The following is a 254,352-nucleotide window of genomic DNA, read 5'->3' on the forward strand; positions in this document are numbered from 1 at the left end:
TCTGACAGACACTTGTGGCACAGGGATTGAGATGGTTCTAGGTCCACTAGGTCTACTGTGTTATACAAGATCTCACAAATACTGCAATGTCACCAAACTCCCAGGTGTTCTTCAGAAATGTGTTCTCTGGAAAACTTCTCCAAAAAGCACTGAGTTGAGAGCCCTCACTTCAAACACCCTGTCAAAATTGGATGCAAAAACCCTATTTGAGAGGAAACAATTGAATTCATTTGCCAACCTGGCCCATTAACAGAAATTATTTATGCTCCAAAGGCAGCTGCACTGCAAAGTTCTCCAATGGTTTAGCAGACAGCTGCTCCTGCTGTGTGCTGAGCTGGAGCTGTGGCTGCTGGTGCCTTCTCCAGTGCTAGAAAGGCTGGCAAAAATCTTGGCTTCAGCTCCCTTACAAACAACAGCGAAACCAGGAGCCAGGAAATGTGGGCACAAATGTCCTGGAGGGAGCTGTCTCATGGCTGTGGTTTTACACCCACCTCCCACCTCTCCTGCTCCCTGCTGGAGCAGTTTGTTTGAGAGCTGCAGAATAAAAGTTGCCATGGGATCTCTCTCTGTTTGTACCAGTGCAGAGCTGCATGCTTTCTTTAGTGTTTGACTGTGTGCTCACCCTCCAGGTGTCCCTGCAGCTCCAGGTCCTCTTTGGAGCTCCAGGAGTGCTTCAGTGAGCACTGGGTTCAGGCTCTCAGCTCATTGCAGAATAACCTTGGGGTGTTGTGGAAATGGAGGGGAAATTAAGGAGTTTACCCTCTCCATCCACAAATTAGTCCTGTTGTCCAAAGTAACTTCAAACTCTTCTTGATTTAGGTGTGTGATTTAGGGTCTAGATCCCAGGTTTGCTGTACCCTCAATCTCCCCAGGCAGACCATTCCATGCCTTTACCCAGCAATCCCTGTTCCTCTGCAAAGTCAGGAGCTGGCTGAGCCTTGGTACAGCCTTTGAAATGAGAATTTGTTTTCAAGACACATTTTAATAGCACAAAATTAAAAGTTACCCTTTAATTGTACTAATCCTTCCCCACAGTTGATGTGGCACCTGCTGGGTGCTGTTTCAGCAGGTGGAGGTGCCCAAGCAGCCCCAGAGAGGGCACAAACCCTTCCCTCTTGTGTGTGCCATCAGCTCTACCTTTGGTCAGACAGGCTCAGGATTGCTCTGGCAACCCCAGTCACAAACTGCAAAGGACTCATCCTAAAACCCAAAAAAGGCTTGTGCTTTAAGGGCTTTTCTCCCTTTCTTATTTTCTCTATCCCAGAAATCAGTTCTGAGCAGATGGGCCTACAGCAGCTTTATCAGGGATCCTTTGTTCCCTGGTTTCTGAGCCTGAGCTAACACAGCTGCTCTTGGAGTCAGTGGGAATATCAGGTGTTTGTTTTCCTGTGCCTCAGATCAGAAGGATCCTTGCAAAGAAACCACCCAGTCTGATGGCTCTTGTCAGCTCCAGAACATCCCAGTGGGGTGAGCTCTGTAACTGCCTAGGAAAACCCTGCCTTGCTGCAGCCAGAAAAGCATTGCTGCATTTTCTGTGTGCCACAATTGCAGAGCCCTGGAGAAGAGCTCTGTTAAATCCCACAGGAGTGGTGTGGGAGATTCCTTCATCTGTTCCCTACACCCTGCTCTGAAAGGTCACTAATTTAGGCAGAAGCAAGTACTAATTAGCTGTGTGCACACCTCCAGCCTCAGCTGAGATGAGCACTGAGAGCTTCCATGGATGAGAATTTATTTGGCTGCTTCTTGGGGTGGTTTTGTCTCTCTGGCTGCTTGCTTGGTCTTGTCTTGGACATCTGTTTACAGTGATATAAATAGAAGTTTATTTTTTCTGTCCTTGTCCTACTTATGCTGATAATGTGCACACAAAGCTCTGTCCATCAGATGAACTTTGTGATGAACGGATTTGTGGAATTCCTTGGTGTGCCCACAATGAAGCAAAGTAGCTCGGGGGATCTCTCATTGTATTTTATTCTCTAGATGCTGAATACATTTCAGAACCATCTTCCTCTCCCAAACTGAAATGTGAAAAGCAATTCTGCTCCACCCACTGACCTTCATGTCCTTGCCTCAGGTGGAGCAGGAATTCCTACAGAGCTGATATTTTCTCTGCTTCTGAGGAAAAATTTCTTTATTTGCTCTGAGTCACATTGGATGTTATCTGTGGCTGTGTGGTTACACAATTCATGATCCTACTGCCTGCCTAGAATTTGCCACAGGATTATCAGAAAGCAGAAACTGTAGGACCTTTCTAGGTGTGAACACAAATTCAAATTCCCCTGCTTTATCTTGACTTGTTCTGACCATTTGCTGAAACAAGTCTCTCTGAGTCCAGGCAAGATTTTACACAAATAATGTGGTGTGCAAAACTTAGAGCAACACATTTGTACCTGAGAGGGAAAAGAGCTCTGGGGGAAGTTCCTGGATCAGAGCAGTTGAAATGGGGAATAGGGAAAATGGAACCAAAAAGACCTTTTCAGTTCTCTAAAGAACATGTCTGGGTGAGCTCCCACACAAATCTGGCCTTGATTGCCTCTTACTCGATATAATGAAAAGAGATCTTGGGGGATTTTTTAAATTTTATTTTTAAGAAGTAGCAGATGAACATGGCCAAAAGTGAATAGGAACAATCTGAGGAATTGCAAAATGCTAAAAGAAAGTAAAAGCACTGTCAGGGGTTCTGTTATTGCCTGAGTAAAGACAGAATGTGCAGTATTTAATCACAGCCTTACAGGATTGTGCTTGATGAATGCATTTGTTGAATAGTGAGGTTGGTTCAGCAGTGCCCTTGGTGCCCACTGTGGGAAGAATTCCTGTTTGCTTGGATCCCAGGTGTGATCCCAGCAGCTGCAGCCTCTCCAGTGCCAGTTCTGACACTGAATAAATTGCAGTGCATCTGAAATGGCTGGAGCAGCACGAGGGCTCTCCCACAGAAATAGTTCACGAGTGATTACCCCCTCTCTGTCTCCAGCAGACAACACAGCAAATGTTTGCAGAGCACAGCAATCCAGCAATCATTTCAGCATCAATCCTATTGCTTCTGAATGGAAATGCACGAGAGAACTCCATGTACAAACCCCAAAAATATTTCCTGGGCACAAAGCCAAAGCAGAATAATTTAACTGCATTGAAGTGCTTCATGTTTGGGGGGAGGTTTTTTTTTGTGCCAACACGTGAAAATCAACATATTCTCAAGGAAGGCAGAGGTTTTGTAGAAGCAGTGGTGGTAGAAGATTTTGTCATTGAATTTTGACCCATTTTCTTGAGGCATGCTGTTCAAAACTCAGGGGCACATGCAAATTAGGGGCAAAAGTCTAATTGGCACATGCATTTGCCATAACTGGAAGAACAGAATGGAAGTGATTTGGTGTTAGGGGATTAATAACACCCCAGGTCTGAACAGAAGGGGAGTGTGAGGGGGTGGGAGGTGGTTCCAGTTCCATGATTCCTGCCAATGTCAACCCTGGCATATATATAATTAGCCTACTTGATTAACATCACAGAATAAAAATGTGAATAGGGGAACTCTTCTACTCTGGCAGCCCCAGAAGCCTGAGGAGCTGGAAGGTGCAGACAGAGAGGCTGAGGGTGGGCAGCAAAACCTTGTGGGTAGAACAGCTGGTAATGAACTTTTGCTCACTGGAGGTTTAGCATGGCTTCCCTTTTCCCTGTTGATGGCAAAGCTCCAGTCACAGCCTCCTTTCCTGCAGTTGTGGTCTCTCTCAGAACCTTGCACAGTCCTGTCTATGACTGCTCTGCTTTTCAGGGTGCTGGGGAGTCACAGAATTCACAGAATGACTGGGGTGGAAAAGACCCTAAAGATCATGGAGTCCAACCCAGCCCCAAGACCTCAGCTAAACCCTGGCACCCAGTGTCACATCCAGGCTTGTTTCAAACACAGTCATGGATTTGTGCTCCCTGAGCCCTTGTGTGGAGCACCACAGCCCTCCAGGAACTGCTGAATACCACAATTCACACAGACAAAGGAAGGAGCATTAGCTGCTCTGGTTTTTATCTCTACCCACTAGCAAAATAACCAAGGGAATCCATCCTTCCCCAGAATGTGGAAGCAGGAATAAGTGGCTGTAGAATCCCACAGGGCAGATGTCTGATAACAAATCCATGCATAGCTCTCCCTCATGGAAAATAAAGGAATAGAAGAAGTCATTATTACCCCTGCCTCAAGCAGAAGCTTAGCAGCTCACAGGAGTGACAGCTCAGATTATTGGTGTATTTATAATAAAGTCTGTTAAGTCTGCCACGTGGATTTGTGAGTCAGCAAAGAGAGCAAATAGGTCTGTAAGGGACAGGGCAGCACAGAAGGGAAAACTGTCAGGGATTACTCAACCTTGAACGTGCCCCAGTGTGCCTCCATTTCCTTTAGCAGTAACTATTGTTCTGGGAATGAGAGATTCATTTTTGATTTCTTTGAAAGCAAAGAGCAGGGAAGGCAGTGAGAAGTGCCAGATGGTGATGGAGCAGGTCAGGCTGCCCCAGCTGGCAGCAGCACAGAGGTGAGCTCTGCACAGAGGGGTTCTCCCAAACCACCCTCCAGGCAAAGGCTGCTATGAACCTACATCTGGAAATTCACTGTGCTCTACAGCTGCATGGTGCAGTAGGTTTGGGGGAACTGAGTGCCTTTCTAATAGGTTTACAGCTGGAGATACCAATTTAGGGCTCATAGGAAGGAGAGTCCTTAATCCTGTTCAATCTGGAGGCTCCTTGCAGGGCTGAGATCACAAAGAACCCAAAAATAAAACACAAGAGTTGACTAATTGCCAGTGTTTAAACATTTAGTAGTTTTTCTTATTTATCTAATACAGAAGACTTTAATGCTATGTAATTTTTTTGCACTGAAACTTCAGAAAAAAAATAAATCACACTGTTGTGACTGGCCAGGAAGCAGCAGCTGAATGCCATGGCATAAAGGAGAGATTTTAATGAAATGGATGCACAACTCATCCCAAAAGTTGGTTGGAATGGAACACTAATTCACATTAGGATCTTCCAAAGCCTTGCTAAACACAGTTCCTAATCACTCACTGATGGTCCCACTCTGCTTTTTATAGCAGTGGTAATCCAGGTAACCTGGACAAACTCCAACTTGGATAATTATGTTCTCCTGACCTAAATTCTCCTTGGTGTTTCAGATGGATGCTATTCTTGGGCTGCTATCCTTCATAAGCAGTTGCTGCTTTGTGCACTCTGAAGGCACTCTGTGTGTCACCTGAGTGAGCTGTGTCTCACTGGACACACAGCCTGTCTGAGGGACATTCTGGGAGGTTTGTAGACCTTAAAAACCTTTTGTAGGAGTAAAGTGGGAGAGGATTTCGTGTATTTCATTTACAATTTACAGCATCTACTTAAAAATATTTTGGTTGATATATATCAGATGTAGTAATTAAAGCAGATAGTTTGGCATGCATACACGCTCTGGGATGTGGGCATTGGAGGCACTTTAACAGGCAGTCCTAGAAATTCAGCTTTTCTTGGCATTTATCACTGGCTTCAAAGAATGAATGCTCATAATTCTGCCAAACACTCAGTAATGAGGATTTCAGCTGAGCATTTCCAGCTTGTTCTTCCCAGCTCCAGCTGGTCAGCAGTACCTGAAACAGATCAGTGGTTCCTGGAACCACATCTCCTCCAGGAAAGCTCAGCACAGAGCACAGACTAAAGAACACTTGCAGATAAACCCTCTGGAGTTTTTTTGAGGGGGGAAAGAGGCAGGTGTTTGGGTTCTTTTGTTGGTTGAAAGGTTTTTTTAATAAGGACTCAAATACGAGGCGGCAGCCTGAGGGAACTGTAAAGCAGATCTAGTGGATCACCCTGGGGACATCAGCTGAGTCAACATTAGCTACATTTACCAGACTTTCTTCCCCATCTTGATTTCAGTCTGTGCTCTGAGTGTGAAATACTTCTCTTCACTGCTGTCACTCATCTGGTTTGTGTTTTTATCAAAATCATTTGACTCATCCTCATCTTTTGCTTGGGCCTTATCTGCCCTCTTTCATCATTGTCACATTTTTCACATGGTCTGAGCTCCTGGGATGTTCTTGGACCCTCTCTCTTCACCAGTCAAACAAGAACAGGAAAACAGCAAAGCTGGGACCAACATTTCAGGAAACAAAGAAATGTGTTTAGAAGGGAAAAATCCCTTCTAAACCCCCAGATCTGAGGAAGGATGGGACAGGAAGTGGAGGGTGACTGGAAGGAAGAGCAAAGTTGCTGCTGCTGTGGAAGGATGTGTCAGCAGAGCATGAAAAAGCAGGAAGTGGAAAGGTGGAGTGTCAGTGGGTGAGGATGGAGGCACTGGTGGAAAGGACAAGGACTGGGAACAGGAAGCAGCACAAAGCCCCTGCTCAGAGGAAATGGGCAAAATTCCAGAGTCCTCAGCAGCCCAGCCATGCTGCATTCCCACTGAGCCCTGCCAGTGTAACCCCTACAGTGAGCTCCAGGCACTCCCAGTGAAACCCCTTTGGTTTGCATCAGGGCACAGCCACAAAGCCATTGCATTTTCATTGTGCAGTAAAATCCACAAATCATGTATGTCTGACTATGTTAGTCCAGCTCTTTGCTTGGGCACAGGCACAGTTGCTGTTTTAAGCAGTCAAACAAATTGAGATGCACAGAACGAGCCTGATTATTTCCCAATGCATTAAACATGGATGAACTTGACCTAAAATCTTTTAAAATTGCATTCACTTCCCTCTGTTGCTAGCAAAAACGTGAGTTATAAATGCTAGAGCCAGCTGAGGCCACCAGTTCCTCGAGAAAAGGACATTATACATGTAAAACTCTTTGTGATAAGCACAAGAATAATTGCAGACTTCAGCTCAGGATCTTGAATAAAGCATTCCTGGGATTTCAGGGAGGACTTGGTGTTGCTGTGCTGTGTTGCTGCAGCCACTCTGTGTGTGCCTGAACTCAGGGCAGAGCCCACTGTGATACTTTCCAGAGATGTTACAAGAATTAAAAAGAGACTACAGCATCACTTTCAACTGGCTTCCCAAATGGTTTTATTAATGGTTTCAGGATGTGAGTAAATTAAGCAGATTAACTGGGGTTTTTTATTTCCTTGTATTTCAATGGAAAGAAAAGTAGGAAACCCCCTTGTAAATGAATTTGCTATGAACTCAGTGCTTTTTAGCCTAATCATTTTTTGCTCCTTTTCACCCTTGTTTTTGGGCTAATTTCATGTTTCAGTCTTGGGAAGTTATTAGAGCTGGAACACCCCTGACCTCCCAGGATTCTTGTTGGGCTGAGCTCCTTTTTCTGTGTAAGCAGAGAGTGGAAATGACTGGGGCAGCCTTGGATGGGAGCAGTTTCTGAGAGGAACTGGGAAAGAGGAGAGGCTCTGTCTCCAAGGGGAAGTGCAAACTGAAGCAAGTAACCAAAGCATGGTCAAAAGGGCAGTGTTGCAGCCACTGCTGAGTGTGGGATAGAAATTTTGTCCATCTGTTTTCACTGCTTTTAATCTGTGATTTTGCCATCACCCTCTCCTTGCACCTCTGCACTCTGAAATGGATGTGAAATACCACTCTTGTGTCAGGAAAAAGAGCTGAAGTGCTGAGGAGCTGAAATATCTGCAGATCCAAAACTTTTCCTTGGGGCCAAATTTACAGAAGTCCAGATGAGTCCCACAAATTCCAAATAGATCCAGTGAAAACTCAAATATTAATATGACCAGCTGGAGGCAAAGGCACTCTGGCTTTGGGTAATGCCCAAAAGAAATCATCATTCAGAGAAACAAAGTCTACACCTTCTCCTTAAACCCATGCTTGAGACACAGTGGGCACAGGAAAGAGAAAGGAGACACAGCTCTAGTACACACTACCAAAAAAAAAAATCTTCCCCTGCCCACAAAAGACCTTTTCACTGGAGGGAATTTTTTTCTCCCATTCATTGTTCCCCACTGATAAAAACCTGGTTAATTTTTAGGGGTTTTGGCAGTCTAGCTCCAAAACTGAAATCTGAAATAAGACAATTCCAATTTTTTTTTTTTTTTTTTGCACATCTTCTGCCCAGAAGTCAGTAAAATCCACAGATGCTGGAGTTGACACAGCAGGTACAGATATTTATTTCCTGTGCAGTGCAAAAAGCAGTGAGCAGATCCATGCAGTGAGGGCCCTGTTGCAGAGTTACCATAGAGACAGGACACTCACAGAGCTGCTTTCCTTATTCCTACCAGTGCTGGAGAATTAGGCACAACACCTTTCCTGCTCTTTTCCCTTTTGGTGCACACAGACAAGGTGCTGAATTGCTGGTTCTGTCCTGGTGTTTGGCATCAATGAAAAGCCCCTGTGTGCATTTTTCTCTGAGCTATTGAAATGCAGACTCAGTGCCATCACCTCTGGGGTTTAGCAGAGTTCACACCTCAGCTCTCCCCGCTTTGTTCCTCAAACCATGCTCACAATTTCCTGTTTAGAAGCAAAAAGGGGGCTAAAGAGCTCTTGGTGCTTCCTCTTGTAGCTCAGTGCAGTGGTTTCTTCCCCAGAAGCAGCTGACAGTCAGGATATTTCTCTGATGGGCACTTGAGCTATTTTTTCCCATTCTCATCAGTTCAGATGGCTCTTTGTAAGAGCAGTTTCAAACCCTAATTCCAAGTGGCTGAAAAATAATGAGATAAAATAAGTTCTTTGAGTTGTAAAAGCATTAGCTGAGCAGGCTTGGCTCAGTGTCAGAGAAGCACAAAGCACAAGGGACAGAATTAATACCCAAGAAAAGTTCTGTGAGCTCTGTAAAGAAGGTACAAGAAATCTGAATCACAGCTCTGCAGACATTGCTGTTCCTTTGCTGTATTCTCTGCACTTCTCTAAGAGCTCAAAAAGGCTTCTGATACTTATTAACTCCTTCCATTTAAATTATGGAGTTCAGAGGTGGAAGCTTTGCAGATGAAACCCTTTGGGTTTTTGTTCCTCCTTTCTCTTTGGGGAAATTGAAGTGTCATGGTGACCAGGGTTAACAGATGCACCAAAAGGTCAGCAAGGCACGTCACATGTGAGCAATGAAAACCAAATCTGCCTCTGATGGGCTTGACTGAAGCCTTTCCAAGATGGCAAGACTGGAGAGAAGCTCTGGAGAAGCAGAGAGGGAGACTTCTGAGAAGAAAACAAGTTTTTAAAATACACAGGGAGGTCAGTGCAGATACAGGTGATGGAGGATTCATATCACAGGAGCCCTCAAAGGCCTGGCTGCAAAAACTGCTGAGTGAAGGCAAAACCTCCATTCCAGAGTTCATTCCTTTCCCCAGGATTGATTCTGTTAGGAGATAAAGGGACACAAACCAAGTGACATCGTGGTGCCATCTTCAATATCTCCTCCCTGACGTTAACATCTACCTGAACCCATTTCCTGCTCTGTATTATTTTGCCACTAATTGCACAATAATTCTTCAATTACTGTGGACTGCAGAACAGGGAAATCCATCTGTCAGTGCTCTGTGTCCTTATGACTCTTCCTGCCCTGAATTTGGAAGGGCTGCACTTTGCACCTCCTTTCCATTCCCTCGGGGCATCCCCTGCCAGGCACTAAGAGATTAAATTGAAGCTCCAAGCCCTGCCCTGCCGAACTCCCAGCAATTCCTGGGCTGGCAGAAGGCACAGATGAGCCACATATGAGGCAGCCTCTGAATCAGGCTGTAATTTGTAGCCCAGGATGTTCAAGTTGTGAAACCAGAGCTGTCTGCCTACGTACACAAGGCCAGAAACTGGTGATGTAAAATTCCCTTTCTGCTCAGAGAAAAGCTTTGGATCCCAGGGGATTTCTTTAGGATGAAACTGGGAATTTGAATTAGATTCTGCTCCTTTTTTTCCCTCACCTGGGCACTCAGTGGGATTTGGACAGTGGGATAAAGAGCAGCACATGATCCAGGGTCAGAAGGACTCAGCACCCAGCTGTGTTGATGAGTCAGGAGTGGTGTCTGGGATTTATTCCTTTTTAATATATATTTTTACCCTGTAAAATATGGGTATGATTTATGATTCTGTTGACTTTTCAAATACAGTAATAAGCACTTTAACATCTTCAAAGTGCTTACAGATACTATCTCACTTAATCTCCAAGGGAAGGAACATAAGAAAATAATTAGTAACAGATAAGAAAATGTTTTAATTTTGTAAAAGAACTTAAAGGTTATGACAAATGAAAGACCTGATGTTGAACTAAATGAAAGCAATGGAAATGAGCTGGAACTTGTATCCATGCAAGGTTTCTGGTATCCACTCTGTGGGTTTGGTCTGGGTGTGGAGTCCCTTGTCTGGTGAAGGGGCAGAAGAAAGAAAGCCAGAGTTACACAAGGAGCTGAGCTGTTATCCCTGGGGGAAAGGGCTCAGGCTGCATTGCCAGCAGGATGCTGGCCTTGCAGGAGCAGAGAACTCCTCTCTCTCCAGCCCCTTGCAGTGACCATTTGAGCCCTTCCAGCAGGGCAGGAGCTCGTGGCTCTCTTGGCACGTGCCCACATTGCCCTGGCCAGAGCCTGCTGCAGCCCTTGCCAGTGAATAAATGTCACATGAAGGAAGAAATTACAGCTGGGAGTGCCCAAATCCCAGAGAACTGCCCAGTTTGCAAATTAACACAAAGATTCTGGCCTTGTTTTGTTACAGGGGAAGCCAGCTGGATGAAAATATTTCTTTTTGGATAGTAGTTGTAGAAGAATGGGAGGACTGGGGTCATAGAAAGCCAAAATCTTTGCAAGTTCCAAGTGCTGGTTTGAATGCACTCTTTTCTCTCAAGACCTTCAGCTGTTCCCTGCATGCTGAGAAACACTTTCTGAAGGGCCATTTTGAAGTAGTACAGCACAAAAAAAGCATTCCTCCTTCAGAGAGCATGGAATACTAATTTAGGGTTGGTAAGCTGTGGGGGAAAAAAGGCTCCTCATGGTCCCCTTTCACCAGGATGTTTTTTCCCCATCCTTTTTGAATTTAATAATGTGTCAAATTAGGGTTAAAGTGCTCTGTTTCCTGTGCTCTGCTCTGACTTCAATGCTGTACAAGACCTCCCCAATTCTGCTTTTCTCTGGCACTGCTCAGACATGAGAAAGTCCCAAAGGCATTGTGTAAAGCTGCTGGTTGAGCAAAGGAGAGCAGTGAGGGGAGCATGTAAACAAGGCAGGCAGCAGATCCACCCCAGCACCCTGCACTGCTCTGAGCACTGGCTCCAGTTTGGCACCACTGGCTTTGGCTCTGCCTGGCCAGCACATCCCAGTTTGACACAGACCGGCTTGGAAAACCCTTTTTGTCACCTGCTTTTGAATGGATTTTTAGTGAGTCCACTCTCTGAGATAAAACATCTGTTTGGGTGAGGGATGTCCCTGCTTTAGGTTACAGTGTTCAGAATTCTGCTCATGTTCAGAATTCCTTTCAAACAAGATGGATTTAAAAAAAAAAAATTAAAAAATAACAAATTTGCTGCACAGCTCCTCAAGCTTTCCACATCTAAAGTTCCCTCTATCCTTGGGGACTGCTCAGGGTCCTTTTGAAAGCCTCAGTACCACTGCACCTGAGGCCCACAAAAACCCCCCTGGTGCAGAGCTCAGTCCTGCCCTTCCCCACAGAAATTTCCCCATATTGCCCCGAACTCATACCACATTGCCTTGCCAATACAGACCCCTGGAAAGTCTAGACTCAAACTGGGAGTATTTCTGAGCCAGGCTGGGTTTTATCTTGTAATGGTGGTTCACTAAATTACGCCCTTAATGACATCTATGAATCAGTTCATTCTGTCCAAAGAATTCATTATGAAGACATTCTTGATTTGTGGAGCTTAAGTAGGAAAGTGCATCTACAGGTGTCATCCAAAACCTGAGTTATAGGATTATATATTATCTTTTAGAGCCATGAAAACGTGGAAATTAGTGTTCAGGTTTTCTCCCTACCACATACAGGACAATCCAAATGTGTGAAATGCTTTGGAAAGGCTTTAACAGTGCTGTGTCTGTGATTGGGCCATAAACCATGTCCTGATTCACTGTATAAAACACATCCACTGCACTCCTGTACTTCCCTAAATCCCCAGATATTTACAGGAACAGTTTTCTTTCCTTACCTATGATCAAACAGTGCTTTAGAGCAGGGCTGGCTGCTCCCTGCCCTGTGCAAACCTTTCACACAGACAATAAAACTGATGTACTGTGAGAAGCAGGGTCTTAAATCCCTTTTTATGAGATACTGAAATGACTCTAAAGGGCTGTCATTGCCACAGTTGGTGTGACCCAGGGCTGAAGGTATATTCAAAAATCAATCAAACTAAACAAAGCTTTTGGAGGGAGAGCAAATGTGAACTGGTGTTTGGTTCATGTGCTGTGCATTTTCCAGGTATGCGATAAAGAAAAGGTTCAATGAGGAATGATCAATAAGAGAGTAAATTGCAGATACCCAACTAATTCACTAAATCCAAGGCTTTTGGTAACATAATTGTAACTCTGATGTTATAATCTTCTATCCTTCACAAGCAATGTCAGGAATGACAACCTGGTATTCATTATATTGATCTGAATTCATGCACCAAACATTTCAGATCCTGTAGGTTTGTGGAGATGGATTGTACACTGAGATTAAAGAGAATGACCCTCAGAATTACTGGGCTCTTTGCAAGCCTGCACTGCACACATGGCTGGGGAAAAGTTACATTGCATTTTTCATCTTTTCTTCTCTGGGAGAATTCCATTTTCACACCTGGAAGTGTGTCAAGCCTGGAAATCAAGCCTGGAAGTCAATCCTGAAAATGTTTCCCAGTTCTGGATGGTCTCACACTGGAACATGCAGCTCTAATGTGCACCAAGACTTCCCTGATCTTATCAGAGAGCCTGAAGTGGGACCTGAAGGTCTTGTTCTGAAATTCAGCACAGCCTCTCCCTGGCCTTTGGCATGAGTCCCATGTTTATATTCATCACCATATGGAGTTATTACATGAATGATAAATTTATTTACATCATAATATCCACATATATAATCTGGAAGGAGTCACAGAGAGCAGAATTGTGTCATTCCAGTGTTTAAAGCTGCCTGTTGAAATGACATGTTGTGCATGGAGATATCCTGAGCTGACAGCAAGGCTCAGCCTGGTGTGTCAGGCTGGGGCCTTGGCTTTGTCCTGCTCCCAAGGACAATTACAGGGAGTCTGTGCTCCATGGGGAGGAATTGTTTGGGTTAAGAACTTGCTTTTCTTGGTGAAAATCAGAGCCCTGCCCTAACGTAGTTACAGCAACTGCAGCAGAAATTCCCTTAACCCAGCAGAGTGTGGGTTCAGTCCTGTTCTCTTCCATCTTGCATCTCTCAGTGTTTCCTCAGTTCCTTTGGACCTTTTGAAAAATACAGAAAAAATCCCTCATTCTCTCCTTCAGCCTTTTTTTTAGGTGTTTTTTCTTCTTTTTCTCCTAATGCTTTCTCAAACTCATTTTCTCTTTTCCTTCCTCATTTCATCTAGACTCTGTTTCATGTTGAATAAAGTACATCCCCTGTAACAGGCAATTTAATTTAAAAAGAGATAACACCCATTTCGTTTTTCCTTTTTGTAGCAGTCTCCTTCAAGTAGGCAAAGGTTCTCTGCACTGTGTTCTGTAATTAACTTGTCTTTGAGTCAACCCATATGCTCAACTAATGCAAATTATTTTCTGGCTAAGATCATTTATTGCTCGAATGAAAATTAATATTTTAATCAAAGTAACATTAAAAAGCAATTCAGCTCGTTGAGTGATTCTGAAAATTTGGTGAAAAAAATGAAAATTTTCAAAGGATGTCAATATTCAGGGAAGCTTTGATTGTGTCTGAATGGGGTTGTGTTCTGCATCCTGCAGTTTTATATAAGCCACATTATATTTCATCTTCCAAAATATTCCATACTGCAGTAGAAAGGATCTTGAGCTTTTCAAAATGTCTTGGAAAGGAATCTGGGGGAGAGATGGGAGAAGTGGCTTTTATCCAGCTCTGACTACTTAGTCACTGGCTGGAAGGACACCAATGGCAGCCACAGGAGGATTAAAGATCCCTTTCCAAAACAAGGATCATTTCAGTGTTTCCTGCCTCGTGCTTGAACCAGGGTGGACGTGGGAGCATCAGCTGCAGCTGTGGGGCAGAAACCCTGCAGAGGGGCTTTGGCAGAGAAGGGAGGAGGGAAAGCTGAGGATGCTCAGGGTCCTGGTGTGAGCCTGCTCCAGCCCCTGTCCCACAGAAGCTGGGATGGCCTCTCCATCATTCTGAGAGAAGGAACATCCTCTCCTTGAAGCCTCAGGCCAGAAATTCAAGCCACACCAAACCTGGTCCATATGTTCTCACAGAAAGTTCACCTTTCAGAGATCAAGTGGGTTTGTTCCAAAAAAGAATACAGAGATTTGCTGTTGACTTCAGCCTGACCCAGGTTCCACTTGTAAACTGCCTTAAAATCTCCAGCACTTGGCTGCAGTTCATTTCTCTCACAAATCCCTGAGGTCATGATTCAACAAAACATTAAATCCAGCTTAAGGGTTCCTTGTGCCAGCTCAGAAAAGTCATGACACAGAATCACATCACACTGATCCAGAGCAAGCAAACTTGCCTATTTGAATGTATTAAACAGTAATGAGAAGTTTATGTTGGACCAGAAGTCTCTGTCCTGATGAGGCATCTCCTGCAGCTACTGCTCCAGCATTTTTCCTCTATCAGAAATGGTCTGTCCTCTTCTAGGCAGGAAAAGTGAGAGTGAATTCTGTGTCCTGCACTCAGCATTTCACCAGAAGCACAATCCCAATGGCTGGTCCTCATCCACTGGGTATTGCTGGCTCTGATTATTTCAGAGCTTTGCTATCCGTGATCCCAGAACCAGGGCCTTGCCCCAGCAGCCTGGAAAATGCTTGGGAAAAGCAGCAGTGCTTTCATAGAGACACTCAGAGAACATCAGGGCACTCATTTCTCCTGCTCCTTCCAGCAGGGAAGTCAGCAAAGCTGCCAAGGGCAAATCACTGCAAAGAATTCTTCCTGAAGCTCAGAGAGACTCAGGAGCCCAGTGAGATATCACCAAAAGGGAGAGCAGCTGTGAAACATTCCAGCTGTGGTGGAGCAGGGAGCTTCCCTGAAGGTTCCCTCAGCTGGCCCTGCCAAACACACCCTGGCAGTCAATGCCTGAAGTCAGGCCTGAAATAGTTTGAATTCTTTGTCCCAGCAAGGAGAAGCTCAGCAAATCCTGGAGATTCATTGTTAGGAGTTCCAGACTGAGCTCCTTTTGGGAAACAGGATTGATCCCTGATAGCAAATTTGCTTGAGTTTTTGGATTTTTTTTTTTTTTTTTTTTTTTTTTTTTTTTTTTTTTTTTTTTTTTTTTTTGTGGCCTGAAGCCATCATACATTTGCCTTAACTATTCCAACACTTTTTCTCTGTGAGTTGTGTTCTTGTGTCATGAATTTTATTATCCATTTCCATCTGGGCTCTGGGACTGATACAGGCACCAGGTGAACACTTCACACTAACTGGGAACATTCTTTGTTGGCCCCTGAACCGTGCTGCTAAATCCTCCCAGCTAGAGAAAGAACAACTGAGACATCTGAGGTCACATTCACAGAACAATCCCAGAAAACAAGGAATTGCAATAAACAAGGGAGAGGCTTCCCAGAAAGTCATTTCCCAGTGAGCTCAGTCCATCCTGAGCCCAGGGAGCTGCAGCAGTTTGTGGCAGCCCTGGCAGCCATCCTGAGGGAGAGTGAGCAGGGAGCTTTGCACATCTGAGCAGGGAGCTTTGCACATCTGAAGGCTTTCTGTGACATTTTTAGGGCCAGAGTCCATTCTGAGCTCTGCTGTTATTCACCTACAGCTGTTTTGGCTTTTTAGCTGTTAAATATAATCTGTGCTGAAAGGGAAAAAATGGAGATGAATTCATTAGTGCTAATGTTCATTGTTTTCTTGCACAGTTTGTGTGCAGAGCACACAGCTCAGTGCAACCCCAAGACTTTGCCCGCTGGAGAGGAGCTCCAGAGAGGAGCTTTCCCATGCCACAACACTGACCCCCTGCAGCACACAGGGGGTTTTGTTCTGCTCAAGCCAAGGTCAGCAGGCAGATTATTCTTAAAACCTTTCCAAAAGCAAACAGAATTAAATTGTGTAATGAAAGACAGTAGTTTAATTTCTTAGAGTGAATCAAAACAGCAGAACTCCTGGAGTGGATGGATTCCTGGTAATAAAGCAAAATCAGAGAGGCAGGAAAAAAAAGTAGAGAGAATGACACTTGAGTATGTAAAATAATCACAATAAATATTTATTTATAAGGGAAGGGAAGGGAAGGGAAGGGAAGGGAAGGGAAGGGAAGGGAAGGGGAAAGGGGATTACAGAAACATTGGGGTGGTCAAGATCTCATTGCAGTCTTCAGCTTCCTCCCAAAGGGAAGGGCAGACACTGATCTCTTCTCTCTGGAGCTGTGCCAGGGCAGGTTTAGGGTGCCTATCAGGAAAGGTTTTTCCCCCAGAGGGTGCTGGCACTGCCCAGGCTCCCCAGGGAATGGGAACATCCCCAAGGCTGCCAGAGCTCCAGGAGAGTTTGGACAGCACTCCAGGGATGCCCAGGGGGGATTTTGGGGGTGTCTGTGCAGGGCCAGGAGCTGCACTGGGTGATCCCTGTGGGTCCCTTCCAACTCAGGATATTCTGTGAATGTCTGAAAATTGCACCCAAGCTAATTGTGCTTCCTTTGGAACCCCTAGGGTACCCATATTAACCCCAAATTTTGGGGTGTGGATTGAATCTCTGATCAATAGTGCAAACATTAACCAGGGATAGGTATTTTAGAAATCTCCATGGAGATATTGTCATGGCAAATCAACAATGCCTAGTGTGTGACACACATTCATATTAATACCTCTAATTCATAAAAAAAAAAAAAAAAATGCCCTTTCTCCATTCTTGCAGCATGCTAGAAAGAGCTGTCACATGTTGGATGGGATTCTAATTGCTAGCAGAATACTCAGCTGTTGACAGACACGGCTTCCTGTTGGAAATAAATGTAAACCAGAATAGGAAAGCTGGCCTGATCCAACTGAGGTCTTTTGGAGGTGAAAAATAGAACAATTACCGGATGCAGGTAGATCAAATTTTTCCCTATGGAACAAAAATCCTGTGGGATGTGCTGATTTTGCAGAACTAAAACCTTTCCTGGGAATACATCAATTCAGTTTATCAGGGAAGAAAAAAAAGATAAATTGAATAGTTTACATTTTTTAGAATACTTGTTATTATTAATCTTTGAAGAATTAGCAATGAAAGAAATGTCAGTGGAAAGACAAAATTTCTTATACATATTCAAGCAGTGTATCAAAATCAACACAAAATGGTTTAAAAAATGTGTAAAAAAATATTTTGCTTTGTTGTAAGCATCACAACTTTTTGTGGTTTTTTATTTTTCGTCTAATCAATGAGTACTTTCTAAAGTTTTGGATGTGTTTAAAAACTTTCATCATTGTAAATGCTATCAAGATAGAATAGTCAATATAGAATATATAGTCAATATAAAATATCTAGTCAATATAGAATATCTAGTCAATATAGAATATATAGTCAATATAAAATATATAGTCAATATAGAATATATAGTCAATATAGAATATATGTCTATTGTCCTTTTATCTTGTGGGTGTATGGGGCAGAGAGAGCAGGACTGATGAATAAACTGAAAACACTTCCAGTTCCTGTTTCCTGGTACTTTGGGCTGCTGGACAGTCCATGAGACCTTGAGCATTTTTCTCTTTGTTGATTTTCCTGCCCCTGAAGGGCCATGAAAGGCTGAAGATTTCCTGTCTGACCCAGGTTGCTCCTCTGATGGGGGCTGAGGTTTGAGCCCAGCTGGAGGGAGAGGAGCAGCAGAAGCAGCTCTCAGGGGAGCCCAGCAGCTCTGCTTTCCAGGAGCTGAGTGCTCAAACCCCTCAAAGGACAGAAATAAACACCTGCTGAGGGAAAATGTCAAAATGTTCCTTCATGGCTCTTAAGAAAACAAATTCTGAAAGCTGGAGAGAACATGCCCAAAATCAACATGACAAATAAATTAACAGCTGAATTACCCAAGTGCCTTACATGAACAAGGACAGCTCTCCATGGCACAGAATGAAATGAAAGCCCCTACCAGAATGGGATTTTATGTTGCATTCAGGCCCACTCAAGAGAGGAGAATATTGAGACCCCAAGAGAGGATTTTCTGTTAAACTGGAGCAGACAAAGCAGGTTCCTCTGTTCCTTACCCTGTCATTGCCTTCGAGAGGTGCAGGAGGGCAAGCAGAGGAGCTGTAGCACAGGCTCCAGCTCTTTTTCAGGTCCTTTAGCAACCAAATGAAGTTGACAGCACCCTCAGACAGGTCAGAGCAGGTACAAGGACACTGCAGGGTCAGTGGGAATGGTGTGGAACAGAATAATGAAATTCAGGGCTCTCCAGATGAGCCTCAGTGACTGCCATAATCATAAATCACATAGGGATTGTGATTTATGGGATCATAGGGATCACACATCACAGATCTGTCACTGCTGTGTCCTGCAGGAAAGAGACAGGCACTGCAATGATCAAAAAGGGGTTTTCCACTGCAAAATTCTCTTGTTCTGCTTCCTTTGAAAAGGACTGTAGGTATAGCATTATTTCCACCTTTGCAGAAATATTTTATCTTAAAAAGAGTCTTATTAAATAGTCTCCAGCTGGGATTGGCTTACAGAGGGGCGTTATCTGAGCACTCCAGAGGCTCTGAAAATAGAAGAAGGAAAATGCTTCAATGAGAGAGAAAATATATGTATGCTCATAAAGGGTAATGTGAAATATCCCAGTGTGCTGGAGACACAGAGAATTGTGGCCATTGAATTCATTTTCTCACTAAAAATATTCCAGTCAACTCCAAATAATCTCCTCTCCTCACCTGTGTTTCCAAAAGCCTTCTAAAGATTTTATCTTTGAAACCAACTTTCTTTTCATCTTCTGCTTTATCATCTTTGCTTTTGGGGTCAGTTTTTCTTTCTTAGTTTCTTTCTTTGTCAGGCTGCCTGGAACCATTGCTGTGTGTTCCACTGGAAACACACATTGCTTGTGGAGGCATCTCCAAGTATGAACCAGCTCCTGAATGAGGAGTTCATTTTGAGGAACTGTGTTGAGAACTTTTATTTTCATGTGTTTTCAAGCTTGGGGATCCCTAACTAATCCCTGATCCTACCAGTGTCCAAAGAGACAAGCACAAGCACCCAGAGAAAAGTTAAATGCTAATTTAGAGGCTCTGATTGTGTCCTCTGAGTTCAGCTGCCTCTCCCCACTGCTCCATGTGTGAGCCAAAGGGAATAAAAGCTGGGCAGGAAGGTGATCCAGCCTGTGCCATCATGTCCAGGTGTACAGAAAGTACAGGAACTCTGGATGTCCTTCCCTTTATCACTGGGCAGCCAGCAAATAGAGAAAATACTGATTTCTTTAAAGCCTTTCTCAGGCAGAGATTGATGACTGAAGAAAACAAAACCCATCATCATTCTACATTCTTCAGTTAACCTCAAAAACCACTTCTGATGTAGGATTCTGCTCCAGGAGCTGCATCAAAGAGGAGATTGCAGCTGCAATGGGGATGGCAGTGGGGATGGCAGTCTGAGCCTGAAGTTCATCTACAACTGTCCCACAGAAAAGAGGCTGAAAAATGCAACCACACTGCAGTGATGAAGCTGCCAGTGCCAGAGCAGCATACATCCCTTTTAGGGATCATTTCTTCCCTTTTAGGGGTCATTTCTTCCCTTTTAGGGATCATTTCTTCCCTTTTAGGGGTCATTTCTTCCTGAGCTCACCAACTTGGACATCCTGGCCTGCTGCCCTTGCAGAGAAACACCATTTCCACTGAATAGATCCTCACATTCTGCACTCACTGCTTGAAAACCTGTTCAGGAGCCCTGACCTGTGCTCCACATTAACCAGAGCTTGTTTTTAGCCAGAATATCAGGGGAGCTCCATGGCACTGCCATGGATCTTGGATGCTCTGGGCTTTTATTAATGATGGTGACACCAAATGCACCTTCTGGTGTGAGGGGAGCTGCAGGAAAGATAATGTTATTTCTGAATCAAATTATCCTTCCTCTTTATACTTAATTAAGAACACAATCTTGCTGGAGGCTGAAAAGCTTTGGCTTCAGTTTGCACAGACACATCATATGTGTCTGCCTGTCCAAATATTTTACCCTTACATTTTACAGCAATATCAGGGCCTATAAAAATGATGGCAAAAAGCCTATTGATTTCATCTGAACAGGAGCCAGCAGAAGCTGATTTTACCTGGATAGTGTTCTCTAACAGATGTAGCCCAGTAATAATTCATGTTCTTGAATCCAACATAAAGCTATGAATGCACAATAAAAAAAAAAAATCACAGTTCTGAGTCTGTTACTTTCCTCTCTGCTTAATCAACAGGAACAGAGAGAAGGAGCAGATGACCTGTAATAAAAGATTTTTACCATTTATTCTGCACCTCTTTGCTGAAATGCAATAATCTTTCACTCTGGATGAGTGAGAGGGTAACACAGCACCCTGTTACTGTTTATGAGACATTTTCTTTGGTGATGCTTTCACCACACCACATTTGTTACTGCTGAAAAATAACCTGGACAGGAAAGCCTGGAGAAGTAAAAAGGTTGTTGTTCTGTAGGAAAGGAGAGTGAGGTACAATTTCAGAGCTTATCTCAGATGATGCCAGCAGAGGAGATGTGGCTGTAATTTCCTTGCATGAAGTAATTTGCAGAGGCACATTAATTAGTGTGTCCCTGTGAGTGTCTGAGGAGACAGACAAGAGCTCTCCAGTTCTGCCCTGGAAAACACCAGAGGTCCCTGGGAGATCTGGAGGAGAATTTTCAGGGTTCCATGGAGGTTTACCCCAAATCCATCTCAGGCCCCAATCAGCACCACACTGGGAGCTCTCTGTCCCCTCAGTGTTCAGTGAACACAAACTGGGGATGGTTTTTCCTCCTTTCCCTTGGAACAGAGTGGAAGGGCAGATCTGCCTGGGGGTTCAAATCCTGAATTTCAGTATTTGATTTGTATGATCTGTCTGTCTATAATTTGTATTGGTCTGTGATGCTTAGAACATGAAAAGTGCTCTGTTTAATGAGAAAGTGGACTCTCTATTCCAGCTCCCAAAGCCCTGATTCCATCTAGACCCCATTTCCCTCACAAAGAACCTTTCAAAAGCAAAGAATTTCAAAAATCACTGCTATGAGTGGTTCAAGAATCTACACAGTAAAGAAGTCCCAAAATGATCTGTCCTCATTGCAGATTTTTTGTTAGCTTGAATTTCTTGCTCCAGAAATGGGTCAATATTCACACACATACAAAAAGATCTTTTGTTTTCCCACGTATGTGTGAATTTTATGGAATTCTTTTAAGATACAGAAAAGCTTATCTTTATTTTCAACATCTAACATGCCAGAACCAGTTGCTTTGAAAACATCCTCTCCTCTAACGTGGTTTTCATTAGGAGAATGCACTCCCAAACTGAAACCAGTGCCAGTTTTCAGAAAGCAATCCAGTGTGTTCTTGCCTTGACATCTGTTGGTATAAATAATGTAGTAAAATGGGAATTTGGAAGAATTATTTGTGTATATTTGAGAAGATTTGTAACTGGGGGGTGATTCTGACAACCTGCTCGTACAGGCAGAGCTGCACTCAGTTCAGATATTGAAGCCAGCAAAAAGGAACACTGTGATTATTGCTGGATCACTCTTGCAGCTCAGATTTACAAGTTTCAAGCAAATAAAAAAAAAGAAATGTCAGACTAGCATGGAAGTGTCACCAGGAGCAACCTTGGGAACAGCTAAGCCTGGAAGGGAAGTTTACAGTGAAAGCTCTGTTGTTTCTTGTTGGGATTTACATTTCCAATCGAAAATCCAGGAGGATTTTGGCCTGTGTGGGGTGTTTGCAAGCTGGTGAAAGCAGAATGGGGACTTACTCCTCTAAGCAGATTTTAAATTCACCAAAAAATATCCTTGTGGAATGGAAAGCTGAGAGCTGTGCACTGGTATTAGGGATATTTGCATTACCAGGGCAATATTTAATTGGCACTTGCCCTAACTGGACCCTTCTGAGCTTAGTTTGACATTTATTCATTTTCATTTTGTACAGGATTTGCCATGCAGAGTAACCAGTGAGCACCTGCTGTGCTGCCCAGGGGATGGGTAAGTAACTCTCATTCTTTCTGCAGATATCAACTTGCTGGGAGCACTTTAAAGCCTTGAATGGAAAAATCAGAAAATTTAGCAAACATTTCACTGCTTTTACTTCAGTTTTTGAGCACTGTGCCCTCCTGCCTTGTCCTGGTTGTGGTGTCTGCAGCAGGAGTGTAGCAAGAACCCCTCACCAGCTCTACAGACCCTGGAGTGGCTGCTCTGCTTTGTGCCTCTGTTAAATGAAGGATTTGTTATTTCTTGCTGTTTATCCTGTTCAGAGACTCTCAGTTTCTATTCCTGTGCTGAGAGGAGCACTCAGTGATGTTCAGGCAGGTTCTGAGCTGTTTGTCTGGGCTGCCAGGAGGGCAGAGCTGGGGCCACTGACCAGTTTCATGCCTTGTTTTAATCTGGCACAGCTCTTTCCCAGCACATCTTGCAGACTCTTTTCTACATTTTGGTCCAACATGCACTAAAATCAAACTTTCTTGGTTTACATTTAAGGGGATGAGCTTGTGCTGGTTTATTTTAATACAACATCAGTTCTAAAATACTTTTTCCACTGGAAGACTCCAGCTTTTCTGGCTGTGCTGAAAGTAGCATTTGGTATAAGCCATAAACCCTGCTGCAAACAACTTAATCTATTCAAAATGAGGCTGGAAAGGAAAAAGAGCACTACAGCAAACAAAGGCTTGTGTGTCCTTGTTTAAGGCTGAGAATCCCATGGCTCTGAGAGATGAGTTTTGCCCTTGGAGCCCTCTAACAATTTAAGATATTTTTATTCCAGCTGTTTGCCCAGTCTGGAGCAGAGCTGCCTCACTTTTGCCTTGCTACTGAAAATTCATCTGAGCTCTGTGAAAATGCACTTTGAGTCATCTCTTGTGTTATTGTACCTGAAACAGGGAAGATGCTTAAAGTTCATAAGGGAGCTGAGATCAAATTTAATCATCTGTGCACTGCAGACAATTCTATTTCCCATTTGCTAAATCCAATTGTTGGTGTTTCATTCAAGCATCCACTGAAGAGAGTTCTTGCTTTGCCTTGCAGTGAAAAGGTGAATCAGTCAATTGTTTTATTTCTTCCAGAGGTTAATCACCTTTCTTTATAAAATGTTTGTGTCCAGTTTGATGTTTCAGTCAATCTGTCTTCAGCCTTTTGCCACTGGTTCTTGGTTTTTCCTGCTGTGCTCAGCTGCAAGACACCAGTTCAGCCCCCAGTAAAATTCATCTTCTCTCCTCTCCCCCAGCCTGGGTCCCAATTACAGCCTGGTGTCCCACCCCAGCAGGGTTCAATTGGGTAAAATTGTAAGTTGAATCTCCTCTACGTCCCAGGTCAATGATTCTCAGAATATTCCACCCCATTCACTGCAATTAAATCAGCAGCCAGGGCAAAAAGTGCTCAATTTATGCCTGACTCCTCTGTGCACCCGTGTGATAATCCTCAGCTAAACTGATCATGAGATTGTGCTGCTTAAAGCCAGTGTTTATCTTTCCAAGCACTTAAGGCATTAAGTGTCAGTATGAGAGGAAAATGAAACATTGGCAGAGAGTTTTCAGAAACAAACATCAACTGGAATATTAAGAGGCTTGATGCAAGGAGCAGATTTATGGTTTCATCTGACAGGTTTGAGCTCTTAAATAAGGGAGATAAAGATAATAAATGTTGTAGCATGTTTGATTTACAGCTCTGATGTGAGATAAGTTGGCTGCTCTGTACAGATCACAACTGAGATTCCCTATCAAATCACTCCATAGCTATATCCACATTAACAAATAGAATATTCTCACATTAAGTGAGAATCCAGAAGTGGGATTGTCCAGAAACTTTGTGTTTTAGAAGGGAGATACAGCCAGATGCAAGATGCTTCCTGGAAAACAGCTTAAAAGAGAAGTAAAGTGCTGATTTCTGATTTAAAAACTAGTTTTGTGATTCAGCCCAAAAAGTTTTTCATCAACCCTGTCATTCCAACTGAATTAAAAGTGTTAGGGGGAAAAAAGGCAAATAATTCTCCAACAGAATATGGTATCTGGTGACAGCCAGCACATGGATATGGAAAACAGCTGCTTGTCTGGGTAGTGCAGGGAATATTGTACATAGATATGGGCACTGCAAAGTAGACAGGAGTCACTTTGCATCTAGAAAAGGGAACAGTGCTTCTCTTACTCTTACCAGGTGTTCCTAATAGCACACAGAATAATTTGTGACTTTGTAATAAGAATCTGTTTTAGGACCAAGAGTTATGGTTCTTGTCTGAAAAAATACTGGGAATTTTTGCATGAAACTTTAGGGACTTTTGCAGGATTCTTGCTCTCAAGAATTGTAACAGCTTTTAGTTTCATCTTGGTTTGGAGCTCAGCAAAATTGAAACACTGACATTTGAGGTTAAATACACTTCTGATGCTCTTTGTTATGGTAACACCCCTTTCACTGCTACGTTCAAGAAGAGAGCTGAAAATTCACACTTTGCCACAGCACATTTTCAATCTTGTGTGAGCCCCGTATTCTGTAGCCAGATTTCATTGAGCTTTCCTCACATGGAACTTTTCTTGGCTCGTAGTAACCCAGAAATCCCAGTGAGGAGTTCACACCTTTGCTCAGGGCTGATCTCACCACAGCTCCTTTGCTCTCACAGTCTCACCCTGCTGAGGACACCCCTGAGAGCTCCTGGAGTCCTGATTTTGGCAAAACACTTCTTCCCACGAAAACCGACATCATTCTCCAGTGGGACAAGATTCAACTCTTATTATTTTTAAATCATGTCACTAATCTACTTATTGGAGCCTTGCCCTGGTGTAATAAAAACAAGTTTAAATTGCTGAAGGGCTCAGCTGCTGCCTCCAACAGCTGCCTGGCTGTAATTTGCCAATGGGATGTATTACATCCTGATTACAGTTTCTTTTGAGTGATAGGCCAAAATTACAAGGCCGAAATGTGGCTAATCATGATAAAGGAGATAAGTCTATTCATCTCCTGCCTGCATTTAATATTTGCACAGCAGATGCTGTTTGTTCCCTTCAGCTTCATTTCCACAGAAATTTGCTCTCATTCTGAAGAAGTCGGAAGGTTAATGAAAAACTTTATTGGACATTTTGATGGTGGAAAGAGGGAGGAAGGTGGAATATCTTGGAAGGTTTCTCTTTGTTTCCCAGCCCAGATCAACTTACACAAATCAACCAGCCCTTGAAAGACAAGCAAAGGGAGCTACTCCAGGCCAGAAACGATTTTTTCACTGAAAGGATTGTGAGGCATTGGAAGTGGTGGAGTCACCATGCCTGGGATTGTTCAATAAACAACTGGAGATGGCTCTCAGTGCTCTGGTTTAGGTGACATGGTATTGTTGGGCCAAAGGTTGGACCTGATGATCTTGGAAGTCTTTTCCAAGCTTAATGATTCTGTGATTCCAAATCTTCCTAAAGCACTCTGGGAACCCCTGATGAGCAGTGCTGCAGCAAAAATAGGCATTATTAATTCCTTCTCTCTCTCCACCACTGTGGGTGAAGATACAACCCACAGCAGAGTCCCTGATGCATCAGATCAGAGCAGCCACTCACAGACACTCAGCTCCCCCGGGGTCTCAGAACAGAGACAAATTCCAATTTATTTTGTGTTCTTGTGATATGCCAAGCACGACACCCCAAACACAGCACAAATAATTGATCTCAAGCTTTTGCTCTTCACGTCCCAGCCTTTCTGCTGCTCCAGTTTTGCCAATTGTTCCTTGCATTATTAACTGTAAGCACAGGAGGAGAATGCCTGCAAGCACTGTGGGGTAAATACTTTTCCAGCCAAGTGGGTGCAGAACCCAAAAATGTGTTTTAGGCTGCAGGAGGGTTTGACATAACACCAGTTAAGTCACTCTCCTGAGGGAAATGAAAACCATTCCTACACTGAAATATAATCAACATTCTAGAAACAAAGCCATTTAATGGCTAATTCAGATTACTCCTCAGGAATGAGAAGTAAAGAGAAAATGAAATATTTAATTCTGGAAACACATTTTGCCCCAGACTCTCCCAGGCATCCCCCTGGGATGTGCATTCATCAGCTTGGGCTGGGTGTGTTTCCAGGACACTCTTTGTGACCAAGACAATCTCCTGTTCCACTGAGGCTTTGACAGGCAGGGACTTGAGTGACTTGGCTGTTGCAGTGCTGCCAGAGGGACAGGACTGTACAAACAGGAGCTCCCTGGTGGTTTGCAGCACTGACCTAGAGCAGCAGCAATGCTCCCCTGCATCTCACCCCAGCTTCTCCCCACCGAGTTCTTCATAACATCAGCAGGGTGGTATCCCTACACAGCCTGCTCTAAAAGATGAAATTGAGGTTGGAAAAAACCCAGCCCCACTGGTTCTCTGCTATTACTCTCATTCATTAAGCTACTTTTTTCCTTTATCTTCCCACAAGGATTTATCCTCATATTACAAATCAGTAATTCCTTCTCATTTTTCTCATGTGTTACCATGCAATTCCTGCAAACTTGATATTCCTATGCTCAGCAGCAGAGTCCATGTGCCAGTACACCACAGAAGTTATTCAAAGAGGGAATATGGGATTTTCCGTGTTCTGAGGACTGGATTAAGGATAGCAAAGCAACCACAGCCAGGGTGATGCCTCCTCTGCCTCCATCCTTGGACCCAGCTTGCCAAAGGCAACACAAGTGCTCCATTTGTCTTGCTGAGATGCCTTTGAAGGCTCAAAAAGCTAATTTGCCTCTTCTTTGAGCCCCACCACAGCTGGTGCTGATGAATTTCTTGTGATGGTGCTGCCAGGCTTCACAAGCAGGCAGAGATTTGTGCCACAGGGTATCAAATTCAAGTTTATGGTGGCCACTGAACCAGTAAGGCAAAGCCTCAGAGCATCCCAAGCTCTCTGCAAAGCTCCTTCCCATTAGTGATACCTGTCCCTGCTGTCAGTCCTGTAAAAAACAACCATTTTCCTTCTTTCAGGGCAAGGTTTAGGAAGTCCTGTCCAGAACTGTAATGCCCCATGTAACCCTGTGCAGGAAGCTGCAAAACTTGTCTGAAAGTGTTGTTCTTGTTCCCAAATCTATTCCTGACCTCTCTACATTTATTTTCCGTGGCTGTGAAATTCTCTTTGACCTAATTACAATTCCCACTTGGTGTTTTGGCACTGGAAATGGAGAAGCAGAGCTGCTGAACAAAAAGTGTGTCAGGTGCACTGTGGTCACCTCTGCCTTTTGGGGCAGAGAGGAGCAGACAAGGGCTGCAGGCACTGGGATCATTTTACACCTAAGCCAGTGTTTAATTCTCCTTATAGCCCCAAGATTGCAGGAGCTCAAAGCTTCCCACCAAGGATTAAGAAACCTTCTAAATATGAGTTTGTTGCAGGGATGCTAAAAGAACAACAGAGTCACTGAGAACTGTTCTTGAAAAACATTTATTGTGTCATGGATTTACAGCGCTGAGTCCCAAGCCCCACGGCCTCTCCCAACAGGTCATTCTGGGCACAGTTACCTTGGATGGAAAAACAAAAGCCATACAAAGGAGCCCCCCCCAAACAAACAGTTTGGTACCAAAGTGAGCCCAGGTTTTCTCTGGGCCTCTGCTGTTGGACATTTAACCCCAGCTGGGATGGAGCTGCCCTGCCCCATCCCTTGGTTCCCTGCCAAAGGCCCCAAGGAACTGAAGATGTTGTGTTTAACTGCAGAATAACCAGGGGAACAGGGGTAGGGAAGGATTCAGCAGCTGCTATTTTTTTCAGACATCATTGAAAAAGGACATCTATGCATTTCAGTTTCACCTCCTGAGCCCCAGCATTAGCAAAGTCAGATACAAACCCAGAGACCAACGTACACAAAATAGTGACCAAGATCCAGACATTTCTAAGCCCCTCAGTTTACTGTGCTGTGACACCTCCAAAAAAGCAACAAAACCCACTTGAGGATTGTGGTGGATCTTATTTTTAAGAGGGAGGGACAGAGATGCAGCACAGAGCATAGCAACTGTCAAGCAATGTTTAAGGCAAATTTATTCCCATTTATCAGGAGTCAAAGAAATGGTTTTGTTTGTTGGCTTTGTTGTTTAAGCTGTTAGATAACATCTCAGCTGGACATTTCTGCTTAGATGATTTAATCAAAGTTTGAGGGAAGTCATCTCAAGCTGATCTGAGCCTAGAACAGCAAATAATGTTATTCCCAAGAATATCAGTCAGAACAAATTTTTCAAAAATTAAAGTAATTGATGTTCAGAACTCCCCCAAAACTTTCTTCCCTCAGAGACCAGGTTGAGCCCAAGTAAAACACACAGACATGAAGAAGGACACAGTGGCAAGCCTCTACAAACACAGGGCTGAGTAGGACCAAAGCAGAGCCAAACCTAAATTCCACAGGTGTGAAACAGAGTTATGAGTAAAAAAAGGGGGAAAAAAGAAAAACAGAGCCCCAGAGAGGAATGTTTCATGAGAGAGAATGGAAAATAAAAGTCCTCTGAATGCAAAAAAAAGGGAGTTCTTAGGTGCAGCCACAGAAAGCTGGGGAGTTCAGTTGCCTCATCTCTCAGGTGTGTTAGTTTGTTGTGCCTTTGCCCTCCCTTGCAGATGCAGGTGATGGTGCCAGGAGGTTCCTGCCTTTACTCAGTCTGTGCATCATAATTAGCCCCCCCTGCTTTCTTCAGCTCATTCTTGATGTAATCCTCATCCAGCTCTTTGTGGTCACTGATCACAAATTCTTTGGCAAAGTTCTGCAAGAGACAAAGAAAAAGCCTGTTAACAAAGGGGAATATTTTTCATTAGCTGATTGAAGGTGGGTTATCCAGCTTCCCTGGGTGTCTGAGCTGCACACCCTGATCTCCTGTGGCTGGGATGATAAATAGCAAGCTGTGGATGAGACAGAGGGCTGGTGAAGGCAAAGCCCAACACTTCACCTGGAAAAATGTTATGTATTCCACAGTCACTGGCTACAGACCCAATGCAGGGGTGCAGCAGCTCTTCCTGGAGATGCACAGGCCAGGTTAGGTCAAGTTCCTTAAGCAGTATGTGAACTGAAACACTCCAAATTATTGACCTCCTGACCAGCCCTGACCCTCAGCATAATCTTGGCCAAGTCACTAATCCTCTCTGTGCCCTTTTTAGGGCCCCTTCTCCTAAAAAAAGAACAGCACCACACCAGAGTCCACTACAGTGTCACAGCTGTGAAGGACTGAGCAGCACAGGGATGCTCCCAGGGGCAAACACAGCTCCCTCCATGGATTTAGTGCCTCCTCCCCTCATCTCCACACTGTGGCCAAAGCCAGACACTGCCCCAGACAGGCTGTGCACAGGCTCTGTGCCTTGTGTCCCAGGTGAGCTCCTGGGTGGATGCACTCGTGTGCTGCAGGGCAGCTTCCTCCCTCCAGGAGCTCCTTCCTCCCTCTGCAGCTCCTGGAGCTGGGCAGGGCTGGGATGTGAGGCTGGGACACAGAAAAGCTGGCTGGGAGCACAGTGGGGTCCAGAGCGCCTTCAGGGCTCCTGTCAGAGCAGTGGCAGCTCAGGGATTTTTTCCCTTGTTGGGGGCTGTCCTTCCTGCCTCCCAGCAGGGCTGGCATGGCATCCATGTGTGTGCACAGCCATCTCAGCAAACAGCCTGCTTGCTGCTTGCTCTAGCATTTTCCTCCCCTTCCTAACCACAACTGAGAGCACTGCATGAGCCTCCCTTCCCCCACGCCACAGACATGACAAACACAAGCATCCACCAAAAAACATGAATTAAAATCCCAACAAATTTGCTGAGACATCTCAGGGAATCTGCAATGCCCCAATCCCTGGGCAGTGAGTTCCCCAAAAGGTGATGGAGAAGGAGGGAACGCTCTGGGAGGGCAGCAGGAATCTTGCGTGGGTCTCCCTGGCACTGGCACAGCCCTGGCACAACAGGAGGGGGGGCTTCTAATTGGTTTCAGCCTCTAAGCCATGGGAGAGCTCTTTATTTGGCAGCATCCCAAGGGTCTCCGTTTGGGATCAGAGTCGGATAAAAGGGGGGGTGGAGGAGGATGCAGCTTGAAAGGGCCTCAGCACCTCTTTCATGCGGTGGGAGAGATGGAAAGGAGAGGAGAACAGCTCCCTCCTCCCCCCTCTGGGCTGTGCCTGATCCTGTTTCACACCGCAGGAAATCCTCGGAGCAGCTCTGCTGTGCCTGGGGGCAGCTACAGAGTGCTCAGCAATGACAGCCCTGCTCCACTGCCGGCAATGCCCGGCTTTCCTGGCCGTGGGGACAGCACAGGCACTCATCCACGGCTTGGCAGGGTCCAGGGAAAATGGGAAAGACATTGCTTTTTAGAGGAAAACAAAGCCTTTTCTTTTTCTTTTCTTTTTTCTTTTTTTTTCTTAAGATAGAAATAAAGAGGCAAACTGCCCAAACCATCAGATTTAGTCATGCTCACAAGTGTCCTACTTCCAGGTCTCCAGGGTGACATCTCTGCAAAGCTCAGCCCTTGCTAAGACCCACCCCAGGATTTTCAGCTGTTTGATGCTCCTATGTGAGTTTGGAGCTGAGCCTTTTCAATTCCTTTTCTATGGTACCAGGTTTAACACATTTTCTTCACCTTGGGAGCAGATTATCCAAGACTACATGATTCCAGGGTGAGTCTTTGCCCTGCTTTATGAGAACTGAGGCAGTTCAATAAAACCATTACTGAGAGGGATTCCATAAAAAGTGTATTTTATAAGTGTGAGGAGGATTTTCTTCAATGCAAAAGTGTATTTTATAATGAAAAGTGTATTTTCTAAGTGTGGGGAGGGTTTTCTTCAATGCCCACTCTGCAGAATCCAGCTGATTATGAAATTGAAACTGCAAGTGCACTCATGCCCAAACAGAGGAGAATTCATCACATGTGCCACAAAGTAAATATAATTACTCAGATGCCTTCTCAAGTAGACATTTATCCAGATGACTGCTCGGTGATGATCTGTGGGCATCAGCCACCATTTCACATCAGCACCACCAAAACACCTTGCAAGGAATGAACAGGGTCCCCCTAGCAGTGGCCAGATGGGGTCTGCTCCCAGCCACTCTTAAATATCCTCTTAGCTGACTGGGCCACCTCTTGTGCCAGATTTGTACCCTCAGAGTGCAATCTGGGTCACTGCTATTAATAACTCTGCTTTATTCCATTCTCTCAGGGTGCTCCTTGGTTCCTCACACCAGCTCTGACCCACCACGGTGTCTCCTCCAGCCTGGTCCCAAGGAGGGAAGATGCTTTTGGTGCCTGGAATTTCTGATTTTAACACCCTGCTTGACCTTCTCCAGCCACAGCCTCCCTCATCACCCTGAATTTACTGTCTGAGCTCTCTGGGGCTGAGCTTTAGTTCAGGCTGCAAATCCTAAGGTACAGGGCATAACCCTGATGTTTGGGCCCTTGATTTGCTGACATGTGTCTTCATCTTACATCCTCCACTTCCTTTTCCCTTCTCCTCCCCCCAGCCCCAGGCTTTCTACAACCACAGCAAGCCCTGCCAGTGAATTCTGGCCTTTGTCTTCACCCCAGTCAGCAGCAGCCTCCAGATAACAAAAACAATGCTGCCATTTATCTTTATCACTCTCACAACACAACAGTGGCCACAGCCTCTTTGCTTTGCCTCTCAAATCAGTGAACAGCACACAGAAATGCTGAGGTTCACTCCTGGTTCTCCAGTGCTCCTGTCTGGCTCCAGCTCCTCTTTGTGCCTGGGGGTCACAATTTTGGAATCTCATCCCCTGTGCCAGCCACACCAGGCACAGACTGAGAGGGCTCCAACCATGCAGGAGCAAAAAAGGTGCCTGCAACCTCCCTGGGAAACATGAAATTTGTGCAGAAAGCCCAACCCTTTTCTTCCAGCCAACTTAAAGGGGGAGTAAAAAAAAAGGTGGAGTAGATTTTCTTCCTCTCTTCCAAGCCCTGAATGTTTAGCATATGGGCCATAAAATTTCCTTAAATTGCCCAAGGGAAAATCCGTATGTTGCAGATATTGTACCAAACCAGGTCTGCAGAGGTCCTTACAAATCCCAGCCTGGGAAGCCTGAAACCAGGAGTAAAATCCTTGTATAGTCCACAGACACTTCCCAGCAGCTACAGATGGGTGCCAGGTAGCTGAGCAGCTTCTTGCCATTTTTTATTTATTTTATTTTTACTGGGGCTTCCAGCAGCTTCTGCTGATGTTCAGAACTCTCAGTTCTACTGTGCTTATTGTCACCATTCCCATGCACTGGTCACCTCATCCTCAGTGCAGAGGAGGTGACATCTCCCAGGTTTCATTTCCAGCATGGTCCGAGTCCCAGTCCCACAGCAAACCTGCTCCTGCACTCAGCTGTCAGACTCCAAGCTCAGCAAAAACCCTCTCTTCAAATCTACTCCCTGCCAATTTTACATGGACCAGTTCCAGACTCTGAGAGAAGCCAGTCCAAACCTCTGGCAAACACTTGTCTCAGCAATGGGAGCTGCATTTCAGCTGCTCTGCAAATTCTCCCTGCTGTGCTTCATCCCACTGGAAGAGTCACAAGTCTGTGTGTCAGACACAGGGAGATGAGAAGCTGCTGATTCTGACCCTCTTCTCTAGACTTGGAGTTCTTATAAATCCATATCCATTTGGTATGGCCTTTGCAGTAAACCAGAAGAGGAAAAACAACCAAAAAAGGAGAATTTAGTTTGACCTTCCCAGCAGGATCTCACTCACCCTCATGAGTAACTCTCAAAGCCACTGTGACATAGTTGTTGCCTGTGAGTTTGATTTCCTGCCTCCAACAAAGCTATTAAACCTCCTGCTTTAATTCAGCTATTTCATCTTCTGCTCAGGACTCTGTACTGATAAGAGAAAACCAAAGCACATACAGGGAATTCTGTGTGATCCCAAGATCAGGGACAGGGCCCCCATCAGTGGCTGCTCCCTCATGGGACAGATCATCAGTGCAGTGAGAAATCCAGAGGGAAAGGTGAGCAAAAAAAATATCTGGGTGTGAGCTGCAAAACAGGAACCCAGCAGAGCTGTTGACATCATGAAAGCCAGATGAATTCCTCACCAAAAATAATGATGAATAAAATGCCTTGAATATTTGCTCTCAGAAACAGAGCTGTTTTACCCTGAATATGAATTAGGGAAATAACAGAGCACATGACTATGTGGGGGAAGGAGTGCTGATGAAAACAGAGTCAAAATCCATGGAAAATCTGACAAACTGGCAAAGATTGGGCAGTTCCTTTGCTGGGAGAGTCCTGCAGGACATGAATTCATCCCTGTCAGGAAAAAGACCCCAGTGCTGCCTAAGGAAGAGTTCAAATCTCCTGGTAGGAAATGCAGTCGTGAAGGGACAGAGTTCACAGAGAGGAAGGAGCACTCAGAGGGAAACCAAGCCCTGGCTCCATTTCTTTGGTGTTTACATCAGAACCACCCCATTGCAGCACCAGGTGCCACTCCCAGTGCCTGGGCTGGTCCTTGCTGTGGGCTCTGGTGACCAAAGTGCAGCTTGCAGGGGACACCAGTGCTGTGGGGTGGCTCTCTGAACACATCTGCCAGCTCAGCCTGGCCACAGGGTGACACATGGCTCTGCCAAACAGATGCAGAAGTCACTGCTCCATGAAATTCCCAGTTGTTTAGATTGTTCTAGGAGCAGGTTTAGACTCTTCCCCAGAAATTATCTCCCCAACATCCTAAGCAGCCACCTGCAGTGGGAAATTCTGTGCCATTCCTCCCCCATTAGATCTGTCCTTGGCATGGAGAGGAGCCCAGTGGGTAGGAGGTGGGATTGTGCATCTCCCTGTCTCCATTTTACAGCAGTCTCACACTGTAGGAGTTAGCTAGACCCATTTTTACAGGTAAATGCTTGTTCCCCATCCTGGCCTTACTTCCAATCTGCTCCCAGCTGAACTGCTTGGACCAGGCTGCAGGCTGGAGCCAACATTTCCAGCTGAGTTAAGGAGGAAAGGATGGAAAAATAAATGGTTATGGGGGAAAAAATAGCTCCTGATAGTTCCTTAAATGGATTTGTCTACAATCCAAAAGAAATACAATAAACTCAAAACCCATTTTCCAACAACATTAAAGAGCTAATGAGCATAGGTCCAAGCAGGGCCAGAAGACCTGGCTCTCATCTAGTACAGATCAGAAGAACTACAGCTATTTGTAGCAGATGAGATCCATCCCTGTCATTTTACAGTTATTACAGCTAAAAATCAATTGTTCTTTCTTCCTGAGAGGTTTTCTGGCAACCTCCTGCACTCACTATCAGCACTCCAGAGCCACCTCCCCATGGATTTCACAGCACCTGCTCCTCCTTCCCAGGGAGGAACACAAAAGCCAGGGCAGCCCAGTTCCTCCCTCTGCTCTGTGATGGTTCATCCCTTTGTTCACAGCCCATAACCCACTCCTCACCAGTTCATGTCCTTGTGGTTTCCTTTTTTCCACCTTGGCAGGTGCTTCTGGGAGCCCAATAACCATCCCTGGTGGGATCCTCTTTGTCCCAGGGCTGGGCTGTGCTGGCAGGAGGTGCCTGAGCTGCCTGGCTTTCCCTTGGTCTCACAAGAACAGCAACATTTATTGGTGTTTGCTGAGCCCAGCTCACCCATCCAGCACAGGATATAAAACAGGAATCTCCTCACACTTGGGTCTTAAATAAAGACCTACAGGAGTCAAACAGTACAAGATTGTGAGAGCCCTTCAGGTTTTGCTGAGGGCTTCTCAGACTGAAGAGCTGCTCTTCTGGAATCCCAAGCTGTCCCTTGTGCACATCAAAGCTGTACAAAATCCTCCTTGTGCCACCCTTCCACAGGGTGGGCGCAACTGCACCTGTTCAGGGTTTGCAGACCAAAAAACCTACCTTAGGGTACTGATTATTCCAAATGATGAACCAACACTGGCTCAGATTTGGAGTTTATCATTACAGAAAAAAAAAAAAAAAGTGTATTTTTCTATGTATAACTCACATCTCAAAAAAACCTCTGTAAAAAACAGAACACTGAGAATGTACCTGAAGGTCAAGGGAGCTGCTAAGAGTGAAATAGCTCTGGGATAAATACCCTCCATTACATTTCAGCTGGACTTTCTTATTTATTCTGACAGATTACCTGCAAGGTCACAGGCATAAAAAGAAGAAAATGGTTCTGCTTTATCTCACTGCACTCAGAGGGATTCAGTTGCATATCAAGAACTATTCAAAATACTTGTCAAGATAATTTCTTCTGGACAGGAGATCACCATTGCTCTGACATTCAGAAATGCTTTGCAAGCATTTATAGACAAGGTTGCTCAGTAAAAGTGTACCAAGCACCAGTTGTATTGTTTTTATATTTTAGTACAGACTAATTGGAATATGAAAGCTTTTAAGTAACAGCTAAGAATGGTTAATGCTCCACCAGATTATTAACTTGTACAGACTACTAATCAAAGATGAAACAAGTGAAATTGCAAATTATATGTAACAGACCTAGGGACAGCTCTGAGCACAGTGCTCAGGAATGCTATTCAACTCAACAGGAATACATTGTCTAAACAGATTTTAAAGAAAATCTTGGGCTTAGTGACTCATCTAAGAGTCATTCATTAGTACTCTATAATTTCAACTTCAGCTACAATTACACAGTTTCAGCTGCTTCCCATGAGCAGAAACTTGCTTTCCTGTCTCTCAGGTATCATTCTGGAAGTTTCTTTGGAGAACAGGCCCCTCTGAGTTGTCATTCTGAAACATTCAGCACCAGAGGTTATCATCTGGAAGGACAGGAATGTGTTATCTTCATTCTTCTTATCTAAATGTAATCTTCTGTATCATATAAACTACCAAAGAGTTGAGGGGGCTTCATTCTCACCCATCCCAGTGTCCTGTTGGGAGGTTTCTTTACACTGGCAAGAGCCCAGTTATTGAGGGGAGATTAATTTACTCATCAGCCCATTCTCCAAGAGCATAAACAAAACCATTTCTCATGCTCTGGTGAGCTGGTTCTCTGTCTCATTGGAAGAGCTAATCTTGCTTTAAATTCTCCCCCAGAAGAAACATTCCAAACATCAGCATCCTCTCCATCACAGCCAGGTCTCAGCTGTGCCTCCCACAGTCACTTCTCTCCTGGCTGTTGTTTCTTCTCACTTGGACTGAGCACATTTCTCTTTCCCCTGCTACGCCCAAGGCCAAACAAAGCCTGTTCACATCTAGTTAGCCATTAAGAGCTGTTAGTTAATTGGTGCCACGGGGACTTCAGACTTTGGGTGATTAGCTCCACAAATCCACCCTGCAAAGGCAAAAGGCCTCTGGAGAAGTTTAAACAAGGGTGTGGGTTTTCCTGTTTAATTTTACCTGCTTAACTGAATACTGCTGATGATCATTCAATAGGGAATTATTTCCATAGCAAGGAAGGGGATGGGACACATCTCAGCGGTGACAAGGAGGGGAGTGCAGAAATCCCCTCCTCATGAAATAGCTAAGGCAGCCTTAAGCTCAAAAGATGCTTCTTTATGCCTGAGTGCTCAAAGGGCAGATGTTAAGCCTTGCTAGGAGGAAGACAGGCAATAGGAAACTGTCTTCTTTTTAAAGGATTAACTCCTAAATTGGAGGATGAGCCAACCCTTCCCTCTCTCTCCCTCCTGCTGCTGTTGGTACAGAGAGCAGCGATGGGAGCTGGTGGTTAGGAGGAAAAGGAAGAGGTTACCTGTACTACTTCCTTGACCAGAGTCTTGTCAGTCCCAGTTTTGGCTCTCTGCAGGCCACTGACATCCTCTCCAATCCAGGTGATGAGGGCAAACTTGACTCTCTTGCTCATGGCATCGCCGGTGGTGAATCGGACAAAGCCGAACAATCGCACATCGTCTGCGGAGGCAAAAAAGGGACAAAAGGATTAAAACCAGCAACATCCCTGCCTTCCCCTCTCCAGGGTGAGCCTACTGCTCTCAAAAACCAAGGCAAGACACTGATCCTGTGTTCAGTGCCAGCATTTGGGAATCGGGGGGCAGGACAGCGCTCTGCTCACACGCCCTGTGCTTGCAAGGTGTGCTTTGCCCGTGTGGGCTCTGCCCCTTCTGGGTTCTCTGAGTTACTGGGAGGAAACTGGCTGTGCTGGACACCCCACTCCACAGTGGAAATGGCTAAAATACAGTCAGCAGGCAGGTCAAGAGCACAGGGCTAACCCCAGTTACACATTCAGCCAAATGATTCATCTGCAGGTCTGGTGAAGAAGGGAAGACAGCGATATCCTCATGTCTCTTTCTTACAGAATACAGGATTAGGTTCACACTTTATGACATTACCAGAAACCAGTACCATATCCTCATGTCTCTTTCTTACAGAATAGCAGGATTAGGGTCACATTTTGTAACATTACCGGAAACTGGCCATTGTGCAAGTCTGATCTCTCTCCCTCCTTCCATCCATTTCTGGCTCACTTGTAGTATAAGTTTACAAGAAGGAGGAGAGAGGAAGGAGGAAAAAAAAAATCTGCAATAACTTGCCCAGGTGTGTTTTTCTATTCTTTCCAAAGCCCTGGAGGGAAAAGTCCTGGGCTTCAGAGCTGTGCTGATCCTTGTTTCACAACTGGCTTGTGCTACATCACACCAGACTAATTTAGCCTGGCCATATGTGTGACAACCTTGCAGACTCTTATCTCAAAGAGCTCCTTCCTCCATCTCCTGTGACTCATGGAGCAGTTGGAAGCTTCCTGATCAGGAGCAAGCACCATCCCCCTGCATCCCCAGGCTCCAAGGGATGCTGGAACCTTCCACCAGGAGGGCAGAAAGCAGAGCAGATGGACACTTGTGCAATTGTGGAATATTTCTAATAATCAATATTTCAATCGTCATCTCTCAGAGGTCACTCGAGGCCTTTTAAAGGAGGTGACTCAAAGCAGAAGAACCAACCTGCTGTTAGAGAAGACTCCTGGTATTCCTGGCACACTTGTTGTGACCAGTTCAATGTGCCTTAGAGGGATTTGCTGGGTTGACTAATTGCCAGGTGAAAATGTAGGCTCCAGGTGTAGGAATGACTGCCAACATCCCCAGCAGACTCTGTGAGCAGCCAGGACAGCCCCAGGAGCTCTGGAGACAAGGGAGAAGCAGCTCTAAATTGCTCATCCCCTGAAAATAAGCTGCTAGAAATCAATGTTAAAAAAAAAATGGGATATTCTCTGCAAGCTAACAGATCTCAGAGCTTCTTTAACACTTTGATTTGCCAAAGTGTGGACAAAGACAAATTCTCCTTGATAAAAGAGAAGACTTTTTTAAGTCTGAAAAAAAATCCACTTCTGCTCTCCCTGTTTTATTCTCTTTGTTCTTTTTTATTTTTTTGTTACTGACTGAGTAATACTGGGCAAACTGGAAAATGGATGTAGGGGGGGTGTGTGAGCCAGTACAATGTTCAAAACAAACTCCTCTGAAGATTTCAAAATAGAAACAAAAAGAAAGATCTTATTCAGAGGAAAAATCCAGATGGATCTTTGGAAGGAGAGAAAGAGTCGTGTATCAACAATGCAGGCAAACAAAACTTCTCTCTCAGTTGCCCTGCTACTGGTGAGTGTAGGAAATGCACGTGGGGGCTGCTGGTTTGACAGCAAATCCTATTCCCAAGATTGATTAGAGCCATAAATGAAGCGACAGCCAGGAAATACCCAAGGTGAAGAGAGACAGTAAATCCCCTAATGTTACAATTAACAGATCCAGGAGCCAGCTCTGACAGCAAAGGAGGCCACACTGCCCAGAACTGCTCTGTGGCTCCTCTGGGAACAGATCTGGAAGTCCCAGAGTGCTGGGAGCTCCTGCACTGCAATGGTGTCACTGCCCTTCCCATGGAGCCCTCAGTCCCCACCTTGAGCCTGGGGGTTTTCATCCCTGTCCCTTCTAACAGAGGCTGTCACAGAGCTTGAACACTGCAATGTGCCCCTTTGTGATAAAGATAGTAGACAAAAGATAATGAATGTGAAAACCCAGTGCTTTTTCATAGCAGCACAGAGAGGGAGCTCCAGGGATGCCCCATCCAAGTGTCCAAGGCCAGGTTGGATGGGGCTTGGAGCAGCCTGGGATAGTGGAAGGTGTCCCTGCTTCTGATGGGGCTGGAATGAAATGATCTTTAAGGCCCCTTCCAGCACTGGGATTCTATGAATTTGTCTGTCAGAATAACTTCCCTTTGACATTAACCCAAGCTCACTGGCAGCAGCAGGATTTGCTTCTCAGCAGAACTTCCAGTGCTTGCCCATCCTGTTTGAAAGCAGCTCCATGACACTGAAGAGAGCCAAATGCAGCAATTCCAGCTTTCATCCATGAAATCACCTGAGCATGACCAACCCTTACTTCACCATGTCCTGTAAGTTTCATGAGCACCTGAGGTTGGACTGGGGCTCTGAGTCACCTCTTGGGCAGATTTTCCTGGGGCTGCTTCACTTGCGGGGGCTTGAAGGGGGTCACACCCAACTGGGTCCTGTCTCCTCCTGTCTCCCCATGGAGTTTAAACCCCACTGGAGGCAGAGCAGGCTCTTCAGCTGCCACAGGATATTTAGCACAAACGTGATGCCTTAGCTGCTGTGCCGGGTGTGAATCACGCTGCACACAAAGCCAGAGGGAATGTGAATTGGAGCCCTGAGCAATTAACATGTCTCAGTTCCTAAAAGGGCATCAGGGACGGATGGAGAGGTTTTTAGCACTAGCTCAGCCTGGCTATAAGCCTCTCCAAGCGCAGGTCAAAATCCCCGAGCAGAAGTGGCTGAGTTTCACAATTAGGCTGAAGCGTGTTCGGAGTGATAAGGGGATCAAAACGCGAGTCCTTCCCTCCTCCCAGATTTCCTCTTTCACAGTTCATCAGTTCTACCCTGCCACATCAACTCCCCACGCTGGAAGTCATCAATGCCATCAGTGCCAATTCCCGGAGAAACCTCAAGGCATTAACATCCACCAGCCCCTGCTCACACAAAAGCACTCACGGTGGTTGTAGGAATTTGCTGGGAATGAGGGGAGCAGAACAAATCAGACAGAGACAGCACAGATTGCCCCTGAAGGAGGAAATCCTGCCCAGAGCTGTGTCACGCCCCTTCCCAGCCACTGAGACATGAATTTCAGGGCAGAGAGAAGTGAATAACTGGTCTGGGGAGAACGGAAATAGCAGCTTTATTTGAGATCACGCAGGATCCGAACAGCAGAAATTAACAATGTTTATTCAATTAATAGCACGGCTCCCTTCACAATGGCTGGACAAACAATGAGCAGCACAATGAATGCCTTAACGAGCATCACTTGGAATTTCTCTCCAAACTCTTTATTTATCACTAAGACAGGATTTTCCAAATACTCTGATTAAGCTGCCCTTGGCTGTCAACAAAGCTTGATGCCAAACTACAGAGATTTCCTTCATGGTATCCTTCCCTTTTTCTACATCCACTCAAGTGCTTTGGTTCAGCTGTACTGAAAAATTCCCCATTCGATTGAAATGCAGTGAGTCACCAGTAAAAGATAATAGCTGCAGGAAAGAAATGCACTGCCAAACCATCAGGGTTCTGAGGGCTCTGAGTGGCCAGGCCAGAGATGTGCCATGGTAAAATCCCTGCTCCCAGCTTCACCTGCCTCCTGAATCAAGGTCACAGGCAGCCAGGCAGGTGATGGACTGACCTGCTTTTGTCTTCTGTCCAACATGAATTACTACAGCACATGACAGGTTCCATGAAGATTTAATTTGTTTGCTTCAATTGGATTAATTTTGGATTAATTTGTCAATTTTCCACCTCTTCAGTCAGCCTCGTGGTCACGTGGCTGCAAGTGCAGACAGAAATGTTCCTTCCCTCTTCCTACACTGTTTTTTCCTCTTAAACCCTGCACTAAGCTCACAGCTCTTGTGCAGGGCTGCCTTGCTCCACCCCAAAGTGTTCATTTAATCATCTCAGACCCCACCACAGGGCTTTGCTGGGGCACCAAACCTTCTCCAGGTGACTCAGGGTGGCCCACGTGAGTGCAGGGACACAAATGCAGGGACAGTGACCCCACAGTGGCTTCTCTGCTCCAGGGGGGAGCTGCTACCCCAGTGACACTCATGGCTCCTCTCCTGACCTGGGTGGATACTGAAGGCAGAGTGGGAGCAAAAGGGGACCCAGCTGTTCCCTGAAGGAAGGAATGGTTGGCCAGAAGGGCCAGGCAGGCCCCAAACAAAGGGCAGGCAAAAGGTACAAAGCTCTTCTTTCCCTGCTCCTGAGCCCACCACGGGATGGCAAAAGCAGACCCACAGCCATTTTAATTGAATATCACAAAACCAAGAGCTACCATCAGTTACTATCAGAAAACCCAGAGTTACCATCAGTTACCACAAAACCAAGAGCTACCATCAGTTACCATCACAAAACCAAAGAGTTACCAAGACTTATGAAAAAAAAAACCAAGAGTTACCATCAGTTACTATCACAAAACCAAAGAGTTACCAAGATTAACAAAAAAAACAAGAGTTACCAAGAGTTACCATCACAAAACCAAAGAGCTACCAAGAGTTACCACAAAACCAAAGAATTACCAGCAGTTACCATCACAAAACCAAGAGTTACCAAGAGTTACCACAAAACCAAGAGTTACCATCACTGCAGGCCCTGACCCAATGAGTTACTCCCACAAAAATCAGTGAGAATATTCCCTAAAGCCACACCCTGCCCACAGCAGGGCCAGGCTAAGCCTGGCTCCAGCTGGCAGCCAGGAGATCTCTGTGACCCTGCCTAGAGCACGTCCACACAGGCAGGGAGGGCACAGGGGCAGGGTGACAAACTCCATAAGCCACCCATGGCCCCAGGTCTTCCCTGAAATAGCCAGCAAGGGAAAGCAGGAGAGATGAACGCTGAAGGGGAAAAACAAAAGCAGTAGGAGATTGATTTACAAGGCCCATTTTAGCAACTTAAGATGCAGCCAAATGCAGATAAGCACCTATCTCATTATATGTCCTCGTGTGTTTTTACAAATCTTTCCTACAACCTCAGGTGCCAACGTTACCTTGGTGATCTCTCAACTCACAGCTCCTACTTTTTTAATGTGCAGCCCAGGCTTTCTGGGACAATTGATCTAAACCCCAAAAAACTTGTATTTTTATTAGGAGCCAGTTCTATTTCTATTTTCTAATATTTTATGTCAATCCTAAATGATTTTATAGGGTATTTATTTTCTGTTCTTCTAAAGATTTTCTGTTCTTCCTGCTGCTGAATGCCCAGTGTGGTTTTGGGCTGATCTTTTCAGACACATGAATAACTATCCCATTTCATGCTGTCATTGCAATTATTTATCTGCACTGAGGCTTTCCAAATAAAAGGCTCATTATTTCTTTTGTCAGAGATGCATTGAAAACAGCTGTTCACATATGGCATGGGGAGGAGGTGGGGGGAAATCCAGCCTTCTGACCACTCCATTTTTTTCATGGCAAAATACACACTAAAAAAAATGAAATTAAACCACAGACAGAGCCAATGTGATGCTGTGCTGCTTCATAATAGAGACTCTAAGGCAATGTCCAGGGCAGTCAGGTACAACAGACACACACAAAAGTTCCACAGGATGTCATTTCAGCAGTAACTCATTCTGCTCTTCTCAGCAATAGCATCACCAGCCCAGTTGTAAGACTTTGAAATTAAAAACATCAAAAAAAAAATCCTAAGAGCTGTCACATCCTTCCATACAATAACCTTCAACTCTTATCTCTTTCTGGCCTCAAATGCACCAGCTCAGCTGTTTTTGTTTTTTTTTTTCAAAGTGTACTGATGGCACGTAGTACTAACCACCAAATTAATGTTTCCTCTGGAGCCAGGCCATCTGCAGAGCAAGAGCTGGAGCTGGGAAGTAAAATGGATCAGAAGCCTTGAATCAAGTCCTTGTTTAATGCAGAGGTAATCTGTGCTGCTAAACCCAACCAAAACAGTCTCAGCCAGAACACACAGGGGGTGTCCACAGGGGGTGTTCAGTGACCCTGACACAGTGAATGCCCTCAGCTTTGGTCTCCAGAGCCTGTGGGTCAGACCAGGGCCAGCACAGGCAGGACACTGGCCATTAGGCAGGACACTGGCCATTAGGGAGTACATTGGCCATTAGACGGGACTGCAAGAGGAAGAGCCCCCAGCAGCCACCAGGGATGTCCAGTGGCTTCAACCAACCTCCTTGACCCAAACCAACCTCCTTGGCTTCAACCAACCTCCTTGACCCAAACCAACCTCCTTGGCTTCAACCAACCTCCTTGACCCAAACCAACCTCCTTGGCTTCAACCAACCTCCTTGACTTCAACCAATCTCCATGGCTTAAACCAACCTCCATGGCTTCAACCAACCTCCTTGACTTCAACCAATCTCCATGGCTTAAACCAACCTCCTTGGCCTAAACCAACCTCCTTGGCTTCAACCAATCTCCATGGCTTAAACCAACCTCCTTGGCCCAAACCAACCTCCTTGGCCTAAAACAACCTCCTTAGCTTAAACCAACCTCTTTGGCCTAAACCAGGCTCCATGGCTTAAACCAACCTCCTTGGCTTCAACCAGCCTCCATGGCCTAAACCAAGCTCCTTGACCTAAACCAACCTCCATGGCTCAATCCAACCTCCTTGGTTTCAACCAACCTCCATGGCCTAAACCATCCTCTGTGGCTTTGCTTTGGGCTAGGCTGGAGGAGAGGTGTCACACACGTGGGGCTGCCTTTGGGGGCTAGGGAGGATGGATGCCAGGCTCTAAGGCAGGGTCTGCTGCCTCCCAGGCAGTGTTGGATTTGTCTGAGACAAACAGACCTTGACAGCAGGAGTTCAGGGTCAGGCTGTATTTGCAGTATCACCCCAGGACCCTGAACAAGAGGGCACTGAAGGAGCTCTTTTTTTCCACATTTCCTTCCTCTAGGAGTGGCAGCTGCTGTCCCCATACGGGGATGGGGAAAATGTGATAATTTAATGATTCTGTTTGTTCAACCTTTCTGTTCCTACACAAAGCATAGTGAAGATGGAAGGAAGAAAAGGCCCCATGCCAGGATCTGTAAGATGCAGGTCTGATGTGGGAGGTGTATCTGAGAGCACAGCAGAGGACAGAACCCAGAGCAGGGCCAGCAGCAGCTCCTGGCTCAGGGCATGGGCCTCCCTGCCCCAGCCCAGCACCTGTGGCACATGTGCTCCCCCAGCAGCCCCAGAGCAGGGCTGGAGGTGTGCAGAGCTGGTTTCTGACACGGCCTCCCTCAACTGCTACTTCCTCTCAAAGAAGCAATTTCAGTTTCTCTCCTTTCCCTTTGTCCCCAGCCACGCTGGTTCCCCAAGGAGGTTTGCAGAGGCAGTGATGGGCATGGAAAGGGTGATGGATAGGGGGGGAAAAAAAGCAAAAATAGGGGCTGTTACCAACAGCCCACTGACCTGTGTCACTGCACAAGGCAGGACATCCACCACAGGCAAGGAGATTCCAAACTGGCACAAAAGCCCCTCTTGGTCCCAGAGCCACAGGAGCCAGCACACAGCGACCCCGCCCAGCCCCAACAAGGGGAGCTGTGAGTACCAAGGTGCTTTTCATAAGAATGGCTCTTAAAGACAGCGGGGACACTGTCGTTTGCAGCTCAGAGCAGCTGCTGCAGAAAGTGCAGCTCCGACGGTGCCTCTTTGCACGCTGAGATTTGCAATCCCAGCTCCTGCTCTCACCTCCAACCACCAAGTGATGCTCAGCTTCTACCAGAGGCAGCTGCTGCACTTTGTGGCTTTCAGGGCAGTGTTTCTCACACAACAGGAATTCAAAACAAAGAAGTTTGTTCTGATACCAAGATTTTTTAGATTTTTAATCACTCTTTTTGAAGCTAGTTGCATTGATAGCAGCTCATCTCCCCTCTGATGGAATATAAAAGGAGATGGAAGAGACCAGGATGAAAGAGATGGAGCAACAAGAATAAATAATATTCAACAGCTTTTCCCATCCCTTGCTACTCTTTTTACTGACTTTGTTTCAGTAGAAACATTCCAACCAACTCTACTTCCACTTTCTTCCAGATGGGAAGGAAAGCTCCAACTTCACTGCTGGCACAAGGTTTGATCCCTGACTATGTCTAGCAGGCCAGGTGAAGGTTTGCTGCACAGATGGAGGCTCCAAAACTTGCATCTCTTCCTTCCCCAACTGCAGCACCGAAATTCGTGGGTGGAGGAAGATCTTTTTCAGCTCTCAGCCAAGGACCAGGCACCTCAGTTTGCCTTTCTTTAAAGCCTCCAACAGCTGTGCTCCAGAGGTGCCTTTGAGGACAACTTCTTGGCCCTGGTCTGCCAGGGAACAGCTCTCAGCAGGTGCATGCCAAGGGAAAGGGAAGGGAGGAACAGGGAGCAATGGAGCAGCTCTATGGGATTTAGCTCCCCATTAAAGGCTAACAATACCCCACAAGTGCCCTATATTTAACTCTTTCCTTACTGAGCTTATTTCTAAAATATGGAAAATTTCCTTTTTTTGTATCTTGGGGCCAGCTTGCTTTGAGCACCCTGTTTATAAGCCCTGTTAAGAACACAGATGTGGCCCCACTCCAGAGTGCAGTGTGTGCCTCCACTATTTGTCATCCTCATCCTCCCCAACCCAACCCCTGCCTGTGCTCTGCCAAAGCCCCTCTGCCTGCTCAGCCACTCCAGAAAAGGACTTTGCCAAGTTCTCAAGGGGCTCCCTTCCAGAAAAAGCATTAAACATCAGCTCAGACAAAAAGGAAGACAGGAACTGTATAAAGGCAATGAGACAAAATAAATGGGGAAAGTTCCCCTGCAAGCCTCAGGTGTCTGGAGACAGCAGAGATGCTCAGGAGAGGAGACAGAGAACTCAGATCCTGAAGTCATTGACCTCCCAAGGGAACAATTAACCACTGCCATGAACTTCCACAGTGCTGAGCCCTGGGATTCCCTGGGTTCCAGGTAATTGCTTTTCCCTTCTGTTGCCTACTAAAAAAGAGTTGAGTGGGAAGGAGTTCCTGCAGTGCAGGATCAGCTCTTCTGACACCAACCACAACAGGACCTTTCCTAGTTCTGAGAATTTTCCCTGCAGGTTCTCAGGAACAGCTGGAAACAAGTGGCTGCATTGATCTCGGTGAGACCCCACTGCCAACATCGTAGCAGAGCAGCCTAAACCATCATCATTTCATGGCTCCTTTCCAAGGACTAAAATACACTTTTCTCCTGTCAGATCAGAGCTGTCCTGCCCTCAGTTATTTTGCTGGGAGTTCTCCCCTTGCACTCCCTAAAGCCCAGCCAAGCCCTGGGACTCCCAGCCCCACGGTGTCCCCATGAACTGCCCCACCTTGGGAGGACAGAGACTGCTCAACACAATTCCTCCACAGTTCAGACACAGAATTCTGAAAATGCAGGGGATTGATTGTACAGTAACTGGCTGAGTGAGTAAGTCTTTGTTATAATCCAGTATTAGTAAAAAATACTCCGTATCTCACTGCACTTGGTGACAGTGTTAACTAGCAGCCAAGATGGGAGAAAAACTGATAAAAACTGAGATAAAAATCAAACCCCCCCTTTGTGAAACTCATCAAAAATCACGATCAGAGGCAGTTAAACACTCCTGAATTTATCTTCGTTTTCCCCAGGCTTTGTTCCTGCCCTGAACGTTCCACAGCCGGCAGCTCCACAATCCAGTGCCACGTTTGAACCTGGAGCCGCAACAGTTGCGCTTGTGCAACGCCACATCTGCGATTGTTCGATTGTTTGCAGGGCTGTATTGTTCCAGCCCCGCTTTGCAACCACCACCCTCCAGTCAGGTTTTGTGTTCTTAAAAAACCCCAGCAAGCCTTCCAACGGCAGTCACTTTAGTGCTATGATTTTCAGAAGGATTTTTTTAAGTATTTCATTCCCAACGATCTGCACGACCACATCTTTCTGGCCACAACCGAGTCGGGTTTGCCCTGAAATTGCATTGCCGAACAAGGCGGCCGTTGCTTATCGGGCGTTTTATCTGGTTTATAACCGAGGAGCAGTGAAAGATTGTGCAAAGAGGGGAGGAAGAGCCCAAAGGACGTGAAGTCTAAGGGTGAGACAAAGGACCCGCTGGACTCTGGACTTGGGGGAGTTGCACTCGGTGGGGCTGGAAAGGCGATCCCGCAGGACAGGGCGGGCAGGGAAGCAGCAGCACTAATCCCAGTCCCCCCAAGTTTCCTCCTGTCCTTTGCCCCTGGCCGCGGGCAGCGGGAAGGGCGGAAAGGGGCCAAGGCAGCGGAGACGGAGCTTACCTGTGCACTTCCTTTTGAAGGTTTCATAGTCTACCCCTTGGTCTCCAGGGACGATCGTAGAGCCATTGTACTTAAACGTCACCCTTCGGGGAGGGAAAAGACAAGGGGAATAATACAGTTACAAGTCACCTTTCCGGATGGGGGGAAGGAAAGGGGAACAACACGTTTAAAAGTCACCCTTCGGAATGGGGGAAGGGAGGGCGAAGAATACATCGAACAGTCACAGTCTTTAGGAAGGGAAAGGAGGAGATGGGGAAGAATAGGCGGTGGAAACTCATCCTTTAGGAATAGAGGAAGAGGAGAAGGGGGTGAGATCTGCAGAATTCACCCTTTGGGGAGCGGGGGGAGCGGCCGGCGAGCCCCAGCGCCCCGCTGTCCGTCCGGGGGGGATGCCGGGGGGGCACCTACCAGTTCACCTCGGTGGCATCGTCCCTGACGAGGTTGTACGCCTCCCTGCACGCCTCCTTGTCGATTTTGGTGGCCATGGGGGCGAAGGGGAGGGGGGGCAGCGCGGAGCGGCGCGGAGCTGGGGGGGCCGCGGCCGCCGCTGCTGCCGCACCGCGCTGAGCGAGCCGAGCCGAGCCGAGCCGAGCCGAGCCTGGCCCCGCGCAGCGCGGCCGTCCCGCCCCCGCCGCCGCCGCCGCCAATGGCTCCGCGGGGCCTGGCCCGGCCCCTCCCGGCCCGCCGGGGGGACCGCGGTGATGCAATAGCCCGGGCACGGGGGCGCGGGGGCCGCGGGGCTCGGCCCGGCCCGGCACGGCACCGACCCGCCCCGGGGATGCTTTTCCCGGCCGCGGGGTGGCTTTTCCCGGCCGCCGCCGTGCTGGCAGCCCCCCGATGCTGTGGCGGCCGCTGAGGGCCGGGAGGAGGAAGGAGGCAGAGCCCGGGATGGAGCGGCCGGCGGCGGCGCGGCGGGGCCGGGGAACGGGCCGGGAGCACGGGAGGTAGCGCGGAGAGGAGCAGGTGAGCGGGGATGGGGGCTCGGGGATGGAGATGGGGCCTGGGGATGGACATGGGGCCTGGGGATGGAAATGGGGGCTCGGTGATGGAATGGGGGCTCGGGGATGGGGATGGGGGCTTGGGGATGGAAATGGGGGCTCGGGGATGGAGATGGGGGCTCGGGGCCGGGGATGGGGGCTCGGGGCCGGGGATGGGGGCTCGGGCCGGGGCCGGGGATGGGGCTCTTGGCTGTGCGGAGCAGCGGGGGCTGAGCATCACCCGCATCCCGGCCCCAGCGCTCAGGGCGGCCCCAGCCTCGAACGGCGGCTCCGGGGTGACTTTGGGTGGTGACAGCCGCTGCTGGGCCAGGTGTGTGCGGGGAGCTGTGTGTGTGTCCGTGTGTGTGTGTCCGTGTGTCTGTCCGTGTGTGTGTGTCCGTGTGTGTGTCCGTGTGTGTCTGTCCGTGTGTGTGTCCGTGTGTCTGTCCGTGTGTCTGTCCGTGTGGGTGTCCCTGTCCGTGTGCGAGCGGCTCGCCCCGTTCCAATGCAGCGATCTCCCCCTGCCGGGCTGCCGGCGCTGCCAGGAGCGATCCCGCATCCCTGCGAGTCCCCGCGCTCCGGGAGATGCGGGTGAGAGGCTGAGGCTGCCTGTGAGGCCGAGCTTCAGCCCCACAGAAACAGAGACAGCTCTGTGCTTTGCAGAACCCGTGGGAATAAACAGCGCCCGGTGATGTCGTGCCCAAGGACTGGAGTTGTACAAACCAGCCCTTCGGCATTTTAGTGGGTTTCTACCCAAAACCCGTAGGGCTGGATTCAGAATTTAATAAAAAACCGTATTCCTCGATAAAAAGTATCACATTTTGTTTCTTTTAAAGTTTGCAGGGGATGCCCATTGCTTGTTTCACCTCAGCGTTGTCCCTGTGAAGGCTGAGCAGTAGCAGCCCCATTACCACCCTGTCACTGAGTGCTGTCAGACGTGAGGGACAAGAGCTCCAGAGCGAGCCCTGAGTGCCAGGGACCCTTTAGTGCCACCAGTGCTGCCCCAGCTCCTTCCAGCTGCATCCCCATCCCTGGATGACGTGAGGCTCTGGGGCACTGCTGCAGTGCATCTCTGGCTCGATGAGGTCATAGGGAACAGGGAAATATTTCTGAAGTCAGTACAAGTGGAGGACACCGGGTGAATCACTCTCAGTATCTGCAGGCTGCAGGCTCTAGATGATAATATAATCACACATTCATACTTCTGGATTTATATTGATCTTCTTTGCTTTTAGGAACGCTTTTATTTTTTCTAAAGCCTTTATGCTGAGCATTGTCTGCTCGTAAATGTATTTTTTGTAGTCTGTGTTTATCATCCATTGGCACTTGCTGCTGTTTATACCTGTAACACTGCTGCTTGTCCTTGTCCTTGTCCCTTCAACCCCTGACCCTCAGCTCCTGATGTTTCCTAGGGCAGAGGTGGGTGACTCCAATGTCACCTTAGGAAGAGGGAACCTCATCCTTGTGCAGGTCCCTGTGACCCAGTGGCTGAAGAATTAATTCTCTTCATTAGGGACTTCATGCCTCACTCTTTTCAGTGCCAGATCTAACATCAGAAATGCACATCTTCCTTGTGGGACCAAACCTTTTCTCTTTGCTTCTTTTCCTTGTCTTTCCTCACTTTTTCATGGATATATTTTTTTTAATGCATGGAGGGATAAGTATTGTGCTCAGTTTCATCAGGCTGTAACTGGAGTGAAAAAATTACCTACTTTTTTGACTTTAGTGAGCTCTGATTTGCTTTCCATATGGCAATTCTGAGACCTCCAGAACATGGGGCTTTTCATCCTGTGAGGAAGATGTCACAGGCCTGGCAGAAATACCTGTCCATGTCACAGGAGTCCCTGGAGAGGAAGCACAAGAGAAAGTGAGGACTTAGGGATCTCCTCAAAAAACCATCTCCAGCAGGCATGGAGTCCTGGGAGTCTGGAGTGACCTTCAGCTCTCTAGAATGCAGGAAGGGCCTCAGAATATTTGAGCAAACAAGATGGCCCTGCACAGCCATGGACCCCCAGGAACATCATCTTTCTCTTAAATTACACCCTGTAAGTGCCTTGTCCCCTTGTCACTTTGCCATCTCCCCCACTTTTTGCTTCTTCTCCAATCTTTCTATGTGCCTGTCCCCAATCCTGCTTCTCCATCCCTGACTTTTCTGTGCAGAGAAGCAGAGAAAGGAATAGAGACAACAGAGAAAGGAATGGATAGAACAAGAACAATGCTCTCCTTCAGGAAGAGGCTGCCCTGAATTTTCAGATGACAGTTAGCATTGGGGCTGTCAATTTTCAGGTCAGAGAGAGTATTGGGGTTGTCAATTTTCAGGTCACAGTTAGTATTGGGGTTGTCAATTTATAGGTCAGAGCTAGCATTGGGGTTGTCAATTTTCAGGTCACAGCATTGGGGTTGTCAATTTTCAGGCCACAGTTGGCATTGGGGTTGTCAATTTTCAGGTCACAGCATTGGGGTTGTCAGTTTTCAGGCCACAGCCCACACTGGGGCTGGCAGCAGAGTGGGATTGCACTCAGACAGCCGAGGGTCTTTACCCAGGTCCTCATGGTCACACGAGGAGAGACCAAAGCTGGCACAAACACTTTCATCTCCAGACTCAGAAATCAATAGATGAGTACAAAGCCATCATCATCCCCTCTGGTTTCTGGGGTGTCCCTGGGGCTGGCTGGGTGCACTGGAGGGTGGCAGAGGCCAGGGGAGGTGGAGGTGCTGGCACAGGCAGCCGTGGCACACTCCCCTGGTGTCCCCATCACCCTCTGCAGCCACACAGCCCTGTCACCACCTGGGACACGCGTCCAAGCTGGGCTGTCCTTGGTGGGAGCAGATGGAGCCTGGACACACAGCCAGCCTTGTGCTGTCCCTGTGATCACCTCTGGAGGGTGCCCGGGGTGCTGGGTGAGCAAAGGGTTTTTCCCCTTGCACCACTGCCCTGAAACTGGACCCGGTGGGTCTGTGAAGGGTCTTTGCTTCTGAGTTCCCCCCTGAGGCAGGGAATTTTCAGCCTGCTGCTCACCAAGGGGAGGTTCTTAATTTTGAGCCTCCTGGGCCGTAATGAATGAGGGAAAGTCCCACGGAAGCAGGGAAAGCCCCACTGGGGAGGTGAATTTCTGAGGTCAGGTAGTGTCATGCAGGGTAAGCAGGAGATGGTGATGGAGCTTCAGGCTGCATTTCTCAGAGCCACTGCACAGTTTATCACCGCTGGACAAACAAAACACAAAAACTCCAAATTCCCTGCAGCCAATGCCCCTGGCACGGCTACCTGTGTCTGCCTTGCCTCAGGCCCTGCCAGCGCCATCCCTGACCCGGCAGGAACAGCCCCGAGCTCCCGGGTGTGTCCGAGCATCCCGGGACAGGGAACAGCCCTGATCTCCGGGATGTGTCCGAGCATCCCAAGGCAGGGAACAGCCCCGATCTCCCGGGATGTGTCCGAGCATCCCAAGGCAGGGAACAGCCCCGATCTCCCGGGATGTGTCCGAGCATCCCGGGGCAGGGCCGGGATGTGCTGTCCGAGCATCCCGGGACAGGGAACAGCCCCGATCTCCCAGATGTGTCCGAGCATCCCGGGACAGGGAACAGCCCTGATCTCTGGGATGTATCCGAGCATCCTGGAGCAGGGAACAGCCCCGATCTCTGGGATGTATCCGAGCATCCCGGGGCAGGGAACAGCCCTGATCTCCCGGGTGTGTCCGAGCATCCTGGAGCAGGGAACAGCTCTGGATCTCCCAGATGTGTCCGAGCATCCTGGAGCAGGGAACAGCCCCGATCCCCCAGATGTGTCCGAGCATCCCAAGGCAGGGAACAGCCCCGATCCCCCAGATGTGTCCGAGCATCCCGGGACAGGGAACAGCCCCGATCCCCCAGATGTGTCCGAGCATCCCAAGGCAGGGAACAGCCCCGATCCCCCAGATGTGTCCGAGCATCCCGGCCCGTCTCTCGGTCTCTCCCGCGGGGATCCCCGCCCCAGCCCGCCCCTCCCGGCGCCTCCCCCGCCGTTCCCGGCCCCGCTCCGGTCCCGCCCCGCTCGGTCCCGCCCCGCCGGCGTTTCCTGCCCCGGCCGCGGGGCGAGGGGCGGCTGCAGCCTCCAGGAATTTGTCACCGCTTTGTTTTCCCGGCTGTTTTCCGCCCGGATTTTGTCCCCGCGGCCGATGTAGCGGGGCCGGGGCCGGTCGGGCAGCGCGGCCGGGGGGCTCCGGCCGGCCCCGGGCAGCGCTCGGCGCCCGGGGCTGGGCTGGGCTGGGCTGGGCTGAGCCCAACTTGTTGACACCACCGACCTTTGACAGCAGCGGGGATCAGCAGCGAGGAGAGAAAATTAATATTTTTTTTTTTTAAGCCGGGCATTTCCAGCACGTGCCGGGCCGGGAATTGCATTCCCTGCTGGGCTGAAGATGCGAGTGAGAGCTCAGGAGGGGCTGGCGAGCTGCTGAACATCCCCCTCCCTGTGCCTTTGTTGCAGAAGTGCTGCGGATCGGGCGGTCATGGAGGGAACCCGGCAGAGCAGGATCTGCCGCCCGCACAAGATCAGCGAATCCTCCAAGGTTCGTGCGATTTGTGTCACCTACCAAAAAAATCCCGCTGGGCGTGGAGGGTCTCCTTTGGGCGGGCTGGCTGCGGGGAATGTGAGAATTCAGAGCTTTGAAAAGAGGGATGGGAATTGTGGTTTACCTGCTCAAGTGTTTTTGGTAGAAGTTGTGCTGCCTAGTGATTAAGGGGGAAAAAAAAGGAAAAGCAGCAGCAAATGGGCATCTGCTCATCATGACTCATAACTTAGAAACCCACATCATTGCAGCACAGTAGTTTCTCTATCCTAAAAATTCAGTTATGAAATGTGGTGTGTTTGGTTTTTAAACTGATCCATCTCGTAAAATCCAAGCTCGTTACAAAAGCAAAGCTGGGATTGCTCTTTAGATTCAGTCTTGGTTTTGTACAAGATGGGAGCCTCGATCCTGCAAACTGTGCTTAGCCCGGTGAACTCACAGAACCTGGGCTGCTTTCTTGAGTTTGCGGGGTTCATTTTCTTTGTATCAAAGCTCTGCCTGCACAAATACATTGTTTTTGTTTGTGAATTCACGGAAATCCATCTCAGGCAGCTGTTTATGCAGGTCCTCAGGGTGAGTTATAAAATGTTAATAACAGCTGTAATTATTATGTTCACTTTGTTTCGTGCCAGTGCAAGCTGCTTCTGTGCTGTAGTTACAGGAACTGCAGAACAGGTACCTTGTAACACCAGGAAAAAAAGCTGGAAAAGAGAAACTTTGCAGTGCCTCCTTACCAAAGCTGAATGAGCCAGATCTCATTTTCTTTTGCACCATTGATGAGCAGCAGAGCTGCATTAACAGTCTGAGAGAAATTAGATCTTTGAATCCAAGAGAAGCCGAAATTCTGCTCTAACACAATTGATGAAAGATAAATAGGACTAATTTTTAAATGCATCCCTACCAATATAATCTTTCCCTGATCCTGTCTGCCACTTAAATGGTTTAGTCTGAATGTAATGATAATTCATCACATTAAAAATTAATTAACTTGACAGCATTGTTTTATTTGCTTGCTTAGACAGCAGCTGTCACTATCTGTTAAACTTAGAATCAGTGATAATGTAAGGCTGCTCTCCAGAATATAAATAGCTTGAGGAAGATGTTCAAGTTGAGTATGAAATTAGTCTTGGTTCTGAAATGTGCAGCTCTGAGCTCCATTTCTCGCTCCCAACAAATGAACTCAGCAAGGGGCTGAGATCCTGAGCTGCTGTGCTGTGAGTGCCTGTGTGCAGGGTGGGATGGGTTTGGCTCCTGGAGCAGCAGCAGTCCCACATGGCAACAGGGATTCCAGGAGATGCAGGCAGATCTGAGGGCAGGATTATGCTGCTGCCTCAGCATCCAGCTCAGCACAGAGGGATCTCTGGCCAATCTGATATTCTGCTGTAATCTCGTTATGCATGATGGTGGAATTAGGGAATATTAGAGAGAAATGATCAGCCAGCTCCCAGGGATCAGAGGCAGGATGGGTTTGGTTCAATCCAAGGGTTTGGATCCATCCTATCCCCTGTTAGTCAGATTTGGGAGAGGGTGCTGCAAGTTGTTATTTCTTGCTGTTCATCTGCCACCTCAGCTGCCCCTGATTACAGCTGCCACACAAGTGTGGTTTATCCTTTGCCACGTTTATTCTTCTCCCCCTCCTCTGCACCCCCTGGTTTCTGCTTGGGCTCCTGTACAATATCAGCTTTTCCCAGCCTCAGGAAAACACAGATAAAAAGCTTTACAGTCCTTAGACACCATTTTTTTTCTATTCCTGAGTGGAAGCCGCTTTGTTGTCTATGCCATAGTTCCCTTTTTAAATTCAGAGGTGTGTTCACGAGTATAAGGCAAATTAAAGAGTTTTGATGCAGAAACCTTTTAATTATCGAAGCCTCTTCCCTTAGACTGGTTTAACTCTGCACACTTGAGTGTTCAGAGCCATTCCAGCAGCAGGATTTTTGGCAGCTTGGGCTCCATTGTTTAGAAGAGAACATAAGGAAATAAAGAGAATCTGCTGGGATGTCACAGTAAGAGCAGCACATTTAGTTGTTCATTTGAGTCTCAAGAAGCCCTCTTGGCTTTAGGAATCAAACCTTTTCCAGCCAGGTGGGTAGAGAGGGTCCCACTGTGGTTTAATCTACCCAGCAATGGCTTTTCCAGACTGCTGTGTGCTCTCTGCCTGGGCAGCCAGGAGGGCCACAGGGCATTAGGATTCCAGGGAGAAACAGCAGCTTGGTGGGCAAGAGAAGGGGGAGAGCCCGGGAGGCCCAGGTCACCTGTGGGACCTTTTCAGGTGTCACCTCTGGCAATGCAGCCTGGGGAATTAGGACTGGGCAAGATTCAGACAGCCAGGGCTGCTCAGAGCTGCCTTAGGTAGGACACAGGGATGTGCTTCCATTCCACCCCTTCACTGCTCTTACAAGTCCTTACAGGCTCTGCCTGGTTTGGATTTGGTAATTAAAGTATTTGCTATTTGCATTTACCTTAACCTGGCTTTTATTAAGAGGCCTCACAAGGTACCTGACTGTGCCATCACACATTTAATTCCTCCAGAGGGTGGTCCTAAAACTTCACTTGGCATTCTGGGCTGACCAGCAGTGTTCAGTTCATGTTCTGAGGTGATTGAGGGGTACAGTGGGGTACATTTGAGGGGTAACAAAATGTTTCCAGCTTGGTTCATCCTAAGGCTGGTGATGTGTGTGGGAAAGAAAGCAAAGGCTGGTGGCCTCACAAGCTCAGTGACACGTCCAGAGCTGGTGGTCAGAATGTGAGGAGCAGAGGGATCCCAGAAGGGCACTTAATGGATGTGTCCTGAGGGCATTTTCCCTTTCCTTTAAAAGAAAAATATCTGCTCCTATTCATTTAAACAAAACCTACCTCAGCTTCTGGAAGCGAGGAGAAGCCTTGTGGGAATGAGCTCTCCATGTGTGGCTTTGCACATAAATAAACAGCTATTCCTTCTGAGTGCAGTGTGTGTGCCTGGAATAATGTGGGAAGAAAGAGAGGGATTTTACCCTAACGAGCTTAGAAATGCAGAGTTCTGGAAAGATTTAAGAGGGGGTAGCTGTCAAGCAAGCAGTAACCCAAACAATACATGGGCTGAATGAAAATTCAGAGTACTGCTGCGTGTGTGCTTCCCACTCTGAATGCTCTGTGAGCAGCTGAGCTGGGAGAACTCTGCAAGGAGTCATTTGGGGGACAAGGAAGAAAGGAAATGTCAGCAAGATGTCTTTGAGACAATGAGTGGAAGAGTTTCAGAAAATTGTGCCTGTATAACTCATCAGGGAGGAGGTTTCAATGCAGCACTGTGGGGGAAGGAAGAGTAAATTTTATTTAAAAAAAGGGGAGGAGTAGGAAGCAGTAAAAGTCTCCATAGGCCTTTCAAAGTGAAGGTGAGGAGCTCAGGCTCATGCTGTGTCACTTGCCAACTACTTCATGTCAGAATTTATTATAAATGTGAATGTGCAACACAAAAAAGCTGAGTCTGACTCATGAGTGACTGCACTTAGTGGGAAAACACGTTTCACTCTGGCTCATGGTGGAGGTGCCACCTGCCTGATGCTGTTGGTGTTTCCCAGGTGTACAGGTGGGATGACCACTCCAGCCTGGTTCTGCAGAGCCTGAACGAGCAGAGGCACCGAGGCCTCTTCTGCGACATCGTGCTGGTGGTGGACGAGCAGAGAGTCCCGGCCCACAGGAACCTCCTGGCCGTGTGCAGCGACTACTTCAACTCCATGTTCACCATCGGCATGAGGGAGGCCCACCAGAAGGAGGTGGAGCTCTTTGGAGCCTCCTACATCGGCCTCAAGGCCGTGGTGGATTTCCTGTACGGCAGCGAGCTGTCCCTGGATGGCGGCAACATCGACTACGTGCTGGAGACGGCTCACCTGCTGCAGATCTGGAAGGTGGTGGACTTCTGCTGCGAGTACCTGGAGAACGAAGTCAGCGAGGAGAATTACCTGTACCTGCAGGAGCTGGCCTCCATCTACAACCTGAAACGCCTCGACTCCTACATCGACTCCTTCATCCTGCAGAACTTCGGCACTCTGTCCTTCACCCCGGACTTCCTGCAGAACATCTCCCTGCAGAAGCTGTGCCAGTACCTGGACAGCAGCGACGTGCAGCAGGAGTGCGAGCACGACCTGCTGCAGGCGGCCCTGCAGTGGCTCACGCAGTACCCGGAGCGGGAGAACGAGGCTTACCAAGTGCTGGACAACATCCACTTCCCCTTAATCCCCAAGAGCGACCTGCTGCACAGGGTGAAGCCTGCCGTGTGCTCGCTGCTGCCCAAGGAAGCCAACTGCGAGGGCTTCATCGAGGAGGCCGTGAGCTACCACAACAGCGTGGCGGCGCAGCCCGTGCTGCAGAGCAAGCGCACGGCGCTGCGCACCTGCGAGGAGCGCCTGCTCTTCGTGGGAGGGGAGGTGTCGGAGCGCTGCCTGGAGCTCTGCGATGACACCTGCTTCCTGGACACCAGGAAGGGACAGTGGGTGGCAGAGACGCCTCTGCCCGCCCGGCGGAGTCACCACTGCGTGGCCGTCTTGGGAGGATTCATCTTCATAGCCGGGGGCAGCTTCTCCCGGGACAATGGAGGGGATGCGGCGTCAAATCTCCTATATAGGTATGACCCCCGCTGTAACCAGTGGATAAAGGTGAGGCTTGAGCTGTATTTCTTCTCTTGATCTCTAGAGTGTTTTCTTCTTTGCTGGTGGAAGGGCAGAGCTTGTGGTAATAGTGAACATGGCAGCACTTCCAAATGAAACATCAAGTTAGTTACATTGAGGCAGCTCCTTGAGTCCTTTATGGAAATGCTTAAATGACACAAAGAGCAATATTCAGATATTCAGATATCTGATATTCAATATCAGATATTCAATATTCAGATATTCAGATATCTTCATTTGGGATTTGGGGGGGGATGCAGGACAATGGAGGGGATGTGGCATCAAATCTCCTATAGAGGTATGACCCCCGCTGTAACCAGTGGATAAAGGTGAGGCTTGAGCTGTATTATTTCTCTGTTCAAAGTCCTTGATGTTTAGAGTGTTTTGCTGGTGGAAGGGCAGGGCTTGTTGGAATAGTGAACATGGCAGCACTTGCAAATGAAAAGTCAGGTTAGTTACGTTGAAGCAGCTGCTTGAGTCCTTTGTGGGAATGCTTAAATTATACAAACAGCAAAAGAGTTTGGAGCAGATATTCAGCTTCATTTAGGATTTGGGCATCTCATCTGAGAAATCCCTGATCAGCATTCACCCACAATTCTTTAGATTACTTCTGGGAATAATTCTGGAATGGACTTAGAAGTGATTGCTTGGTTCACCTTCCTCAAGCAATAGTACATATAAATCAGAAATGGGTGTGATGTCAAAAGGAAATGTCTCTGACAATTTTCAAGTGTCTCTGTGCTAAATGTCCCTTAGAAGGAGCTCTTTGCTCCCAGTGCTGCCACAAAACCCCTCATGTGTGTGGGTTACTGTATCAGCCACTCCTTTTTCCCATATGGACCAGTCATGGTTCCTATATGGAGCAGTCGTGGTTTCCACATGAACCAGTCATGTTTCCTCTATGGATCAGCCATCCTGGATGGCTCACTTGTGGTTTTCAGTGATTCCAATGCCTGTTTCTTGCAGAGCTGGGAAGGAGTTCCTATAAACACAAATGTTTCTAGAGTAACCTCTCTCTTAGATGTTTTCCTGTTTTCCCCTTGTTTGAAATGGATGCTACTGCAGAAAAACAGAAGCGTTTTATGAATATAATAGTCAAAAGCAGAATCTCTCCTTACCAAATACAGGGGAAGGAGCAACTTCCCCATCCTCAGGCATGAATAGCCCTTAAATCCCTTGCTTGCCAGACCCTGGAAGATGCCAGCAGGTCATTTTTCTTTTCCAGGTTGCCTCCATGAGACAGCGACGAGTGGATTTCTACCTGGGAGCCATCACTGACATGCTGGTGGCTGTTGGTGGCAGGAATGAGAACGGGGCCCTGTCCTCAGTTGAGACCTACAGCCCTCAGAAGGACTCCTGGACCTACATAGCAGGACTGCCCAGGTAACTGAGCTGTCTGGAAGCTCCCCTGTGGTAGTAAAGGGAGCTTGTGTGGCTTTAGCTGATGAAGGGAACCCTGGGAGGGAGGGAAGGGGATTTAAAACCAATGTGGCATCAGCCATGCCAACCACAGCACAGCTGGAGCTGAGCAGGCAGTGCCTTGTGTCAGCAGGGTCTGAATTTTCATCCCAAGGTGCATCTGGAGGATGGGAGGGAGAGCTCTGATTTCATTCCACAATTCTTACAAAGCTTTTCCTGAGGCCACTTGGGGTTGAATATTTTCAGAAGCACTTTTCACATCTTGGTCAAAGGGGTTTGTCATTTCTTTGGCCTTACTTTGTCACCTTGGTGTGATGATTTTCCTTCTAGGGTGTTTGTGTTGGGCTGCTCAGACTGGCTGTCACAGCTAAACACATTTATCTGTGTTGGAAATACAGAACCCTGGCAAATGTGAGCTCTCCCTGTCTGAGTTGAAACGTGGCTGTTCTCTTGTGAGAGGTTTAAGCCCTGCAGCTCTTGTAGCAGACAGAACATTGCTGTGCCTTGAATCACCGTCAGAGCAGTGACTTTGTAAGGCCAGCAGGACAGCATTTCATTTGCTGTGATCAGATTTGGTGATGTTTCACATTTGTGGGAATCACAGGCTGCATGGATGCTGTTTCCATGATGCCTGAAAGCTCAGCAGCAGTGCTGGCTCTCCTGGTGCCATCACAGAGCAGGTTCCTGCAGTTTGGTGTGAGAGTTCAGGGATTTTCCCTGCTCCCTGAGCTGCAGAGCTGCAGAGCCAGAGGCAGCCAGTGAAGGCACAGAATCCTGTTGCCCAATTCTATTTTGGGCAGGTGCTGCAATGCAAGGCTGATCCAGGCTAACAGCTGGGCTCGAGTGCTCTTCACAAGCAGGATGCTTTTTCTTTCTGCTCACTTAGGCAGATCCAGCAGTTTGGGCTAAACACCGCAGCCCTGCCTGGGAAGCTGTGCAGGAAGGGTCCTAAATCCTTTTGTTAACTGGGGTCACCTGTGAGGTGTATCCTGTGTGGATATTTTTACTCATAAATGATCCTGGGGAAGTTCACACAGTTGGCTTAATCCACCCAGACTCCCTAAAAAGGAGCAGTTTGTCTGCATATTCCAACTGCTGCCTGTGTGCTGGCTTTGGGAATTCTGCAGCTGCAGCATTTAAAGTGAACTTTGACTTGTGGGTGTTAATTTTTTATTAGATTGCCTGGCTGGTCTGCTTGGATGAGGCAAAAGTCCCCCCTTTAGGGGACAGACCCCTTTTAGGATGAATTATTCCTGCACCCAAATAAATGATTCTGCATCCTCTCTTCCTGTGGCTCTGTCCCTGTGTCAGCTCAGCTGTGTGGTGACAGCTCCCCACTTTGCCATGCAGCTGCAGTTTTGCACATTCAAGTGCCTTTAGTTAGATCTTAGTTGACTCTTGGCCCGTTTGGATTTTTTGTCTTTTCAGCCCTTTTTTTCCATTTGGTGCTGGGCAGCGAATTGTTTGAGTTTGAATTGTTTCTGCACAGAAGGAATAAGGCAAAAAGAACTTTATTATGCAGGTTGCAAAAGGCCAGACTCAGAGGTGAGCAACAGGAACCTTTCTGACTCACATCCTCTGCTCGAGCTGGGTGGCTCTGGCAGATTTGGGGCTGCTGAAAAGGCTCTGGGCAGCAGCCCCTCCTTGGGGTACTTGAGCTGTTGGAGCAAGTCCAGAGGAGGCACCAGGATGATCAGAGGGATGGAACAGCTCTCCTAAGAGGAAAGGCTGAGAGAACTGGGATTGTTCAGCCTGGAGAAGAGAAGCTTCAGGGTGACCTAACTGTGGCCCTCCAGTGCCTGAAGGAGCCCAGAGGAACCATGGAGAGAGGCTTCACAAGGGCCTGGAGTGCCAGGACAAGGAGGAATGGCTTCCCACGGGCAGAGGGCAGGGTTAGATCAGATATTAGGAAAAAATTCTTAGCTGTGAGATGGTGAGGCCCTTCTCTGGTTGCCCAGAGAAGCTGTGGCTGCCCCATCCCTGTGAGTCTGTGGTTTACAGGCAGGGGAGGAAGGATGAAAGAGGATTCTGTGATCCATTCAAGACTAAAAGCATTCCAGCTACAGTTCCTCCTGCCTGCTCCACTCTTCCCTTCAATGCACTCCTCATCTCATCTCTTTGTTCCTCAAACAGATTTAAGTTCCTGTTTCACTCAACATCTCCCCCAGCCCTCTTCCAGCAGCAGGACCTCTCACGTAGAGGAAACCAGAAGCTCCAGTCCTCTGCTTCCTGACTTCCTGCTCAGGAAGTTTTGTATCCCAACAAAACCTCCTCTTTTCCTGTGTTTTTCTGTCTTCTTCCCTCTGAAGAGAAGGTGTGCAGGTGTTTTGGTCCTCCTGGGAGCATGACCACCAGCAGCAGGATTTTTGGTGCCATTCCTGACTGCCCCAAGCCAGCAACTGCCTGGAATCCTGTTCCCTGGAGTGACAGGCTCGTGTTGAGGTCATCCTGGGGTGTGGGCTCGAGCTGTGTGGGGTGGGACTCTCAGAGGTTGTTTGTTAAAACTTCTATGCTGAACATCCAGAAAATGGGTTTGTTTTGCTGCTTCCCAAGGGTCAGAGCTTGCCACGTTGTTACTGTTAGGTCAGATGTGACATCCACACACGTGATCAGGGTCTAAGAAGAAAAATGTTTTTTATTCTGCATGTTCTCCAGCTTATATACTCTTAACAGAGTGTGATCTTAAGTCATTAACTACATCACAATAACTTATTATATTCATTGGTGCAAAGCCATTAGCATCAATATAATTGGTAAGATTTACAGAAATTTAATAAGGCATGCATACACATCTACTTATGCACTTAGTCTAGTTTAGAAAAATTTTCATGTGTGTTTTCTAATCTGTTTCCATGCTGACAGCCTTGTCTTCTTCTTTGCTATGGCTACACTCAAAAATCATCAATTGATATTTCTTGTATTACCTCAGCTTGGCTTGCAGGCAGCTGTCCAGCCCCTCCATGCCACGTGTGTGGGGATCTGCAGGGAAGGCAGTGGCTGTGTCCTTGAGCCCAGGTGCCAGCACCCACCCCGTGTCCGTGCTGCTGTTCACAGTCCTGCTCCTCTAAGGAAGAGCTTTAAGGCTCTTTATCTCCTCTCACCCCCTCTCCTTCCCACCCCATATGGTCAAAACAACACGTTGTTTTCCCCAAGCACTCTCTTGGAAGGAGCTGAGCTGTTTTGACTGAACTTGGGCTGTCTTGCTGGAGAAGCAAACAGCCTCTCGGGGCAGATGCTTTGCAGAGAGAACTTCAGCCAAGTTGTCTAAAGGGTGGACCTGCTCCAAGCCTGCTCCAAGGGAATTCAATTTGCCTGATGCTCACTGGGGTCCTTGCTTGTGGCATACCTTTCCCTTTCTTCAGAGAGGTTCTGTATTTTTGCCCCTTTTCCCAGAAACTGGGAGCAGTTTCTGTCAGAGTTTCTGGCCTGGCAGGGAGCAGTGGTGGCTGAGGAGTTGGCAGAGCAGGAGGTGGGGCAGTGATGATGACACTTAGATGACAGAGATAGCTGAATAGTTTTTTTTCAAGAGCTGAAGCATCACTGAGTAGCTTAAAACCTTGTTGAAGACTAAATTGTTAATTTTGTTAGTGATTGTAATTATTACTCTGTGTCTCCCTTATCTGCTTGGGTTCTTGCATCGAACCCTGCAAAAATCCTTCTCAGCTGTGTTTGTCTCTCAAATACAAAAAGGGGGAAGTGTGGAGGGGCTGGACAAGCTGGCCTGCAAGCCAAGCTGAGTTAATAGAAGAAATATCAATTGATGATTTTCGAGAGTATCCATAGCAAGGAAGAAGACAAGGCTGTCAGCATGGAAACAGATTACAAAAGACACATGAAATTTTTTGTAAGCTAGACTACGTGCATAAGTAAATGTGTATATGTGCCTTATTAAATTTCTGTAAAACTTTTGCCAATTATATTAATGTTAATTGCTTTGCACCAATGAATATAATAAGTTATTGTGATGTAGTTAATGACTTAAGATCACACTCTGTTAAGAGTATATAAGCTGGAGAACACACAGAATAAAAAACTTTTTTCTTCTTAGACCCTGATCACGTGTGTGTGGGCCACATCCAGCCTAACAGTAACAATTAGGGTCCTTGCTTGTGGCATACCTTTCTCTTTCTTCAGAGAGGTTCTGTATTTTTGCCCCTTTTCCCAGAAACTGGGAGCAGTTTCTGTCAGAGTTTCTGGCCCGGCAGGGAGCGGCGGTGGCTGAGGAGCTGGCAGAGCAGGAGGTGGGGCAGTGTGTTCTCATCCTGAGCACACCATGAAAAGGTCTGCTGCAGACAGCAGTGAAATTAATTGAGTGGCCCTAGGTTAAAGTTTGGCAGAACAACTGAAAGCTGCTGTGTGAGGAGCTGTGCTGGAACAGGCTGGGGAGTGATGGTATCTGCTCTGCCAGTTGGGTCATGAACGATCTCTCAGGGCTACGACAGGTGGACACCAAGATTCAGAGCAACCACAGCTCACCTGGACTTTGGTTGGAGTAGGGGATTCCCAAAGCTTGATTGAGTTATGTGCTCTTCTGTCTTGGGCAGTACATGGTAGGTTTTCTGGCATTTGAATGGTGTTACTGGGTCAGGAACTAATTTTTCAGCACTGTATCTGGGTTAAGGCATTCAAAATTGGTGCCAGGCTCCAGCAGATGTTAAAATCAAATCTCCTTTCTCTTAATGCCTCTGCTTTTTTCTGGCCACTCTTGCAGATAATGCTGCCAAAATGCTCAATGCTCTCTGTTGGAGGATGTCTAGACCCACTCTATTGATGTGCCTGTTCTGTTGCCCATTTAGAAATGCCCCTCTCTCCATCACAGGGCTTGTAGAAAGGATCTGCATTGATTGGTTTCAATTTATGCATCTATTTCCTGCAGTTCCTAGGAAAGTGATGCTATTTTGGATGAGCTTTCAGAAGTGAAAGTTTCAAAGTGAAACACCTCTGGTGCCTTTTAGTGGGTAATTGTCCTGTCCTGGACAATAACAAATTGATGGTCGATGTGGTGCTTCAGATCTGATGGTTTCTGTCAAAGCACTCTCTGGCTGCTGCTGTTCCCTGGACACAGCCATGGGCTGAGGCAAAAGAACAAGAAAATCAGTGCTTTTTATGCAGCTGCCTGTGCTGGGCTGCACGCCTGTGCTTGAGACACAATGGCTGTTGCTTGCTTACCTGTACAGAGCTCCAGAGCAGGAGAATATTTAACCTGCTTCTCCAAAGGCCATGCAGGTTTTTATTAACTTAGGGTCATTTTTTCCCTGAATGGTGAACGCAGTGTGATTGCCACCAGCAGTGCAGGGCTCTGGGGTGCATTCCATGTCCTCACATCGTCCTCCTCCTGACTCCTCCAAACTCCCTGGTACAGCACAGCCTCCAGGCAGCTTGGCTTCATGTGGGTTTAAAGTCTGCTGCAGTTTGAAATGAACTGAGCTCAAGCTGTTCATCCCATCCCCAGACTGAGCATTTTTAACCCCATTCCTGTGTATGCAGAGAAACACAGGCTCTAACAAAGCAGCCCAGGAGCCACTGGAGAGGGACAGTCCCTGTTTTGTCTGGAAGAGACCTCAGCCAAGGAGCAGCATCTCTGGGCACTTCACCTGCCTGGTATTTCTGTCAGGGTGAAAGCCAGGGCTCCATGTGCTCAGGGTACAATATGTTCACCAGAAGCACTGAGCTTGAATGAACTGCTTCCATCATGAGGCACATTGAGAGCTGTGGAAATCCTGAGTTGCCTTTTTGGATAAAGTCCATAACTGTACCAAAGCTCTCTCCTTTTTTCTTCCTCTCTTTTCCCTGAGAGGCCAAGAAGGAGAACAGCAGTGAAGTCACCTCTGCAAGATCTCCAGCCCCTGTAGCTGAACAGACTGTCCTGGTCATTCAGCTCTGTCAGCCCAAGCGTGTCAGGGATTTTTCTGCTTCTTGTAGCAGGAACCTATTAAAATATCTGATTCAGACAGGGATCAGAGGTTTTGGTAGGCATCTAGGATAATAACCACCTTTTAGCTCATCTCAGAAGCCTTGTGCTTTCAGGGTAAATGTGGGGTTTCTTTCCTAGGCCATCTTCTCCCTTGGCACACATGTGCTGGCACTCAGGTGCATGGAAGATGTTCCGATAGCATTTGTGTGGCTCAGAGAAACCATTAGCCTGTGAAATAAAAACAGCTCAAGGTTCTCTCCACACAGAGCTCCAGCGTGTTCAGGCATGGTTCAAAGGCTACAGCAATGCTAACAGAGCTCTGTCTGCCGTGCAGGCTGCGTGGTCTCCAGTGCCTGACTACAAAGGATGGTGGTAGAGGCTGGTGAGTGCAGCCTGATGAGAACATTGCTCTGTGCCCTGTGGGGATTGAATTGCCTGGGTTCCTTGACAGAGCCAATTTGCTGTGGCTGGTGCTGCATCTTTTGACGCCCCAACTCCCCCAAAAGAGGGGAAAAGGACGTACAGAAATGATGTGTTCAAAGCAGCTGATGCTATTCATCACCTTGGCTGTGCACTGCTGAGAGCTCAGAGGGGTTTGGTTAGGAATAGCCCAGTGTGAAGTTAAACCTAGACCTCCAGGCTGTTCTTATAGTGGGTTTATTACAGATGATCCAAGGGGGTTTCTCTCTGCCCTGAGCACGCAGCATCCATGGTGCTGCTTCTACCATCTCATTTTCTCTTATTTCACCATGATCTGTGGTGGGCTGGGGTCTGCTGCCTTGTCCTGGGGGGACCAAAGAAGTTCCTAGCTGTAGGGCAGCAGTGGTAGAGCAGACAGATGGCTCATGAAAAGGACACTGTCTGTGTTGGGACTGCAGGTGAACCGAGCAGAGAGTGCCCGTGAGTAAGAAATGTGTCCAGTGATCCTGAAGCTGTGCAAGGGCAAGGCAGCAGCAGTTTTCTTCTTGGTTTCTCTTGGTTTATCCCTACTGGTAAGTCTGAGAGGTCATAATTATTTCCCCTTTCTGTCACAGAAACCCTTTCTTAGATGTGGATTTCTTCCCTCTCTGGCCCTCTCGGACTGATGCAAGCCAAGCACTGGAGCAGAAATACGGGAGTGAAGGTCATGCCAGTAGGGCAGGATGGGCTATTTCTGTTGTGTGACACACTCTAGAGGATGCATTAAGAAGTGATTGTCATGCCTTGGTGCTCTGTAGCGACCAGCTATGGAAAGGGTGATTTAAAAGTGGTTGTCAGGCTGTGCACTCTGCAGTGCAGGGTGAGGCCCTGGGAATGAGAGGAGTTACTGGGTAACTGCCAGACCAGGGATTCTGCTGCCTTCAGTTACTGTTTATTTGCTTCTTTAGCACAGTCCCTCTGCATGCTGGTGTGTGTTGATAAAACCCATAAGGACTGCTCCTGTTTGCTGCCCCAGGTTTACCTACGGCCACGCCGGCACCGTCTACAAGGAATTCGTGTACATTTCGGGAGGCCACGATTACCAGATCGGCCCCTACAGAAAGAACCTGCTGTGCTACGACTACCGCACGGACGTGTGGGAGGAGAAGAGGCCCATGATCACTGCCAGGGGCTGGCACAGCATGTGCACCCTGCAGGACAACATCTACTCCATCGGCGGCAGCGACGACAACATCGAGACCATGGCTCGGTTCGACATCCTCAGCGTGGAGTCCTACAGCCCCCAGTGCAACCAGTGGACCAGAGTGGCCCCTCTGCTGCAAGCCAACAGTGAATCGGGGGTGGCGGTTTGGGAGGGCAAGATTTACATCCTTGGAGGTTACAGCTGGGAGGAGGCTGTCTTCTCCAAAACAGTCCAGGTGTATGATAAGGAGAAAAATAAGTGGTGCAAAGGGACGGACTTGCCCAAAGCGATCGCCGGAGTGTCCGCGTGCGTCTGCGCCCTGAAACCCAAAACAGAGGACAAAAAGAAAAAGATAAAAACAAAAAAACATCAAGATCGAGGAAGATGACCACTCCTGGATAGCCACCCTTGGATGGTGGGCTCCTTGTATTTAGACATTTCTATCTAACCTTTATTCTTTTTTCTTTTTAAACAGGGTGGGGAGGGCATCTTCTGAAGCCTCAGAAAATGTACACTTGAATGTGGTTTTTGGATTAAACTCATGTTTAAGGTAAAAACAACAAAAGAAACCAAAAACTCCCCCTCTTGCTATACAAAGGGTGATGTGGCCAGAGAGGTTCTGCTGCTCTCCTGAATGTTAAGGCTTAGGCTTCTCCTTCTGTGGTTCATGGCATTTCCACATACATCGTATTATATCGACGTTTTAAGGAGGTTTTTAAAAACAACTTTTATACTTTTTTATACCACATTTTGCTAACTCAGTCTCTCGTTTGCCATCTATTACGTTGTTGACTGTAGAAGGTGCAGCTCTGACCCCGTTGCTGGCGTCAGGAGCTCCTGGTGTGACGGTCTCGGGTGTCTGTGTGCCTTGGCCAGGCCGCGGTGCAGCTGCTGGAGCAGCGCTGGCATTCCCAGCATTGTCAGGCACTCAGCTGGGATCGGGGCTATTGTCACAATCCCAGCTCCCCCAGAGCCCAGCTCGCCAGCCATGCCCATAAACACCCTTTATTTCAGGCACTGCTGATCTGCTGAGTGGATTTCAAGGGCTTTGGTTTAAAGTTCAGCTGTTGATCATTGCTGTTATTTTTTCCTCCTCTCCCATCTCCCTTCCATGTATTTCAGATTTCTTCCATCTGGTGTATGTGCAGGTGATATCCTGCTACCCTCATTCTTCTGTCTTTTTTTCCCCCCTCCTCAAACTATTTACCTCAATAATTGGAAAACACTAAGAAAACATTTTTGCACTTAATTTCATTTGAAACTCTGGTAAGAGTTTCTACTAAGAAACCTACTTTAAGACCTACTACAAGCATATGTGTAAGGAAAGTGGTAACAATAAATTTCTGGAGTGCAAGGAGGTTATAGGTTGTTTCTTCAGTGCTAAGAAAACTGGTTGGAATTAATTTTCTGAAACTCTTTGAGGTTTTTTTTTTGGTGTCTTTTTTGTTAATTTAAAAAAAGCCTCAGGAGTCAGGCTTTCATTTGCATTAATGGATTTATTTTAAAGCCTTTGTGTACTGCATGAGGTAATGGTTATTCTTTTTTAGCCTAAAAATAAATTTAAAACCAAAAAAACCCAAATGAAACATTTTGGTTATGACAAACTCATTGACAAGTTTTTGGGGTTATTTTTTTAATATCTGAAATCCTTGCTATGTTGACTGACAACTACTTAACTTTTTGGGGACATTTTCACGTGTAAGTATAGAACAAAAATTTCAAAGACTTGCTTTTTTTCTGTTACTGGGTTGCTTGTTGCTATATCCCCTCTTTTATTGTGTTTATGTATTACATTAATGTCTGGGAACAATAAATCCAGTTTAGAATATTCTATTCATCACAGTCTGATGTCTTGTGTATTGATTTCACTGAGGTTTTCCTTTTTGATTAATTGAAAAAAAAAATAATCCTGTCATCATTATTCAGTGGAAATTATAATGGTAGAAACATTTTAGTAGGAAGATAAATTTAACAATATTAAGTAGAAATAGAACGTGTTTAGAAAATCAATTTTTTTCTGCATTTTTCTGCTCCAGTCAGAAGAGACAAGGGGGAATGGCTCCCCACTGCCAGAGGGCAGGGTTAGATGGGACATTGGGAAGAAATTCTCCCCTGTGAGGGTGGGGAGGTGCTGGCACAGGTGCCCAGAGCAGCTGGGGCTGCCCCTGGATCCCTGGCAGTGCCCAAGGCCAGGCTGGACAGGGCTGGGAGCAGCCTGGGACAGTGGAAGGTGTCCCTGCCATGGCAGGGGGTGAAACAAGGTGAGTTTTGAGGTCCCCTCAAGCCAAACCATTCTGTGATTCTATGAAATTCCTTTTCACATTTTTGCAGGTCTGACAAAAGATCCAATCCAGTTGGTAGGGTGGTTTCAAAGACAGTATTTAATGGGGTGTAGATAAACAATTTACAATTGCTTAATGTTAAACATGAACAAAAGACAGCCTCAGTGCTCATCAAAAAGGGTTTGTTGGGGAAAACACCAAAGCCAGAGGCTGTGAGTGAAGGTGGGACATGTCCTGGGTCATGAGAGGTCACTGGGGGATCCTACCTGCTGTTGCCAGAAGCATTTTTCCATTACTAAAGGAACAAGTGATCCCTATTTGCACCTCCAAGCCCATCCAGGGAGCACTCCTAAAGGCAAGGTCTGGCAGAGTACCCCTGGATTTGGGATGCTGTGGGTCCAGATGTGGCTGATCACCCCTCAGGAAGTGTCAGCAGCCAGCACAGTGAGCCTGGAGCTCACCCTCACTCCCCAGCGCTGCTCAGCTGTGGGGAATTGGTGTGCTGGAATTTCTGAAAAATGAAAGGGAGAATTTGTGTGACACCAGTGGATTTCTGCTCTGGTTTGTGAGGTCTGAACAGTCCTCTTGGTGAGGAATTAGGGATGGCAGAGGAAAGGTGCATTCTCTTGCTTAGCCTGGCTTCTGAACCTGCAGGTCCCACTGCCTCCATCCCTAAGCTCTGTGAAGCATTTTACCCTTGCCAGGAAGCACAGCTCTTTCTTCCTTCCTGCCCCAGGGAAAAATAACTACTGCTCTACTTCATTTCTAAAAAGGCTTCCATTGCCAAATTCTGAGGAAAGCTCGTTTTACCTGAAACAAAGCAGCTACCAGAACGCTCAGGTTTGTTCTTCCCACACTTCCATGCCTGTATCGTGGCATTGGCGTGTCAAGGAGCTGCTGCTGCTGGAACTCTGACGTTGGATAACAAATCCCTTGAGGTGCCCTGAGGAAAAAATCCCAGCCTGGTGTGAGATGCAGTTGTTTTGAAGGCTTGAGAAAGAAGATGGAAATATTTCTGTTCTCAAGTCGAAATTTTAAATTGAGAAAAATGTGCTGGTGTCTTTGTGTGTAAGAGATCTGACTGCTTTCAGTGTTTTTTTCAAAAACTGCTGATTTTCTGGGCGCTGTTTAGGATTCTGGATTCTTGCATGACAGCAAAAAAAGGGGTTGTGTGTCTAGGGAATGTAAAGAAATAATTTAACCTTCAGTGCTCTTTCTGAGAGCAATTTAACTTGCAGAAAACAAGCCCAGATTTGAATTGTGATTCTTCCCTTGCTGGTATGTCTTAGCAAAGCTCTGACCAGTAAGACAAAAAAAAAAAAAAATGCTGGCATGACAGGCTTTAAATATTATTTTATTTCAGCTTCTTGAGCTATTTCAGTTCTCATGAATGCAATAATGAGAGAGATGCTAATTATTCCTTCATGAACTTATGGCTTTGGGGTGTCTCAGGGATCAGGTCAGGGCAGATGGAGAGGTTCTGTCACCACGCTGTGAGAGCCAGAGCACAGCTCAGGTACTCACAGCTCCCTCCTCCTTCCTGGTGACTCCACACAGGGGACACAGCCCAGGCACGGGGTTCTTGGTGCTGCACACATTTTTTAGTTCCTCCTGGAATTCAGAGTAGCTTTGGGAAAAAATGTACCTTTGTTTTATGATGATGGATTTGGTGACAGAGCACGAGGGGAAGGTGAGATGGAGACTCGCTGGTTCTTTTGATGCTCCAGAACTGACAGAGATGATTGAATGAGAAGAGGGAAGACTTATATTTAAGATAAGGATAAGTCACAATTAATTAGCCAGAAGTTCTGCATAGATAATTGAAACACTGAGTCAAGCATCCACATGATCTACTCAAGGCTTGTCCACACTTCAAATGTGTTTCTGCTTGACCTAGTCCATGCTTAAGCTTTTTACATCAACAAATCTTTTTAGAAATGTCCAGAAAATTTAGGAATTCCCCCTTTCTGTGAACAGCCAATGGAATTTGAAGTCAGGCTTGCATTAACCCATTTTTGGAATTAACTAGCTGCTGGTTGCCCATGTTACCTGTCTAAACTCTTCCACCTGCAGAACCATTCCTGCCCTTCTGCTCTCAGGTTCCCTTTGCCCACTCCCAGTGCCTGCTGCTGACCTGGGACATTTAGGGCCCAGAAAGTTAAAAAAATATCACCCAGGTTGATAATTCTACAATCTCTGATGCTGACCTAGAGCTGGCTGGTTCTCTGCTGAAAACGTAAATATCCTATTTTTAATATGAGCCAACTGACTCTCTGTGAGATCCAGCCAGGGCTTGCAAATACTTGATGTAGCCAAAGCCCTTATTGGACCTAGAAACTGTTGGGATAAAGGTTCTGCATCTCTGAAGAAAAAGTCCTGGGAGCTCCTGAAGCTCTTGGCAGCAGGATAAAGCTCTGCAAGGACAGCACTAAACCTCCTGAAGGGCTACAGCATTCCCTCTGCCCCTGAAAAGGTGAGTGTGAGGGTCCTGAGTGCTTCAACTCCCCGAAAGCCATCTTCAGAGGCCGTGTGTACACATCTTCTCCTGGCACTGTCACATGAGCACAGATCCCATGACCTTGTGAAGTCCCACGGAGTCCCCAGCACTTTGCATTTCCAGCAGGATGGGAGCAATTACAGCAGCACCTGGAGCCACTGGGAGTGGTTTAATCCAGCTCCCGGGCTGCTGTCAGACAATCCTTTATTTCCACAGCCATGGGACTCGTTTGGTTTTGATAAATCCACGTGCTGTCGGGAACACTGTTCCATGAATTTTAAGAATGTGCATATGCAGAAAGAAAAATACAACACTGGTTGTTTTTTTTAATTTGGAAAAGCAACTTGTTGATTTGGAGGGATAATTCACAGCCACTGGCATAAAGAATGTAAGAAAATACAACTGGTTTGTGCAATGAAAGCAGTAATGAAATAAGAGGCCAAAATCTGGCAAAAATTAATAGAACAGAACCGAGGTTGAAACTTTGCAGCAGGTAAGTTTCATCAAAAAAAAAACCCCTTAGAATATTAGGAAATATTATGGTAAAATATTAACAAACTTTATAATTAAACTATACTAAGATGGGATAAAATCGAACGTGTTTAAAATGTTGCTGAATTAAACAGTGACATCCTTTCTCAGTTTTCACCCTCAGCTCTGGTTTTTAGCAGTTTTGGTATTTGAATTTCTGCTTTCCAGGCTGAAGACACTGTGCTCATTTGTATTTTGGAACAGTCAGTTTACTAAGGCAGCATTGTGGGCAGAAGGGAATTTTGCCTTCAACCAGACGAGCTACATAAGGGTTTTCACTCCATTATTTACCTTGTAAATTAGACTCCCGAGGGGAGAGGGGCTTTCAGACGTTTGAAATGCTGTATGCAAAAAGCCTGAACATTTGTCTCCCTTTTTTGTTTCTCCCCTTTAATATTAACCAGCCATTTTCACTGCTGGTTCTGTGCCTCAGGACAGCACAGCAACACTGGGGAGAGACAAAAGCGAGGGAGCGGCAGCTGGGTGTGTCAGCTGGAAGGGTAAAGGCTGATAGAGAAAATCATTTACTGTCATTAGCACACGGGAAGTGTTGCTCTTCACAAACAGGAGGGACGTGTCCTTGTCGTGGAGACGGGGAGGAATCTTCTCCCCATTTTCCCAAAGACACAGAGCTCCTGTGTGCTCTTCCTTTTCTTCGATTCCACTTTCTCACTGATATAAAGTTGTCTCCATCACCCGCTCTGGATCCAGAGCCAAATTAGACTTTTGCAGGACTTGGTAGTTTGTTTCAGGAAAAAAAAAATGGAGTAAATTAGCGATTAATTTGATGGATTCTTGCCTGGGGGTTTCAGTATTGTTATGACTCAATCCTCTCAAAATCATGAGATTGGCTTAGTCATTCCTTTTATTATTTTTTTTTCCTAGATACAAACCTTGAACCCTTTCCCACCCTGGTTATTTGGGACAGAAGTGGGACAGCTTCGCTCTGGCACCATCTGGGCACACAGCCTTACCTGTTACCTGCCAGAGTGACAAATAAGGAGATTTGTGCATGTGCCCTTTTACAGATGAAAATTGGACATTAGGAGGGATTTTTTCACAGAAAGGGAGATTAAACATTGGAACAGGCTGTCCAGGGAGGTGGTGGAATCACCATCCCTGGAGGTGTCCAAGGAATTCCTGGATGTGGCACTCAGTGCTCCGGGCTGGCTGACCAAGCAGGGATTTGCCACAGATTGGACTCAATGGTCTTGGAAGGCTTTTCCAACTTAATCAAGGAATCACAGAATTATTTGGGTTGGAAAGGATCTTTGGAGATCACCCAGCCCAACGACCTTGCCAAGGTAGGGACATCTGGAGCAGGTGACACAGGAACGTGGCCAGGTGGGGTCGGAATGTCTCCCTCAGAAGAGACCCCACACCCTCCTTGGGCAGCTATTCCAGAGCTCTGCCACCTTACAGGGACAGAAATTCCTTTTCACGTTGAGCTGAAACTTCTCATGGTTTAGTTTATGGCCACTGCTGCCTGTCCTGTTGTTGAGCACCATGGAGAAAGGTCTGGCACCAGGCTGGCACAGGGTGCCCCTGGATCCCTGGCAGTGCCCAAGGCCAGGCCGGACAGGGCTTGGAGCAACCTAGGACAGTGAAGGTGTCTCTGATCGTGGCAGGGGATGGAACTGGATGATCTTTAAGCTCCGTCCACGATTCTTTCAGCACCCACCCTGGCGATATTTTACATGTATTAACCACATCCCCTCTCAGCCTCCTCTTCCCTAGGCTAAACCCTCTCCTCTCCTCAGCCTCCCACAGGCGGGATGCCCGCTGGGGTGTTCCAGGGAAGCCCTCGGGGCTCCTCGCCCGCCTCGCTCCCCTCAGGGAGGCGGAGCCGCCTCCCGCCCTTTTCCCTGGGCGCCCTCAGCTCCCGCCCCGTGCGCGCGCAGCGGGTGGGCGGGCCCGGCGCATGCGCGGTGCGGTGCGCGCCCGCCCGCCCGGCCCGGCTGGTGCGTGCGAGGGAGAAGATGGCGGCGGCGGGGGCGGCGGCGTGAGGGGCCGGGACCGCCGAGCTCCCCGGGGACGCGGGGCGCCATGGCCCTGCACGGCGCGCAGGTACCGTCCGGGACCGCGGGCACCCTTGCGGCACCGCGCCCGGACCACGCCGAGCTCCCGGCGGCGGGCGGGCCCCGGGATGGGGGGGGAGCGTGGTGGCCGGGAGTAGGCCCAGGGTGATTGTGCACGTTCATTGAATGTGCTGAGGGCGGTGGGGCGGCTTCGCTGCCCGCGGGAACGGCGGATCCGGCGCTCCCGGGGCGGAATTCCCATCCCGGAGGGGTCCGGAGCGCGGGGGGTCGGCCCCGCGCCGGTGTCGGTGTCACCACGCCGGGGCCCGGGGCGGGGGGTGCCGGTGCTGAGCCCCCGGCCGAGCGTGCCTCGGACAGAGCCCATCGCTCCGGCTGCTCTTTTGAATTTTTTGGAGGGGGTGAGAGGCAGAAACGATTCTATAACGAGAAGGGAATAAGGAGATTTGTAAACTAATCCTCCCCCCTCCCCCCCGCACAAACACTCGCTAAACCCCGGCGCATCGGGGTGCAAAGGGCTGAGTGTTGCAAGATCGCCGTGCACGGGGATGCGTGTGCGGATTCCGTGGATCCCACTGGCTGAACCAGCCCCGGAGATTTGTGCACCGAGTGGAAAAAAAACTGCAGTCGTGGTGGTTTTTCGCTGGAAGTTTACAGCTCGCTTCCTGGGCTAATCCAGTGTGTGTGTGTGCTTAGAGCGAATGATTGAATGGGTTCGCTTCGCTGTTTCTTTCCCTTAAGGTTTTTCTCCCAAAGAGTTTGAAAGCGGGAATGTCAGGAAAAGCGTGTGGAGCTTTGGAGTGTTTTATTTGCAAGACTTAGAGCAGCTTTGTTGTTTAGCAAAGAATAAAGTTGAGAAAACTGTGGTAGCGTTAAAAGTAATTTTGTTAAGGATCCGTGTCTTCTGTCGTAGAAAGCACGTTTCATACAATGTAAGTCATTTTGAACAGGGTGATGCTTTACTATAAGTTCTGTATATTTTGTCTTTTTTTTTTTCTCAATGAAGTTAAGTTACACATCAAATGAGGACGTGCACTGATGGCACTAGTATTTCTATTTTCAGAAGTTTGTAATTGGTAAAAACTAGACCGACATTTCTTGTGCAGTTTGATTTATTTGAGAGAAAAACGTGAGTGCTTTTGTTAATGTGGGTGTTCTTAAGGCAGCTGCAGTGTCTGGAGTTTGTTTCAAATTTACGACTAATTTTAAAATTTTGTGTCCCTCAAGTTTTATTTCAAAGTGAAGGAAACTCACCCACTTTTCGATCTTTTTTTACTATCCCAGTGAATGATTTTTGGAATGCAGATGCATCAGAAGGATTCAGTGCCCAGCTCAAGAGTTGTTTCAATCCCTGCTTTCTCCCCCCTCAGCCGTGCATGTGGTCAGTTTGACGAGTTTGGTGTTTAAAATGCAGCTTTTTTCATGATTTGGAGGAGTTAAGGATTTGTTTTGATCAGTACATAATTACATTGGCGGACTTTAAAACAAAAAAAGTGTTAGGCTGATGATTTAGTTTATGGTGAAGTGCTCCATTGCTGAAATTAAAACTGGGTTGTAAATTCATCTTCAGTAGCAATTTGAGCACAGACTATTTTAAATCATCTCCCTCTGTAGGTAAAGGTGGATTTTAGGTCTCCTGAGGTTGCTGCTGAAGTTGTAATATATTATTTGTATTAGATAGTTTGTAGAGAATGTGGTACATATATATTTTGGAAGCACATTTATAAAATATTGTTTAGCTAATGCTTTGTTCATGTTACTAAACACAACCTGTTTCTGGGTTTTTTTCAAATGTAACCAGTTTATTGAGATGCTGTCTGGGATCTATGTGAGCACATCTTCCAGAACAGTGCTGTGATGCTGAATTAAGGTAACAATGTTTTGGAGCCTTTGGGATGAAATCCTGAAGAAAGCTCAGGGATGCAGTTTTACATGTGTAAGGTGTTTCCTTTTTGTTTTAGGATGATAGTGTTACAGATCAGTAGAAAAAATAAGAAAGTTTTGATAAAAGTTGGCTGTTCTGAGTAGAAGATAAATAAGATTATTGAGTTATTGTGTCCATGTCATGATGCAGAAGTAGACAAAAGTGTGTTCTCCTTCCATATCTCTAATTTGGGTGTACCATCATTCAGGCATTTTTTGTCACACAGGGGAAAAACATCTTCAAGAAAATCCTGCTGCTCCTCCAGCTGAAACGCAGAGTCAGATTTCTGCCATGGATGGATTCATGGAATAGTGGGCAGAAATATTTCATCAGTCAGTTTGCACATTGTGACAAATGACTCCTGAAACCCCATCATATCGAATATTTCCATTGATTTTGGGTGCCAGCTCAGCGAGCACAGAAGTGTTTGGTAGCACGGTTCAGCTCTTGCTGGTGTTTGTGCCTCTGTTCCATGGCACTATTTCATAACCACCTCATGAGAGGTTTAAGTGTTGTGTGGGTCTGTTGGGTGTGTGCTGACTCTATTCACAATCTGTCCTTTTTTTAAGGTGAGCTACAAGTGAACCTGCTGTATTGCTCCATGACACTAAAGATGTTAAGCTGATCTAGTTAAAACCACTTGTCATCAAGGGCATCTAAAAATCTCTTTAAAAAAAAGAAAAAGACAGCTTAAAAACTATTTCCCTGTTTGGAAAGACTAAAACTCTGTAGGAACTGTATAAACAGTTGGTTTAGCCGCTTTTTCTATTGTTTTTCATAGAAAGAATTAATACAGAGGCATCATTTGTAAATCCTTTGAAAACAAGTTAAGCAGAAGAAAGGATACCATAGCAGAATGAATCATTTATGCTTGTTTTGTTCTTCCACCATTACTGTGGTGTCAGATGAACTCGGTGCCATTTCAAACCTACCACGTTGGCCCCAAACCCAGCTGAAGTGAAAACCAGGAGGGTTTGAGCTGAGAAAGAAAAAAAAGCTGAACAAGCTCCTAAGCTGCTCATCCTCACCCAGCTTGTGTCTGGCCTGGCAACCAGAAGAACTGGAACTCGAACATGGCATGCAACCTGACTCCCTGCAACACTGCATTGCAAACTGCCTCTTTTATGGCCAGCTTGGAGGGCTGCTCCCTGGCAGGGTGTAGCTTGATGTTTCCTTAAGCCAGGACTCTTTCTAGAAGACAAAAAAAAAAAAAAGAAAAAAAAGGCAGCAGCCTGCGGGCATTTGTGCTGTGCTGCCTTTGCAGTGTCTTGCCTGATGTTTGTGGTGATTAGGAAATCGATGTCTGGAAAATAATGTCCAAAAAATGGTTGTTATGCAGCTGGATGAGTTTCTTGTGCACATGTGTGTAACCTTGGAGTGTCTTCATGGGCAGAAAGAAACGTCTGGGGATGGGGCACTTGGATTCTGTCAGGTTTGTGAAATCCACTGAAGATACACAAAATAAAAGGTGATGTGGGAAAGGGCTGCTGGGGAGTGGCATTGGAGGGAGCTGTGTGAGTGCCCCATCTTGCTGCTGCTGCTGCTGCTCAGTTGCTGTCCTGTGTTGAAAGGGCTGAAGAAGCTGGATTTGTCCCTCCCCACTCGTTTTTCATTGCTCAGAAGGGTCTGGGCTCATCTTTTGCCCATGGAGTGAGCAGTTATTCCAGGCTCCCATGATCTTGGGAATTCAGGCTGCAGCTGGAGCTGGGAGTTTCGGTAGCCAGAAGGGATCATTTGCCTTTCTAAAATGTGAATTGAATGGTGAATCCACACCGAGTAAAGTGGGTGAATGTGGGTTGGTTGACTTAAAAAAAGGAAGTCTGGGAAAACTGACATAGAACTTAAATTTGGAACTATATGGCAGCATGCAAATAGGCTAAAACCCACAGGTTTTGTGAATCACTGCTATTTATTCTGTGCATTCTAGACTATAGCACTGATCTGGAGACTTCTTAGAATGGATCCAGCCATTTACCTATTAATAAATCCAGTTTCTGTGGGCAGTTGCTCAGACATACTGCTCCTTGCATTTCATGTAGCTGTTAAAATACTTGTAAAGTTAAGTGGGGTTTTGTTTGTAGGTAAACTGAGCAGTCTCATTTCTGTTTAGTGATCGACACACAACATGCTGTGCTGTACAAAACTGCCAAATCTGTTAGAATAGAAGTTGCTGGCCTTGGGCCATTGGATTATAGTCATTTGTCACTCTAATGCCATTTCAGCAATGTAGATGTTCATTTCCAAAGAATTAAACATGCTGGAACTGCGGTTTTTCTTTTTGATGGGAGTGTTTTATGTGTGATCATTAAACATACAACTGGGGATTAGGGAACAAAGGGTTGTGCTTCGTGGTGAAAAAGTGTGTGTGTGTGTACATGTGTGTGTTTGTATATTCAGACATTCCACAATTGAATAGTCTGATACTTTAAAATTGGGGTTCTGAACCCTATTTTTGTTTGATGAAATTGTGCCATAGGTATTTAAGACTGCGTTTCAAGTATTTCCAATAATGGAGCTGTGTTGGTTATTTTTAAAACACTTTGAAGGATTCTGTTTTGTTAGTGCTCATGTTCATATATTCATTAATGCTTTAATAGAGTAAAACTTTGATGTACATTAGTCTTTTCATTTTGTAGTTCATTTCATTCTAATACCTAATTTATTTCCAGATATTCCTGATATTTTAAATATGCATAAGAACTTTTCCTCCTTGTTTGACAGCATACGATTTATTGATCATCAGTGTGTGCTACAAGGTCTGTTTTTCTTCACCTGTATTTAGGCAGGAGGAAGATTAAATCACAGTAGCCCTAACAAAGTGTTTGTGGAAGGCTTCTTTGAATCATCCACCTTGTGAAAAAACATCTGTTCTTCAAATCAAGAAAGGCTTGTTGAGATTCTGTGCTAGCCACCAATGTCAGTGCTGTAGGAGAGAAATGTGCAGGAGCACTTTGGGGAATCTGCTGCTGGTAGCATTGTGTGTGAATTCATATCATGGATGGAAGCTTTAAGAGAAGCACTGTGTGTTATTTGCATTGGAATTATAGTAGGAAAAAAAGAGATACAGATGAGCTGCCATCGAGGGTAATGTTAACACAAACTGGAAAACCACTTAAGGGATCTGAAATTATTTTACTTTGTTAAAAAAGTAAATACCCCAAGTGAGGCTCAGCTTTGAGGTGGAAGAGAAAAATGCACGATCTGTAAGAAGCTGTAAAGAAGAGCATGTCTCTAAAGGTTGTGTGAAAAGATGCATTTAAAAAAAACATGCAGGAAAGTAGGTTTTCTTCAAAGAAATCTGTGTATGAAAGACTTCTTATTTTGTTTGAACTCCACTGAGCAGACCAGCAGAAATAGCTGAGTTATTCCCCCGGTGCACTGGGCATGCTTTTTCATACATTTAGAGCCTGCTGTAGTGATTCACAGATTTCCTGCCTCATTTTCCCCCATGAATGTTGCAGGCTGGCAATGGATTTGCCACTGTAACTCAAAATACAGAAGTTGTGTATCATTCATACAGAGAAGTGGAGGCTTCTGCTCTGAAAATGTTTTGTCTTGCTGGAGTGGGGTGTCTTTGTAGGTACTGTTAAAATAGGTAAAATACTGATAATCCCTTGAATTCTTGGTGCAAGCTTTAGGCTGGATGGAGAGGGAAGTGGAAAAAGTTCAGTTAATTTTTTTAATGATAGAGGCAGGCAGTTAGATTAGTTGTATTCATGTTATGGACCATGTTACTTACAGAGGGTATTCAGTTCAAAATGAGACTGGCACATAGTGTGGGATGGCCTTGTCATTTTAAATATGAGTAGATAGGGTAAAAAGGAGAGGGAAGTCAAGCAGAAAGGAAAAGAGTCATTGTCAGCACAGGTAACAGCTGAATTGCAAAAAGAATCAAGTTCTCTTGACTTCCAGTGTACTTAGTCTATCCATTAAATCTCATGGGTTCTAAGAATAGCTAGCTGACCAAAGAAAGGAAGAAATAGCACTCTGGTGTCCTTACAGCATGGAAAACCTCACTTTCTGTTCTGCTGCTGCCTTTGGGATACAAAACCAAAGCCACAGCTGTTTGAAAGTGTCTGTGGAGCACTGTGTTTAATTGATACAAAGCTGGAAAAAAGGCAAAGACAACTTCTTGAGGCAATTTCCACTTGCTTAGGCAGTACTCACTTTCTTCTCAGTTAAGGGCTGTGACCATAGACCATTGCCCCTAACAAGAGGCTTAGGCTTCCACATTTCATCACACATGGTGAGACCTCCCTAACAGAACTGGGAACAGCAACAATTGAAAAAGAATTTATGCAGTTGGTGTGCCTTCAGAGCAAGCAGGCAAGAATGAAATACATAAAATTGTCATCCTAGCCTTGCAAGCAACAGAAAATGTAAGTGCAGCAGAGTCAGAAGTGTGAAAGAGGAGCAGTCAGCTTTCAGAGCAGAAGAAATGAAGCTGTTGGATTTGTCCCTGTCAACAGGCTCATGGTCTCAGTCTCTTGAACTTCACTGTGGTCCAGACATAGTGCTGAGCTGTGGTGGCCAGTGAGGGAGGTGTGGTGGCCAGTGAGGGAGGTGTGGTGGCCAGTGAGTTGTGGTGGCCAGTGAGGGAGGTGTGGTGGCCAGTGAGGGAGGTGTGGTGGCCAGTGAGTTGTGGTGGCCAGTGAGGGAGGTGTGGTGGCCAGTGAGGGAGGTGTGGTGGCCAGTCCAGTGAGGTGTGGAGGTCACTCTTGTTGCTGAGTGCAGGTGGCAGATGCTGCCATGGTGTTCCAGGTGTTTCCAGAGCTGTTTCCTCAGTGGGAGAGGATAGAGGCAGTGGGTGTGTATTACACCTGGCACTAATGATTGTCACATTTAGGCTGATAGATTTTCTGATTTGATGTGCTCACATCCTTGGAATAGAGATGTCCCCAAGCTCTGATCAGTGTTGAGCCTGCAGTGCTGTGGGAGGGCAGCTGTGCTCCTTTTCCCCTTGGCTTTGTGCTGCTGGCAGTGGTGGGTACCAGGGCCTCAGGGGGTCCCTCCTGCAGCAGTGCTCCAGTGGGGCTGAGCTGTGCAGCCTCTGTGGTTTCATGGTAGTGGGGCTTTATAATTGATCTGAATTCCTCATGGATTTTTATAGTTAGGAAAGAGATAAGCTAAGAGCTAAGGTGTTTCTTAGCCATTTGGTATGCAAACCAATTCTGTGTGTGCTCTAAATTTATTTATTTTGTGACAGCTTGAAGTAAAAAACACTTAGAGTTAGTGAACAACTGCTTATTGGCAGGTCTGAGTGTCCAGCACATCCAGTGTGTTTACTGAGTAGCCAGCAGGATTTGATAATGGCAGACATCACTACTGTGAAACTTAAATAAGTTTATATGTTCTAGTTCAGTTTGTGTTTTCTGCCTTATTTGCAAAAAAACCATTTTGAAGAATTGTGTGAGTAATTCATTGCTTTACCGAATGTCATTATGATTTGCAAGATCTCTTAATTAGATTTGGGACCAAAGGAGGCAGTGAACAGACCCATGAGAAGCATGTTCTTCCAAAAACTGCCTGAATTGGTGTTGTTTGAAAGGAGAAAGTCTCACAGGTTCAGAGTGTGCAGAAGTGTGAGGGTTCAGGGTGTGGTTTCATCATCCTTGTCTGCACTGTGGGCCTGATGACAATTGGGTGGCACTTGTGTGGGGTCTCCAAAGCCATGGATGGATGGGGGACAGGAGAGCAGGAGGTGCTGGAGCTGTGGCTGAGAGCAGGGACCCTGCAGACAGAGCTGCTCCTGCCTCTGTCCCTGCACTGAGGAGCTGAAGGCCAGAGCAGAGCTGCCTGTGCTGCTGCTGCTGTCGATATTCCTGTTCTGAGCCCTCTGGATGAGCAGCCAAGGAAGTGGTGACTCAACTGCTGCCTGCAAGGAGGGTACCCAGGGAGCTGTGAGTGTGCTCTGCTCTCTGAGCATTGGGGCTTTATCAGTTTGTCAGGATATTCTGGTTTAATTCCTTCTTTACCTTCAGAAAGCGAAAGAATTTTGGTATCTTTGAGACTAAATGTGTTGGGAAATATCTGGAGTGCTGTTTTGTGCAGTCTGTTCATTCACATGTGCAAAAGAATTCTGGATGCTGACAGAAGATGTACAAGGAAAGACAAAAAGTAACAGCATTATCAGTGATAGTCTTTGAATTGAGCTACTTAACTTTGACCATTTAAGACTTTTTTTTTCTTGCACTATACCTACTGCCATACTCATACCCAATTTCTAATGCTGTCACTTAAAAATATGAGTATTTGGTATGCTTACTGTTTGGGGTTTGGTGGCAGCAGTGTATTAATCTGTGCATTCCTTTGAACAGCTCTGTTGCATCTACATAAAATTGTTTTGCAGATACTTAAGCTCTAAAACTGTCTCGGGAGGCGGTGGCATATGTGTGGTGTCCCAATTTCCATTTTAACTTGCAAACCCCTTGGAAATACAAAGTTGCTGTCACAGGCTTTGCCAGATCCTTGCAGGTTTCCACCTGCCACGTGTTGGGCTGATGGAGGAGGTGGATGGCTGAGAATGCCCTGGGGATCAGAACATGGGATGGTGTCCTCGTGGGACATCCCACATCCATGTGTGTCACCTGGTGGAGTCCTGAAGGGGCTGGAGTTCCTGCAGGAAACACAGCAGGAACCTCTGCAGAACTACTACTGAAACTTCAGCTGATAAAGAGCACAAAATATTGGAGCCTTTATTCTGTTGTGGTAGTTGGGTTTCATTTCTGTGATCCCCATGAGTCATTTACCAATCATTGTGTTTTTCACATATTCTCTGGTTTATTTTTGGCTGTTTCTCTATGAGATAACCCATTTTTGGCAGGTCACAACTCGCAGAGGGGAAAGTCTCATTCTTCCTTGTTCCTGGCCACTTGTGTATTCTGCTTGACACTGGTTCCTCAGTTCCTTAACACTCCTTCCACCAGTGGAAAAAATAAATTAAAAATCATTTGGATCATTTTTCCTCAATTTGACAGTAATCACCTTGCTGATCATTCAACCTGTGAAGAGATGAGATTGTCAACCCAGCAAATTTCCTAAGCATTTACCTTTTCAAAAATCTAGGGTTGAGAAGTGAAGTTGGGCCATCAAAAGAGGCTCATGAGCCCTGGGCAGGTGGGTTTGGTGCTTTCCAAAAGTGCCAATCTGTGTTCCTTGTCAGGATGGAGTCCAGAGAGCTAATTTTTGCCTCACCTAATCTTAGCCACCCTAAATCCTGCCCTGAGTAATTGCTTGTGAAAAGCATTGTGTGGGTGACTCGTTTGCTGAGGTGCTGTTAGAGGGGGATTTTAGTTTTCCACAGTGTTTAGCTGCAGTAATTCAGAGGCTATGCATTCTTTCCCCACTTTTCTTTATATTCCACTGTATTTTCCATCTTCCTTGACAAATAGGGAACAGCAATCTCCTCACTGCTCAGGGTGGAGTGGTTCTCTTGGATGGGTCTGTCTGGATCCTTTGAGGTATTTGTCCTCTGTGAAGATGAGAGTAGTGGAAATAAGCAAAGAAAATATCAAACATACCCAAACGAGTGGGAATCTAATGAAGATACAAGCAATCTGAATTTTACAGCTTTGCTTTTGATCGCTGTATTTTAGAAACATATTTTTTTAGTATAATTTCCATATTTAAAATAATAGGATGCCATCCTGAATATTGGCTGCTGTATCTGCAAGGCTGGAACCTTCACCTGCATGGAGAAGGCACTCCCTGTCCAGGCACATGGAGCAGCTCACAGGAGAGGGAGTGTGAGATACAAATGCTGGAACTGAGTTAGAGATTGCTCCCAGTGTAGAAGGATTCCAGGACTCCAGAATCTGGGCTGATAGTTCAGCTTTTAGAAGGGAGAGTGGTCTGGGAGGCACAAAACCCATTCTCAATTTCTTTTTTTCTCCTTTGCTGTCTTTACCAATAACTTCAGATCCTCTGTCAGCTCTTGATCTAACTCTTGTTCCTCATCTTTGGTCTCATCAAGCCAATTGTAATATTTTTGAACTGCTTACTACGTGTCTCTATTTAATCTGTTTCTTGCACTTTTTTACTCCTAGAGCTCTACTTCTGATTTTTTCTTTTTAATAACCTCATCCAAGTCCATATCTGTTGGTTTGATTTCTTTCAACCATGGATTTGAAGGATAAAAGCAGCCTGTGAGGTGAATTCAGCCACAGCAAGAAGAGAAGAAAGGCTTTGCAGTGGCAGGGCAGTGCCAAGCAGCGCTGCAGTTTCTGAGCTGGAAGCCATTCCAGGAAAGGCAGCCTTTGTTCCTGCCTGGCCTGGGGAGGAATGTGCTGCCTCCTGGATACTGCAGGCTCTGGGGATGGCAGGGAAGATGCATGTGCTGCTTTTCCACCTTGAGAGAAGCTTGTGGAAAACAATCCTTCAGGATGGTAGCTGCTAAAGAAAGATTCTGTAAACCGCAGAAAAAGGTGGATTTATGGAACGTGCCTGGAACTTGGGTGCACAGCTGGGAGGTGTTCCAAGAAAATTTGCTATTTAATGTGGCCCAAGCAGTGTTCTCCAGATGCAGAACTGATTTTACCACCGTGTTCTTAGAATTTCATCCCACTGAAGGTTGCAGCTCTAATGATTTTAGCTTGGTAGAGAAAAAAGCAAAGAGGGGCCAGCACTAAGGGTTTTCTGCTGGGAAGTATTAGATAAAATTACTGAGGGATTGTTTTGCCTGCTCCACCTGTAATAAAGAGTAGTTAAACTGGCTGTGTTCTTGAGGAACTTCATGTTCCAGCTTCTCTCTCCTCAGAGCTTATCATGCACTGGTAAATCAGAATAATGCAAGTCTTAATTATTTTTGCTCTTCATTACAGGGAGAGTTTCCAATTTGCACATAGACTCAATAGCTAGTTCAGTGCAAGAGGAGCCTGCAGAGCTTGAATAAATGTGTTTGCTGAGTTATGAGCAGCCAGCCTGGAGCTGGTGTTTCCAAACTTTTAGAGGGTGTGAGGAGATAGAGCCTTGGCCAGAGATTTTTGTTACCAAGCACTGTGCTTGAATTCAGAACTGAGGAAGGACCAGTCTCCCCGTTTGGGAAGTATTTCTTTTTCATTTGATATTTGTGAGGGCTGCCAGCTGGGAGATTATGATAGGAAAGTATTTTTGTTTGGCTTGTGTTTAGTTTTAACATAGCAAGAAAACAGATAGGAAAATGTTACTACTTCTCTTTATCACGGGCAGATGTTCTGTGGGTTTGTAGTGGTGGTGGAAAGGTGTCAGAAATTCCTTCTTTTGCTCTCCAAAGAGCCAAGAGTTGATGTAATCACCCCTCACAATTCAGTTACCTCCCTCTCCCTGTTGCCTGGAATGCACTTTGCAGGTATTCCTGCTCTAGTCCCCAAATGCCTGCTCTCCATGTGTGTTCCTGCCTTGGGTGCCAGGGAAGGTGCAGGGAAGGATTTGCTCATCAAAAACACTCAATGCTGTACCACAGAATACAAATTCAGAGTCGTTTATAAATTGTGGGTACAGTTCTCCTGTCGGGGGCCATTGTTTATGATCTTGTACAAGTGCTACAGTTGCAGTGCTCTCCTTATGCTGTGAATATTTACAAAATAAGATCGTCCCTGTTTTGGTGGGCTCTCTCTCTGTTGTTCTGTGGAACAGAAAATATCAGCTGGGGCAAATCTGAAATGTGAAGCAGCAGAGGTGTTCTGCTGGTGCAGTCCTGGCATGGGAAGATAAGGAGTCTTTGTGGGACAGCTCACTCAGAAATGCAGTTCTGTCTGTGTGACATGGGTTGGTTTTCATTCTTGCCCTCCCTTTTTCTCTCCCCTGCTCACTACACTGACCATTTTATAGAAAACTTCCTTGGGCTGCATGCACTTTGTGGCAGCTGCTGTTTGAACTAGAGGAGTGCCAACAGGCACCTCATTATTTGAAATAGAATGAGGAGCGTACATAAACAGAACTTGTTTGGGTGTAAGAAATTGGCTTGTCTTTTGGCAGCATTTTCTATGGTTGTTGTTCAGTTTGTTGCTTTGATTTGAGGTATGTTATATAATTGATAAAAAACCAACAACCTGCTTTGCTTTTGTGAGTATTTGAGTTACAATATTCAGGATAAACTGCTGAGATCTACATTGTGCTCCCTTAATGACATCAGGCTGCAAGGAGTCATTTGGTCCTGAAACCTGTCCTTCCACTAATGTGACAGCCACAACTGTGCCTCCCTACTGGCCAGAGGGCTGCCTTTCCTCTGACAAGAAAAGGATTTTTGAGGATGAGAATTCTTTTTTTTTTATGAAGGAATAAAACCTGTCAGATTAATTTATGTGAAACAGATAGAAAATCTGTAACTTTCTTCAGCTGTAAGAATTCTATAATAACACCCAAAAAACTCCGGAATTAGGGGGGAATAAAAGGAAAGGTTTGGTCCTGCACTATATTTTTGAGCCTTTGATAGCTTAAATGGTGGGCAGGCAGAGTTGCACTGACTCATGGGCTTAGGTGACCTACATTTACCTAGCTCTGATCTTTCTCCAGGCACTATGGAGACGTGTTAATGTTCTAGTTTGGAGCTGCAGGCTAATGATAAAAGCACTGGCAGCTTCACTGAGAGTTTCCTTGGGATTTGTTGCATTTTCAGCTGTTAAAAGTTTTAATATGCAACTGCTCCACCTTCAAGTGTGACTTCATTTGCACATGTTTGTGTTTAGAAAAGTCAACTTTATTTTTTGGTCAAGAGATATATTGACGTATGCTTTGCCTGAAATATTATTTAGGTTGTGGTACAGCTGTAAATACATGGCCAGTGGTTTTCAGAGCTCCTGGTTATGGGATGCTGGGTGCAAATTCAAAACCTATAAAAATCCCAAACAGTTTCTTGAGATTTGTTAGTTTGTAAAACCTTGTCTCCAGTTCAGTAATCATCTGTGTAGTAAGACTTGATGAATTTCAGCTCAGAGGAAAGGACAACCTGTGGGAAAGCTGCTTTTTCCTACATTTTCCATTAAAAAATCCTTGAGAAATTGGGAGAGAAGTAAGGGTGAGGAAGCAATGCCTTGTTTGCTGCAGGATGACTAATGCAAGAGTGTTTTCTCTGCTAATAAAACCCAAGTGCACTCATATGCATGTGCCTTTTTTCCTTGCCAGAAAACACACTTGTGTCTGAATGCTTCCTTTTCCTGCTCTGCTGCAGCCTCTCCCAGAGCTGTGAGAGTAAATCCACTTTGTAGGAGTAACTTGGTGGCCAAGATTATATATATAATATATATATATAAATATAGCTTAGGCTATCCATCAGCTATTTCATCATTTCAGTTCAAATGTGAACGAGTTTGACTTGTTTGGCCTTCTGCTGAGACATTTAGTGGTGGCAAGGAACAATCCAGCTGTAAAAGCTGTATTTTTAACTCCTTTATGGAAAAGCACTTGAAGTGGGACTATTTGCAGCTTAAACTAATTGGACCGAAGCTCTGAAGCTGTTGGGTGGCAGATGAAAGCCACGTTAATGCTCTCTGAAAGCCCAAGTTGACACTTCATTTTCCTGGCTTTCTTGCAGCCCGGTGATGCCAGGCTGATGATGCAGCACTATCAGTGCTATTTCTACCTGGTTTTCTAGGACAGGCAGCTGTGGAACTCCCCCTCCCTGCATTCCTCCAGGACAGCCCTGGTGCTGCTGGGCAGGGGCACCAGTGGAGATTTCATGGCAGGATTTCATGCCACATTAGCATTCCTTTTCCAGGGGGTTTGGGGGACTGTCGCTGTCGAGGCGGTCACGACATAAAGCAGAGACCACAAGCAGTCTCAGTTGGCAACACTTTATTATTGAATATGGCTGATTTTTATACACTTTCCAATTGTTTATCCTTCTTCTATCTTTACTATTGGCCACAATAAATCAACATAATACTATTGGTGAGAAGTTATGGTGAACTTTCTAAAAATGTTTCATCCAGCTGCAAAGTTCTTCTATCTTTCTTCCCTCGGTCTCCTTGGCTACAGCCTTGGAGAGAGCTCCTTATCAGTTTCTTCTTACTTCTCAGCTTCTTCTTGCTCCTTTAGCTAACAGGCCTGCTGTTAGCCCCTTCCACAGGGGACTACAGCACAAACCAGTCAGCATGGGCACAGCTTGCAGGTCAGGTTAATTTTAATTTATTTTAACCCTTTGGGGTCTTTCCCCCCCCTCCTTGGGATTAGTTTTGTTGCTGCTGCTTTTATCTGCATAGTTAAGATGTTGCCCAGTGATCAGAGTTATTACACAAATATTTAAGTACTTTTACTTTCATTCCTGAGTGGTAGAAAACAAAGCTTCTTGGATATATTTGTTTGGTTAATTCATTTTATGTAATTTATGTTAAAATCTAGCTGCAGATAATACTTTGAAGATGTAAAGGGGATGTTATTGATGAAATTATTTGTTCCAAGTGCTGTAGAATCTCCTAGAATGCAGCTGGATGTTACACTGCTGTAATCACACTGGAGAGATGAAGGTAGAAACTGATTCCAGTTTTGTTGTGACTGGAAACACCAGTGGCTGACAATCAGCAGGATTTGGGATTTGCTCTAAGGAAGGTGTTGAACACGAGTATTTTTCTGAAGAGAGTTAATGTTGGGAGGCAGGGATTCAATAGAGGGAATTGGATTCCTTGCAGCATGTCAGACTGAACGTGGAAATTGGTGCCAGAGGCTCAGGAGTGAGCTGGAACACTGTTCAGCTTTAATAGTCTCATCCATTCAATGTTCCTAACTTGTATTTTAGAAAAAATATATTTCAAAAATGCTACACTTTTAAGAATATTCTCATCTGCAGATTATTTTTGTAATGTTCTAGTTTTAAAATTTTAACTTGGAGAAGAGAGTCAAGATGCAGCTCTTCTTTTATTCTCTCTTCAGTCTTGCAGGAAGCATTTCAGAACTACAGTTTTAACTGATTCTTTGGTTATTTTTAAGAATTTAGTTGTGTGGGATTTTTAATAGTCCCAAGAGTATGACAATATTTTGCATTCAATGCCCAAACCTTATTGCAAAATCTTGATAGGTGCCGATAAGGCAAATAAATGAAATATGGAGTACTAGAACAGCCATGTCACCAGCAGCTTCATGAGAAAAGATGCCATTTTAGAATTGCATAAAGTATGTTTAATTTTGCAGTTTTTTCTTTAATTAATGTGCTTGTTGTTGTTAGTGTATCTGAAGGGAAAGATTTTTGATATATCCTTTCTAAAATGACCTCATTTTCAGGTCTATTCAGGCATTGTTAGTTTTATTTTCATCCTTGGTCTCATACATTGACATCTGCAAGAAGATATTAATATTTGAAAATTCCCAAAGTTCAGAACTTGAGTGATTGATTATGGAACCTCAGTATGGAAGATACTGGGTGGAAAATACATAAATACTTGATTGTGCAGTGTAAGCAAGGCATTTGATTAAGTTGGTGTACGTTTGCTCTCATGAGTTAAATGTGTGAGTTTAGTGTGTTTTTAACACTGTACATCTCTGGTGAATGGGCAGATTGGGTTACTGCTGAGAATTGCAGAATGGAATAGATCCATCAGCGTGTTTGGGCTTTAGAGGTGTTGATCCATGCAGAGGAGAAGTTTGGGGGCCTTGCTGAGGAATTGGAGAGGCAGCAGGGGCAGAGCTGGGCTGTGTTTCATCCCCTCTCTGCAGGAATTCCACAGAGCCCCGTTGTTCCCACACAGCCCCAGAGGAGGTTTGCAGTTCCCATCTGGTTTTTTACACAGTTGCAAGTGGAAGGTCACTGGGCTGTGTTTGATACTGTTCTGATCTGCTTCCAATCTGGGACAGAAATGAGGCTCCCTGGGCTGGGGGACCTTGAGCACACTCAGTGCAGGGTCAGTGGTGGCTCTGCAGAGTTCAGTGAAACTCCTGCTCCCAAAGCCACCAGGATTCCTTCCCAGGAGCCAGGACAGACAGACAGCTCTGGGAGAGCTGTGGAGAGGCTTTGGCAGGAGAGGGAGGGCAGATGGGACTGAATTAAGCCTTTTAGGGATTAGGTATCTTTAAAAGCAAGTCTGGGGATATCATTACAGTTGGAAATTTTCAGAACTTTCTCCCAGTGTTCTCCATAGATTTTCTTCCACATTCAGTCTTGGTGTGAGGCTGGATCTCCCAAGCTTTATCCATGTGCTCCTGTGAGTGAACACTGACACCATTGACTGCTGTGTAATGTGATTTTCAAGCAGCTGCATTTTTGTCTGAGGCTATAAATCAAAATCAGTTTTTGAAATCAGCAATTGAATGTTAAACAGTCTTAGAGGAATACATATACATATGTTTTGTCTGAAAATTTGTGTAGAGCTCTTAATGAAAGCCCAGGATTTCACAGGTAATATTTATGAATATTTTGGGTTTGTAAGTTGCCAGATTTTGTGTTAGGAATTGGTGTTGCTGCCTGGGCCAGGTGAGCTCTGTGCTCATGTGCAGTCGTGGGTGCAGGTGAGAGGCTGGTGCTGCCTTGGCCCAGCAGTGATGGAGCAGCACAAGCAGCTTATCTGCAGCACAGCACAATCTCTCACCTGCTCCAGGGCTGACCCTGAGCTGTCTGTGTCTCACTCCCACTGTTCTTGGGGCTTGTGCAGTCTGTCTGTCATCCCTGACTGGGGCCTTGGGGTGCTGGGACATACAGGACCAGAGACTGGGGCAGCATGGGGCAGCTTAGCTGGGCATCAAAGGCATCACTCTGATGCAGTTGTAATGGCTCTGTGTTTCTTACACACTTGAAAATACTAAAATTGGAGTTGAAAGCATCAGAAATTATTATGGCCAAGCTTTTAACACGTGCTGGTGTATCTCTGGCATGTGTTAAAATGTTATTTATAGAGTGGGGGAGAAATTAATGCTGACTGTGAGTAGCTCGTGTAAGTAATTTAATTAAATGTTCCATGTTCCAAGCATTAACATTTATTTGTCAGTTTGGAAAGAAGGCAAAGAGAATTTTGAGGTTAGGGGAGTAATTTTGAGGGTGCAAACAAGGTAGGACCCCAAAACTCATGCTGATAATAAGGATATTCCTGTAAGGGTGTGCTACTTTTTATAAGCTCTTAGTCTGTTCTTGCTTAAAATTTCTTATTACTTGGGCATTTAAGATGCTGTAAAACCTTCAAAATTTGAATTAATGGTACAGGGTAAGTTCTGCAGCAATGCTGATGCTGTTTTAGAACTAAACAAGTATTTTCTTACATAGGTAACTTGTAGAGTGCCAGGTACACTGATTGCTTGGGATGGATGGATGGACAGCAGGCAGGGAGTTACAGTATCTTTCAAATTGCTTAAAATACATTTTTTCCCCTCTGAATCCTGTCTTTTTTTGGTAGGGGTTGTTATACTTGCCAAGGGATGTGCTATCACAGTTCTCTTTCACTCGAGTGCACAGTTGTGTCTGGAAAAGGGTAGAAAATTCTGTCCAGCTTGCAGAAGTTATTTCTGGAGAGATGAGGATGACTGGAGGCAGAGGAGGTTGGTTAAACTGGGCAGGTTTAATGGCATCAGTCCTTAAGTTTAAGGACAGATATCATTAAGTTTATTTTGAAACATTGTTTTTCTCATTTATCATGCAGGGATCTTTCAACTGGTGACTTAATGCTGGTGTTAATGTGCATTAGTAAATCAAAGCAAATCAGATCAAATTCTGTTTATTTCAAGGCCAAATGGGAAGGGTTTTTTGAGCTTTAGTATGACTAGGATGAGATATTGGTAAATATTTAAAGTCCTGTTTTAAATTCCACAGGAAGAGTTGCACAGACACAAATTTCTCTATATCAATACACCATTAAAACAGTTAATTAATATTATAGGGTTATTATAACAGTTAATTAATATTATAATATTATAAGTGATATATTGATATAATGATCACTTTGTTCCATTTTTTGTCTTGTTTCCTCATTAAAACAGAAGCTCAGAAAGATGTACCAGGCCTGTGATACTTTGCTTAAAATGCTGGGTAATGAAATGACTGTATTACATTATTAGATGGAGAAATTGGGGTTGGATTTATATCACTTTTAATAGACTCCACTTGAGATGATTGTTTTGTTCTGTGGCATGACAGCATCAAAAATACCTCCTAAAACATAATTTTAGTGATGAGTCAGCAAGTGATTTTCTTCAGTTTGTTTTTGGAATATGATGAATTCTACTTCATGTGTTGCTGAATAAAAAAGCCTTGGTTATACTGAAAGTATAAACCAAGGCTGAGTCCTGTGCCAGGAGCTGTGAAGCCACTTGGGTACAATTTAGGGATCTGTTGGGTTTGGGTGTTGGATTCTCCCTTGGCTGAGGGAAGAGTTTTTGAAGCATTAAATGTTTAACTGTTCTTCACTCTTTGAATCCCACATGTCCCAGTTTGTTTTGACTGTTTGAGTGGTTTGTAGTCTAAACCAGATTACTGTAGGAGTTTTTGAAAAAACTTGAAGGCCATTGAAATGGGCACACTCAGCCACACGTGGAAGTGGTGTGTGTATAAATCACTTTTTGTGTAGGAAAACGATGGTTTGTAATTGCTGTGGAATTTGGCTTTCAGTTCAGCTTTGAGATTTATGAATGTAGATGGCTGTGAGTCATGTAAACAGCAAGTTCCATTGGAATCAACCACCTCAAGTCTGGAAAACCCCCCTGGGACTGGGTTATTGTGTGTGCAGTGTGTGGCAGCAGCCTGCAGATGATTTCCCAGATTTTAGGAATTCTTTTCTCTGCCTCAGCTCCTACTCTGGTTTGTTGTGTCTCAATAAATCCAAGCTAAAGATTTACCACGAGCAAGACTCAAAACTGCTGGGAAAGCTTTGCTGGTGGGAGGGTGGAGGAGAGCAGAGAATTGTCCAGAATTCTGGGAGAACGTGGAGATAAATGGGAGGGAGTGGGGGCTGTGATGTGCTGGCCAGACTGACCTGCTTGTGCCAAGAGTGGTTTCCAGTCCTCTTTGTTTTGGCAGTTTATTCAGCCTTGTTTAACTGCTTTCTGTCCTAATATTCTGTCCTGAATGTTTGGGTGTTATTCAATTACAGCTAGAGGGGAAGTTTCTGTAAACTTCCAGGTGCTGTAAAATGCCAACAGGTCAGGCCTTTTTATTGGGAATTTTTTGTTTTCTGTAAATTAAATTTCTCATTTTAGTGTAATTTGCTTTGTCATCTTGGTGTAGGTACTTTTTTCAGAGAGTATCTAGATGCAAAATATCTGAAAAGCTGCAGGAGAATAATGTTGGGGAAAGATGTTTTATTTTAGGTTATGGAGAGTTTCAGGCACAGAACAACAGAATTGATGATTTTTGTGTGTTCTCCTACACCTGAGCAGTTTCAGTTCTTTGTGCCCTCAGGTACACTCAGCCATGTGGAACTCCTCATTTAGGAGAACTCTGGAGAAGTAATTCTTGGTTTTTTTCTCATTTGGTGAGGGGTGGGTTTAGAAGGCAAACCAGCCTTTGCCTGGGGCTTGTCTGAACTGATGCAGCTGCATCCAAAACATGGATTTAAACTGGTCACAGGATCAGGAGCAGTTTGTGATCACTCCAATGGGAATTTGAAGGAAAATGCTTTGCTTACCCTTCCAGAGCCTAAAGTTCTTTGCTAAATATGTAGGAAGGAACCAAGAGGGAGCTGGGATGCAAGGTAGAGTTTCTGACTCCCAGCACATGGGTATTTTTGAATTCTAGTAATGGATTTTAATATGAATTTATTGATTGTATTGAATATAAATAGCCCTTTAACAAAGATCCTTCTCTTTTATTTTTAGTATATTTTTGGGGAGTTCAGCCCTGATGAATTTAATCAGTTCTTTGTGACTCCACGATGCTCTGTTGAGGTAAGATCTACTTTAAACTTGTTTTAGAAATAACGTTTGAAAGCTCCATCTCTTTGTGTGAATTTAAAATACAACAATACAAATATTTGTCATTCACTTGGCTTGCTAATTTACAAACTGAAAATTTTATTCAGTAGCCTTCTTTCCATGTATGTGGACATTAAGTCAATTTTTAGACATAAATTAATGATTCCACTTTCTGCTTGTCATCTTTCAGAGCTGGACTAGCTGACAGCAGTGGTGGGATGTTGATGCTGAATTTTCCAGCCCTGTACCTCAGTTTTGATGGGTTTTTTTTAAGGGGTGGATACTGAGAACTTTCCCAGCAGAGTTCTTGGTTGGAAGGTGGGCTTCTAAGTCTTGGGAGCCTTTTGAAAGACAAGAATTGTGAATATTTTTGGCCAGGTGGAGCCCTGCTGACCCTCAGAGCTGTGCTCACAGAGAAAGCTGTGTGTGAGGTCTGAGAAATGCATTAATAATGAACTAATTAGTGACAGAGGGAGCCACAGAGTGGGAACAGTTGTCTTTGTGTTGGAGTTCATTACATCCTCACATAGTATTGCAGCCTCTTGTTCTCTGTAGTTCTTGGTAGACAATCATGAAACCATTTTCCTTTACAGGGAGGAGTTTTATCCCATTGTCCTCATCTCCAGACTTGAAAAATCATTTTCCTCTGGGTCCATTTCCATGCATTTCCTCCAGACATTTCCATTCAGCCATTTCAGTCATGCTTCCATCCTGCCCTCTCAACAGAAAGGAAACAAACACTCAAGCTGTAGATGGGGAAATCCTTTTGTCACAGTTTACAAACCATTGTTAATGTGCCTTACTTTCCTGGAGCTTAATTTTCCAAGGGTAATTAGTGTAATAAACTGCTGAACAACCAAAGGGCATGAAGGGAATGAGGTGGGGTGGGGAGTAAGGGAAATTCAGAAAGGAAAAACAGCATTTCTTTTTGGGGGGAGAGCTGTGTAGCAGAAGAGATCCTTAGGTAATTCCTGTTAGCTGTGATGATCCTGCTGCTCTCCCACTGTAATTGCAGTCACAGCAGTGGGACATTGTGGAGTGTCACCTGAAGTGCCCCCATCAGCTTTTTCAGCACTTACTTAGGGGATGATGCAAATGTCATATCTTGAGCTGTTCTCAAAGTATGAGCCTGCAGCACCAGCACCAGTGTGACTTCATTTTCTCAGTGTACCACTTACTGGTTAGCTGTCAAAATAAAGAGCTGTTGAACAATGTTCCTTTAAGTTTGTCCTTGATCTGGTTCACTTCCATGTTTTAATTACCTGGATGATGAAATAAAAATGATACTTATTAGCTTTACACTAATTGGTGTAAAAAATTGGTTTGAAAAAGGCAGGGTGAAACTCAAGAAGGACAAGTCAGAGCTGATAATGCTGCAGTGGTGTTTGACACACATTGTGCTGGGGACAGTCCCCACATGTGCTGCTGTCCCTCTCAGGTCCCTTAAGCACAGACCCAAGGGGACTCTGGCAAAGGAGTAGTTAAAGCTAAAGGGAAATATAGGTTGGATATCAGGAAAAAGTTTTTTAATGGAAAAGTGATAAAGTCCTGGAGTTGTCTGCCTGGGGAGGAGGTGGAGTCCCCATCCCTGGTGTGTTTAACAAAGCCTGGATGTGGCACTGGGTGCCAGGGTTTGGTTGAGTGTTGGGGCTGGGTTGGACTCCATCTTGAAGGTCTCTTCCAAGCCAGTGATTCTGTTGTCTAAAATGTCCCTTTTACATTGTCCCTTTTACATGTGACATTTTTGACACATGGGATGGTTCACACAACCCTGGTGTATGGAGCAAGTCAGCTTTGCAAAAGTGCTGTTGATTATTCTGATATGTTGGGGACCAAAAGGCTGACTACCTTTTAAAAATCTTCTTATTCTCTAAAGGTTTGCTTTGGATAAAAACAAAAATTGCAAGGTGTGTCATAAACTGTTTGTTATAGACATTTAGAGTAATTTTTTTACCTCTAAGTAAAATGATATTGAACCTGTGTTCAAAATTAATATGGAGCTTGACCCATTGATCCTCATTTTTGGCTTGAAAAGATGATATGTTAAGATGGATTGAGGTTCAGAAATGGATTTACAGCATGTGTTTTTTTTAAATACTTTTGCAGTGGAATTTCAGGAATATTTTTGCTGTTTCTGATGCACTGGTGTCTGCAGTGCATTAAAAAGGTGATATGTGAGTATGTGTAGCTTAGGGAATGGAAAACTTCAATAAAGGAATCTTTTATTTGTTTCAGCATTGTAAAGCTGCTCTGTCCCCTCAGGGTTGTGTCTCCCACTGCAGAACCAGCTCCAGTTCCCCAGGAGCTGCTGGAATGCAGTGTGGCAATGGCTGCCAGTTCTGCAGGCACTTGCAGCTGCTCAGGAGGTTTAGGGGCAGGTGGGGGGCTCAGGAATTGCCCCCCTGTGGTTACACCATGGCAAAGGTTCTGGCAGAGTCCATAAAATGATGGCAGGGTTTGTACAGGAGTGATCCACACTCTGTGCTGTGGGTGCTTCGTGCTTGGGCTGATCAATGTGTTCAAGAACCCACCTGAGCTGAAACATTCCCAGGGCCACCCTGGAGCAGGTCAGAGTCAAAAGGTTCAGGTGTGATTGTTGGCTGTGCAAAGGGTTGTTTCATCCTTTCCCAGCTTTTATCTAAAAAGAGGATTCGTGTTCCTCATGCTAAAATGAGTCGGTGAAGAAAGATGCTGGAAGTTGAATTGCTTGAGAGGTTGGTGAGCCTGTGGTGTGTAACCAAGATAATCTTTATCTCTCAGGACTTGTGGTAATCTGCAAGGACACCTGAAGCTGCAGTGTGGGATTTGATAAATATAGAAGCATGAGTTCAAGGCATCCTCTCCAAAAATCAAATCTCAATTATGATGTTTGGATGTTTCATATGAAACTGATATGAAATGTTCATAGATTTGCTTTGCCTTTAAATGAGTTTCATTTCTTTTTTGTACAGCTCCCCCCATACAATGAAACAGTTTCATGTGGTATTAAATCCACAGGTAAGTTTCATGATGGTAAGAAATCAAGATTTTTTTTTTTTTAAACTTCAAGGTTGTGACACTTTCTTGAGATTTACTGTAACCTCTCTTTAAATACAATTGTTACAACTTGCTCAGCACCTACACAGGCATAATTAGACAGGTTGGATTTTTAAACTTTACTGAATGATACCTGTGAGAGGTTTTGAAAATCCTGCATTGAACTTCAGCTGATTCCAATGGGCATCTTATTCCTCCTGCACTGTGCTGCCACAGTCCTGTGGAAACTCTGCAGGGTGTGGCTGTGAAAATGAGGGGGGCTGAAGAGCCACAGCATGAGTATTTTCTAACAGTTACAGCAAGACTGCTCTGCAGGCAGTGCTCTGCTCTGTGCTCCCTTTGACTCTTGTTTCTGCCTGGCTTTGCTGTTTCCTGGAGAATCCTGGTTTGGTTTTTTTTTTTAATCTCTTGATGAAGGTGTGACTTGATTTAAAAATAAATTACAGGGTTCCCCTTTTAAAACTGGAACACTCACAGGTCTCCTCTGCCTCAACCCTTACCTCTTAAAAGCTGACCTTACTTCAGGGTTGCAAGAAGTGGACAGGTAGGTGGGAGCTGCCCTGTGATCCTCACTCTGAATAGTTTTAACCAAACTCCCACAGAATTTTAAGCTGCAAGTAAATCAGGTTTTGGTTTGTTCCCTGAACCAGAGAGCAAGGAAGCTGAGATTTAGACAGATGTAGATGAAAATGACTCCAGCTCTCCTTGGAAAATCATGGGAGTATCTGACTGACCATTTCTCCTAAGTGCTCAGAAGAGGACCAAACTGCACCCTGATCATTGTGCTTAGAGACCTTGGCCTTCCTTTAAAGATAAACAAGACAGGCAGTCAGAAAGGAGGAGCACAGGGCTCATTTGAGAGCAGATCAGCAGCACTTCTGACAATTCAGGAGCTTTATTTAGTACAGGACCAGTTTTAGGACCCTGAGTAGTCCAAAATTGGAGTTGGAAAGGTTCTTTAAAAAGACCATATGGTGTGAATTGTCTGTTGGTGACAGGGGCATCCAGTCATGTATTTCTTTGTCTAACTAGATGTAAGTTTTGTTCTTTCAGACTGAGATTTTAATGTTCACAAGCCATACAGAAAGATGGTTTGTACAAATGTCTTTCAGATCATTCCTAGACCTTGAGAGAACCCCTCCCAGCCCTGAGATTAGGTAATGACAGCAAATTAGGTTTTGCTTGAAAAATGTCTTTAACAATCTTGCACTGTACTGTGCATGCACATTCTCACTGTGATGGCTGCATAGGAAGCTGTGCAAACTAAACTGGAATGCTTGGTTATGCAGAATATTTGTATTTATATATGATGACACACACATACCATGTTACCATTCCCCATAGTCTTCATTTCTTTCTGTACTTCTCTTCAGTGTTTAACTCTATTACAGAATCAGAATATCTGTTAACACCTACTAGGAGTAATCAAACCATGGTTTAAGCTCTAATATGCAGAACTCTGTTCACACTAATTAGTACTGTGCATTCACAGATTTTGGGGTTGTACATAGACTGGCCTTGGAGCATCTGGTGGTGCTTGTTTCAATATGTGTGCCATGTTGTTCATGGCACAGAGATCTGTTTCAGTCCATTCAGAAATAGAGCTGTGAACTAGATTGAAACAAAGATGCCCTGAAGCAAAGTGGAAAGTCAAAACAAATAAGAAAAAAAATTACCTCTTATTTTTCTCAAATGCACTTGACACCATCTTACAGTAAATGAGCTTCTGCCAGTCATTCCACAGACTAACTGTACATAGCTACTGGTATTTATTATTCTAATCCTGCTGTAAGGGACAAAGATTAATTGCTCAGCTGGAACTCCCTAATTTGTTTGTTAAATGCTACAGCATCAGTTCTGTTCTTGGCAAGGTCTCAGCCTATGATATTCTATAAGGGATGTGTTCTGTTTTCTACTCCCCACTAGCCCTGAGTGGGCTCTTGTGATTCCTTAGTGTACAATAAACTGATAAATTCACCAAAACTGGTAAAAATGCTCCCTTAGGTGATATTTTGTGCCAGGTTAGCTCTGGGTCACACAAGTGCTGGGAGCTTGCTGGGGCAGAGGAGCAGGACAGGGGTACAGAGGTGACAGCTTTTACCTTGGCCTCTGACAGACCTGACTCACCCATGGAGGGAATCCACATTTTTGCTTTGAAGCAATTGCTATTTTCTTGAACTTGGATTTTGAAAAAGAATGAATTATTTGAGCTGGTAGGGATTTGAAATGTGCCCAGTAATTAATTTGTAGCAAGGCTGGAGGAATATTGGGTGTTACCAGTCGTTGCCTGTGCTTTGTGCTGCTGTAACAAAGGGTAGAAAGAACCACAAACAGATGAACTAACGAGGAATGGTTTTGTTGTGGATTTATATCCCTCAAAGCCCCCAAAACTTTGCATTTGCACTCAGATGCAGCAGTTTGGAGCTGTGTGTGCACAGCCAGCCCAGGCTCTGAGGTACAGCTCCCCCCTCCCTGGCTCCAGGCTGCTGATTTTTTTTAAAAAGGAACTTCAGCCCTCTCTGCTGGGTGCTGATGGCTCCTCAGTGATTGCAGAAGTGGTTGGTGAATGGCAGACAGGGTGTTAAAAATGTTTTCTCACAGGGAAGGGGGGAAAAAATTAGAAATTTAGAAATTAGAAATTTGAAATGCACTCTCTTCCTAAGATGATTTAGAGAAGAGAAACCAGATGTGTGTGGAATTTTTACCCCTTTTTTTTTTATTTTTAAAAAGTCTCCTTTAGTCTGACTGGCAGCAAGATTGAAGTTGATATGTGACCTGTTTGCTTCTCATTTAGTCAGATTAATAGATCAATGCAGAAAGTCAATTAACATCTTTATAATTTGTTCATTAAATCATAATATGTTGGTATTGCATGGATAAGTCAGACCTCAACACACATTGTATGTTTGTTACTCTTCATTTGATATTAAAAAATGCAGATTCTTGTTCCCTTCACATTTTTTAAAGCTAAAATATTTGTTAGCAGAATTTTCTAGAAAACATCCAGAACTGCAAAACTTTTATATTGACAGTCATATATCAAAATATTCCCTACAAGATTGTTTTCCCAGAGGATTATTTCCTTAGGTGTGTGAATAACTTCTTTTCTGGGAACTGTTGTTGCTTTTTGTTGTGTTTAAAAAAAAATCCACCTCATTTTTAATGAGTCTGTGATGTGTACTTGCAAATATGTATTTGTTGATGTCATGTATAATGTAAGTGGCACAAAATCTTTAAGGTTTAATGCTGTATCCACTTAATTCCTTTGGAATTAATACCTAGTGTTGTTTGGTTCTGTAGTAAGGCTTAAAAATTGGAAATGTGTGTTTGAGCCCCCATCGTTGAGGAAACACAAAATATTAAAATGTGATGTCCTTGAAACAGTAACATGAATATCAGAAAGACCTGCAGAGCTTTAAAATGTCAGCTTACCTTCAAAATTCCTGAAACTGTTTCATTCATTTTATATCTTTACCCAGTAGTTACAGAAATAGTTGTAGCTGAAGTATTCAGTGTTACCACTTAGCACACATACATTATAGCAATAAATAAAGTCCAGGAAATTGCAGAACTTGGTGGCTGAAAAGATTTCCTGATGCTGCAGCCTGCCATGAAAATATTTCTTTAGTTCCAGGGTAAATAAATCAATCAATAAAACAAAAAAACCTGTTCATAAGTTTTTAGTACAATTCCTATGTACAAGTTGAATGCTGATTTATGTTGAGGAATGTGTTGTATTTTGTGTCACAAAATCCTGGATATCATTACTCTCACATGGTAATACATTTAATTGTGATAAAATTAAAGAAGTTGTAAATGAGCTCGGAGGCTCAAAAGCTTTAATTGCTGTGTTCCATGCAATTAATAAATATATTTTTCAGTTATGTTTGGTTGTGATAAATCCCACCAGAAAAACCAAACCCAGCCCCTCAAAAAGCAAACCTCACATATGGAAAAGTTAAAAAGGGAAAGGCTTGGATTTTGTAATTGTCACTTGAACAGACTGGCTTGAAAAAAGCATGGAATTAAGTGTTACACCATATTGCATAGGCAATTATCCAGTAATCAATTTAATACAGATTACTCCTATAGACCTTGGACTTTAATAGTTTTTCTTATGAGGGGAATTTAGTTGGGATTATGTGCAGGATTGTGTAGTGATTTGGAAATTACATAACTCTGGTTAAGAAAGCCTGAATCATGCTCTGCTATCTTTAAGAAAATGATCTTTTGGAAGTTGTCATGGTTGAGAATGAGAATTCCTTTTGTTTGGGGAGCATACTTTGTTTTCTCAATTACAGGAAAATAGGAGAGTGTTTTTCTTGCTTTTGCAGCTTTTTGATTCAATGGGATTCTCTAACTGAGATTTGCTTTCTCTCGTCCAGGGGAAGAGTATCAGAGAATAGAATTTGGTGTTAATGAAGTTATCGAGACTCAGTCATCTGTCCTGAATAACACCGACTACAGCATCTCGAGTACTCTGAATCCTCAGGCTCCAGAATTCATTCTCAGCTGTGCACCCGCTCAGAAAAGCCCAGACGATGCTCTCGGCGACACAAACTACAACTCCATTGACTGCCAGTTCAGTGACCCCACCCTGGCTCTGGACAGCGGCTCCAACGCCGAAAACGACGCCTTGGCTGGGGGCCTGGGGCAGAGGGAGCGGAAAAAGAAGAAAAAAAGACCCCCTGGATACTACAGTTACTTGGAAGATGTCCCTGACGGCGTGGCTGCCCCGGAGGCGCTGGTGAACGGCCACGCCTCGGCCGCGGGACTCAACAGCCTGAGCGCGGAGGACGCGGAGCTCGCAGGAGACCTCCCCTCGCTGGCCACGCCGAGGACTTGCAGCAGCCCCGGCAGCTCCGTGGATTTCCTGGCCGGAGCTGCGTGTGCCGAGCCCGGCCCCGGAGCCGCAGCCCCCGGCAGGACTGGCGGGCAGGCCGAGGTTTGCCGCCTCGCTCATTCGGAACAGTTCTGCCTCCCCCCGGAGGCCGTCAGAGAGAGCCCCCTAAGGACAGCTGTTGTACAGGCTTATGCTGGTACTGATACTACTGAAACTCTTGGCGTTACTAATGGACAAACACTTGAATCCTCTGGTGAGGACACAGCTGCCAATGGGGTAGAATTGCACACTGTGGAAAGCACTGACTCAGACCAAGCTAAGCCTGAGGAAGCTTCACCTACTACTGAGGCAACGGTCCCGCTTGCAGGATCAGTCCCTGTTAATCAGCCTGCAAAGTCGTGGGCTAGTCTTTTTCACAATTCCAAGCCCTCTGCTTCCACATCTGTGGTCTATGTTGAGACTAAGTATACCCCTCCTGCCACATCTCCTCTGGTCCCTGAAAAACAGGTTGAAGTCAAAGAGGGACCTGTTCCAGTTTCAGAGGATCCCGTAGCCATAAAGATTGCAGGTATAGTTATACACACGAGTGGATGTTACACTGCAAGGGTATTAGCTCTGCTTGTAAGCAGGAGTGTGCACTATTGATAGAGAACATTCCTCTGCTAATGAGCTGGCTGTTCAAACACTGCATGGAGGATGTCATTTGAATTAACCAGATTGTATCCCCCTGAGTAAACATTCCAAGCAGGCATTGCCGTGTCATTATCCCAGGTACAGGGAAACTATTGCTGCTTGTCAAACAACTTGTCAAACAGTCTGTGGAAGTGATCTGTGCTTTCAAATGGGCTGTGTGCTGTTACAAAAAGGAGAATATGTTAGGTTTGTTCAGAAAATGGTGTGTCACATTATCCAGTGTTCACAATTTTGTAGTATTCCATTAGAAGAACAGTGTTACTGTATTTATACCAAAGCAGCTGAAATTCCTGGGCACTAAACAGCAGTTGAAGTGTAATGGCTACATAGGTCTTGCTTCAGAAATTTCAATTCAGGAAATCCCATATTTACTAATATGCTTCTTGAGTGGTCTGTCCTTCCAATTTAGCCATTATAATCAGTATTGCTTTATCCATAACCAATGCTAGCTGTTCCCAGTTCAAGAATAACCCAAAGGAGCTGTCCAGAGGGGACATCAGGGAATGAGTGATACAAAAGCTTTGACTCTTGGTCCTGTCATATTTGTGCTCTTAATGGGAAATGCTAGAAACTGCAGGAGGCTGGTTGTGCAGACTCAGCCAGAAATGGTGAAGTTCTCCCAGCTTGGTGCATTTTGTGTCACTGACTCACCAGTGTTGGAACCAAAGTAATTACTTTAAATCTGTGAAGTGGTCAGTGTGTGAGATGGCTTTGTGCAGAGTCCTGCTGTTTATGCTACAAGCTAATTTACAGGTACAATGCTGTTTTGAAAGTGACAGCTTCAAGTCAGGTTTCCACTCTGAACAGAAGCTGACCTGGAGATGATGTTCAGAGTGCCCAGAATTGAATGCTGCCTCTCCTGCCCTCCTTACTCAGCAATGGTTTCATTACTCAGGATTGTCTCTTGAGAGAAAAGCTGTCAGAATAATTTATATTTCAGTGTATTTTCCACTTAGGTGTCAAAAACACTGTATTAAAACTATATATATATATATAAAAGCAGGTGATTACAGTCTGTATGAACCATATGGAGAATGTTGTCTTAAAATTTCAAGCTATCAATTGGTAAAGATTTTTATCTTCAAACTCTTTTGTGACCATCATAAAGCTGGGATTGCTTGCCATAAATGGAAAAGGTTTTTTCTCTTGTGCAAGTTGTTCCAGCTGTAAGTTAACTTTTAGACTTTCACTGTTTCTGTACTATTTTTTGCCACCAGGTGGGAGCAGAGCTTTTTATTCTGTCTTCACTGTAGTAAAACACAAGTGTAACTTTTACCCAGTTTTCTTCTGCACCTTCACTATTTGCTTGCTCTTTGGGCAGAGGAATAATCTGAGTCTAGATAAATGGAATTCATCTGCTCATTGTAGCTGATTTAGGTAGGAGTTACTGCTGCAATTCCTGTAATTCAGATACTGTTGATTTTGGTGTAAAATGTTTACTTGGAGATCTGAATGCCATGTGATCAGTGCTTTGCTCTGTGGAAAAAGGTGGTTTTCTTGATTTTCTTTCTATGTACTTGAATGTTCTCTGTCCTGTTTGGAAAACAGGTACCTGAGTGCTTTGTTCATCCTCCCACACTCAAAAATGTGTTACAAGAACTTCAGTTCATGCTTTCCAGACACATCATTTGCCCTCTTCTGTAGATATTTGATTTTAAATCTCCTGCCTCAGTGATCTGCACTGTGTGAGGCTCTGTGTGTTTATCAGGTGTATTCCTTGTTTCCCTGGTGGGTTTTTTGGACATTCAGCAGCTTCAGCTCATGCCAATGGGAATGAATTTTTGCCCACAAGTTCCATGGGGTGCTGGACACAGGTAAACTCTACAGCTGAAGTATCTTGAGTTAGCAGGCAAAATTAACAAACAACCCAGTGCTGGAGTGCCAAGCTCCTTCTGCACAGGTTTTATTTAGAACAGGTGCTCAGCACACAAGAAAAGAAGTTGTTTTTCCAGAGACAAATTGTTGGTTTGTACTTCAATTTCAGCAGTTATTACAAGGGAGGTTAATGATTCACAGGCACCCTGAAGATAATTTCATGCTGCTTAATTCAGCCTGCAGAGATCTGTGGTTCCTTTAGTCTCAAAGACAGAAGCTACATAAGGTAAGGAGATGATCAGGACTAGAAAATAAATAGAACAGATAAATGTCATGTTAATGTTGATGGCAAACAAATACAGAAGAGGTAATTCTAGCAAGTGTCCAAGATGTGTCTGCTGTGCAGGTGCTGCACTTGTATGTGTACAAAGGGACCAGTGTAGTAATTATGCACCACAGCCTAATTAAGATGCTAGGACAAACATTTTAATAATTAATATCTAAGGGATAGTAAGGTCATAAATTATATGGGTAAAAATATGACTCTTCAGGGCTTTGCTTGCCACACTTCACAGCTGGTCCCCTACAATTATAACCTGATAATTAATAAAGCCTTATGTAGTGTTGAAAACAAGCTGAGGAAATAAGTGATTGGAAAAAATATCAATTCTCTGAGTAGTCTTACAACTCTTCTTTGGTGATCTTAGGAAAAATTGCAGTGAGAGAATCTAAAACAATTTTCTGAATCGTGTTTTCTTGCAATGTTTTCACTGTGGGTGATGGAGGTAACAGTGCCCATAAAATCAGTTTACAGCAGGCAGGACTTCAGCTGAATGAAAGAACAGAAACTTTTAAGATCTGACTAAATCTGGAATGATTTTAAATTAGGAGGAAGGGAATCCAATAAATGCAAGTATGGAAGGCACCAGAACAGAAACCAAATGAGAGTACAATGTGAAGAACTAATGGTAGATGTATTGGAGAAAAGGATCTGGAGGGTTAGGGAATTGATGAGTGTCTTTGGTACAGCTGAAGAACACAAAGTTTCTTTTCCCCACTGTGTGTTAATACCAATTCCCATGGAAAACCTGGAAAATAACTAATTCTGCTGTGGAGGACTTGATGCAATGGAGCCTTTGGGCATTACTTGGTAATTCAGGAAAATTTCATGGTGCAGCAGCAAAATTGGAAATAAGATTTAAAAACCATGTGGGCAAACATGAAATATTCAGAGTTAATTTGACTCAGATGATATTGTTGGCACGACCGTGGTTGTAAATCTAAATTTACAAAACAAATTCATAAAGAAGATGATGATTCGTAAAGAAGTGAAGAAATTAAATTAAAGAAGTAAAGAAGTGATAAAATTAAATTAATTCAGATTGCAAGAAAGGTGTTCCAATATATAGCAGAAGATTTCTTTCTCATTGTAAAGGTAGGTACATCCTAGAGCAAGAAGTTGTGGAGGCATCCAGGATCTGGGGGTTTTATAATCTCAGAAATGCAGCCTTTTGTACATTCAAACTGCATTCTTACAGAAATATTTTTGTTTAGGCCCATCCAGCAATGTTGTCCTGGGATTTTTTTAGGCCTTGTCCAGATTTGAGGAAAGGTCAGAGTGACAGAGACAATATTCTCTAAATCAGGGCCTGAAGCCAAGAGTTCAGTTCCTGACTTGTAACCACTTTTGTCTCTTCAGCATGGACACCATATCCATGGGGCTCCTCTTGCCTTAAACTCTGGACTTGCCTTGTTTAGAAAATTACCTTGTTAAAAACAAATTGAGAGCTAATAACAAAACCCAATGAATGAACTTCAGCAAAATGCTTTCTGTTTACCAATAGAAATATCTAAACATTTCCTCATTTCACAAATCAGTACCCTCTAAAAGAAATAAGTTTCCTGGGTGGTGACCTGAGCTTTCCAACAGGTTTTGAAATTTTAAATTTTTCTCATGGTCGTAAGTCTGTTTTTCGTGTGGTACACTTGTAAAAGTTCTTTGGTTACTGTGTGTTAGATGTGAGCTGGAAATGTGCTGTTGGATGTAGTTCTGTACACAAACCCAGGTCTTTGTTAAGAGAAGCAAAACTGCCAGGAATTGCACTGGAGCCTGTTCACAGAGCAGCTTTGTGACCACAAGAGGATGCTAAAGGTCCTCTTAATATCTGTATTGAGCATGATGCAAAAATGGGGAAGAAAAAAGTTAATGTGAAAAGTTATTGATAGACACAAAAATGAGAAAGTTTTTCTGTTACTTTTATCCTTATTTTCAACAATGATTAATTATGTTAACAGAAATACTGTGTGTGAGCACAGTTCAAATGTTGCTGCTCTGACAATACATGCTGAAGTTCTTTAGCAGTAATTTAATAACATATTTTAGCCTTCACTAGAAAAGAATCTTGCTCTGCATCTGTGCTACCTCATCTTGCATTTTACATTTCTTTGCTGTCTGCTCTTTCAGGTGGCACGTTCTTTATGTAATAGACAACTGAATTAAACATTCTTCTTTTTTTTTTTTTTTGTCAATTTTGATTGCTTAGAACTGATATTATCTGCAGGAAATATGACCTTATAGATAGGGAGATAGCTTGGCAGTAGAAGGATGTGGATTTTGTTTGCAGTTCTGCCATCTCCTCTGCTTTTGTACCTACATCATGTTATTTTATCTTTTTAGTCCTGTAGTGAACAGCTCAAAATCTTGCAGTTTATAGCTTGCAAGAGCTTTAGAGCCCCTCACATTTATTATAAAAAAAAAAAATAACCCCACTGGTACACAATTGCTATATTTACTTGCAGTTTGTATTTTGTCTTGTATACACCTTATTTTGCAAGTTTCAAGTATATGAGCTCCAATATTTTCTTTGAACAGTTCTTATTTAGGTTTCTAAATAACAGGTCAGGATTCCTGGAAAAGCTCCTTTTGTTGTTCTTGGTTTCATAACTGGGACAGACTAATGTGCAGTGGTTTCTAAGTTTTCAACTTGGGTTTTGAAAGCAGGAAAGAGTAGGAATTACATTATGTAAGGCTGTTATCTCTTAGATTTGGAAGTGTTAAATAAAACTGTGTGTTCTGAAGAGCAGAGCACATCAGTCTGTGTGTTTGCACTGAGATGATTTTGTTGTGAGATAGTGGATGGTGAAACTTCTGAACTGAGACTGCTTCAAAGCAGAAAAATGTGGGAAATACTTCATAAAACTGGTGACAAGTGATTCCAGCTATGGCATTTTATATCTGTGTATGTATCTGTGTAGCAATATAAATAAAATATCTGGATTTAGGAAAAGAAACACCCAAATCAGTAGGTCTTGCTTTGGAATGACAGTGATCAGTTTTGTATCAGCATCTCCTGCTCTCAATCCCAGCATCTTTGGTGGAAGAAAAGCCTGGTCTGGTTTGGAGTGTGACAAGTGGGTGAATGGAGTGGAAATCACCTGCTGGAGGTTCTGGAATCTTCCTCATTGATTTGAATTACGGTGTAATGCTGCAGCAGATATTTGTTTGATGGCCACGAGAGTTTTGTTGATGCTCAATTTACTGTTTCTCATTCTGCAGAAATACTGGAAAATGTAAGACTAATACATAAACCAGTGTCTTTGCAACCCCGAGGGCTGATCAACAAAGGAAACTGGTGCTACATCAATGCTGTATCCTTCCCTGGGAAAAATTAATGCTCTTAAGTTGATATTTTTATATTATATCTGTCAGAGTTTTTTTGGATTGTTCTGGTAAGTATTTTATAAAAGTGGGGGTTTTTTTCCCAGATCCTGCTCCTGTGGTTAAAATGTTGAAGTGTAGCAGCCAGAAATCCAGAGGGATTTTGGATCATTGAGCCCAGTGTGCAGGGTTCCCCTGCAATCCTGTTTGCAGTTTGTTACCTGTTTCACAATATTTCAGAAGTGTAACTTCTCCTGACTGAAACCCTTGTGATTTCTAGCAGTGTTTCTCCTTAATTCTGTGCATCCATTTAAGTGGTTATTTCTCTTTTGCACTTGAAGCAACTATTCTTACACTTGGGCTTTGTTTTGCAGTTTTAAGTGGATCATTTGGGTTTGTGCTGAGCAGGTTGTCACTGTTGTCTCATCTGTGTAAAGCAGCATTTAATTTAAATTAATTCCACTACATTCCATATGGAAGATGAGCTTGTTCTTAATGAATTGGAGTTGGATTCCCCTGCAAAAATAACTTTTACCCTGAGGAACAGAAAGCACCTTCCCTCTGTGGTATATTATGATATTAATAAAAATATTAATCATTAAGAAAAATTGTCTCCCATGTCAGCAAGTGGCACTCGAGATAGTTCCAGTGTTGGTACTGCTAGTGAAAAATGTTAACACTAATTTCAGGACTGATCATGGCAGATCCTAATAAACTATTTCTAGGCCAACAACTGTGCCTTAAATAAAGCTTTTCTCTTCCATAGCCAGTTCTGCACTCATCTGGTTATATACACTATATATCTTAGCTCCCATTTTTTCAACCTAGAAATTTTGCACTGGAATTTATTACTCAGTTTTTGCACATTGTAGAGGGTCAAATTAATCTCTCTTCAGCTGTTGAGATGGATGCCTTATTTTGTCATTTCCCTTTCCCTCCAGTTTTTTAGTGCATTTCTTCTGTTCACTGCTGTCACCAAATTATGATGTTTTTTAGAGTATTATTCTTCCAGCATATCTGGAGTTTTCCAGGTTGCTCCTGAGCCTTTGCACTGCAGAATGTCTCACACCTCAGCAGGTTTTGCTTTGGTTGCAGGGGTGACTCAGCACCTTTAAGTTTCAGCTGGTTTCTTCCATTCTTGTCAGAAAATGTGTTCCAGGTTATCTCCTGCCAATTTTCAAATGGTTAATTCTCTAAAGTCTTTCCTATGAAAATTCTTTTCCTCTCCTGCTTCTGGATGAAATGTTTCCTTACCCATGAATTAAAGTTTTTGCCATGATTAAAATGTCACTGAAATCACTGCATGTTACAAGATGCTGGGGTTTTTTTAATCCAACTTCTGTAGATTATTGGTTAATGTTGTGATAAAGCTTCATCCTCTTTTCCAGTTAAATTCTTGGACTGATCTACTTCATAGTGAAAACAGAGCTGCATTTTTATTGTTTTGCATATAACTGAATATTTGGTTAATGCACAGATGTAATTTTCTGCATATTTCCTTAATGCCACTGCATAGACCCTGCAAGCCTTGGTTGCTTGCCCTCCAATGTATCATTTAATGAAGTCCATTCCAATGTATTCCAAATCGCAGAGGCCGTGCACCTCCACACCAATGCTAGACAGTTTGTAAGTAGCTTGGGAAAGAAGGAATCAAACTCTGGGATCTGGCTCAGCTCATTCAGAACCACCTAACAATGGCTGTTGATAGAAGCTTATATGTGGCCAGAAGTTTTTCATGTGTTTTTGGGTGACACTCTTTTATAATGAACTTGGTGTTTGACAAGTGCTTGGATTGTCAAGGAAGATAATTCCTGTTGCCTTGGGAATATTAGTTTTGTGTAGTGTTTAATGTGCAAAAAATGAACTGTGGGAGGTGCAAGGACCAGCCCAAAACCTGGGTTTCACTGCAATGCTCAGGTGGATTTTTATGTCTGAACTTCACCCAAATTTCTGCGATATTCCTTGATTTTGTTTTGTTTTGGCAGTCAGAGTGACAATGTTCTAATTTTATTATTTGTTCTTCTAAGTGTTAAATTGCTGCTCATGTCCAGTTGCTTCCCTTCTGTTTCAGTGTTCGTTTAATGAATGAGTTCACTAATATGCCTGTACCTCCTAAAGCAAAGCAAGGTGAGTGGGAGCAGGGGCACAAAGCAGAAAATGATGGGGAGAAGCCTTTGGGGTAAAGATCTGCATGGGAGGAGGTGTTGCACCTTGGATTTTTTCCTTCTATTTGTGTAGAAGTGCAATAAGAGCAGTTTTTGTTGAAGGTTCACTTAATTGTGAAGATGCCTTCTAAGAAAATGCCCTTTCTAAGAAAATCAATTGATACTCCTTATATTTTCCTCCACTTCCTTCCTTCCATAGTTCCAACTGTTGGTTTAGCAGATTGCTCAGTTCTGCTCCTTAAATCCTGAACATTCACTGATTTGGAGCAAAATGGGCCCATAACAGGTCCCTTAAGCACTTGGAGATTGCCTGCAGGAATATTATCCTGGCTTCTGATTCCAGTGGGAAAACTTCAGACATATCTGATTTCTCCTAATACATATTTATTTATACATATTTAGGCTCAGTGGTGATTATGGAGTGAGGAATAGCATATTTTTGGATGCAAATAAATGATTTTAAAGGTTTCAGTTGTTTAATCTTCATTTTAAGCCAAGTCTGTTGTATTGCAAACTTGTAGAAACAAGCACATTCCTGAAACTATTCTTTATGTAACAGGATAAGGAAATATCAGGAGGAGCTGGTTGTTCCAGTGATTTCCAAACAGTTCAGACATTTCTGTGGTTTCTTTCTGTGAAACAAATCTTACTGGCTTATGCAACTCTTTTTACTTGTAGGTCATTTTCTTGTGTAGTTTTCAAGTACAGTTCTGAGGCCTTGTATTGCCATTAGTGGAACATTTTGTCAGGCTGTTCGTGGGGTTTTTATTCTGCAGTGAGCAAAAGTGATCTGTTAGAAATGCAGACACACAGAGGGTTTAAGGATGAGTTCTTCGAGTACAAAAGAAATGCAAAAATGCAAATAGCACTAAAAGTGTTGTTTTTTATGATGGCTGTTGATATTCTTGTTAGTCTTCTTAGAACTTTTCCTGACTAGCTGTGAGTTTATGCAGGGTGATTTGTTTTAAAGCAATAAGAGTTGTGTCTTATAACTTCTGGGCTCAAAACCCCAAATTACAATTAAACCATTAGTAGAAAAAGTGCTGGACTCCAAAATTAGTGATGTGTGAAGAGACTCTTAAGGTATAATGTAAAAAATCCCTTTTATTTATTATTACTTCCATGAATTCTCTTTCACCTTGCAGCTTTAGGTGATAAAATCGTGAGAGACATCCGACCAGGAGCTGCCTTTGAACCAACCTACATTTACAGGCTCTTGACAGTTATAAAGTCAAGTCTGTCAGAAAAGGTGAGATTTCAAATCCTTGACTTGTGCCACTGCATTGCAGGGCAGTCCCAGTCCTTAAAACTCTGCAAAAAACCTCAGGCTCTGCTCAAATGCCACTAAAATCAGCTCATTGAGACTTCATGGTAATGAGGCTCAACTGTCTTGGGAGCTGAATTATAGGAAAATCTTAATTACAGGTTTGGCAGTTTGATATGTCAGAATAATGGAAAAATTACTGTTGGAATGGAACATCTCTTTGTATAATGGAGCTACCAATGATTTACATTTAAGAAATGAGCAGTTGTTCATTTTTATGAGGAATTCAGCTAAGACTGATTGAAGGTCAGGTTTAATTTCAATATAAAGAAAAGATAATAATTCAAACCATCCTTTGATTTGGCCTTGGCTTGACAGTAACTTTTAATAGTGGTTGTAAAAGAAATGGGGAGAAAAAAATTCCAACTCACGCATTAAATGGAATTTGTATTGAGAAAAATGCAGAATTCTTGTAGCCATTGTGGAGCTGATGCTGCTTAGCACAGTTTGGGCTTAACTAGTTAAAAAAGAGTTTGTCTTATAATAAAATTTAAGCTTTATTTGACATAACTTGAGACTGAGCATTTGCTAAATTAATAGGAGAATGCTGCATTTATTCAGTGTCATGAACCTTCTGTTCAAAGGAAACCATGATGATATCATAGGATTAATTGGAAAAAATATTTTGTTCAGGGCAGGCAAGAGGATGCTGAAGAATACTTGGGATTTATCCTCAATGGACTACATGAAGAAATGCTGACCCTCAAGAAACTTCTCTCTCCACATAATGAAAGTTAGTGGATTTTTTTTTAATAACAAACAATTCAATTCAAATACTGGTTCTGTGTGATGATTCCATAATACAGAGTCATGCTTGAAGTGGAGGTTGAGGTAGGGACAGAATGCCATGTTTTAGAGGACTGGGACATCAGCAAATAAGATTTTGGTCAAATCTGGACACAGTGAGTCCATTCTGCCCAGTTTCTCAATGATCTGAAGAGTTACTGGGTTTCTGGAAAGGCATCATGGTTCTGGCAATACTCTGAATTCTAAGTCACATCCCTGTTCTTCTAAACAACAAAACTTCATATTACACATTTTTCTGAGCCCAGCTGAGCATTACTTGGGGCTAACTGTAGTTATCAGTCTTGTTTGTCATTTATAACACATGCAGTGTCAGTGGTTTTTGACTCTCCATGGGAGTTCAACAGTGCATCAGTGTCTTTTTCACTGACCTGTAAACCAACTGTTAATATCTCTCTTTTTCTATCTAATACAAACCAACATAATAAATGATATGAAAATTCTTCCTGACAAAGCTGGAGGACAATTTACTTTGAAAGAATCACTAGAATTTGTATGCAGAGTAAAATGTCATTTTACTTTATAGAGGCTTTAGCTTGACCCCCTTTACAAATAAAATCCTGCAAGCCAAGTAAGAATTCAGATCACCAGTTACCCAGTTTCTCTTTAGCAGGGTAAATTTTTTAGGATATAAAATCATACCATATTTTGTTCCTCAGCTGTGTGCAGTTTATAACCTGAATTTGGCACAGGCTGGGAAAATATTTGCTAAGCCTTGGGTTCCCTGTAAAATACCTGTGCAGAAAAGGAGTTGTATTTAATAATGGCATAATTCTGTTGCCAGAATAACACTTGACTTTCTAATTTTCTACCCCATGAATTTACTACTAAAAATATGTCAAACTTTGCTATTTACATACAGTCATCAGTGAGCTGCCTTCTGTTAACACATGGATGTGTCATGCAGGGAGCAAACCCGGAATATGCTTGTTCTTTTTTAAATTAAAAAAATAATGTTTTTAAAATTAAAATTATTGATTTTTTGGAGTTTTGTATGGGATTTACTGAGAATTATTTAGGGATTTTTTTGGGATTTTTGGGGGAATTCTTAGAGGGTTTTTGGGAACATTTTGGGATTTTTTTAGTGATTTTTTTAGCAATTTTTGGAAGATTTTTTTAGTAATTAAAATATTTTAGGGGATTCTTTTAGGGATTTTTGGGATTCTTTATGGGATTTATTGAGATTTTTTAATGGGATTTATTGGGGATTTTTTGGGATTTATTGAGAGGTTTTTGGGAATTTTAAAGGGATTTTTTGGGGACTTTTTGGGATTTTTTTTTAGTGATTTTATAGCAATTTTTGGGAGACTTTTTGGTAATTAAAAAAATTTAGGGGATTTTTTTAGGGATTTTTGGGATTTTTTATGGGATTTATTGGGAGTTTTTTGGGAATTTTAAAGGGATTTTTTGGGGACTTTTTGGGATTTTTTAGTGATTGTTTAGCAATTTTTGGGAGATTTTTTTTTGGTAATTAAAAAAATTTCAGGGGATTTTTTGGGGGATTTATTGGGAGTTTTTAGGGAATTTTAAAGGGATTTTTTGGGGACTTTTTGGGATTTTTTAGTGATTTTTGTAGCAATTTTTGGGAGATTTTTTTCGTAATTAAAAAAAATTTCAGGGGATTTTTTTAGGGGTTTATTGGGAGTTTTTAGGGAATTTTAAAGGGATTTTTTGGGAACTTCTCGGGATTTTTTAGTGATTTTATAGCAATTTTTGGGAGACTTTTTGGTAATTAAAAAAAATTTCAGATGATTTTTTTAGGGATTTTTGGGCATTTTTTTAATTTTAATGGGATTTATTGAGATTTTTTATGGGATTTATTGAGATTTTTTATGGGATTTATTGGGAGTTTTTAGGGAATTTTAAAGGGATTTTTTGGGGACTTCTTGGGATTTTTTAGTGATTTTTTTAGCAATTTTTGGGAGATTTTTTTCGTAATTAAAAAAAATTTCAGGGGATTTTTTTAGGGGTTTATTGGGAGTTTTTAGGGAATTTTAAAGGGATTTTTTGGGAACTTCTCGGGATTTTTTAGTGATTTTTTAGCAATTTTGGGGGATTTTTTTGGGGACCTTTTGGGATTTTTTAGTGATTTTATAGCAATTTTTGGGAGACTTTTTGGTAATTAAAAAAAATTTCAGGTGATTTTTTTTAGGGATTTTTGGGCATTTTTTTAATTTTAATGGGATTTATTGAGATTTTTTATGGGATTTATTGAGATTTTTTATGGGATTTATTGGGAGTTTTTAGGGAATTTTAAAGGGATTTTTTGGGAACTTCTTGGGATTTTTTAGTGATTTTATAGCAATTTTTGGGAGTTTTTTTTCGTAATTAAAAAAATTTCAGGGGATTTTTTTAGGGGTTTATTGGGAGTTTTTAGGGAATTTTAAAGGGATTTTTTGGGAACTTCTCGGGATTTTTTAGTGATTTTATAGCAATTTTTGGGAGACTTTTTTTTGGTAATTAAAAAAATTTTAGGGGATTTTTTTAGGGATTTTTGGGATTTTTTATGGGATTTATTGAGATTTTTTTATGGGATTTATTGGGAGTTTTTTGGGAATTTTAAAGGGATTTTTTGGGGGATTTTTTTAGTGATTTTTTTTTTTTTGCGATTTTTGGGAGTCTTTTTGGTAATTAAAAAAAATTTCAGGTGATTTTTTTTAGGGATTTTTGGGCATTTTTTAAATTTTCATGGGATTTATTGAGATTTTTTTAATGGAATTTTTGGGCGATTTTTAGGGAGTTTTTGGGGGAATCTTTATAGAATTTTGAGGAGATTATTATACAATTTTTGGGGGGATTTTTTTTTTTTTTCTTTTTGATTTTTGAAAACATTTTCTCCTCAAGAAAAATCATTTATATTGGGGTCTTGCCTTTCACGTCCTTCATGTGTCTGGATGCGTATTTGTCCCTGTGCGTGACTCTGTGTTCTCCCCACGTCATCGCAGAGGTGTCGGTGTCCAACGGCCCCGAGGCTCAGAGCGTCCCCAAGGAGGAGGAGCAGGAGGAGCAGGGGGAGGGCAGCGAGGATGAGTGGGAGCAGGTGGGACCCCGCAACAAATCCTCGGTCACTCGCCAGGCTGACTTTGTCCAGACTCCAATCACTGACATTTTTGGTGGTCACATAAGGTACTGGACTTATTCCTACAAGTTTTTTTTGACTTGCAGTGGTTGAATCTTTTAAAATGTCTTAAATGAATTGAGTGTTGTGAGATCCCAAGCCCTGAATTGCATGTGGAAAAGGAGTTTGGAATATTTGTGCTTTGAGTATTGTTTTAAGAATTTCCAAAGCATTTTAGAGCTGCCTGATTTTTATGACCTCTGAGGAGTTTCATCTCATGTTATAAATAAGGATACTGAGAGAGAATGAGATTCACAGAGTTGAATCTTGACAGCAAAACAACGAACTAAAACATAAAACTGTGAATTTTAGGTTATTCAGGCCCTTCATGCTTCCCAGAGAAAGCTGTGTTCAATAGTAAAGAAATGTTAAAGGCAAAAGAAGTCTGGAAAAATGTAAATTGCTACAAGATGTTACTGGAATGAAAAGAATGAGGCATATCACTTCTGTGCAGGTCTGATACCAGACAAAGGCAGAAAGGAGAATGTGAATATTTTTTGGAAAGGAAGCCTCCTGACTTGTTTGGAGAAATGTATAATTTGAAATGAAAGCAAACACTTGCTAAAAACATACAGCAAAACAAAACTGCTAGACTTGAAGAATTATTTTTAAATTGGAGACAGACACTTAATTGCTGGTGTTTGACTCTCTGTGTTGCCAGATATTGAGTCTAGAAGTGTGAATAATGTGGGCTAGTGCCTTCTGCCTTGGAAATGCTCTGAAATTATTTATTCTTCTGGGTTTTGAGCCAGACAGCTGGTAAATAAAATTATATTTTCCATAGAATTTGGCAGACAGATGTTTGTAGGTATTGATGGGAGTCCTGCATCAGTGGTTTACATATCCAAGGTGCTGTTGATACCCCAGGTGTATTTACCAGAATTTGTCACAATTGTTTAGATATCTACATAATTCCATCCGTTTTTATATTAAAAACACTGACATGATGGCAGTTTTCTGTACAAGTCCACAAAAAAAATGAAATAAAGCAAAGGTAATGCTGGAAAAAGGGAAAACCTTGCACTGAGCAGCAGAACCACAGGATCCAATCCAACATCTGCTGGCACCACATCCACTTTATTTATCCTTCACACCAGGGCACAGCTCACCACAGAAACAGCATCCCCTGGGATGTGGGAAAGCTTCATCCTCAGGGGTGGAGATAGGAAGGACTGAATATAAAACTGCCAGTAGAATTCCACTAAATGAAAGCTTCAGAAACTGGAAAAATCCAATGGGAAAAGCAGTGAGGAAAAGATGATTTAAATTGGCATCTTCTGTCTGGGGAAACTTCAGGCTTGGGAGTTTTTAGGCTGTCCTTGAGAGGCTTGAGTCTATTAAATGTCTGTTTAGGCTTAATTACTTAAAAACCCCAGCCTATAAAGCCTTTCTAAGCAACATGAGGCTTAAGTGGGAAAGTACAAAATTTTCCTGGGAATTCTTGCAGTGCTTGAGTAATTTTTCATTGAAAATGATGCATTTTCCCATGTCCAGCTGAGATTTGTAATTATTCTCATTAGGGGCATGGTTACAGAGAAATGATAGCCCAGTGAAGGTTTTGCTATCAAATCAATTTCTGCATTTCTTGTGAAGAAAATATCCTGAAGAGGTGTTTCAATATAATTTCTGTTTTTTAAAACAAAGGTGCTGCTGTTCATGCATTCTCTCCCTCTAAAGGTTATATATTTGCCAATATTTAGCTGCAGTAGCTTTGTGTTGGTGCTTCAGGGCTTTGCCTGAGTTAAAAGGGCTCTTTTGATTATCCTGAACATTAAAATTAACCTGAACATTAACATTTCCTTCCTGACCTGGAAATATTCCAGCATGCCCAAATGGGTCAGAGCTGTGTTAATTATAATTCTGCTTTCAATATAGAACAACAGAATAATTTATATACATGGACAAAGTCTGAATGCAGAAAATGATGGGAAGAAAATGAACTGCCAGTCCTCAGTGGAGGATAGTTTGTATTTCCTATGGCAAGATTTAAGCAAACACTTTAAAATCACTATAAAATTAGTCTTAGAGAAGTGACTGAAAAAATGGTGTATTTTTATTGGAGAATCTGGAATCAGCTGTGATTTCTACAGTACAACACAGATAAGCACTGGCACTTTGCACTTGTCAAGAGCTGTTGGAAAATTAAACTAACAAAAAGAGCTAGGAGGTGAATTTTTTTAAAAATGCTTATCAAAATTTTCAGTCTTTTTCTTTAAACTTTGCATAAATAAAACAGTTCAGTCACAGTCCCATTCAGAATATTCTTAGTAGATGTTAAAATCATTTAAATCGGGGCGAGCTGTTAAAACTTGATGTTTAACCTTTATATTTTTATGTCTTGCCTGAAATTAAATATAAATCGAGTTACTTAAGTAACTCATTCTTTCTTGAAGGTTCTGTCTGGTTGAAAACCACTCTTTATTTCATTTAAATTCCTTTTTTCCTCCACAGATCTGTAGTTTACCAGCAGAGTTCCAAGGAGTCTGCCACGCTGCAGCTTTTCTTCACCCTGCAGCTGGACATCCAGTCGGACAAGATCCGCACCGTGCAGGACGCCTTGGAGAGCCTGGTGGCAAGGGAGGCTGTGCAGGGCTACACCACCAAAACCAAGCAGGAGGTGGGTTCTGCTCAGCCCTTCCTCCCAGCCAGCTGCTAAACTTTGTGTTTGAAAGGGTTTTCATAGAGCTTTGGCTTTTTTACAAAGAGTTGTTGGAGCATGATTTAATAGAAGAGGTACAAAACCTTTGCAGTATCCTGGAGCAGTGAGATGGCAACTCTAAAACAAAGCCAGGCCTGTAAATACTTGGAATTTGAGTTAATTGGGGATTTTAATGGAGAATATACTATTCTCCATATCAATATTATAGTAATATTATTATTACTATCAATGTACTATTTTTACTATTAATAATATAAATATGAATAGGCTGAACTATGGTAAAGATACATAATATTATGTTCAATATCAGAACTTACTGATTCCTGGGGATTGCCAGATGCTCTTCAGAGTAAATACTTTCTATTTTGCATATAATACATGATAGTAATAACTGCAATAGAAAAGTGCTTACAAGAAAGAAAAGCTTGCCTCTGGTTTGGCACTTTGGAGGATAATAATTAAACTTCCCTCACTAAGGCCTTGCCTTGTTTCCTGTGGTGAGTGGGAATAAAGGCATCTCTGGTGTGCAGGGATTGTCACCTGGGAATTCCATCTTCACTTTTGGTAACTCTGCAACTGTAGGTGTTCCCTCTGACATTCTTGTCTGTAAGTTTTCAAAATCCTCCAAGTGAGAACAAGATTAGATAAAGAAAGGTTCATTTCCCTTGGAAAGCTAAAGATGAATAGCAGAAATTTATTTACCTTGAATATTCAGAAGATACATTTCTCCAGTTGTTTTCCATGTGAAGAAAACATTTGCAAGCTGATTATGATTTACTACAAAGATCTTGTTTGGCTTGCCTTCCTTTTTTTTGGTTTTTTACTGCAAATGGTTTAAAGTTTTTGACTGGCAACCCAGTGCTGGGTTGGAAGAAATTAGTTTAGTTCTTTGTGATATTTCAGAGTTTGGATGGCAATACAGGCACCTACAGTGTCTTCCAGATCTTTTTTTCAAAAGAAATTCAAATTGAAATAGTTGGTTTTTGTATTAAAATTGTAGTAAAAATACTGAACATATTTTTATTTCTGCATATCTGTAGAACCTTGGGAAGTGGTAATTCTTTTTCCCCAGGAGTTTCTATTCAATATGTAGATTCTAGCAGAATCAAGCCATGTATTGAAAAATAATATGCTCATGGTTACCAATAAGGAGATTTTTCTCAATGAAAAAATAGAGAAAAACCTTTAACAATTATTTTGAGAAATATTTACATGTCTTCATTTCTAGGAAGGGAAAACATTTTTATTCTACAATTTTGAGCTCAGCTCCTGGTTTCCAGGCAGAAACTTTGTGGATTGTTTGGTTATAATTATATAAAAATCACTATTTGGTAGAGAAAAGTGTGGTCATAGCTCACATTTTCTCTTTGAATATCCTGAGTTCTCCTTTGAAACAATGCTAGGATTGAAGATCCAGTGGGCTTTAAGTCACAAAGAAGCATTTATCATAAATTAATACTGCAATAATAACAAATGTGGAGTTTGGTTTGTTTGCTGCTAGTGTATTTGAAATCAAATACTTCTATTTAAAATTCTATTAATTTTAATACTGAAAATCAAATGCTCTCAGGTGGAGATCAGTCGGAGACTCACCTTGGAAAAGCTGCCCCCTGTTCTCGTTTTACACCTCAAACGCTTCGTGTATGAGAAGACTGGAGGATGCCAGAAGCTGATCAAGAATATTGAATATACTGTTGATCTGGAAATCAGCAAAGGTAAAAGGTTTAGGAACAGAATTCCCCTCTCCTCATGGGAAAGAGAATGTTGTATTTCCTACAAGTGTCTGTGTTTTAATTTGCTCCCACACAAGATTTTGTTCTTATGGTTGTATGAAAATTTGGTCATTTGGGTGAATATTTTGTGGGGTTTTTTTGTGATGAAAGATCTTAAAGCCTTTGGCACTTCCTAGGCAATGGGTTGGCCAAATGAGAGCTTCTTGTGGGTTTATAGAGTAGGGATATAGGCTGCTGAGGGCAAGCATGGGAAGTGATCCTCTTGGATCTGTGTCCCTGTCTGCACAAGACTGTTGCCAATACTGCATATTTTTATCACAAATTTAATTCAGAGAAGTGTCAAATTATTTAATTAATGAGTGGCAGTTGGAAGGAAACTGGTGTTTTATTGAAAATGCAGCCTGAAGGTAGACAATGCATAGTACAGAGGTTAAACAAGGATCCTTTGTTTGACAGGTATCCCAGGAGATACTGACTTTAAATAGTTCAAGATTGGAAATTGTCCAGCATCTGAAGCTTGCCAAAATAATGCCTTTTGTGTTGAGCTGACAAATGGACTATTAGCCAGCCAGTAGCTCAAATAGGAATAAATAAAATCAGTGTATACTCATATCTCAACTGAGATCTGGACCTTGTCAGGCAATTTTCTTTTAGGAATGTAAGCATGACTTGGAATCTGAAATTGGTTCTGTCCTTCATTGACAGATTCAAAATGACAATTGATGCTGTCATTCTGACAGCAGGAGTGAAAGGAGGAAAATTGAATAGTCTGATTTTTTTATGATGTCTTATTTTCCCTTCATTTTTGGTGGTATTTTTTAACCTTTCATAAACCACAGTATTGCAAAACTGCAAATTTACTCCCTTGATTACCAGTTATTAGAACCATGACCATTCTTTAAAGGCTGCAGAAGAAATTTCAATTAAATGTTCTCCTTTGTGATAGTGTTGATTTCTCTGAAAAATAATTGATCCTCTTGATAATGGAATTTCTAATGTGTGGCTGTTTTTCCTCCTCTAGAGCTGCTATCTCCTGGTGTGAAAAGTAAAATTTCCAAAGGCCAAAGAACCTACAGGCTCTTTGCAGGTATTTTATCTGTGTCTTTTATTTATTGTTTTATTTATCTGTGTGGTTTTATGTGTGTATTTTACCTCTATTGCAAGTGCAGATTCTGCATATGGAATTATAGAAACACTGGGTTACATTAAGTGTTTTCTTTTAAATTGTGGGGGTGAAATTCTTGTTTACCTCTGGTGGAGAAGCTTTAAGGCCATGGTGAAGGAAAGGAGTCGGTTCTGATGGAGGGTTTGGATCCAGAGCTTTATTCTGACCCAGAGGCCTCTGAGTCCAGCACCAGAATTCCCAAACCACGTGGTTGCTGTTCCTTTGGACCCCGGGGAGAGGGGCAGGGAAGGGGTAGGAATTCCACCAAGCAGGTACAGGAGGGGAGGTCTCAAGGGACAAAGGACATGTCTGTGAAAAATGCTGATCACTTGTTTTTAAAATTTTAAAAGTTTAATAGTAATAAAATGGTTATAAAAATAGAGTAATAATAATTTGGATTAGGACAGTATGAGACAATAGAAACAAAGAGTTACTGATGTCCGGGTCCCTTTTTCTGGGCAGCACAAGCCCAAAAAAGGCCCCACATTAACAGAGGATTAACCCTTAAAAACAACAGCCTGTTGCATATTCATACACCTCATCCATGATGCATAAATTCCATTCAAACACAGGATTCTCTCTGGTCAGTGTCAACTTCTTCCTCATAATCCTAACAGTGTCATTCTGCCTGAGAGAGGTGGGAAGAAGTTTGTTTCTCCTGATAATGGAGCAATAAATTCTCTTTCTCTGAAAGATTTAGGTGTCCTGTGACTGCTGTGTCAGTGCGAGTCCTTTCTTTAGAAAAAAAGTATCCTACATAGCATAGTTTGTATTTTAACCTAAAATACCAACTAAAATAATTTTGTTATAACCTAAATCTATATTTAACACACTACTTAAGAGAATTAATACAGCATTACTTTCTAACACAACTCATATAATACTCATTTTAGTATTTACAAAAAGCCAGTGATAAAATACAGATTTTTCACACGTAGATGGCCCAATGCCCTTCTGGAATTCCAGGAGTGACCAACAGCTCTTGTCAGGGGTCAGGGTGGGGAAAGAACAGGTGGAGGGAATTACCAGGGGGGGGACCCAAGGTTTTGAGGTAAATCACAGCACCCCCTCCCCTGTGTGTGTGCCCCCACAGTTGTGTACCACCACGGCAACAGCGCCACGGGCGGGCACTACACCACGGACGTGTTCCAGATCGGCCTCAACGGGTGGCTGCGCATCGACGACCAGGCCGTCAGGGTCATCCACCACTCGCAGGTGGTGAAGGCGGCCCTGGAGCGCACGGCCTACCTCCTGTACTACCGCCAGGTGGACCTGCTGTGACCCCGCCCCGAGAGCGCCAACATCATCACTTCTTCTCCTGGAAATGCTCTTCTGAGTGAATTTTTTTTTTTTCTGTTCCCCCCCCCACCCCCCCTTTTTATTCTTTTTTTTTTTTTTTTTTTTTGTCCCCCTTGCAACTATGGGATAGAGCGCTAAAGGAAGCTGCCGTTTGTGCACAACATGGTTTGTGTTGACTTTTGACTTTGCAGAATGAAGTCGCTCGGTTGGATGCCTCGTGAATCACAAAAAAATATGAAAAAAGAAAGAAATAAAGTTCATCCGAGTTAATGCTGAATCCTAAGATAATAATAAAAAAAAAAAGGGGATTTGCGTTGAATTCCCACTTTCTAATTGCGTAGTAGAAGAAAACCCTGCACCAGCAACAGAACTTGTAGATTTCTGTGAAAATGTTTTATCTTTACTTCAGTAAAAAAAGAAAAAAAATTAAAAAAAAAAAATAAAAAGCTCTCTCTGCTTCCCCAATAGTTTTTTGATAAGTGGTAAAATATGAGCCGATGTGTATGAGATGGAAATGGTCCTTTGTGCTTCAAAACATGTACAAACTGCAGAGTTGCTGGTTCCTGATAGGAAGACACATTTTAATAATTGTGCGATGAGAAACTGCTTAAGTACACATTGCAGATCAAATATTTGGAGTTAAGATGTTAGTCTATATAGATGGGTGATTGTAACTTTATTGCTATTAAGAAATTTCAAACCGCATTTATGCTTCTGTGTACATGAAATTAAGAAAATGGGCAAAATAATTAAGATTGATATTTCTTTAAGTCTGCTTTGTTTAATTTTGCTGTCTGCTCTCCTATAATGTTGAGTTCCTAATTGTACACAGTTTAGTGATACCTAGAAGTATAAAGTTGTCGCCCATCAATAAAAGTCACAAAGTTGGTTTAAGGTGTGTGTGTGTGGGTTTTGTTTTTCCTCAGGTGTGAATCCTGCCCTTGGAAACTCCAAAGGTTTCTGTGTAGCACTTCTCAGGGTGTAGGGAGCCTTCCCCAAATGAAGTGAAGATGATTTTTCTTTGCTTTCACAGCTTTTTAAAACTTCAGAAGTGTTCCTGTTTTGCATTCAGGTGGAACTGAACTTGGAGGGGAGAGGGAAAGGGATGTGGTGGTCCCAGGGCTGAGCACTGAGCAGCCAGGAGAGGGGCTGGAATTCCTTCTGTGTCCTGGAAACTCCTGCACTGTTGTTTCTGAAGCAGATGATATTTTGTTTGTCTCTTCTTCAGCCAGCTGACATTGCCCTGGAGAACTTCTGGTAAAAATAATTCCTTGATCAGCTTCCTGTTGCTCTTTCTAAAAAACTCCTATACATTATTTAATTCTTTGACAGTGGTGTTCTGTCCTTATTTCACCATGGGATGGTGGAGGCTCCCTGGCTTGTCCTGACTGCTCTGCCCTCTCGTGCTGTCCCACAGGAAGGAGTTTCCTGCCCAGAGCTCTGGCTGCAGGCAGGAGCATCCCAACCCCATGGCTCTTTGGGCTGCTCCTGCTCTGCTCAATTAAGGATTCTCTGGCATTGTTTTGGATGTCCTCATGTATTGTTATGTTTTTGCTGCTCATGCTTTATTAGGATTTTCTGATTTACAGGTGGTGACTGTTGGTGATTTTGGTGATGTTCCACCAGTTTCAAAACAATTTTCTGGGCAAAGCTCACTTGGATTTTGGCTGTTTGCAGGGAAAACCTCAGCTCCTGGAGCTGAGCCTGCTGGAGAATTGGTGCTCCCATCCCTGTGATGGGAATTGCCCCAGAGCCTCACTGGTGAGAACTTGAAATCTTGGGGGACTGGGAGGTTGTTCCAAAAGAGAAAGAAACCAGGTTTTGAACTTACTGTTCTGTGCTGTTATTATTCACATCCTGTTTCTGGGACCTGATTGAAGTGGTTTTCTGTTCAGCAGAAATCCTGGTTTTAATTAGTCTTGTACCTGTGTTGGGTATTTATTTAGCTCTATCTCCAGTGCATTGTGAAAAAGTGCATTTCTGATAGTGCAGGTTAACCTGGTCAGTGCAGAGAAAACTGCAGGTGATCACTAATTAATATATCACTTAATAAATTTACATATGTTACCATTTTAAGAAGTGGCAATGAGTCATTGCCAGTTTAAAAATCAAGTGTTGAAATTCTCTCAGTATGAATTGGAATTGTCTCACTATCACTTAAAAGTGATTTTTTGCATTTTTTACTGAGGATATTACAAATGTATTTGTCACTAAAGTCATTCTTCTGCTGTGTATTTAAAAGGGAAATAAAAGTATGTGGCAACAGTGATGTGGACACGCAGCCACAATTTTTATTTTCTGTAGTAACTCCTCCCTTTGTTGCAAAACGAGCTTGCAGCTTTTGATCATTTGCTCTGGTGTGATTATGTAAAACAAAAACCCCAACACCCTCTGATGCACCGTAAATCCGGTGGTTGTTTGCTGAAGTTCAAACCAGAGTTTGAGAAATGTTTGGGGTTTTTTTTCTTAATGCACAGTAAGACCTGAAATTTCCAAAATGAGAAACTGGATGTGGAGCTCCACGGGGGTGTGGGGAACACCTTGTGCCATGAGGGAGATGTGCAGGGGAAGGGCTCTGTGGGCTGGGGGAGGAGGGTTCTTACAGCCACCAGGTGTTTGGGGCTGGAGAAAGGTGTTTTAAATAGGAAACTGGGGTTTTTCCACAATATCCTCTGGAGATGATGTCCCTCAGGGCTGGGCTGGGCCAGGGCTGCTGCCAGGATGGATCCTGAGCTGTCAGCAGAGTTCATCTCTGTAAATGTGCTCTAAATCTGCTGCTTTTCACTAGGAATGAAGAGGAAACCTTGGATGTGTAGGGGATGTTCCCAACATGCTGGAGATTTGTGCAACTGGGGTTGATTTCAGGCTGTCTTAATGACCCAGAGGATTTTTTGGAAATCATTTCTATATTAGTGAATAACCAGATGTGGTGGCTGCAGAGCTTGTGGTAGCAGTTCACCTTCTGCTCTGGGGTGAAATCTCCAAAGGTGGGCGCTGGGTTAAGGGTCCTGAACTGTTCCAGATGTGCCCAGGGAACCTGTGGGAACAAGGTGAGTGGTTTGCATGGAATCCCAGACTGATTTGGGTTGGAAAGGACCTTAAAACTCATCTTGTCCCAGCCCCTGCCATGGGCAGGGTCACCTCCACCAGGCCAGTTTACCTTAAACCCCTCCAGGGCTGGGGCAGCCACAGCTGCTCTGGACAGCCTGTGCCTCACCACCTTCCTAGGGAAGAATTTGGTGGATTTCAGTTCACATTTCACTTGTACTCAGTGCAGTCATTGGTGCCCCCTGAATGTTCTGAAATTGCTGCAGCTCTTGTTCTTATTTCATTGTTTTACATCAGCTTTTCACTGATGAAACAGGACAGGTCTATGGGGAGTTGTTTTCTTGCTCAGCATCAGCTGCTGAAGCATTTGGGGGAATGTTCTTGAGTATGAGAAGGTGGAGAAGCTGCAGATGGACCTGGGTGATCAGTCCAGGCTACCCCAAAACAGGAGAGCAGCAAGAACGAACAGGGGGCTCACAGTGCCAAGAAATAATTGTGTTTGGGAACAAATCCATCAATGCCTGATTTCCCTCCTGTGATTTGGATCCCCACACTGTTAATTCATCTGCTGGAGTAGCCTCTGGGCTGCAGTGTGGTCAAGAGAGGGGCATCTCCCCTCTGCTGGGGTGGGGGATGTGGCAGGGATTCCTTGGCTCCCTCAGGAAAGGACAGCCCAGGCAGGAGGGGGATGTGAGCAGGCAGCAAAAGGGGGGTGATCCCAAAACCTGAGCCTGGTGCCCAGCTCAGGGGGTGATTCCCTAAAACTTGAGCCTGGTGCCCTGCCCAGGGGATGGTTCCCCAAAACCTGAGCCTGGTGCCCAGCCCAGGGGGTGATTCCCCAAAACCTGAGCCTGGCTGTGCCTGGTGCCCAGCCCAGGGGGTGATTCCCCCAAACCTGAGCCTGGTGCCCTGCCCAGGGGATGGTTCCCCAAAACCTGAGCCTGGTGTCCAGCCCAGGGGCTGCTGCTCCCCCTGTGCTCTCGCTGCTGGTGATCACAGACAAGCTCCTGCAGATCCCTTCTGCCACTGGCTTCTCTTCACCCTGTTATCCCCCTGTGCTCTGGAGGAGTCCAGCCAGGGGATCCCCTGCAGCTCTGGGTCTCTCACCCTGCCCTGCTTCGGGGCCATTCCTGCCGAGCTGTGTTTGAGTGGGAAGTAAAGGAGCATTAATTCCAGTGGAGATCAAGACTTTCTGTCTGCCTGGTCAATTAGGAGGGCATAGGGAAATCTGTGTCTCTTCCCATTCATTGGCTATTACATTAAAAGCCTCTCTGCTAATATATACTTATATATGCAGCCTGCTTTATGTGGCTTTTACCACATATGAAATGGAGACGTTATAATCAAGGCAGTAATAAGGAGGAATGATTAAAAGTAACTTCTGATTGTTTTGGCTTTGGTGGAGCATATGACCCCAAGCTGCTGACTCAAGACAAAATGAGGTGGGTAAAAATTCTTGTTCCAGGCTGTGCTCATCCCTGAGCACAACCAGGCCCTGTGTGTGTCTTGTACAGTCAAACCATCCTGGTGTATATTAAAAAAATAAATTAGAAAATCAAATCTTTGTAAAGCAGCCAGGTTGATGGAGCAATCAGACAGCCCAAACCATCCTACAGGGATTAATTTCCCATAGGGATATTTGTGGAGATTACAAAATACCAAATTCCTCTGAGGTCTGGAAATTATTTGTCCGTCTGTATGTGAGATTTAAAATGAGTTAATTCAGCTTTATGGTAATTGGAGTGAGCAGCACCTTCTGAGGGCTGTGAGTCAGGGCTGGGGAGCTGCCTGGTTTTGGGGTGGCAGCCTGTGTGGGGGCACCAGGGTTCACTGTGTTGGGGTGAAATTTACTGTGTTTTGGGGAAATTAGGAACTGAGGGTGCTGCAGTTTCCTAATTTCAGCTAATTAAATAATCCTACAGCAAACTTACTGATCCAGAGGGAATCAGAAGAGCAAGGGGGAAAAAAAGAAAAAATAAGAGGACACAGTGATTTTACAGTAAAACAGTGCAGAACCTTCTGTCAGCCCAGTTCTGGGTGGTCTTTGAGTTGCCTGTGTCGGTGTCAAAGTCTGAGCTTTTTTTGGGAGCAAACTGCACTCAACAGCTCCTGGCAGGGCAGAAGTGCCAGGTCCAGCTGCTGGACCACGTGTTGTTGGTTCCCATACACAGTTTGTTTGGAAGCAAATAGAAACTCTTTGTAAATACAGCTGGGAGAGTGTGGGCAGTGGGAAGAGCAGCCAGAGGGGCTGGCGTGGCTGCACCAGGCTGTGGGACTGGGGCTGACTGGTGAGGACTGGCTGCCCATCTCAGCTTGCAAGGGGCTGGGAGATGCAACCCCAGGGATGACAATCTGTTCCTTCTTGAAAAATCCTCAGGAAAATGGTGTCAGAGATGGAATCAGCCCCAGTGCTGGCTTCAGAGGGTTCTTTCTTTGCTCAGAGCTGTGCTGCTCTCTCCCAGCTGCCAATATTTGCTGCTCTGCTCCTGCTCTGTTGAACGAGTTTGATAAATGTCCCTCTGCTTTCTGAGCCTGGCTGGGTTTGAACAAACCTCTGGGAATATCTTGTAAACTCCCTCCTAGTAAACAGTAAATAAAAGTGGTTGGTGTTTTGCCTGAAGGAAGAAATAAATATTGACTGGTTAGAAGAATAGTAGAAGGACTTTTTTCCCCCCAAAAAAAACTTTGAAAAGAGGACAAGGGCAGTGCATTTGGAGAAATCAGAGCTGCTTTTCTTGGATGTGCCAGCTCCCAGGAGATGGGTGCTCCCCTGGCTCCGTGCTGGGTGTGGCTGGGGCCCCTCCTCAGGGATATGCCGGGGGATGCGCTGCCCCTGCTGCGGGATGCGGATCCCAGGGCAATGCCGGGGATGCTGCTGCTGCTGCTGCTGCCGTGACACACTCGCCTTGTTACTCACGACAGCGCTTTGGGCTTTCCCTGTTTGTTTACTTCGAGAAAAAGGAAGGAACTTTGAGCTTGTCTTTTGCTCAATCGCTTCCTTTCACAGTGGGTAAAACCACGGAGCTGGATGCCAAGGCTGGAGCTGTTGGGACATCGGCAGAGGTGAGTGCTGCCTGCGTGTTTCACCGACTTTTTTTGCGTTCCCCATTCCCTGCGGCTCCCGCTCTTTCCCCGGAGGAATGTCAGCTCTGGGAGAGCTTTGGCAGCAAACTAGAGCGCGATTAATCTGTTCCCAGCAAAAATCCGGCTCTGGAAATAAAGGGGGATGCCATGGGGTTTACTGGAAGCGCTGGAGCTGGGTGGGATTTCCCTGCGAGGAGCGGGACTGGCTGAGCCGGGGGCGGAGAGCTGCCTTCAGTCCCTTCCAGGGAAAATTCCTCTCGGGAATTCCCCCTCCTCCCCGGTCACCGCAGCCCTCACGGCGGCGTCGCGGTCCCCCCTGCGCGGGGAGGATTCCCCGTGCCCTGGAATTCCCGGCTGCGAGTCCCAGGGCCGGCTGCTGGCACAGCCCAGCACAGCGCAGCCGGCGCTTTTATAGGGGCAGGGCTGCCCTCTCCTCCTCCTCCTCCTCCTCCTCCTCCTCCTCCTCCTCCTCCTCCTCCTCCTCCTCCTCCTCCCGCCTTAGGGAGGATGGTCCCGCTCCTCTGAGCCCCAATGACCGCCCGGGAGCTCCTGCGCTCCCAGCCCCTCTCCCTGTGGCTTTTCCCCCCTTTTCCCCTCCCTCTCCTTCTCGTTATTGCTCCACGCCCGTTGTCACAGGGATGATCCAGGGTTCTCCCCTCTGCCTGGAGAGCATAAATACCACCGGGAGCTCCGGGAGACTGCACTGCTCCGAGTCTGAGCCCAGACCTTGCACATCTCGCACCTCCTGAGGCTTATTCCATCCTTTTCCCCCTTCCTCCTCCTTTAAATATTTCAAATACGTTAATTTATTTCCCACAAGCAGGCTTGGAGGAGCTGCAGTTACCTGGAGACTTGGAAGTACTCAGCAAGGTAAGTGTAAAGTTCAGTCCTGGCTGCTGAAATTTTGGTTTTGGGGGTGGTGGGAGTGCAAGAAATTACTCTGAAGAAGGCACAGTTTTAGTAACTTCTCCAAAAAGTTGCCTGGATGGTATAAAACAGCACAGTGCTGTCTGAGCTTCCCTCATGTGTGCCCTGCAGAATTTAATGCAAGATTAACAAGCATTAATCTGGAATGAATGGGAGGAGTTTGCAAGTACAGGAGTGGATTTCTATGCAAATAGAAAATATCCCAGGGATGCTGCTGCAGTGCCCAGAGCTGATCCCTGTGGGCACATTTGTGTGCTCCAGGCTGCCTGTGTTTGTGCAGCTCTGCCCTCAGGTCCTGTAGGAAAGGAATTTCAGCATCACCATGTGTGGTGTCTGTCACCAGTGGGTTCTCCATGTGGTTTTACACAGAAACTCACCCACTTGGCTTCTGTGGCAGAAATCGAAGATCCAGATGTTTTAAGCCATGGCCTTGAAGATGCTGACAGTGCAATGTGGCACTGTTGTCCCATGCCTAGGAACTTGTCATCCTCCTTGTCTTTGGAAGGCAGCACAATTCTGCACAGCTTGGGGTGTGTGCATCCCAGGGAAAGACATGACCTGGGGTTTCCTGCATCATCTTGTGGCCTTATCCCTGGATTTCTTCGCACAGGTTAAAGCTGATCCCAGGCTAACTCATCCTAGATTCCAGGCTAACTCAGGTTGGAAGCTGATCCCAGGCTCAGTGTAGAAGCTGATCCCAGGCTAACTCCCCTCTGCTTCACTGTTTTAAACGCTCTCCTGACATCCTGAGCTAACTTTTCATTTTCCATCCTTGTCAGCTGGTGCCATGTGTAACTCCGCAGGCCCTGGGATGTTTTAGCTGCAAATGTCACCCATAACCCAGGAGCAGGAGCCCACTCGTGTGCTTCACCAGGGAGGCAGCCAAAGCTCAATATCCCCAGGGAAAAAGGTGACATGGGGACATGCATGCAGGATCAGCCTGCATGTGGCTTTAGCAGCGTCTCTGCCAGGCTTCAGATGTGCCCAGCTCTCCTGCTTTCCGTGCAAGGCAGACACCATCCATTAGCTGGGGAAATAGCTTTCTAAAAATAACCTTTCCTTAAGTCCAGTGCTGCTCTTTAACTCCCTCAGACCCCAGAAGAAGGCCTCCCATTTCTCCCCACTTTGGACAGGCTTTCCAGCACATTCAGGAGTCCTTTTCTGCTGACTCAGTCATTTCTGATGGCTCCCAGATGTTCACCTGGCACCAGTGTCAAGGGCCTGATGTGTTTAAAGGGAGGCTGTGCTCCTCTTGAGCCCTTGAAATCAACAGCAGAGGCTTCCTCAGCTGACTGTCAGCTGATGATTTTCTGTGAATAATGTCAAACCCCAGCTCAAAGGCAATGTGATTCTGTGATTTCAGCCTCCCTGGGTGAGGCATTGCCCCAGCCCTGCAGGGCACTGGGACAGGCTGGGCTGCAGCACACATGTCCCAGTGTTCCTTTGCACCTGGGCACGAGGACACTGAGAGGCAGATGGATGGGCCTCTGAAATCTGTGACAGCTTTCTGAAATGTGAGCATCTTCCAGCTGCTTTCAGTTAATCTGGCCAGGAAACTCTCTGCTTTCTGATCCCTTTATCCCTCCTTGGGATGCTCCTCACCTCAAGCTGAAGCAGAGGACGGGACTTGCACACCCCAGTGAAATAGAAGATTAAGCCAAAATGACCTAATTTTAAAGAGGTGCTGGTGTCCTTTTGCTGGCCAGTGGGAGCCAGGGAAGCACATCCCGAGGAATAAAGCACATCCCAAGGAATAAAGCACCATCTGTTGGGAGGTTTTGGCTGCCTCGCCGAGCCAGACGCGCTGGCCTCGCTGCGGAGCCCTGAGCGGGGCAGCTCCTCTGGCTCTCAGATGCTACAGCTGATTTTTTTTCAATCTGCCCTCTCTGAAAGTTCAGTGTTTGCCTTAGATGGGTGGCAGATTTGGGCTCCTGTTCAGCCAAGGGCAGGCGGCCAAACGAGGGGTGCAACGGCCGCCTCTGAGCGCCGGCTGTTCCTGCAGGGAGAGCGGCCGGGGCTAAATGGCCACATTGTCAATGGCCCTGGCAATGCAGCTATTTTTAACCTCTCAGGGAAGTGCCTCAAAGTAGGAATTGTTCCCTGAATTTGGGTCAGACAGTCTACAAAAGCAACTTGCTCCTTCTCCCCTACCCCTGGTGCAGCCGGGTTAGAAAGTCGGGCTCCTGCCTGGGGGGAAGCGAACGCCGCAGGCGGGGCTGAGCAGGATGAGGTTAAAGGAGTGTCTGTCTGTCCTTCTGCCACCGACTGTCCTGCCCTCCAGGTGTGCCTGCAGCTGGGGACAAGGCGAGTGTGTTCGGTTTGCTCTGCAGAGCAGGAAATGATGAGGATTTGTTACCTAAACTGAGCAATGACATCCTGCATTGTTGTAGGCAGGCACAGGCTGAGTGCGCTGCCTGGAGAGAGGCTGAGGGCAGCTGGTTTTCATCTGCCTCAACGTTCAGTCCAAGAGAGAAGCCTCAAGCAGGGACTCTGTGTCTTTGGTGCAGTCAGCCAACAAGTTTTCGGGGGTTCTCAGTGTTCTCAGAGTTTTTTTGGGGGTTCCTGGCTGTGCAAAGCACCTCCTGCTTGCTGCTGTTCTCAAATGCTGCTCTAGTGGGTTGGGGGAGCAGGGGTTTGGGGTTTTGTGCTCAAGTGCAGCTTTTAGCAGGGAGTTAGATGGCTCTCCCCTGCTCTGGTTGGCTTCCAGCTCCTCTGGTCTCAGAGTGTCCAAATCCTGTGTCATTGGATGAAACTTCTCAAATAATTCCTGCTAATCTGGGGGTTGTTTCCTGCCGCTGCAGAGGAATGCTTTCAGCGTGGCTTTCAACACTGCTGTCAAAACTAGATCCTCACCTCGTGCTGGAGACAGGGATGGGGGAGCTTTCTCCCAAAAATTGACCCTAAGGAGGGAGATGCTGTGCTTGCTCTGTCTGTAGAGATGCTTCCTGCCCCTGGATGGATTGATCCTGTTCCAGGGGCTCAGTGAGTGCTGCACAGCCTCCTGTGAATGATCCAAATAAACCCAGCCAAGATGCTCAAGGATCACTGAGTAGATAAACTGGAGCATGGGAAGGGTAGAAGTGCTTGGGGACGGCTGGTGGAGCAGGAGCGCTATAGAGCAAGGGACAGGGATCAAAGGAAGCTGCTCAAAGACCAGATGTCACTCCTGCACCGAGATTGACACTGGAACAGGCGAGAGGCAGGACTGTAGAAAAGACAAAGAAACCTTTATTTAAAGGAACTGCGCGGTTTTTATAGAGTGATACGATAGGTTCTGTTCAAAACCAAAACGTCTTCCTCACACACTGTCCTTGAGAAGAACAGAAAGACCAAGTAGAAAAACACCACTTGCAAATTGTTTATACTCAACAAGTTATCACGTCTTTCCAGCTCTCTAAAATTCCTCGCAAGCCGCTGTGAGAGACGCCGTTTCTCTCTCTCCGTCCCACGGCATCCACAACCAAAGCCCACTCCGTCGGTGCTGACGGCATCCGAGTGCCTGGGAACACCTAATCTGGCCGGGGGAGGGCGGCTGCTCCCGCTGCTCCATAACTCACATCCCGGGAAGCGTCAGCCGGAGCCCCGGCTGCGTCAGCGCCAGCCCGGACCGCGCTGCTCCATCCCGCCGTGACATTTCCCAAACACAGCCGCTCTCCTCAGCCCAGCAGCTGCTCTGCTGCAGCCTCAGAGCAGCTCCTGCTGCTGCCTGACCTCCTCATCCGCCTGGCTGGCGATTTTTCGTTCCCTTTTATTCATGAAATAGCGAATCTCGGCTTTGCCAGCTGCTCTTTGGGGGGATGGCTCCAGGTGCCGCCCTGCCTGGGAGGGGATGGAGCTGGGGTTACTCTGATGAGCTGATGGGTATTACAGGCTGGCAGCTCCATCGGGGGTGCAGAAAGCATCCTCCTGCATGCCTGGGAAGGGTTCACTCCCAAATCAGCATCACAGGAATTCCCAGGTGTAATAAACTCTGAGTCCCCACCTCTTTCGGTGCTGTTCAGGTCTTCCCGCCTTTGGGGTGAGCAATAATTTTAATAATTTTAACTCTTTCCCAAGCTCAGATCTGGGCTGTGTGACCTCGTTGTTGGGGGGCAAACGCACTGAGACCTCCTGTGGCACTGCTCTGACTGCCTCTTTCTCCCCAAATTCCAGACCTGCACTGAGCCCCGGGAGTCCCTGCAGGAAAACCCAGCATCGCCTTCATCTCTGCTCCTGCTGGCAGCATGAGTCCTGCCCTGCCCTGGATCCTTCCTCTCGGATGTGTGCTGCTGCTGCTGCTGACAAAGACAGCTGAGTGCTTCATCTTGCCCAACTCGAGTCACCTGGAGAGCATCCTGAGTAAATACCAGGATGGGGAAGCTCACTCCAGGTCCAAGAGAGCCATTTTATTCTCAGACAGACAGGAGATACTGATGCTCCACAATAAACTGAGAGGTCAGGTGTATCCAGTGGCCTCTAACATGGAATACATGGTGAGTCTAGAGCCTGATGCATCACTTTATTACTGTTTTTATTTTTTTCCCCCCTAACTGTATTTAAATTTTCCTTGTGGTGCGAGAGGTGTAGCAAATTTCTTCTGAAGTAAGTTTTCCTCAAGAGGTTTCCTGGAGCCTTTCATTCCAGAGTGAAGGATGCTTTAGATCTGTGGCCTGTTTTGGTTGGAAGGGGCTGCTGCTGTTGGGTCACCCAGTCCATCCTCTGCATAGTTCCAGAAGTGGTTCCATTATTCATAAAGGAGCATCTGGCCCAGCCCTGGATGCATCTCCGGTGCTGGCAATTCCCCAGCCTGCCTCAGCAGGTTCTTCCATTACATTCAGGTCATAAAAGCAGCGATTTTCCCCCAGTGTTTAACCCCTGCTCTCCCTGTGAAAGCTTTCAGCCTCTTGTGGGGACACCACAGTCTGCTCAGGGAATCTCCAGGTGGTTTTTGGGTTGCCAACCCAATGCTGGAGGTTCACCTGCCCTCAGTCACACAGTGATAACCTGAGCTTAGCAATGTGAGCCAAACCTCCACAATGCTCCTGGGAATCTGCACAGGAGCACAGGGAAATGGGGCCTGAGGAATGTGGCTCCATCTGCAAAGCACTGGGAGTACCTGGAAAGGTTTTTGGAGTTCCTGGGTGGATGGGTCACTGCTGTTGGGTTTTGTAGTTCAGGAAACCAAAATAAAAATTTGGTCAATGTATTCTCCTATTTTAGAGGGAGAACCTAAAAGTTGGAGGAGTATGAAATACGCCTTTGCCATCAACAATTCACATGAATATTGTTTTTTCACCCGATGCCAGAGACCCTACTTTGAGCTATTTTTGCCATGCCATCAAAATATTACAGGGCCACAAAATGATGTAGGCAAATAATTACTTTTTGTGTACCTTTTCCCAGTGGGCAAATATAGTTCTGATCAAAACTGGTCTGACTTCAGCCATGTGCCCCTGCTGACGGATCACAGGACGGATGACTTGTTAAGGCCATGTTTAAAAGGGTAAAAGAAGAGTAAACTTAAATGTAATATAAAATTGCCTGCCAGCTGTGCTGAAGTGAGGGCTGCAGATGTAAAATCCTGCCTTTTGTGACTGCAGGGAGAAAGGGAAGAGACGGGAGGGCAGGGGATGGTGAGGAGGGACAGCGGTCCCTGGGTTCTGGGTTCTGCCAGAAATCCCGTGCCTTTCTAAGAACTGGGGATTGCATCCCTTCCTCAGCGTTATCCTGCAGGGAAGCACTGCCAGGAGAGGCCACTTGATGCATTTCCAGAGGGTAAACACAAAGCAGGAGCAAGCCCAAGGTGTTTTGGTTGGCCCTGGGGCTGGCAGAGCCGCCGCTCGTCCCTGGCCCAGCCGCTGTTTGCACTTCTGTGTTTGCCTTTGCTCTGGGAGCTTTTCTAGTGGTTTTCATGGGTGATGGAGGGCCAGTGAAAGGGCCTTGTGTGCTCTGAAGAAAGGAGCTGAGTATGAGATGGTGCTGCTTGGAAGGGCTATAATCAGCCTTTCATGTGCTCCTGTTTACCCAGTAGGACTTGGAAATGCCATGTATATGCTGAACGGGAATTTCTCTTTAATCCTTTGTCCTGCAGAGGACATTTCTCATTTGGACTCGTTGAAGAGGATGGTCTGTCTGTAGAACCATAGATAAACTTTCCTCTTTCCCTTTGGTGCTGGAGTGGAGCATCACTGGAGATGTGCTGGGATAACTTGTGGACGAGTGGGTAGAGCTTGTTCTTGCCCATCAACCTCCAGCCACTCCCTTGTGAAAATCCTTTCTCCCAGCTCCATATCTGATGTATTTAAGTGGTCTAAAAGGGAAATGAGACCTAATATATTCCAGGAAAGGGACATATTTAACTGCTTCTGGATGAACTTCTGTTTTTGGATACTGTTAATGAGAAAGCAAGAGCACAGTGAGTTCTACAACTTATCTGGAGATCAAAAGAATTTTTATATACATATGGGATAGAGGCAAAGGGGGCTGAAAAATGAAGGAAGAAACGGTTTAGCTGCTGGGTCTGTGTAATTAATTGAGAGCTGGCACAGGTATTCAGTGCTAATGGAAAATGAGTGAGCAGGGCACAAGTTCCTGACAAAACTGAGCCAGTTCAAAATTACCTTAACCCCTCTACCAGCTCAGTGACTGACACTTCCAGAGTGCATTTGGACAGCTGAACAGAGGTGGGTGGGTGCCAAGGCCAAAACAAACTCCTTGTTAACAGTCCCAGAGTGAAAAGGACATAACAGACTCAGAGGAAAAAGGACAAAATAGATCCTAAGGCATGGTGACCTTTTAAGATGGCTTAGTCAGATGCTTTCAGCAGTGATGAAAGGCAGAAATCTTTCCTCTTGCGGCCGCCCCAGAGACAGCTGGAGAAAGCAAAATTGTTCTCAGTGCAGATTGCTGGAAGGAAAATAGTTTGTTTTCATGTATAAGGTATGCATCCTTCCTCTCAACTGCAGGGTGGTGGCTTTCCCTGTCAGGATGGGGTAGTGTTTCTGTTCTGTGGGGGTTAGCAAAAAGCATCTCCAGACCTCGGCCAGGACATGTCAGGCCTGGAGCTTGATGCCACTTTTAGAAGGAAGCTGCCAGTATTGCAGAGAGTCTGGGCTGGGGAGGAAAATGAGTGAGTAACCTGATCACTGCAATTCAGGTGTCTGGCTTTGGGTTTGCAGGCTCCTCAGGCTCAGGGAGCAGACTCCTTGTGGGATGCATTATTAAACCTGGGCCTACAAGTTGTGGTGTGGTGTGTGTGTGTGTGCCATGCATATATTTTACATATTCACTGTCCATTCCACTTTGAAAGGCCATCAGAAATTTGCAGGAGCAAAAAAGAAGAGAGTTGATGTGCTAACCCACTTGGAATCACACACACCCAAAACATTTTCAACCTCTGCTTCTGAAGGAAGCTGAGCACAGGCTCGTTGCCCCTCTGGCTTCAGTCATCTTCCTAGATACTGCTTTGAATATTGGCATAAAGAATTCTTGCAAGTATAGCTGGGAAAGTTTGAAATATCTTTTTTTTTTTTTTTTTCTTCCCCTCTATGTTTATTGCTCTGAAATAATTCCAGCCCCCTGACCGCATTCGCGTCTGAGAAGCAAGAGGCAAATAACTGCTCTAATTTAGATGGGATGGCTTTGTAATCTGATGCCTGCAGAAACCAGCTTCTCTCCTCATGCAGAAAAAGCCGTGCAGAGATGGAGCTCCCTCCCAATTACCTGCTAAGTGTCTTTTTGTCCGAGTTCATTTATTTTATCCGCAGGCATCAAAGGGAGATACAGCGTGAACGCTTGCATTAATTCCCATTTAATAGCCCATTGCTCGGGACGTCTCTGCATTAAATTAAGAAATTTGGAACATCTCCGCCTCCGGGGCTGCAGGGAATAGAGCTGGGTAGGAAGTCTGAGGAGCCGGGAGTGCAGAACATCTTGGGAGAGTTTCTGTGGCTTTTGTGCTGGATGGGAGGGCAGCGGTGGCTGCTGAGCCCACAAAGTGGGAAACCACAAAAAGCTGCGTCTGCTGCAAGAGGCTGCCGGAGCCGAGGGCTGGGGATGTGCGGTGGGTCTGATCCCATCACTCCCAAGGCGCTGGGAGGGCTGAGAAGGAAAATGGGTTTGCTCCCTGTGTCAGAGCTGTGTCCACACAGGGTTTTGCAGGCTGAATTTTCCTGGTCACTGCCGAGTCCAAAGCCAAGCTGGTGAGGCTGGGACAGCTCAGGGATGCTGCTGGGATCTGGGTTGCTGAGAGTGCTCCACGATAAGCTCTTCTGTGAGCTCAGTGAGATGAGGTCGCGTTTGCCTCACTGAGACACTGGAGACACACCAAGCTCCAGGAGACGCTGCATTTTCCTGTTGCCTTACCCAGGGATGCACAGTCCTTCCCCATCCCAGCTGCAGCTGCCTGAGACCGTGTGCAGATATGCTCAGAGTGAACACTGGAGGCTTTGTAAATGTGTAGGAGAGCCTGGATGCAGCCCTTCAGATCCTTTGAAATGTTTGAGATCAGAAGTTGCTTTTCCTCTGGAGGGGACAGGACTTGGAAAGAGCAGCTGGTTGTGATGGTAAATGTCCAAAGAGGACAGTCTCGTGCTGGCATGTGGATGGGCTGGATGCACATTACAAGACCTCTCCTCTCTTTGGTTTTATTGGTAGGAATGTGTGGTAATATTTTAATCCCAATGAATTATCCTCTAAGGGCTGCTCTGAATAGAGCAGCTGTCAGTAATTACACAATGAATTCAGGGCACTGGCTGCTGGACCCAGAGAGTCTGGCCTTTAGAACAAATGCTCTCCTGGGCAGCAGAGCCAGCAGAGCTGCTTTCCTGTTTGCCTTTGTGTCGTGCTGGAGCTCTCCTTTGGCTCACAATTGTGTGATATTCGATGAGCAGTGATCTCACCCCAGCATCCTGCCCTCAGAAATGGCATTTGTCACTTCCAACGTGATGCCTGTTTCAGTGAGAGTGGAAAAAAAGCTTAAAAACCCTGGGACATTGCCACCTCTGATGTATTTGACTGGATCCACTGGTGGACTCTCATTTATTCTGTAAGGAGAAGGGGAGCTGGGACTGAGAGCCCCAGACCCACAGTGCTTGATGAAGAGCTTGGATCAAAGATCTCCAGCTGTGTGGTGGTGGAGGTAGTGGAGCTCTCACTTGGTGGGAAAGCCTGGAGACATCCCAACAGTGAGGACAATGGATGAAAAATCATCCTGAAATACATCAAAGCACTGAGTGCATGACAGAACTCCTGCAGGAGTCAGAAATGTGTGTCATGCTGGAGATCATGGGATCCTAGAAATGTGTGTCATGTTGGAGAGCATGGGATCCTAGAAATATCTGTCATGTTGGAGAACATGGGATGCCAGAAATGTGTGTCATGTTGGAGATCATGGGATCTCAGTAATATCTGTAATGTTGGAGATCATGGGATCTCAGTAATATCTGTAATGTTGGAGATCATGGGATCTCCAAGCTTGAATTTTAATTTTTAATTTTTTTAAAACATATTAGGAAACCAACTGCCAAGAATATCTCGTGGTTTAGGGTGCATGGTCTGGATGTGTTCCTGAGGTCCTCCCACGTGGGTCTGTGTGTTTTCTGATGAACTGAGTGAAGCATTTCCTCAGATGCATGGCATCAGCTGGGGAAAATCATAGACCCTTCAGTGCCCTGGACTTTAATGGCAGGGGAACATGCTGAGAAATGTGATTTTAGCACAGAAACATCACCAGGACAGGCCAGAAATAGGGGGGTGGTCTGTACCTTAACCTTTCTCCACCAACTGCTGTTGGTTTAATCTCCTGATCTAGCGAGTTGGAGATGCAAAACTGACCTGTTCTTTTCTCTCCCCAACCCTGCAGACCTGGGATGAGGAGCTGGAAAGGTCAGCACATGCCTGGGCTCAGCAGTGCATCTGGGACCACGGGCCCAGCGACCTCATCAGGTCAATTGGGCAGAACCTGGCAGTTCACTGGGGCAGGTAAGGCTTGGGGTGCTCCAGGGTCATTGCAAAGGGTGGTCCATGGGGTCTCCTTTAGAGAGAGACAGCTGGAAATGTTTGCTGTGGTGCGCGGTGGAGCGCTGGGGAGATGGGAGAAAAGCTGGGGGTCATTAATTGTGATTAATTGTGATCAGTGGGATGGGTATTGTGGTAACTCCTGCAGCCACCTTCCACTGAGAGTTCCCAGCACTGATTTGGGCTCCTCCATCCATCTGGAGCTGGGGTAGCACCTCTGTAACACACCCAAGTCACTCCTTCTCCTTGAGGAGAACAGGTACAGAAGCCTGAGCCCTTGCTCCTGAATCTGCTGTTTCAGGGGGTTCTGGCATCATGCAGCTGAATGCTGAAGTTTCTCAGGGGCAGTGTCTGGATTCAGCTCAGAATTTGTGTCTGGATTCAGTTCAGAATTTAATTCTCTCTTGCTGTGTTTTCCATAAATATTTATCTGGCTCTTGATTTTTCTTTACTGAAAACACTTTGTAGGGTTTTTTTTTTTTCCAATTCCTGGGACAAGTTATTAAACTAGAGTCATTAACCCAGTTAGGAAGCTGACATGAAGCCTTCTAAAGGAATTTTCCTCTCCATCTCAAGATGAAATTTGTTTATTGTTAAGTCTCTAATTTTAAGCTTGTTATAGGTTAAACCTGCTTTGCACAGCAAACATTTTGTACTTGCTCAGGAGCCCTGAGCTTTTCCCCCATTTCCTGGGTTCAAGTCCAGTTATCTTTGTTGTAAATCAGGTAGAACTTGGTGGAAAGCAAAGGAAATTTGCTGGTGTGAAATTAGCCAGATCTAAAAATTGGGGCCCATTTTAATGCTTGGCAAGTAGAGCGGTTAATTCATTGGAAACAAAGTCAAAAGATCGTGCTGTTCTTGGCTGCCCTACAAGTGCTCAGGATGGCCACGGGTTCCTGATGGAAGAAGATCCAATCTTGCTCCCTTTGAGGTCCCTGAGAGGAAAGAAAAATCAGATTTATCTCAGCTTTTTCAGGAACGGGCCACGACTTGATTGCCTCCATTTCCCCTCCTGTAAAACAGGATTCGGAAAGTATTTGCTTCATGACATCATGAGATGGATGTTTTTAAAATACTTCTAATGAGTGATTTTTAATGAAAAGTTGGCTGAAAGGGTAAGCTCCAGTTGGTAATGATATAATTTGGATTTCTGGCAGCTTGCTTGGTGTGAGCTGTTGAAAGCAATCAGAAAGCAGTGGGTTTGGTACAGTTTGCAGATCACTGGGTGTAAAGTGTGTATGAGTTTGTACAGGTAGTATTGACACCATCTGTGCCCCCCAAGCAGCATCAGCACTGCCTCAGACTGTGATATCTGAGGCAGAGATTACACACAGGGTACAGGGGGCTTGGTGCAGGGGAAAATTGCTGCCAAAAAAGGCGGGATAGGAGTGCAGAGCACCAGCTACTCCACACCAGCTCCTGGCGGGATGTGAGTGAGGAAAAGCCCACTCACTCTCTAAGGTCTTACAGTACTGGCTGTGAGTTATCTCCCAGATCTAGCAGATTGCCCCCTGGTAAGATAGGTACATGATGGCTTTGGGTTTAAGATGTTTGGCAAAGCCTAACTTGTGTTTACTTTCAAAACACAACTTCCCGCCAAACTAGAAGTTATTTTGTCGTTGAGTGGAAAAGTGAGAGGGCATTTCAGGTCAGCAGCGCTTGAGGATCATGTCAAACCTATAAATAATACAGAGTCAGGTCAGGCTGTGAATCTGAGGGAAAAAAATCATAGAAACACACAACAGTTTGGGTTGGAAGGGACCTCAAAGATCTTTCCAGTTCCAATTCCCCTGCCATGGGCAGGGACACCTTCCACCATCCCAGGGTGCTCAAGCCCTGTCCAGCCTGGCCTTGGGCACTGCCAGAGATCCAGGGGCAGCCACAGCTGCTCTGGGCACCTGTGCCAGCACCTCCCCAGCCTCACAGGAACAATTCCTTCCCAATTAAGGAGGAAAATTTTCACAGAAAGAGTGGTCAAATACTGGAATCATGTACCCAGGGAGGTGGTGGAGTCACCATCCCTTGATGTGTTTAAAAAAAGACTGGATGTGGCACTTGGTGCCATGACCTAGTTGAGGTGTTAGAACATGGGTTGGACTCGATGATCTTGAAGGTCTCTTCCAACCTAGAAATTCTGTGATTCTAATTGCAGTGACATATCCCATCTAAGCCCTCATCTTTAACAGTTTTAAAAACCGGCCTTTTTGTTGGTGTTGTGGTTTTTTTTTTTATTATTATTTTGGTTTTTGGGGGGGTTTTTTGGTGTTTTTTTTTTGGTTTTTTTTGGTTTTTTTTTTTGAAAACTTCTACCAGAACATCCTGACTCCAGCTGCCTTTTCCCCCTCAGGTATCGCTCCCCAGCCTTCCACGTGCAGTCCTGGTATGATGAGGTGAAGGATTACACATTTCCATACCCCCACGAGTGCAACCCGTGGTGCCCAGACAGGTGTACAGGTGCCATGTGCACACATTACACCCAGGTAAAGGACTCCAAGGGCTCTGCACCCACACTCCCCACATCCCCCCCCATGTCTGGAACGGGGTAATTTGCTTATTTTCAATAACCACATTTCCCTTACAGATAGTCTGGGCCACCACCAACAGGATTGGCTGTGCTGTGAATGTCTGCAAGCAGATGAATGTGTGGGGAGAGATCTGGGAGAACGCTGTCTACCTGGTCTGCAACTACTCCCCCAAGTAAGGCAGAGCAGCTGGGCTCTCTCCAGCCCTCCCAAAACTGGCAGCTGGCTTAACTAGCTCTGGGGAAGAGATTTCAGGCAGTCTAGACTGGTGGTTGTGGCTTTAAATTTTTTCTTTAGACAGCAGCACTGGGCTGGTTCAAAGCTACAGAGCGCTGCCTGGAAAACTGAATGAGAGGCTGGGGCCAGGCTGGAGCTTTGATGTGCCTGCCACGGGAAGGGAAAGGAGGAGCAGGAGATGGCCAGGATGGAGCTGGCTGCTGAGCAAGGCTTGCTCTCTGCTGTCACAGGGTGGGAAGGGATGGGGTGGTGGCGAATGCCAAAAAAACCCTGAAATAACTGCAGCAGTCAAGATTTCACCAGCTCGACGGTTTGATTAAATTTCAAAATGAAAAATCATATTTCTTTGCCTACTACATCCAGGAGAAGTTTACTACCTGGCAATGGCAGTTAAGATTTTCTGGTTTAATGGCTAATAGGAGAAACATTCCCACTCCAAGCCCTTGGCAATTTAAAACTTCAAAACAAAACAAAATAGGGAAATCTCTGTATGCAAACAGAGTGGCTTGGGGAGCACCTGACTTCAGGGGATCACTGCAGAATAATGCAAAGGAAAAAGATGTGTGGGGCTGCAGCTGTCACGTCCAGGCAGAGCTCTCTGGGTGGGTTCTCTAAGCCCCTCTCCCCATGTAGGATGAGCCCATTTTGCTCCTGGTTTGGGGGGATTTACCCACCTGCTGCTCCTGAGGGATAACAGCATCTCCCACAGAGCCCCCTCAGCAGGCTGGGAGATTCACACGTCATCCATTCAGAGCTGCTGGATGGAAAAACACTCTATTTCTGCAGTTTCTGCTTAATCTCTTCTCTCTGGCAGCGGTGCACATTGTCCTCATGTAGCCTCATAGGTGGAGACAGCTGAAAGAGCATAACCCAGGAGTTTATAGGCACAGCTTAACTCCGGCTCCTTCAGCCTCCTCATCCCCTAAAACTTGCAGGACAGAAGGCCAAAATGGACTGTTGTTTCTGGGGAGCTTCTTCAGCAAAACGCAGTAATCCATTGATTTATTTCTGTTTACATAAGACCCTGGTGTTGATGTTGGAATGTAATATAAAAGCAATGTGGCACACGATTTAAGCAAACCCCTAAAAATGTCATTTTAGAGACGGAACAAGGAGGAACATCTTCCCTGCAAGGCTGGTTGTTTAGTCTCTATTTAGTTGCTCTAGGCCAGGATGATGTTTCTGGGTTTGGAGGCTTGGAAGGGTATTTGGGTGTCTGATGGGTGCCCATTTCTCCCGTGCTCCCAGGGGCAACTGGATTGGAGAAGCTCCGTACAAGACCGGCCGTCCCTGCTCCGAGTGCCCTCCGAGCTATGGAGGGAGCTGCCAGAACAACCTCTGCTACAAAGGTACCTGCTGGGGGCTTGGGGCACCTCTGGGGTGGGGAACAAGCCTGGAGCAAACCTGTGGAAGCTTCTAATTGGGACCAGCCACAGCTTCGTGCCCCTCTTAATTAGCCATCCTCAATATTCCGATGTTGGGAAATGTGGGAAATCATCAGCCACTGAAAGCAGGAATCCCTGAGCTGCTGAAAATCTGGAGCTGGGATTCAGCAGGAAAACAGAGCTTGGATAGGGAGAAGCAGCTGTGAGCTCCCATGGGTTTGTCCTGGGAGCTGCAGGGGGGTTTGAGCACCGGCAGGCTGGGGCAGGAGCGATCCCGTCCTGCTGGGGTTTGCTGGGGAAGAACATTTGCTGGAATGTTCTCCAGGGCTTGGCAGAGGCATCCCGGGTGGGCAGGGCTTGCCTGCCTGCCCTGCACCTTCAAGGGCCACGGGTGGAGCCTTTGCCTCCCTCTGCACCGTTCAGGGTGGGGGATTCAAGGGATGGTTTTCAGGTTTTCTGGGATGCAAAATGAACCTGGCGATTCGTGTCCCTTGGAGGAGAGGAGGGGGATCCTGAAGGGTTTTTCCTGAGCTGTGGAGTGTTTTTGGAAGAGAGGTCAGTAGGATAAAACATATTATTAGGGTGAGCCCTCCAGCAGCAGTGCTACCCCCAGCATCTCCTGGGGCCATTTCTCTCCTCCCAAGTGTTTTCCTTCCCAGAGAGCTGGGCTCTTTGAAAACAGGGAGATTCCCTGGACAATTGCCCAAAGCTGAGGCTATTTTTTCTGCCAACAAGCATTTCTCATTTTTTATCTTGTGGGGTTTGAAGGAGGACCCCAGGGTGCAGGTGGGCTCCAGCAGGGAGAGAAGGAGGGGGATGCCCTGATGGAATATGAGCCCTTCAGCAAATTTGTGTTTTCCTCCAGAGGGAAGAGCTCAGTGGGAAATAGAGGAAGGAATAACAGCTGTTTTTTTTCACTAATTAGTGAGGATCCCTTCAAATCTTTATTGTGAGGTGCTGTAAATGCTGCTTCATGTGCAGAGCAGCAGGGGAGGAGTGTCCTGGCAATAGCCCTGAGCTGCCTCCAATGGGCATTTCTGATCTCCCAGCTGTTTAAAAGCAGATCCTTGTCCAACCAAACCATCCCCACTGAACATGAACCTGATTTGCCCACCAGTGTGAGCACACTGTGATTATTTTGAATGCCCTTTTCTGCCAAGATCACCGTTATGAAGATCCCATCATTGCTGAGACAGACGAGACCAACGAGGTGGAGATCCCGCAGGTGGCGGAGCAGAAGCCGGTGCAGTTCCACCTTCCAGAAAACAAACCCAGCAAACCCATCAAGGCCAAGAAAATCACCCCAGAATCCTACATGAGTAAGACACAGACTTTCCCTTTTTCTTTCTCTTTTTCTCTGTTTCTTTCTTTTTCCTATGGGTTTTGGAGCACCTCAGTGGGAAAGGGTGTGGGAAGTGATGAGGAGGCTCGGGGACAAAGAAACTGGGAGGATGTTTGAGTGGAGGAAAGGTGATCTGTGTGAAAATTCACTGTGTGAACATTTCAGCTGTGCAGAAAGCTGCTAGAAGTGATGAGCAAAGCTCTCAAAAACAACCTGTACCTTCTGCACATCAATCTGTAAAAGTCCTCAGTGTTTGTTTCAGTCATTTCATGGAATCCAGGAATGGTTTGGTTTGGAAGGGACCTTAAAGCCCATCCCGTCCCACCCCTGCCATGGGCAGGGACACCTTCCCCTGTCCCAGATTGTTCCAAGCCCTGTCCAGCCTGGCCCTGGGCTCTGCCAGGGATCCAGGGGCAGCCACAGCTGCTCTGGGCACCTCCCCATCCTCTCAGGGAACAATTCCTGATTCCCAATATCCCATCCCTCCCTGCCTCTGGCACTGGGAGCCATTCCCCGTGTCCTGTCCCTCCATCCCTTGTCCCCAGTCCCTCTCCAGCTCTCCTGGAGCCCCTTTAGGCCCTCTGAGCTCTCCCTGGAGCTTCTCCTCTCCAGGTGAGCACCCCCAGCTCTGCCAGCCTGGCTCCAGCTCTCAGAGCATCTCTGTGACCTCCTCTGACTGACTCCAGCAGTCCATGTCCTCCTGATCTCAATAAAATATCAATGTGCCAAAAGTCCCCTCAATCAGTAATGCATTTAGGAAATATTGGTTTTATTTCACCTTTAGGAAACTCTACACTCAGCACTTACCCTTCTTCACAACTTTTCTGGGGTTTATGGCTTGTTTCCTCTTTATTTCTTGCTGGGGAATATTTCTGAAGTTGTTTGTGGAGCTGCTGGTGCTTCCTGAGTTGTTTTCCAACCGCTGTTAATTAAAAGACACTTATTGAGAAAACAAGGTGGGGCGAGCCAGAGGGGCCTTTTCAAGTTTATCAGCCAGCATCTGGAGAGTCTGTAATTAAAAGGAGAATGAGAGCTCTGAGTGCAGACCTCGGGCTGTGAATCAAAGCCTTCAGCTGTCAGCTGCATCTTCCTTGCTAATATTCCAAAGACACCTGTCTCAGGTGAAGGGCTAAGGAGGCACCAACTGCTCCAGGCTGGATAAAATCAGATTTTATCTTGCTGCACCAAAGACCTCCAGGGAAGATGTGTGGAGCTTGCTTATTTCTGTAGCTCAAGAGCAGGCTGAGCAATTTCCTTTTTAAAAAATGTATTTATTTGATTTTTTTTTTTCCTCCCCAGCACAAGTCATTACCTGTGAAACCAAGATGAGAGACAAATGCAGAGGCTCAACGTGCAACAGGTAGGGTTTTGTTGATACTACTTGGAGTGCTGAGGGGAAAAGTAAATAAATATTTACTTTTTATTGCTATAAATTATTTATAATAAATAATAATATTAAAATAATGTTATTAATAATATATAATATTTTAAATAAATATTTAATAAATATTTATGTTTTATTGCTAGATAGTTCTTGCAAACACAGGATAGGTTGCACTACATATTTTTTTGTGATTCTCTAGGTAGATCTCTTTAGGAAAAGCCCCAAAACCCAACAAAAAAAATCCCCCTAAATTTCTCTTAATTCAAGCCTGCAGCCAAGCCTGGCAATAAGGTGATTTGCATGATTTTACTCAGCCATGAAGACCCACAGTTTCAGGTGTCAAAAATAATTTAATAAATTTCGGCAGAGTCATTTTTTTGAGCCTTTTTCATGCATTCCACTGCTGCCCGAGGCAGACCAATAATTCATGGCTTGTCCCCTCCCAGCCAGTCCAGAACTTCTGGTTAAGGTTTCTGCAGAGAACAGGACAGTTTATCACTTGGAGAAAAACCAAATCCACAGAACCTAAATATTGGTCGGGCTCTTAAGGAGGGTGGAGCAACTGTTTTAAAAAAGCAGCTATTTTGCAATCTTGTTTTTAAAACAGGAGAGCTACGTGAAATGAATGGAATGACTATTAAGCGAAATAGAGTCAAAGTCTGTTTTTCTTGAATTGTTTTTCACCACCCTCAAAGATAAATATCTTTACTAGGTATTTGTGCCCAGCTGGCTGCTTGTACAGTAAGGGAAAGATCTTTGGAACATTTTATTATGAAAGTGTAAGTACCTTTTAATAGCTCCTGGATGTAATTTGTGGGAGGCAGTGGGAATGACAGAAATGGGGAATGCCAGCCATTCTGCTGTAATTTGGCTTTTCATCCTCTCCGGTTGTGGTGCTGTAAAATGGTGCTAATAAGGATTATCTGCATTTTCCTCATCTTGCTGTTGAAAAAAGGGACAGAGTCTGGGAAGGCAAAGTGGCTCCAGATGTGATTTTGTCAGGAATTGTCCTTAATGAGGACACCCATGGAAAGTGAGGGATGAGCATTAATAGGCAGGTCCTACAAAGATGCCTTTGCTCCTGTGGGCAGCTGTCACCTGAACAGAAACTTTATATAAAAACCACTGTTAAATTTTGTAACTAAATAATATTTTGCTTGATCTTAAATTAGTAAGATAATTTATAAATAAAGCATAGCACCACTTTCCCATCAAAACTGCTTTTGGGGTGAAGGAGGTTGGAAGATAAAAGGGTTTTTTTGGGTAAAATCAGGTTTTCTTTCCCTGTTCCAACTGTTGGTGCGTGACTGCATCACCCCTGATGTGTCTTTGCCCTGGAAATTCTGTGATTGCAGACACCCAACCCCTCCAAGTGGCGTCAGCAGAAATATTTTGGGTTTGAATATTTTCTCGAGAACTGGAAATATTTCAGACTGGTCGCTCACTTCCAACACTGCTTTTCCTCTAAATTGTATTTAAATGTATGGTTTTGTTATTTGAAAAATATAAAATCTTGCCATTCAACCAGGCAGTGCTTAAAATAATAGTAATAAAAGAATCTGTATTGGGAGAGGAAGATTTAACAACCAGATTCCAAAGGGGTGTACTCAGCTTATTTTCCACTTGGTGCTCTGGTGGTGGTTTCATTTCTCCTCTGTTTTTCACGTAGCAGTTGGGCAGCGTTGCTCTGTGAATGGGATTTATTGGATTTGATTCATTTCACATCTATTTATCTCCTGTCAGTCCTCCAGCATATGTCGTGCTGCAATCCACTATGGAATCCTGGACAACAAGGGAGGGCTGGTGGATATCACCAGGAAAGGGAGGACACCTGCTTTTGTGAAGTCCACCAGGAACGGTGTGGAGTCATTCAGGTACTGCCCTCACCAAAAGCTGTTGGTATTACCTTTAAAAACAAGCAAATATTCAGTCATTGTTGCTCTCATGGAGACACAGTGGTCCAAATAATTCTACTCTGCTTATTTTTTTTTTTTTTTGTTTGCTTGTTTTACAGGAAAAGCAAACCTTCAAATGCATTCATGGTTTCCAAAGTCACAAGTAAGTTTTAAATATTGAGGGGGGAAAAAAATATATGTTGCTGGAGTTTTATGGGATACTTGAAAACATCATTCCTTTCAGGGCTCTTTGTCATTTCCAGTGGTTGTGTCAAATGGTTCTGTGCCACAGCCAAACCCTGGAGTGGTGGTCTGGGGGGATCAGAGCCTCAGAGTGACTGCCCACCCACCCTGGGCAATTCCACCACCACCCACCTCATTTTCCTGGGGGGAAGGTAGAGAAATAGGTGAAAATGGGCCAATTCCAGCAGCAGCTCCTGCTGATGGATCATGGTGGGGTCCAGGCTTCAGCTGCTGATAGTGAAGGGGTGGAAGTTGAGCCATCCATCTTCAAAAGCTTCAGTCACTTGTCAACTCTTATAAAAACTGAAAAGAAAAAAAAATAGTGGCTAATGTCCTAGTGCAGTAATGAAATGAAAAACACAATACATGTGAAATTAGTATTTAACAGTGAGTCATCACATTTCTGATGGGCATATAAACAAACACTGCTCTACTTTTTAAACAATTCAGAATTTCTGAATATCTTTGCAAAATTCCTCCAGTGCAGAACCATCCTTTTGATGAGATCCACCCCAGCCCCTCTCAGGGAGAGCTGCAGGTGTCAGGATATTTGGGCTCCACATCTGGAGCTGTGGCAAGCCCAGGTGTTGTGGACCAGCTGCTTGTCTCTTCTGAAAGCTGTGACCTTTTCGAGGCCACACTGCAGTGGCCTTAAAAATCTCCAGGATTCCTGCTGGAGAGCAGCTCAGCCCCATCCTGGGATCCTGCTGCTGGAGCAGCTTTCCCCCTGGTGCTCAAGGGTCCCACCTAATGCATTGCGTGGCTCTGACTTGTGTTTTCTTCAGCAGCCTGAGCTTTTGGGTCTAATAATTTGCTTTTCCACATTTATCTTGGCAGCACAGACTCTGGATTGTTACACCACAGTAGCTGAGCTGTGCCACTTCAAAAAGCCAGCGAGCCACTGCCCAAGGTAACACAAATCTGGGTTAAAAACCTCTGTCCTAAGGGAGGGGCAGCTTAACAGAGGTGCTGAGGGCCCTGAATTTGAGGGCTGGTGGGAGAAGAGCTGATCATACTGGTTGAACTGGCGGAGGGGGTTGGGAATGGGGTGTTTCCTCCTGCCACTGTGCTTTTCTTAGCATCACTGTAGAAAATTCACTTTATGTTTTTGGATGGCTTCAGTAAGATATCAGCCAGGCTGCACAATCCTGTCCCAGCACACTCTCATGTGTGAGTGTGCAAATGCACACTCGTTGTCTTTTTCCTTCTGCATTTGCTGGGTTTTGGATGGTTTTGGATGTTTTCCTTTCCACCTTAAAACATGGAAGAAGTTCGTTCTGGAAACTGTGCAGGAGTAAGTGACAGGGCAGGAGGGCACAAACACATGCAGAGATTTATGTGCACAGAATTGAGCAAAATTACAAGTAATTCTCTTGAAAGGGTCATAAAAGACCAACCCCTCTTCTCCTGGTCCAAATCCCTCTATTTGCAGCTCTGCAGCAGCAACCAAATGTCATCTGAGGGGAGCGAATAATCAAATTCACTGTTGCCACCTGCAGACCAGATGCAGGCACTCGAAATCTCCCAGGAATGCAGCTGGCCTTCCTGTGCAGCCCTGAATCAATCTGCATTCATTGTTTTCCAGGATTTACTGCCCTGCCCACTGCAAGGACGAGCCCTCGTACTGGGCGCCCGTGTTCGGCACCAACGTCTACGCCGATGTGAGTCCAAACCTCTCCCTGCCCATCCTGACTGCCCTGTCCCACAGCTGGGCTCACTCTGGGCATCAGGGGAGAAATTCAAACTCTTTTGTGGTTATTCCATGTGGGGATGGGCAAAAGGGGGTGAAGGATGGGGTCAGCAGGCTCGGGGAGCCCTTTTGGTCTCCATACACTGATTTATTTGGAAGGATTGGGATGTGTCGCTCCACAGCTCCTTGAGTTGGGTTTGGTGAGCCCTTCTACTCTCCAGCACTGACTGCTTCCTAAAGAATTGGTCATGGCCCTTGAGATTTGGTCACATCCCTTAACCTCCCCAAACCTTTGGGCTCTGGCTGTGAAATAATGGTTGTAGTTGTTTAAAGCATTTTGGGAATTTATAGGTGAGCACCAAAGGGCTTTTATTCCATCCTATCACACTATGGAGCTGACAGAAAAAGACCTCTCTCTCCCCTTTTCTCCTCTTTCTGGGAGATGGACAGCTTCTGAGCAGCCAGGACAGAGCTCAGAGCAGTGGAAAGAAAGAAAGTGTGTGAGCTGCTTTTATGGGTTTGTTTTTCTGAGCTTTGCTCGTGGGGATGAGCAGAGAATCGATGCTAAAACTAGGCAGAGTCATTTTCTTGAAATCTCTTAGTATTAGGCCTCTAAAAACTGGGTCTCAATGTTTTTCCATTTGTGGGTGTCTGGTTATTTTGTTTTTTTTCCTCATTTTCTGTTTTCCATCGGGGGCTGTGTTCAGGAATGCCAGCTCCCTGGCTGCCCTGTAGCCTGTAGGATCCTGGTTTAGAAAACCTGGGGAAAGCAGTCAGCAGATTGTGGACCCCCAGCTTCAGGTCACCCTGGAGCTTTGCAGACTGCTGAGAAAATCCATCCTGCAGGAATCATACAGTAATTTGGAGAAGCAATTTTGAAAGCTATTTCAAAAAAAAACCAAAACAACCCCACACTATTTTTAATTTTGCTCAAGACGAATTTTTTTTTTTGAAGGAAGAGCTGCACAAACAGGTTATCCTGGACTAGCTCACAGGCAAATCCATGGAGCAGCTGCCTCCCTGCAGTACCTGCCTCCTGCATGCTCCCACCTGCAGGAAATGGGAAATAGTTTTGTCTTTTTTACAGAGGACAAACCTCTGTCAGATCAGCCCTGAACAGGGCCTGTGATTACAAAGGAATTAGGTGAGGAGCAGCATCCCAGGCTGGCACTGCACTGACGCAAAAGGATTAGTGTCCTTTAATGAACCCATTTCCTACTCTCCCTCCTGGGTATTGTTTCAGAAACGGGGGGAATGGATGGTGGCTTGGGAGAAAAACAAAAAGCAAGAGTAATAAAAAAGTATTTGGCCACTTCCTCGAGGGTTTGGTTAACCTTTTTTTGGATTACTGTGCTAAGCAGGGTGATGTGGAGGTGCCAGGAAAGAACTGAGGTTGGTGGCAAAGCAGGTGGCACAAAGAGTTTGAGGTGACTCTGAAGGGTGCTGCAAAGGGAGAGGTGGGACACTGGGAATGCTCAGAATGGGAAGTTGAGAAGAGAAATAACCACACCACACAAGGAGAATTTGGGGAAAGGCTTTTCCCAGGGAGAAAGGCCTGTGCAGGATGCTGGGAATTAACCCAAGCCCACTGCTGGGGAATAATTAAAGCAGGCAATGAGCTGGGTGAGACAAGTGCTGGTCTTCTGGGAGGGCTTTGGGAAACCAACTTCGTGTCTAGTGTGGCACCTTCGTGGCCCTGGGGGCACCTGGGCTCCAAATGAATCTTCTTAAATAAGCTACCTAGAAGACAATGAAGCATTTATCCCCATTTCCAGTCTGCACTTTGCTTTAAAAAAAAGTTCAGGGACTTGTTTGTGGGGAAATTAGTAAGGCTGTGGAACAGGGACCTAGAGGAGACTTGAATTTTGGGGTAAATGAAAAAATGCAAGAAATATGCAATGGTAAAAGTGGACAGGCCTGGTTCTGGGGTGACCATAGAGCCATGGAATGGTTTGGGTTGGAAGGGACTCCAAAGCTCATCCAGTTCCATCCCCTGCCATGGGCAGGGACATTTCCCATAGACCAGGGTGCTCCAAGCCCTGTCCAACCTGGAGCTGTGGGAACAGCCAGGGATCTTTATGGAGGTTGTAAAAGAGCTTTTGACTTCCATGAGAGTCTCATTTGTCACTCTGCCTGGCTCCTGGTGTGACATAGCCCTGCAGGGGAAACCCATCCCATCCCTGCCCAGGAACCCTGTGGAGCCAGGAAAGGGAACAGCTGCCCACGTTTGAGATAAGGCTTTATCCACAGTTGTGCAGTGATTGCTTGGAGGAGGATGGGTGGATGGAGGGATGGATGGAGGGATGGATGGATGGATGGATGGATGATGGAGGGATGGATGGATGGATGGATGGATGGATGGATGGATGGATGGAGGAATGGAGGGATGGATGGATGGATGGATGGGTGGATGGTCTGCACAGAGGCAGGAGTTTGTCACCAGAGCAAACTGAGTTGGGAGTCATCTCCCAGGAGATATGAACTTAATGATTAAATCAGTCACACTAGCGAGGAAATTCTGGGTGATTAAGCTCATAGTCAGAGAACATTGTTAATGACCCACCATAAAATGTGTTGTCATTTTATGGTGTGTGCCCTGGGGCTCATTTCATCAGGAATTGGTCTCCAGAGCATCCCAAGGGGCTTCACCATGGAAAACTGTTTTATTGCCCATGCTGCTGTACTCCTGAACCTTATTCTTGTAATATCTCATCTTCCAAAAGCCCTGCAATTAATTAATCAAAGCACAGTGTGGCCTGGGACATGAGAGGGCTGCCATCCAACAGAGTGATAAGAGGAGGTTTGGGGTAAATCTGTTGGTCAGAGCTTTGAGTGAGCGGCGGAACAGCAAGTCCTGGAAAAAAAAATAACAGGAATGCTTTGAAAAGAACATTGTTCAGGATGTCTCCCAGTGGAGAGTGCTGCAAATTGATCCAGGACAGTTTAATTTTACGAGCCAGTTTTAGATTTATAGATTTCCCACCACATATTAGGGCAAATTCACTGCATATCTTCCAAACACAGCATTCCCTTGCTCCATTGACCATATATAGAAGCAAAATGCCAAACCAGCACTCAAAACTCTGAGGGCTGCCAAGAGATAGGCCATCCAAAGTGATAAATATATATATAGGGGACAAGAGCTGCCATATATGGCTGTGGCAGGGAGGCAGCATGGGCTGCATCCTACTTACACAACGGGAACAGTTGCACTTGGCACTGGTTTTGTGGTACTTGGATTTTTAGCAATCAGGGCATTTCTGGGCTTGGGATTTTCACCTGCTGCAGTTTTGCTGTGCAGAGTTGGTTTTTCCTTTCTGTTCTTCCAGCTCGCTGCATGTAAACCCTGCAAAGAGCTGATGGCCAAGTTTACACTATCCCTCAGCTTTCTGTGCTTTTGCTCCCTTTTTCTGGATGTTTTGGGGACTTAGTCATCAGTTGTTGCTGGTTTGTGTTCCTCCAGCTCTTCTGGCTCTGCACATCTGGGATGTGCAACAGAGAAGCTTTGGTCTTTCCAGAAGTGTAATCTCCCTCCACATTTGGTGCTGTTTAATGGGGTAATGCCCATCCAGAAACTGCACCAGACAAAGGGGGCAGCCCTCCTGTCTTTCCTAGAAAGAAGGATGTGAGCCGTCCCAGATAATTAGTGATCATTTACCTTAATTCAGGAGGAGCATTTGCATTCCAAGCAATTGTGTGAATAACCTTTGCTGTCAGTAGCACAGGGTTTCACCTCAGAGATTTCTCTGGTGCAGTCCCAAGAGGCACTGGCTGGAAAATTGTCCTCAATTCAGTCTTGGCCCTGGATAAGGTGAAGAAGCGTGGGTTTGGGCTGGACATTTGGAAGGAATTGTTCCCTATGAGGGTGGGGAGGCCCTGGCACAGGTTTTCCAGGGAAGCTGTGGCTGCCCCATCCCTAGAAATGTCCAAGGCCAGGTTGGATGGGGCTTGGAGCAGCCTGGGATGGTGGAAGGTGTCCCTGCCCATGGCAGGGATGGAACTGGAAAGATCTTTAAGGTCCCTTCCAACCCAAACCATTCCATGATTCTGTGATGATCTCACAGGGGCAGCTCCACCTCAGAACAATGGAAAATCTGCTTCTCCTCTGTGGTGATGGTGGATCTTCTTTCACCCAGAGATTATGACATACCCACAAGATCTAGTCCCTAGTTTGTCCAAAAGAGGGACAAAACTGTTCCATAAATGTTTCTTTGTCTATTCCCTGTTTTTCTTGGTGCTGATGGAATTGACAAGTCTTCGTAAATAAAATATAGACAGTGCTTAAGTCAAAACAATTAAATATTTTCCAGAGCTCCAGTATCTGCAAAACTGCAGTGCATGCAGGGGTCATTTCAGATGAAAGAGGAGGCTTTGTGGACGTGATGCCTGTGGAGAAGAAGAAAACCTACGTGGGCTCCTTAAGGAACGGCGTCCAGTCAGAGAGGTGGGATCTCCTTCCCGTGCACTTCCCTCTTCTTTTCCGGAGTTTCCAGGTGCCTGGGAAGGTCAGGAGATATCAGCTGGACAGGCTTGGGAAGAAGTGGCTTCCCAGTGCCACTGTGAGTTGTGGCAGCCAGGCAAATGGAGCGTGTTGTCCTCGCCCGGCCAGGAGCTGTGCTCAGGCTGCTGTGAAATGTTGTTAAGCAAACCTTGTTGGATTTTGTCACAGCACAAGTCCATGCTAATACGTTTTGCTGTGTGTTTAACACATCAGGAGGTAAGCACAGGTATTGTCAGCTCTCAGCCCAGGTCATGGTTTGGGGTTTGTAATTTGGATTTCCGTTCAATTCTGGGTGTGGGATTCATTTGTTCATTCATGTCCTCTGTTCTCTTTGAAAGAAGTAAATTAACTTCTTGAGACATGATTGAACACTTTTTGAAGATTAATTTGCCACCCTTGTAGGTTTTTTGTAGTTTCTCCAGGGCCAACCATGCTGGTTTCAGTGACCAATTGCAAATCTGTGCTTCCAGCATCCTGCACTTCCTCATGACCACAACAATGCAGTCACAGCTCATCCACTCCTTCCTAATTTGAGACTTCCCTTTCAATCTGTTATGTGTTTTTTCAGATATTGGTGTGATGGCACTGATTTCTCAGGGCTATCTTCACAAGTACAACATTTCCCACAGTTAGGGAGGTTTTTGGTCACTGCTAACTCTGTCTGCTCTGTGCAGTTCTTCTTTTATAAAGAGTATAAGGAATTTTATCAAGTTTGCTGGTTTTATCCTAACAATGGATATTCCAGAATGCTTTAGAGCATCTCAAGAAATAAAAGCAGACTAAGACAGGAAAGCAACAGCTGTTAAATATGGGGGTTTTAATATAGATTAACAGGGTCAGCATTTTCCAAGTGGAAAACTTGGATTTGGGTGAAAAACCTCCCATTTCTTTGAATTCTTTTTATCTCAGTCTTGCTTTCACTTATCTTTTATACCTAAAGACAACTTTTTACTGGGATGGCAAACTGTGCCCTAGCTCAGAATAAATCCCACCCCTCTCAGGGATGAGCAATGTGAGCAGCCAGGGTTGATCTGGAGGGTGAGGGAAACCAGAGACCTTCTCACAGTGGGGATTAAGGTTTGGAAAGTGTTATTTACACTCAGCAATAAGGAGCAGCCTCATGCTGTGAGATCCACCAGACAGTGAAATAGCTTTTCCAAGATTAAGGTGAACCCTCACCCTTTAGGAATCTGGAAATAACCCTGGGTAAAGACACACACCCAAACAGGTATGGGAAAAGACTTCCTTCGGGATTTACTGTGTCCTTGCACTTGTTGCAATGTTTATTTTGTGGGAAAATGAAATTTTGTATTTTTCCTGGGTTTTTTCAGTGCTGTAGGACCTGGGAATAGAAACACCCCCTTTCCCCATGCACAGAGTCACCCCAAGCAGCTCAGAGTCAGAGCAGCTGGGGACACCTCTGCAGGTTTAAAAGGAATATCTGTATTTATTCTCATTTAACATGAGCTGATGGGGCCATTCCCACTCCCAGCACTAGGAGCCAAGCCAGACAGGCCCTGGGAACCTGCCAGCCTATTTGACAGCAGGTTTTTTTAGGAAAACATATTCCTCTTTATGCATGAATCTCTGCACAAGGGAGCACAGTGTTCCTTGGATAAAAGCTGGGGCTGTAAGAGAACCTGTTGTCTTCCAGCTCCTTTTTTTTTTTGGCATTAGCGCTACAGATTTGGATTGAAAACATAAAAAAAAAAAGGTGCAACCATGGATTTGTGCCACTTCTTTCTCATCCTTTATCTTTCTCCTGCTCCTGGTTGGAAAGAGATAGGGGAAACTCAGAGCTGCCTGTTTGGGTCTGTGTTGTGTTCACTTGATTCATTCCATGTTTGTTTTCTTTTCTTCTTTTCTTCGTCTCCAGCTTGAAGAACCCTTCAGATGGGAATGCCTTCCGAATCTTTGCTGTGAAGCAGTAAAAAGCCCCCAGGGAAGGTGCAGGTTCCTTTGGGAGAGCTCTCTGTTGATCTCCAGAGACGCCAAAAGCTCCTCTGAACGGCATCGGCTCTGCCCGTACCCTCCTTGCCCATCTCCTTCAGGGAATTCCAAAAGAAAAGGGGAAAAAAAAAAAAAGAAAAACCCCAAAAAAAGACCCCAGGTTCTGACTCAGCTGTTGGCATCTCATCGCACCCGTGCAGCGTTGTATCTTTTTGTCTCGTGTTTTTTGTTTCTCTAGGGGCATTCAGCGACCATAAACTGTTCTAAGTTTCATTTTACCAGAGGTGTTGCTACACAGGATGGTGGTGGCTCCATGTGCAGCAGATTCAGGGATCTCAGCCTGGCCCTGGATGGTGTTTTTAGGGTGTGAAGCTTCTCCTGGGATGGGTGTGAGGATGAGCAGACTCGGGAGTGAGCGGCTGTCCAGGCACTGGGCACTTTGAAATGAGAAACTCATTGAAAAATTGCATTGTCTGGGGACAGGATGGGCTTTGACAGAGGGATTTTGTGTGTGTTGGATGGTTTCTGTGCAAAAAAGCATAAAAAGTGGTGTTTCCCCACTGAGGTGACGTGCAGCAGCTCTGTGAGGCTGCTGGGTACCTCAAACGATGGGGCTTGGGGATGCTCTTGGCAGCCAAAATTAAAGTTTTGTGGGCCTGGAGCAGGGTGTAAAACGGTGGCAGAGATCCTCACTGCAGAAAATGAGGCCACCAGATCATCCAAAGAGCAGGTTTGGTGTTTGCTGGTCAAACACTCCCAGGTATTTTGGCAACCTCTGAGCAGTCAGAGAATTGGGGCTCCTGTGCTGGCACATCTCATCCTATACTCCACGCCATAACTTCAGTTAAATGCAGTGTATTGGTTTACACAGCAGTGCTGGTTGTTTTATAGTAGTTGAGTAGTGATAAAATTAATCTTATTTCTGCTAGGAATGGTTGCATCTATAGGAAACAGGTTCACTTTCCCTTTGTGAAGCTCCTTGTGGCGTGCGCATTCTGAGACTTCAATGATGCAGCATAAATTGGGGCAGATTAATTTTTCCAAAAATTTCCAAATGTGAAGCCAACACAATGCTGTACCTGTGAGTATTTGATATCCAGGATGGTGGGTTTTGCAAAACTCATAAGGTGTTGTAATGGTGTTATTCCATATTTTGATATTTTTGTCTTGACGTGCACCCAAATGCATTTCAAAGAGAAGGGCTCAGCATGAGCTGCCTTTTTAAGGCAGAAGGACATGCTCTGCTTCATATTGGAAATGAATTTTTATGATTGGTCTAAACATAAATCTGGTGGGTTTTTGATAGAGACACATGCAGTAACTTCATCAGTCATGAGAAGACAAAGCCATCAGAGGTTCTTCAGTTTTTGTAAATGTGCAGTCCTTCCATTCAATAACTGAATTGTAATATTGGATAACAAATGGGAAAATATTTCCCTCTGTTTGGCAGATGTTTCACTGCTGCTCTTAGGCCCAGAACATGTTTGGTTTAATCTAGACAGACATAAGCATTTCTATGATTAAATTCTTTAATTCTGTAAACACCATGAAATTAGCAAGGAAATGACATTTAAATGACATTTATCGTTCAGTTTGTCCCACCACTAGGATTTATTTCTCCATAAAATCTGAATTTGGAAAGAAACCTTTTGTAAAACCTGAAATTGGAGCTGCATTTCACTGTCTCCAAAAATGCTGCACAGAAAAGCCACTTTTGGGGTGGATAGAGAGAAGTGAGCCTTCAAAGTGTCATCTTTGTTTATGTAGTATTGTCGTCCAAGGTGTACAGTATTGACTTTAGATAGGAAAACTGAACCATTTCCTTTTCTTACTAAATAAATTGGTGTTAAAACCAGCTGGAACATATCCTAGAAAAGCTGCTGGTTGGGAGCATTTGAGATGTTGGCAGTGAGGAGAAGCTCCCTCGTTTCTGCCCTCTGTGAAGTGTTGGGGTGAGCGTGGTCTGGTTCCAGCCCATCCAGAACTGCAGCAAGAATCTGGGACCAAATCCCAGAATCCTGGGCCAAATGGGCTGGGAATGGAACTGGAGAGAGTGAGAGGTGCAGTCAGGTTCATGGGGACTGCAGGAGCACATAAAACACCTCGACTCTAGTGTGGGATCCATGAAAATTACGGATGGAAGGTGATGGAAGGGACTGTGAGGGCTCTTGGAGTAAAACCCAGGGGATTACTGAGAGCACATAAAAATCCAAACAGCTGGGGATGTGCCTAGGTGACAGAAAAGGGACAGGGGAAGGGTTATTATTCCAACAGAAATATCCTAAAATGCTTAATTCAAGTTACAATTGCGTATTTTTATCTTCAGCCAACTGGTTTGGATTTTTAGAAACCGATGTTAATTTAAGTCTGTATCTGTTTATTTTTGTATTTGTTGTACAAAAGAGAAATTGTGACTTTACTACACAAATATTTTTCGAGGTCCTGGGTGCTATTAATTTAAACATACCTCCCCCAGAATTAGGGGTGATCAGGTCCTCCAAGGCAGTCATGACCTATCAATGACTTGCAATCATGCGTGCTAGCTATTCATGAATAGGTGGGACAGTACCAGTTTTTTAGCCAAATATTGACAGATTTTATTTCTGATACCAAGACATTTCTCAGCCTGCTATATTTCAGTGCAGCTTAAAGATGCATCACGTCTGTATCTCACCAGGCCCTCTCCTCCTCAGCCCCAGCTCAGCATCCAGGTGCAGCCAAAGCTGGTGCTGCCTGGTTGTGCTTTTCCAATAATTTGGGGTTTGGAAGCAATGGCTTGGTCATTGCAGAACACCTGGCTCAGCCCAACCTCCAGGAAACACAACCAGGGTGAAATCCAGAGCCTTGGCTCCACTCATTCCTTATTTTAAGACTTCCAGCCAACAGCTGGTTGAGGAGGCTCCAGTTTGTCACTTGTGCAGTCAAAATATTTAGGGCCAGTTCATAGAGTTGCTTTCCTTTTTTTTTTTTTTCTATGAAAAATGGTGTATTTTACTTCCTATGTATAAAAGTTACTTGTAAATTTTTGTGTGCCTTTGCATGTTTTCCAAGGGGCCGTGGTTGTTTATAAACTAGATTTTTTTTTTTTTTGGTCTAAATACAGAATTGTAAAATATCTTTTCTTCCCTACCCTTCCATTTTCTTTTGATTTCTGAATTATTTGTGAAATAAAACCTTCCCAGAATGAATGCTTCCCTTGTCTTTAATGCTCAGCCAGAGCTGGGTTGGTGTTTAGAAGAGCTATTTGGGATAATTCCTGGGGACTAGAGTGTCCCCTGGAGACTCCAAATGAGATTGGGATGTGCAAAGCCTGTTCCACAAACAAATAAACTGCCCAGTGCCCAGGCATCAAAAATAAGAGGTATTCTTAGTGAAACAAGTAAGGGAAAATCACTGCCTGTCTTTGAATCCCTGCAACATAAGGGCTGAGTTAGATTAATGGGTTAGAAATAGTGTTTAATGATTTAGTGCTGCAAAATACAAGAGAGGTGAACTCCTCCCCACCTGAGCAGGCTGGTGTGAATTCATTTTTTGAAAGGAAAAGTATTCAGATTTTGCAATTCCCTTTGAAATTTTCTCCAGGCTCATCCTTGCTGACAGCACCACAAATCAAACCAAGATTTTTCCTGGTAATCCAACCCCATTTGGTTAAAGGAGCAACACAGGGAGGTTCATAACTCATCCTCCAGACAATGAGCACCAGATGGGTTTTGACCAAAAATATGGGCTGGGCCATGGGATGGGGTCCTGATTGACCAGGCCATGAAATTTGTGTTTTTCATTACCTATACAAGAGGATTAATGCTAAATCCAGAGATGTTTGCTTTACTTCAGGGCTGGGCTGATGCAGTTCTGGTTGAACAATATTTCCCTGTAAATCCCAGCCTAGGACTGACGAGATTATTAATTAATTATTAATACCTCATTATTGCCCTGCCAGTGATTTCTGTCAAAGGCAAGTTTCATGGGTGCTCCTGCATGCTCTGCAATTCCAAACTGCCCATTTGAATTTACCCTGTGCTTTCCTTCCCCCATTTTTACTGCTGCAAAAATATCTCCTTCTCTGGAAGCATTTGGGAAGATTTTCCTAAGCAGAGCTTCAAGGTAAGCAGAGAGGGGAATTCAGGAATTCAAGGTAAACAGAGAGGGGAATTCAGGCTGTTGGTCATTGTGAGGCTGCCTAGAGCACCCCATTAATGGCAACAGTTGTTTGATATCTTATTTCTTGGTTTGATATCTTATTTTTTGGTGCTACAAAATGCCCCACACTGTGATTTGGAACCTGATGGTATTTAAGGTCCCTTCCAACTAAATCCATTCTATGATTCTGTGAGTTCTGTGCTAAAATTTAGGTCTTGGTTGGCCTAGAGAGCAAAAGAGCAAAATACTCAAAATTTAGGGCTGAACCTAACCCATCCTTTGGGTCAGCCTGCCATCCTTTGACACTGTCTCTGGTTTTGTTTCCTCCTGCTTGAGCCCTGGGCTTTGTCCTCTGCCTGTGCAGCAGAAATTGGTGATATCACAAGTGGGAGCAATCAGAGCTGTGCCTCTTCCTGTACAACAGGTATGAAAACCAGGGGGAAACACACAGCCAGGAGAAATATTGATCATTTTTTTCCCAGCTGGGGTGGGGTCCAGATTCTGCTTTAGCAGAGAAGGCATAAAGATTGGCAGGTTGGAGGAAAGCAGAGGGGAAAAAAGGAAAGATAAACCCACGAGGACCTGAGCGAGGGTGGCAGATCTGATATTCCCACATTGCAGGGAATCCTTGGGCATCAACGAGCAGCCAGGCTCTCTCTGCTTGCTGCTTCAGGCACAAATATCTCCTTGCTGGTTGTTTTGCCTTCTGCTGGCTGCTCCTCAGCCCGTGCTGAGCTCATCAGAGCCTATGTATAGCACGGGCATGCCTTGGGGTGGGTGTCCTTCCAAAAACCCACAGTCATTTATAGGATGCGCCCCCAATGTTTTCAAAGCCACTTTGCAAACCATGGGGTTGGCTCTCATTTACACCAAGGACCTACTTTAAGGCACTTAGGAGGCATTTATGCCACTTTAGGGTGTGGGGAGAGCAGTGTAAAGAAGCCTCAGTGTAAACAGAAACCACCCTTCTATCTGGTGGTTAAAATTGGGTTAGGGAGTTAAGTCAACAGACAAGGTCTGCCTTATGCTGCTGCCTCTGCTCCTCACCCAGGGGAGGGCTGTCCCCAGTGTCCCTCAGCCACTGCTCAGCCCAGCACATGCCAGGGAGATTCAGTGTCAAAAGGAACACAGGGATATTTATAGAGGGTGAAAAGTCGGGAGGCGCAGGTGGAACATGAGAGCAGAAAGAAGAAGGGAGCAAAATAAACCCAGAGCTTTGGGGTTAATCCTCCAAGGGCTGATTCTGTCAGGTTTGGGCTCTTCTGGTTTAGGGGCTGTGGGTGACCATGACCCCAAGGGGGGACCTGCCAACACATGCAACTGTCCTGAGGAGTGCTTGACTGATAGCTGAGGTTTTTATTTGGTACCTGCCTCAAGGCTTGTTTCTGCACATCTGTCTTCTGCACATGTGGAAGCTGAGAAAATACCACCTATGAGCTAAACCCAGGGGCCAGTTTGTCAAAAACAAATCTCAAAAGCAGCCTAATTTCTCTCTCCACCAGCCGAGCAGGCTTTGTAAGTTTGAAAAAAGAGAATAAAACCCAATAGAGATTGACTGTAGGAGGTAGGGGTGTTCATACCATCTTACTAGATGTGTTGGTAATGAAAATATTGTTTATATCAATGCAGGGAGCTCCAAAACTGCATCAGTAGCTGTGCTGGAAGAAACAGGCTGAAAAATCAGATGCCACTTGGAAGGGAAGAGTACAGGGAATAATAAAAGATGGAGACCAGTAAAGAACAACTCAGCCCAAATGAGATAAAGAGTCAAAACCATCACATTATGGCCAAGGAGATAAAAGCCATATCAGGTGTGAAAGGATCAGCAAGGCAGGTGAGAAACCTTCCAGCTTTGTCCAGGTCTCTGGTGCAATGTGACATTGTCTGGGTTTGTCCTGCTACTGCCTGGAAAATATTGATCCCACTGTGGGAAGTCCAGGAGGAGAGAAAGAGAGACCTGAGAGCCAAAACAACTCCTGAGAAAGCAGGAGAGGATGGAAAAGGTGAGGAAGAGGATGCCTGAGGTGTGTCAAGGTACAGTAAAGGGAGGGAGGGTTCTTCATGCCCAAAGAAACTCCACTGGCAAGGGATGGCCTTAAAATGTAGTAGGAACCACCAGGACCATTGGTAAGGGTTCTGACTGGAGCAGATTATCTGTGTGCTCTTTTCAAGCCACCAGTCCAGGTTTTTAAGATTATTCTGGATGGCAGCTCCTAAAAATGAGATCCTGCTTTGAGTGGAGGATGGACTAGAAAATGTCTTGGTGGTCCTCCCAGGTGTTTTTTCGCTATAATTTTCCAAGTTAAAGGAAACATTTTCAACATTTTCATTTTCCTATAATTTTCCAAGTTAAAGGAAAATTTTCATGTGGGACAGGAATTCTCTGTTTGGACCAGGATGGGGCACAAGCAGGGACTGTCATTTTTTTGTGGCTGACAGAGATGATCTGGCAGAATAAGTCTAGATAAAGGTGTGCAGTGTCATGGCAGTCATGATAAAAAAAATAGTCATTGCTCTTTTAAGTCTTTGTTGTTCAGGTTTTTTTAGTTGGTTTTTTGGGGATTTTTTTTTTTAGGTCTTTTGGCAGACAGATGAATTCTGAGGTACAGATGGACCCGTGGCTGTTGTGTCTGAGATAAAATAATGGGGACAACCTTCAGAAATGCTGGCAAGGAAGGGGTGATTTAGGGCATTCCCTGGGGGTGTCACTGAGCAAGAATTGGGCAGCCCAGGCACAGAGAGCATCTCCTCCCCGTGCCAGGCGTGCAGCACCATCTGAGGACAGGCTCTGGAGGGGGGAGAGGCAGGCCATGGAAATTTTCTCATCTGCAGAGTCATGAAACCATCTCAGGCGTCTGAGGGCAGCTGGCCAGCTCAGCAGGCTGGGAGTGCCTTTCCAAAGACACCAGGGAAGCCAGGCTGGCCCAAAACTTTACAGCAAAACAGATGCAGGCAGCTGAGCAGCCCAGCGCTGGACAATGCTCTCCTTGGGAACAGCTTCATGATCAGCAAACAATGATCTCTGCAAATCCAAAGCACTAAATGGGGACTTGTTTGGACACTGGCCATTTTAACGAGAGCCATAAAATTATGAAAACACCCAAGTTTTCATGAGCTCCAAAAATTCACGTCTAGACCAAGAAAAGGACTTTAGGAGCCAGCTCTAGTTGATGCTGTGGACAGCTCTGGATGCAGTTCCAGAAAATGCTTGTGATGCGCTTTTAAGGAGAGTTACTGGAAAAGTGGTCAAGCCCTGTTCTCTTGGCTGTGGGCACCGTGTGGCACAACAGGGGGGCTTGGAGTGGAGAGTCCCCCCTGTCCCTCCCAGGTTTTGTGTTGCTGAAATGGCTCCTGAGGTATCAGAAAGTCTCTTTTTTCCCAGCCCCACGACCAAAGAAGAAGTCGAGATTCGTTGGTTCTGCTTTTCAAGGTTGTTTATTTTCTCTTATCTGTGACATTCTCTCTCTGACCTGCTGAGATCTGTCCAGCAGGTCGGGTTGAGGCACACTGACCACCCTCAGGGCAGTGTTTTCTTTTTATACTAAAAACTACCTGTACTTTATTTACAATAATTTCCCAATACCTATCACCTATGTTAGGCAGTCTGTCTCTACTCTAAACTATTCCAAAAGTGTCACCATCACAGCAGAAGATGGAGGACAAGGAGAAGGAGAAGAATGACAGGACACGCCCAGATTCCTCCATCTTGCCTCTTGAACCCCCATTCTAAAACCCCAAAATTCTATTTTTTCACCCTGTGACAAATGAACTATCATCCTACTCAAACTCTTGTGGCTTGTAAATCCTCACACAAAGCTGGGAATTGTTTCCATGGGCTAGAATCAAAGTCACAGGAGTTTGTGACTCTGTGCCAAGGTCTCTGAGCCCCCTGCCAGGGTCTCGATTCCTCCAGGGCAGCCAGAGCAATGTCCTGGGTTCTGGCACGCCCCAGGTGTCCTGCACTGACGCAGGAGAGAGTTGTGTGCAGTCTCTGCTCTTCTCTTATACAATCCATGACTTCAGATAAAATCCATGCCAAGTATCCAAAAAAGGGATTGAGCGTGCGCTCTTCCCGTAATCTGAGCACAGCGTCCGGCTGTGACAGTTTTGCCAGTAAAATCCAGGTTTTTCCTCTGCCCAGGTTTAAAATTAGCTGTGTCCCAGCAGGGCCATCCCTGGCAGCCTCAGGGCTCAGCCTCGCAGGGTTAGGGTCCCAAAAAAGCCCAGTTTGAACAGTGACCAGGAAAGTTTGTTCAGGGAGGGCTCCCTGGGCATGAACAACAGGAGCCTCGTTAGCTCCTACATCGAGACAACACTCAAACTTTACAAAAATACCTCCTAAGGTAAATATCAGTGAGTCACAGATACTAAATATTAATAATTCACACATTGGGAGCAGAAATATCAGCAGGGCCTGCAAGGCAGGCTTTTTTAATGTGCAATATTACAGAATTGGGTATGTGTTCCTCTATTTTTTTCCTTTTTTTTTTTTTTTATTTTATTTGTATTTTTTGTGTGCCAGCCTTTCCCATTTGCGACACAGGCTTGGAGCTGCTCCAAGGCCTTGGCCCAGTGCAATTGGTTGGAGTCTCAGTCCCACCAGGGGAGAAATTTCCCTGGAAGGGACCCAAGCAGCACTCCTCATCCAAGGGTCAACAGTGGGGCATTCCCAGGGAACTGGAGGGTCTGACTCCATAACTGCAAATTACAGATAAATGAGGGGTGTTTCTTTGATTGACTGACCTTTAGGAAAGAAAAAAACCAACCCCAAGCCAACCACATTACGTAAAATTTATGCAACTACCCAAACCCCCAAAGCATTTCTGTGTCATTAAGGATCAAAAAGAAGCGAAAGCCAATCCTCGTTTTTGTAGTGAGGCAGTTTGAAGTAAAAAGTGGTTTTGTTGATCAAAACATATTTTAAAAATACACTGTTTTAAAAAGTGAAATTGCAGTTATTTCAGTAACTTCTTTTCATGTTTGAAAGTGTGGCTTCTTAAAAGCTTGCCGGAGTTGAAAAGCATTAATGAAAAATTTTAATTAATTTTATTGTTTGTTTGGGTTTTTTTTTATTATTTTCCCATGGTGTTTCACTGGCTTTTCCTGGCTCATGTGGAGACTGAGTGCTATCTGGCTGAAGAGAGGAGCAATTTTTTTTGGTTGAAATTGAGAAGGAGTGTCAGCTGAAGAAACCAAAGAAATTCCAGACAGAACTGTAAAGGAGAAAGGCTTTTCTTGAGGGATGGAGCTAAAGGAGGAGTGAAGAGCAGGGGACCATGACAAGGACTCAAACTGGAGCCCAACACCTTTTTTTGGTGAAATCTGAGGGAAGCTTTGCTGTGCACTTTGAATGAAAGTCACTCTGCAAAATCCAGGGGATGAATGGAAGTCAGGATGGGAAGTGATCCTCATGCTTTGAACCCCCTCAAACTTATTTTCCTTTTCTTCCCCAACAGAAAAGTGTTTTATTCTGCAATTATGAAAGACCCAATTTCATCATCAGTAATTCCACAGTGCTGTGTCCTGGCTCTGCAGCCCATCCTATAATCCACCATACTGTAGGGGTTTTATTTGTTTGGTTTGTTTGATGGTAGTATATGTTTTATAGTTGTGGATAATTTGTGAAATATTGTTTATGGTTAAATTTATTTTTTTGGTTTTGTGTTTTTTTAATAGGTGATATTTTTATTTGGATGATTTGAGGTATTATGTGTTTATTGATTCAGGAATAATTTTTTTTTGTGTCGTTAATTTAGGTTTATTTTTGTATTTTTATTTTTGTAGTTTGGTTTATTTGTTTTTTGTTTTGGTGTTTTTTATTGGTTTTATTTTTGGGGATATGGGTATGTATATGGTGGATTTTTATTGGTAGTTTTGTTGTTTTGCTAGTAATTTTTTTTTTTATTTATTAAAAGTGGAAAAAACTGGTTTATTAAATAATAATTTAAACCATATGAAGGAATAAAACTTTTTGTTGTTTTAGAAGAGATGATAGACATAGAAAAGTTTTTTTGGGGGGGGGTTGTAGTTTGGTTTTTTTAGTTTTAGCAGCCAAGCCTGCTGCCACTTAGGTGGTCCCAAATTACTTCTTGCTTCCAGTTCCTCAGCTCCTTTAAGCCAAACCCAGATTTTGGATGGACTCTGTGAGAGCTTTTAGCTCTGAGCAGTTGATTCATTAATTAGCACATGCATTAATTAGCTGGAAAGGTAAGAGCTTTTCGGTCCCACGTGGCTGTGCAGGTGGAGGTTCTTGTCCAGGAATGGGGAATGGATGCTCCTCTTCACATTTGCCTTTTGGGCTGCCCCAGTGGAAGGAGAAAAGAGACCCTGTGGCTGTAGGGACTGAGCTGTGGTGGCACTGAGAGGCCAGCAAGGACACAGGGAGCAGTTCTCCTTTCCTTTAACCTCAGGGTCTCAGGGGTGTAGGTGTTTTAACCTCAGAGTGCATGTCCAGCAGATCTTCTCCACTCAGACTCTCACATGGTGCTGAAATTGTCCAGGAATGCTGAGGACACATTTCTCCCTTCCCCTGGAAGCACCAGGAAGGGTTTGACTGCAGGCTCTGCCTTCTTCCAGGAAAGCCATCTCCTGTGGGGTGCTAGAGGATGTCATTCTTCCAGCTAAACTCAATGCAAAGGAAATTTTCTCACTGGGAAAAGACAGCCACAAGCAGCCTCTCTTTTCCTGAGCTAACATTTGGGTTTTCTGGAAATTATGGGCAGCGTTCCAGCTCGGTGGCTGGGCAGACAACACAGGCCTTGTCTCTTCCTCTCCATATCAGCAGCTTCCCAGTGGCCTTCCCTCAGGGAAAATTAATGGAACAGCTCACTCAGCTGGTCAAACAGCACAGGCAGCCTGGAAAACTGCCAGGATGACAAGGCTGGATGAAAGCCCAACTCCTTCCTGCTGTTACAGCACCGTTGGGTTTGTGCTTGGTCACTGACAAGGGGATGGTCCCGGGCAGCTGCTCCATTTGTAGGCCCCGTTTAACCAGCCCTGAGCTGAGGTGAGATTTTGTGTCTCCAGAAACTGCATCCCATCCATGGGAGCATGTCTGGATTGCTGGATGAGCAAGGGAGTCATTCCCAGAGCCGGGGGTGTGCAAAGCAGAGGGAAATCCCATTCCCAGTCCCAGCTCTGACCCACCAGCCCTCTGGGCACTGTGCTTCTGGCAGCTGTGGGTTTCTCATCAAAGCCCTGCTTTCAGCTGAGCTCTCCTGTACCTTCTCATCATCGTCTGTGATCTCTGCCTTTAATTAAAAGCAGACCTGAGACCCCTGGGGCTTGCACAGCCACCCCTCTTTCCATTTCCCCTCCCTTCCCTGGGGGCAGAGAGGGGCAGGCAAGGCTGTGCAGGGCTCAGGGGACAGTGGTGGCAGCAGTGATGGCACAGACTGAGCTCAGGGAACCCCCTCATGCTGGTGATACGGGAGGTTTACCCTGGAAGGGGAGGGAGACTAGAAAATTTTTGGAAGACGAAGCAAAAATGAACCACAGACTCATTTTTAATGAGTGGACTGAGAATTACTGTAGATTTCAACATCTGTTTTGACTGGACAGGAAGAAAGTGTTGCAAAGGGTGCAAGAGTACAGATCCCCTTTGCAAAGAAAGGCTCAGAAAACCCTGTCAGGATCTCATTTGTGGATCTCACAAACCAGGGCCTGAGCTGGTCATTGCAGGTCTGCTCCCACTTCTGCACAAATCAGAGGCTCCAAACCAGCCATGCAGGACAATGTAGATTTTCTGGAGTTGTGGGACCTTTGAGAGGGTGTCTTTACAGGTGAATGATTTCCAGCATGGCAGAAGCAGGACAGATTTCCTCATTTCATGGCTCTGGCTGTCCCCTCTGGCACTGAGGAAAGGTGTGGCAATGCCTGCTGTGGGAGCCCACAGGGCTGTGGGACAGGGCTTGCAATGCTGGCTCACCAATTTCCCAATTAAAGGCCTTGAGTGGTCCTCCTGATTTGTTCAAGGATATTGCACAGAAATGAAAAAATAGCCAAATGTGTCACAGGAAGCCCAAGGGCTGGAAGCAGAGCTGTGTAATTCCTCCTGTGGAAGTGCAGTGGGGATTTTCAAGTTGTGATGCACAGCTTGGTCACAGCCACTCACTGAGCTGACACTGCCCCACTGCTCCTTTCCTGCCTGGTTTGACTGAGCTCTGCCCCAGGCCCTCTGCTGAAATTGCTGCTGTGGGGCAAGGTCTGGTCTCGGGTTGCTGTTGATAATTGCTGCCCTGAGATGTGCAGGGTGTCTCTGCTTTGGCCTGTGCGGCTGAAGGATGAGTCTGAGCTCTTCACTTTTCAGTCTTGAGGTTCTTTATTAATTCTTATCTATAAAATTTTCTTTCTGCCCAGCCCAGATTTGCTCAGCAGGGCAGCCACAGGGGGCACTGTGACTGTCCCCAAGGTGGTGTTGTCCTTTTATACTACAAACTACGTATAACATATTGACACTTAATTCCCAATACCCATCACCTGTGTTAGACAGTGCACTTCTACTCTAAACCAATCCCAAAGTGCCAACATCACTGCAGAAAATGGAGAACAAGAAGAAGAAGAAAGGCTGGACACGCCCAAGTTCCTCCATCTTGTCCCCATAACCCCATACGAAAAATCCTAAAATCTATGTTTTCACCCTGTGATAATTTTATTATTATACCATTCAAACTTCTGTGACTTTCATGTCCTCATACAAAGCTGGCAACTTGCTCCAGGGGTCACAATCAAATCCCCAGGTGCTCTGGGCTGTGTGCCAGGGTCTCCGAGCCCCCCGGCGGGGTCCTGGCAACTCTGGACACCCAGAGGGATGCACTGAGTCCCAACAGTCTGGGAGTGCCACATTTGGGTGAAGAGTCACATTTGGGTGAAGAGTCACATTTGGGTGAAGTGCCTCACACAGACCATGCCCTCAGGGACAGCAGCACCTCTTCCTGAGCACAATCACCCTCATTAAACCTCATCAGTGCCAGCTGAGTCAGCAGGTGATGGGATGGAGCCACACCTTCTCCTGCAGCCTCATCCCACCCTGCCACTCCAGCTTTTGGTGTCTGGACCTGTTTTCTGGCAGCAGCAGGATTTGCAGGGCAGGAAAGGCAGTTCCCATCCCAAATCCAGAACCAAGGCCTGTGATGTACAGCTAAAGAGAGGAGGACATTTCCAAGTAAGGCTGGGCTCTGGGAACAGGATATGACAGTGATGGGGCTGCTGGGGTGATCTTCAGTCACTCTTCTGCCTCACACCCTCTGGGACAGTGGTCCACACACTTGTCATTGTGACAGGTCTTGGCATTAGTACTTTAGGGACATGGGAATAGATTTATCAGTATTGGGTAGCTGCTAACAGGACAGGAGGGAACAAAATGAACTTTCATGAAGAGACACCGTGTTTTTGTAAAATATATGTATTAGAAAAGCAAGAAAGGCTCAAGGGAGCATAACAGAGCTACTGCAGTTCCTGACTGTGTGTAGAGCAGACATGAAAGCCTTCATGGAGTGCCAGGAGGTGAAATCAGCCACAAAGAAATGCCTGTCAGCAGGACAGTGTTGCTCCAGGTCAGTGAGTTATGGATTCTGGACAGGAGGGCTGGGAAGAAGAGAGGCTGTGGAACATCTTTCCAATAACGTCAGGGATGTTGTTGCATTGCTTGCAGCCCCATTTGGCTGATTCAGGATTTCCAGGGCTTGTGCCTCATCACAATAAAAGCAGGAGATGCTCACATCCTTGTCCACCCAGAGGAACCAACCTTAACCAGGAGCTTTTAGGAAAAAAAAAGGAGCTGGAGCTGTGTCCTGAGCCACAGGAAATCCAGCCACGTGTTGGAGCTTGCTGGATTTTCCCTCATTTTGTGCTTTTTGCTCATGCTGGATCCCTGTGCACAGCCTGACTCATGGCTTTGGGAAAGAGAGACATCACTGTTGCCTGCTCAGAAATCCAACTGCTTTCAATTCACCCAAACCACCACGCTGGGCTCTGCAGGTCCTTCTGTGGACGATTGCCAGCTAAAATTTCCCATCAGTAGCCATCAAAGGATGCAAACAAAACAGCTCCACATGTCACTGTGCTGCTCTTGTACTCTGCTTTGCCCCTGTCTTGTCCTCTTTGGCGCAATGTCCACTTGCATCAATCTGAGGTCTATTTTTGTCATGAACATGAGATTGCCTGGAACCTCTCCAAAAACTGAACTTGGGCCACTCTTTTGATCATGGAGCAGATAAACATCTTTCTCTGCTTGTCTTTATGAATTATTTGCCCTGAGAAAGCAACTGGGATTTTGTCCATGGCCAGCAGAGCTTGCAGGATTTTTTGGGTGGCCTGGAGCAGGGATGCCCAGGATGTTTGAAGGGTTTTGGTGCCTGCTTTAGCAATATTGGTCTGAGGTGTGGCTGATCAAACCTTTTTTTTTTGGTGGGAAAGCTGAACTTGTGACATCTGAATTTTGTGGCATTTTAAGCTGGGAGTTGACTTTTCCTAGGGAAAGTTTTAGTGCTCTTGTGGGAAAATGAGAGCATGGCCAATCTAAATACTAAATGAAGTCACATACTGCTTGGAACAGTTTTCCTGTGCTCAGTGAAGTGGCCAGTTACTCTGTGTGGCTCTGCTGCTTTACAGAAAACCCCTCCACCCTGCCCTGTGTCACCCTGAGCTCTGACATTGCATGGTCTGGATTTGCACAGCAGGAACCAAAGATCTTGGACTGTGCTCTGCACTTGCTCTGAGTTTAGAAGGATGTCCTTACAGACACAATTTCCCTGCCCTGTTGTAAATCCTTTCATCTCTTTTGATCCCTCAGAGAATCTGGTCCCAGGTATCTGGGAAATGCAATTTGTAATCCTGCTTCAACTTCTTGGCCAAAGGAATGAGAATCTTAAGGAAAGTTTCATCCCAGAAATTAATTTTTCCCCTAATGAAAGCAAACTGGTGTCCTGTGCTGGGTTTGCAGCAGGGGAGCACAGGCTGGGTTTTCCATGAAAATGGCTTTTTCAGGCTGTGAGTGGGATGCTCAGTTTTTCAGGCACAGTGAACCCTCATCAGGAGAGGGGGTGCAAATTGGCACCACCTCACTGGACCTGCTTCACACCTTGGCTGCAGCCAACAAAGCCCCACAGCTGGTGATACCAACAGAGAGAGAGATGGGGAAAGTCCAACGTGCTCAAACCACCCCAAAATTCAGGGGCAGCTGGCCTGGAGACAGCCCCACCCCTGCCCAAGCTCCTGGAGGGGCTGGCAGGTCCCAGCTGGGAATGGTGACATTGCTAAGGGAGGTTTCCTGGAAGCACTGCGTGGATTTGGGCAGAGCTGCCCTCTCCCAGGGAATCACATGGGTCTGCAAACAGAAATAAACTCCCCATGGCGTTTCTCTGACGTGCCTGCCCGCTGCTCTGAGGGGTATGGTGTGTGCAGAGAGCAGCACCAGCAAAGGCATCACTCCTCCCTCCCTCCCTCCCTCCCGGGCTGTTCCTGGGCCCTTGCTTGCTGTCCAGAGCACAAAAACCTCATCAAATGTCTGGATGGAGCACAGGACAAACCCAGCTGTTGTACAGATGTGAAAGGACGGGGCGGCTTTTGGTTCTGTCTCTCTTTAAAACAAAGCAGCTCCTCCACTTCTTCAGCCTCTCAAGCACTGTCACAGCCTGTCCCCCTCTCAGGGGACAGAACAAATGTCCCCCCCATCCTTCAGGGCTGGAAACCCATCTGCCAGAGGTGTGTTTGAGGCTCTGCACATGGAATTATTTCCCATGCTCTCTGTGGGTAAAATGATGTGAGTAAAGCAATTATGACGAGCATCACAGCTGTCAATAAAATGAGGGACAATGTATAAAAGGAGCAGTTTAATGGTGAACTCGACTTGGTTGCTGTTTTCTCAAGCTGAATTTCTGTGCAGAGGCTGTCAAAGAAGTTCAAGGATTTCCTACATGCGTTTGTCCATTGGATGAACTCAACTTTTCTCAAGGCTTTCAGATTTCTTCACTTTTCCTGATGTGCCCAACTGGAATTGCAGGTAAATTGCACAATTTCTTCAGTTGATCTGATGGAAAATCGGTACCTGTCTCATGTTTTCTGTGCATTTCCAGCTGAAACACATAGTCCTTTACCCTTTTTTCCTGTTGCAAAAAGGAACAGAAATACACTCTATTTGGAAATAGAGTTTCTTTTTGGAAATACACTCTATTTTCTCCTCTGTTCTGCTCTCCACGTTGTGATACACTGGAAGATATTAAACAACAAAACAGCAAAGAGGATATGTTTTATATTATTTTGTTTGTAAGAACACTCTGGACTGGTAAATAGCTACACCCTTCATAAATGTTTTCAATTTTCCCTTTGAAATAAGAAACAAGTAATGCTTTCAACAAGCAGCTCTTCTTGGTCAGGGATTTTTCTCATTTTAGAGAACACACATAATTTGGAAATCAAAATGTTTCCAGAAAACATGTTTGGGGCACGTGATTTTTTGTTTTGTTTTGTTTTGTTGTTCTTGCTTTGTTGTTGGTGTTTTTTTTTTAAATTTTATTTTATTTAGAGCCATGTGAAATCCAAGCTGTGACTCCAAAGGCATGACTGTTCATGATGCTGAGCAGAATATCTTTCAGTGTGGGAACCTACAAGGGATCTGTAAAAAGACACAGCAACCCCATAAAGTCATTGCAGGAGAGGCTTCACTTGATTTATTTCTTATTAATTCTGCAGGAAGTGCCTTGTGTAACAAACCAATGGCTGGAGCTGTGTGGGGAAGGGTTGTACCTCAGACACAAGTCAGAGCCTGGATTATTCCTTGGAAACAAATGACCAGGCCATGGCATTTCAGCTCTCCTGCTTTGTTGCTCCCAGCACTGTGGAATGATCACAAAAATCTCTTTTTTCCCAGGCTGTGCTTTTTCCCTGGAGAATTCCTGAGGGTGTGCCAGATCTTGGTCCCTTTTCCCAATTCCCAGACTTGAGATTCTCCTTGATTTCACCATGAGAGAGTTTGAAAAATGAGGTCCCAAAGTGAGATGGCCCAGACCCAGCCTATTCCAGGTTGGCCTTATGTCCTCACGAAGGATTTTTGGCCTTGCTGAGGCTGGGATGGTTTTCTCTAAATGTTCTGTACTGTTCTGGACTTCCAGAGTATTTTTTGCAACCCAGTTTAAGCCCTTGAGAGTGGCTGGGCTTGGCAGAGCTGATTCTGGGCTCAGGCCTCGCTGCTGATCTCGAGCTTTTGCCTGATTGCACAAAACATTTTATAGATGAAGCCTGAATAAACCCTTCAATTAAGGTTCTAAGGTTAAAGCACTTTATGGCAAGCAGACTTTTAGGAACTGTTTGTATCAAGAGGAATGATTTGATTAGAGAATGAGAAACAGGACTGGAGAGACAGGAACCTGACCTCAGCAATAAAAGGCACAGAGTTGCTTTTATTCCTCCTTCTTGGAATCTGGTGTACAAAGGTACAATTAAACAACATGGCCAACGTTTCAGCAGGCCAACTCAAACCATTTGTGCTTTTCCTGACTCTGGGCATCTGCACAGGGTTTTGCTTTGCTTTGCTTTAAAAATCTGGGCCAAATCTGCTTCCTAGCACTGTGTTGGTTTCTCTGGGTCTGGATTGAAGACACTTGAGATGGTAGCTCATGTTTGGACTCAGGTGTTTATTGTTTCTTATCAGTGAAACAGCCTCACAACCATGAGTTTGGCAGCCTTTCATTAGCAAGGCACAAAATGGCCAACCATGTCTTGTTACAAGGTCCTTCATGACTAAACTATCCAATTAAGAGCTGACACCTGGATTATTTTCCCTTTTAACCCAATAACTGATCCCAAAGAGCTGCAATGCAGTCTTTTCTGTCCTCAAATGGGACATTACAAAATGCCACCCAAGCCCATGGAGAAGCATGAAGCAGAAACCCAGGATGACACCCTGTGCCCTCCATGTTGCTTCCATCCACAACACACTAAAAACCCCAAAACCTCAATTTCTCACCCAGTGACACACCTGCACTGCTCTCCATAATCTATTTCACACTTTTGTGGGTTCCAGTCTATCTTGAAGTCTGGGAAACTTTCTCCATGCATGAGGGTCAGAGTCAGTGCTGCTCTGGGGGTCAGGGCAGCCCAGAGCAGACACAGAAACATGCCCTGTGTGCCCTGGGTTTGCACAGCACTGCAAGGTGGGAGCTGGGCTGGGGCCCTCTGGAGCTGCACTGACCACGCTGAGCTCCGGGCTCTTGGGCTGCTCAATCCACACTCAGCTTCTGGACACCCCCCAGCAGCTGAATGGAAGGATATCTGCAGGCAGGGTGTAATTTGGGAGAGCAAGCAGGGCAGAGAGTCTGGGTCACATTGTTGGAGGCAGCTCAAGCTGGAATAGCAGGGGGAGGAGGGTGGAGCACAGGAGCAGCCAAACACCCACACGACCCCAGTGCCAGCCTTCATTGCTTTTGCAGTGTTTGATTTGTTGTTTCCTTAGAAAACCAGGCTGAGCTCCCAGCAGCAGATCATTTTCAACCTCTCTGTCTGAGCTAGAAAGAAAAGGCTTTGTCCCAAAAGTGGATATTTCCTGTACCACTGGAAATGCCAAGTGGTGTTTGCATTCCTCTTATTCTTCTTTATCTTTCTGCAGGAGGAATCCTGGCCAAGGAGCAGGGCCTGGACACTTGGGTGCTGCTGCTGAGGTGAGCATGGGATGGCCTCTGGCTTGCTCCAGAGCCAAGAGGGCTGGGACAGAAAGGGATGGACACAGGGAGGATGAATCAGCATCCTGGTGGCCTTTAACCAGGTTGGATGTTCTGCTCTACAGGATGAGTGGAATTGTCCCAATTCACGTGGTGGAGCTGCAAGGTGGGACCCCCTGAGCCAGAAAATATTTTCATTTCCCTCACTCAACTCCTTCAACCAAGCATTGAAGACCTACACTGGAGGTAACACAAGGTGAAGAGACTTAGACAGAATTTAAATGTGCTTGTTCTTGGGCAAACACTGAGTAATGATTGCACTGAGTCAGGGTCTGAAGGCAACGCTTCTCAGCTCCAAGTGAGCTCAAAATCGTTTGTGGAAGTTTGATGCTGTTTTGCAAAGTTTGCTTTCTCAAATGAGAAAGAAATAGCCGAAAATATTATGATTTCTACAAAAAACCAAGTTGGAATAGGCCAAGTAAAATGACAATCTCCACTTGGCTGGGAGCAGGGGTGATGCAATTAGCTGATTTTTTATGAAGAAATGAGCAGAAAGGTGTGAGTTTGATACATAACCCATTTCTGGCCAGAAATACCATGGCATGGAGAGCAGAAAAGATAAACAGCTCCATGCTTTAGCAAAAACAACCTGTGTCTATAGACAGATAATGCTCAAATAAAAGACTTCAGAAATGAAATCATAGGCTAAAATAAATCTCCCTAATTTATTTTCCTTCTCTTTTCTGCCAGTTTCAAGTTTCCTTCAAATCTCTCCCATTTGCTGAATTTTTCTGTGGCAGAAATCTGGCGTGCTCTTTTGCAAACCAGAGCAGAAGGAATGCTTTCAAATATCCCAGACAGATCATTTTCTCTTTGCTGTTCTCTTGATGGTGTTAGAAAACACAAACTGCTTTTGTGAGACCTCTGCTACTGTGACCATGTGGGAAGAACCATGGTACTCTCCAGGAGATGACATACAAAATTCAGAATGAGTAAAAATTTAAAAAAAATACAATCTGCTGATGCTTTGAGAAACCCTGTGTCTCTGTGTAAACCTCTGGCTTGGGGTTTTGGGGTTTGTTTTCATTTTCCCCATGGGGGATCCATGAGATCATAGGAACCTCATGAGAAGCAAGAGGTCTTTGCTGAGCATCTGGGCTGCCCCTGCCTCCCTGGAGAACAACAAACATCCCTGGGGACCCCACAAATCTTCTGCTGATGGCTGAGAGACCAGAGAAGGAGCTCAGCCCTTAATTGAGGTGAGGAAATTCTGTATTATGGGAGGGGCAAGGAGACCAACCCAGTTTGAACTGGTGCCAAGGGCAGCCACCCCTCAGGTCATGGGGTTTGGCTTGGCTGTGTGAGGAGCACCAGGGGACACAGAGGGTTTGGAGGGGTCCCACGAATTCCTCCAGGTCCTGTCATCCCCTCTGGAGAGTGGGATTTGATATCTTCAGGTAAGTGAGATAAGCTCCCAGCCAAGTGGAGATTGTCATTTTACTTGGCCTATTCCAACTTGGATTTTTGTAGAAATCATAATATTTTTGGCTGTTTCTTTCTCATTTGAGAAAGTAAACTTTGCAAAACAGCATCAAACTTCCACAAACACTGCTGCTCTTTCTCACTCTCCAAACCCAATAGCTGTTCTGCCCTTATTAGAGAAGTGTGGTTTAATTACGTGTCTTCATGCCCATTTTTCAGGCCCTGCTGGACAAATCATCGTGTGTGGCTGACCCAGCTGAGCTCCACCTCTCTCCAGAGCTGTGTTTTCCATGGGAGCACATCTGTTCTGGCTTCTCCACCTATTTCTGAAGGTATATCAACAAACTCCCTCTGGCTCTGACCTCCCAGCAGGCCGGCACTGCAGCACTCACCTCTCTCATCAATCAGCCTTGTGTCATTAGCTTGATTGAGTGGCAGCTTTGTCCCTTTTCTCTCTTTCATTGGTGGAGAAATGTCTGCGAAATGTTTGGGTGGCAAAGTGTGAAATGTCCCTGAGGACGGAGCCCGAGCTGGCCGGGCTCTGCTGCTCCAGAGGTCTTTGGAGTGCAGTTCCTTGTGTAAAAATCAGAGTTTGTAGCCATGATATCTTCTGAAAAATCCTTTCCTTAGGATTTTCCCTCCTGAGGAGCCGAGAGGCCTCAGGAACAAAATGCAAGCAATGGTTATCTGCTGCTGTGGAATGCAACAGGTGCATCTGGGATTGGGCTCATGTGGTTGTTTCTGATTAATGGCCAATCACAGCCCAGCTGGCTCGGACTCTCTGTCCCAGACACAAGCCTTTGTTATTCATTCTTTCTTTTTCTATTCTTAGCCAGCCTTCTGATGAAATCCTTTCTTCTATTCTTTTAGTATAGTTTTAATAGAATATATATCATAAAATAATAAATCAAGCCTTGTGAAACATGGAGTCAGATCCTCCTCTCTTCCCTCATCCCTGTGAACAAGGTCACAAGAGCTGTCTGAGGCCACATCCCCAGAGGTGACCCTGAGGGTTGTCTTACACTGAGGCAGCTTCTTGCTTTTGCTGTAGGGTTTTTTGGTGTCCCTGGGATGTTTCTGGTGGCACTGAGAGCAGAGGGGCTGGTGCAGAGCTGCCTCTGGTGGGGCTGCAGAGCTCTGCTGACTGAGGAACTTGCTGGAAAGTCTTTTCCCAGCTGAACACATGTAAAACATCATTCTCCTGAGGGTGAGAGCTGATCCATCCACCGCAGGCTGTGAGAAATCAGAATAAACCCATTGTCCTGAATCTTTCAATGTCTTAAGCCTGGAGAACTGTTATCATTTATTTCCCATATCATTGCTTGACCAAACCATGCTCTGCTCTTGATTTTATCATTTCCTCACACAATAAAAACCAAATCTTTTCAATTAGAGGACATTCCTCTACCAGTGCAGCTGACATCCTGTTTTGCCTTCCGTGCAGCAGCTGCCCATGGAGTTTAAAACTCAGGGAATATTTCCTGCAATCTCCTAAATCTCCAGTGCCATTTTCTAGCTCCAGCCCCTGTCAGCTGTTCCAGCACCTTCCAGCTGGGTTGTGGGGTGGACTGCTCCAGGAAACATTGCATGGTTCCACCTCACAGAGTAAAAACCTGATTATTTGCATCCTATTATTTAGGACAGCAGAGCTTGGAATTCCCCCTGAGGTTTGCCTGGCGCTGCAGGAGTGCAGGTGCTGCAGGAATTTTGCTCCCACAAAGCTCAAGCAGAGCAGGAGACAGAAAAAAATGAGTGGTTTTGGGTGAGATTTGTGGCTTTTTGCACAAAGGATCCATTGGAGGCTGTTTAGGTCACAGGTGGGGCTTTGGGGGGGATTTCAGCTCGTGCCTCAGGGATTTATTTTGCTGCCAATCAGTTACTGAGGGTGAAAATGTCACCTTGATGCCACTGTGGTGCTCAGGGCAGCAGAAGGAAAAGTGAAAAGAAGGAAAAGGAAAAGTGGACACCTGTTGAAGTAAATGGTGCTGGGTCCTCCCCCTTTTCATTGTCTTAACTTCTAAGGCAAATGAAACCCATATTTTAACAAATAAATCTGATTGTGAAGTACAGTTTGGTGCTGCTTGGTGCATTTGGACCTCGTGTTCTGCACAGCAGCAACCTTGCATGTGGATGGCAGAAAAACCCAAGGTGTGAGTCCCTGCTCCTGCTGCTCCCAGGGGTTCAGGGGTCACAGTTTTAGGGGCTTAATGCAAAAACTGCACTGAAAACAGGGTCCTTGTGGCAGAATCAGCCACGTTTGTGTGACAAATTGGAGTTTTCCTAGGGTTTCTATGTCTAAGATGTGTTGTTAACATGTATTTGCTGCATGTGTTTAATTTATTTTATATATATATATATATATATATATGTATATGTATGTATATGTATATATGTATATATTTTCTTCTGCCTTCAGGATGTTTTCATGCCAAGGAAGGAAAAAGAAACCCTACCAAATAACAAGTTCATGGAGTGCTTAAATCTGAGGATATGTTCAAGGTATTTGTTGCAAATAAAGCCAAAGGCCTCATGTGCTCCTTGGAGCATTCCTGGAGAGCTGCTGGCTGCCTTTGCCTTGATAATGATCTTTATGTGTTTAGCTGTGAACACAATTTCCCATCTCCTGTTGCTGCTTTTCTAGGTTACATAAAAAAATTCCCGTTCACGCACTGTTTTCCAACATTGATTTGTTTTGTTTTATTTTTCCCCAGCTGTTCCTTTCTGCCTCCCTTTGAGTTTATTCCCATCACCCTCCCCATTTTCACATTCCCTCCAGCTCCTGTCCCCAGCCCCTCACTCACAATTGGTCCCCCCTTTCTACATGCAACCCTCTGCTCTTCTTTGTGATTTTCCAAAGAACTTTGATGATTTTCATTTCTGCAGTTTCCCAAGAACATTTGGAATTTAATCCTGTCCTGTAAACTCCTTCCTAGTGGAACACCAGCTCAGCCTTTTGCAAGTTCTCTCCTTGACTTTGATAAGGCAGAGCAGGATGTTTTAATGAGTTCCACGTTGACATTAAAGGGGTTTTGTCCCCACCACACCCACCCCTGTTACTGCTCTGAGCACCAAGCACAGTCACAGTCAAGATTCCCAGGATTTAAATCTCCAAAACTTTGTCTCTGCTCCAGGCTTGCTGGTGCCCTGCTAGGAGCATTATCCAGGTGCCAGATTTTTTCACCCCTCTTGATAAAAACAATGTTTTCAGTCCAGCCCTTTTGCCCTCACAATGCTGATTCTGTGCTTCTCCCCCTGTTCCTTTTCCCAAAAAAATCCCTGTCTTTGCTGTGCTCAACACCCAGTGTTCCCGTATCATGGGAAAAGGATCTCAGAAATACTTGACAAATATGAATTCCACTCAGTTCGGGCTAGAAAGTTCTTGAATAAGTCACAAAATGAAACAACTCTCAATTTATGCTTCTATTTCTTAATTATGTTTTATTATATAAATGTGATTACCCTCCACAGAGAGAGTGAATCCCTTTGCTTTTGTCAGGGACGGGGAGATGAGAAACCTCAGCGAAACAGGAAGAAATGACAAGATAAATAAATAAATGACAAGATAAATAAATAAATGACAAGGTAAATGAACCCATCCATGGGTTTATTGGGTTATCAGCCCTGGGGCACAAAGAGTGCATGAGATGGTATTTTTAAAGGAGCAGCATCCAAAGGTCACTGAAAGTGTCAGTGATTGCAGTGATTTCAGGTTGGTGATTTCTTGAATTCAGGTGCCTGATCCCAGGGTTTATTGAGAGCCAAATGTTGGGTTATCCTCGTGGATTATGGAGGGGTTTGCTGGAGAGCTTGTTCATGTTATGCTGAATTTATTGTGCAATTTTCTTTGGTGATTCAGCACCCTGCTGCTGGCCTGGGAGCTTTTATGCAGAGAAAAGTCATGGGCATGGATTGTAAAGGCTTTGACTTGTATTTTCTGGGGTAGAAATCTTTACCTGGGCAGGAATTGCTCCAATGGGATTGAGGTGCTGCACAATTAAACAGGATCAGAGCTCATGCAAAGAGAGCTTCAGCTGCAAACTCTGGATGAAGGGAATTAATTTTCTAGTCCACAGATGTAGCAGTTAGAGAAGTTATTCTCTTTATTCTACTTGACTGAGGCTTGTGTTCCCTCTTACCATGGGAATAAGCTCTCAGAAATATTTGACATATACAAATTCTACTCAGTTTGGGCTAGAAATTTCTCGAACAAGTCACAAAACGAAATAACTCCCAATTTATGCTTCCCTCTCCTAATTATGCTTTATTATATAAATGTGATTACACTTCACAGCAACGGAACACAGCGTACCAAACATCCAGGGGGAAAAAATGAGATTGGAAAGAAAACAGGCTTCATCCTTGAGTTGAATTTGGACCTTTTACCTTTTAAATAAAACCATCTGTATTTATATTTGAAAAGTTTGTCGGGGCCAGATGTTGACAAACCCTACTATTTCCTAATCAGTAACCTGGAGGGTGACCCCTTTGTGCAGCCAGGCATGTCCTGAGCCTTCCTATACAAAATGGGCTGTGAGGAGCCAGAGGTGGAAATTATTTGCCAAAAATCTTTAGGAAAAAAGAAAGAAAAATGAAGGGGATTGGGAGCCTTGGGAAAAACAATCATTCATCCTTGTTGCAATCAGGTATGCTGAGATAAAATAAAAATGGGACAGAATGCTATTCTGTGGACTAAGAAACTCTTCTCACCAAAGTGAAATATTTTTTTTCTTGATTTCAAGCACAAAATTTAGCTTGGAACTCGGGCTTTCCTTAAGCCTGGAGTGTGTTTGGATCCTTGGCTTAGTTCATGCCTACATCCTGATTCTGTTTTAATTTAAGGCAGAAAGAAGAAAATATGTTTTTAGTGCCAGCTAACCAATTCATATTAATTATCTCCAATGAAAATAAGGATAAAGAGAAAGAAGGAAAACCAACAGAGGCTCTGACTAAATTCAGCAATTTTAATTGAACCCCAAGCTGACCCCAAATCACCTCTGGGCTGTTGCTTTGACCTGCAGGAGCTGGGGTGCCCACCCAGCAGGGATTTGTGCCACAGCCCATTCTCCAGCCCAGGAGCTCATTTCTGTGGGGTATTGAGGGGGCTCTGCTGTTTCTGAAGGGTTGGAGGCTCACAAACGTGTCCAGTTTGGGACCTGTGACTTCCAACCTCCCTAAAGCTGTGGGTTCCTGAGGCTGGAGATGGTGTGGGAATTACTCACAGCTTCCTGTGCTTGGGTGTTCCTCCCTGGGCACATGGGGACCTTTGATCTGACCCACTCCATCCCTCTCCTGCTCCTGGACTCTCTTCACCTCTATTTCAGCCCAGGTTAGCTCATGGGGCTTGACCAAACTGAAATGGAAACTTTTTTTTACTTTTTTTAAAATTTCTTTTCAGTGCAGACATAACATCAGGAACCCTTGTTCAAACAAAATCCTCTTGGAGTGACTGCAATTAAACCAAGAAAGGACGTGGACCTGGTCTTTATTTTTGATCTCTTGCCTCTACTGTGATTCAGGTTGGCTTGGATAATAAAAATAAATCCCTCCTCCCCTTGCCATAAATCAGCATATTCTGGCTTTTGTCCCCAGGAAGAGCCTGTCTGTGTTATTCCCAGTTCCTTGTCCCAGTTCTAGGACTGGATTGTCTTCAGGGACAGGCTGGTGCCTCGTGCTCCTTCTTACAGCTGTCAGAAGAGTGGGGAGACCTTTGTGAGTCATCTCCTCCTCCCTGTGTGGTCTCCAAGCAAACTGTCCCCCACACCAGCTGGGCTGCACAAGGGTTGTGTCCTGGACTTTTGGCATTCTTGGCCTAAATTTACTGAAATGGGTGGAGGAGAAGGTGGGGCAGGTGATGTCCTTTGGTGCAGAAGCTCCACCGGTGCCGTGTGTGCATCCATGCCCAGAGCACCCCAATTCTGGTTCCCTCTCCCTTTGCCAATCCTTGCCCTTCCTCGTCCCTTTTCCATCACTGGTGATCTCCCTGGTTCCCTCTCCCTTTGCCAATCCTTCCCCTCCCTTGTCCCTTTTCCCTCACTGGTGATCTCCCTGGTTCCCTCTCCCTTTTCCCTCACTGGTGATCTCTCTGGTTCCCTCTCCCTTTTCCAATCCTTTCCCTTCCCTCTCCCTTTTCCAATCCTTCCCCTTCCTTATCCCTCTTCCCTCCCTGGTGATCTCCCTGGTTCCCTCTCCCTTTTCCAATCCTTCTCCACGTCCATGTTCCCTTTCCCTCAGCCTCCATCCCTCCCCAGCACCCCATGTCTAGCTTTAAGATTTTATCCATTTCAAAGGCCTTCCTTTAACAGGCAATATTTTCCCCTTCAAGCTCCGTGTCAGGACACCAAGGATGCTCATTCCAAATTTCTTTCAAAATATTGGTGTTAGAATATGCAAATTTGGGGTTTTGCTGGTGCCAAAAATTGGAAGCCAGGTGTAGAAAACTTCAGGTCCTTCCTCTCTGAGAAGGGTGTTTTTCCTTTGGCTTTTTTTATTTTTTCCCTGTTGGATGTCATCTGTCTGAAGGCTTTAGAAGGAATCCCCAGGAGTTGCACAATTCCAGCAATTGGTGCAATAAATTAAATAGAGAAGGTGTGTGGTTTTGATAGGGAGAAAACAAGTATGAGTACAACAGCCCCACTGGTAAACAGAGGATTTAAGGAGCTCATGCAGAGAAATCCATAAAAAAATAAATTAATCTCTGCACCAGGCTTGGAGTTGCACCAAATATAATTGAAAAATTTCTCAAGTTTTGCTCCATTTTTATCAACAACTTCCCCACTAATGCTACATTTCAGGAATGCACATAAATGCAAATTTTGATACAGTTAAATTCAAAACAATGTGAAAAATTATTTGAAATTATTGAAATGATTGAAAAATCACACAAGGTCTTTGAGGCTGGAGGGAATCTCTGCTCAAAGCAGGGTTTACAAGAGCAGGTTCCTCAGGAGCAATTTAGGTGCTGATTTTATTTCATAATTTTCTCCTGAATTGTGACTTCAGTTTTTCTATTGTGTTTCTGAGGTTAATGGGACACCAGGGAAATTGTGGTTTGCTCCTTTCATTTTGAGTGGCCAGGTCTGTGTCTGATGCAGTTTCAGTTCTGGTGATTTTCAGGCTTTCTGCCTTATTTTGAGATACTGCAATAATATTGGAGAATGAATCACCATGAAAAGAGACACCATGAAAAAAACCCAGCATATTCCTGACTTCTGGATATTCTGAGTCCATCAACAAAGGCTTCATCCCAAATTTCAGTTAATTCTGCCCCCCTAGGAATAGTGGCCAGCGCTGATGCTTGTGTGGAATGGAACTAAGAAATGCAGGAATGATGATGCTGTGACCATGCAGGGGCCAGCACAGAGAGGAGCCCCTCAGCTGTGCTCAAATGCTGGAACAAAGCTGTGAACTCCCCTTTTTTTGGAGATTTTCAAAGCTTGGCTGGATGAGGTCACGAGTAACCTGATGAAATTCCTTCTCATGGAAGGTGTCCCTGCCCAGGGAAGGAGGCTGGATCTAGATCATCTCCTTCCAGCCCAAAGCATTCTGTGATTCCATGGATTTAGAAGATTCCATGAGTGTAGAAGTCCCTTCAAAGCCAGAGTTGGTCCCACCAGAGCCTCATTAGAGCCCACACTGACCCTGGACTTCTTCCAGCTGGGGCTTGGAGGATCCTGTCAGCCACACGGTCTCACACCTCCTCATCAGTCTAAGAGTGCCTAAAACCTGTTTTGTTTTGGTTTTTTTTTTTTTTTTTCCCCAGGATTCCTTTTCTTTTTGGAAGGATCTGCTGGCATTATCTCCTCAGCTCCCTCAGAGAGAGGAGGCAGGCAGGCTGGCAGCTGGACAGGGTGGAAGGAGCAGAGCACAAACTCCAGATGATTGTCTGGACTGGCTCAAAGGGCCATCAGGTGTGAGGCTTGGATGGAGATTTGTGGAGTTTGACTCCTTGCCCAGACAGAGCTGGAGTTCCATCAGTCAAAGGCCCCGTGTCTGGCCAGACACAGCCATTGTGTCAGGTCCTGGAAGGGGAATATCCTGAGATTTCTGTCAGAGCCACAGGGGTTTGGCTTCACAGGTCACTCCACTCCTTCCTGGCCCCTGCTGGTGATAAACAGCTCCAGCTCCTGTGCTTGCAGAGCTCTTTGCTCAGTGCCTGCAGGAGTTCAGACCTACCTGAGGTGATTTTTGCCTTTTGGCCTGGGTGCTCCAGCCCCTGGGCTGCAAAGCTTGGCATCAGCCAGGTTTATTTAAAGTCTGCAGTTTTGCTCATTAGAAAAACCCCGAGGTGGAGAGGGCGTATCTTAGTAATGGCCTTAAGGGTATTTATTTGGAGATTCATTTATTTATAGGTTGAGATTTAGAGTGTCACTTTGGATTGTTATAAATTGAGCTGTTTTCTGTGTGCCTGGTTATTTATGCTGTGGTGATGTTGCAGCAGTAAAACCCGCAGCTGGGGCAGGATCATGACCCCACTGCTCAGGGCTGTGGCCAGAGCTCCTCCATCACAGATGCCCAGAGCTGTCCCTGCAGAGTCTCTTCTTTAATCCTCACCCCAACAGCAGTGACCAGACAGCCCAGGGTGACTCCCAGAAAGGTAGGGGCAAAATAATTCAGATTATTTTATCTGTGCCAAGTCCCAGACTGATCCATAAACCAGTGAGAGCCCCCAAGAGCTGAGGGACAGCGCCCACCCTGCTCCTGTGAAACCCTTCCTGGTGCAACACCAGCTCAGCCTTTTGCAAGTTCTCTCCTTGTTCCTTTATAAACACCCCCAGACCAGGCTCGTGGGTCTGCCCAAAACCCTGACTCTGATAAAGCAGAGCAGGGGGTTTAATTAGTTTTAATCAGTTTAATGTTTTAATTAGTCCCACATTCACAGCCTGAGGGGTGCTGGTGGCCTCCTGCCTGCTGCAGAGCTGCTCCCATCAGGAGAGTGGGGTAGGTAGCAAAATATATCCATTTTTAAAGGCCTGGAGAGGCCAGAATAATCCAAATTCAGGCTTGGCAAGGCTCAGCATTGCAGCACATTCCTTCAGCACTGTAACTCCAGGCTGGGCTGTACAGACAGGCGAGGCTGGCAAGGCAGCAGGAGTTGAGTTTGTGTTTTTTTATGGGGGGGGAATAAAGATTAATGCACCAACTGTAAACTCAGGAGAGCAAAGAAATGTCCTGAGTTGTGGCAGGGATTAATATCCCAGTTCTTGTAAGAAATGCAGTATTGTCTTTCCAGGATGGGCAGGGCTGAATGGTTCCTTCTCATCTGAGAAGAATAATCTCTCTCAGGCAGCACATCCGAACAGACTTGGATGGTTTTGCTTTTAGGTACAGGTGTCCTGACTCTGCTCCTGAAGCCACAGGCTGGAAGCAGCCCAGGGCTGAGTGCAGATCACTCCCAGCAAAGTGATCCCTCCCTCAAAGCAGCTGCTGCAGAAATGCTCAGGGAGGAGAGGCAGCGTTCCCTGGGACACAGCGTCCAGGTCATTCCTTGGGTTTTGTTTCATTTCTGGGGAGCTCCTGTGCTTTGGTGTTTTTTAAAGGATTTTCACTCCAGTCTGAGGGGAACCTGTGGACACACCTGGCTGGCTGTGATCAGTTAAAAAGAGGGGCATGGGAGCTTTAAAACCAAGAGCTGTGAGTGCAGGGGAAGGAGGGAGGGGTGGTTGATGCTGAGTGCTCTGCTCCCTGCACATCAGGCACTGCCCTGTGCCACTGATGGCAGGGGCTCAGTGCAGCAGTTCTCCCTCACAGCTCCTTTTCACCACCACCATCATGTTTTCATAGAAATCCTTAGTTTTGTAAAGCCATCTTGCTTTCTCTGATCCTTCCAAAGTAATTTTTCTGCTGATCTTCAGCTGGTTGTTGGAACCTTGAGGTGGCTTTTGGTGGGCTCAGGGTTGCAGGGTGCTCCTGGTCCCCTCAGCCACTCCAACCAACCAAAAATGCTTGGGGGAATCTTGGGTAGAATTTGCTTAGGTCTGGACAAATGTGCCATGATTACCCTTAAACTGGTTTTAAGTGCCTGCAAACCAGAATAATCCTGGCCACAGCACCTCCCCAGGATATGGAGGAGGAATGTATGGACTGTGAACCCAAAAATGTCCTATTGAATTCTCTATTGTGATTCAGTTACCAAAACCCAGTAATTAAAATAGCTTTTGGGCTCTCCACTGGCACGAGGAACATTACAGACTGTTGTGTTTTCCACAGGCAAACTGCCAAGCCCGGGCCAGAGTCAGGCTTGATGCCTTTTATTTCCTGCAAAGGGAATCACAAACCTGGGGCTTTCCCTCCAAGGGCTGCAGTGAGCTCTCCCAAGGAATTCCTCACCCAGAACTGGGATGCTTCCAGCTCTGGAGCATTCAGGAGGATCCCCACATGCTGGGGCAGACAAGTGCCAGCCCACCCAGCCCTTGGGACACATCTCTGCAGCTTCATGCATACCCAGCAAGGCCTACCTAGATGTTCACTTAAATAGTTCTCACTTTAAAAGTTTGATTAAATTTTTCTTACTTTAATATTTACTTCTGTTTTTCTCTTCTCTTACCTGTGCAGCAAGGGCTGTTCCCATGCAAATGTTCTGCTGCACAACCCAACCCAGACCTGCTGAAGGGACCTCAGGAGCTTTGGGTTGAGAAAGGAGGAGGAAAAACGTGACCAAGCTCTGCAAACCCCTCTGGGAGAAGGGAGCTGATTAATCCCCTACTCTGAATTTTCTGAGCCTTGTGTTTCCACCTTTAAGGGTACCAGGAGCATCACCAGCCCCCAAGTGAATGGTTTGAAAAGTAATGTATTTTTAAAATCTGACAATGTTAGAATTTTATGTTCTAACTAACATTTTTTCCCTGGGGATCTGTTATTTTCCCTTCTTTCATGCTTTTGTTTTAAAATCAAGAAAGATCCTTTGCAAATGAATGACAAATCAATGACAATTGATTTGTTCCCAGAACCTGGGGCTGCAGCCATGTGGGAGAGGTCCCAGATTGCCTGGAAAGCTGATGGGAAGTGGTGCCAGGGGGAGCTTCTTGCTCCTCTTTTTCCCCCAGGGCATTTTCTTCCTTGTTGCAGGTGCAGGGCTCTGGGATGTTCCCTGTGGCACAGCCATTGGATTTATAGGACTGTGAAGGGTGAGCAAGGGCTGGTCTGAACAGATTTTGCTCTCATTTGGGCACCTGAAAATTGTTTTGGATCTCAACCTTTTCAAAATATGGGTGCAAAGTGCTGAGATAACCCCCAGCTCTCAGCCTCCTCCAGAGCAGATCCAACATTTGCAGAAGTGGTGGCTGTGGTGGGGTTTGCAGGGGTCCCAGGACCAGGGAAGAGATGAGAATCTGACTCCATGTTTCACAAGGCTGATTTATTATTTTATTATATATATTACATTAAAACTATACTAAAAGAATAGAAGAAAGGATTTCATCAGAAGGCTTGAAAGGAGAAAAGAATGGAATGATAATAAAATCTTGTGACTCTCAGACAGTCCAAGACAGCCAGACTGTGATTGACCATTAATTAAATTAAATTAAATTTTAAATTAATTAAAAACAACCACATGAGACCAATCCCAGGTGCACCTGTTGCATTCCACAGCAGCAGATAACCATTGGTTGCATTTTGTTCCCGAGGCCTCTCAGCTTCTCAGGGGGAAAAATCCTAAGGAAAGGATTTTTCACAAAATCTGCCTGTGACAGTGGGCAGTTCTGCATCCACAAAACCCAGCCTTGCAGGGAAACTGAGGCACTGGGTTCGGCCAGAGGTGGCAAAGGGCTGAGCTCAAACTCTTCTCCAGCTGCTGCATCTGTTGGTGAGCACATCCACAAGGTTTGCATGCAAAGGTTCCTAGAGATCAGACAGAGGGTAAATCTGTGTGGAATCACCCAGCAGGCTCTGCTGGGTAAGAGTTTCCACCCTGAACCACTGTCTGAGCATTCAGCTCACATAAATCTCAGCTCCATCCCAGCTTGACACAGGCTGGCTGTTCATTCCAGCAGATTGCTAGAGAAAAGCTCGCTGAATAAAAATAAATAAATAAAAGAAGAAATAGGCAAAAGGACAAAATGAAAAAAAAAAAAAAAAGGGGAAAAAAAAGCAGAAGAATCCAGCCAAGACCTCAGTGATAAAATGGAGCAGAGGAGACTTGGAATGTGGTGCAGAACATGGTGTGCTGGAATCAGGGGCTGCTCCTCAGAGATCAGCTTTTGTTACCCTGATGGTCCAAATGTGCAAGCAGTGAGGGGCAGAAATCCACCCTGGAGAGGCAGGGATGGGATGGGATGGGCTGGGATGTGCAGACAGCAGGGACAGAGCTGGAGTCTGGAAAAGGAGACCCACAGACCTTGTCCTCACATATTTGGTGACTGTTGCTTTTGCCTCTGCCTTCCTTCTGTATTTCCTGCACCCAAATGAATGCCCTGCATTTTCTTGACAGTTTTCATCACCATTTGAACAGCCAGTATTTTTAAAATACCCTAAAAAGGATGAGTAAATTCTCTTTGGTAACACTGTTTCTTAGCTTAGCTTAAAATTCAATGGAACTGTTTGGAAACAAGCAAGAGAACCACAACCACAGTGTAGTTTTAATTATAATTTCATCAGAAATTCTTTTTAAAAGTACAAAATCATCTAAACTGAAGTGCAGACTTAGCCATGCCTGTGTAGACCCTGTCACTTTTTCACCTGTTTTCCTCCATGTTCCACCCTCACTTTATCCTGGGGTTTCCTGAGCCTTGCAGGCAGAATTGTTGTCACTCTGGGTGATGGTGCCAGCTTCTTTTAGAGTCACCTTTTGCACCAAGCAAGGGATCACAGACCTGTTTGTCTCTTCTCTACCCAGGTTTTTCCAGCGCTGTGGGAAGCAGCCCCTGGGAAATTCCTTTTCTTTCTCCCAGCCAGAGCTGGATGAAGGCTGGGAACTCTTTGTCTCCAAATTGCCTCCAATTTGTCTCCAATTCCAGACTGGGAAGCCCATCAGTGCAGCTGAGCAGGGGATGAAGGTAACAGCTGCTCCTCCTCCTCCTCCCCTTGTCCAGGAGAGACCTTGGACCCCAGGCTGTGGGTTTTAGGGTCACACAACAATGTGTGTTGTTGGGGGCTCACTCAGGGGTTTCAAAGGCCTTACTGCCCACCTGTGGATTCCAAATTTCTAATTATTGCACCTCTCATTAACACTAAAAACCATTTGGCTGCCCAGTGGCAGCAGTGCCTGGCTTAATCTGGAGATGCTCAGCAGAATTTATTTTATGTGACACATGTTGATAACAGGTCAGGCATGAGCAGCTTTTGGGGTGTTTGGTTTTGGCCCCAGGGTGAGCTTACTCAGTTTTTATGCTGTCTGGTGAAGGTTTCTGTGCTGTCTCTGAGCCTGGCTTTGGCATTGCTGATGAGGTGACACAAAAAGTTTCTGTTTGCTCGGGAGGTGGTGGCAGTGGGAGCACAAAATCATGGCTGGGAAAGCAGCAGGCTGCAAGCTACAAATCAGCTTTTGGAGTGAGGAAATGCTTCAAGCCAGCCCAGGCTTCACCCACAGCGTGCAGGGAGCAGAGGCAAACACGGGGCTGCCCTGCACAGCCACCCCTGGGGACAGCCCCACAGGATGGGTGAGGGTGGCAGCAGCCACCATCTGTCACAGACACATCTCCTGAAAAATCCTGTCCTTGGGATTTTCCCTCCTGAGGAGCTGAGAGGCCTCGGGAACACAATGCAAACAATGGTTATCTGCTGCTGTGGAATGCAACAGGTGCAGCTGGGATTGGGCTCATGTGGTTGTTGCTAATTAATGGCCAATCACAGCCCAGCTGGCTCAGACTCTCTGTCCCAGACACAAGCCTTTGTTATTCATTCTTTCATTTTCTATTCTTAGCCAGCCTTCTGATGAAATCCTTTCCTCTATTCTTTTAGTATAGTTTTAATGGAATATATATCATAAAATAATAAATCAGCTTTCTGTAACATGAAACCAGATCCTCATCTCTTCCCTCATCCTCAGACCCCTGTGAACACCACCACAGCAGCTCTTGCTGGCCATGAAATCTGAGCCTCAGCAAAGCCCTGACATTGATTTTGAGGAGTGTGGTTGGTGTCAGGCCAAGGAGATTTTTTTTTTTTTTCTTGCTCAAACTTTTCCACTACAACTGGCAGAGCTGCAGCAGTGGGGGATTGCACAATGCTGGGTCCCAGGGCTCCAAAAACAGGGGGAAGGCACAGAGCATCCCAGACTGCAATAAGGATTAGGATGAAACAGCTCAGTAATATAAATATATGACATGAATTACTCCATGTGCAAGGACTGTGGTTCAGTACTTCATCTTCTAGAATTAACAGAAAAAACCAAGAAGCTGCAGGAGATACCAGGGAAAAGATGAGCTTGGTTTATTTTAGAGATTGCTCTTATTTTGAGTTCCTTCAGTGCATCCCAGACTGCAATAGGAATTAAGATGAAACAGTTCAATAATATAAATATATGTCATGAATTATCCTAGGTGAAAGGATTGTGGTTCAGTTCTTCATCTTCTAGAATTATCAGAAAAAACCAAGAAGCTGCAGGAGACACCAGGGAAAAGATGAGCTTGGTTTGTTTTAGAGATTGCTCTGATTTTGTGTTTCTTCAGTGGGCAGGAGAATCTTTCCCCCATTGCCCTCTGCAGCCTTTTCTCCATGGATGATTAGAGATTAAGAGACCTCCTGTAGATTTGTGCTGGGCAATTTGTTGGCTGGTTTGTGGAGCAGGGAAATTGAGGTGAGATAAACCTCTGGCCCCGTGTAATTTGGGAGGATCATGATCCCCACTCCCTTGGCACAACAGTGAAACCAAAGGAACAATTCCTATTAGGCTTTAGAGAGTAATTGAATGCTTTAATTTTGATCATGCTTGCCCATACTCCCAAGGCACAGCAGAAATCAGGTAGACACCCAAATCTTCATCTCTCCCCTTTATCCTCCCCATCTGGTTTTCATCTGGTCACAGAGAGACAATAATAATCTTTGGGGAGATGGAAAAACAGAAACTAACAGCAAGAAGATAATTACAGTGCAGTTCTGGAGGTCAGAAGAACATCTTAAAGCAATGAGGAGAATGGGGAGCTGCTTCAGTTGAGTCAACAGAACCTTTTGCAGGAGAGGACAAATCCTCTGTTTCATTTCTGAGCTTTATTTCCCCCCAAAGTTTAAACCAGAGATGCTTCTGCTGTAACTCACTTGCTGTGGCAGGTTTGGTATTGGCTTTCAGATTACAGAGTTTTCACTGCTGAATTTACAGAAAATAGTGTGGGGATTTTACTGCTGAGAGCGGGTGCAAGGAGGGGGGAATAAGAAAAAGGAGTTCTGTGCAAAAGCTTGCAGGATAACACAGCTGAAGAGCTGTATTTGATTTAAAACCCAGACATGGGCTCTAAATAAAATACAGCTCTTCAGCTCTCCCCAAGCTACCTACCATAAATTTTCAGCTGATCTTATAGTTTTGATGATATACTTTTTATGATGCATTTCATGCCTCATTTCCAGGCAGATTTACAGCCCTTGCACAATGCTGGATGAGTGGCTCCACATGCTTCATGTCAACAAGTTCTTTTCCTTTTTTTTTTTTTATCCCCCTGAAACTCCTGCTGGTTAAAATTAAGTCATATTGCAGTCAGAGTGCATTTACTTTATCATTTTTGACCTGCTTTTGGTCATCATTTGGTGAAAATGGCTCCAAGAGCTTTGGCTTTACAGATTGATGGCAATAAACAAGGGCTGGCATCCCTAGAACTCAAAACTTCAAAAATGGAAACTGGGTCTTTAATATATTTATATTTATATCTTTATTTATAGAAATAAATTATATTTATATTTACATAATTTTATTTACATATTTATATTATATTTATATTTATTTATATTATATTTACAGATATTTATCTATATATTTGTATTTATATATATATATACATGTTGTTGGTTTTGTTTGTTTGGATTTTTGTTTGTTTTCTTTTGTTTGTTTGCGTTTTTGCTTTGGTTTTATTTTTGTTTTGACCACCTGAGTTTTGACATGATTAAAGGAGGAGGCAAAGCCTACCCTACACCTACAGGGTGCCTTTTCCAAAATAATCTCACCCACAGAAACACAGGAAGATCAATGTCACCTTTTACAGGCTTACAGATGTGAAAATATCTACGAATGCAGAGCAGCCAACAATAACTTAGCAGAAATCATGAGCTGTTGGAAAGAAAAATACCCTTTCACTGGGCTTGGAATAAATGCTGTGGCTTGGAGAGGAGCATGGATTTTGCCCAGATTTTGCCATGGATTTTGTCCTGGCTGATGCTCTGCCTCTGATGGGTCCCATCACCAACCTTGTACCACCCCAAAGCCTTGCACCTGTCCAAGCCACCAACAAGAAGCAAAACACCCTGTTTATTTCTATTTATTTCTGAATAAGCACAAGTGTGTTTATATTTATTTCCAAAACCCTCAGGAGCTGAAAGGCCTGACCAAGGCTGCTAGGACAGGGTTGCCTTGGGTTTTTCCTGGGCATGGGGCAGCAGGAATCTGCAGGAGCAGGAGGAATCTGCCCAGGATGTCCCATCTCAGCAGGATGGAACCACAAGGCTGTTGTACCTGACTCACACAGGATGTGGCTTTTTTTTTGCCAGCTTGCCCTGAAATGTGGAAATCCAGGCTGTTAATCCCTAAAGGGGAATAAGATGTGTGGGGTGTTGCAAGGCTGAGAGCCGTGCCCAGGGCAGCAGGAAAGGAGAGGCTGAATCACAGGAGGAAGGGAAGGTGCTGGGGTCGCCCAGGCAGGGTGTCCTGGTGGCACAGTGACCCATCTCCTGTCCCTCAGGCAAGGGCACAGCATTCTGCTCAGATCATGAATCCCTGCTGGCTCCAGCAGCCCTGCAGATGGTGCTTGGAGGGCACTGCATGGATTCCAGCCAGATTTTGCCTCATCAGGGAGGCAGGGAGCATTCCAGGAATGAAGAAACACCTGGTTTGTCCTGGGAGCTGTGCTTGTGCTCCAAACTCAGAGGCAGCAGCAGAGGGACACTGGAGATGGGCTGGCAGATGCACCCAGTGCCCAACACACCTGGAGCCAGCATCCCTGGGATGCTCCTGCTCCCACAGGGCAGGGCCAGGAGCAGCTGCTGCTTCAGGAGCAGAGATTTAGGTGTTTATGTGCCTCTTCTGAGGCCTCAGGTTTTGGCTTTTCTATTTCTCACATTCTGTGCTGCTTTAGTGTGTGGGTCTGGGTTCACATCAGGGGATGCTGAGCTCTGGGCACAGAGCAGGGACACAAAACAATTCCTGCTCCAGCTGGGCACCAAGGACAAATGATCCAAATCTCAGCCCAAGAGCACAAACACCGTGGGCTGGAGAGAGAAAAACAAGGATGGGACTGCAGGGGCTAAAGCTGGAATGGGACAATGAACTGCAAGATGCAAATGGAGCAGAACTGATCCCAGGGAGAGACCCCGGGAGTGCTCGGGCATTTTGGGACCATTTTGGTTCATCTTGGGTTCATTTTGGGGCCATTTTGGGTTGTGCTGCCCAAGGTGGATCCATTGGGGCCTCTTAATAAATCCCTGCTTTATTCTTTAGCTCTGTTCTGGCTCAGCCTTCCCCAGGCACCATTTCCAGCAGCTCCTGCTGGCTCTGGGGGTTGCAGGGAGGTGGTTTCTGTGTCTCAGCTGCTTTTCCAGTCCCCCACGTTTGGCTCTGGGGATCAAGGGCTCCACAGCACAGGGAAGAGGCCTCTGCTCAAGGACAGAACATCTTGTTAAAATATTTTCTCTCTATTAAAATGACAGTGACTTCTTTCAGGCCTCTGCCTGAGCAGAAGAAAAGCTAAGAACAAATTCCTCATGTGCAGCATATTTCTCTTTATGACCTGGAAAGCAGTTTATGGATTTTCTTTAGGCAGAACTGATTTATCTCACACCTCCCTCCGCTCCCAGAAGAATTCTGTCTTCTCTTTTTTATTTCTTTAAACCTGGCCTTTCCACATTGCTCATTCTAGCAGCCCAAACACTGCCTGGGCATCCTCTCCCTGCTTTGCACCCAGTCCCTGCAATCAGGAGCAGTTTTGCTGTCTCCTCTGGTCCTTGTGTTGCTTTGATGGTGGGGTTTAAGCAGCAAAGAAAAGCAAAGCAAAGATACCCCCAAACTGGATTTTAGATCTTTTTTCTCCACGTCACAAAGAACCAAGTGCTGGATCAGTCCCTTCCTGCTTTTTCCTTTCCTGTGGGATGTTGCCTCTCTTTCCATGTGTGAGTTCAGCCTGTTGTGGAGCCGCTGGAAAAGTTGCTGTGGGGACACCTCACATATTAGAATTCAAAAAGAGAGGAATTCAGATAATTTCTATGCTCCAAAGATAAAAAAAGCTGGGGGGACAACCCCTAGACTGTGTGTCACAAATATCACTGAGCTCACTCCCCCTGGTGCCACCTGCAGCTCCTCCCTGCTGTCCCCAGCAATGGCTTTGGACCCCAGCACCTCTGCTCTCCTTTGTCCTTTCACCTCTGCCCACGTGGGATTTACCAAAACCTCTTCCACAAAACATTGTCAAAAGCTGGCAAAGTTCTTTGGACACAGCTTGAAAACAAACCTTTCTTTGTTTTAATTTCTGTTTTCCAGCAAAGGTCCAACGTCCTTTTCCACAGCAGGAAGAAATGTTTTCAGTTCATTTCCCTGACAGCTGTTCTACCTTGTATATTCTCCTTTCCTTCAAATCCTCTCTTAACAGCATTAACAAATCTTCCCAGTCCTGTTCTCCCCAGGAAGTGTTTGTATTTGTTTGTACATTGTTCATTTTCTTGGGTTTTTTTCCCTCATCTAGTTAAAGCTGTAAATTCCTCAGGGTGAAAGGAAAGAGCTACACTTGGAGTTTCTCTTTGAAATCATTGACTTTATCTGGGTTAGATGACCAAGGAAAAGGGCAGCAGAGGTGTTGTCTGCTCCATGCAAGTCCACATTTAGAGAAATTTTGCGTTTGAATATTTTGCGTTTTAAAGCAGGGGATGGTTTAAGGACTGGATTATCTCTGCCACTCAGCTGTCCATCACTCCAGATGTTTTCTTGGCATTATTCCTTTGCAGCAAACAGTGCTGAGACTCCTGTGGTTTGTCCCTCATCCAAGAAGCCTTTCCAAGGCACCTGAGCGAGCTGAAAATGCAAATTTAATGTTGAGTTGGCAGCAGGCTGCCCTGGGCAGGGATGAGATCTCCATGACAGACTCACCTCTTTTCCTGCTGGTCTCCCTGGGTCTGTCACAGCTTGTTACCCAAAAGTGATGCTCCAGAGAGCTGTTATGGCTGCAGCCTCTGAGATGGGCAGGGAAAATGGTCAAATGTGTCTGCAAAATGTGTGTGAGTGGAAGCCAGCCAGGAGCTATGGAAACAGGCAGGTATTTATAAAATAATGGTCTCTGCAGTGTCTCCTTCCCTGCTGAGATGGGGTTTGGCCATGGCACTGGTGGTTCTGTGCTTGTTTGTCAGGGTCCAGGAGCTCACATCATCCTAAACTTTTGAATTTGTGAAAATCTTTTTTACATTTTCACTGTGTTCTGTTAGCTACACTGACAGAAAATACAGTAAAAAAACCCAATACAGAAGTCCAGCAGCAATGAAAGCAAAGGTGGTGTTGGTATCTAGTTCAGCTAAGATAAATTTAAGTTTATTTCCTTCCAGTGGTGTTCCAGGAAAAGTGGCAGCAATGACAGATATAAAGATAATTTTGCCTATAATTATGTGATGACAATTCTCTTCCTTTCCTAACATATCACTAATATTTCAAGCCTCCTTTTCCACACAGCTCTAGCAAGGTTTGATTATTTCCAACTGGAAGAATAAATAAAATAACAGAGAGCTGCTACACTCAATAGTGCCTCATGGCTGGTGGTCTGGCAGATGATCCCTAGGAATACTTAGAGGAAAAGCATCTTGGAGAGCTTTGAAAGCCTTTCTTAGAAATGGATATCTGTGTGATTCCATTCTCTCCTCTGCCCCAGCCATGACAAATAAACGCCACCAGTGGCAGGAAGAGCTTTCCTGGTGAAGGGCAGCAGCAACTCGTTCAAAAAAGGGATTACAGCTGAAATCTGGGTTTAAAACTCTGCCTGCCCTGCCCAGGGAACAGGGCAAATGTTCTCATGCAGAGGGATGGCACAGAAAAAGAAAACCCAAAGTGTTTCCTGCCCTCATACCAAGTTTTTCTTCATCTCCTGGGGAAAGGTTGACCCTTTTTCCTTGGGGGATGATGTGCAAGCCCATAAAGAAGCAATAGACCCTGATCCCTCAGCCACGTCAGAGCAGACAAAGCCTTTGCTTTGTCTGTGCAGGTTTTGTCCGGGAGCAGAGGAATTAACGAGCGCTATAATTAATTTCATGTTTGAATTTTTCGAACCCGCCAACCAAGACTGTAAGTAATAACTGCATGAGTAACTGCAGAAGAAAAGAGATACATTGTGGTGTCTGCTGCAAGCTGTATTTTTCTGGAAACAATGACTAATCCTGCTTTTCCAGCAGAGGATTTGATGTACATCCAGGCTGAGTGCATGAATCAGTGCTGACAACCAACAAAGTGCAGCTCTTGCTCCTGGAACTTTCTGATTTTGCTGCTGGACCGGAAGGGAGTGATTTGCTTCCTCTTGTATTCACTGAATTTCTGCTCCTGCTGGGGAAGGTGACAGCAGAGGGCTTGGCAGGGTGCTGCCCTCGTGTCACCACCCAAAGGTGTGGCAGGTGTCACCTGCCCTCGGTCTGACCTGCTGGGGTGGGGCTGTGGCACATCCTGGGCACCAAACCCAGGGGGAGCACCGTGCTGGGGAGGGTTTTGCTCTTTTCACCATGTTGGGGAGGGTTTTGTTCTTTTCACCGTGTTGGGGAGGGTTTTTTACTTTTCATCAACTTGGGGAGGTTTTTGTTCATTTTACCGTGTTGGGGAGTTTTTTTTACTTTTCACCATGTTGGGGAGGTTTTTTTACTTTTCACCATGTTGGGGAGGTTTCTTTACTTGTCATCATGTTGGGGAGGTTTTTGTTCTTTTCACCAACAGGACAGGACTGCTGGGAAATGTTCCTTGAGCTTGAATTGCAGAATCAGCCTCAATGCATGGCTGAGACAATGGAAAGGTGGAAACAGCTCACTACAGCCAGCAATGATTGTTCCAGCTGGTTACTGGGATTGCTCCAGCTGGTTACTGGGATTGTTCTAACTGGTTACTGGGATTGTTCTGGCTGGTTACTAGGATTGTTCTAGCTGGTTACCAGGATTGTTCCAGCTAGTTACTGGGATTGTTCCAGCTGGTTACCAGGATTGTTCTAGCTGGTTACCAGGATTGTTCTAGTTGGTTACTAGAAGCACACATACACCTGCTTCACACAATGCTTGCTTGTCTTCTTTCTATTAACAATACACAATACTTCATTATCAAGTTTAAAACCTTCTACTGTCCTGCTAAGCATATTTTTCTTCAGTTTTAAGGCCTATCTTAGCCAAGCCTAAAACTCAAGCTGTTGTTTCACATCCTTGCTTGCTGTACTATTGTAACTTTTTCTACTTTCAAACTTTGCAGCTGCAGCTAGCTCCAATTTCTCTGCTCTTTCTGTTTCTAAAACCTCCTTTTCCAGCCTTCTAAAAATTTTACCTTTACTATTTCCCAAAAGTGCTGCCCCCATGATGTGCTGCTAGTGCTGATCACACCCCAAAACTCCTCACAGGAATTATGGAATTGCAATTCCAGGGAAATCATCACCCTTGATGCCTGTAATCAGTGGGTTTAGAAGGAAGGTTAAGGCTGTACTTGGAAGCCTGAAGAGTTGCTCATGCAACAGCAATCCCATCCTCTAAACCACCCCAGGAGCAGCTGTGTTTAATAGAATTAACCTTGCTCCAACAGCCTCCCCAGCTGGAAGAGTCTGAGATTACCCAGAAAAACCAGAAATGAGCAGGGAGGAGGTGGGTCAGATCCCATCTCTGCCCTTTCAGCACCACATTTCCACAGGGAGCAAATGGGGGAGACTGCAGGAGGGTGGGCACAACCAGGAGCTGCTTTGGAAAGACACTTGCCCAAAAAAACCCCAGAGATTTTCACCATTATTAATGGCAATTCATGCGCCTTTATGTTTTCCTCAATTCTATTTTTTTCAGCGTGGTGCAAAAAAAATCTATCAAGGACTTTATTTTCCAGTGGTTTGTCAGTATAAAAAGTGCCATTCCCACCCAGCCTGTTGTTCCCAGTGTAAATATGTTTTTAGGCACAGAGCAATAGAATCCTACAGATTTGCAGAGGAGCTGCAAACCCTCCTGGCAGTGCCTGAGGCAGCATAAAGGCTCTGTTTCCATCACCCCTATTTATGGAAAACCAAAGGCCATTTATCTCCTTGATTCCCCTGAGATTTTTCTATAGCTTGGTCAATAACCATGAATTACTGCTTGGTTGAGTTATTTTAGGGAAAATAGGGTAGGATGGGAAGAGGATGTGCCTCAGCAAACAAGCAGTGTCTCTGGCCTGGCTTCCCAGTGGAGCCACAGTGAGGCCCTCTCCCCTTCCCTGGGAACCGATATTTCAGGGCAAAATTCAGACTTTCATCTGAAACTTCTCTGATTGGAAGTGAGTTTGGAGTTTGCCCTGCTGCTCTGTGGCTCCTGAAAGGATTCCATCCCCACGGCCCTGAGCCTGTGGCCCTGGGAAATGCTGCCCCAGGGAGTTTCAGCCAGAGGTGAGGGAATTACCTGGTGAAGGAATTGCACACGGGGATGAGGACGGGGAGAAGATGCAGGGACCTCCCTCCCGGCCGTGGTGGCTGCTCAGTGTCCCTCAGCCCTGCCAGGGACAGGCAGAACCTCTTTGTTTTCATCCCCATAGACATGCTGTGATTGCAAAGGTTTTATTGAGCAATTCCAGCCATAAAGAAAACAAACGAACGAACAAAAACCCAACAAAGGAACAAAAACCCAACAAACAAACAAACAAAAAACAAAACAAAAAAAAAACCCAAAAAACCCCAAAACACACACACACACACAAAAAAAAAAAAAAAAAACAAACCCAAAACAAGACAAAATTAAAAAAAAAAAAAGGGGAATATTTAAATCTTCCTGATTGGACCAAGAGAAATTCCTGGTGGTTTAACTGGTTTACTGGTGGTTTAACTGGTTTACTGGTGGCTTAACTCCAGCTATGTGCTGGCAGAGCACTGGGGGATGCTCCCATGGCACTGAGACCTTTTGGGGTGTCCTGGGTGTCCCTCCAAGTGCTCCAGGATCCTGCAGGGAACACCTCGTGGTTTTGTCCCTCAGCTGCTGCCGTTGTCACCAGATTTGCCCCTCACCAGAGACTCTTTGGCATCCCCAGAGCTGTTATTTGATTGATGTTTACGCTGCAATTTACACCCTCCTATTTATTTCTTCCCTCGGCACCTCACCTCGGTTTGGAGGGAGCTTTATGTTTCTGAAGTGCTTTGGCAAAAGTGGAGTTATTTCTGGTCTTGTTTTAAAAAGAAACACCCCTGAAAGGCAGATTATTTATTTATTTTATTTTATTTCTAGGAGAAGATGCTGAGGGACGTGTAAACCACTGTGCAAGATCATCCCAGGAAAGGAACTAAAGGAGCGAGAAATTAGGTACAATTCTTCCCTTATTATTTTTTTGGTAATAATTTTTTTTGTAGAAAATCAAGCTTCTAGATAAAATACTCTCGCTTTTGAGAAGATACAATATTTTAAAATAAAAGAAAGAAAAAAAAAAGAAATTTCCTCAATTGGAAAGGTTCTAAGAATCAGGGAATGAAATGAAGTTCCTGATCTATTTCTCATGGAAATTTTCCCCCTACTCCATATCTGAAGGGATGTTTTAAATTACATGATGCTTTGGAAGTGCTTTAAATTACATTTAAGTGCTTTAAATTACATTTCTGCTGGGAGTTTGGTAGTTCCTGGGTTTGCTGTCAAGAAGAGCTGTCTACTCTCCCTGCAGCTTCTCTAATTAGGCTGCAAGTTTGCAAGAAAGGACATCAGTCTCAGATTTTTGTGCTCCATTGGATGATTTCCCATTTTATCAGGGCACTGGTGAGCTCTTGGGAGGTTTTTTCCTATTTTTGCTGTCCCCACTGCAAGTTTGGCATCTTAATGAAATCATACTGCCAGATTTATCTTTTTTCCATTTGATCTTTTCTCACTCAGCAGCTCAGTGAGTTGTTTCAGCTTTAGGATATGTGAAATCTTTATGGCAATTGTTTTGTTAAACACAGCCTGAGTTAAAAAGAGTGACATGATTTGGGACAATTCTTTGTTTCCACAGCACCAAATTGGATTTGTAGGGGATTCACCAAGAGGAATTGTGTGCTGGTCAGAGGTGAGATGATATTTGGTTGGACAGATACTCTTTAATTGCTTTTTTGAAGGTACAAATGTGGATCATTCTCTAGGGAAATCATCTGTAAATAGGATATCTATTGTGCCTTGAAGGTTTTGTCATTTTAGAGATGTTTGTAATTGAAAGCAGATAAACTGAAATCTACCTTTTGTATCTGACACAAAAGAAGTAGAAATCATCTCCCTGAGTACAATTACTGATGTAATTATAATAAATATTAATGTCATTATAATGCCCCTTGCTCAAGCTCTTACACTGGCTCAGAGCCTTTGCCCTCCAGCTCTCCCTTCCTCAGATTTTCTCAGATTTATTAAACTATTCCCATGTGTTCCAGGGCAATAACTGAGGCTTTGGAACTTATTTTGGGCAGCTGCTTTCTGCATGGATCTCTCTGGGTGACTCTGGCTGCTGGATGTCACTGCTGTCCTTGTGAAGAGCAGAGGGCCAGGGTAATCAGCCCTAACTCTAATGGAAACTAAAACCAGTTTGTTCCTTTTAAAAAGGGGTTTAAATTGCTGCTCTGGTCAGGGAGGAACTGGAAGAGAGTGGTTTGTGCCAATGCTGGCTCCTGGAAGATGCAGCAGACAGAAGGAGATTCATGTTTGTGCCAGGACAGAAACCCAAGACGTGTGTGCAGTGATAAAACCCCATGCAGGTCCTAAATGTGCACCAACCCATTTTAACACAGCCTAAAGAGCTCTGAGGGTTGGTTTTTGGTTTTTTTTCTGCTGCTCTGAGCAGTGTTAACAATCTGCTGTGGTGCCTCAGCCCCAGAGACAGAAGAAACCCTGGCAATAAAAAACCTTCCTCCAGTAACACCTTCCCTGCTGGCGCTGCTCGCGGGGCTGGGAGCTCACATGAAAGCAGCTGCCTCTCACCATTGCAGAGCACACATCTCCCAGGCACTTTTAGCACATGGAAACCGCAAAATAAGAAAAGAAAAAACTAAAAAAAAAAAGGCACAAATCAGGGCTGAAGCATGACATTTCCACCTCCACACACAGGAAGTCAGAATGGTTCAGCAGTGCTGGCACGAAAGGGGCTGAGCTCAGCTTTATCTTCTTGGGAAGGCAATAAACACCCATCTTTGGGCAGAGCTGGAGATCACCCCCTCCTTCCTGCACACCCACTGGGCTGCTCCTGATCCTGCCATCCCATGGAGGAGCTGGGAAAACAAGGATGTCCTGCAGAGGATGGGAGATTGCTGAGGCACTGGGCTGGTTTGGTCCACAGCCCAGCAAAAAGAGCCACTCTGTGCTCCAAAAAGCCCCTTGAACTTCCAAGGAAAATTCCAGAATAAAGGAATAGAGGTGGTCTGCTAGGTGGGCTCCAAGCACAGCTAGGGCAATGGAAGGGGAAGGTTTTCATGGAGAATTGTGTTTTTCTGCAGCTGGAAGAGGGAAGGCTGCCTGAAGAGCATGGGCAGAATTTTGCTTGCAACTTCGAATTTTCATAATTCATAAATCATAGAGTGATTTGGGTTGTAAGGGACCTTAAAGGTCATCTAGCTTCAACCTTCATACTGCCCAGATATTTCATGTTTCATATTTCATATATGAATATAAAAAAGAGCAGGCCTAGAGCTGAGTTTTTGTTGTGGCATTCAAGTTACCAGGGTCCCAAGAGCTCAGATTTCAGCCTTAAATTTCATTGCTAAAAGGGAAATATTCAGTGCAAGCAGTGGTAATACTGGCATGGGTTATGTGGACCTTTCAGAAGGGACCTCACATACTAGAAATGCTCCTGCCTTTCCAACTCTCCTTCCTTTGCCACCTCTACAAGAAACTTGTGAGTAAATCTGGTGTTATGTTTTCATTCCTGGAAGACAGAAATCTTGGAGAAATGTCTTCCCTTGCTCCTCAAAGGGCTGTGGTAGAGAGCATGAATTGTGGTGTGTCCTGTGGCTGGGAATGGCAGAAGGGGGCACCTCTCTGGAGACAGAAATCCCAAAATCCCACGTTTCCTTCTGCTGAATCCAGGGATACTGTGTGGGATGGGATCGTGGGTTTGCTGTTCAACAGGGCTGGTTAACAGCAGTTCAGATTTCAGGAAAGGCAAGGCAAGAAATTCCTTCTCCTTATTGTTTGTTCTCCAGGATGGAATTGAGAGGCTGTGTCCTGCCCAACTTCATGGGTAGCTTGTTTCCTGGATGTCTTGAGACAGTTGACCTGGAACAGACAGAACTTGGCTTTTTGCTCCTGCAGCTGTGAGGGACAGGAATACTGATATCCACTGTTATTTACTGGAATTCACACCCTGCCTGAATTAGCTCCTCCAGGCTGATTCCTAATTGTGAACAGGTTTAGCTTGATGCTGCCATTCCCAAGTGCTGCTCCAAACAATCTCTTCCAGAGGTGGAATAGCTTCAGGGGTGCCATTCCATGAGCTATCAAAACCCCTCCATGCACCAGAGACCTGATGGGATCTGTGGGAGTATCTTGATGCTCCTTCAAGAAGAAGAGCCATGGGACTGCCACTCTCTGGTGGTGTCATCTGAGTGTAGTTTAACCCCCTGAGCTTCTGAGCAACACAAATTCCTCATTCAGGTCTTACCCTCAGCATCTCCCTGCCCAGTCCTGTGATGGTGTTCACAGGGGTCTCAGTTGAGGGAAGAGACGAGGATCTGACTCCGTGTTTCAGAAGGTTTGATTTATCATTTTATGATATATATTATATCAAAACTATACTGAAAAAAATGGAAGAAAGGATTTCATCAGAAGGCTGGCTAAGAATAGTATAAGAAGGAATGATAACAAAGGTTTGTGGCTCGGACAGAAAGTCTGAGCCAGCTGGGCTGTGATTGGCCATTAATTAGAAACAACCACATGAGCCCAATCCCAGCTGCACCTGTTGCATTCCACAGCAGCAGATAACCATTGTTTGCATTTTGTTCCTGAGGCCTCTCAGCTCCTCAGGAGGAAAAATCCTAAGGAAAGGCTTTTCCATAAAAGATGTCTGTGACACAGTCCAGCTCCTGATCTTGCTGGAACACCAGTTTGCTCTGCAGGTGTGTGAGCACAGGTTTTACAGCAGGATGCCTCTGCCAGTAGTGACCTTTCAGGAGTGCTGCTGGAGGAAAATCCTGACAAACTGCACTGAGTGGAGAGGTGTGGGTGTTAACAACCCTCAGCAGTCACTGGAATGGACTGGAGGAACTGGGAGTGGGTTCTGGCTGAATGATTTATCCTCCCTTTCACCACTTCCTCCATAGCTGCCTCTCTTGGACCATACCTGGTGGCAGGCATGTCAGACACAGTCAGTTTGATGTGGGATTATTTTTTTGTCTGCCCATCTGAAAACAATTGTCATGAAACATCAAAACCTTAGGATTTCCTGGTGTTTATTTAATATTTTTCTCTTGGCTTCTTGTCCTTAATGCAGCAACTGAAAGCAAAAGAAATATCTTGCACTTAGCTTGCACTTTCTCCTCCTGCTGACTCTTCTGTTTTAATTCAAATTTGGAGGCTTTCTCTAGGAAAACAAGTATGAATAAAGTGCTTAATGAAAGCTCACATGGTAGTTTAACTTTTCAGGGTCCTGCACTGCTGTAGTTTATTTACTTGCCAAGTAATTACCAGTTTGAAATTGCAGTTCTACTCCCAAGTTTTAGGGCAGTCAAATTAAACAGGAAAGATCATCCTCAAGGTCAGACAGGTCTGAGAGACTTTAATGTCCTTGTTCCTGATGTGGAGAGGGCACAGACTCATCCAGGTCAGTGGGGAGTTTGTCTTTCCTTGCACCAAAGTCTCCAGCCAAGTGTGGGAGATGTGTGGAGCTCCCTGGTTTTCTGTTTGCTGCCCAGGTGATGTCAGCCAAGCTACTTTTAGCTGGGGCACAACAATTAGTCCCATTTTATCCCTCCTTTAGTGGTTTAATTAAATTTTACAGCTTCAAACCCCACACTCAGCTGACAGGGAAATTTAAATTCCCATCAGTAAATGTTCTTAAACAGCAAAAAAAAAAAAAACAAACAAACCTGTGCCCTTAAATTTACTTAAAATGTGGCGGTGCTGAGGAGATGGAGGTTTTAAAGACAGTAATAGGATAATAAGAGAAGGCTGTATCACCTGTAGACCATCAGACACCTGAAGAGTGGCCTGGAGGAGGTGGGAATGCAGAGGTGAGGTAATGTGGGAGCAGACCCTACCTGAGTCTTTACTCATGTTTGAAGCCTTTGCTTTGTATGAAGCATTTATTGAGACAGTCACCAATTCCACACCTCTGCCCTTCCCATGGTGGGTCCAGCATTCCATGATGCTGTGGAACCTGGGAGCTGGGAGACACAGGCTTGTGCAGGCTGCCTTAACTTCCTGAGGTTGTAGAGAAATACCCTTAGTGCTCAGATATGAGAATATCATGGAATCCACAGAATGATTTGGGTTGGAAGGGACCTTAAACCTCATCTTGTTCTACCCCCTGCCATGGCCAGGGACCCCTTCCTTGTTGTTTTTTTAAATTTTTATAGATTTGGGGTAACTGAGAGGTGTTTTAAAAGATTTTATTCCGTTATCAGTCTTGATGAATAGTGAGACACACTATTACTCCTAACACCAATCACCTCTATTTTTTCCCCAGGTTCTCCTACTGCAATGCATCTTTCCCACTTCTAATTCTCTAAAATACCTCATCTTTTTGAAAGACCATATTTTGAAACTTATTAAAACTTGTTTCTAGTTCAATCTCTCTCTCAGCAATATCATCTCTCTTCCATGGCCTTCCTAAATCAGCGCCCCTTATCTCAGTGTTTGCACACAGATGTACAAAACTGTGTGAGCTTTCTGTCAGGTCTGGAGAATTCTTTACAAATCCATTTTTCTCACTTCCTCTATCCCAGGTAGCTCCAACCCCCATCCAGCCTGGCCTTGGACACTTCCAGGTCTGAGGAAATTTGCAGATAAAGTCATAAAAGGTGTCACGGATCAGGCACGTGAGAGTATCACAGATTGTTTATGGCTACTGGTGTGACCAGATATGAAATATTGGTTTACAGCTCTTTTATGGCTGCCTGATATCTCTTAGTGGTGCAAATGCACACTCCTCAATCAGTGGATTTCCATTCACCTTTTCTGTGGTGATCAGCCCAAAAAGGCCCAGACTAGCAGGTACTTTTTGAACCAAAAATGTTAAGGAGGTACCAAACCTTCACAATAGCCTGGATGTGCTCCCTGTTTCAACCAATCCAGCAAAATCATAGCCTGTTACCTGGTAGATGTGGTGTTTTCTTTCCTCTGTTTTCTTCTCCCTTTCAGGGGCTCCATGCTGTGTTTCCACAGTCTTAGAAGCAGGGAATATTTATGGGGAGAGGATCCTTCTTTCCAGGATAAATCCTCCCTAATATAAACCTGTTCCATTGGCACTGCATTTTGTCAGATCAGTGAGGCAGGCAAAGAACAAGAAGTGACAACAAAGCAGGTGAGAGATCCCCACTGGTTGTGTGCCCAAATATTAAAATCAAAATGTTTACGTCAGCCATGGGTTCTTTGTCAGGGAGGAAGAGGACATCAGGAAGCCTCCTAATCCTTGCTGTGTTGCCAAATGATGGAAATGTGAAAGCTGCCAGAAAGAACAGGGATCAGAAGTGTAAGTATTCAATTTTTTGGGAGGGGGAATAATACTGACTATTCCATGGGGAAAAAAGAAAAAAGCCCTGCAGTTCAGTGTTGTACTGTCTCTGACAGGTATTTGAGTTGACTTGTTAAAATACTTCTTAAAATACTCTCTCAGTCAGTTTATGGTGGTGGTTTTGAGTTCTTTCAAGTGTCTCCTTTGAAGTTGTATTAGGATGTGTGACACAATTCACACCACAGGAGCCCAGGCTGAGAAGCCAGAGAACATGACTCAGGTGGGGCTTTCCTGACCACTCTGAAGATCTTATTTTTTAAAATAGTTCCATTTCTAATCAATCTGGAAAATGATACAAAAAGTTCACAACAACACATGCTTACAGGTATGTACTTAAAAGAACACCTCGTGCTGAAGTGTTTTATTTTCACTGCAAGCTGCTTTGAAATGGAGTTTTCCTGCAGGTTATTTGTGCCTGCTGTGAGCTTCAGGAGCTCTGCAGAGGGTCTCAGGTGTCCCTCCTACCTCACAGGGGCTTGGGCTGACAAGCTGGGTGTCCCAAGCAGGGTTGGGTGAGCTGGGTGTCCCAAGCAGGGTTGGATGAGCTGGGTGTCCCAAGCAGGGTTGGGTGAGCTGGGTGTCCCAAGCAGGGTTGGGTGAGCTGGGTGTCCCAAGCAGGGTTGGGTGAGCTGGGTGTCCCAAGCAGAGCTTGGTGAGCTTGGTGTCCCAAGCAGAGTTTAAGCACTTAGGGCTGAAGTCACCAATGGAAAATGTTGCTTGATTGTGATTTGGCTCAGAGTGTGTCAGTCCAAAATACAGATCCTTACTCTTCCCCTCTTTGGCTTGCTGCCCAGTTAGAAAGCCCCTCAAAATCCACCTTCATTTCCACCAGGAGGTTCCTGGGGCAGCAGAATGTCCCTTCTGCTGATGGTTCTGGGCAAGCTGACCATCATTGCCCTCAGGTGTCCATCTCTTCATTCCCATCCTGGGACCATCAGTGTTCCTCCATTTGTCTGTCTTCTCCAGAGGCCTCTGGCTACAAGGAGAGGGTGTTCCCAAAGCATTTTTAGTCCTGTCTTCTCCAGAGGCCTCTGGGTACAAGGGGAGGGTGTTCCCAAAGCATTTTTAGTCACAGAGCTCAGTCTGGAGAGTTGGTTGAGAGCTGAACCGGAGCATGGCCATCCACAGAGGCAAGGGCTGGCACCAGGGCATGGGATACAGGAGGAATTCCAGGCCCAGGGACAAGGGAGATGTCCCTCACCTCAAAGGTGACTCCTCCAGCACTGAATGAGCAGGTGAGGGCTGTGCTTCTCCTCAGGGCATTTATCCAGCCGTGGATGGATAACACAGACTGGGAGCCAGCACCCAATTCCTGCATTGCTGTGGCTGCAGGAATGCCTCTTCCCTTGGCATTTTCTCTTGGCCAGCAGCTCCCTGATTCCCATGTCAGCTATTCTGGAGCCTGGGCCAAGGTATTCTGCTGTCTCCATGGGCTGGAGCCTTGGCAGCACTGCCTGCTCTGCATTTAGGATGTCCCAGCTGCCTGGGCTCCTCAGGGATTTAACCCTGCCTGGTTTGCTTGAAGCAATGGGCAAGCTCTTGTTCTCAGCTGACCACAGCAGCTCAGATCGCTATTAACTCATAAATTATCCTTGCCAGCCTTTTCATCATCACAGAAATCCATAAAGACAAGTCTTGCTATTTTTCTCCCCACTCCTTTACCCTACTAAAGTGTGGTAGAAAAGGCTGGTTTAATTACCTTTCTCTCGCTGATGGGCTTCATAAAGCACAATAAAGCTTAATAAGAAACAAATCCACCCTGAGTCTGATATGTTCACAGCATGTCAGAGATCCACAGACCCAAGCAGCTGTATGGCTAATTTGCCTGGTGTCATTAATCACCTCTTATCTCGGTGGGGAGAACGGGGCTGGCATTCCTGCAGCGAGCTTTCCTAATTGCTCGTGTTAATTAGGGAGCGATTCTGGCATAAGGAAGTCAAGCAAAGAGCAAGGCCAGCAGCAGAGGAGGCAGAGGGTGTGCCTGGGATCACACTGAGTGGGGCAGTAAATCCCTGGGGTTGTGCAAGGGCCCCGGGGAGCACAGCAATGTTCACCCATCACGCCGTCGGAGCCTGGGGTGCTGCGTGTGTGATAAGGAGGGAAAGCAGGACTTCAGCCACTGGGCAGGTGGATGCATCTCTCCAGAGGCTTTGCCAGGCTGGATGCCCATGATCTGGCTTCTCTTGAAGGTCTGCATTTGTCCCCAAACTCTTTATTAACCTGCTTCTGTTGGTTGTGTTGAACAATGTGCCCTCCTGGTGCCAAAGCAGGAGAGGAGGAAAGAAAGGGGATTTAACCTTTCCCACCTTTCCCACTAGGGAGAGAAAAAGGTCTGGAGATGGTCAGTGCAGAGGGGCTGGATCCTGTCCTCTGAGCCATGGGAAGGCTGTTCTTGGGTTGGTTGGTACTGCTGAAAGCTCTAAAGTCTGTCTTGCAGGGTATGGGACCTAAGTGTTGCTGTGATTTATTGCATTCACTCTTCATGGGAGAGCTGGGGGAAGTCCCTAAACCACTGACCAGTGGCCTCTGGGCTGGTGTGCTGGGGAAAGACCTTGTCCATCCCACCCTTCCCCAGCAGGAGCAGGAGCCTGGGCAGTGAGCGGGGCGAACCCTCTGCTCTGGAGATGGAAGGCAGTTCCCACAAACCACCCAACATCTGTCAGGCGCTTCAGCTGCAGCTCATAATGCTTTTATTTCCCCCTTTGTTCTCTGCCTTTTATCCTTTGATGGCTTACCAGGCCACCCAAACCAGACAAGATCCCTGGGTCAGCATCTCACACAGCAGAACAATATCAGGGCAAAGAAATGCTCCCCCAATTTCCAGGGAAAAGGGCAGTAGCACTTCTCAGAAGGTTTATTTAAACATGGCTGTTTGTTTTTGCTGGAGATTGAGTTACCTTCCCTTATAGCAGTAATGTTTTTGGAATCCTCCTTGTTTCGCCCATAATAAATCACAGTTGTCTGAAGGAAACGAGAGGGGCTCTTTGTCATTTTTCTTTGCTTCTCCTCCATTGGCAAGTGAAGGAAGTGCCCCAAAAAGAGTAATTTATTATGAACTTGCTTTTGACATTGCTGGCAAGCCCTTGGCATGCTGGCTTCATAAATTACTGCCCTATCTCTGGGCAGGCCGAGCACAAAGGCACAGCCCTTGTTTCTAATTGTAGGCTGGCAGGACCTCTGCTGTGGGGCACCAGAGACAACAGAGAGGACGAGCAGAAAGGCTCCCAGCTGGCTCCCAGCGAGGGTGGCGGGGCTGCAGGGAGGGGAGCCCAGGTCCTGCTGTGACTCCAAGCCGTGTTTTGTCCCAGCAGCTGCCAGGAGAGCCTGGCTGGGCTTGTGGCTCCTCGCGGGTCGCGGGCTCTGCGCCCCAGCAATGCAGAGCTGCACCCAGCGCTCCTCACGCTCTGCCAGGGATGGCATCTGGGCTGAGTGACCTCAGGGAACAGCAGACTAAGACTTCAAAGAAGTTCTGAAGTGGCTCTGACTTTTCTCATCCCCTCTTTCTCTCTTTCTCTCTTTTTTTTTTTGTTTTTTTGGGTCGGTTTTTCGTTGAGATTCGCTGCTCTGGGCTAAATGGTTTGGAAGTGTTTGGCTGATAGAACAGCTGGAACTGGTAATGTCCAGCATCTAACAGGCTCTGTTGTGATGTTGTTTTACTTGTTTTTCCCCCATGAAGTTCTGAGGAGCTTTTAGTTGGAAGAATAACTGTTTTTTGGTGTAACCATGAGTGTGTACCTCTAGAGAAACTGAGGTTGTGTAAGTAGGACAGGAACAGATCATACATCAGTGAGTGAGCACTGGGAAAAGGAAAATATAGGGTGAAAAACACAGAACTTCTTGAATTTTAAATGCCATTTTCCTTGGGAATTGCAGTCCTTATCTCTCTGTCCCTGATCACTTCTTTATGGCTTGGGACAGAAACGTCCTGGGCAATGAGACACAAATACCTGTGAGGTGGCAGAAGTGGAGATGGTTTTTGAGGAAAAAAAGGTACTTTTCCAGTGCTGCCCACCACTAATGTGGTAGAAATGCCTTTATTTGGGATCCTGGTAGAGCACTCTTTTATCCATTTGAGCTCAAAAAATGGTGAGTGTTCAGCTCTTTCTGCTGGGTAGTTTGGTTTCAGTTGCCTCCTTTTGAGCCCTCAATATTACTGGGTTTTTCTGAATATCTTGGCGTAAAGGTGGTGTTCTTTAATTGACATTTATCCATCATTTATGAGATTAATATACATTCTGCTTTCTCTGTTGTAACCTTTGAATGCAGCTATACTGCACAGCTGATAATATATACTCAAGAAAATAAAAAAGGTGCAGTTGTTTTAGGCTTTACAAGGTTGGAAAGAGGGAAAATTGTTTTGATTTCCAGTCTCCATCTCACTTTAGTGGCATTTGGGATTTACAAGGACTTGGAGGGTGTATGGTTCAACAAAAAACGTTCCCCCAGAGTAGGTGATGCTCATTCCTTGGTCTCCTTTAAAAATATTAAAAGAAATTTCATCAGATCATGGAGCTTGGAAAATCAAATGACAGTCTTACACAAATAATCCAGGTTTTGGGGAGCTTGTCATGCTAAGTGGGTTTTTTGGCACTGACTGGTTTTATTATGGATGGAGCCACAGCAGAACCACATTAGAAAAGGATATTGTTACAACACTTTCAGTATCAACAATGCTACTTGGAGAGGAATAATCTGTTCCAGATGACTGTTAAGAACGTCTGTCCTTTTTAGAGGAGATTTTTTTTTTGTTTAGTTGATTTATTCTGATAAAATTTGGGATCATTTAGTCTCCAGCCAAAGAGTCAGTAAACATGAAGATAATGTGATTCACAGAAAGGGCAGTCTGAGAGGCTACTTTCATTTAATTCAATTAGATGGGCTTTTATATTGGATTTATTTGTTTTATCTTGAGTATTGTAGCAAATTTTTCTCTTCATGAAAGAGGAGGCAGGGTACAATTACTGCAGACATCAAAACTGCTGGGTTAATTCCAGGGCTTTTCCATGCCACTGGCAAGCAATGGGACTGCAGTTACCTGCATAAATAATTGGAGGTAACAGCAGCCACTGATAAAACAGATGGGATTTTGAGAGGCTTGAAGGAAAACCTCTGTTTGTGATGTATATCACACCAACATTTCCCACCACACCCATGTGCAAGGCAGGCATCCAACTGAACAGCTGGAAATTAAAGCAAAAAGGTATTTTAAATTTGGCTTTGCTGGACATGACTGAGGGGAGTGTGGTAGATTAAAGTTACTGCAAACCTACAGGTTCCTCCAGTCTCTTTGTGCCCTTCCTTTATCCTGCTCCTGGGATAACACCCATGGTGTTTATAGCCCTGATGGGGGCACGTTTGGGATCCCCTTTCCATCACTGATGTCCCTCTGTCCCAGTTCATCCTGCACAGAGAAACACCAGGCTGGGAGCACCCCTGGACAGAGCTCAGGAGCAACAGGGCAGGAAAATATTCCATGGCCAGTGTGGCAAGGGGCAATGCTTGAATCTCCCTCTGGATTTCTGGTTTGCCAGGGATGTCAGCTCATGGGTTTGTGCCTGTCCCCAGGCACAAGGGTGTGAGCAAAAGCTGTTGTGGTGTGCCTCAGCCTTTTATTGTCTGCTCTTCTCAAAACTTGCTCCATCTGAGCTCCCTCCCAGTTCCTCCCTAGGCCATTGCTCAGGTCCCCCTCATGCCTCAGGTTTTGGCTTTTCTATTTCTCACATTCTGTGCTGCTTTAGTGTGTGGGTCTGGGTTCACATCAGGGGATGCTGAGCTCTGGGCACAGAGCAGGGAGACAAAACAATTCCTGCTCCAGCTGGGCACCAAGGACAAATGATCCAAATCTCAGCCCAAGAGCACAAACACCGTGGGCTGGAGAGAGAAAAACAAGGATGGGACTGCAGGGGCTAAAGCTGGGATGGGACAATGAACTGCAAGATGCAAATGGAGCAGAACTGATCCAAGGGAGAGACCCCGGGAGCGCTCGGGCATTTTGGGACCATTTGGGTTCATCTTGGGTTCATTTTGGGACCATTTGGGTTCATCTTGGGTTCATTCTGAGACCATTTTGGTTCATCCTGGGTTCATTTTGGGACCATTTTGGTTCATCTTGGGTTCATTTTGGGACCAATTTGGTTCATCTTGGGTGCAGCCGTGGCTGGGCTCAAGGTGGATCCATTGAGGAGATCCTTTGAATAAATCCCTGCTTTGTTCTTTAGCTCTGCCCAGTCTCTGTCCTAGGTGAGCCTTCCCAAGCCAATACCCCGGCTCAGGTATTCCCAGGAGCCATGGGGAGAGCTCTGGGGGCTGTCTGGCTGCACCTGGATGCCTCTTCCACTGAGCAAAACCCTTGGTGACCCCCCTGGCAAAGCTCAGCGCTCCCTCCCGCTCTCTGCATTCCCAGCACATCCACTCCCATCCACATCCATCTCTCCAGCCATTGGATTTTCCCTCTGAGGATTTCATTTTGCTTTGGAGTGTTACTCCAGCCGGCATTAGTTAAGCCTGAAAGGCTTTTGAAGACGTTCCCTAGAGATGAGGGCTGCTGAGCATTCAGCAGGGGAAGATTTGGGGAGCTCTGTTAGTCCTGGATGAGCAGATTCCTGTTTTGTATTTGAAATAGATCTGCACCCTCTTGGTTAACAAAATATTATGCTCAGGATAACTACCTGAGCCACCTCGCCAAGCCAAAGAGCCCTAGGAGGCTTCCAGAAAAGCCAATATTAAATCCAGAGACATCAACATTAGTGAAGTAGGACTAAATTATCTCCAGCTGGTGCTGGCTCTTGCCCGAGGCTCTGAAATAAGTAGCTCCCTGGAAAAGAAGGAGAGATGAAGGCTGTGCTAACGAGGAGCAGAACCAGGCTTGGAGCTCAGGTCACGTTCTGTTTCCAGCCCTATCAAGTCCAGTCAGTGACAATTTTTCACCTCCCATCACTTGTGCACCATCCACTCCATCAAAGTCAAATTCCTCTGGCAGTGAGAAGGATCCAGTCCCACTCTTGGAGCACTGGGGATTGGGCTGTCCCTGCTTCCAAGGTCTAGGTGAGAAGCAGAGATCCCTTGAAACTTCTGTTTTTCTTCGTTCAATTAACTTTTTGTAACTGTTAATTGCATGTTAGCCATGATCAGAACTCACTACCAAGGTCTTCTCCCCTCACTGAGCAGCACCTTTGAGTGCAAGCCTTGAAGTGTTTGGGGAAAATGATGGGTGAACATCAACCATTGCTCTGTGCTGAGCTTGACTCAGAATAGCAATGTGTGAGCAAGGTAAAAATCAGCACAAACATCACCTGGAGATTCAGAAGCCTTCACTGTGTGTTCCTGATCACTTCCTATGACAAAAGGAGTCTTAGAAGAAACAGGGATTTCAGACATGAATTATTTGCTGCTGTGATTGATTGGGAAGCTCTCCTCTCACACGTACCATGCTATTATTTTTGATTAACATCTCCAGATTCTCTGGGAAGCCCTGCTTGCCATGTCAATCTCCATATCTAAGCAACATTGAAAACACCTCTACTCACTGAAAATACTCTAGCTCTGTACCTAGAGCTGCAGAATCATAGAATGGTTTGGGCTGGAAGGGACCTTGAGAATCCTCTTGTGTCAATCCACCTTCCACTGTCCCAGGTTGCTCCCAGCCCCAATGTCCAACCTGGCCTTGGACACTTCCAGGGATCCAGGGGCAGCCACAGCTGCTCTGGGCAAGCAGGAGATGGGTGTTTGTATGAGTGTGGCACTTGTGCAGCACTTTGGGCCATGTTGTTGGGCAGAGATGGATATAATGAGGCATGGAAAACGTAAATTCAGCTGGCTGGGAGCACGGGGGTGAGTAATTATCCCCGCGGGAACACAGCAGGTGGATTAGTTACTGGGCTGCCTCTGCAATTAGCAATTAAGGGAAAACATCTGTTTCACATCACCCATTCCTCCTTTTCCAGGATACTCCTCCACTTTGTCTCTCTGATGCTGCAGCCTGGAGACAGGCGATTTCTGCAAGGAGGCTGTGCAAACACCATGTGTGGAAAGCAGGCCAGGAGGTGGCCAGGAGCAACAGGAACACCCAGAATCCACTCCTGGCTCCCTGGTTGTGTTTTCTGTTGGGTTCTGCCCTGTTCCATCCCAGGGGGAAGCTGTTTCCAGGCTCTGGGAGCAGCCCCATTGCAGGTACAGAAAATAAACCCGGCGGCCGGCTCTGCTGGGTGAGTCAGCATCTCTGCTGCCATCTGGAGTAAGAGGAAAGCCTGAGCATCTGCTCTACTGCTGCTTGATCAAGGTTTTCAAAGTGGGTTTTGTTCAATCAGCCAAGCTAAGCTGATGTCTGGTGCTCAGAGTTTTGGAAAGGCTCTGTTTGCACCAGGAAAGGTTTCCATGCTCGCCAGCATGGCTGATGATTATTGCTTGTTGTGCTGCTGAAAACTGAGAACAAATGAAGCAAAAAGGTTTTTGTGTTACCAGCAGGATTTCTTGATGCTCTGGGTGGGTTTAATTGGGAAAGATTCTGTTCAGAATGATGCTCACCTGTTTTAGGTGAGCTGGTTTCAGTGCTGCTGCTGTAGCATGGAAGAAAGAGAAGTAATTTCCCCCCTAAATTGTGGGTATTTCTTACTGGGATAAGTTATCCAGGAGCTAAATCTGGTTGTCTACAGATTATCACAAAGTTAAGGATCTGCCTGCTACGAGAACACAGAAAAATAATTTTTAAAGAATTTTTGTGGATTTTATTATTTATCCATAATAATTTCTCCATTTATTAATAAAAAAATTATCCATAATTTATCCATCTTGCCTAAGCAAGCACTGCTTTCTCTGAAAGCCCTTTATCCTTATTGCTCTTGTCTGGGATTTATTTTTCAGGCAAGGATTAGATTAAATTTCTGCAAAAAATATTTAATGCACTTGATCAGCAGTGTGGAGTTTAGCAGTGCTGTGCAACCAAATGCTGTTGGTTGTTTTCTTAATATCTGGATGTAAACTCATGAATATGCAACTGGAACATACATTTGGGGAAGAAATATATCCACCCCCCCCCTTTAGAATGACATGAAAATCACGTGTTTAATTTAAAGTACAATGGAATTGTTTCTTGGCTTGAAGTGCTTAAGCAATATTAGGAACTTTTGCCTAATCTCTGTTTTACAGATTAGAATACAAATATTTCCAGTGCAACCAGAATTTATTAAAGCAGGCAATTGCTTAGGGAAATATGCCTTTGGATGTGTTTCTATCAACTCTCCTGGAAAAAAAAAAAAAAAGAATGTAATTAGCATTGCATAATATTCTAGAGAGAAAAATGGGCCAAAATCTAAGTGCATAAAGAGAATATTGCAACTGTGGAGTGTAAATTGCTTGTGGCTGCCAGGCTGATTGTTATTCCTGAGGGCCAATGCCAGTTAGAAAGTCTTGACTGGAAGAAAGCAGCAAGGCTGGAGATGGCCAGGAGAAAGATGAGATGAGCTGTTGTACAAAATTGGGAAAACAGAGTTCCAGAGTGACAGGCAATTTGTTTTATGTATGCCTTGTATACCCATCAATGAAATTCAGGCCAAAAAGAAATTGTTCCAGTCCTTGGTGATGGTGTTTCTGAGTTCATGGAGGCTCCATTGGCTCATGAGATGTTGCTGAATAATTTTCAGTGGTTGTTCCGTTCTTTCTCGTTTTCATGGTGAAATTGGTTCTGTGGATCAGCTGCTTGTTAATTAAAACAATGAGCTGGTTAAACTCCATGCAGTGAGGCCAGATTTGGGTGATTTTCACAATGCAGTGACTTTATTTGGTGGGGAAGATGTGGGACTGAGCTGGTCTGGTTTCCCTTCTCCTCCTCACCTCTTGTCTGCTGCAGTTGTTATCAGCAGGGATGTTTCTTTATTCTGAGCAGCACCTGGGCTGGGAGCTCCCATCCCTTAAGTGCTGATGAAGCATAAATAAGAGCAATTAAAAAAAAAAAGGTTCCTGGTGAAATTGTTCCAGTCCTTGGTGAGTTCATGGAGGCTCCATTGGCTCATGAGATTTACTGGAAATTATTCAGCAACTTGTTCCATTCTTTCTCATTTTCATGGTGAAATCGGTTCTGTGGAGCAGCTAATTTTTAATTAAAGCTGGTTAAACTCCATGGAATGAGGTCAGATTTGGGTGATTCTCACAACCCCTCTTTATTTAGTGGGGGAGATGTGGGACTGAGCTGCTCTGTTTTCCCTTTTCCTTCTCCTCCTCACCTCTTGTTTGCTGCAGTTGTTATCAGCAGGGATGTTTCTTTATTCTGAGCAGCACCTGGGCTGGGAGCTCCCATCCCCTAAGTGCTGCTGCAGCATAAATAAGAGCAATAAAGAGCCTTTTCTCTTGGCTAGTAATTCACTGGTGTTTTTATGCAGAATTCTGGCCCGGAGCAAAATGTAATTGGCAGGCAGGGGAGGCCACAGTGACCCATTTCAACAAGGGACCATGGAATAACAACCCCATGTAATGCTCTAAACATCACTGAAATCAGAAATGAAGCCTGGCTTGGAGAGCTCCTCCATGATTTAAGAGCCTTTTCCCTGAAATATCTGGGGGAGGAAACCCCAAACAAGCAGGAGGACAGAGACTGGGTTATTCCATGTGGAATAATAGCTGTTGTAAATAGGTTTGTAGTGTAAAAATGCAGGTCTGATCTGTCCCCTCCTTGATCCTGTGACATTTACCATACATTTGGGCTCACCAGATTTGCTAAAAACTCTGCCCTGAGGGAATTTTGACACTGGCAATTCGTGAATGAAAAAAAAACAACAGAGGAGTGTATAATTTGCTGGTTAACTCCAATTTCTAAATGATTCATTTGATGGCACATATTCCTGAAGATATGAAATGGTTCTAATTAAAGGCAGATGTGCAAAATATAGCCTATAGGATGGGTATAGGGAAAGCATACTTTTCCATGTGAGTGGCAAAGCCCACAAAGCCACAAATACCTCTCCACTATGGCAGCCTCAAAAATGCATCCACAAATATTATTCATCTCAGTGGTCTGCAGAGATTTATCAGGGGTTACAGCTTCCTGAAAATATCTGTGAGGCTCAGGGCTTTGGAGATGTGTGTTTGTCACTTGGCAAACAGTCACTTGCTTTTGCTACACCCTCTAAGAGGGCAGCAATTATGAGTAAGACAGTCTGGAAGTGTTCAAAAATGGATATTATGGGGAAAATATAGCTGGATGTTTACAGTAATTTCTTCAATTTAAAGTCATGAAAAGCATCTTTCCACATGTCAGTATGTCTGTGCACTGCCTTTTTTTTTGGCTGGGGGGAGAATCTTTTAGAAAGGAAAATCTGTCTGAATTTGCCCCAGATACTTTAAAAATAACTTGTCATTTTGGATTATGAAGGATGGTTTGGGTTGGAAGGGATTTTAAGGATGATCCCATTCCCTCCCCAGCCATGGGCAGGGACACCTTCCACTGTCCCAGGCTGCTCCAAGCCCTGTCCAGCCTGGCCTTGGGCACTGCCAGGGATCCGGGGGCAGCCAGAGCTGCTCTGGGCACCCACTCTGGCCCTCCCCACCTTCACAGGGAAGAATTTGTTCTTAATATCCCATCTAAACCTAAATTTTTGCAGTTTAAAGCCATCACTCTTTGTTGTATCACCAAATTCCCTCTCCAACAGATGCACACTTAATCCTGAAACTCCAGAGATAAAATGGGGATTGGGCCTGTCCTGTGCCTCAGTTCTTTAGAACAAGTTATTGGACTTGAACTCAATGATTCTTGTCCCTTCCAACTCTATAATTCTGTGATCTTTTCTGTCAGATTTTCTCATTTTTCTTCCTGACTTTTCCCCCTTTGATGCTATTATAACTCATAGATGTTTACTCCAAAGCCCCCTCAATTTCAACACAATAAACATTTCAGATAATCCATCATTTAAAAAAATAAAATCAATATTTATTTAGGCTTGTGCCTGTTTCAGCTTTCCAGGTCCCTGCAGAAATGGAAAGTTTTTCTTCAGCACACTTGAAATGTTGGTTGAGGACTTCTCCCTTTTACCCTGATGTTGAGCTCCAACAAAATCTTTGTGTGTGTGAATGAGCTGCAAGGTCAGATGTGCAAATATATGATGGATTGTTGCAGATAAAAATGGACTTAACCTTTGGGTTTTGTCTTGGCTTTTTTCGAGTGGTCTATCTTCTCTCTGAAATTTTTATATTTGCACTTAGTTTAGCAGACAATACTGAAAGGAGTATTTTGGAGGAATTCCATCTTTGTCCTGAATTATTAACTTGCCTGAAGAATGGCAAAGATAGAAAATCTGGGGGACAGAAACAGAAATCAAAACTACACCCAGAAATCAAAACTACCCAAGAAATGCTGCCTCATTTCCCTGGAAGGAACGTTGTTCAGTTTACTGTAAATCTGCTGATGATTCTGTGATCACAGTCAAAGGTCAACCCACTCTTGGTAGTTCTCTGAAATACAATCTGTTGGTTCATCTCATAAAACAAAAATACAGTGTGAAGACACTGAGGAGAATGGTTTACAAAAAATCTCACAACCGGAAAAGGTGAATTTTGGTGACATTTGAATCTTCACTGTGAGCAAACTGGATCCAGATTCCAGCCCAGAAATCTTAAAATGCAAAAGAAAAACAAGGGACGAGGTAAATGCTTTTAAACCCTGAACTAGGAATTGGTAAGACACAAGTCAAAACTCAAGTCCTGGGTTAATTTTTGGGGATGTGGGATATTACAGATCAGAATAAATGAATATAGCTGTGGTAGAAGAACCCCTTAAAAACGGTGCTTGATGTGCTAGGAAAGGGCTTGTAACCTAACAAAGGCATTCCCTAAAATAGAAAGCACAGCACCAACATAAAACACTCATCATGTTTTCAGTGCCAGGCAGGGATTTGCACTCCTAACCTCCCACGTTGGAGCTGGGGCTTGAATAGCATTTCTGTTCTCTCCTCAGCTGAGCTAATGACAGAGCTGAAGGAGTGTCAACACCGCAGCCGAAAACGCTCGGGGTGGCAGGAATGGTGTTCACAGGGGCCATGGGAGGCACAGCAAATGCTCTCCTCAAGGCTGCTCACTCCTGACTAAACTGTGTTTTCAGCAGGAAGAGCCAAAACCTTGCCCAGAGGCAGCGCAGTGCTCCAGATGAGTCCCATGCCTGCTCCAGCTACAGTGGGTGAGGTAATGCTCTCCCTGGCTCCTCTCTCCTCTCCTGATGCCAGCCCTGCCTCAGGCTGGGATATTTGCTATTTATTTGTTATTTATTAGTTATTTTTTTATTTATTAGCTGTTTGCTATTTACTCCTTGTTATTTATTTATTTGCAGTTTGCTATTTTCTTAAATCAGGGGCCGACATCACCCATGGCGGAGGAATCCAACCCAATTCCTGATGGCTCCATGTGTCGTTTTCATTCTTGGCAGGGAGAGTTTATCTTCTGTGACTTCACCTTCCATAAAGTTTGAGTGGAAGTCACCTAAACTGCCCGTGAGCTCCCTGGAGGGAGGTTGGCAGTGCTGTGCAGTTCCTCTGAGGTCCCTTGGACACCTGAGTTTGGGATGAATCACCCTCTGGAGAGGAAACGGCCTCAAGCTGAGCCAGGGGAGGCTGAGATTGGATAGTAGGAAAATTTTCTTCATGGGAAGGGTTATCAAGTGTTGGGACTGGCTGCCCAGGGAATGGTGAAGTCACCATCCCTGCAGAGATTTAAAAAACGTGTGGATGTGGGATGTGGGTGGTGGTGGGCTTGGCAGGGCTGGGGGAATGGTTAGGGTTAGGGTCTTGGAGGTCCTTTCCCATCTTCATAATTCTGTGACATGCCAATTTTTCTTCAGGGCTTGCAGAGACACTGATTTTTTCCAATCCATGTGTGAAATCTTAGCTTGGGATGGTGAAAATCAGGGTGACTGAGTGATGGGGCTCTCTGATGCAACCTTGTGGTTCTCTGACTGACAAAATCCTGATGAGCACATGGAAACCGCTCATCCCAAGGGCAGTGAGGGGAGAATGAGGGGAAAAAATTGGAAGTTTGATTATTTTATGATTTCTTCCCCGTGTTTGGGTTCTCTGGACAGCACGTTCCAAAGCTGTGTTTTCCAGTTTCTATTCAGTGTTTGATATATCAACAGTCTGGAGGAATTTGGGATGCATTGTTCCAAGATGGAGCAGAGCTCAGCCCAAACTCTTGCAGTTATTTGAGTTTGGATTTTACTGTGTGAGCCCAGCCTAGGAAAAGCTTGCTACCTTTGTAGGAAATAGTTGGAAAAAGGACATTTCCCTGCCTTAGAGTGAAACACTGCTAAAATCTCACCTGTGGAACACAATATAAATTCATTAAACTAAGTCCTGTCTTAATTTTGGTGAGTGAGGTGGAGTCTCACAAACAAGTTGATGTTTTCATGAGTTGATTGAGCCAGATATGATCTCTAGTGAAATTCTTAAATTTCAGACAGAGGGTGATGTTCCTACAAATTTGTCAGTTTTGTTACCTGGGCCATAACCTTAATTTTAGTTTTAAAACTTTGCCAAGGGTCCCAAACTTGAGTCAGAAACTGGTACCATGCCTATATTTGCAAACAAACATAAGAACCAAAATGTTCTGTTTCTGCCCTTTTAGTGCTTTTAATTTTGTTCATTATTAAATATTTTAATTGCCTTCTCTTCAGTGAACTTCAAAGTTCAATTACAAATGAAACCAACAATTTTTTTTCCACAAGAAAAGTATTAAATGAAACTTGTTCCCGTTTTTCCATAATTATTTCAAGTGTTGATCAGCTGATCTCTTTCCAGAAAGGAAAAGAGACAAGAAGTCCTCTAAAATATCCACAAGGAATACCCACTGATACAAGTATTTGTTCATGTGAGGAAAAATATTGTTATTTTTTTCAAAAATATTGCAGGCATTTCTTATTTCTGAGAATTTTCTTCTGCTTACGGAAAACAAAGAAGAGAAATTCCAACTGGTGCATGGAGGCATCAGGTGTTGGCTATGAAGCTTTTGCCAGGCAGGGACAGATTTTTAAAAGGTCTTGGACCCCACGTAAGGGAAATGAGATTTTAATCAGATTTCACCCAGGTGTCCAAAAAAGGGGATTTATTTCTAAATCACCAGTGACCTGTGGCTACTTCTTTGCAAATCCAGTTGTTATTCCCAGTGGGAGCTCCTGTTTCTCAACAGGGCTGAAATCCAGGCTCTTCCCATTTGGAAATCAAAGGGAGCCCTTTGTGCTTCTGAAATTCCGGCCCTGGCCAAGTGCTCTGCAGCCAAGAACAAAAGTTAAGTGAACTCAGAAAGAACAAGTCATCAGCCTGACCTTTGGTCATCAGAAAAATGTAAAACATCTTCGAGTCATTCCCCAAATCCAAGTCAGGTTTCATCTGTGCCGAACATTCGGTGCAATGAGTGGGAATTTCACAGATTTCACAAATTAGCCAGCCCAAAGTCACTGCTGGCAGGGGGGTCTCTGGGTGATGTGTACTTGACAGTGTGTGAAGGCCAGAATCCATCATTCCAACCTGGTGGGAAGAGATTTTAAAGGTTTTTAAATTTGGTTTGAGTTTGGTCTTTTGTTGTTGTGGGGTTTTTTGTGGGGGTGTTGTGGTTTGGAGTTTTTATTTTTTTTTCGGTTTGTTTTGTTCTTTTTCTTGTTTGTTTAAATTGTTGTAAAGGATTTTTTCCAGCATAGTGACTGGAGCTTGCAAAAGGTTCTATTTACTCCAAAGGGTTGTTATGTAAGAGCTAACCTCATTGTTCTAAAGCAAAATGAGTAAATGATAAATGAACGTGTTTGGCAGCAGTAAAGCCAAATAAGTTTGTCTGGAGAGAAAGGAGGTGAAGGTCCTGATATTTTTTTGGTTTTTTTCTCCTCTCCATCCTCCTGCGTGATGGGTGATGCTCTCCCATGTCCATCAGGTCATTGTCCATCACTGGACTTCAGAAATTTCTTAAATTATTTTTATTTATGAATAATCATTACACAGACAGAATCTTTTTGGGAGGGAACAGCTGGAAGAACAAGGAGACCCTCACAGTGGAGGTCACAACTTGTAGAAATGTAATATTCATTGCAAAAAGAAATACCTGAAAACGGAAAGAAGCTTTTTGCTGTTTAGTTCACAAATATCAAACTGCACCCAGGAAAGGTGGGAGCTGATTTAATAACATCTGCTCTAGATAACTTTGAAATGTAATTACATGTTAAGGATATGATTTCACACTGCTTATAATGTTAGAAGCACACTGTTTCTAATTATACATTACCCAGAAAAGGGCCTTGCTGCCTTCTGTCTTTAAATTATTGTTTTTATCCCGACACCACCTGTCCAGGTAGGTAATATTATGGCTAGTGTTGCTTCTGAGAACCCCCGGATCATTGATGGATTTATGCTCACTGCATAAAAACCCTTTTCCTGAACCCTGCACGTTGACAAAAATATAATTATTGCTGCATTTCAGACAGAGGAAATTTCACAACAGTGGTAAGGGATTTTCAGTGGCTTTCTATGAATAAAAGAAGAAAACTTCTGTTCCAAAAATCCATTTAGTGGCTTCTGCCTCACCATTTTGCATACCAACAAGTCCTTCATTAAGTTTCAGTCTCTCAGACACCTCTCCCCATATGCAGCACTGAGTTCCTTTCCATTAAAATCAGCCTCCAGAGATGGATGTGCAGCTTCCATGGCTTGCAAACATCTCCCCCCATCACTTACCTCGCCAAAGCAATGTTATTTCTGACGCCCTGCCCACAGTACTTTGTGTTCTCTCTTAATCAATCAAAGTGTCCTTATCTTTGCTGCACTTCATCTTGTCTAACAAGCGTTCCCAAGAGCACCTGAATTTTATTTCTAGGAATAAATGTGTTGTCTTATTGGTTCCATGTGTTCTTCAGAGCCTGCCCTGTGCCCTCACACAGGAGACTCCACATTGATTCATTCCCAGAGCTCGAACTTTGAACGCTCGTATTATTTTTATTAAACCTAACTCTGGCTCTTTCTCCCTTCTCCCCTTTCCCCTGCACCCTCCAGCAATATCCAGCCCCTGAGTCAAAGCAGGAATCAATGGAAGACACATTGAAAATAAGATTATGTCCATGTGGAGGAGGATTGGTGTCCATTTCCAAAGTGGGAAGATTGAGTTGTGCCAGTTTTGCCTTTGATTATCCACCTAAGGTGCCTGTGCAGGTGAGTGAATGCCTGAGCACCCAAGGAAGGCACCCTGGGAAGTGTCTCAGCACAAAGTGTTGGCCAATCTCACAAACCCCTACCCAAATCCATCCTTTCTGTGGCCAGGGGAGGATCTGAGCTCTCTTCCCCCCTTCCTGGCTGCTCTGTCAGCTTGGATCATGGCAATAAGAAACCAATTGGAGATTCCTGGCTCTTGGCTGGGCCACTGTCCCTTCATCATCCCTTCACAGTGAGCTCAGGAGATGTGAGGCCACCTCTGGGTGAGTTTGGTTTCTCCTGATTTTGATAAAACTCAGCCCCAGCCTTGAGCAGGTCCCAGCTGAATTGCAGCTGTGGCTCAGAAAGGGATGTAAGAAAGCAGGGGGAGGAAAAAGACGAAACTGCCCAAACCTCAGCAAAGTTTTGTCCATCTTCAGGGCTGCTTTTGTGCTGGAGTGGTTTGGAGCAGGGTGCTGACATCTGTTTGGAACAAATGCCACATTCTGTCCCTCCAGCTCCACCCTCCACAAGTCAGTCCTGATTATCAGTGTGGACGTGGTGCTGAAATCTGGTCCTGAGCTACGAAATTTGCTCTATAACCCTTTGTCATTCCCAGAATGAAAATTGTCCAAGCACATCCTCATCCCACAACTTTGCTTGGAAATCATCCTCAACCCTCACATCGTTCTGAGGGATGGAAAACATTGAGAGATCTCTAAAGCCAACAAGATCAGGCTAGGAGCCCAGATTCTCCTCTCTGAGCCACAGCTGCCCAAAATCTTGATAAATACCAAAATGGCTATTTTAATGGTAAGAAATCCATTTTAAAAAACCAAAAACACCCCCCCCCCAAAAAAAAAAAACCAAAACCAAAAACCTAGAATTGTAGAAATGTGAAAAACCTTGCTGTAATAGTAACAGAGTGCTGACAATCAGGCAGTATGGTGCCCACAGCTCAGTTTAAAAAAAAACCCAACCAGATTAATGGGCATAATCAAGCCTGACATTGAGTAATAGGCAAGAACAAGTAATCAGATCCCAACTTAGCTGATGCTGGCATTACTGGGAGCCTGGGGCACAGTCCAAGGATAAAAACATAATGTCTTATCTAAGCAAGGAGTCATTTGTGCACCACTGGTTACAACACGTCCTTAAAAAGGGAAAGAAGGGAAAGGAAAATATGGCACATGAAATTATTTTATTTCCCAGAAACGATAAGAAAGTAAAGCTAAAAGTTTCTACACCCAATCTTTATAGAGGAAAAGCCTATCTAGAGTTAACCCCTTGCAATGTCCACCGTAAAGCCCCAGGATATGGAAAAGGATATTAAAACAAAAAGTGAAATGGGGGTTAAATCAAGTTAGTATAATGAAAACAGTTAAAAATTCAGATTTTTGAATATTTCTTGCAATTTGGAGATTGCTGGGATCCTTGGGGCCAGCCTGCTCCTCGGTTCAGTGAGAGTTCAGGCAGTCTGGCAGTCCCATCCTTTTGGCCAAGACTCCTTTTCTGGCAACGCGTCTCCCTGTTTCTCAAGAACTCTTCTTTTCCTCCAGATTCAACAGGATGTTGACCTGGATCTCTCAGAACAGCTCATGGAGAGGAAAGACCCTCTGACACAAAAACCACGTCACTGGAGAGGGAACTATAGTGTCAGGGGGGGCATCTGGAAGATCAAAGTGGGAATAAACCAATCACTCCAGGCTGTATGGCTTTGCATTGCTGAGTTTTATTTCCAGCCTTTTGAAGCACAGCTCATGAGCCTTAACAAGGAAAGAACTTTTGTGTAAAATTCAGTAAACGAAAAAAGCTGGTTTGCGTAAAATTCAGTAAATTAAAAAAAAAAAAAAAAATCCAGACCAAACACCATGGGCCTGTGGGGGAAAAACTGGAATTTAATTTCTGTACTACAGACCTTTCCCGGAAAAGCCAGGCGTGGGCCAGCATGAAATGCAACCCCACACATCTGTGGGGGATTCTGCCCGGTCCGCCCAGCCTTTTCCATTTCCATCATTTGCCATCTTTGGAACCTTCCACGATGACAACTCACCAGCAGAGCCCAGCTCTTTCCCAGAGGGAGCTCTGGGACACTGGGGCTGCCTGGAGTCGGGAGGAAGACACAGGTGAGAGGGATGGAGGGTGGTGGGTGGAAGTCACCTCCTCCACCTCCTGTTTTTGGAGGTGTACAAGCTTTTCCATGTGTACAGCTGGAATGAAGCCTCATTTTCCCCTTCCAGCAGCAACTCAAGGCGTGAGCACTGTGGTGTCTCACGGAAATGACTCAGGTTCTCAATGCTGACCTGCCTTAATGGTCCTCATTCGGTGGGACGTTGATTTATTGTCCTCACGAGCCTCAAGTGACACCGTTTGCTCTTTCCCTAAGCCTGGTAGGCCAGCAAGGTGACAACTGGTGACTGGATGTGACCACTCTGCCCTGGGAGAGTGACACATGTGTGCGACGGCCTCTCCTCAGCCCTTCTCAAAATGTTTGTGCAGGAGCAGCCATAAATGCTGCTGTATTGACCCGAAGATGCAATCCAAGGCGTTTGAGCCTGGGCCTTATCTGCATCACCTTATCAGGAGCCAGAGAGCGAGATGCACCCCGGGAAGGGAGGGGTCTGTGCCAGAGGGTTTGGCCTCGTCCCTTCTCTTCTGGCACGGGGAGGGACTGTGGGCAGAGCTGGGTAATGATTTGTCACCGCCAGGAGCGGGGTGTCTCTCTCTGCAGAGGAAACCTTGGCCGTGATTGACAGCGGGGCCGTTTCTGCCACTTCCCTCGCTGTTGTCAAGTAATAATGAAGCTTTGTCAGTCCATCATGGACATGGATATGCCTGATTATGTCGACTCCTTGGACTCCTCTTACACCATGCTGGAATTCGACAACCTCCGCGTGCTCCCCAGCAACACCGGTGAGGTTTTTATTCGTTTTCTCTTGAATAAGCTCCACTAGTTTTTCTGTAAAGCTGGACACAGAGGAAAGGCTGGTGGCAGGTATGGAGCAAAGGGTAGAAGGGGTAATATTTAAGCAGCTGATCTGTCAACCTCTGTTGCATCCGTGTTGATGTTTGGGTTAAAATGCGACCCCTTCACTTGCCGGTCCCGTTTTGGGTTATTCTTTTAGGTTATTCTTTTCGTTGGCGGGCTGAGCGTCATGCCTTGAAGAGCCCACCAGGTTTTGCAGGTGTTGGTAGATGTCTTCATGGCATTCCCTGGGTTTATCCTGCTCTATTGCTCAGGAGGGGAGTTATTACCAATATTTCTCATTCAAATGCGTGTTTCATTCCCATATACGACCTCAGCTGATATTTAATCCTTGGGAAAACATGTCCTCCCAAACGGCATTTGTCCATGACCGTGTGCCTTGTTTAAGTTGGTCCTGGGAACTTGAATTGAGAAACAATATCCAAATCATTGCTAGCTTTGCATTCCTTTTCTGGCTACCAAGTTGGTCCAACAGTTTTTAGGGCACAAAGGACTTGGCTGGGAGGCGGGAGTGTTTATACGCCGAGACTTCCGCTTGGTTCATAGGAATAAAGCACTTTGTGTGGGATTCAATTTTTCTGCACTCAGAAGTGCTCTGACATAAAGTGAACTCCATCCTGTGAAATCAACTGCTCGCTGTGTAAAATTAAAGGGCATTTTGGTCATCTTGCATGAAACCAATCATGCAACTGAATGAGATTCTGGCGTGTAGCAATCCCTTTGGAAAGTTTTGGCAGGCTTTTAATTTACTAAGAAGCTTAGTGAAATTAAGATGGGATTTTCACATTTGCTCATTAACTGGCTCATCAAAAGAAATCAGAGTTTCAGTCGGGATATCACCTACAATATAAAATGATTAGACATATTATTGTAGGGCCTGGAGGGAGGTCAGGAGACAAGTAAAGTTAAAAGGCCCAAAGGAACCTGAATTTTAAATTGCCTTTTGTAAAGCTCTGGCTGTCCGCAAATCAAGGTTTTTCAATATATATAATTTTTGTAAGCTCCAGCTAGACTGGATCTTATTTTTGCAGAAAGCTTTCCACCTCCCATCCTACTCCAGAAATGTCATTTAACACAGATGTTTTGCTTTGTCACTTCCCGTTGAACAACAGGATATTTCTCACTTTTTGAAGCGGCACAAATTTCCCCAGAATTCAATATAATTTTGTAAACCAACCACCAAAGTCTGTTTGGGCTCTCTGTTGATTCACGCAGTAGAACTGACAGGTTGAGTTTTTTTCTGAACTTTATCGAACTCGGTGTTGTGTTATTTGTTTAGCTGTTAATGACTAACCAGCTCTCTCGGGAAGTAGCTGCTTTGAAATTAGCTTGTTTGTCTTGGGTAAGTGTCCTTCTCTACCATTTGTAAAAATAACTTCAAAAAATACATGAAATGGCCATGCATGGAAATCTATTGCTGTCCAGCTGAGTTCCGTCCCCTGAGGTAATTCAGAATCACAGTTTCCTTGTGGCTTCAGAAATTTTTTAAAATTTTTTAGAATCAAGAAACAACCTCATTTTAGGTACCTTTTATAACTATACTGGATTTTTTTTAAGATTTCTTATATCTCTCCTAAGGTTCATCTGTATTTTCCCTACTAGATGATGACAGCTTTGCCCTCTATAAACATGAACAGGAAAGGATGAAATATTTATTTTGGTGAACTCAGTGCAGTTTCTTATTGTCTGAACAATTCCAAAAGTGAAAATTGGAATATTTTCAAATAAGGTCATGCTTTCTTGAAACCAACTCTTTCCTTCTTCAGAACATCATTTCATCAGAATTTTGGGTGGAAAAATTTTGTGGAGCACTTCCTGTGCTTAGATGTTCCTTCTTCATGAAGCTGCTATCATTCTGAGATTTGCCCAGATATGTATTTTGGATTTTCCACCTTCAAATAGCTCATAATTTGCCAAATATTTTAAGATTAATTCAAAATAAAGAATAGAACACTTTATGGGAGGGATAGATGAAATAAGTACGGTTTAAATAGAAAGAATGGCAACAGGAAAGGAGCAAAAATCACTGCTAATTCTGTCTTTCCTTCATGAAATATGTGTTGTAGCAGCAGAAATTTTCCCATTCTGTACAAATTTGTTTCCTTCACCTTGGCTGGCAGTACAACCCATATCCTCAGTTTTTATGTGTGGTTAATGGCCATCCCCTCACACTCCTGTCAGAACTGTCTCATTTTGGTGAAGATGTGAATCATTGCTGCAATGCAGCCCCAATTCTTCCCTGGAGAGCTGGGGAGCGCTTTCTGCCAGGGTGGTGCTCGCTGTCCTCAGCCCCACACTCCACACTCATCCTTGGGACCCTGGCACGAGGTTGGTGAAATCTTTCCCAGTTGGACCCAGTTCAGAGCGTGCAAAAACCACCAGAGATGTTTTGGGCAGTGATTTCCCATCCCTCGAGCTTCCAGCGCCTGGAACAGCACCTTCATCATCGCTCCTCTAGGATTTGGGGTCACTAAATCACAGCTAGGTTTTATATCTCAAAAACTCCTCTATTTGCTGAAAGCTGATGTAGAAAGAGGCTGCCCTGCACGTGGCCAGGGTTTAAACTCCCTCCTGCCCTACATTTGTGTGTACAGGTTTCACAATGCTGCCTTTGGCACCGAGTTTCCCTGTGTGTGTTCAAGCCCCAAACCCACATTTGTGATCTCCTCACATTTTAGTCCAGCACATGTAATTTGGGGATTTGTTAACTGCAAATTATGTGCACCAAAACTTGGATTTCCTGGTAGATAAAGGCCACCCTGGAAAGTATTGCAAGAGAATTCTCTTTTACAATGTGGATCTAGAAGAGCTGTAGCCAGTAAAGGAACTGAAAGGAAAAGCAGTGCAGGAGTCAGGTATGAGGAGAATATCCTCAGTGTCATTTCTTATCACTGTAAAACTGGCATTATCATCTCAGCCCTGGAAAGACAATGATTAACATACAGAGGTACCAAAAAACTTGTGTGCATTTCAGTTGTGAACTTGGCTGATCCCAAATCTGGGGAAGCCACTGGGTGCTCTTCTCAGCCTCAGGGAGCTCCCAGTCTGCACACTGATTGTATATAGTTCCAAAAAATTGTAGTAACAGTATATATATATATAAAATTATATTTTTAATATATTTTAATTATATATAACTCAAAAAAATGATATATAACTCAAAAAAACAGCTTCAGATATTTCTGCCAGTGAAGTTGAGGGCAGCCCCAGTGAGGGGTCTGGCCACAAGCAGAGCCTGGGAGCCACACAAAGTCAGGATGAGTTATGGTCTCTTCCTGGAGAACAAAATCAAGTGCATCTCTGCAGTGGAGATTTCAAAGGTGCCGTGGCACAGCACAGGAGCTGTTCAGGTCATCTCCCTGTGGCAGGCAGGGATGGAGCACACAAAGCAGATTTCACAGGCAGATTTCACAGGGGACTGTGCTGCCAGGGATCCTGGTCTTTCCTCACAGAGATCAGCCCAGGAAAAACCCAAATATTGGGGAGGTTTGAAAGCTGTGCTGAGAGAGTCTCCTGGTGCCTGTGATACCAGCTGTGCTTTGCTCTTCTCTGAGCTAATTCTCATTTGGAGTCCATCATTAGCTGGTGGCAGGATTTTGTAATTAAAAATCGTGATCATAATTAACGTGCGTTCTGGATTAGGGCTTTCCTTTTATCTGTTAAAATTTCTGTCCACATTCAGCCAATTCAGCTGAAAAGGGCACGTGGCTCCCTCCCAGGGTTTGAACTTTTAGCTGTGGAGCTGCCCTAACCCAGAGCCACCCAGCTCACTGGTGATTTGTTTGTGCTTCCATGGATACAAGTGAGGGCAAAATTTGGTTTGCTAATTTTCAAGGGCCCTCACACACACAGTGCTGATGGTCCCTCCTCCAGTAATACCTGGTTTAAGGCCAGATTATTAATTTCTTCCTTATATCAGCAAGCAGATTCTCACATCCTGTATAAAAGGAAACAAAGTCTTTTCTGGTGAGTAAATACTTTCCAGCATCAGGAATATTTTGCAGTCTGGTCCAGTCTGGTCTGGTGGAGACCTAAACTGTTTGACCTTGGCTTGATTCCTCTGAAGTCTAGAGAAAGCATGAGTGGAGTGAAGAGGAAATTGGCTGCCTTATCTTTATTTCGGTTGTGCAAATTTTTAAAATGGAATCCAACACGGTGCATTTGTTTATGGTCATGTGCTCCTTCAAAAGATGGATGGAACAACAGATGCCCAAATGTTCTGCAGTTATCCTCCAAGGAATGTTCTGTACTGTTCATTTAATACTAAGTTATTAAGTAATATAAAATCAAGAATAATTGAAAAAACAAAACAAACAACTAAAAATCAGCCTAAATTGCCATTAAACATCTCTGACATAGACAATGTTCCCAAAGGACCCAAGTGTCACTTCCTGACAAATGTCAGGGCTGGGAGAGTCTGACACAGAATTTGAAGAAGAAGAGACAAATCTCAATTCCTGTCATTATGACCTAGGAATGATTTTGGTGCTGTCATTCTTTCTTGTCATGTTGCTCCCATCTTGCTATCACCCACTTATTTACTCATCCACACACCAGAAGGTGAATATGGACCAAAAGGGTTATTTTAGGAGGTGACAGGAAGTCTGAACTTTGCATTAGTGAAATCTTGGCTAAAAATGTCTTAGTCTCAGTCTTAGCTAAGAAACTATCCAGTTTTTGAAAAACTAAAGCTTTGTTTGCTTTGCTTTTTTTTTTTTTTCGGGGGGGGGTTGATTACAATTTTGTTACACGGCAAAGACCTTCACTATAAATTCTTTTATGTGTATTCACACACAAAAATAACCTTCTCTCACTCTCTCTCTGTATATATTCTGTGTGTGGATTACCCAGAGCTGTTTTTATGCATTATGGATTAGAAAGCTCTCTCTAGGCAGATCAGGTGGCAATTCCTCCCCTTTGAGTAGTTTTCTTTGAAAATCTGCTAAGCTGAGCTTTCCCTACCTCTGTTGGGAGGATGTCCCATCCCAGAGACACAGCAGGGTGTGCCTTGTCCCAGGGACTTCCCTGAGGTCACTGGAGCACGATTTGGGCTCCCCTGGAGCACAGAACATCCCAGAGGTGCGATAAATTCATAAAATCGTCCTGCAGCCGCTGCCAGGCTCTGCAAACAGATGGGGAGATACCAGCACTGCCAGCTGCCCTCCTTGCAGGGGTCTCCTGCCCTTTCCTTCCCCTCTCAATCCTCCTCAGGTTAGGAGGATTGAGAGGGCAGCAGGTCTGGTGGTTATAGGGCGGAGGGAGAGGTTCCAAGGGGTTTTCAGCAGTGCGTGCACACAGGGGCGCAGCTATTCCTGCCCCAAATGGGTGGGTGCAAAGGGAGGACATGACAGAGGGTGTTCATATCACCTAGTTTTAGGTGCCTAATTTAGAAATCTGATCTTCCTGCACACCTCTGTTGCTTTCTAGCGGAAAGCAGTGAGCCTCTTCAGAGAGAATTTCAGAGGAGGGACCCGACTTAGAGCTAAAGTGATCCCTGTGGGAGCTGCTGAGGTCTCTGCCTTCCAGCTGCTGAGGAGCTCTCAAGAGCAATCTTTTATCTTCAGCACCTCTGTCATGGGCATGAAGCAGTTCATCCTTTCTGCCTCTGCTGTTTCTTCTCTGCATTCTATTTATTCAAGTTAATGAGCTTTTTTTTTCAATTTTCTTCTGTGGACACCAGCTTTGAACCATGTTCTCCAGGCATCTCACTGAGGAGGTGGCTCCCCATCCCTCAAAACCAAAAAAAATCACATGCAAGTGAGGTTTCTTTATATCTCTCCAGGAAAGCAGTGATAATTGATAAATTCTCAAGAGCAGTTTGGGCTATGCAGCTTGAAATCTCTCTGATCATTTAAGTGAAGAAAAACACCAATACCAGGAAGGAGCCAATCATGGGAAGAGCGTGACCATAAATTCAGAGGTTTCTGTGGTTGTGTTTGAGGGTGAGGGAAGAGATGAGAATCTTGACTTTATGTTTCAGAAGGCTGATATATTATATTATATTATATTATATTATATTAGTTATATTATATTATTGCACCATACAAGATTATATAATATATTATATCGTATCATATAATATCATATCATATTGTATTATATCACATTGCATTGCATTATATTGCATTAATTGCATTATATTACATTACAATATTATATTATATTATATCATATTATCATATTTATTATATATACTATACTAAAACTATACTAAAAGAATAGAAGAAGGAGACATCAGAAAGTTAGAAAGGAATAAATAATAAAATCTTGTGACAGACTCAGCGAGTCTGGCACAGCTGGCTGTGATTGGTTATTAATCAAAAACAATTCACATGCTGGGTAAACAATTCTTTAAATCACATTTCAAAGAAGCAAAACATGGAGAAGCTGAAGCTTCCCCAGCTTCTTAGGAGAAAAGATTTTGGCAAAGGGATTTTTCATGAAATATCCCAGTGCAGGTTTCCGTGGCAGGGAGCTCTGACTGTGCCCGTTCTGTGCCCGCAGAGGCCATCGCGGCCGAGTCAGCAAACACCAACCTGCTCCCCAACGGTGTCAGCTCCCTGTGCTCCATCTGTGGGGACAGAGCCACTGGCAAGCACTACGGGGCCTCCAGCTGCGATGGCTGCAAAGGCTTCTTCAGGAGGAGCGTCCGCAAGAACCACGTCTACTCCTGCAGGTACCGAAATTCGGGAATCAAAAACAAACGCAATTTATGTGGGAAATCATTTGGGGTTGGGATCGAGGGATTGTATCTCAAATGTCAAGTTGCCACGCTGTGAAGGCCGCCAGTAGCACTGCAGTTTGGTTTACAAGGTGAAAACTCAGTCCTGTCTCTAAACTCAATCCTGTCTCATTTGGAGCCTGAGACCTCCTGTGGCACCGAGCGATGCTTTGAGTGAATTCGCCATCACTGCTTTCCCTACAGGGTAAATTGAGGGAAAATCATAGACCTGAGAGTTGAGGGAAACTCATAGTCCACAGAATGGTTTAGGTTGGAAAAGATCTTTGAGATCCTCCAGTCCAACCTAAAACCTGAGGTTTGACTGATGTGTAAAATACCTAAACACAGACGCTGGGTGTGGAGTGACACCATGGCCTCGTCACAGCCCAGCAAGGGGAGGCCAAGGTGGCAAAGGACCAAAGCTCCAGAGATTTCATCTTTCTTGCTTTTCCTGGTGAAGAACAACAGGCATCCAGGAATCTGTCACCTCCAAAGCCCTCTCACAGCTTCTCCGTTCTTGTTTTGAAATACAATAAATTATGTACACTGACTTATCAGTGATGATTTTATGAATATTCTGAGAAATATGTGTGGACCAGAGATGATTCACATCCACTTTGGCACACAGGTATACATTTGAAAGGGTTTCTTTTGCCAGGAGGAGGCTATAAATTATAAAGCTGCTATCTTGATTTGACCTTAGGAAAAATGATATTTATTTTAGCACAGGAGAAAGTGGAAAGAAATGCCAAACCTCAATACACTTAAGCCCTTCATCTCTAGTTAAAACCTGGAAGTTTTCTTTCTGTTCCAAAGCTTTTCCTCCTCTAAGGGCATTCCAAATTTTTCCAATGCGAGTCACCCTACTTGTTCAAAATGTTCCTGGTGCCCTTATCACTCCAGGACATGGAAGACACCTGAGGTGACAGCAGTGTCCACCTGCACAGTGCCCATCCCCTGAGCTGTGGGGTTCCTGCAGGAGGAGATGAGCTCTGTAATGGTTTATTTGAAATTTCAGCTGTCAGTCTCCTGGGAGCGGGGTTGCTGCCTCTCCCCAGGAATCCATGAATTTCTGTGATATCTGGCAGCTCAGGGAAGATCCACAGCATTGAAGCCAAGCTTGTGTGCAAGCCCTTATTTGGTGAGCTCAGCCCAGCTCAGAGCTCTGCTTATGGCAGACATGAATTCCTCTGAAAGATTTTGGGCTTTTGTGCCCTTGGCATTTTCCCAGTCTGGGAAAGTGCCTCAGCTTTTACAGCCTGATGGTCCCATGTCATCTCATCTCTGCATGGAAGATTCCCCTTCCATTGTTTCACCCTCCATGGGGAGAGCTGTGTGGGCCACCCCTGGAACAGCACAAGAGTTCCTAAATCCCCATGGAAAGGAGGAGGAATTGGGAGGCCATGGGCCTCAGAACAAGGCTGCAGGCCCAAAGGGCTTGTGGCCCTTAACGCATTTTTTTCCTACGCAAATCGTAGAATAGTTAACAAGTGAAACCAGACAAACCCCAATGCCAAACACCCAAAAACTGTCTGGACGTGGGAGATGGAGCTCCTACAAAAGCACAACTGGAGTCACAGTCACGTTTTCATGGCCAAACCCATCCCAATCCCTGCAGGGTGGGTGGTCTGCAGCTCCCAGCTGGCAGGAGCGGCGGTGGGGAAGAGGAGGAGCTGGGCCAAGCCAACATTGATTCAATCCATTTCTGGCAAACCTTTGACTCTTCTCTCGGATCTTGCAGCGAGGAGCTCAGGGAGCTCTGGGGCTGTATTTGGGGCTGCTCAGGGTGAGGGGGTCGCAGATGGTTGCTCCATGTTGTATTTCCCATCTCCTCCCAGGTTCAACCGACAGTGTGTGATAGACAAAGACAAGAGGAACCAGTGCAGGTACTGCAGGCTGAAGAAATGCTTCAGAGCTGGCATGAAGAAAGAAGGTGGGTGCAAAGGGACATTTCCAGCCTTCCTGCTGCTGTCTTAGGCCCTGTTCCACTGCAGAGCATGGCGGGGAGCAGCAGCAGCGCTGGCTGGAGAGATGATGATTGTGGGTCACAGAGAGATATTTTTTGTAGCAGCTGTTGGCCATTTTACCTCAATTTCAATGAGAGCCCAGTGACATTATTCACCCATCCCGTGAGGCTGGTCTTTTAGTCCTGGGAAAGGGATGGGCTCCCTCAGGGCCAGTTATGTCTCTAAGTGCTTTACAACAGCAATTTCCTCCCTCCATACCCACTGGTGTGACCCCTAATCCTACCTGTGCCAATCTCAGTAAGAATCTGCCACCTCCAGTCTCATAAATGCCATCAGTTTGCTGCTTCAGGTGGCGTGGTTGGCTCAGCTGATGCTCACGTAGCTGCATGCAAGGGCAAGGTACAGCCTGAAGGAGTGGGAGCCTCTCCTGCATGGCACAGGGCATGGGCAGAGCTCCAGGAGCAGGGTGACTCACGCGTCCCCCACAGCTGACTCATGTACCCCAGCCGGGGACACGACTCAGGGCAAAACCCTTTGGTTGTGCTGCTGGTGACAGGGTGGTGACTGTGGGGCCAATCCCATACTGGCCAACACCTTTTGTTGCATTTCCCATCATCTCTACTGAGGAGGAGCAGAGTTGTAGGTTTGGGTGCCAGTGACCAGTAGGATGTGCCCTTTCTAAAGGAGATATTGTCTTAGTGCCTAATGCTCTGCAAGAAAAATCCCATTTCTGTCAACCTGTGCCTATGTGCAGCTTCCCTGGGGAATTCTGGGATCTACCACAGCACTTGTCCAGTTCTGCACACTGGGAGAGCGTGGGTGATCCTGTTTTATTGTGATTTTCCTTGTCCACTGAGTGCCTGATAAACAGGGGCCCAACCCACCCAAGGTGCAGGTTCTCGGGTGATGGTTTCACATTCTTTATTCACACTCTTTACCCTTTGCGCTGTTTCACACTCTTCACCCATCATTAGTGCTGTTTCCCAACCCACTGGCAGCTAAAAGATGAGGGAGGTAGAAAGGAGCTTGAAAGCTTCTTTCCATGTCACCAAGTTCACCCAAGGGGTGGAATTGTGGCCCCACTGAACCCAAAGGGAAATTTGCTGTCCATTTCTGGTAATTCATAAGATTTTACTGGTGATTGAATGATCTTTCCCATGTTTTGACCATATGTTTTCCTGGAGAAGAAGGGTGTTTTGAAACTTGGCATAAATCATGGATGAAGCAAAAATGCCGACTGGTTTAATTTAGGAGAAGTGGAGTAAATACAGCAGATGGAAAAACAAATAGTGCTCAAATCAATAAAGACAAAATTGAAGCTGATTTGGTCAGTTCTAGACGGGATCAAGCCAACTGCCAATGCAGCAAACTGCACTGCTTGGAAAGGCTGAAATCTCGTTATCAGATCTATTCTTTGAGCCGAAGCATGATTTTTATTGTTTTTTATGGTAAAAGTTATAAAACCTTGGCTCATGCCTCCATCACTGAGTGCAGCTTGATGGGAGATGACTCATTTCAAGTTCCACATCGTCACATTCCTTGAAACTTTTTTATGAGTGCAGTCAGGTCGTGCGCTCGGAAAACGCTCCTGTGTTTGGCAAGGAAGATTTTAAAGCACCTTGAGCAACTGCTGTGCAGAAATTAGCTTAGCTGACCAGAGCCCTGTCCTGAGCACATGTGCAGGACTGGGAAAGAAAAGTTCTTGCACAATTGTGTGCACAAAAAAGAACACAGCTATTTGCTTTTGGGGGGTTCTAGATTAATATTAAACAGCATTGCGAAGCCTTGGGGAGAAGGAGAAGCCGTGTCTTGGATGGGGCACTATTGGAGTGGCCAAATATTTGTACAAAATCTTTTGGAGCGTGCAGGGGTTGGTCTGGGGAGGTGGCAGCGGTGACATCCACACTCTGTGTCCCAGCACTGGCACAACCCTCTTTGCCTGGCACATTCCTTTGGGGCCAGCCCTAATAACGGCAGTCAGAGTTTCCAGGGTGTGGCAGTAGCATTGTTTATCCACGGCAGAGGGGAAGGAGCTGGAAAGGATCCCTTTCCCAGGCTGGCTGTGACAATACACCTGGGGTGGGGTCACCCTCGCCGTGCCCCACTGACCCACTGCTCAGTGGCTGTGTGCTCAGCCTGGAGAACTTGCTGTTCCCTGGCAGAGCTAACTGATAAACAGGAGTTTGGGATCCAGAGGGATTGGTTTTGGGTTGGTTTTTTTTTTTTCCCCCCCCCAATCTTCATGTGTTCTAGGACGTGATGTGACGCATTTGGATATTTCTGTTTCTCTCTCTTTTTTTTTTTTCTTCTCTTTTGGAAACTTTTCTAGTGGATAAGGAGTTACAAGGAGCTGTGTAGCCTGGTAGAAAGCAAATTTCTCCCCTAATATATAATAGAAATACCTGAGCTATGTGGTGACCAGATCTGCCTGGGGCTGTAGGGTTTAAACTGTGTTGGAGAGGTTTAGGTTGAATGTTAGGAAAAGGTTCTTCCCTCAGAGAGTGGTGGGGCTCTGAACAGGCTCTCCAGGGAATGGTTGAGAAAATTACCTGTTGATCTTTAGATTGCCTTGTCTGTACAGCCTCAATTTGATCCTATTTTCAGGAAGGACCAAGACTGCCCTCCACAAGAGCCTTGTGACCTGAGGTGGGATCCAGGTTCCATCAGCAGTAATGAGAGTAGGGAAGGGACAAAACTTGAGTCTTGTGGAAAGTCCAGTTCCCAGATTTCCTAGAAAACAGCTCACTCAGAATCCCTCCTATCCCAATTGCATTTTTGGTATCAATAATTCACTTTAATAACAACTATTTAATTTAGCATGAGGGGAGAGGTTAAGCCTCGCCTGAACAAAAACCCCTCTTATGTCCTAAAGAGCTCTGTGATCAGGATCTAAGGTTTTTACAGGAGATTCACTCCTTTATTCTTGTGTCGGGGTTAAGGCTGGGGCTGTGCTCTGGATGTTTTGGGGATTTTTTGGCTGCTCCCCCTGAGTTCCTCTGTTGGCTCAGAAGCTTTGGTCTCCATTGCCTTGCACAATGCACCAGACAGGATTTGGGTCACTGCAGCATCAGTGGCTGAGAAGAACACCAGGTACTCAAACACCCAAAGAAAACAGCAGGATTCTATTTTTAGCATCTCCCTGGGATCATGTTTAACCTGGAGTAAATCAGCAGGGTGTGATTCCTCAGGTGAGCCAGGTCATCTCCCCACATGGAGCTGAATGCCTGAAATCCTGGAAGCCTTTTGAAAGGCCAGCACTGCACTGTCAGGACTCAGCTTGCTGGTGGGGGAAAACAAAATAATGAGGGGTTAATATTTAACCTCTCATCCCCTTCAAAGTAATTTATGAATGTGAATGAACTTCTTCAGTTTTATACAGAAGTAAAAAAAAAAAATAGTTGTATCACTTATTGCTGCAACAGTAAGGAGGGAGAGAGTGTTTGAGGGAGGGTTTGAGGCTGCTCTTTATTATTGTGAAATTGGACAGGTTTATAGGACAGTTTTATTAGTGCTTCACAGGACCTCTATCTTGTTTCATACCTTTTGTTTGCACATTTCTTTTGCCAGCTTTCAGAATGCTGGGACTGCAGTTTATTGCAAAGAAGGATGGAAAAGATAAAGGATCTTCTCTACCTTCAGTAGTCATAAATCAGCCCACAAGCCCGTGAAAGGATTAAATGTACGTGTAGCATTGGGATTTATTTGCAAATAAAACACACCACACCTACAAAATCCGAGGTAGCTCAGGAAAAAAAAGATTATTTGTGGATATAAATTAATCAGGCAGCAGGAGGAGTAAATCTGTCGGTGAGGACAGGAACACTGGTGAGTGCACCACGCAGGGACTGCCCTCCCTCTATGCCATTTATCACTACATTTCCAGCCCCACCAGCATTAACCGAGGCTGGATTTAGTGGAATAATGATGGAAAGAGTAATTCCTGTGAAGGCAAAGCTGGGATCTCCTCATTTGCAGTGGAAAGTTCCTGGTTTGCTGCTCTCCCAGCCAGTGCCTGTGCCCCACTCACTGCAGTCCCTGGAGGTTCCTCATCCCAGGCTCTGGCCCTGCATGGCAAGGCAGTGAGGACAAACAGTTTGGGAAGCAGGGGCTTGTTGCAATCCCACAGACCCTGTTTGCTCGCCCAGGGCTGGAGGCAGTGTCCAGCCTTGCTCTGAGTGACAGAAAACCCTTCCCAGGGCTGCCCTGCGTCACAGGGAGGCTTTGTTTGTTTTCCCATCCTCTTCCCACTGCCAGGACGTGCTGTAGCCAGGGACAAGTCCCTGGAGGGAGACACCAGCATCGTTCTGCCCTCTCTCCCCTCTCCCTGTGGGAAAGCCCAGCCTGGGGCCACGCTGTCCCTGCCCAGCACCATCCTGGGGACTCCTGCAGGGCTGGGTGGCTCTTGGTGGTGTTTTCTGCCTTTGGGAATGTGCAGAGCAGGGAGAAAACAAAACAGGGGGCGAAGATTTTGCCAGGCACTTCTGGAAATAGCAGCCTCTGGGAGACAGAAGGGTCCAGCACTGGGTTTTTAGTCTTTCCTGCGGGTTTGTTGAGTTTTATTGGCAGCAAAGGCAAGATCCCAGCTGAGCCCAGCACAGCCAGGGCTCTCCCCTCTCCCTGTGGGAAAGCCCAGCTTGGGGCCATGCTGTCCCTGCCCAGCACCATCCTGGGGACTCCTTGCAGGGCTGGGTGGCTCTTTCTGGTGTTTTCTGCCTTTGGGAATGTGCAGAGAAGGGAAAAAACCCCAAAAAAACAGAGAGCGAAGATTTTGCCAGGCACTTCTGGAAATAGCAGCCCCTGGGAAACAGAAGGGTCCAGCACCGGGTTTTTAGTCTTTCCTGCAGGTTTGTTGAGTTTTATTGGCAGCAAAGGCAAGATCCCAGCTGAGCCCAGCACCCCCAGGGCCAGCACGTCCCTCGAGCACTCCCACAGCCTCACCAGGAGTGACCTGTCCCTTCCCTTTCACAAACACAATAAATACAGCAATATAATCACTGCACAGTAATAGATTAATTTTTGTGGCAGGTGAAACATTAACTCCCCTTTGTATCTGATTCCATCACATCTTGGGTGCTTTCAGAGATAACACCCAAATCACCTTGAGAAAGTCACTCTGTACCATCCACTTGCACTGGAAGATTGAGCTTATCAGAGCATGAGGGAAGCACTGAAATATGTGCCATAAAAAGACTGGGGAAAAAAACAGGCTGAGGCTTCTTAAAGGAGTCTGTCAGGGGGATCAGGACTGCCTGGCACTGTAGGATTTACAGCAAATCAGATGTGTAGCTCGATTGGAAAGGCAAAACCTGTCCTTTTTCTTGGCAGAGAGGCCCACCCTGAGAGCATGTGGGGGAGCATCTGATACAAATCCAGGTGTTTGGGGATTTTACAAAAGAGCCAGTGATGACACAGATGGGGTCAGGCTTGTTTTTTGTGAGTGCTGGATGCTGGCACTGACCTTTCTGGTGGTCCAGTAAAACCCATGAAGTGCCAGGATTGTGGTTCCTATGACCACCTTCACCTTCAGGTTGGCCCCTCATGCACAGAGCAACTCGTGCTGCTGTCTGAGCAGGGTGAGCAGAGCCTCCCAAAAGCTGTTTTTTCTCTAAACTGATGACAAATTTCCTCTCTGTAGTGTCCCCAGCCTGAAAATGCTCCAGGGATGTGTTTGTGTGTGGCGCCCTTCAGAAATGGATGCAGGTACAAAGTCAGATCCCCACGGGCTGATCCTGACTGTGACAGCAAGGCTGAGCCCCAGATCTTGGAAAATAAACCCTGTTGATAAGGGGAGGCATTGATTTTTGTCACTGGTGCTTGTTTTGTGCCCTTTTGCTTTGTTGGCCCCTCATCAGAGGCTGGTTAGGAAAACAGAGCAGTGGTTGGACGTGAGCTGGCAGGAAAAAACACCTTCCCTCAAACTGTGCAAAGCAATGCCCCCGTTTTTTCCTTTGTATGGATTCCCAGGAATGAGTCCTGATGCTCTAAAACAGGACCCAGCAGCGAGGCAAAGACCCAAAAGAACGATGGCAAAATAACTCTGCTGATTCTGCAGAAAGGGAAACAAAAATGATGGAAAAATCTCCTCCAGTGGCCACTTTTGAGACAAACCCCCAGTGTTCTGCACCCAAGGGGTTAAAGCACAGAGTGAGTCGTGCTTTGGCAGCTCTGTTTGCGTCATTTTACCCCAAAAAAAGTGAAATCTGTCTGGGATTGCTGCATGGAGGAGGAGGGATGTGCTGCCCTGTCACCACATGCTGGATCTGCCTGCTACCTCTGCTTCAGGGAGGTGACAAATGCCTTTCTGAGCTGTTGTAGCCAAGATCTGTGAGCTGCCAGGAGAGCACTGAGTGTGTTCAGGCTCCTTCCCCAGCCCTGAGCTGCTGGACAGAGGCAAGAGGGCTTGGGGGACAAACCAGCACTGAAACCAGCTTGGGTTAAACTGAAATTCTCTTCTTTTTTTATCTTTGCTGCTGTTTCACTTGATGGCTGCAGTGGAGGTGAGTCAGCTCTCAGAGGCTGCTGCAAAAATAAATGCTGAAGTGCAATCCCTGCCTTCTGCTCCCTGTGCAGGGCTGATGGAGCATGATGGATGTGGCTGGTGCTTCAGGGGGAGGGATGGTTTAAAGGGTGGAATGGACCTCAAAAATCAGGGTTTTTTTTTTTCCAATTCACCATGGCATGTCCAGCAAAGGGTCTGGGTTGATCTTCATTCCACTGTGGTCCCTGCAGTGTGTCCAGGGTCTGTGTGGTGTTGCTGTTTGAGGACTCTGAGCTGGTTTCCAGCAGGGATTTGCAGCAGCTGGGCTGGTGACAAACCCTGGCTTGCTGCTGTCTTCATGTGTCGCTGCTGCCAGGGTTTCAGGCTGGATGAAATCAGCTGTGTGATGGACAGCCCTGAGGAAATGGTTCTGAGGGGGATTTAAATTCCCTTTTCTCTGAGCTTCCTCCATGGTGTGACTCTTTCTGTGCCCCTGGGGTGGGGATGTCCCTGGGGTCACCACCTCAGGGGCAGGGGACACTCCAAGGCTGCTCTGAGGGGGCATCAGGGGATGCTTTTCCAGCCCTGCCATGAGGTGAGGCGCAGCCCCAGGAGCTCCCTGCTGTATCAGGAGCTCAGCACTGAGCCCTCAGTGCAGCCATGGCACAAAGGGGCACAAAGGGGCACAAAGGGGCACAAAGGCCAGGGCTCCAGCACTGCCAGGTGGAGAGAGATGACACCAAACCCCCAAATTCCCCCCGAGCTGCATCAAATCCAGTAGGACCAGCAAACCCCCCTTGGGTGTTGCTCTGATCCCCAAATGGCCTCATTCCCCTCTTGTGCTTGGTCTTCTCCCTCTGGAGTGGCATTTTCCCTCCCCAGAGCCTCTTTATTCCAAATCCAGCCACAGTGGAGGGTCTTGAAGGAGCAAAGCCCCATCCACTCCTGTTTAGGGAGCACAAGGAGCAGCAGCCACTGCTTGGGGGGATTTCTCACTGGCACAAGCACCGGGACTGTCCCACTGACACAAGAACTGGGATTTTCTCACAAACCATTGGGATTTTCTCACTGACACAAACATTGGGATTTTCTCACTGGCACAAGCACTTGGAGTGTCCCATTGACACAAGAACTGGGATTTTCTCACTAGCACAGCCATTGGGATTTTCTTACACAACCACTGGGATTTTCTCACTGGCACAACCATTAGGATTTTCTCACTGCCACAACCACTGGGATTTTCTCACACAACCATTGGGATTTTCTCACTGGCACAAGCACTGGGATTTTCTCACACAACCATTGGGATTTTCTCACTGGCACAATCATTGTAACTTTCCCACTGACACAAGCACTGGGAGGGTCCCACTGCCATAACCATTGGGATTTTCTCACTGCCACAGTCACTGAGAGTTTCTCACTGGCACAAGCACTGGGTTTTCTCACTCACGCAGCCATTGGGATTTTCTCACTGCCACAAGCACTGGGATTGTCTCACTGCCACAATCATTGGGATTTTCTCACTGCCACAAGCACTGGGATTTTCTCACACAATCATTGGGATTTTCTCACTGCCACAAGCACCCCTCTCTCTCCTTCCAGCCGTGCAGAATGAGCGTGACAGGATCAGCATCCGCAGGAGCAGCTATGAGGACAATGGCTCTCTCTCCATCAACATCCTCACCCAGGCTGAGGCCATGGCACAGCAGGTAGGACACGTGGGGACAGCCCCTCCAAACGGGTCCGTGGCCCTCAGCAATTTCAGCCCATATACCAGCCAGGGCTTTTTCTACCTTTGGATGGCTCCTGCACAAACCCACAGGGAAGAAAATGCAAAATATCCAAAAGCAGACAGGAAAAAAATCCATTATCAAGGCCATACATCCCTCAGGGAGCAGATGCACCTTTGGTGGGAGATAGAAAGCTGAAATTCCAAGGGCTGAGGGATGTTGCAGAGCCCAGGTCTCTCTTCTTCCAGCCTAAATTGTTGCTGCACCCCTAAAATCTCACTGCATTCACACAGAATTTTATCCTTCCTCGTTGCACCATGTCCTGCTCTGAACACAATATTCCAGTCATGGTTGATTGTATCTTTGCACATAACTTCTTTATCAGGGCAGAAAAATAACGTGAGTAAACCCACTGGGCTTCAGCTGACGCTGATTGCTTTTTTATTTCATGCCCCACCATTAATTTCACCCTGAGCGTCCTTTAAATTCTTATGCAAATACCCTTTCCCCACGGAAACACAGGGTCCAGATGTTGCACATTACATGCAGCAATGAGCCCACTTCCTTTTCAAAAACTGTTGTTTTTAACCCTCTCCCTGCCACACAGCCCCGCAGAGATCTTAAAGGCAGTTTTGTGTCCCTGACAGCAACCCGGGGCAGAAAAGCTGGATGCATTTCACGCACTTGGCTGGCAGGAGGGGTTGGTGGGAAGCTGAGACACGGTGCTGCTGAAATGGGAGCGTTGATTTTTGTCCTGGAGAGCGGGGAAGGAGGCTGGGGAGGGCTGGGTGTGTGTTGGGACTGAGCACCACCTCGTGGAAGCTGCTCCACGGGCTGTGAGTCGGACACAGCTGAGCACAAAGCGCCCAACCACAACGGGAGCATCTCCGCAGGGATGAGTCCTTGCTGTGGAGGGGGATAAAACAGCGTTGTGCTGGTGCAAGCACAGCCAAAGCTGGCTTCTCTTTCAGTATTTATCCCTGAGCCCCGTGCACAGCGCAGACATTGCCATGAAGAAGATCGCCACCATCAACGACGTGTGTGAATCCATGAAACAGCAGCTCCTGGTGCTGGTGGAATGGGCAAAATACATCCCAGCCTTCTGCGAGCTCCCCCTCGACGACCAGGTAAAACCCCATGGCCCTTCCCAGTAATTCCAGTCCCTTTGACAGGAATTCCCAGCTGGGCTTTTCATGGGAGAATCTGGCGTTAACATAGAGATCACCCTGTGCAGAGAACAAACAACAGGAGAGAAAGAGGGACCGGTTAAAAATAACTTCAGTAGCCAAAGTCCCTCAAAATATAGATTTGGGCAGTCCAACCTGCAAAAGATCCAGTCAAAAAATTCTGATTGTGTCAGGCTGCTGCAGTTCTGAATTACAAGACAGCTTTGATTTTGCCTTTACTGGTACCTAATAACTGAATATAGAATCTTATTATTTCCAAAGAACTCAAATTGCTCAGCAGTTCTGAATTACAAGGCAGTTCTGATTTTGCCTTTACTGGTACCTAATAACTGAATATAGAATCTGATTATTTCCAAAGAACTCAAATTACTCAAAGCCCCTCTTTGCTCTTTTAGTTAAAAACAGCTTCTCATTTAGTTTGTTCTCTTCTCAAAGTGAACATACACTGGTATTTCCTAGCCCTGAAGAGAACTTTATCTGTAGATCTACCAGACCTAAGCAAACACCCAACTAAACAGCAACAGCTCAGCACTCCATCCTCTGCTTTTCCAATGGAATCTCATTTCTGTCTCCTCCAGGTTGCCTTGCTCAGAGCCCACGCAGGGGAACATCTGCTCCTCGGGGTAGCCAAGAGGTCCATACCATACACTGATTTCCTGCTGTTAGGTAAGGTAGTGAAACACACTCCTGCCTTTATAATTCACCCCTCCCAAGTCATTCCCAAGCATTCTGCATCCCTGAAACCTCCTCTGCACATCTGGGTGGAGACACAGTGCTGCAGTAAAAAAGGAACGAGTAAATTCACTGGGATTTTTGTAACTGTTCCCTCAGTGCTTTGAAATTGTGGATGAGAAAGCCCCAGGATTTAAATGGCATCTCAAACTGCGTTGTCTTGGTTTTATACCTGAAACTGCCAAGGCCCAGGCAATGAGATATTTGGGTATAGATAGTTGGAAACTTATCAGAAATGTCTGTTAAAAATTACAGTTTGCATCTGAAACTGGGTTGTCTTGGTTGTGTACCTGAAATTGCCAAGGCCCAGGCAATGAGGTGTTTGGTATAGATACTTAAATACTGATCAGAACTGCCTATTAAAAATTACAGTGCAAATAGGTATTTCCTTTTATAGGAAAAGGAAAATTATCTATTTTTCAATTCATTTATTATTGATTATTTTATAGGAAAATAGGTGTTTTCCACCACAGGTGGGATTGTTGTCAGAAAAATGAGAATACTGACCCTAAAAGCTTCACATTAAGGAAAAGAGAGAGGGATAACTTTGTGTGAGAAGAGAAAACCAAACATAAAGATGCAGCACTGCTTACAAACAGATGCTCGATGCAACACAGGGCAGAGCAGAGCACAGAGCAGGCTGTGAGCACAGTGTGGGTGAGATAAATGAGCACCAGGGGAGGAGACCTGGGCCTTGCTTCTCTCTCAGACCAGATTATAAAGCTGCAGGCTGGAAACTGCCGCAAACAGCACTGGGACCACCAGGGAACTGCTGGATGAGAGCAGAGCTAGAGCCAAAACCTGATGGGGAATTCCTCTTGTCTTCCCAGGGAACGATTTCATCATCCCAATGCACTGCCCAGAGCTGGAAATCGCTCGTGTGGCCACCAGGATCTTGGACGAGTTGGTGAAGCCCCTGCGGGACATCCAGATCGATGACAACGAGTACGCCTGCCTGAAAGCCATCATCTTCTTTGACCCAGGTGAGATTGCCTCTGGCTGCCAGGCACGGGGCTTGCACAGCAGCTGGGGGCTCTCCAAAATCCTGGAAAACCCCTTGGAAGCAGCTCTACATCTCAGCTTGCCCGTGCTGCAATGAGCAATACTCAGTAGTGCAGGTTTAAGGCAGAAGTGACCAATTCCTGAGTGGGAATTGCAGCCAGGCTGATGTGCAAGGCTCTGCAAGCCCTGGAGGAGTTTGGCTGCTGCAGGAGCTTGGCTTTGGGACAGCCCATCAGCCTGAAATGCAGGAGATGATCATTAAGGGCACACATGCCTATATTAATTATGTATAAGCAGAGAGAGCCAAAGAAGCAGCATTGTGGAGCATCCATAAGAGTCCAGAGAGCACCATCAGAAACCACAGAGAGCTGGGCAGCTCAGAGTGCCCAGAAATATCAGGGATCTGCTAATGGATCTTGCTGGAAGCCAGCAGCAACCCAGGGCAGGGCTGATCTGCAAGATGGAGAACAGGGAAATACAGAGAAAAACCAGTTTGTTTTGAAGCTTTGCTGTGTTTATTCCAGAAGCACAGGGGGTTCTTCCTTGGCCCAGGTTCCAGTGGGTTTCTGCCTGGAGCTCAGGGAGGAGATGGGAGAACAATCCCAAGTCCAGACAATGCCCTTTTGTCTTTTAGCATGAAGAAATCAGAGTATCATCCATTAATTATTGGGTTTGTTTTTTTTTTTTTTCTGTATTCACTGATTCAAAATCAAGATCCAGGAGTTTCAGGAACATCATGAACTTTTGGCTCACCAAAGCCTGCTGTGAGCAGAGGAGGGGTGCTTTCATCAAATTGATTTTGACAAATTACCTTCTCAGCTGATCAGTGTGCAGCTTTAGATCAATGTGACAACGAGGTGCTGAGGTTTCAGCTGGAAGGAGGGAGTGTGAAGTGAAGTTCATCCGTGCTAACGAGCAGGAATGTCCTCAGAGCTTGGTGCTGACACACAATCATTTGTTAACCACTTTATCTTAATCTCTTGGCACTGCATTCCCCAAAATGTGGTGCCTGTGGATTCCTTGCAGACAGTGAAGGAAATGGTGCAGTGATCCAGAAATCTCAGGTTTAGATAGCAGCAGAGGCAGGAGTGGGAGGCTCTAAATGCCAGCACTTCACCCGACCCAGGGACAAATTTATTTGCTTAAGCAAAGCTGGACCAGTGGTCCTTGAAAAAAAGGATTGACCACAGGTGAAAGACAGGAGAGCAAGACAAGAACCTGATGGTGCAGCGAGTGTAATCACAACATACAGGCACTAAAACTCCTTGCATTTAGTGGTGGCGGTTGTGACTCAAAGTTTTCAGGGGAAAATTCCAGGCTGTTTCCTTGGAAGGATAAATATTTAACTTCTAAATTTTTCCCCTTCACTAAAGTCTGTAGGCAGACACATCCATGTGAAGCAAGTCCCTATTTTCTTAGTTTCCCTTCAGAGTCTCCTCAAATTACTGTTTTTCCTTCGATTCCCCTCACTATTTCCCTGTTCCATGTGAGATGTGAAGCAATGGCAGCCCAACCTGCCAGCTGATCTTGGACACCCTCTCAGAGCATCACTGCCTTCTCATCCTTTTCCCTGCACACATCCTGCCTGTGAGAAGTGATACTCACTTCCAAAAATTTAGCAAGGTTTATTAAAACCTCATCAAAAATACAACAGAGACAGATAGACTTTTCTCTATTCAATTGAATAGGACAACAGGCCAGCAATTCTAACTGCATTTCCCCCTGTCCCAGACTGCAGAGGGCTGAGCGAGCCGGGCAAGGTGAAGAACATGCGCTTCCAGGTGCAGGTGAACCTGGAGGATTACATCAACGACCGCCAGTACGACTCGCGGGGCCGCTTCAGCGACATCCTGCTGCTGCTGCCGCCCCTGCAGAGCATCACCTGGCAGATGATCGAGCAGGTGCAGTTTGTGAAGCTCTTCGGAGTGGCCAGGATCGACAGCTTGCTGCAGGAGATGCTGCTGGGAGGTAGGGATGGGGTATTTTCTGGGGCCGTTGGAAGGAAATGATTGGAGCTGATTCCGTGTTCTTAGAAGGCTAAATTATTATGATATATTGTATTGTATTATATTATATTATATTATATTATATTATATTATATTATATTATATTATATTATATTATATTATATCATATCATATCATATCATATCATATCATATCACACCATACAATATTATATTATATGATATTGTATCGTATCATATCATATAATATTGTATTATATCACATTGCATTATATTATATTGCATTATATTGCATTAATTGCATTATATTATATCATATCATATCATATCATATTATATTGCACCATACAAGATTATATAATATATCGTATCATATAATATAATATCATATCATATTGTATTATATTACATTCCATTACATTATATTGCATTAATTGCATATTATATTATATTATATTATATTATATTATATTATATTATATCATATCATATCATATCATATCATATTATATATCATATTATATCATATCATATTATATCATATCATATCATATCACACCATACAATATTATATCATATGATATTGTATTGTATCATATCATATTGTATTATATCACATTGCATTATATTATATTGCATTATGTTGCATTATATTATATCATATAATATCATATCATATTATATTGCACCATACAAGATTATATATTATATCGTATCATATAATATAATATCGTATTGTATTATATTACATTGCATATTATATTATATTACATTGCATATTATATTATATTACATTGCATATTATATTATATTATATTATATTTATTATGCTATACTAAAACTATACTGAAGAATAGAGAAAGGATACAGAAGGCTACAAAGAATGATGATAAAAACTCGTGACTCTCTCCAAAGTCTCGACACAGCCTGACCGTGATTGGTCATTAAGTCAAAACAATTCACATGTTGGATAAACAATCTCCAACCACATTCCAAAGCAGCAAAACACAGGAGAAGCAAGCAGATAATTATTGTGTTCATTTTTCTCTGAGGCTTCTCAGCTTCCCAGGAGAAGAAATCCTGGCGAAGGGATTTTTCAGAAAATGTGACAGTGACAGATGAAGCCCTCCCGAGGGCTGGGTGGTGTCACAGCTGTTGTAGGGGTTTGTGTCTGCTGGGGGGTGTGTGGGGAGGAGGATGCAGGGAAGGGGTTGGGGGTGCTCAGCCTGGAGAAAAGGAGACTGAGGGGTGACCTTCTCACTCTCTACAGCTCCTGAAAGGTGCCTGTGCTCAGCTGGGGTTGGGCTCTCTGGGAAATACAGGCTGGATATTAGGGAAAAGTTTTTTACAGAAATGGTGATAAAGTTCTGGAATGGCTGCCTGGGGAGGTGGTGGAGTCCCCATCCCTGGGTGTGTTTAACAAAGCCTGGATGTGGCACTGGCTGCCAGGGTTTAGTTGAGCTGTTGGGACTGGGTTGGACTCTTGAGGTCTCTTCCAACCTGGTCATTCTGTGAATTCTCTGAGGACACAGGGAAAGGGTTTTAAGCTGAAAGAGAGAAGGTTTAGTGGGATGTTGGGAAAAAATTCTCCCCTGTGAGGGTGGGGAGGCCCTGGCACAGGGTGCCCATAGCAGCTGTGGCTGCCCCTGGATCCCTGGGAGTGCCCAAAGCCAGGCTGGAGGGGGTTTGGAGCCACCTGGGACAGTGGGTGGCATCCCTACCCATGGCATGGGGCTGAAATGAGACGAGCCTTGAGATCCCTTCCAACCAAAACCATTTGATGAATTGTAGCTTGAAGGGTCCTTCTCACTCCAGTCCAATCCCAGAGCCAACTCTTTCCAGCCTAGCTCTGGAAATCTTGTGAGATTCACAGCAAAGGACCCCTTCTGTGGTGTGGGACTCCACTTAGGCCTCCAAGCTGAGGCAGTTTAAGGAAGACAACACAACTTTTGTTGGAAACATGTAAAATTTCTAACTTTATGGGAAATCCAGATAAGAGCAGCACTTGGGACACACCCCAGGCAGAACAGTGCAGCTGGAGAGCAGCTGAAAGCCCAGACATCCCAGGGGGCTGCTCCTACACAGCCAGAGGGGAAGGAAGCAAGGATGAGCCATTAACCTTCACCCACAGAGGTCTTCCACATCCTCTGCATGAAAAAGATTGAGCCCAGAGCATCTTGTGGGGAACTATGCAAGGAATGATGTCTCTTCCCAACCCCACCTGCAGGAACCTCTGCTGATCTCCAGTACCAGTCAGCACCTCCCAACCTCAACCTGGAACCACTGCCAGGACACGTCCTGCAGAGCAACATGACCTCTGTGATCCACACTGCTCCAGACCGTATGTCCCCCTTTTTATATTATTTACAGCCCATTTTTACATTATTTACATCATTAGCGTCAGCATAGCCAAGGAACAGACACAGCTCAGAAAAAAAAAAAAGTCTATTTATTTATTTATTTTAAATTTTATTTATTTTTTTAAAGTTTATTTATTTAAAAAGTTTATTTGTTTATTTAAAATAAATTTAATTTAAGTTCTTTAAGTTTATTGAAGGAAATGCAAGTTTAGTTAAGTTCTTTAAGTTTATTTATATGTGTTTAAATCTTAACACTGAAATCAAAGCTCACAACGCCCCTGGCTGACTTCTTTCCATGATTCCAAAGAGAATTTAGGGTTTTTAATGGTAGCATGACCCGGGGGGGGGTTTGAGATGCTACTAAAACAACACAAGGCTGAAAAAAAAAGGGCTAGAAATCAAGATTGAGCGTTTCTATGGATTTGGCAGCACTGGGAGATGCCACAATAGAGGACAGATGGTTCTTTATGGCAGAAGCTCCCTGTGGCTGCTGCCAAACAACAGGACCTGAATACAAGCCCATCTTCAATCACCCTGGGCAATGCTGGGGTGGGGGTTAAGGCATTTATCCCCTGTAGGACCAGGCTATGGAAAAAGGAAAGTAGAACAGGAGGTGGAATTTAGCAACCACAATGTCCTGTACTCACAGCCTCCCTCCCCTGCCAGTTACAATCATTTACCTCCCGGAGTGTGTTTGTGTAGTTGGTGTATTTTGCTGTTTCTCAGCTATGCAAATGTTGGCATCATGTATTTTAAGTGGCTTTTATTTAGCTTTTAAGCCCCTTTCCAGCAAAGGAGATTAGAGGAGGTGCAGTGGGGCTGCAGGCTCCTCTCTGACAAGGAGATGAAGGATTGAAAAGCACTGGGGGGCATTCCCAAGTGCAAAACCCTGAGGAGAACTGGTCCGTGCCTGCCAGTCCACCCTGTGCCCCCTCACAAACCAGGAAAGAAGGACGTGCCAGGATCCCCCAAGCTCCTGCTCTGGGGACTGTAGGATGGTTTGCTGCTTTCCACTGAACAGCATCCACGTTAATCCTGTTTGTTTTCTCTCCCACAGCCTCTCCTGAGACATCCCTTCCATCTCCTTCTGCCAGCACAGGCAGTGAAGACTATAAACTAAGTTCTAGTGCAGGGCCCAGCGCCGTGCTGCAGCTGCTGCCTCACACAGCGATGCCCAAGCAGGAGATTTGATGGGGAGAGGAGGAAGGAGGAGCTGGGAGCTCGGTGGGATCCGTGCTGACAGTGAACGGGGCCCTTTCTCTTTGCAGAGGCCGCGCACAGCTCACCCCTGCCCGCAGCCGCCGCTCCCGCCCTTCCCCGCCCGTGAGCCGGGCCCAGACACAGCCTGCAGAGGAGCCCCAGCACGGAATTCCCACCAGGAACACCCCCACGGCACAAGGATTGGGGTGGTGCCCTCCTCAGCAGGGCCAGGACTGGCAGCATTTTGGGTTTTCAGGGCTTGTGACCGTGGCTCGTGACCCTTCACTGCCTCCATCAGTCCCAGTGCCTTGCACAGCTCCTGTGTGCACACAGCAGGGCCTCAATTGGGATCAAAAGGTCTATTCCCAGCATAAATTTAATTAATTGCACTCCCATCTCTCCTGTTAAGCTGTAGGAAAAATATCATCACCATCCTCAGAAGGCCAAGGCCTTATTCCACCCAGAGGGGCCTTGTCCCAATAGGGCAGCCAACACTTAATGCTGTCCAGTTCTTTTTTATGATCAGGAATGCCAACATTTTGCTATTTTCCACAATTTCCAGTATATCCAGAGTTCATTTGTGAGCCAAAGTGGATGGGCTCTACCTTGTGAGCACCTCTAACACCAGGCAGCAGCAAAGATTTCTGCCTCTTACCATGGCTGCTGCTCTGGTAAACCCCAAATCAAGGCTGACTTATCCCAAACCCTGCTTGTTATCTCCTGCAAACATTTTTGGAAGAAGCAAGTGCCCCAAAATACCTTTTCCCAGTACATAGGTGTGATTTTTCTGTAGTTTTGTATTTCTTTGTAATGTCTGCAATGTGGCTCTAAATTAGCCAAGAAAAGGAAGAGGCAAGTCTGTGAGCCACTTTTCATAAAAAGGGTTTGTATTTAAAACAAGGTGCTTCTGCCTTAATGTAAAATTTAATCAGCAGTTCAACAACAAATGAAATAATCCCAGTGGTGACTACACAGCCCCAAGAGTTCCCAAAGTGCTGTCATTGTGCTATGGAGTTGATTTGAATGAATGGGACCTTATTACAAAGCAAATGATCAGATTTCCACAAAACCTAAGCTCATTTGTGCACCAACCTCTGCCAAACAGGCACTGTGGGATCAGGAGTGGCCATCCTGAGCCCTGGGACACGATGGAGAATCCCTGGTTCCTGAGCCACCCCTCCCTGCTGATGGCAAAGCCGAGCTGGTGGAGGCCAGAGGGGCTTTGGGGAGCCCCTGGAGCTGCTGAGGAAGCACCTGGAGCTGGAGGAAACACAATCCCAGCCCTGAAAGGGAACTTGGGAGGAGCATCAGGACTTCCAGCAGCAGCAGGGCAATTTCAGCATTGCCATTCTGCAGCACCAGAGAGAGCTGAAAGCCACCAGAGAGCAGCTCGAGTTTCACCTGGATCAGGACGTTTTGTTTTTCTCCTGCCTCTGATGAATCTGAGCTGACACTTTCTGCTGATAGGCCTGATTTGAAACAGCTCTATCTGGAGAGCAGGTTCCACTGCAGGCATTCCTGCTGCATGACAGATGCAACTTCCAGTGCCTCCAGCAGCTCCATCCCATTCCTCTTCCAGACATTAAATGTACATTTATACTCATTAATGGTAAGAAAATAAATCTGTGGGGGAAATAAATTCCATATTCTCGTATTTCATCCGGACAGTTTGCCTTTTTTCTTGAATTCAAAACCAAGTTTCCAAGGCTCTCCACTGATTTCTCCAATACAGATATCTATTTTTCATTAAAAAGAATCACCTTTGGCTGCAAAGCCTGGCTTCCACTGATGGAATTCACAAACCAAGAAGAAAATAAAGTTGTCCATGCACCTGTGGATATCAGACTCAGCCCCCAGTGTTCAGCTGGTCTGGTGAAGGTTTGCAGGAACAATAATGCGCTCTAATAAAGGCCCAAAATAGAGAGTTTTGCTGTGAATCTTCCTGGCTTCCCTATCTCAAACCTCACTCTAATTAAACCAATATTCTTAGGCAAACACACCTTGCAAGTGACTATTTTAGTGACTGCAATCATGGTTTGTTAACAAAAGAGGTTCAAAGCCATAATTTAATAACATTTGCCTTCTCAGGTGCCAACTTATCAGAATGGGACACCTCAGGCAAGAAAATATTGAAATATTTCTGAGTTATCCCTTTCCTTGCCAATTGTAACATTTGGCACCTTTAACACTGAATGTGGGTCCAATATTAACTTTATGCTGCACTATAACATAAGGAGAAATTGCAGAAGTATTTTGGAGGTGCAAAGTTTTGTTTCTGTTCTTAAAAAGCAGCCTGTGCTTGCTTTGATGCCTGCTGGATAATTTCCAGGGCTCTGCTTGGGGATGACAAGAGTGAAGTGCAGGACAGGAGCAGATGTGCTACTGGAATACAGGCAGGAAAAAAAATTAAAAAAATATATTCAGAACACAAAAAGCCATGACGAAGTGAAAGAAGGAGAATAAAAAATTAACAATCTCATCAATGAAGAAGCACCAGCACATTAAACTTAAAATTGACCTGCAAACCTGTTCAGAAGAAAAAAATAATCAATATACAGAACCAATGCTGGTGCACTTAATTTTAGAGTTATTAACAGATTCCAGAATAATTTTACAGCCCAATTTCTGTATTTCAAAACCCCTTAAGCCATTTTCTTTCTCCAACAGCACTGGCCCTGAAGCCAACAGAGAGAAGCAGAACAGTTATAGAAATTCATCATTTCTGCACAAAACAGGCATAAAGAAATCCATAAATGAATT

The 254,352-nt window shown here is 45.2% G+C and overlaps 5 protein-coding genes and 2 long non-coding RNA genes across 10 annotated transcripts; 6 read left to right on the forward strand and 1 right to left on the reverse strand.

Moving 5' to 3' along the window:
• Positions 1–27,484: 27,484 nt before the first annotated feature.
• Positions 27,485–47,824, reverse strand: COTL1 (coactosin like F-actin binding protein 1). Its single transcript, XM_071440769.1, has 4 exons — positions 47,608–47,824; positions 47,200–47,282; positions 36,701–36,858; positions 27,485–28,801 (listed from the first exon to the last, which is right to left on the reverse strand). The coding sequence occupies exons 1-4, from the start codon at positions 47,682–47,684 to the stop codon at positions 28,691–28,693; spliced, it is 429 nt and encodes a 142-aa protein (XP_071296870.1). The 5' UTR covers positions 47,685–47,824; the 3' UTR covers positions 27,485–28,690.
• Positions 47,825–47,874: 50 nt separating this feature from the next.
• On the forward strand, positions 47,875–68,135 carry KLHL36 (kelch like family member 36). The gene is made up of 5 exons (XM_071440768.1): positions 47,875–48,162; positions 52,636–52,717; positions 56,272–57,345; positions 58,583–58,740; positions 66,126–68,135. Exons 2-5 carry the CDS (start codon positions 52,658–52,660, stop codon positions 66,679–66,681), a joined length of 1,848 nt encoding a protein of 615 aa, XP_071296869.1. The 5' UTR covers positions 47,875–48,162; positions 52,636–52,657; the 3' UTR covers positions 66,682–68,135.
• Positions 68,136–73,517: 5,382 nt separating this feature from the next.
• On the forward strand, positions 73,518–122,568 carry USP10 (ubiquitin specific peptidase 10). The gene is made up of 14 exons (XM_071440770.1): positions 73,518–73,670; positions 93,267–93,335; positions 96,314–96,359; positions 100,784–101,809; positions 107,306–107,397; positions 108,924–109,033; positions 109,479–109,534; positions 110,718–110,821; positions 111,530–111,629; positions 114,646–114,826; positions 117,270–117,435; positions 119,048–119,192; positions 120,232–120,297; positions 121,469–122,568. The coding sequence occupies exons 1-14, from the start codon at positions 73,650–73,652 to the stop codon at positions 121,654–121,656; spliced, it is 2,370 nt and encodes a 789-aa protein (XP_071296871.1). The 5' UTR covers positions 73,518–73,649; the 3' UTR covers positions 121,657–122,568.
• LOC139596459 (uncharacterized) lies at positions 113,199–114,535 on the forward strand. Its single transcript, XR_011681323.1, has 2 exons — positions 113,199–113,838; positions 113,895–114,535. It is a non-coding gene; the product is annotated as an uncharacterized lncRNA (long non-coding RNA).
• A 5,773-nt stretch (positions 122,569–128,341) lies between the features above and the next one.
• Positions 128,342–159,437, forward strand: CRISPLD2 (cysteine rich secretory protein LCCL domain containing 2). The gene is made up of 15 exons (XM_071440772.1): positions 128,342–128,676; positions 132,886–133,205; positions 138,575–138,693; positions 141,077–141,209; positions 141,311–141,426; positions 142,737–142,837; positions 144,034–144,192; positions 145,515–145,575; positions 146,312–146,378; positions 147,343–147,473; positions 147,614–147,657; positions 148,575–148,647; positions 149,323–149,398; positions 153,738–153,871; positions 155,805–159,437. The coding sequence occupies exons 2-15, from the start codon at positions 132,957–132,959 to the stop codon at positions 155,857–155,859; spliced, it is 1,518 nt and encodes a 505-aa protein (XP_071296873.1). The 5' UTR covers positions 128,342–128,676; positions 132,886–132,956; the 3' UTR covers positions 155,860–159,437.
• Positions 159,438–196,722: 37,285 nt separating this feature from the next.
• LOC139596463 (uncharacterized) lies at positions 196,723–216,406 on the forward strand. 3 transcript variants are annotated; one of them, XR_011681326.1, is made up of 6 exons: positions 196,723–196,857; positions 199,675–199,749; positions 200,426–200,479; positions 205,750–205,912; positions 205,988–206,080; positions 214,066–216,406. It is a non-coding gene; the product is annotated as an uncharacterized lncRNA (long non-coding RNA). The 3 variants fall into 3 exon arrangements; XR_011681327.1 differs by lacking the exon at positions 196,723–196,857 and adding an exon at positions 196,904–198,081; XR_011681325.1 differs by lacking the exon at positions 196,723–196,857 and having other exon boundaries at positions 198,737–199,749.
• Positions 216,407–219,314: 2,908 nt separating this feature from the next.
• LOC139596464 (hepatocyte nuclear factor 4-beta-like) lies at positions 219,315–253,257 on the forward strand. Of its 2 annotated transcripts, XM_071440778.1 has the most exons (12): positions 219,315–219,724; positions 223,129–223,284; positions 224,823–226,176; positions 232,754–232,925; positions 234,809–234,903; positions 243,018–243,124; positions 244,117–244,272; positions 244,911–244,998; positions 245,895–246,047; positions 247,798–248,034; positions 250,260–250,373; positions 251,450–253,257. In XM_071440778.1, the coding sequence occupies exons 3-12, from the start codon at positions 226,062–226,064 to the stop codon at positions 251,581–251,583; spliced, it is 1,371 nt and encodes a 456-aa protein (XP_071296879.1). In that variant the 5' UTR covers positions 219,315–219,724; positions 223,129–223,284; positions 224,823–226,061; the 3' UTR covers positions 251,584–253,257. The 2 variants fall into 2 exon arrangements, with proteins under 2 accessions (XP_071296879.1, XP_071296880.1); XM_071440779.1 differs by lacking the exon at positions 219,315–219,724 and having other exon boundaries at positions 219,848–223,284.
• The last annotated feature ends 1,095 nt before the right edge of the window (positions 253,258–254,352 follow it).

The sequence above is a fragment of the Agelaius tricolor genome, unplaced genomic scaffold (assembly GCF_023055355.1).
Source record: "Agelaius tricolor isolate 1412-34295 unplaced genomic scaffold, bAgeTri1.0.p SCAF_15, whole genome shotgun sequence".
Classification (NCBI taxonomy): domain Eukaryota; kingdom Metazoa; phylum Chordata; class Aves; order Passeriformes; family Icteridae; genus Agelaius; species Agelaius tricolor.

Bases quoted from the DNA above. Each gene is read 5' to 3' on its own strand.
- LOC139596464 (XM_071440778.1), top strand. From the start codon at position 226,062: ATGAAGCTTTGTCAGTCCATCATGGACATGGATATGCCTGATTATGTC. The intron at 234,904-243,017 runs GTGGGTGCAAAG...CTCTCCTTCCAG, and splicing joins AGCTGGCATGAAGAAAGAAG to CCGTGCAGAATGAGCGTGAC. The intron at 248,035-250,259 runs GTAGGGATGGGG...CCCCACCTGCAG, and splicing joins GCAGGAGATGCTGCTGGGAG to GAACCTCTGCTGATCTCCAG.
- COTL1 (XM_071440769.1), bottom strand. From the start codon at position 47,684: ATGGCCACCAAAATCGACAAGGAGGCGTGCAGGGAGGCGTACAACCTC. The intron at 36,859-47,199 runs GTAAGCTCCGTC...TTGCCTCCGCAG, and splicing joins CTTCAAAAGGAAGTGCACAG to ACGATGTGCGATTGTTCGGC. The intron at 28,802-36,700 runs GTAACCTCTTCC...TGTCTCTTGCAG, and splicing joins TGGTCAAGGAAGTAGTACAG to AACTTTGCCAAAGAATTTGT.
- CRISPLD2 (XM_071440772.1), top strand. From the start codon at position 132,957: ATGAGTCCTGCCCTGCCCTGGATCCTTCCTCTCGGATGTGTGCTGCTG. The intron at 133,206-138,574 runs GTGAGTCTAGAG...CCAACCCTGCAG, and splicing joins CCTCTAACATGGAATACATG to ACCTGGGATGAGGAGCTGGA. The intron at 141,210-141,310 runs GTAAAGGACTCC...TTTCCCTTACAG, and splicing joins TGTGCACACATTACACCCAG to ATAGTCTGGGCCACCACCAA.
- KLHL36 (XM_071440768.1), top strand. From the start codon at position 52,658: ATGGAGGGAACCCGGCAGAGCAGGATCTGCCGCCCGCACAAGATCAGC. The intron at 52,718-56,271 runs GTTCGTGCGATT...GGTGTTTCCCAG, and splicing joins AGATCAGCGAATCCTCCAAG to GTGTACAGGTGGGATGACCA. The intron at 57,346-58,582 runs GTGAGGCTTGAG...TTTCTTTTCCAG, and splicing joins GCTGTAACCAGTGGATAAAG to GTTGCCTCCATGAGACAGCG.
- USP10 (XM_071440770.1), top strand. From the start codon at position 73,650: ATGGCCCTGCACGGCGCGCAG. The intron at 93,336-96,313 runs GTAAGATCTACT...TTTTTTGTACAG, and splicing joins CTCCACGATGCTCTGTTGAG to CTCCCCCCATACAATGAAAC. The intron at 119,193-120,231 runs GTAAAAGGTTTA...TTCCTCCTCTAG, and splicing joins TGATCTGGAAATCAGCAAAG to AGCTGCTATCTCCTGGTGTG.